Here is a 260,253-nt window from a genome sequence, read left to right on the forward strand (position 1 = left end):
TGCATCTGGACACAAAGGCTTCGAGCATCCTGCCCTCTGCCCTGGATCCCTCACAGAGTTCCGGCTGTCCCTTTGCAGTGTGCTTTATTAAGAAGAAGAAAATAATAATTCGCATTCATCTATTGCTTACAAGTGTCAGATCCTGTGCTAATCACATTCTACACATTCTTTTTTTTTATATAAATTTATTTAATTTTTATTACTTTTTATTTTTTGGCTGCGTTGGGTCTTCGTTGCTGCGTGGGCTTTCTCTAGTTGCGGCGAGCGGGGGCCACTCCTCGTTGCTGTGCGCGCGCCTCTCATTGCGGTGGCTTCTTCCGCTGCAGAGCACGGGCTCTCGGCGCGCGGGCCTCGGTAGTTGTGGCTCGCGGGCTCTAGAGTGCAGGCCCAGTAGTTGTGGCGCACGGGCCTAGTTGCCCCGCGGCATGTTGGATCCTCCCGGACCAGGGCTCGAACCCGCGTCCCCTGCATTGGCAGACGGACTCTCAACCACTGTGCCACCAGGAAGCCCTCTACGCATTCTTGACTGTGATCATTATCTAATTCACTTGATGAAAACTGTGGGTGTGTCAGGTCCTGTTTCACAGATGGGGCACAGAGTGGTTAGGACACTTTCCTGGGGTCACACAGAAATTACTTAGTGGAGCTGGGTTTCATGCCCTTGAATGGTTGCCTGCTCAGTGGCCAGGCCCCTCAGGCTCGGCCCTGCTCCCTCACTGGGGTTGCTCCCTCACCGGGGGTCAGAAGGCTGCAGGGTGGCTTTAACAAAGACCAGTAGGGATGCTTGTCTGGTTCGTGGGGTGGGAGGGGAATTTTAGGCCCTTAGGGTGGGGTGGGGTCTGTCAAGGCCCCCCACTGAACCAGATTCCTGAGGGGGTTGGTAATGTGTGTGGCATTTTTATGGAATTCGCTTCTAAGGAGCTGCAGTGAGTGTGTTGGGAGTGGGGAGGCTGCTCAAGAAACTCACTCAGATCTGTAGTCGCCAGACTTGCTGTGTCTCCCGGCCTAGGCGGACGGATGGTCCCCGCCGGAGACTCAGCCTGCGGCTCAGGAGCCACAGCAGATGTTCAGGCAGTGGGCCATTCCACAGGCCCTTAGGTCTGGGCCCCGGGCGCTTAGACCCCTGATCCCGTGCCACTTACCTTCTAGAAGAGGAGACAGGCAATAAACAAGGGCTCATTGCTTTGCCGAGAATAAAGCAGGCTGGTGTGGGTTTAACTGAGGGTTACTCCAGGGAAGGCCCTTTGAGTGGGGGACTTGTTCCTATCTTTTTCTTTTTCGGCCACACCGCACGGCTTGTGGGGTCTCGGTTCCCCGACCGGGGATTGAACCCAGGCCGTGGCCGTGAAAGCCAGGAATCCTAACCACTAGGCCACCAGGGAACTCCCTGAGTGGGCGACTTGGCTTTTGAGCGAAGATCTAAATGACAAGAAGGGGTGGGCTGGTGACAGGCCGTGGAGAAGGGATTGTGGGCAGAAGCAGGAAGGTGGTTCAGGAACCGACTGCAGGTCTCCAGAGAGATGATGGGGGCTCGGAGAGACGAGATGAATCAGGGTGTTTTTGGAAGTAACGTCGATGGGCTTGTTGATGGATCGGATGAGAGCGTGAAGGAAACAGAGTCGTGAAGGTTTTCGTCTTCAGCATCTGGGTGGTCTCAAGCGTGAGATGGGAAAAAAGGAGGGAGAAGCGAGTTTGGCGGAAAGAAATCCAGAGTTTTGTCTTGGCTGTGTTGGATTGAGAAGAATGCCGGATGCTTGAGTGGAGACATCCGGGGAGCAGCTGGATAAATGAGTGTGGCATTCTAGGGAGAGATGTGGGTTGAAGGTCAGCGATGGACTTTGCACAGGTGCTGTCGAGATGTCTTGGAGGTCATCTCCCGTAAAGAGTCTGAGGTTTGTTCTCACGCTGCTCTTCGGTTTACTAGCTTTCAAATAAAGGCACAGCAGGAAGATGACAAATAGCACTTTTAATTTAAAATAGATCAGTACCTAATTTGTGGGGAGAAGCCAAAGGACCTGCAGAAAGACTGAGGTGCAAAGTGCCCCAGCCTGGGTGCTTTCAGCCCCGGAAGTCTCTCTCTTTCGGGAGGGGGCGGGGTGACCTTCCAAGGTCAGTGCCTGTGGAGGAGCCCATCTGGGCCCAGCACTGAGGAGGTGAGGGCCGCTCTGAGTAAGGAACGTGGGCTCTTCCTGCCCTCAAAGGTCCCAGAGAGATGGTATTGCCATGGAGAGATACCAGGAATCCCAAAAGGAGCCATTAAAACTCATGTTTGGAATATAAAGTGAGGGCTTCCAAAGCATGGTACTGTCACGCTTTCTGCAGCAAATACATGGGTTGTTCTTAAAACTTGAGGGCAGAGCCTCAGAATCGCCCCTTAGTCTGGAGTCTAAAATCTGCCTTGGATTTTGGGTTTCTCTTACCAGGTGAGGGCTTGAGAAGAGAGGGTGGGGGGCCTGCAGGAGGAGGGCAGTCCCTAAGTGGAGGGTCACTGGGGCTTAAGGGAAGCGAGTGTGGCTAACTCTAAAGAGGGAGCTCTTAGCAAAAACGATCAAACGAAGACCTGAATCTGAGGTCCTGGCCAAGGCAGAGCCTGCAGAACAATGGGGGACTGTCTTATGTTAGTTGGGGCAAGAAAGGTGAGTCCTTCAGGGAATTTTCTACTGTGTCAAGAAGGCTTTAGGGGTGGGTGTAGTTGCCCATCCGCAGGGTTCCCTGGCGCACGGCACACTCTTCCCGGTGGGCTTTGAAGGCTCTCTGGCGATGGGCCTCGGTGGGGAAGGTATCGAGATGGGCGCCCACCTGTGGACAGAGGGAGAGCGGGTCAGTGGGCATGAGTGCTCGGGGGCTCGGCCTGGGGGCTCCCCTTCCTTCCCTGGCCCGCCCCCTACTTCCATCTTAGAGTAATAATAAAAATCGCTGTCAGAGGGAAAGAAGTGAAGGGAAAGTTCTGTCCTGGTGCCGCGGGGTAAAGTGAGGGGTGACGTGGGACGGGGGTGCGAGAGCAGGGCTGCCCGGTGCCCTTGTTTTTCCTTTTGTCCAGCTCGTCGCCGGGACGACGTGTACATGATAAATATCACCTGCCGAGGACTGGGGTCACCCGTGCAGTGGGACCTCACAGCCAGCATCATCCTTCACGTGCTGATTCTCCACCATTAAAACCCCAAACAAGCCACCCTCTCCAAGGGGGGCTTCCTGGCACGGTTGGCGCTCCGTCACCGCAGGACCACCTGAGGCCACCCCGCACTCCAGGGGCCAACACTCAGCCGCGCCAGAACCAGAGCCAGATTCAAGGAGTGGGGGGCCTCTGTCGTTAAAATTTTATGCAATCGGTATTTTGGCCTGCCCTTGCCTCTCAAGAAATGGTGGTGAGTGGAAACCTCTCCTGTTTCCTGGGTCTGTTACACCACCTCCAAAATGCCAGAGAATTCCCGTAAAACGGCATTTCTCTTTTAGGATAACTGAGGGAGGCACGGGGTAGAAAGGGTTCAGCCTTGCTTGTTTATTTATGCATCCGTTCATTCATTCATTCACTCACTCGTTCAGGCCACACATATTAACTGAGCACAGCTCTGTGTCAGGCACTGGGGTACCACAATGAATGCGAGGGACTCACTCTTCCCGGGGGAGGGGGAGCAGACGTGGGCGTTGGTTACACAGCTGTTTTATGAGAATCAGTGCAGTGATGGGGGCGTCAGTAGCACATGTAGGTGGGTGCCTACATGGGGCCTGGCATTCAGGAAGTGTTGAAACAAAGTTGGAAGAGTGAACAAATGAGTGAATGAATGAATGAGATAGTGAAGGAAGGAGGAGGGCAGAATTCACCTGGCCTCAGGTGGTCAAGGAAGGCTTCTCAGGCCAGGTCACCTGGGCTCAGGTGGTCAAGGAAGGCTTCTCAGGCCAGGTGGGCCTGGAAGGATTGGGATGAGGGAGGTGGAAGGGAGGTACGGCAGGGGAAATGGTGTCAGCAGAAGGAGAAGAGGGGTCGTGTGTGAATCTGGAGGTGAAAACCGAAGGAGATGCTTAGTTGCTGGGGCTGGTCGACTCTCCTGAGAGCTAACTCAAGCAAGAGCTTACCCCCTGCGCTCATGAGATTGTCCTTTAGAAAGAGAAGGGAAAGGGGCCCTATTCTGTACCCATGAAATCCGCAGAGCCCCAAGCAGAACATGGGAGTCCACGGAGAGGGGCGTTCCAGCTTTCAGAATGCCAAGAAGCAGGCGCCCTTCTGCCACATTTGCTCCGGAGGCTGGTGGCTGGGACCCTCAGGCTGTTACAGTAACAGACCTGCCATTTGTCAGGTGCAGTGCACTTATTTCACACAAGCCACAGAGTATCCAGACGTTGTCTCCATTTTACAGATGGGGAAACAGGGGCCCCAAAAGGTTAAGTCACTTGCCCCAGGTCTCAGAGACCCAGAGCCGTGGGACTCCTGGCCCCAGATCTTTACCGATAATCTCCACTCTCTTAATAAATGCGCAGGAAATGAGGCAAGTGAGAGGCACTGCTGGGAACGGTGTGGCTCCCATCCTGCACGCACACACGCACACATGCACGCACGCTCTCTCCTCCTAAAATAGCGGCTCAGCCAGAGATGAGGGTCCTAATTACAAGTCAGGCCTCAAGCGCTTGTGGTCACGACCCTGTGGACCCCCGGAGTCAAAGGATGAAGAGCTGTGGAGCAAAGAATTCCTTCTGAGATGCTTCTAAATTAAGCCATCTGCAGTCTGTCTCCGCCTGGAGCTAAGAAATTGTAACGGCTTTGGCAGGAGACAGCTCTGCTGAATGGAGCTGAGTCGCTCTTAGGTCAGTGCAGGTAAATAAGAGGTGAGCGCCACTGGCCCACCAGCAGCCCTGGGAGCAGGACGGGCGGGGTGGCGAAGTGCAGACCGGGTGCCCGCACCGCACAGTATACCCTGGGGATACGCTGGTGAATAAGGCAGACCCACATGGGCCCTGCGAGATGGCCTGGGAGGTGGCCGCTGAACACATTAGACGTGTAATTGCTTAACGGCAATTTAAGAGGACTGTGGACTGGGGAATTCTAACTCCATCTGGGGGGCAGGAAGTTCTTTCTAGAGAGGATGGGAGAGCTCTCCAGGGGAAGAGGAAGGCAAAAATGTCCTAGATGGGAGGGAACAGCCCAAACCCTGAGCAAATTTGGGCAAATGGGAGGGAATGAAAGCCAGTCAGTGTGACCGGGGGACAAAGATGAGGAAAGAGAGGAGGTGGGCGACTGGCACATCTTTAAAAAGACTTGCATTCAACACTCGTCCTAGGATCGTAATCCCCTCCCTGGATAACACCCTTTGCCTCTCTGCAACCAGACTGGAATAAAAGAAGATTCCCAGAAACCTGGGGTTGGAAGAGACCTCGGAGATCACTGAATCCAACTCTCCCATGATGCAGATGGAAAACCCAAGACCCAAAGGTGGGAAGCGATTCTCCCAGGGTCTCCGTGGCCCTGGACAGAGCTGACACTAGCATCGCCTTTTCCTGAGGTCCACGCCCTGCCCACTGTGGGCCCCACTCCGCCCCAGGGGATCTAGGTTCCTGGATCCCATTTCCCAATTCATCTGAAAGCATCTGTGCTTTTCTGATCTACTTAAAAGGAGCCAACTTTTCATCTGATTGATGCCCTTAATTGTGCCTTTGACATTTCATTAATTTTGCTCTTGACTTCCTGGTTTCCTTCTTTGAAGTTTCTCTGTTGTTCTTTTTCTAGCATCTAGAGTTGTCTGCTTAGCTATAATTACCTTTTAATCTTTCTTCTTTTTTTCCTAGTATTAACATTTATACAACATAGCATTGGCAACTGTGTTTCCCTCTACATTTTCTTTTATCTCATCTCACAAGTTTTGAGTTACCTTTATTTTTGTTCGGTTCTCTTTTCATCTAATCTCTATCAAATTTCTGTTTGGATTTCTTCTTTGGTCCTGAAGTTATTTATAAATATGGTTTTAAATTTCCAGGCAATTTTGTTAGTTACGTTTGTGACCGATTTCTAATTTAATTTCTTTGGTGCCAAAGTGATCTGCTTGAATCAGACCTTTTGGTATTTGTTGAGATTTTAGGCTTGTTTGAAAAGTCTGATCCACTTTTGACAGAAAATCGCTGCGTGGAATAAACTGCTACCACTATAGAGAAGGTGCCCATGTGATCTGGGTTAGGGGATAAGGTGTGACCCTTGCCCTTTCATCTATGTGCTCATTATTTCACTTATTGAATACTTATTGAGTACCCACTGTGTGCCAGACTCTACACTAGGTACCATGATTCAGGGAGAATTTAGAAAGCCTCTACTGTCATAGAGCCAGGAAACTAGTCATAAAAATATGATCACACAACTAATTATTCGTTTATAGTTGTGCTAACTATTTATTTAATTTTTTGGCGGTGTGGGATCTTAGTTCCCCGACCAGGGATTGAACCCTCACCCCCTGCAGTGGAAGCACTGAGTCTCAACCACTAGACTGCCAGGGAAGTCCAGTTGTGCTAACTATTAAAAGAAGTACCAGATTCTGTAAGAGCTTATAATACAGAGAATTAAAAACTCAGACTTTGGGGCCAGAGGAGACTTCCCGAGGAAATAACATACAAGCAGAGACTTGAAGGATAAGGTGGGGATGAGGTGAGGGTGAAAGTGGTGCTGCAGTCCCATGGCGACAAAAAAAAAAAAACAGGCAGAAGGGATGAACAGGGCAGGTCACGGAGGGGAAATCTGAAGGCCAGCAAACACGGGGAAAGGGGCTCAACCTAAAGTATGTGATCAGGGAACAAAGCAAGAAATACCATTTCTCGCCCGTCAGATTGGTAATAATAGTCCTAAGTCCGACAGTAGAAATGGGAACTTTCATACACTGTTAGTGACGGTGCTTATTGGTACAACCACTTGGAGAGAGATTTGGCTTTAGCTAGAAAGGCTGGAGCCTATGAACCCACGAGTCCATGTTTGGGTACACACCCTGGAGAGACCTTCAAAAAGGTCCACCAAGTGATGTGTACAAGAATCCTCATTAAAGCACGATACAAAATCCTGGAAACAACGGCATGGCCATCAGTGGGGACTGGATATACCGAAGGTGGTGCATCCATGCAGCGGGATATTGGCATCAGTTAAAATGAACGCTCTAGAGAGGGCCTGTCCGACGAAAACGAAGAATTCAGTCGCTCTGTCACGCAAACCGCATTCCAGGGGCTTCATAAGCCCGTGTGCCCACGTGGGCCACTGCACTGAGCAGGGCAGCTGCAGAACACGCCCATCGTCACAGAAAGTTCTGTTGAACAGGGCTGCTCCAGGCCCAGCTGAGCCAAAAACGCAATGTTGCATGGGAAGGTTTCATTTACAGATGGAACGTAAGTATGATGCCATTTACGTGAGAAGCGTAAAACCTACCAAACGATCCCCTGTGTTGTTCGAGCCTGTGCGTGAATCTAGTTGAATGGAAAGAAATGGGAGGAAAGAACGTGCCGGGAAGTCATGCCTGGCATTGCCTCTGGGAGGGAGGGGGTGACAACAGGGAAGCAGAGGGTGCTTCGGTTTTATCTGTAAGGGAGTATTGCCTTTTTGTCTTTTTAAGATGAAAACACAAGAGGTGATTTTCAAACTGCGTTTTGGAGAAGTGACACAGGGCCCGAGGTCTCTCCCCCCACACACCTGCAATTGAGAAACAGTTCCTCTGTTTTACGAGAGCTGTTTGTTGGAGATTTGTGTTTGATTCCATTTGAATCCGGAGTTTTGCTGCCAAAAGGAGTGTCACCACCAGTGGCGTGTGACTTTGGCTGTGCCCCCCAGCGGGAGGAACCCACCCACCAGTCAGGTTCACAAACTGAGCAGCTTTCCCACGATCCTCCTGACACATCCTCCTAAAAGGGGCAGCCGGGCCAGCTGCTGCCCAGACCTCTCTCATGAGCCTCACGGTGGTCCCCCAACTGGACCCCAAGCCCTCCAGTGCCAAGTCTGGGGGCCGAGAAGGCAAAAAGGTAGGATCTGAGGAAAACATAGCCAGATTAAAAAAAAAAAAAAAAGATCTCCCAAAGAGCTAAAAAAAAAAAAAAAAAAAATGACAGCTATAGAGATTTTAGTTTAGTTTTTTTTAAGTGACAACCGCTCAGGTGACTGGGAGAGATTTTGCTTTAAAAGATTGAGGGGCTGTCTCCTCTAATGAGAGGTACTTGAAAATTATGGATCAGTCCCAGGTCAGTAATTTCTGCCAAGCTCGGGCAGCTGGAGGTCAGAGGCCCCGTAGAACACAAATCCATGCAGGATGTCGGCGGGCACGGTGGGTCCTGGGCTCTGATGTAGCAGGTCTGTCGTGTAAGTAATTAACGAGGGTGGCAGTCTCTCCTGAGACATCTGGTCCCCTAAATTGTTATTCCGCTACTGGCTCCAATTTCTCTGTGGTCCAAAAATAGATGCAGCAAGGACACAGGGCCTGACCCGCCCTGCTGACACATGCTGTGTTTTCAAAGAACATCCAAACCCGGGCTTAGAAAAACAAACATCCTGCCTGCCCACAAGGTCTAACGTGGGACCTCGGGGTACCGTGTCAGGTGAAGGGGGGAGAGTGATGGCCCCCAGGTGAGGGCTGGGGGTACCACCCTCACTTGACAAGAGATTCTCAGGATGGTTAAGACACTGGCTCAAGGAGACCCAGCTACCAAGCGGCAAAGCCAGACCTGGGAACCAGGTTTCTGCTCCACTGACTGTGGAGTTCTTGAGGCTTACTGCGGCAGAAGAAAAGAGAGTCATGCATGTCTTTGAACATAAGAATCGTTTTGCTATTTCTAGAAGCCAAACAATATCTCTAGATCATTCCCAAGGATTAGCTAAGGCTAGCCAGCAGCAGTTGAGATCAAAATTGAACAACGAATCTGCTTGCCAGGTGCTGGTAGATAAATGATAGGGTGATACCAAGGCGGGGTGTTTGAATTTTCCAAAAAACTCCAGGTCAGTGCCCACCTCTGCTTCTTCAGTGTGTAAGTTTAATAGGCTGCAGGTAAGCGAGAGTCATCATAGCTCACTGGGGAGGCTGGGGACACACAAGACCCTCCCTCACCATCTGAGGCTATTTCTCGGTGCCCAGTTATCCCCCTGTTCAAGGCTCCAAAGACAGAATCTGGGCGATGAGTACTCGTCTGACTCAGGTGGGCTACTTTTTTTTTCAAGTTTTTTTTTTTTTTAAACAGCTCTGCTGAGATCAAATTTACCCTTTTAAAGTGTATAAATCTTTGCTGTACATCCGAAACTAACAGAACATTGTAAATCAAGTATACTCCAATATAAAATAAAAATTAAGTTAAAATTTAAAAAAAGGAAAAAGAAAAAATTTTTCTTCCAGAAAACGAAGTGCAGAAATCAATGATTTTTGGTATATTCATGGAGTTGTGTAAACACCCGCATAATCTAAGTTTAGAATATTTTCATAATCCCCCAAAGAAACCTTGTACCCTTTGGAATCACTCCCCATTTCCCTCCTCCTGGCCCCCGGCAACAATTATTCTACTTTTTATCTCTATGGGTTTGCCTAATCTGGGCATTTCCTAATGATGAAATCACACAGCGCATGGTCTTTGGTGACTGACTTCTTTCACTCAACACAACACATCCTCAAGGTCCATCCGTGCTGTAGCATGTTTCACTATTTAATTCCTTCTTATTTTAATTCCTTTTTATTGCTGAGTGATATTCTACTGTACCGTCTACTGCATTTTGTTTATCCGTTCATCAGTTGATGGACATTTGGGTTACTTTCCCTTTTTGGCTATTATGAATAACGACGCTAGGGACATTCATGTACAGGTTTTTTGCATGGATGTGTGTTTTCATTTCTCTTGAGTATACACCTAAGAGCAGAATTGCTGGGTCACGTGGAGACTCTGTGTTTAGCCTTTTGGGGAACTGTCACAGTGTTTTCCAAAGTGGCTGCACAATTTTTTAATTCTCACCAGCAATGTATTAGTGTTCTGATTTCTGTGTCCTTGCAAACACTTGTTATTGTCTTTTTTTTTTTTTTATTACAGCCATCCTAGTTCTTGGGTACGAAGCGGTATCTCACCGAGGTTTTGATTTTCATCCCCCTAATGACTGATGACTTTGGGCATCTTCCATGTGTGTATTGATGATTTGTGTATATCTTCTTTGGAGAAATATCTATTCGTGTCCTTTGACCACTTAAAAATGTGGGTTATCTTTTCATTACTGAGTTGTAAGAGTAATATTTATATTCATAGACGCAAGTCCCTTATGGGATATCTGATTTGCAAATATTTTCTCCTCTTCTGGGGGCTGTCTTTTCACTCTCTTGATAGCATCATTTGAAGCACCGAAGGTTTTCATTTTGTTGAAGTCCAATGTATCTATTTTCCTTTGGTGGATTATATTTTATTTCCTTTCATATAAAAATCATCTTGATGTAGCGTAAAAAGGCAAGGACTTTTAGGATCCTTAGCAGTTTATTTAAATGGCCCCTCTAAGGCAGGGATGGCAAGTAGGCTGCCCTTCCCGTGATGGTGGCTGATGCCCATGTTCTGTCATAAAATATTCTCAGGCTGAATCTAGGCTCATGAAAAAGTGTGCGGTGATTGATTAGCAAGGTCTGCCATGGGCGTGGAAGGGAGAGGGTGCCACATATTTGCTCTAAGAGGATCAAAACAGAGTCTCCCACGGTAACAAGGAGGAACAAAGACTCAGAACCCCTGGGAGAAGACATCCATGGGTTCACCTGCCCTTAACTGTCTCTCTCCCTCTTCAGGCAACCTTGGGGCACCCTCACCTGGGAAGACCAGTGGGTAGGTTAGAGTGAGGGGAGAACACAGGGAATGAAAGAGGGGAGTTGGAGCAGCCAGCGTGGACTCCCTGGAGTCTTGTTATTTATAGAGCGGCCCCCATTTGGCGTGGGTGCAGGAGCCGAATAAAGACTAACACACGCTCCCATAGTCATCCCACAGGGGACGATAATACGTGCCACTTAGGAAAAATCGGTTCTGCTTTTTTAAAAACATTAAATCCTCATTTAGGATGCAGAGCAGAGAGAAAAACCTTGCTGGTGATGGCTTTCAATGGGGCCTGTAAGAAAAGAGTGAGTTCCCTGTGATGAGGTCTTGAGTGTAGCCCTAAAACTGTCCTCAGGACCACGTCTACCTCAGCCCATCCTCTTGCCCAGCACGTCCGGCTCTGGCTGGGCTGTCGCCCCCAGGTTCTGGGAGCCCACCAGCCTCGAGGTGCCTCCACCAAAGCTCCATCTGGGAGGCCCCGAAGCCATCGAACCATCCTCCGTCCTCCCTGCTTTGCATCCTACGTTCTCTTTGAAACACCTCAGCCCGAGAAGGATGTCAAGCCAGTAGCTGGTGTGTGGGACCCAAATGCAACTAAGGGAGAGAAAGACCCCTTCCCGTTTCCCCGTCTCCACTTCAGAGCCCCGTCCAACACACACACACACACACACACACACACACACACACACACACACACGCACACGCACCCCAGGATGCAAATGATAACCGCACAGCCATCACTTGTGAAGCTTGACAGAAAATAATGAGAAACACTAAATCTTTTATAAGGTCAACACTCGCCTTAGCCGAGCAGCTGTCAAACAAGAAAAGAATTTAGCGCCGGAGCCACGAAACTTCCATCGGCTCATTAAGCCCAACAGGGCCCGGGCCTGGCGTGGCGGAGGAGACGCGGGGCCTTCCGTTTTGTGTCAGTAATTTGCAGCGGAGAAGGAAGAAGAAACAACCAGCGCCAAAGGGGCCTGGGGGGCGGCTGGGGAATCGTTAGTGCGCCAGGAGCGGCCTCAGCTCCTAATTGGAAGCATTGGGCATTATCAACCGAGGATTTGCCTCAGTTCCCTGACAGCTCGTGGGCCCAAAATGATCGCCCACTTGTCAGTGTAAAAGACCATTAAAAACAAACCATTTTGATTTAATTGGAGGCGGTGCACCATGGGGCCAGGTGAGGATGCTTGGCAGGCCTGCTCACCCAAGCTGCGGCCCCTTCTCCCTCGGTGATGGGCCCGGGGGCTGGGCTGGGGGGAGTGTGTGTTTTTCCAGACTTTTCGGCTTTCAAAAACCGTCTGAGGAAGGAGTGAATGGGAGACAGGAGGAGGCTTCACAGCGAGGCAGCGAGGGCTGTTTTCAATGGGGTTGTCAGCGAAAGCACCGTGACAAGCGGAGCTGCCAGGAAGGGGTGGGGGAAGGTCTCCCCTTTCCTTTTCAGAGCCCAGATGATGGGCACCGGCTGGCATTATTCTTCTGGGAGGTGGCCCAGAGGCTTTCGGCTGGAGGGGCTCAGCCCGCGAGGGGGCAGTGGGCGATGCCAGCAGGATGCTTCACCCGCTCACCCCACTTAGAAATATCAGGACATGGATGGTCACGCTGGACTCTAAGCTTCAATGGACAGCAGGACTTCTTTTACTTTAATGGACTTCTCTTATTTTAAACTCAAGGAAGAGCTAAGGAGGGGGTTAGGGAAGGAGATGTGTTGATGGAGAACCTTTGTGAATGGGGTGGGCCCCAGAGGCTTGGGCGCACACCCCATGGAGGCCGCAGTGATGATGATGTCTGCTTGAGAATTCCTCAGCGTCTCAGAAAGAGGAGGCCACTGGCTGTAAATATTAACCCAAACTCCCGATCCGGGCGGGGGCCTCCGAGCACACGGAGCATCTATCTGCTTGTAGCTTTTGAGTCAGAGGGTAGACTCCCCGACGCCGCGGACTGTATGTTCTCCATGTTGATACGCAGTATCGTGCTAGTTGTGGGTACTTGATAAATATTCATTGGTACCTGCCAGATCTCAGAGAGGGCTGTATATTTGTATATTAATCTCACCCCCGTCCCACAAGCGGCGATCTCATTCGCTGCCTACCGCTTCCCCGTCAAGACAATGCCTGCGGGAGCGCGCACGGTGCTGGAGAGCATCTTCGGCAGAGCGAGGGGGAGACGCACCAGCCGATCTCTTCATAAACTTCTACTGTTCATTGTGATCAAGCTGGGAGGAGACACCAGATCCCTGGCGAGCCTCAAATTCCAGAGTTTCAAATTTTGCTGCTGAATTTAGACAATGGGGATTCCTTAATTACTTTCTCTGGAAAGTTACCTGACAGTGCTTTCCCAGGTAGCACAAGGTGGTTATCCAGGCGCACGGTTCCTCAGCTGACAAGAGTCTTTGATTTTGTGCTTGGCTGCAAATTAAGTCCTTTGCTGAGCCGTCCGTGCAGTGCCCGTCAGTGCCGTATCGTTTATTCATTTTGGCTGTTGAACAACTCCTGTGTTGCTGCCACGGAAGCCGGGGACATACTCGGCTGTGCCATGTCCATGGCCCATTGGGGTGGGGTACACTGTGGTGGGGCTTGGTGTCGTCTTTCCCCTTTTCTCTTATTAGAATAATGAGCAGGAAGAATTTTTTTCCAGTATCCTTTAAGAAGGAGCAGACTCTTTCTGTGGTTGACAAGGCTGACCCTGTCAAGCCACAGATAGGGATATTAGAGTTAGGTGTCCTCAACTAGACAGCAAAGATGCTGATGCCATGTTCCAGACACTGTTCCGGGGAAATGCCAACAGACAGGGCGACTGTTACTCGACTGTTAGGGGCGCCCTGTGGACATTCAACAAATCCTGGGTGGATGGATGGATGGATGGATGGTTTAGGAACCTGGGATAAGGCAACAGAGCCCTTAGAAACGCCTCTGAGATTCAAGCATCCTTAAAGATCCTCTCCATCTCCTTTGCTCAGCTAAATCTCTAAGTATCAATAGAAGAGGGGTTTTATTTTCTGCAATATTTGTACCCACAATTTCGTTCAAAAGTATGTAGAAAGGCAGTTCAAGTTGACAAATCTTCTGTGACTGTGGACAAAGGTAGAGAATGCATACCGGGTGACAGAGGTCACAGCATCTGGGCAATCCACTGTCCCTGCAACACAGGGTCCCACCTATCGACATTCAGAACGCTGCCCCAAGGAACAATCCAGAACCTGGACATTGACGACAAAACAGTGTCTGACCTCAGGTATTTGCAGGGCTGTCGCTTAGAAGGGGAAGCATGTGTTTCCATGGGGCTCCAGAGGGAGAAACACAACCCTGAGGCGGAAGGTTGAAGGAGAGAGAGGAGGCAGACTTGGACTGAACTTGAGAAAGAAGCTGCTGTGGACTGAATCACGTCCCTCTAAAAGGCATATGTGAAGCCCTAACCCCCAGTGTGATGGTATTTGGAGGTGGGGCCTTTGAGAGTAGTTAGGCTTGGATGAGGTCATGAGGGTGGGACCCCCATGATGGGATTAGCGCCGTTTTAGGAAGAGATATCAGAGAGCTTGCTTTCTCTCTCTCTGCCCAGTGAGGTCACAGCGAGAAGGTGGCCATCTGTAAGCCAGGAAGAGAGCCTCATCAGATCCCGACCTGTTCAACAGACGACAGCTTGCCTCCAATAGGACGTTTTTTTCTGAAGCCCCAACCTGCTTTATGGCAAATGTATGAAAGGGCACAGCCTGCCTTGGGGAACGTGTGCTTTAACCGTATCTGTGTAGGAGGAATTGACATTGACCCAGGGAGCTGGGGAGCTGCTTGTTGGAAACGCAGGCTTGGTGGCTACCCCAGACCCACTGGATCGGGGTCCTGGTTGGGGCCCTGGAATCTGCATTTTAAACCTCTCCTCAGAGGACCCCAGGCACAGCCAAGTCTGAGAACCGTTCATCTAGAGGAGCAGATGGCAAAGCCCCGTCCAACCCAGAGGTGTTACTGCTCCGTGACCTTCCCCTGGCCAGGCCGGAGCCAAGTGCTTTGCACGCACAGTTCACTTGATGCCCACTTTACAGATGCAGATGCAGAGGCAGGCCCGAGGCAGGATGGCACCTGGCGCATCTGTGTGGTTTCCGAGCCCACAGGCTAGGCCCTCCTGCTGAGCTCCGTCTCTGCCTCAGGCCTTTTGATACAGCAAGCCTGACCCCCACCCCCCTCCATCAATGGCCTCTTTCCTCTTTAGCCTTGGGGCCAAGCTGCCATTTAAAAGATGCTCTGGGGTTTTGTCAAAGTCTAAAGGCTATCAGGGCAGTGGCAAGTTTCGTTTATTGCGAGGGCTTAAGTCAGCCAGAGCAGGGCTGGCCACGACCCTCTGGACACCTATAAACACCCGAGCTCCTGACCGCCCTTCTCTTTCCTTCCCAGGTCCTGCATTTAGCCCCCACTGGCCCCTGACCTCAGTTGCAGGTCCTTGGTATTTATCGACTCTTCCAGGGCCTGAGGCCTGGAGGCAGCCAGCCAGAGGGCTCAGCCACCACCCGACACTTGTTAACTGTGACCCTTGGGGCACGTGACTTGAAGCCTCCAAGCTTTGGTTTCTGTGAGCATTGACACCAAACAAGACCATCCATCGAGGCACCCAGCCTGGCCTCTAAGAGGCGCTTGGGATGTGTGAGCTGTCGGTGTGGTTTTTGTGCTGTCATCTGGGGGCGCCGTCTTCTTGGACGCCCTCCCCTCTGCACCTCCAGCCAGTAGACTTTGGTCCAACTACCGACATTGTTTGCACTGCTAAGGCATCATTTCCCACGCTGTCTTTGAGGAGAGGAAGGCAAGAAGCCAAGAAAACATCCCCATCATCTTCCTTCCTCTCCGACGTGTTATGTTCTCTGATGCCCATGAACTCTGCATCTCTGAGGGAAACCAGGGAGGCTCTGTGTGTTGCACGCGGCTTGTAGATATGAGGATACCGGCCTCTGGATTCATCTCGCCTGCACTTCTGACAAACCTCAGTTTGAATAAACCTTGACTTTATCCAAGTAGATCATCGAATGTTGTTTATCTGCGGGACCCTCCTGCTGGCCACATGCCAGGCGGCTTGGACCCCATCGCCCCTGCAGCCTCGGTGCCTGGCGACAGAGGCTGACAAGTGGGGACATGTGGAAACGAGGGAGACATGGAGGAAGTCATTCCAGAGGTGGCAGACGTTAACCCGAACTCCTTCTTGAGCCCGGGAGATTCTCTTCAGATCGTGGGGGATTTATTCTCTTGGGGATGAGCTGGGAGAAGCATTTGGGGACCCGGCAAGTCCTATCAACTCCCAAGACTCAACATGAGATTCTAGCTATCTCCAGAGAGTAGAAGTAGATGCCTGATGTCAAAACAAGCCGTCTTAGTCTATTTTCTGGTTGATTTTCAACACGAAATTGGAAATATTTTCACACCCAATGCGGGGTGAAGGGCTTTCTGGATGAAACTGAAAATTCCCAGGGGTGCCCGACAGATTATGGGGACAGCCAGGCTGGGGGTGCCCAGGTTGCAGGGCTGTTTTTTGTTACAAGTGCCAGCTCCCACATCCCACAGGATGCCTGCCACCTCCCTCCATGACCCGGGTTCCCTCGGACTTCAAGATTTCTCCAGCTGCACCAGAAACTTTGCCGCGATCTCCTCTCCCCACCCCACCTCCCTCCCCGGCCCCTTTTCCTCTTGTCCCCACCCCCAGAGCTTCAGCTCACTGGGATTTTGAGCAGCAATGTCACCTCGTGAGCAGGTGTCTAAAAATTCTGTCTCTCCGAGGTGCCGGATTATGTAAAACCAATTAAGCCCCTGCTTTTATTCCTTCCGCAAGTCAGCCCTTCTGCATACTGATCTGATTTATAAGGGGAGGGGGGAATCTGTATTTAGGGAAGAAATGTCAAGAGCATCAGAGCCTCTGAATCATTCTTCCTATTGCCCCGTGTGCTCTCAGTGCCCTACACGGCAGCCTGGGAAGATTCTTATTCTGAGGCAACAGACCGACGGGATTCTTAAAATACATCACCGGTGCAGGGACCTCAGGGAGGGGCAGTCCATCTGGAATCTGCCCTTCCTGGGTCTGGAAGGAGTGACTTTGGGGCTTGAGACACCCGTGCAGAGAACGGTCCATCTTTATTTGAACCGTGCGGGCCCTTTGGAGAGGTGGCGGCAGCAGGGTGGACGGGCTGAGAGCCCGCCCTGGGGCTTTAACAGAGAGCTAACTTTCCAGCCAGCTATGATTTGTAAGAGAGCTTAAAGGTGGGAAAGAAAATCCTTTTCTTAGATTCAGCAGCTTTCACTAATCAGCTGCGTCTCTGGGCGTCACTGCTTGGCTGACTGCTGACGTTTTCTTCCCTACCGTCTCCTGTTCTATTAGTGAGTCAGGGGCCCAGGAGACCCGAGGCAGGGTTAGTCTTCCACAAAGAGAGGAGTCTGATCCCAGCGTTCAGAGCACAAGAGCTTGTAAATCAAACTGTTAGCTTAATAGCTTGGGCCATTATTCTAAAGCAGTGGGGCTGAACCCAAAAGCCAAATGAAAATATAGTCAATTTGTTCATACTTTAGTGACTGAATGACTATGTAATGTCGGTGGGTATCGGGGCTGTAGAGGAAAGATGAGGGCTTGCGGGGAGAGGAGGAGTGTTCGGGTTGAAGTGGAGACCCCGAGATGCTTGGGCAAACCCCCCTCTAAAATGGATCTTGGATCTCCAATTATAACATGGACTTGGCCATAGAGATCCAGACTCCGCGAGTCAGCCGCTTTCACGACTGGGGCTGAGCACCAGCCTCTAACCTTTATGCCTGATGGAAACTGAATAGGAGAAACCAGGCTTGGCCGGCAGCACGGGGAGTGCTCGGTGAGTCGTAGGGAGGAACAGGGCTGAAAAGGGCTTGAGCACAGGGACAGGCACCCTGGGGAAGGATGTAGAGTCCCCATCCTTTAAAAACATTGAAAAAAAGAAAACCTTACTGGTTTTGTAAAAGTTACAGGAACTCATTATAAAAATGGAAACAATGCAGAAAAGAGCATCAGAGAAAGTAAAACAGCCTCCAGCTCACCCCAGGGATCCCAGCTGCCCCTACTCGGGGCCTCTCCTTCCGGACGTCTGTCCTGGAGCACAGACCCCCCCGCGTGGTGTATGGGTGCCTCCATCCAGACGGGGCCACGCAGCACAGGTTCTTTCCCCCAATAATATGTGGGGAAATTATTATTAAAGTGGGTAAAGATGATTAAAGTGTCAATAAGTACAGACTGAAGTCAATATTTTCAGTGGCTGTGTAATATTTCATGATGTCGTATATTATCTCTGCGATATCTGTGTAATAGCTCCCAACACGTACCTAAGCCATTACTTGCCTGCGACGTCCAGCCTTTCACCACTGTCAGTGCTGCTATAAATATTGGGGGGCACCCGCCCCTCTGTCTTTGGGCCGTTATCACTGGCAGTCTTTTTGTAAAGAGGGATAAACCGTCTGTTTTTCTTGATTTCATACCAGGAGACCATAGAATATATGGTTCTGATTGGGTCACTTTTTTTTTTTTTTTTTTTGCGCTACGCGGGCCTCTCACCGCTGTGGCCTCTCCCGCTGCGGAGCACAGGCTCTGGATGCGCAGGCTCAGCGGCCATGGCTCACGGGCCCAGCCGCTCCGCGGCATGTGGGATCTTCCCGGACCGGGGCACGAACCCGTGTCCCCTGCATCGGCAGGCGGACTCTCAGCCACTGCGCCACCAGGAAAGCCCCTGATTGGGTCACTTTTGAGAGCAGAGGGGGCGCTGTTACTTAGTCTGCCTCCCAACCAGACCCAAGGAGGGCTGTCCTGGGTGAGCTGGGATGCACTGTCCCCCCCCCAACGCCACCCGGGGACACAAAAGGCAAAACAGGGTGGACCAACCCGAGTCCGCATGGTGCTGTTGCGGTTCTCGTTGTGGGCGGTCATCCCCACCCCCAAGCTCGGGGCTGCCAGCTCAGGTTGACATCTCCCCAGCATTTCGGGCTGTGAGAACTGGACGCCTAGGGCTGGAGCTTCTCCAGACTCCCCCGTCTAGTGGTCCGCCTGCTCAGTTACCTGTCCGCCCGTCCATCTGTCCACCTCACTTGTTGCCTGTCGCCAGCAGCCCTACAGTAGTATATGGTCAGTGCTGAGAACAGGGTCTGACATAAAGGTGCTCAGAGATAAGATGTGCGAATGAATGAATGAGTGAATGAGTGATCACCAGGACCACCCTCGTGGCACCTGCCATTTATTGGCTTGATAAGGGTCAGGCGCTCTGCTAAACACTTGTACACGTGTTCTCATCAAACAGCCCTGCCAGGGGAGCCTCACTGGTCCACTTGACCGAAGAGGAAACGGGGCCTTGGACAGGTCAAGCCACGTGACAGGTCAGGAATGGCAGGGTCACCACGTGGCCCGGGTCTGGCTGACCCTGGAGTCACGTGCACACAGACATACAGCGCTGCCCCCTCTTCCCTCCCCGCTGGCCCCCAGCACGCCTTGTGGAGGGGGGCGCAGAGAAAGCCCGGCCACCAGGCACAGAGGGTGTGGCCCCAGGCCCAGGGGTCCCCCCACTCAGGAACGAGGCAATGAGTTCACGTCCTGTCCCCAAAATGAGAACCTGTCCCAGTTCACTCTGGGTTCGGTGTCTGCGGCCTCCACGAGACCCCGTGCCTTACGCCACATGGCTCCTTGGTCATGGAAACTTGGGTTGGAAGAGACCCTCAAGAACGAGTGTTCCCCCCTCACTTTCAGGTGGGGAAACTGAGCCCCAGGGAGGTCCAGCTGCTGGCCCAGGCCTGGGGGCTGGCTGGCGGCCTGTTATGAACATCCTGGCAGACAGGCCACTCGCCAGCTGTCGGCTAACCCTCCCTCTAGGCACTGGCCCTCGCGTGGCGACTGCTGGCCGCACAGACTAGGAGATAGCGCTGGACCCCGTGTGGCCGGACAGGGAACCCTACCGAGGGGTGTCTCTGCCCCTTTCCTTGGTCCCTCTGGGCCCAGATCCGGAGGTGCCCCGTGCGGTGCCGGGTGGGATGGATGGAAAGCCAGCTTTGCTGAGCGCTCACCCAGCCCGGGAGCGCCCGCGCCCTGCCTGCTGCTTTTCCGTGTGAAAGGTGTTTAATTATTTCTGACAGAGTTCAGCGTAGACATCTGTTCGCGAGCTGGGAGAGTCCATTTAGGTTATCCATCACCGTGACAGATTCCACTTTTTTGGAAGCGCTTTTTCCTTTCATAATGGGGCCGGGTGGGGAAGGGGGGCCGGGTGGATCGGCACAGACACGAGACACAAAGACCCTCCTGGGGCCTCAACAGCAGTAACCCCCTGCGGGAGGAGCAGCTCTGGCCACGCCCCTTCCGAGTCCGGACCCCGTGGGCTGCTGCAGCTGGTGGGCCCTGGGACCTTTAGGTTGGGAAGGGGGTTTCATCGGGTCTGTGAAAGGCTTTTAAATTCGTCTGTCGTCCTGGGCTGCACTGGTGATTCATTCGTTCATGCACTCCTTCATTCATCCTTCCCACAGACATTTACTGGCCACCTGCTGGGTGCCAGGCCCTGGGCTGGGCTCCGGGGACACGGCGGAGACACGACAGACATGTCCTCGTGGGCTCGCACTTTAGGGGGGAAGATGGGCATTGAACAACGAATGGCCCGGTTAAGTAATGAATTGCAATGTGGCTACGTGCCTCAAAGGCCGGCATTCCCTTCTCACAGGGCAAGTTCCTTCCCCTCTCTGAGTCTCAGTCTCCGAGTCAGTAGAATGAGAGTATTATATCTAGGAGATAATGCATGTCCAGCACTTGGCACACAGTAAGAGCTCAATAAATACTGTTCATGGGTGGTATTTCCCAACGGGGAGGGCACCGAGGGTCGTGGCGGTGGCGGCAACGCCCTGGGGCTCTAAGCGCCTCTGCTGGGCTGTACCGCGTGGCGCCCAGGGACCAGCCCTGCTCTGAGATTCCTGCAGTTGAACTTCCAGAAGCCCGTGAACATCCCCAGGAAAGATGAAAAATCACCCGATAAATCCCGGGGCTTGCATTTTTATTCTGTTTCTCGTTATTTCTATGACACAATGGATAGTGCCTTTGAGCTCGGGCCCTGCAGTCAGAGGAACCTGGGTTCCAGGCTGAGCCACTTGCTGGGCAAGGAAAATGAAACCCATCTCTGCCTGTCCTCAGTACAACTCGGGTGAGGATGCTTGTGTGAAATAATGACAGCACAAACAGAGGGGTAGCGTCACAGGTGGGCCACCGTGTTCCTAACGGTAATTTGTAACAATCTGAAGACTGGAAGAGACCTGGGCTCAGCTGAGTCAAATCCCCTCTTTTAGAAATAGAAACTCATTTATATCTGGATTTCCAACCCTACTCCGGGCCAGGCTGCGGGGCTACCTGCGGGTGAGACAGGGGCTCCTGACACAGCAGAATCCATGTTACCTGGGGTGGGGGTGGTGGAGGCGGGAGGGGGGCCTTTCCTCGCTCCGATGGGCTTGGGGGAGACCACCTGAGCCCTCCTGGGTCCATTGGGTTGGGAGCTAATTGTAGATTCTAAATCGGAGACAAGGGGGCTGAGAGGGGCTGGGGATCAGTGCTGTAGAGCAGACTGCTGGCAGGGCATCTCGTGCCCGGGGAGCCGTGGGTCCCATCCCTTCCTGGGCAGGGTCCCCAGGATGCCTGCATCCCCCATGGACTTCCAACATCAGGAAAATCAGAGAGAAAAGAGGAAAGGCAACAGAAGACGGGCCAGGAAGGAGGCGGTAGGCGAAACTCCCGAGTGTGAGAGGCAGAGAAAGGGGAGGAGGGATGTGGATAAAAAGGCAGGAAATTGGGGGAGGCGGAGGAGCCAAAGGCGAGGGGCGCTGCCCAGGCCGGGGAGGAGGAGTGATAACGGGGCAGCAGCTCAGTGACTCCCCGCTCCTCCCGCTGGGTGCCCAGTCCCGCCCGCATGTGCAGGGACGGCACGGGCTGATGAGCGGTAGGGCGGTTGGCCACTGACACGTGCTGATGGAGGCCACTTGGGCAGGACGTGAGAGCGACATCAGGGGGGCTAGTGGGCTTCTGGCAGCCTGTTCGATTGCATTAGGTTCAGGAAGGCATGGGCCCCTTCACTGCCTAAACTGCGGTTTAACTCTACACAGCGGCCGGGCCTGGGCTGTCTGGGAATGTGGCTTTGAGCGGCTGTCTTCCCGGGACCAGGCGTGGCCCTGGTGGCCCCTAGAAAGGCTTCCTGTGCCCGAGCTGGGCACACACGGCCCCCACCATCCCGTGGCACTGTCCCCAAGTCTCCCGGTTCCCCTCCTCTGACAATGGCCCCGGCGATTCCTCCTTTTTCTTCTGCTAAAAGCTGCTAAAGAAGAAGCCCCGTCACGGTGCGACAGGCCTACGTGGCCGAATGGACACTGGGTCAGTCCTGAGGCCGGAGCATGGTGGGTGCGAGATCATTCTGGGTGCATGACAGCCCACAGGAGACATTTGCTCCATCTCCCCAGGGATGCCCCCCTGCGGGAGGTTTAGCGCTGATGGCATGGGACTGTCTTGCACCCCCAGGTCCCCAGTGTAGGATGGGGTGCAATGACCCCATCAGTAGAGGGGGTTTTGGTCCAGACAGCGTCCGCCCCAGTGGACAGACACCCAGACTCCGAGGTCAGATGGCCCAGCCTCAGCCCAAGGCTGCCCTCACCAGCGTTCTCCACGTTTCCTGTCTGTGAAATGGGGGTGATAGCAGCAGCTCCCCACTTCCACGTGTGGGAAGAGCCAGTGAAGTGGAGCTCAGTTCAGTGCCTGGCACTTAGGAGGGGTTCCAAAATGCTAGTCATTGCTGTTGCTATTATCATTACTGTCGTTGTTGTTGTTATGCCAGTCGATGGGTAGAAGCCCACAGAACTCTACGGTCTAGAGGACAGGTAGAGACCGGTCAAGGTGAGGGGCATCCCCCCCGGGTGCAGGAAGGGGCAGGTGGAGGCGAGACTGACCTTCTGGAAGTGGGGCATGTGCCAGAGGGCGTCCAGCTTCACAGGCGGCTTGTACTTCCTCAGCTGACTGCTCCGGGTCTCATACAGTTTCCCGAGGATCACCTGCAGCCCCGAGAAATGCCAAGGCAAGATGGTTACCGGCTCCCTGGAGAAGCCCGAGCCACGCCGAAGAGTTGGGATTCCTGGTGCTGCAGACCCACGCGTCACTTCCTCCTGGCTCTGGCCCTTCTCCCTGTCTGATTTCAGCGCACCTGCACCCCTGGCCCTGCCTGTGACCACAGTGGACTTGGGCGTGGGACCATGGGACGCTGGGAGCGTGTTATTTTGGTTTTAGGTTCGGGTTCTGACGTGCAGCCACCTTGAGGGCAGGGGTGTGTCCCAGACACCCTTGTAATTTTCTCAGTGGCTGACACAGCCCCGGTGGTTACCACGGACGCCACAGTGTCTGAATGAAGAATGAATGATTCGATGGCTTGTTGCCATTCTGTGGGGCTGGTCCTCAGCATGGTCTGCTCGTGGAAGAGGAAGGAGGACTCCTGTTCGGGGGGAGGGATTTGGGGGCTTGGGTCAGGGCCTCGGAGGTCTCTGGGGGTGGGATTTCAGAGGCACAGAGGCAGTCCTCCTCCTCTTTAGCTGCATGCCCCGTGCCCACAGAGGTCGGCAGGCCCATAATAAGGGTTCTGTAGCTCATGGGGTCTGCTGTGGACTGAATTGCGTTCCCCTCCAAATTCATATGTCGAAGCCCTAACCCCCAGTTGTGACCGTATTTGGAGATGGGCCTTTAAGGAGGTGATTAAGGTTCAGGGAGGTCATCAGGTGGGGCTGTGATCCAGTAGGACAGGTGTCCTTCTAAGAAGAGGCGAGACACCAGGCTTGTCCACACAGGAAAGGCCATGTGAGGACATGGCGAGGAGGCGGCCGTCTTCAGGCCAAGGAGAGAAACCTCCAGAGAAGCCAACTCTGCTGGTCCCTTGATCTTGGACTTCCAGCCTCCAAGATTTCTGTTGTTTAAGCCACCCAGTCCGTTGTATTTTGTTATGGTCACCCCAGCAGACTAACACAGGGGCCCAGGCCTCCAACCTTAGAATCAGAGGGGGAGGGGCCCTGGAGTCTGCATTTTCAATGTGTTCCCCCGGGGGAATTCCATACACAGTCAGGCCTTATTAGCCCACGGCTGTGATCCTTGTCAAAATTCAAACCCCCCTAGGGGAGTTAACTGGTAAACACGGGCCTCTTGTCTATAACTACAGCCTCAGTGTAAAGAGTGGGAACCTCACACCCAGAGCGGATGAGCTGGACGATGCACTGGTGCACAAGTGACCCAGAGAGGATGGGCCACTGCAGAAGGGGGTGTGAGAGAGGACGCAGGCCAGACAGTGCCGCCGACAATAAAAGCTGACCGGAGCCTAACTGAAGATGCCACCACCCCATCGAACCCCTTTGCTTGATTGATTTTGTTGATCAATTATATTAATTTTATTGAATGCATGTGTGGATAACTTACAAGCCCTCCCCCCCACTTTCTAGAACAGCTTTGAAGTTTCATCTTCGAACCAAAGCCAAGAGGCTGCCCGGCCCGGGGTGAAGGAGCTGTTGGCCTTCAGAATTGGAGGAATGAAGGCAAATCTTGTCACCTTTCCAAACCCCAGTTTCCTCTGCAGTAAATGCGGGTACCGCTGCGTAACGAACAGGTGCTTGTAGGATTTGTGGAGTTAGCTTTGAGCAGAGTGTCTGGTCCAAGATGATTACTCACTAAATGGAAGCTGTTTCCAAGAATTTCATTTGGGGTCATCATCTTCCAAATTCCAGGACATCCTGAGATGCTGAAGAGACAGGTTTCTCCTAGGATGGGGGCAGTTTGACCTTGTAAATCAAAGGTCTCATCAACCCTAATAAATTGTCCATCAGGCCCTCAGCCATTGGTGGGTCTGGGTGTTTGCAGCCGTTTGATAGCCACAGAGAATCTTGGGACAGGAAGAGAACTCTGGGGATGGTTTGCACAAGTATTTTCTGAGTGCCCACTATGTGCTGGGCCCAGCTCTGCAGGCCCCCATTTAATCTGACCCCCTTTTTGGCCCAGTGAGGTCACTGAGACCCCAGCAAAGCAGTGACTCACTCAAATTCACACGCCCCCAGGCTGGCACCAGTCCCCAACCAGTGCTTGGGGATGGAGCCGTCCACAGTGGCTGCTTAAGGGGTGCTCTGCTGAAAACTGAGGGGCACTGGCTATGAGATTGTCTCTAGACTCAGAAGACGTGTCTTTGGAGGCCCGGGATTCTGAGGACCTGTGACACTCTGAGCTGTCGTGAAATAGCTGCTAATTAAAAACAGGACTCTGGATTGGAGGTATAAAGCAGCAGCGTGTAACAGCAATGCTCCCTCGGAAACTGGCCGTTACCATAGTGAACTGACTCCTTCTGCAGCCATTAACAAATAAACTAGTCATGGGCTGCTTTAAAGTATTATTACAACGCTCTGCTCTTTAAGGAGTTGTTGTCTCGGACTCCACCCACCGCTGACAACAGCCAGGAGGGGCCTTGTCTCCTGGCTGGGCCTGGGGACCCCTGGTCCCCTCCACCCAGCAGCCTTTCCTGGCTGGTCCCAAGGGTGCCGGGATCCCTGATAAGACTCTTCCACTCCCCAGTTTGTCTCTAGAACATCACAGGCACTGTTGCTGAATCCTAAGCTTTCCCGTAATCAGCAAGAGTGGGACCTCACCATCAGGAAAAGCCTGGACTTTGGGGCGGGACACACCTGGCTTGGCTGGGACCTTTGGCCAGTCACTTAACCTGTCTGAGACTGAGTTCCTCCATCTGAAAATGAAACAAACTGAATGCTCTGATGAGACTCGGACCTCATGGGGGGGCCGGGAGGGCAAAAGGCATGAACACAGGGTGCGTGCTGGATCCAGTTCTCTGCATGGAATCTGGAGGAGGGACGGCGTTGGTGAGATCGTTGCAACAACCAAAGACACTAAAGCTGTGCTTCTAATGAAATCTATACAGTGCTACGTGAGCATAAAGCAATTCTGATTTTACCTCATCGATCCGGATCTACTGGAGAAGAGACCAACCTGAGTGCTGCAAAAGTCCGAACCTCAGACTATTTTATTTTTATTTATTTTTTTTAACTTTTAAAAATAAATTTATTTATTTATTTTTGGCTGCGTTGGGTCTTCACTGTTGTGTGTGGGCTTTCTCTAGTTGCGGTGAGTGGGGGCTACTCTTCGTTGCGGTGCGCGGGCTTCTCATTGCGGTGGCTTCTCTTGTTGCGGAGCACGGGCTCTAGGCGCGCGGGCTTCAGTAGTTGTGGTACGTGGGCTCAGTAGTTGTGGCTCGCGGGCTCTAGAGCGCAGGCTCAGTAGTTGTGGCGCACGGGCTTAGTTGCTCCGCGGCATGTGGGATCTTCCCGGACCAGGGCTTGAACCCGTGTCCTCTGCCTTGGCAGGCGGATTCTTAACCACTGCGCCACTGCGGAAGCCCTCTCAGACTATTTTAAAGGGGGTACCACATTTAGTATCTTCAAATGCAAGTGACAATGCAAATTCACTGCTAAAGATGTTTTTCCAGGTAAAAATCTCACCTAGGTGGACACCATTAACAATTGCGGGTGCTTGGGTGTCATTCTGTCCTCAGCTCAAGTTTCCCAGTGTGGCCACCACCACTCTGGGCCTCGATTTCCATGCCTGGGAACTAGGGTGACACCCAGCTCACAGGCTTGTATCCAGCGCACATCAGATGATGTATGTGATGTACATGGAGCAGTTAGCACGGGGTTTTCTCTTTGGACTTCGCCTTCCTAACCTTTTCTTTATAGATAGACCGGGGCACATTTCCGTCTGGGCCAGGTCAGATTCGTGGACAATCTGGTTTCCAGATGTGTGGGGTCACACGGAGTTTGGTGGCACCGTCCCCAGACGGGAATCGGGAGATGGGATCCCGATCCTGCCCCAGAGGCACACAGGGCCAGTTTACTGGTGATGCCGGCGGGGCTTAAGTCGGGGTTGAACCTGATCATCACCGAGACCCTTTCAGCAAAGCAACAAGCAACTTGATTCCCCAGCCCTGCCCACACCCCAGCAATAGACATGCGCAGGCGTCATCCTTTTGAGCTTTGGCTTTGCCTCCCCCAGCCCCTCCCTTCTCTTCCCTCCCACCCCATCAGTCATCCACTCTGGAGTGAGCACTGCGTTTACCTTATGCTTTTTCTCCAGTTTAATGGCTTTCTGGTTGGCCTTTTGCTCCTGCACCCATAGCTGCTGGTACCGATGCTGCAGCAGATCAAAGAAGGGGGTGGAAGGCCTGTGGGGAAGCAGTCAGATGGGCTTGAGGTCGGGGAAGGCACCCCTCCCCAGAGGCTGCCCACCTGACCACCAGGGCTACAGGGCAAAGTGTTCTCCCAAGGCTGTGAGAGTTTCTCTCTGGCCCTTCTGCAGCCGTGGAAGAAACGGTGCCTCATGTGAGTTGTTCAACAAACACTTACTGTCCACCAACCAAGTGCTGGGCCTGACATGGTGACAGGCTCTCTCCCTGACCAGATTTTAGGCAGGCTTCTCAGAGCCCTCTTTTTGATTAGGCCTCGTTCTTGGACCTATCTTTGGCCGGATGAAGAGTCCGCCTTAGCAAAGAACCCTGCTAGGTCAATCACCCCGCCCTTGATATCTGATCACCTTGGCCTGCCTTTACCAAGAGTCCTATTAAGTCAGTTTAGTAAGAATCTCCCTACCCTTGAAGTCTCCTCGTAGTAATTTTCTGTCCACTCTGCTCCTTGGCTATAAATCCCCACTTGTGTTGTATTCAGAATTGAGCGAGGTCACTTTCCCCTTTGCGATAGTACTGAATGAAATCCGTCTTTACTGCCTTTAGCCTCCGCTCTAGTTCTCTTTGACAAGGGTCTCCGGCCAAGGAGAACTTACCCTGTGTAGAGCATTTTGCATGCTCCACTCCTCACAGCACTGTAAAGTGGGTACTTTTATCACCCCCATCCTAAGGTCCCAGAGCAGTGGGGCAGCCCTGTGTGTGAGACCCTCTCAAGGTAACCTAACAGGTGATGAGGAAAAGTTCTTTAGAGAAGAACCAAAGCTAATAAAATGCAGGAGGGAGGACAGAATTGGGGTAAGAGAATCATTACTTTGCAACGCCTAGTGAAATAATGGATTTAGGTCATAATCAATGATTAGGTGGAAGGCTGATGGGGAACTTTACAATGGATGTGTCAGGCTACAGCAGCTGGACCAAAGGATCAATTTGTTTTTATCGTGGTAAATATGCCTAACATAAAATTTACCCAAGTGATCAATCTTACCATCACTGGAAGTGACAGATGTGGGGCTGGGAGTGATTAATAGGAGGTATGTAGCACCACCCACCAAACACTTTGGGGGAAACAAACCCCAAAGTGAGCCCAAAGGTAATCAGACTTCTAGACCACCACTGTCAAATGGAAGTATTATGTGGGCCGCCACGTAACTAAAATTCTTCTAGTAGCCATGTTAAAAAGAGTAAAAAGAAACAGGTGGAATTAATTTTACTAATGTATTTTAACCCAATATATCCAAAATATTATCATGTCAACATGTAATTAGAGATAGGAATGAGGTGTTTTTTTTTTATTTAAAATTTTTTTTTCTGTACGCGGGCCTCTCACCGTTGTGGCCTCTCCCGTTGCGGAGCACAGGCTCCGGACGCGCAGGCTCAGCGGCCATGGCTCACGGGCCCAGCCGCTCCGCGGCATGTGGGATCTTCCCCGACCGGGGCACAAACCCGTGTCCCCTGCATCGGCAGGCGGACTCTCAACCGCTGCGCCACCAGGGAAGCCCAGGAATGGGGTATTTAAAAGGTTGTTTGAAAATCTGAATTTACGTTAGTTTAAATAAAATGGAAAATTAGTTCCTTAGTGCCGCCAGCCGCACGCCAAGTGCTCAGCAGCCATGAGGGCTAGTGTGCCATTTGGGACACACAGCTCTCAGCCCAACTACCATGACTTACAGGAAATGCAGGAGAAAAAGGAGCACGGTAAACACCACCACGAGGATGCTGTTTGCCACGTCTGGAGTGTGGGACATTCTACAGGACAAGTGACTCAGTCGCTTCAACAAAGGACATTGAAGAAAGGGGAGAATGAGGAAGTGATATCGATCAAACGTGACTTAAGAAATACATTAACCAAAGGCAATATGTGGACCTTGTTCAGATCCTGCTTCAAACAAACCAACAGGGGAAAGGTATTTTTTTTTTTTTTTTTTTTGCGGTACGCGGGCCTCTCACTGCTGTGGCCTCTCCCGTTGCGGAGCACAGGCTCCGACGCGCAGGCCCAGAGGCCATGGCTCACGGGCCCAGCCGCTGCGTGGCATGTGGGATCTTCCCGGACCGGGGCACGAACCGGTGTCCCCTGCATCGGCAGGCGGACTCTCAACCACTGCGCCACCAGGGAAGCCCGGGAAAGGTATTTTTTGAGGGAAAAGCGAACACTAGCTGAGTTCAGAAGCCGTGAGGAAATAGGGCTAATTGTGTGGAGTGCGATAATGATATTGTGGTTGCTTTACGTCTTAATGTTAGAAATACCTACTGAAGGGTTTGGGGGTAAAATCCTGTGTAGTTTAGAATTTGCTTTAAACAAACCTCCGGCAAGGGGCTTCCCTGGTGGCGCAGTGGTTGAGAGTCCGCCTGCCGATGCAGGGGACGCGGGTTCGTGCCCCGGTCCGGGAGGATCCCACATGCCGCGGAGCAGCTGGGCCCGTGAGCCATGGCCGCTGAGCCTGTGCGTCCGGAGCCTGTGCTCTGCAGCGGGAGAGGCCACGACAGTGAGAGGCCCGCGTACCGCAAAAAAACAAACAGACAAACAAAAAACCTCCAGCAAAAAATAAAGCACAGTAAAATAAAATAACAAAGTAAAAAAATGAAACAAGAGTGACAGAATAAATTGAGAGTGGTTGAAGCTGTGTGATGAGGGTTGATCATGGATGTGTATTATCCTATTTGCTACACTTTTGTGCATGTTTGAAATTTTTCGTAATAAGAAGTAAAAAGACAAAGAGGAAAAATCCAGGGAATGAAGCTCATTGTTTTCCCCGCTCACTTCTTTCTCATCTTCCTTGTGATCACAAATGGTCTTTTTTTTTTTTAACATCTTTATTGGAGTATAATTGCTTTACAATGGTGTGTTAGTTTCTGCTTTATAACAAAGTGAATCAGTTATACATATACATATGTTCCCATATCTCTTCCCTCTTGCGTCTCCCTCCCTCCCACCCTCCCTCACAAATGGTCTTTATCACCTCCTCCATCACTCAGCTCAGGTCCAAGCTGACTGCCTCCTCATATTTCTGGACCAGAGGGTCTCACATTTCAATGCATAAAAATCACTGGGGCCCCCTCCCCAGAGGTTCTGATCCAGGAAGCCTGGGGGTGAGGCCCAAGAAAGAACATTTTTAGCAAATATAGGAAGTAGTTCTGATACAGGGTGAGCGGGTTGAATGGTGCCCTCCCAAATGTTTCCATTTTAACTTCTGGAACCTGTGAGTGTGACTTTATTTGGAAAAGCGTCTTTTGCAGATGCAGTCAAGTTAAGGATCTCAAGATGGGATTAACAGTATGCAAATCGCTTTGGGGGGTTGGCCTTCAATCCAATGACAAATGTCCTCATAAAATATACACAGAATCCGAGATACAGGGAAGAGGAGAGGGTGAGGTGAAGACAGAGGCAGAGAAAAGCCAGAGAACGTCTGGGGCCCCCACAAGGTGGAAGAGTCCAGGCAAGACTCTCCACTAGAGCCTCTGGAGAGAGCACCACCCTGCCAACACCTCAGCTGCAAGCTTCTGGTTTCCAGAACGGACAGATGCAAGAAAAATACATTTCTGTTGTTTGAAGCCGCCAGGTCTGTGGTCATTTGTTACGGCGGCCCCAGGAAATAAACACATGGCGGTTCCTCAGCCCACACTTTGGGAAACACCAAGAGAAACTGCGGTGCCGACGCGTGCTGTCCAGAGAAGTTCCCGAAATCAGACATCACTGGGTCTTTTACAGCAGAAGGAGCCTTCCAGCAGCGTTTTGCAGACCATCACGTGAGCGTGGATCATGGGGGTGGGGGGTGGGGTTCTTGTTCGAGGCATGTTCTGGTTCGATGGGTCTGGGGCGTCTGGAGACGCTGTGCCCAGGACCCACCCTTCGGGGCTTAAGGCCTCATCAATCATCCAGGCCTGGGGCTCTTACCCCCCGGAAGTCCCACGGAGTGGCAGACCACCATCTCTGAACAGGAGTGTATAGACACCATGTCTGCGGAGAGGGCCCACAGCTTTCATCACATTTTCAAAGGTGCAAATGCCCCCGGAAAAGTTCAGAGCCTCTGTTCTTCCCCTGTGACCTTATTTCACAGACGAGGGAACGAGGAAATGGAGGGACTGAGCAGTGAGGCTACTCCCAAAGCTCACATACAGTAAGGACCCGAGACTGCAAACCTGGGGCTTCTGGCTTTGTGTTTTATACAGTCTGCACGGTGGTCATTAAAGTCTTTGAAATTGTTGTCAACACTTAAAAACTGGGAAATTTTACATTAAAGGAACCCAGCTTTCCAGATTGTCTTGAAGATGTATACGTTCTGGCCAAGTGGGTCTGCATTCCTACATGGCAACAATTGGCTTGAGCTGAGTATCAAGTGTCATTTAGCCCAAGTCCTCTCCCTTCCCTATTGTCGTCCACTGCCTGCTGGGCCGGTCCAAGTGTTGGATGTTGTGGCTCCAGAACCAGCCACAAAGAGCTGGACTGGACCCTAAACATCCTCTTCCCAGCCCCCTCCCATTCTCCCGCCCTGTGTGTGCGCCCAGGACAGTTCACCTCCCTTCCATGGGGACCTCTTTGGGACTAGACTGACCGGGGACTCCGCTTGAGTGGAGCTTCAGTGGCTTTGAAATGCCACTTGAGCTCAGAGGTCTCTTTACAGGGCAGCCTGCAGTGCATCTACAAACAGTGGCTCTTTGTTTTCCTGTTCCCTTACCCCTGTGGTGACTTTTATTACTTAATTATTACACACCCCATGCTTCTGAGCAGCCTAATTTATAGCCATGCTTTCTAATGACACGAGATGCGTAATCTTGCAAGATCTACCCCAAGAGGCCATTCACAACAGAAAAGCTATTTTCCCAGCAGCCCCCACTACCCACATCGCCGTGAACCCACCCTCGCAGCCCTCCTGCAGCCTCGCTGACCATCTTTGTGTCCTGCTCCAGCCAGCGGTTCTTATTACTGGGAAGAGGTGGGCGGGGTCGGGTGGGTGGTGCTCAGAGCAGAAGAGCTGACAAACCTTGTAAGTTACAACAGCCTAAGCCCTGACTGGCTGACGGAGGTCCAGCGGGTTTTGCCCATTTCTGCTCAGGCTCATTAAATCAGATAAAAAGGTGGAGAGGCTTGTCTGACATGGGGGAAAACCCAGGACGTAAGGTGTATCACATCATCCCTTGCTTAAAATGCCCTTGACAGCCTCCCATTTCTTAGACTCAATCCAGATGCCGAGCTACGGCCGGCAAAGCCCTTCCCTCCCCAAACTCCTCCCTGACACTCAGCATCTCCTTTGCCTTCGGGTCTCAGCTGTTTGGTCACCTCCTCAGAGGGCTTTTCCCTGACCCGTCCATCCTCAGACGGCCCTTGCCAGGTACCGTTTGTCATGGGTTTGTAACTGGTCTTGGTCATTGGATACCAATGCCAGCAGGCATGGTTTCTGTGAGATGTGGACTGACGTGGCGCTGCTCTCAGTAATTATGCTTTGTTGAAATAGAGGGGAAGAGAGGGAGGGAAGGAGCCAGAGAAAGAAAGATTAGGCAAAATTTTAGGAAATATACTTTTCATAATTCAGGGTATGATGAATCAGGCTATATACGAGTTGTAAGAAATTTAAGAGAGTAAATTGATGGAAATTGTAATCCAGTGGAGAGGAAGGATAGCCTTTTCAACAAGTGGTGCTGGAACAATTGGACATCATGGACGAAACCAAAAACAAACAAGAACCTCTTGACCCAAGTCTCGTACTTTATACAAGAATTAACTCAAAATGGAGCATAGATTTAAATGTAAAACTGTGAAACTTTTAGAAGAAAACATAGGAGAAAATCTTTGAGACCTAGGGCTAGGCTAGGTGATGAGCTCCTAGACTTGACACCAAAAGCATGATCCAGGAGAGAAAAAAAAAAAGATAAATTGAACTTCCTCTAAATTAAGGACTCTTGCTCTGTGAAAGAGTCTCTTGAGAAGATGAAAAGATAAACCATGACTAGGAGGAAATATTTGCGAACCATGTATCTGGCAAAGGACTCCTATCTAGACTATGTAAAGAACGCTCAAAGCTCAACAGAAAAAGAAATAAACACAAACAAACGAACAATTGTATTAGGAGGCAAAACATGAAGAGACATTTCATCAAAGAAGGTATATGGATGGCAAATAAGTACATGAAAAAATAGTCAACATCCCTCGCCACTGGAGAAATGAAAATTAAGAGCATACTGTCACGTCACTATACACCTCTTAGCACAGCTAAAATAAGAAATACCTAGTGACAATGCCAGAGCAAGGATACAGAGAAACTAAACCTCTTATACATTGCGGGTGGGAGTGTAAAATGGTGTAGCTGCTCTGGAAAATGGTTTGTCTAGTTTCCTAGAAAACCAAACATACACCTACCACATGGGCCCAGCAATTGAACTCCTGGGCATTTATTCCAGAGACATGGGAACTTACGTCTACACAGACACCTATACACCAATGTTCGTAGCTGGAATATTTGTAATATTTCCAAAGTGGGAACAGCCAAAATGTCTTTCAATGTGTGAGTAGTGAAACTGTGGTCCGTGCATACTATGGAATACTACTCAATGGTAAAAAGGAATGGACGATTGATACAGCAAAGACTTGGATGATGTCAAGGCCATTATGCTGAGTGAAAAAGACCAGTTTCACAAGGTCACATCCTGTATGATTCCATGTATATACCATTCTTGGAATGTTCCAGGGATTAGGGAGAAGGGTCACTATGTGAGTGTATGGGGTGGAGTGGGTGGGGTCTTTGAGGTGATAGAACAGTTCTGTATCATGGTTGTTACACAAATATACACGTGATAAAATGCGTGGACACTAAATACACAAAGGAGTGCATGCAAAACTGGTGAAGTCGGGGGAATTTCCTGGTGGTCTGGTGGTTAGGACTCAGCACTTTCACTGCCCAGGGCACGGGTTCAGTCCCTGGTCGGGGAACTAAGATCCCTCAAGCCGCGTGGTGCTACCAAAAACAAAACAAAACAAAACAAGACAAAAAACAGTGGGTGAAACCTGAATGCAGTCTGTGTATTGTACCAGCATCCATCTTTCAGTTTTGATACTGCACTATAATTGTGTAAGATTTTATCATCGGGGATAACGGGTAAAGAGTCAACAGGATCCCTCTGTCCTATTTTTACAACTTCCTGTGAATCTGTAATAATTTCAAAGTAAAATATTTTTTCAAAATGCAATCAAGCATGCTAGAGGAAAGCCTAAACTGTCTTTCTACTTTATGGAAAAAATATTACAAAATTACTGTCATACAAAGAGGTGATCAAAGAGTATGGAGCCAAAAAATGTAGGGAAAAAATGAATATGGGGTGTGACAGGCAATTAATCCTTTTAAAATGTGTTATTTTTCTGGATTTTGTGGTTTATGATATTTGTCAGCTAATTTAAAATTTTAATTTGTTCTGATTTCTTTTCTCATTCTACTTAAGTATTCCGTTTTATGCCTAAATTTGTATTCATGATTTTGAACTTGTTTTTCTTAAAGGGAACCCCCAAACTTGAATACACTCCTGGTGCCACGGAATGTGGAGCTGCCCTTGAGAGCAGGTAAGATGTTTCTTTGAATCATAAGAGAGTATTAGGTATAACTTTGTGCTAATAATGTGAAAACAAAATGGGTGATTTGTCCAGGAAAATATAAACGATCAAAGTTGACTGAAGTGCTTATAGAAAATGTTAATAGAGCCACGGGTACCAGGCCCGGGTATGTTCACACATGCACCCTCCCAACCTTGCTGAGAACAGTATTCCAGGACTTTCCAGAACTTTTTATAAAAAAGCTTCCCACTTAAAATAGATAACCAACAAGGACCTACTGTATAGCACAGGGAACTCTGCTCAGTATTATGTAACAACCGAAATGAGAAAAGGATTTGAAAAAGAATAGTTACATGTATAACTGAATCACTTTGCTGTACCCCTGAAACTATCACAACATTGTAAATCAACTACCCTCCAATACAAAAATGGGATCTCAGTTGATCCCAAACTGAGACAAGGAGAATGTCTTGGTCAGTCTCACTTAGAAGAGCAAATGAAGGCCTTCCCTGGTGGTGCAGTGGTTAAGAATCTGCCTGCCAATGCAGGAGACATGGGTTCGAGCCCTGGTCTGGGAAGATCCCACATGCCGCTGACCAACTAAGCCCGTGTGCCACAACTACCGAGCCTGCGTGCCACAACTACTGAAGCCCGCACGCCTAGAGCCCGTGCTCTGCAACAAGAGAAGCCACCGCAATGAGAAGCCCGTGCACCACATCAAAGAGTAGCCCCCGCTCGCAGCAACTAGAGAAAGCCTGCGTGCAGCAACAAAGACCCAATGCAGCCAAAAATAAAAATAAATTTATAAAAAAAAAAAAAAGAAGAGCAAATGAAAAAATACTAAGTGAAATATTACCAGATCACATTGGGCAATGTACTAATACCAGAAGGGCCTATCGTAACGCCCTCCACCCACCCTCCAGCCGAGGAGTGTGGGAGCTGAGGGAAGGACCCCAGAGAGCAGCTCACCCCCTGCCCCTTACCACTGAGCTTCCAAAGCAGGAAGGAAAGAAACTGTCCCCCCGGTGAAGTTGGAACTTTTGATGATTACACTAGACTGGACATATTAACTAGTGCACACGGATGGCCTTTTGTAACTGGAAGTGAGCAGGGAAGCCATGGATGCCTGAGACTTCACCCGGGAAAGGGGCTGGGAAAGCAGTCGAGCCTCAGAGCAGGTTTGAACAGGGCAAGGACACTCACGTTCCTGATTCCCCCGCCCCTCCCACTTGCTCCCATTTATCAGGAAATATTATATAGCTACCAGAAAGAATGAAGCGGCCATATGTGTAACAACCCAGAAACATCTTCAAGACGTAGGTCAAGTATGAAAAGAAGAAGGTGGGGAGAAACAGCCACGCCCGTGTAAGGGCATCGACACAGGTGTGAAGGATGGAAAAATGACTGGAAGGAAGCCCTCAGAGGATGGTGCTGGGGGAAGGGGTCAGACGTGGTAGGTGGGGTGAGCGGCCCCTCCCCCTCCAGTCTACTTACTGGTTTTATGTGACTCTTTCGCAGCAAATAGAGTAAAACAAGAAACCTACAACTGAGAGGTGACATGACTCGGCCAGGGCCACAGTCAGCGATGGCGGTGACGGATCTGGGTCTGAATCAGTGTCAGGATGCCAGCCCACTGCCTCCATCCCTGTGCCACCCCACCATGCGCAGCTCTGCCGACCTCACTCCAGAACTGGCCGGGCTCTTTGTTTTTCGTCCTTTTCACCAGAAGCAGCCGAGGGTGGCCAGGCCTTCTGGGTCCCACTCGCCCAAGCCGGGGAACTTCAGCATTTTCCGTATACTCAACCCTTCGGGGGTCCTAAAGACCCTTGCATCTTTAGGAACCATTTTTCTTGTTTTCTTCTGCAACTATTTTTTGCTGCTACCTTAAAACATGTCCAAGGTTTTTTATCGTTTGGGGTTTTTTTTTTTTTCAAGAAAACGTAGTTCTTTATAATAAAAAAAAAAGGTATTTTTTTCCAGCCTAAAATGAATGAGTTTTGCCACAGGACGAAAGCCCCTGCGGTCACAATTACAGCTGTCCGACCTGCAGCTTTCTCTGGAGGAGCTGGAGGGGGTCCACTCAGAAGATCTGAATTATTTATCCTCACTAAATGAGATGGGAAAAGTGGGAGTGGGGAGGCCGAAGCCCAGAGAGGTCAAATGGCTGGCCCAGGGTCACACAGCACACTCAGTAGCCCAGCCTGGACACCCCACCCCCACCCCTCAGGCTACGCTGTCTGCAGCCAAGAGAATGTGAATCCGTTTCCAAAAGGGCTCAAGGGGCTGCCAGCTAACCAACTCAGACAGAGGCCAAACCCGGGGGTCTGGCTACTCTCATGTAGGACCCCAGACCTTCCCAGACACTGTCCTCCCTCACCAGACCCTCCCCTCCACATAGGAACTGAGGCTTTTTCAACGGTGCCAATCCGATGCTGTCTTCCTCAACGCCCACTGGTGGCTTCTCCTTGCCCCTGGGGTGCCAGCACAGTTTTCAAAGGCCCTGGCCTTGGGGTGCCGTCTTTGCACCTGTGTCCTCCCGGGAGCCTCCTCACCTTCCCCGGTCACTCTGTCCCATACTTCGGGTGTTGGCCTAAAGGAGATGCCCCCTCCCCATCCCGTGGTCCTCCCCAGAGACCTCCCTTAGCTCTGTCGACTACGCCTCCCCTGATGCTCTTTACACTTGGGGAGGTATTTTTTAAAAATATTTACAGTGATCAGCTGATTCAGTGTCTGCCTTTCCCATTAGGCTCTGAGCTCCATGGGTCAGGGATTGTGGCTGGACTGTTCACAAAGACAGTCTGCACTTTGTAAAAATGCTGAGTGCCCCGGAAACCTTTAAAGACCCCTTTCCTGAGGAAACTGGCCTCCTCAACCGCAACGCCCAAGAGGGCGTCTTTGGCAGAAACGAGCTTTTCCTTGGGGAGCCCAGTGATGGGACAGGGGTGGCCCTGAGTCCTGCAGAAAGGGTCCAGGCACTGAGGCCAAGCCATGGACCCCTGGATTCCTCTCTCCATCATGGGGGCTCAGTTACTGAAGCAGGTGTGTCAGAGAGGATCCTGGATCCTGAAAGGAGCAACAGTGGCAATTCCTCACCCCCCAGCCCACCCCCACCCCCGGAAACAGAGGGCACAGTCAGGACAGGTGATGCAGGGGCAGTGGCCCCTTCCCAAAGGTGAATTAGGGGAGTTGTGCAGCAGAGAAGAAGGCTAGACAGGAGTTCTTCAATGGATACCCAGGTGTATAAATTTGTCAAGACTCATCAAATTTTACACAGACCGGGACTTCCCTGGTGGCTCAGTGGTTAAGAATCCGCCTGCCAATTCAGGGGACACGGGTTCGAGCCCTGGTGTGGGAACATCCCACATGCCGCGGAGCAACTAAGCCCGTGCGCCACAACTACTGAGCCCACACGCCACAACTACTGAAGCCCACGCGCCTGGAGCCTGTGCTCTGCGATAAGAGAAGCCACCGCAATGAGAAGCCCGCACACCGTAACAAAGAGTAGCCCCCGCTGACCGCAACTAGAGAAAGCCCACGCACAGCAACGAAGACCCAACGCAGCAAAAAATAAATAAATAAAATAAACACATTTATGAAAAAATTTTTTTACATGGACCATTTCATTACCTATAAATTATACCTCAATAAAGTTGTTTTTTAAAAAAAAAAACTAAGGAGACAGATTGAGGTCAAAATAGCCCAGGCAGGAATCATCACAGAGGAAGGTCTTCACAAAGGTACTAGGGAGCCATGGATGGTTTCTGAGCGAGGGAGGAGGGAGGGCGTGATGACAGCCACACTTTGGAACTGTTGCTGCGGGTGGTGGCGTAATTTAGTGGAAAGGAAGGGAACAGGATGTGAGGATACAAGGACACTCCAGAGGGAGAAAAGACACAGCAGATGAGCTACACATCTTGTGAATGGGATCTCAACTCTGTGCTCACTTACTCATCTGTCCGTCCATCTATCTGGCCCACCCAGGAGCAATAACCAGCTCCCCGTGATGGGCCAGGTTTTATGAGGTGAGGGGACATGCTCACGGGGACGTGTTGTCTGCACCCTGGGGTCACAGGGCACGCAGCAGAAACACCGATAATCATCACAGGTCACACTTCTTCCTGCTACCTGTATCCTTAGGACACTAACCTAGAGACAGATACTAATACCCTCTTTTCACAGATGAAAAATCTGAGGCCCAGAAAAGTTCACTGTCTTGCCCAAGACCACACAGCCCGTGGGTGACATATTGCATTTGCCTGGGAAGCCCTTAAGCATATCCATCCTGCAGCCCTGCCCCCCTGCAGAGCAGAGGGCTAATTGTCAGTGTAGACGCGGCCATTGGAACTCAGAGGAGAGAGCCAGTGAATTGAGCAAAGGCGTGGAACAAGCAAAGTCCCCTCTGAGACTCTTGACGGGTCTTTGGGGATGAGCAGAAGGGGACTGAGCTGAGAAATGAAGCAAGGGGAACCCAGACAGAGGGCGCGGCGTGAACAAAGATGGGAATCAGGCCTAGCGGTCACCACGCCTCACAGCCCTAGACCCCGCCTGAGGGCCATCGGAGAATAAGAGCCATTCAAAAATGCCTCCCAATTTTTAAATGAGCACTTACTACACCAAGCCCGCTGGCAGCACTCCAACTGCCGTCTCCCTGATGCTTCCATAACCTTGAAAGTGAGGGTGAACAATTCTGCCTTCAGATGTGGAAACTGACAACGCAGAGCAATGAAGCAACTGGCCCGCGGTTTGCTCACGGATCATGGAGCGGGCCAGGCGACAGAGCCAGGGTCCCCATCCAGCTTCCCCGGCTCTAAAGATGCCAGGTCCCGACAGTTAGGCTGTGCACTCAGTGACCCCCACGGCAGCTCTGAGTGACCTGGGCCGGCGAGGCCACCGCCGAGGGCTTCGACAAATTATCTGCTGATAACCCGGCAGGAACCTGTCGGAAAAGTTCCTCACCGCCCTAATGTTCCCACCGACAACGAAACCGCGTCAGAACTCAGTCTGAGGGCTTCCCTGGTGGCGCAGTGGTTGAGAGTCCGCCTGCCGATGCAGGGGACGCGGGTTCGTGCCCCGGTCCGGGAAGATCCCACGTGCCGCGGAGCTGCTGGGCCCGTGAGCCATGGCCGCTGCGCCTGCGCGTCCGGAGCCTGTGCTCCGCAACGGGAGAGGCCACAACAGTGAGGGGCCCGCGTACCGCAAAAAAAAAAACAACAAAAAACTCAGTCTGATAGAGCAGAAAATGGGGAATAAAATGAAATGCGAACAGCTCCTACTCGGGGTTGGCCTGCAAGAAACTTCAAATTAGTTCCATCCAATCCATCTTCTGCTGCTTCGTGATTGATAACCCCAGACCAGGGGTGGATCTCCCATGAAGGCAGCTGGGGACAAGCAAGGGAAATGGAAATTATCGTTTGCAAACATTAGGCTGACACTTAGCGCGTGCAGGGGGCGGCGAGGGCTGACAGCTCTGATTTGCAGAATCGGTTCCTCTCTGCCAAGGAGGGCTCTGTGGAGTAGAGGGGGCCCCTTTCATGGCAAACCCACCTTCATCTTGGCTGCTCATTAAAACTTTGTGGAGCTGGAGAACTTGGCGGAAGAGAGGAAGCTGGAGGAAGCTTCTGAGGGACATTAGGTACACATTTGTTGAAAGGTGTTTGAGAAGGGAGCCTTGGGTCTGACAAACCGGATTTTAGTGCGGCTCTCCGTTCACAGCGGGCTAAAATAATTGGTCATCAGTGACTACTAATTCGGTTTAGTAGCCAGAGGCAATTTTTTTCTTCCTGGAAAATCAATGACAGCACGGAGGTCTGTTCAACGTGATTCCGCTCAAGACGGGTCCTTACTTGGCGCTTGATGATTCTTCCAGTGGAGACAGCTATTTTGTTAAAATAAAATTAAAATCCATCTCTAACGTGCCAGCGGTCTGCTGCTCCCAGAGGGGTGGAAGAGGCCCTGGTCCCAACGCCGGCACAGCCTCGAGGGCTCAGGAGTGGATGGTGGCCTCCGGGACGGACTGCACGTCCTCGGTTGGGTGTGAAGTTCAGAACACGCCGTAGACCGTTGGGGGGTCTGGTTTTGGAGAAGGGGAGAGGCTGGAGGGCTGGGCTTCTCTGGGCTGCTCTAAATCAGAACCCAACCCACAAGGGCCACCCGACAGTGGCACCATCTAAGGAGACCCAGCTTCTCTCCCATCTGCTGGAGGTGTTTCTCCGAGTCAGACGCCTGCTCGGACGGCACCGAGCAGTGAGCCCCAGGGCTCTAGGAGCCTCCCTTCTCCAGTCCACCTGAGGCTTCCCGAACAGGCCCATCTGTGGGCAGGTGACCTTAGTGACCATGACCGAGCACTTTGCTTGTGCCTAGGGCTTCCCTGGTGGCGCAGTGGTTGAGAGTCCACCTGCCCATGTGGGGGACACGGGTTCGTGCCCCGGTCCGGGAAGATCCCACATGCCGTGGAGCGGCTGGGCCCGTGAGCCATGGCCGCTGAGCCTGCGCGTCCGGAGCCTGTGCTCCGCCACGGGAGAGGCCGCAACAGTGAGAGGCCCGCGTACCGCAAAAAAAAAAAAAAAAACTTTGCTTGTGCCTAAAGTAGCACCACTGTTTCTAGTAATAAGTGATTGTGGCTAACATTGCCCACAGGCTACCAAAGACTGTTTTCCTTCTTTCTTTTTGCAGTTGGAATTTTTATCGAGGTCACTGGAGATTCACATGCAGTTGTAAAGAATAATACGGGGGGGGGGGGGAAAGAAATACAGAGAGATCCCCGTGTACCCTTTACCCCGTTTCCCCCAGTGGTGACATCTGGTAAAACCAAAGAACAAAATCGAAACCTGGATATTGATATTGAATAATCCACCCATTTTTAGATGCCACCAAAGTGACTCATACTCACTGGTGTATTTGCTTTTATGCAATTTCATCCCATGTGTAGGTCTGAAGACTCACCACCACAGTCAAGAGACAAAACAGCTCCGTCACCTCAAGGATGCTTCCTAACCTCACCTCCCTCCCTCCTACTCTGCACCCATGGGCCTGGGATGCTTTGTTTTCATCCTTAAAATAACTCTGCCGGAGAGGAACTATTATTATGTTGTCCCCCATCTTATTGATAAAGAAACTGATTGATAAAGAACGACTGACATTGCTATTGAACTACTGATAAAGAGTTCAATGAGACAAAATAACTTGCTCAGGGTCCATATCTGGCAATACTGCACTAATGGGGTTGCAGATAGAAGACATGCTTAGTTTGGTCTGTAGCATTTAAAAATTCTTGTACACAATATATACATTTTAAAATCAGAAGAACTCACATAAAAATCCCAGTGGCTGGCTTTCCTTAATGAGGCCTTAGATCATCTGGTAACACTAGGCCCACATTCCCAACTGTCAGTAACTGGCTGGAGCTGCCACCCTTCGACCTTCAGTTTGATGCAGTCCCCACTGCTCCCTATTGCCTCACACAGGGCTGGCTTCGCCCTTTGACCTGCCAGGCCTGTGCAGACATGTGATGTTGTAACCCCAGCTCCACAGCACTTAAATAACAAAATGCTTGGTATCTCTCTTCCTTCCCAAGCCTCAAAGAACTCCCTACTGACCATTTTTTTCTGACATAGCAGGAGATTGTATTGGTCCCACTTTCAGATGGAGAAATGGAGGCCCACGGAGACGGTATGTATGAGCTCAAGGTCAACACGGGAGCAGGAGAGCGCTGTGTTGAGTCTGGAGTCTTCAGGCTTCAAGGCCAGGTGTTCGTCTGCTCTCGGCCTTCATCTATGCTCCCCCCAGAAAGGGGGCGTTGGGAGGGGCGGGGAGGGGTGGGAGGAGAGAGGAGACTCCCTTGGAGGAGGGAAGGGGTGATAAGGCCTGAAGGGGAAAACTAGAGCTCACTTGCCCACTGGGCCCAGGAGACTTGGTGCCTGGGCCCCAGGACACTCCTAGGGACCCATGAAAATGCTCTAATTAATTCCTTTTAAAATCAGAAGAAAAAAAAAAGAAAAAATAATCCAGCCTGGATTATATTCATCTTTATACCAGCACAGCCATAAAATATTTTAAATTATTATTATTTTTTTTTATGGAGGAAAGGGCTCATGAAGGAAAGAGTGCCCAGGACCCATGGAAGTCCTGCCCTAGAGCCAGAAGACACAGGCCTCCGCCCAGATCAGAAGTTGCGGTTCATACTGTCTCTCCTCCCCTCATCCTGGTGAGGCCAGAGATTCTCAATCTTGTGGGCGAATAAGAATCACCCAGAAACCTTATTGAAAGTAGAGCTGCCTGGGTCCCACTATCAGACCGTCTGACTCGCCAGGCCTGGGCTGGGTTCCAAGGCATCTGCCCTGTTCTGAGGGTGCATGCCCCGCCCCCTAGGGGATCCTGGCCACGTGGTCCCTGGCCCTCTTTGGGGGTTACAGCTCTGAGCCTCTTCCTTGCCAGAGGCCCCTCCAGCCTGGCGGCCACCAGCACCTCTTTATGGAGTGGGCTGACCATCAGCTCTGGTCCCTAGGGACCCCTGCAGCCCCTTCGTCCTCTCTCACCCTCACCGCCTTTTTCTTAATTGTCCCCCCTTGGCCTGAGAGCTTGTCTTTTCTAACTAGCCTGGAGGAAGGGACGGTAATTGAGGTGCAGCCTCTCTCCCTGGCAGGACTCTTAGAGCTAATTAGAGGAGAGGACCTCTGGGCCGGTGGTTATTTTTTAATTGTTTGTGGATCCAACATAAAAGCTAATGACAGAGGAGGGAGGCTTAGTTAGCAGCACACTGCTGACTTCTAAATTTGTCTAAGAGGTCATTTGCAATTTGTTAACATTTTTCACAAGGGTGAATTCAATTAGCAGTCCCCGCACTGGCGCCCAGCGGAGAGAGACAGGATGGGCAGTGGAGCTGGACGGGCTTTCAGGGAGCTTCTCCCAACCTTGAGTGCCTGAGCCTGAAACCTGGGGGCTCTCCCTGCACCCGCCTGATGCATGCCCCGCTCCCAGCACAGCGGGCTGTGACTTGAGCCCCTCTGGAGAGAAAAGGCTCAACCGAGCTGAATGGATGTGACTCAGGAGGAACTATCCTCCAGGAGGGAAGGGTGTGGGGTTAGGAAGAGGTGAGAAGGGGCTTCAACCTGTGTTTGCTATATTTTATTTCTTTAATAATAATAATAAAAGGGTCAGAAGCAGAAATGGCAGAGTGGCGACATTTGCGAACTTTGAGTGGCGGGTTCGTGGCGGTTAGTTATGTAGCTTCTGAACTTTTCTATTTTTTTTTTTTTTTTTTTTTTTGGCGAGGTTCCTCATAAACACAAAAGAAAGGGTTGGCAGAAACATCTGCTTCTCAGGAAGGCATTTACGCCCATCACATTCTGGCTGATCACAATTCTTGACTGATTACAAAAGCACTTTTATATTTTTCATAGAAACGTAATGTGTAACGAGACTCCAGGGGCAGCCATTATAAATAATAATGCTAAAGGTGGTTTTCTCAAAAGCCAGTATCTAGAATGCAGGACTTTCTGTTAAGATGCTTTGGTGACTGTAGTGGGGTGAGCGGTGGGTGACCCCTCCAAAAGATAGGGCCTGGTTCTAAGCCCCAGAACCCAGGAATGTGAACTTACTTGGAAAAGGAGTCTTTGCAGAGGTCATTAAGTTAAGGACCTTGAGATCAGATCATCCTGCATTCCTTGGGTGAAGCCTAACTTCAATGACAAGTGTCTCTATTTGAGACAAAAGAGAAGAAGACACAGACACACAGAGAAGGAGGCCACATGACCACGAGGCAGAGAATGGTGTGATGTGACCACAAGCCAAGGAACCCCGGGGGCCACCAGAAGCTGGAAGAGGTGAGGAAGGATTCTACTCTAAAGCCGTTGGAGGGGGTATGGCCCTGTGACACCTCGATTTTGGACTTCTGGGCTCCACGTTATAGAGAATAAATTTCTGCTGTTATAAGCCACCAAGTTTGTGGTCATTTGTTACAGAAGCCCGGGAATAACGATAGCTGGAGCTCAGCGCCTGATAATTCTGTGCTCAGGACACTGGTGGTCTTCAGCCTTAGCATACTGGCCGTTCCCAACATCGGGGATGGCTCGCGATCAAGCTGTCTATTCTTTCTTATGCAGTCAGTCAGCAAGCATTTATCGAGCACCTCCTACATTCCAGGTACTGGAGACAGCAGTGAGCAAAACCAGGTGTGACCCACAGTCTCCCCGGGGCCTCTGTCCCACCCTCCTCGCCCACCGGGATAAGACATACACCGACTGTGGTGCTATTTACCCCTTTGTGGCCTGCTTTATTTTGTGTCTTACTTCCTCTCTGTATCCCAAACACCCAGCGTAATGCCCAGCACGGGTGGGCACTAAATGAACGCACAGCATAGGATGGAGGTAACGATGTGGCCTTTGAGCTCAAACCCCAGCATAACCACCTTCTGGCCACGTGATCATGGGCAAGCATGTCTGGGCCTCGGTTTCCCCAGCTGTAAAATGGGGATAAGAGAGTCACTACCTGGGAACTCCCTGGAGGTCCAGTGATTAGGAGACTGGTGCGCTCATCGCCAGGGCCCGGGTTCGATCCCTGGTCGGGGAACTAAGATCCTGCAAGCTGTGCGGCGCGTCCAAGAAAAGAAGAGAGTCGCTACCTAAAGCGTCGCTCCGGGGGTCACGTGAGAGGCTGTGTCTGGGCCCATAGGAGCTGGAGAAACAGACGCTGGTATCACTATTCATCAGAATTAGTGCAGGGTACCGGGGATTTCGGCATAAATAGCTGGCTGATTCCCTGTGGTTTCCAAAGGGGACAGGACCGAGCCAGGCCCTGAACTGGTCCTCAGCACGACGCGCAGGTCCTATGAATTCTTTGGCTTGCGGCTCCTGCAGGGACAGGAATGATGTGCTGGGCTCGAGGCCTGGCTCTTCACGCGGCCCCAGGGGTGCTGCTGGCTCCCCGCAGTGCCAGCTTCTCCATGCCTGTGTCACGGGGACACTGCGTCACGGGGACACCGTGTCACGGGAGGGGCAGACCAGCTGCACCCCAGCAACCCCTCTAACTGTGTCGAGGCTGGAGGCTGCGGAAGTGAGGACAAGGGGCCCTCAGCCGGGCCGGGCACCACGCCCCCTCCCCATGCGTCGCCCACAGACATGAGAGGGTGAGCCCAGCTCTGGAAAAATCAAAGGCGGGAGCCAGAGCCTGTGAGATGCAACCGGGGAGGCCCCGAGGGGGAGTGGCCCGGCCTCGTTAGCGCTGACCCTGGCACTGAGCCGCTCCTGATGGATGGGGTTCGGGCGGGACAGGCCCCGGGGGAGTGGCGGCCCTATCCATTATGGGCCCATCAGCTCCTCTCTGCTCCAAATGCCACGAGCCTCGGGCTGGGAATAAATCTCTGTCTGAGCCGCAGGAGAGCCGAGAAGGAAAAAGGCAAAGCATGAAAAATGCCTCCTTCCGGGCTCTGGCAACAAAGCTATCTTGCAGGATGGAGCTTGAGCAGGAGTTTGGGGAGACGGGAGGGGGTGCAGCAGGCAGTCGGGTAGGGGCCCCAGAGAGGTTGGGCTTCCAGGAAGGTAGGAGGGAGAGGGTAGGGCCCTCAGATCACCACCTTCCTCAGCTACACCTGCCCGCCTGGGGCCCTCTTAACAGAACTCCATCCAGGTCAGGCCCATGGAAGGCTGGCTCTGAGGCGGAGGGACTCCTATCCCCTGTCGGGTCCATTGTGGGGTGTCCCAGGCCCCAGCCAAGCTGTGATGTGCCAGCCAACACCTCCACCTCCTGCAAGAATCTTTTCCTGTCCTGGAGTAAACACGCCTCCACTCACCACCCGCTAAGGGACACGACCTCTCTCTCCATGCCTCAGCTCCTAGTGGCTGAATGGAGGTGCCAGGCTTTGCCGAGGGTTAACTGAGTTATTCTGTGGAAAGCCGGCCCCCAGTGAGTGGCTGCTGTTCACAGATGCCATCCTGCTGTAAGGACTCCCCTCCACTCCAGGCATCCTGCCTCTGCCTCCTGGAAGAGTGCAGGCTATGGATAGGGACACCGGCTCTGGAAGGAAACGTGGCTCAAATCCTGCTGCAGCCACTGACTGGCCGTGTGGTCTTGGACAAGTGAGTCTCTGAGCCTCAGTTTCTCCATCTATAAAACGGGGATAACCATCCCTACTTGGCAAAATCTTGAGGATTTAATGAGATGATGCGTCTAAAGTGCTCAGCATTACATCCAGCGGCCGCTTAGTGAGGGCTCTGCAAACGTTAGCCACTGGGACTGCCCCCTAAACACACATACGCTGGTCCTTGTTTCGTTTTCTGAAGCCTCTGAGAGCAAAGCTCCTCCACTGTCCTCATGGCAGGGCCTCAGAGAGTTGAGGACCATCTGCATGTTCTCTCATCCAGCAGGGAAAACCCATGTCTTGCCACGTTCTTTGTACACAGTGATCTCCCTCCCCTTGTCCCACCCACCAACCTGATGTCTCCCCTCTGGACACTCTCCTGCTTATGGGCCTTCCCCTGAATCTATGATGGCCCACATTTTTAAATGATGCTACAAGTGTGACCTGAGTGGCAGAAGAGAAGAGGTAGGTCACCTCCCGCATCTGGACTTGCTACTACCCTTTATTAATGTGGCCAAGGAACACATTCAGTCTTTGAGGCAGCATCGCTGCAATGCTGATTCATAACATCAATCATAGGGGAGCACAGGAGAGTCTGCTAAACGACACAGGAATCTCTGGCTTTTCCATCTCATCTCTGGGTGTCAAATCAACTTTCTCTTCCCTTTCAATAATGTCTCAAAGCCTTAAAAGGCCCTGGACCACATTTCTCCAACAAATATTTATTGAGTGCCTACTATGTTCCAGGCTCTGATGATACAGCGGTGGACAAAACTGACAGTGTCCGTGCCCTCCAGGACCTGCATACCCGGTGAAGAAGCAGAGAACTGTTTAACTACAGTTGCAGTCGGCGTTGGGGAGCAGATCGGTGGGGCTGGGCGTCTGGCTGCGTGGCAGGATGTACCTTGCAGGCCGGCACGCGGGCTCAGGGGTCTTTGCGAGACCCACATGCTCCCCCTTGTGGGCAGCCCGGTTTCACTCAGCTGAGTTTCAGGCCAGCAATAAACCCGGAACTGGTCTCCCCATTCAGAAACTGTCTTGGATACCTGGGACAGGTGTCTGGGAAGGGGTTTATTGTTCTTTTATAGGAGTTTGGGTGGGTGGCTTGGATTTTGGCCGTCGGCTCCAGGAGGAACGAAATAACCCAGAGTGATTGATGGGCCCTTTGTAAATTTGTAAAATAAATCAGCTTGTCAGAGAGATTCAGAAAGCCTGTCAGGCAGCAAACATTTTTTTAACAGCCTGTAAAATTCCCTCCATCCTTCACATTTGTCAGTGTCAGGCTGATGCATCTGATAGCTGGGCGAGCAGCAGTAGGGAGGGTGGGCTGGCAGCGTTCCCTAGCTTTCTTGTGTTTCTTATTTTCCCGTGGTCAGAACGCTTTCAGTACCAGGATTGGAGGGGGTCTGGACTAGGCTAATTGGTGGATGAGTTAAGTGTTCTACCCGAGTTGCTACTGGCTTCATATCGGACCTCAGCGTGGCCATTTGCTCATGCATTCATGCAGTGGTTAGTTACTGAGGCCTCTTTCAGCAAAGGCACTATGGTCGGCACCAGGGATACTGGGGTTGAGCCGAAGCAGGCCTGGGGCATCCAGTGTAGTGAAAGTTCCGGAAGCCCCGTCAAAGAGCTTGTTTATCGGGAGGTAGGTGAAGGTGAAGGGAAGCGACATATCAAAAGGGAAGTTCAGGGCTTCCCTGGTGGCGCAGTGGTTGAGAGTCCGCCTGCCGATACAGGGGACACGGGTTCGTGCCCCGGTCCGGGAGGATCCCACATGCCACGGAGCGGCTGGGCCCGTGAGCCATGGCTACTGAGCCTGCACGTCGGAGCCTGTGCTCCGCAGGGGAGAGGCCACAACAGTGAGGGGCCCGCGTACCACACACACACAAAAAAGGGAAGTTAATTGGGCTCTTTTGATGCGTTCAGGTTAAGCTTAAAGCTTTAAGAAAAATCCAGACAGGATAGCCTTCACCATATACGTTCTGTCTCAGCCCCCATCTAGTGCAGGAATAATTTGGGTAGCATCTCTACCTGTGTCACCTCCATCCTTGTGTTTGTTAGGAAGGCAGCTCAGTGCCAAGGTCGCCATCACAGGTGGTTGGGCCAGACTAATCCCCATCCCACTATAGAGCAGCCAGGGGCAAATGACTTCCCCTCTCTGACCCTCTGTCTCTTCTTCTGTAAGATGGGGACGTAAGCGTTGTACTCACTGAGCTGTTCAGTTATTTAAGGAGAGGATGCTTCTGAGGTGCTTGGCACAATGTCTGATGACACGTAACAATAACAATAATAATAGTTGCCATTATTAGTTCAAAACGGGGTCTACCCATCTTCCATCTGGCCCATGTCACATACTGACATGCAGGGAGCTGTTTGCTCATTGACTGAATCCCCCTACTATCATCCTTGCCCTGCTTGCGGCCTGATGCTCCCAGGCAGCATGGAGGTAGAGCCTGGGCACCCAGAATCTGCCAGGAGCGCCAGCTACTGCCCAGCTCCCCCGTCCCCCGCCGTCCCTGTCTCATCATCTCCGACGACGTTGGACCGATTAGGAGCGGTAACAAGATGTGCCGAGGGCATGTGAACATTTGCAAACACTTATTTAAATGTATCAGTAATTAAGCCCTCCTTTAATAGTTACATTTCTGGCCCCCAGACATATCTGTTTATGGACCGGGGGTCACAGCACGCTTTGAGATCTGTGTTACGGTCTTACACGTTGGTAATGAGAATTTAAAATTCTTCCCTGACTTGGATTCTGAGATTTGACAGTGAAACGGCAGAGTGAGAATGTACCAGCTCTTTCCGGCTACCTGATCCTAGAGGTTCGGTCTTCAAAGCCGGCCAGCTAGCCAGGATACAAATCCAGGCCCTGCCATTGTGCAGCCTCGGGGAATGCACGCACCCTCCCTCTCCTGGCCTGTGAAGTGAGCAGAATGATACCTGCCTCGTAGGATTCATTAGCAATTGTATGTGCAAATGCCTGCCACGTGTAAGTTCAATTCACAGCAGCTTCTGTTAGTGGTGGGCCCTACCATCATCAGAGGACATAAAAAGAGGCGGCAGGTAGCTGAAGGGTCAGGATGACCAGTCTACACCAGCAGCTGCAAACTCAGTGCCTACTGGGACCGGACAGGTCAAGAAAACGAGAGAAGCCAGGCTGGGTGGAGACTGGGGTAGACAGAAGGGTATGCGTGGAATCTGTCCAAAGTGGACCCTGCTCAGCCCCATCCCCTGGTGCCAGGTAGGAGTGCAGACCTAGGTTGCCAGGCTTCTGACGTTTTAAGAGAAGCAGGAAATCTGGGGTTTTATATGAGATCTCCTGATTTTTTTTTTTTTTAATGTGGCAACTCATTCAAACTTTTGATTTTTTTAATTACTGCCTGGGCCAAACAAACATCTCTGTGGGTTGACTTGGCCTCAGCCCCTACTTGTGATCACATGTCTACACGGGCATCTTTTTCCAGATAATTGCTTAGGTGTCCACTTCCTTTTAGCCAGAGGTTCGTGGATTGCAATGTACCTTTCTGATTTAGTGATAATCTGTAACAAATTGGTGTGGGTTGGAAAGCAAATCAGCTAACTGGAAAGGAAGTAACTGAATAGTCCCAAATTCAGGTTTTGACCCTACCTGGCGTTGAGGGCTCGCGTGCGCAGGCGGATGGATGCGTGCGCTACCCCTCACATCTAGCTATTTTGTCCATCGTAAAATATATAAAGGGCAAGGGGATATGATGGTGGGGGTCCGGGGGAAGAGCTGTAGCCAGAATGTTCTCTCATACAGCAGTTACAGCCCCTCACTCAGCATCTCTAGCTTAGAGTAAGCTTCTTGTGTACTTAGTCTGAAGTGGAACTTTATCTTTTAACATATCTTCTGTAGTTGTGAGTAAATGGTAGTCATTTGTTTCTTGGCTTCTTTAGTTATTGGACCAAATCACCCCCAACAAGTCCTCGGGTAGTCAGGTGTAATCGGGTTTGGTTTTTAACATGCTTTTAAAGTAAGGAAATAAATACAATCGAGGCTTGTAAAAGGTGATCATTAGAGAATGGGCCTTGGTCCCATAACTTTAAAGTAATAGCCCCATTATGGAGAGGGGGGGCGATGATTTTTTAACTGTTCCTTGCATTGATGTTGTAAGGTAGAGGGGCTTTGCGGGCAGGTTGGGCATTTCAGTAAAAGCTTTTCCAGCAGCCATTTAACCTCCATTTATGAAGAAATAAAGCGAAATTGATGCTGATTTGGGCCTGCTTTGGGGGATATTTTTGTTCCATAAAAGCCCTTTTGCTTGCAATTTGCTGAGCTGCCCTGTCACATCAGAAAGGGCTGCTGTTGATAAAGATAAAGCTTTATGGCCACGATATTTGCTGCTAACAGCAACCTAATGCAGCATTTTCATTTTTGTGCAATTAATGTTAACGTCTGCTACGAAAATTGTCATTAAATACCATTTTAAAATCCATTCAATTTGCATATGCAAAGCCCATTTACCATCACAGAAGATATAGCTGGTACTTCATCACGTCCTTTCCCTGAAATTGCAGCCACCCGGTTTTATAGCAATTTAGGATTTTTTTTTTAGAGTTTTTTTTTTTAAACTCCATGATCTGTATATTGACACATGCTCATTCAGACCTCAAGAATTTTATTTTATTTTATTTATTTTATTTTATTTTTTTGCGGTACGCGGGCCTCTCACTGTTGTGGCCTCTCCCGTTGCGGAGCACAGGCTCCGGACGCGCAGGCTCAGCGGCCATGGCTCACGGGCCCAGCCGCTCCGCGGCATGTGGGATCTTCCCGGACCAGGGATCGAACCTGTGTTCCCTGCATTGGCAGGCGGATTCTTAACCACTGCGCCACAAGGGAAGCCCGCAATTTAAGATTTTATATTGAAGGCTAGATGATAATGGATGTCCTTTCTGAGCCCAGCTGACTTAAGCTCTTCCATTGTATGTAGAATAATGCAGCCCCAGGACCAGAAACTCTGGGGGAATCACGCTATACCTCAAGCCCCAAGGAGGCGAGATATGGAAGAAAGAGCACGGGACAGGGAGTCCACCAGCCTAGCTTGAGATCTGGCTTTTGTCTGGTCACAACTTGCTGTGTGACCTTGTAAAAATCTCTTCACCTCTCTGTGCTTCTATTTTCCTGTTTTAAAGAGGGGCTTCAAACCACGTGATTGCTAATGTGCTATGTGTTCTAATATCTCATATTTTTAAATCTAAGTACACTAGGTTAAGAATCCAGGCCAAGCTGTGCTGTGAAAAATTTGTGTGAACTTGTGGAGGTCAATTAATCTCTCCATGACTCAGCTGGATAAGTAACCCTGCCTACTTCCCGCACAGGTGTTTTCTTTTAATTAAAAAAAAATCTTAATTTTTTTTTTTTTTTTTTTTTCCGGTACGTGGGCCTCTCACTGCTGTGGCCTCTCCCATTGTGGAGCACAGGCTCCAGACGCGCAGGCTCAGCGGCCATGGCTCACGGACCCAGCCACTCCGCGGCATGCAGTATCTTCCCGGACCGGGGCACGAACCCGTGTCCCCTGCATCGGCAGGCGGACTCTCAACCTCTGCGCCACCAGGGAAGCCCCTTTTTTAATTTTTTTATTGAAGTATAGTTGATGTACAATGTTGTGTTAGTTTCTGGTTTATGGCAAAGTGATTCAGTTGTACATATATACATATGTATATTCTTTTTCATATTCTTTTCCATTATGGTCTATTACAGGATATTGAATATAGTTCTCCGTATACAGTAGGACCTTGTTTATCTATTTTATATATAGTAGTTTGTATCTGCTAATCCCAAACTCCTAATTTATCCCTCTTCTACCCCCTTTCCCCTTTGGTAACCATAAATTTGTTTTCTATGTCTGTGAGTCTGTTCCTGTCTTGTAAATAAGTTCATTTGTATCCCATTTTAGATTCCACATATAAGCGATGTCATGTGATGTTTGTCGTTCTCTGTCTGACTTGCTTCACTTAGTATGATCATCTCTAGTTTCATGCATGTTGCAGCAAATGGCATTATTTCATTCTTTTTGATGGCTGAGTAGTACCGTATTCCTTTGTATACATATACATCTTTTTACTTTCTGAATTTCTTTTTTGTGAATTTTATTTATTTATACAGCACGTTCTTATTAGTTATCTGTTTTATACATATTAGTGTATATATGTCAATCCCAATCTCCTAATTCATCCCACCCCGCCAAGCACCGCTTTCCCCCCTTGGTGTCCATACGTTTGTTCTCTAAATCTGTGTCTCTATTTCTGCCTTGCAAACCAGTTCGTCTGTACCATTTTTCTAGATTCCACGTATATGCATTAATACATGAGATTTGTTTTTCTCTTTCTGACTCACTTCACTCTGTATGACAGTCTCTAGATCCATCCACAGCTCTACAAATGACCAAATTGCGTTCCTTTTTATGGCTGAGTAGTATTCCATTGTATATATGTACCGCATCTTCTTTATCCATTCGTCTGTCCATGGACAATTAGGTTGATTCCATGTCTTGGCTATTGTAGACAGTGCTGCTATGAACATGGGGCTGCACGGGGTTTTAGTGACAATGAAATGAAATTGACGTAGAGACAGGACATACCCTGAGAATCCCAGAATGCCAGTGACCGCTGTAATATCCTATTTACAGATGAGGAAACAGAAGCCCTGGAGGGAAAGAGAGTTGGGAACAAAGGTGGGACGAAAAGCCCGGGCGACTCCTCCTGGACACCATGCTGTCTTCAAGACACTGGTGACCAGTATGGACCAGTCTAGTGGTCACACAGCTGGGGCTCTGTCCCTCTGCACTCCAGGCAGTCCTGGAGAACCTTGCCTTGCCTTGAGGGATCGACTTGGGCATTATTTCAAAGGTGGGAGAAGGACAGTATACAGATGATTAGTTAATCTGGCCCGGAAGTGACTTTCCCATGTGTCTCTAGTGCCACCTTTCAGGTTTTGAGGGCTGCTGAACAGCAATGAACAAACAGCCTTTCTGCCGAGAGAGATGTGCGTAGAGTTTGAGGCCAGGGAGGTGGGAAAGCTTACCAAAGAGAGGAAGCTGAGCTGAGCTTTGATGAGCAAGTAGATTCTACCAGGTAGGATGCTGAGAAAAGCAGAGGGAAAAGCATACAAAGGTATGGTGGCAAACACTGCAGGAAACACCGTGGCAGTTCCTCAAAGAAATAAACATAGAATTCCCATGCAATCCAGCCATTACCCTTGTGGGTATATACCCAAAAGAATTGAAAGCGGGGACTCAGGCAGATAGCGTACGCCCATGATCATAGCAGCGTTAATCACAATAGCCAAAAAGTGGAAATAATCCAAGTGTGCATCAAGGCATGAGTGGATAAACAAAATGTGATGTATACACACCATGGACTGTTATTCAGCCTTAAAAAGGAAGGGAATTCTGATCCATACTATCAGGACAACATGGATTTATCTTGAGTACATTATGCTAAGTGAAATAAGCCAGATATGAAAGGACAAATACTGTATAATTCCACTTATATGAGGTCCCCGGAGTAGTCGAATTAATACGGGAAGAAAGTAGAGGGTGGTTACCAAGAGCCGAGGGCGTGCGAAATAGAGGGTCACTGTTTAATGGGTACACAGTTTCAGTTTAGGAAGAAGAAAAAGTTCTAGCGATGGATGGTGGTGAAGGTCGTGCAGCAATGTGGATGTACTTAATGCCCTCGAACTGTACACCTAAAAATGGTAAATCTTATGTGCATTTAACCACAGTAAATAACATAAGAAATAAAGGAAGCCTCACCTCCCCCAAAAAAGTTGAGTAGCACAGCCAAAGGAAGGCACCGGTCCCGGAACAGTGGGTTGTGATGGGAAGGGACTGGAGATAGACTGTCAATGGCCTTGCATGTGGGCAGAGCAGGGCAGTGCCACACAGATGGACACCAAGATACAGGCTTAGTCTCAGGTGTCACAGATGGGACTTGGGGCAGCTGGAGGCCCCAGGCCGTTCACTGCTGGTTGAGGGCACTGCTATTTATCTGTACAATGTAACGTACAAATATCAGTGATTTTTGTAATGCTTGTGTTGTGACGTAATATGGGTTGGGAAGCCCTGTTGTACTGGACATTTGCTGTTTTTGCCTGCTATCGTGTTCTGTTCTTCTCCTTCTGGATCAGAAGCTCTATTTCTGCATCTTTTCCACCATCAGCCCCTGTAGATCGTGGGGACTGATTCCAACCACGCCCCCTCCAAGGAAGGGCAAGGGATCGGGCCTGGCCAATCAGAGCACCAGAATCCCCCAGCCTCCGTAATTGGTGCAGAGGCAATAGCGTGACCCGGGCCCGGCCCATCAGTGTCGGTCACAATTTCTACTCACTCCTTTGGTTGGTTCAGGGATAAGCATGCTACCGAAGTTGGACCAAAGAATCTTAACCTCAAGGCTTTTGTAGTTCCTACGCCACTCCCACTGGGGCCGCTCAAAGTGTAGGATGTAAGCATGGAACTGATCCTGGCCATTTTGCCACACGAGGAAGAAGACTGTCGGAGAATAGAGCCAAAACTGGGAAGCACAGCCAAGTCATGGAGAGACACACCCAATGCTGGTGACATTGCCTGATTGCCTAGATCCAGCTATGCCTGAAGCTCTACCTTTTCAATCATGTGAGGCAATAAATTCCCCTTAAAAAAAATCAAAGTCGTTTGAGTTGAGACTTGATTACATGCAACCACATTCTACTTTTATAGAATGTCACGCATTCCAGAGTTGGGACATGGGTCACATGTCTGCCTCTGAACCAATCACTTTGGCCGTGGTTTGTGAGATATGCTGATTGGCCAGGCCTGGATCACTCGCCCCTCCCTGGAGTCCAGAGTCATGCTCCCACATTGTTCCCTAATTCAGTCACCGCTGAGCACCCCCCTCCCTCACCATCACGGGTGCCAGGCGTCCGGCACAGGTGCCAGCCATCTTACCGTGCCCGGATCCCGAACGTCATATTCGGAGGGAGAGAGGGCGGTTCCTTCTTGAGGCGCCGGTCATCCTGGTCACTGATGCGGATGTCATTGAGCTGACGGTAATGGAAATTCTCCCGGGCAGTTACCAGGCCAGCTTTTACTGCCCCACGGTTCATGGCGATATAATCCCGGCTCAGCTCATGGGGGCAGGTAGGCTGCTGTTTAAATACATTCCAGTGTCCAATGGCTGAGGGCAGGGAGAGACAGAGCCATGGCATGGAGATGAGTCTGGGAAGTAAAGCAATCCGTGGCCTCTGATGGAGAAGAAATTGGGGCACGAATACCTTCTCATGAACCTGCAGCCTGTTGGGTGACAGCCCTGCTTGGCCCCCTGAAAGGGTGGGGTCAGGATTCCCAGAGATTCTGGACGATGCCTGAGCATCCTTCATGGACCTGGGTTTGCCTGGCCTTGACCTCGTTTGGGAGATCAGAGGGTTGGTCACGAGCCTGTCTATGCTTGCAGCTGAAAAGGTGCAGAGCACAGGCAGTCTTGCCTGGGGACAAGGTTCCACACTGTCTGGGGCCCTTGCTGTTTCCCTGACACCTTAGACCTGGGCCCTTCGTGGTCCTGTCCTTCTCGGCTAAGCAAACTGTGGTTTCCGCCTGAATAGTGCTGCAGAGCAGGCCCCTTGACTCTTTTCCTGGAGGAAGTAGCCTAGGTAGAGAGTTCAAGTCCCTTTGGGCTCCAGAGGAAGTTTGCTCACCTTCAGGGACCCCTCCATCCTGCCCCCGGATGTAGAGTCCGTAATTAAAATTAATTCCAGGCAGACTGCAGCTTCTTTCCCGGGGCTTCCCAAGTTCAGCCTGTTGGGGGAAGGACAGAGAGCACAGGTGAGCAGTGGGACCTCAGACCAACAGCATTACACTAAATTCAGTGACAGGGAGTCATCGGGTACGGCTTTACCCCAGGCCCTGTGGGCGACCTCGGGGCTACTAGGGTGTGGAACACGAGCCCTCCCTGAGATGAGCGCTGACTGTTGTTGGGCCTTGAGACACACCTTGGGGAAGCCTGCCTGCTGTGCTACTGCTCAGGGGCGGGTGAGGAGAGCAGAGTCAGGAGGACCCTCGTGGCGGGGGGCGGTCGGGACCGAGGCCTTGAGGGAGGACGTGCATTTGTGCAGCAGGAGAGAGGGGCGGCACGGTCCCCGCACTAAGCAGCCGTACTTGGGGTCCAGCCCAGATCTGGCAACCTAGAGCGGGAAATGATGTATCTTGCCGATGGACGGAAAGACCTGGTTCACGGAGACTCACCTGGGGCCACCCTTGAGGGAGGGGGGCATCTTTCCTCCCTAACCCTTCATTCCTACTGGGGATGGCTCAAATCATCGTCACTGGAGCTGCCTCCTTGGACGTCACCCGAGGGTGTGGGGCTACGGTGACAAGGCCCACTGTCACCCTCCTGGCGGCTGGACTGCCATTCTCACTCTTTGGGTCTCTGGTCAACTCCTTAACCCTCCAGAAGGGGTTTGTAGGGATGAAATTGCTCTATTATCAACCACCTCATTTCCCCCATTGTACAGGTGGGGAAGCTGAGACCCAGAATGGCGGGGTCACGATCCATGGCTCCTAAAGGATGGGGCTGGATGTCAAATGCAGTTGTGTTTGGCTTCGGGGTGAAGCTCTTAAGCATGGTGCTGCACTGCCTCTCTTTAGACTAGCAGCTCCCTGAGCTCAGAGGTCCTGTCCTGTACGGTGCTTAGATCGTTGCTCTTCATCAGTCGACACCCGCTGAGGTCTGTGCTCCAGACACAACACTGGGTCTTCATATGCCTCTCCTCCTCAGTCCTCACAGCTGCCCTGTGAGGCAGCCCATCACTGCCCCCATGTCTCAGTTGGGGAAGCTGAGGCACAGAGAGGTCAAGACAGGTTGCACGAGGCCACATGGGACAAGAAGTGGCAGAGCTGAGTTTTGAACCCAGGCTGTGTCTCCAGCCCACATTCAAATCCACCTGCTAAAGAGATACCAGCCAGGTGTGTGACGCTCCCGGTACCATCAGGCCCCTGGGGACCATGGACCTTACTGAGCTGGGTGGGTGCAGCTGCTCTTCCCACCCCCACGGGCCCCAGGCAGTGGGCTCCCAGTTGCAGGGTGTTACATCTCCCAGGACATTCCTGGCTCTGGCCTCACCAAAGCCTGTCCAGAGAGTCTGGTGGCTCCGGGCTCACCCTTTCTCCTTTTCCCATCAATCTCTCTCCCCTTTTCTCTGGCTCCCGGAGACCCGGGCGCATAGAGGTGGATGATGTGGGACCACCTGTAATGGCTCATCATTGTCTTGGAGGAAACCCCTCCCTTGGGCTGGCAGTCTGGGCCCCGCATGCTCCAACCCCATCCACCTCTGTAGCTTTGCCTTCCTGGCTACTCCACGTGGTCCTGAGATTTAGGCAGAATAGACCACTCCCCACCCCTGAAGGGTCTGCCGGAGTCCCGGCCTCTTTTGCTCCTGGCCTGCCCTCCCCTTTTTGGTTCTTTTTTTTTTTTAAGATGCTGGGGGTAGGAGTTAATTAATTAATTAATTAATTAATCTATGGCTGTGTTGGGTCTTCGTTTCTGTGCGAGGGCTTTCTGTAGTTGTGGCAAGCGGGGGCCACTCTTCGTCGCGGAGCGCGGGCCTCTCACTGTCGCGGCCTCTCTTGTTGCGGAGCACAGGCTCCAGACGCGCAGGCTCAGTAGTTGTGGCTCACGGGCCTAGTTGCTCCGCGGCATGTGGGATCTTCCCGGACCAGGGCTTGAACCCGTGTCCCCTGCATCTGCAGGCGGACTCTCAACCATTGCGCCACCAGGGAAGCCCCCCTTTCTGGTTCTTATTCTTCAAGCTCTCTGGACCCCTGGGGCTCACTGTGGCCTCTCCCTCATCTGGGTCTGGTAACACTTACTATCCATTCTATTCATTTGGGGCTTAGAACTGAAATGATCTTCTCAGTTTCCAGGAATGCACATGCCGGGCCAGCCTGCCTGGAATATAATACCCTACACAGCCTTCTAATGGCTTCTATTGACTTCTTTTTCCTGGTGGCACATAACAGGTGTTCTATAAATGCCTGAGATTAAAAACCACTTCCTTTGGGAAGCCCTCCCGGGTTGCCCTCAGTACAGGCAAACTTCCTTGTCTATGGCACCATAGGGCCCTGAGCTCCACCTTTAGGGCACTTTCAAAATTACGCAGTAGAACCTGCTTCAGCATGGACTGGCCGTTACAAAATGGTGCTCAGTGAAGAAGCCAGTCACAAAGGACCACATATTGTATGATTTCACGTACAAGAAATGTCCCAAATAGGCAAATCCATAGAAACAGAAAGTGGATTCGTGGTTGCCCATGGCTGAGATGGAGAGGGGAATGCAATGATTGAGGCGTGATGGTTAAGGGGTATAAGGCTTCTTTGGTGGGTAATGAAAATGGTCTAAAATTGATTGTGGTGCTGGTTGCACAACCCTGTGTGTAAGCTGAAAGCCATTGGATCATATACTTTAAACGGGTGAATTGTATAGTATGTGAATTGTATCTCAGTAAAGCCATTAAAGATTACAAAGTAGTGTAATTAAGTCATTAATTGTGTGATGATCAGTTTCATGTCTGTATCCCTCGGTAGACTGTCTGCTAAGTCTTTCTTTCCTTCTTCCTTCCTTCCATCCTTCCTTCCTTTCTTTCTCCCTTCCTTCCTTCCTTCCTTTACCCCTTCCTTCCCTTTAAGGTTAATTATTTTTAAAATAGACTTTAGGGCTTCCCTGGTGGCGCAGTGGCTGAGAGTCTGCCTGCCGACGCAGGGGACGCGGGTTCGAGCCCTGGTCTGGGAGGATCCCGCATGCCACGGAGCAACTGGGCCCGTGAGCCACAACTACTGAGCCTGCGTGTCTGGAGCCTGTGCTCCGCAACAAGAGAGGCCACGACAGTGAGAGGCCCGCGCACCGCAATGAGGAGTGGCCCCCGCTCTCCGCAACTAGAGAAAGCCCTCGCACAGAAACGAAGACCCAACACAGCCAAAAATATAAATAAATAAAATTTAAAAATAGACTTTATTTTTAGAGCAATGTAAAGTTCACTGCAAAATTGAGCAGAAGGTACAGAGATTCCCCACATGCCACATAGTTTTTATTCTCACCCCTCTTTTTCAAAGTGATCAGCAGAGAACAGATGCTAGTAAAGAGGGGCTGAATGAGTGAATGAATGAATGAACTGCCTCCTTGGAGACTCTGGCAGCTCTTTCCTACACACTGCCTCATCCTTTTTCTCCCTCTTCCTTCTCATCCCAAATCCCAGGCCTTTACCTCCCTCGAGAGCTGAGAGTTCTGAGGTTCAGGTGGGGGCCCTGGCGGGTGGTTTGTTTGCATTTCCTTCCGTGTGATTCACTCTGAGCGGCAGACAAAGCCCTGGCTCCTCATTTGTTTATGAAAATAATCTGGCCTCTCCGGTGAGGTGACGGCAAGGGAAGTTAATTAAAATGTGACTTCTCCGGGAGAGGCCCCGCCTCCCTCTGGCAGGTGCAGGTGGGCAGAAGTCCAGCTCGCAGAGGAACGACAGACTCAGCGGCTGCCACTGGGCGGGGCCTGGAGGTGAAGGAGGCAGGGAAGCAGGCCGGTGCCTCAATCTCCACGCTTTTTAGTGAGGGTTGCCTAGGAAGCAACGACGGCCAGAAATACTGAAGCCTTGGGCTGCAAAGGTCATCCCAATGGGAAAGTCGCTCATTCGTTCGCTGCACAAATATTTATTTTGTATCTCCTCTGCACCAAGCTCTGTGCCAGGAGTTCTAAGGTGACCAAAGCAGACACATACTGCCCCCTGCCCTTATGAAATTCCTTATCTTGCTAAAAGGACAAACTGAACAAGTAATGACAACCAAGGCCACCAGAGGGTTTGATAGGGGAGCACAGACTGCCTCTAGCTCTAAAAATGTGTGAGTCTATAGAATGAGAGAAGGTATTTGCAATACATATATCTGACAAAGGGCTGTTATTCATCATATATAAAGAGCTGCTGCAAATCAATAAGAAAAAGGCAGACGATCCTATAGAAAGACGAGCAAAAGACTTGAATAGGCGCTTTTTTAAGGGGATGTCCAAGTGGCCAGGACCCGTATGTCAAGGTGCTCAACCTCTGAGAAGTACAAAATAAAAAACTCGATGATATTGGTAAAGACGTGAACCGGAACACTCATGCTCTTGGTGGGAATGTAAATTGGTACAACCACTGCAGAAAACTGTTTGGCAGTATCTGTGAAAGCTAAACATACGCTTACTGATAACCCAACAATTCCCTCCTGGACACCCAACAGAAATGAGTGCCCAAGTCCACCCAAAGAGATGTCCGAGAATGCTCGTAGCAGCTCAGTTTGTGATAGCCAAGCACCGGAAACTACCCAAATGGCCATCCCAGGTGGATTTTTTAAAAAAATGGTGACATATTCATTCAATAGAACACTCTATAGCGGTGGTTCTCAACTGGGGGCAATTGTGCCCCACCCCCACCCCCTGAGGACATTTGCCGGTGTCTGGAGACGTTTCTGGTTGTCACAGCTAGGAGGCAGTACTACCCTCCCTCCAGTGGGTGGAGGCCAGGGATGCTGCGAAACATCCCACAATGCAGAAGACAGGCCCCACTGCCAACAACAAAGAGTCATCTGGCCCCAAATGCCAATAGGTTAGGAACTGCTCGATGGCACTGGGAACGAGAGAACAGCTCTACACAACCACCTGGGTGGTCCTCACACAAATGTGGGACAGAAGGAGCTGGACACACAAGGCAGGCGCTGCTCCATGCCAGTGAAGTTCAAACACAGCATGACTAAAGTCTGGTTTCAGAAGTCGGGAGGGTGGGTACCATGGGGGTGGGGACGGTGGCTGCAAGCAGCACAAGGAGTCTTCGGGGGCACTGGTCCTGTTTCCCGACCTGATGTGGGTGCCCCTCACACCCCGCGGTCCTGCCCCCCCCCACCCGCCCTCCTTCAGAGCGCATCCGTCTGCAAGGCGGCCACGTGTCGCAAGAGCGGTGGGGTCCTGACATTACCGTCATGCTTGAAATTCCACCCTTGGCAGTTTGATCCTTTAGGTTCGGGCCATGTGTCTCAGAGTCCCTGCGTTAACATGTGAACGCCCTAGAGGAGCAGTGTATTCACCCATTACCAGCTCAGCTGCCCAACGAGATAGGCCGACTGGCCCCGCCCTGGTGCCACCACCACCGACCACGGCAACACCGTAATCATGGCGACCGTGGGCCAGGCTCCACGGGGGCCCTTCACTGCCCCCCAGGGTACCACTAACGCGTAAAGCAGCCCTGGAAACTACACGGGTTTTCGGGTGGGAAAGGGAGGACCAGACAGCTGTAGCGGCTTGTTTGCCCAAAGCCTCGCAGCTAATGAGTGGCCAAGGGTGGACTTGAACCCTCATCTGACTCCACACAGTTTTCGCCGCCTCTTGGCACTTAGCCGCAACTGCCCGGGACCCTCCATTGTTTTGTCCTGTGCGCGGACTTCAGCTCTGCAGACTGGATTTTGCTCACGCAGAACAGGTGCATCTGACTTGTTCGCACGGTGCCCTCCACACCCACAGAGGACATAAGTAGCCTTCTGCCCGGGAGAGCCCCAGCGACAGGAGGCCGTTTGATGTACAGACTGTGCGTTATGGGAAGAGCTGTCATTTCAGTGACCTGGACACGGGACAGCTGAGTCATGCCTGGGTCAGGGCTGGAAAGGAGAGAAGATGCAGATCTTGGATTGGCATTTTGGGGAGAGAGCCAACCTGAAGAAGATCCCAGTGGGACAGCCAGTGAGAACAGGAGTGCTGAGGGTTCTTCCAGGGGCTCCCTGGAAGCAGCAAAAAGGATCCAGCCAGAGGTGGGAGGGCCCGGCACCAACCCTGGGCTTCCCTCCCCAGCTTGTCCAGAGGGGCTTTCCAGAAGCCTACAGAGAATAGCTGCCTGACAGAGGAAACTACACGTCTCTGGGCAACTCAGGGACCAGCTAAGGACTGATAAACAGGTGCTCAGAGGAGCTTCTGACCCTGAACTTCTAGATGCAGGCAAACTGGCTGTGAAACTGATGAGATGTGACCACAAATCTCAGCTTTGATTGGCCACCCGAGTCCCACAGGTAGCCTGCCCCTCCAGCCCACAATAGGATGAGAGATGGCTCTCAGCTGGAATGTCCAAAGTTCCTGGGGCAGATGGCACAGTTGTGGGGTCACATGAAGGCTGAGAGCACCCAGGGATCCCTGGGAACCACTCCGTTCTCTTTACTACAGAAGTGAAGAAAGAAACGAGGAAGAGAGTGAACATTAATTGGGCACCTCCAACGTGCAAGGCTCACGTTATGCCCCGTGACCTCATTTAGCAAACACTTTTATTGAGCACTTACTATGTCCTGAGAGCTTTTCTTGCTTCACCCCGAACTCTGCCAGCCTCACTGGGAGGTTGTTTTCCCATTTGACGGTTGGGAAAACTGAAACTTAAAGAGGTTCACACTTGCCCAAAGGCACCCAGGTAGTAAATGGAAGAGCTGGCGTTAAACCCAGCCCTCTGACCTCATAGCTCTGTGCTCACCCACAGTGGCCCCTCACAACATCTCTATAACGGAGGCCACGTGGTCACCACGAGACAGAGGGGGAAATTGAGTCTCAGAAAGGGATGGGATGGTGGATCCCTTTCAGCCCCCAAATGCAAGCCCTCCCTGTCTCTTATGGCTGAATTCTAAGACACCTCGTGCACATCCTCAAGGTCTTTTCAGAGGCATACCTGAGCTTTGCACAAAGGGGAATTGTGAGATATTGGAAGCTATTCAAATCTGGCCTACTAGCTGGAATCCCTTGTTGTTGAGGTGTTAGAATCAAGAGGCCAATGCAGGAGAAAAACCCCAGCTCTGAGTCTGGCCACCCCGCCCTTCTCAGCTGCTTTCAGATTGTGCCTTTTTCTGAGTTTCCTCTGTCACAAAGTGGCTTGGCTAGCATACAGCTCTGGGTGACAGCTGTCCCCATCAGCAGACAGCTTCATTAAACCTCATTAAGATGTCATCCCTCGCTGCCTTATTTCCCGTCTCTCAGCTCTAATTAAAACCATCTCGCTCCCTGTCCCAGGGGGTCCTGGGATTCTCTGGGCTCCTTCCGCACGGCAGCTCCCTCCACTACCCAACATCGAGGAACAAGCCTTGGAAACCTGCAGTGGGAACTGGGTCGGGCAGGCAGCCCCTGGCCCGGAAGTCCTCTTGGAGCAGCCCATCACCAGCATCAGGACCGCTGGGGCTTTCCAGAGGCAAGTACCAGTGGCGTTTCCTCCTAAAGTCACCTGAGACCCAGGAAGGAGGACCCCTATCCCCAGAGCCGCGCCAGAGCCCATTTTCCTGGGACAACTTCAGAACAAGTGACCCAACCTTGTAACTCCGATCTAATGATTTCCCACCTCATATACTTTTAAAAAGTCTTAACTTGCCCCCATTTCCCACCAAAGAGGTGAAAATGGGTGAAATTAACTGGCTTGGTTTCTTGGACGGTCCGAACTGGATCTCACTCTGGACAAACGAGCTGGTGGTCATTTCCAAGATGGGTTTTAGACCTGTCTGAGAGCTTGATGCCTGGGCTCTAGACCAATCTTAGGTGTTCATGTATGAAGACTAAGCCCCATAAAGGAAGCACTCCCACCTCCTGGCAGCCACAGAAGAGTGTAGCCCACTTAACCCTCTCGTCCAGAGTCTAAACTAAATGTATGTTTGCTCGACAGTTGAGAAGCCTCCGCTCACTTTCCCACATCCTATTAAAGCGTAGTTCCATGAAATCCCACAGTTATTGCCTGGTGGTTATTAAATAAATATCTGTATACGGCTCTGCCCACGCACGCACGTGCACACATGTCCCATCTCGCTCATGGAGGGGGAGTTCATTATTATAAAACAACTTAAGACCCTCGAATGAAAAGCACAATATAAATGCAAATTGTGATCATGATTAGCATAGAGGATATTTATTTATTTCCATAATGAGAACGTCAGATAAACAATCATGTGAAATAAGGTGCATTATGCATCAAAGGACTCCGGCGTTGTCTCAGAAGCCGGATTCTTTGAACGATGTGCATTGTGTGAGTGGCAGCTGAACATCGCATAATGATACTGAAAAGCCACACACCAGAAGACCACATCCATATATGATCAAAGGCATATAAAATAACGTTAAGTGAAAAAATAATCGGCAGGATTCAAAAATTTACATACACTATTGTTACAACCATGTAGAAAATTCATTGAAAAAATACTGGAAGGAAACATAACAACATAAGTGACTGTGTGAGGATGTGTCCTTAGAGGTGCAGCCTTTGGGCAGGGGCGGGGCGGGGGTGATGGGTACTGAGATTTTACTTTTCTAATTAAAAAAGTCAAAAGGCAGAGTTAAAGCCAAAGTTTCTATTTCCTGTACTCCTGCCAAGGGTCAAAGTTAAGGTTCTTCTTCTATGTCATCAAGTTTATAATGGGGGCTGAGCTGGCTGCCGCTGGGTCAGGGGAGGGAACGGAGGGGAGGGGAGGGAACGGAGGGGAGGGGAGAGCCGCAGGTCCAGCAGGAGGATACGGAAACTAGCCTGTTAATGTCACAGAGCTGAGACCTCGCTCTGCCACTTCCTGTGTGACCTTGGGCAAGTCACTTGAATCGTCTGGTCCCCTTTCCTCACCTGTAAAACCTCCCCAGGCCAAGGATTGGAGCCCAGTATCCAGTGGCCTCTGTTACTGCTGTCATTGTCGGTATTACTAGAGCAGCTCACCAGCTCAGGACAAGGGGAGCCCCAGGCAGTGCAGACACTTCTCCAGGCCCCACTGCGCCTGCTCGGCACACCACTCGGCCGGCCCCTGCCTGGTCCCCACGACCCAGGGCTGCCTGTGTTTTGCCACCTGCTTGGCTTTTCCGTCCTCCCCGGGGCAGCCCTGGCTCCCTCGGTGCTGCCGGAACCGTTACTGCAGCTGATGTATGGCCCTTGCCGCGTGAGGCAGTCGCGGTGACAGGGCCCCAGCGTTCTCTCCCCTCCCCCTCGACAGCCTGAAACCCGCTCCTTCATTTGCATTTACATGATCTCGCTGTGCAGCTTATGAGATCGAGAGATTTATTTGCTACTTAGCTTGATGTTTGATTACACTCCGAGAAGGCAGCGGGCAGCAAAGCGCGGGGATGCCTCGCTCTGAGCCCGCGGCCTCAGGGGGCCAGTAACTCAACCGCAGGTTTAGGTGAATGAGGGGAAACGCATAGCCTTTCGAAAAAGGCAAACATGAGAGGTTGGAAGGAACAAACACCATGATTTGGATTTTTTTTCTTTTAAAAAAGCAATGGGGGCTTCCCTGGTGGCGCAGTGGTTGGGAGTCCGCCTGCTGGTGCAGGGGACGCGGGCTCGTGCCCCGGTCTGGGAAGATTCCACATGCCGCGGAGCGGCTGGGCCCGTGAGCCATGGCCGCTGAGCCTGCGCGTCCGGAGCCTGTGCTCCGCAGCGGGAGAGGCCACAACAGTGAGAGGCCTGCGTACCGGAAAAAAAAAAAAGCAATGAAAAGTGGCTAGGGCTCACCTGATTATGAACAGACCCAAGCCACTCTCAAGAGGTAGCTCACTGTCTTGGGAAAGGAACTCCCAGAAACTTCCTCCTGGGTAACAGCAGAAGCCCCTAAAAGAGACGGTACCTCCACTGTTGGGAGGTGATGAGGATGGACTCCTTACAAGTATGGCTCTCGAATTGGGACGTCAGGATCCACATGGGCTCTGTCAATTACACCTGCGTGATCTTGAAACAGTCACTCAACCTATCTGTGCCCCAAGTTCCCGATCTGTAAAACGGGAGAAACAGCACGCCATCTTAGGTCTGTGGCTGAGATGAGTAAACAAGATGATCTCGGCACCAGAGTGGATGCGGAGAGGATGCCCAGTAAATGGAGCTGTTATGGGCAAGACTGGCCATCTTCTGAACACACAAGGGATAAAGCTAAACGCCCTGATGGAGAGAAATCACCGGGGTAATGCTTTGCTAAGTGTCACTCGCCTGTTTTGTGGGTTATCCACTGCGTGGGGTTTAATCCCAGGCCCCAGCCCCCAGCTCTGGGAACGTACAGCTGGGGCGTGCTTAAAGAAGGTAGACTCAGTTTCCTAACAGTCTAAGCCGGGCATAATTAGCAGCTTTATTGGCTAATTGCAGATTGGCTGCTGCCTGCCTACGGTTCATCCCATTCCAGCTCCAAACAGAAATCATTTGGCAACTTACCGGGACTTTACAGTTTGATGTGTACAAACACAAGTGTGGGGCCAAATGCCCAGGTTGGAATTCTGGCTTCTCAACTCTGTGTGGCCTTGAACAAGTTGCTGAACCTCTGAGCCCCAGTTTCCTCACCTATAAAATAGGTATAATGGGGATACCCAGCTCGGAGCGTTGTTGGAGCATTTCGTGATGCAGGGGGAGTTCTCAGCAGAGGGCCTGGAAAGTTCTCAATGAGAAACAGTCATACTAGCCGGTGGATATCATTAGCCTGTCCACTGGGGGTAACTATCAGCAACTCTGTCTCCATTTGTGTGAACAGAGAACTAGCTATAAAATTGATGGCTCCTCAAAAACTTGAACGTCAAATTACCGTGTGACCCAGAAATTCTGCTCCTAGATATAAACCCAAAGGAACTGAAAACTGGTGTTCAAACTAATATGTGTACATGCATGTTTACAGCAGCATTTTTCACAAGGGCCAAAAGATGGAAACCAGCCAGATGTCCAGCAACTGGTTAATGGAAAAAATGTGGTCTATCCGTATACGGTAGAATATTAGTCAGCCATAAAAAGGAATGAAGTCCTCCCACATGCATGAACCTTGAAAACATATGCTAAGGGAGAGAAGCCAGATGACAGAGGCCACGTAATGTGCGATTCCACTTACATGAAATGTCCAGAATAGGTAAATCCACAGAGACAGAAAGCAGATAGTGATTGCCAAGGAGTGGGGGGAGGGGAGAATGGCAGTGACTGCTCAGTGGCTGCGAGATTTCCTTCTGGGGTGATGAGCATGTCTTGGAATTAAATAGAGAGGGTGAGTGCACAGCATTGTAAAGGTGCTAAATGCCACCGAAACATACATTGAAAAAATGGTTAACAGTTGAGGGCTTCCCTGGTGGCGAAGTGGTTGAGAGTCCGCCCGCCGATGCAGGGTACATGGGTTCGTGTCCCGGTCCGGGAAGATCCCACATGCCGCGGAGCGGCTGGGCCCGTGAGCCATGGCCGCTGAGCCTGCGCGTCCGGATCCCGTGCTCCGCAGCGGGAGAGGCTACAACACTGAGAGGCCCGCGTACCGCCAAAAAAAAAAAAAAAAAAAAAAAAAAAGGTTAATAGTTAATTTTATGTAAATTTTGCCTCAATAAAAAGAAAAATTAATAGGTCCACAGGAGAGGTATGCCATGCCTCCCATCCGGGCAATTTAGGAAACTCCTCTCTCTCTCTTCGGGATGGGAGAGGAAAGAAATGCAAATGAAGTGGCTGCTGTCTCGCTGTGGGACAACGTGGTTGGAAGACGTTGCTCAGCTTCAAGGAGATGAGACCGGGTGGAGGTGGATTGCGGGGCTGCGGGACCATTTCCCGCCCCGATCGTGTTGCTCTGATGGTCCGTACGGCAGAAGCTGGTGCAGGCGTGTCTTTTAGAGGCGTCTTAGAGCTTCACGAATATTTGTTTGAAACCCGAGGACCAGTGAAACCGATGGACTCTGTTTCCCATTCTGCCCCTGCTTTGTGTGGTGTGGCCTCACTTCTGGAAGGCCGCTGTTGGGGGAAGGGGGAGAAGAAGCCCTGGCCTGCGGGTCCAGAGACCTGGATGCTCATGGCCGGTTTCTCCTCTCCTCCCCAGGCCCTGCGTTTCCTGTCCCCGGGACCATGGAGGAGATCAGAGTGGAGCTCAGAGAACCTCAGGTGGATGCAAAGGAGAGCCTCCTGGAACACAAGGCCCGCATCCTGAGTCGGCCAGACAGCCGCTGGGAGACACCCTTTATTTATGGGGGTCTCCGTGTCAGACTTCTTTGGAAGAAAGGGTTCTTCGATTTTGAGAAAACTTAAATCATTCAAGTAGGCCATCTCAGAGGCCCTCTCCGCTTCCACCCAGTGTAGACAGATGGGAACGCGATCCAGGCTCTGATCCTTCCTTACCTCTCTGAGTCTCAGTTCCTCTTCATTCGTGAAATGGGGATAACCAACCCCACCCCAGGGTGTAATGACAAGATTTAGAAGAGATGACCGAGGTGAGGTGCCGGGCACGCAGCAGGTGCCCACCAGCTGGGAAGGGCTCCTCCTTTGCCCTCCTTCTCCCATGTGCCAGTAGTTTAGTAAAGGAAGAAACGCCGTTAAGTCCACTTTGATGTGGCACCAACAAGGGAAAGGGTACGTTTCCAGACCGTGGAGAAGGAACAGAATAAGAGGTCCCCTCTACCGAGGTAGGGCTGATGGCATAAGAAATAAATGGCATATTCATTTGGTCATTTGGTCAGTTCAGCTGCCAAGGCTCAAAGCCAGTGGGCCATAGAGGAATCAGATTTAAGAAAGAGGCTCCCTACCAAAAAGAAAAAAAAAAAAAAAGAAAGAAAGAAAAAGAAAGAGAAAAATCAGAGAATGATCTATGTACATTTCAAAACTTAAAACAGAAATCAAAGGAAAATGGAACTGTTTTAAGTTTTGACAGCTGCAGGGTTCATTCTGTTTGGTTACTCTATTTATGTTTTCATTTTCTTTATAGATTCATTGAAAATCGCATCATGTAATAGGGAAGAAAAATGTTCAGTGTTTTTTCACCCCGATAAACCCTTGTTCCTTCCCGAGAACAGATGAAAACACCAGCTCTAGTGACTTTTGTTTTGATGTATATTTCATAATATCTCATTGATTGTAAGTTTTATTTCCATGTCAATAAAAAACTGGTATTGTAATAAGTGAGAAGGAGTTTAACACAAAGTGGCAGCTGACCTGTTAGCACAGCAGATCGCAGGAGGGGAGGAAGGGGCTCTCAAATGAAGCCGGTTGGTAAGGACGGCTATGGATTCCAGCACAAAGCTGGGCAGCTGCAGAACAGGGTCCTACCTCTCCCCTGTCTCTGCAGCCTCGGGGTTGTCTCCTGGTGGGTTCTGGGTTGCCGTTTTATAGGACAGTGAGGCCGGGCCTTAAGCAATGCTTCTTTTATATGGCAGAGGTGGCGGCAGCCACGTACGGGGCAAAGTACACTGTGCTTGGTACCTTGGAGCTTTCAGAGATGGATGGTAATCTAGCTGCGGAGGGAGGAAAAAGACATGACCGTGGGAGGCATTAACCACGAGCTCTGTTGGTGGCACTTGGACAGGAGTGTAAGAGGGAAGAGGGCTTGTGAGACTGTCCGGGGGCTTATGGGTGAGGGGGCCACCATCCAGAAGGGGAGGAGGGCAGGGGAACTCTGGGGAGAGGGGGACCAGAGAGGGGCTCAGGCACCCAGGTGATGCTGCTCAGAGCAGGCCAGAGAATCTCTGCGTCTGAGATCTCAAAGGTCAGCAGTGGCTTGGGGGGTCTTATGACCACGGGGCTGTATCTTATCAATGCCAGATGCCAGTGTAATATTAAGGGGTATGCAAAATGGGCTGAAAATCTGCTTGTTTGGGCTAAACTCTCTGGGAAGTTGAGCTACGAGGGCAAAAAGTGGAAAAGGCCAGCCTGGTCTGCTCTGAGCCCACAGGAAGGCAGGAGTTTCTGGACTCAGTGGGAGCAGCAGAACTGACAGTTTCCTGCCTTGTGACTATGACAGGTGGGCAGCAACCAGGAGGGTTGGGAGATGGGAGGCTAAAGGGGAGGACCAATCCAGGAGGGCAGCCTGGAGGAGGCTCCCTCTCCTCTTCTCTGGCTTCGGTGTTCCCGTCTGTAAAATGAGGGAGCAGAGCTAGTTGATCTCTGGGCCCCTCTGGCTCTGCCATTCTTTTTCTGGAGCATGTCTGGATCCACGTCAGTTGGATCCATGTCATCAGAGTCTTTGGTTCAAGGACGCAGAGCAGCACAGTGGGAAAGCTTTAGGGTCATGGTCGGCCTGGTCTGGGTGTCAGTGTCAACTCTCCCATTTGTCAGCTCATCTGTCAAACACCACCCAATTCACAGGCCTGGTGAGAGGAGAGACCATTCAGTGTCCCGCGCATAATAGGCCTCATGAAATATCTGTGGTAGGATTGGGTGGCGATTATTATTAGAGAGAGTTGATGCTACCTGTGCCACCTCCATCAGCAGCATCTGAGCCTGGTGACCTGCCCACCTGCACTCAACCAGAATGACCAAAGCAAAGCCAACTGTGCTGCCCTGGGATGGAAGTCCATCCATGGCTTCTCCGGCGCAACCCACCAGCCGCTTTGAGGCCCCTACCCGGGTTTGTAGGAGATCCTCTAGATGCTGAGCTGTACCGTGTACAATGGATGGAAAGGATTTGGAGAATGGGATGATGAAGACCTTGGATCAGCCAAACCAAGCCCCGTCCTCCAAGGCCCTCCTGTACACCCACCTACCCTTGTCTACATACAACTGAAAACGGGAAATCCCAAGGCTCCGTGGTTGGCCGGGGGGAATGAACCATGGGAGAGAACGTCTGAGCTCCCCCAGAGACGTTCGGTGCAAAAGACAGCTGAGCAATATTAACGGCTCAGGACGAGGGGCTGTGCTATGAATGATATCATGGGCGGCTTCTCAGATGGAATAGGGCTGCATAACTCAGGTAAAGATTTTAAATATGTGGCATAATTGCTACATGTGGAGTCTGTTTGCACTTAGCTTTTAGTCTTGGAAATTAACAAGCTCTGTGCTGCTCTTCCAATTAATCATTAAAGAATTAAGAGTGAGAATATCCACTATTGTAAAAGACTCCAGTGATGATGGTCTATTCAACTTATAAAATAGACACATTTGGTGGAACTGAATAATTCTCCTCTTCTCTGCACAAAATCAGGAATACTAGTCACACTCAACGGCTGGAGTGAATGCTTACAAACTGGTACAGACTAGCCCATAATTACCAAAATGGAAAAGAACAGCATTTTGTAATGAATGACAAGCTGCTGACCGGAAATCTAATTTGGTCTAATTAAGCAGCCTTTTGTGAGGATTTGTCTTTAGATGGAAAGAGGGAGCCGAGGAGATCTAAATGCAAATGAACTCCATCACTTTGGTCTTAAAGGGCCCAGCCCTCTTCTTCACTAGATTATTAGCCCTCTCGTTGTCACCTCGACCCCTTGCCAGGCCCCACCTGCCTTGGAGGAGCCTCACATTCCTTGTCCCTTGCCTCTCATATCTTTTCACATAGGACACCTCGCATCGACAGAGCTGTCAGGGAGCTCTTGCTTATTCAGGAGCAAATTTTACTTTGCTCAAAGTAATAAAGGCCAATGGGGTTTTGCTTATTAGAGGAATCCACTGCTGTTCTCTGAGGGTGCACCTTCTGAAGTCTGGAGGGTTGAACACACACCCAATGCCATCGGCACTGACAGAGCAACTGGGGGAAAACTGACCCTGCGTCGCAACCTGTGAGGTAGACCAGATATCCGCCTGAGTTTCCCTGGCTGCTGTCTGTCTGAAGGCTTGAGGCTGGAGTGCCCACCTCTTCAGCTGATCACAGGCTCAATCATCTGACTGGGTGGGTTCTCTTCGGCCCACAGAGGATTGCAACACACATCTTGCCCCCCACACGGAGATGCTGGCACAAGCCCCTCAGTCTCATATAGAGACTTCAGGGATAAGCAGAGGCCAAATGCTTGGGTGGCGTTCATGGGCTCACAAGGTCATCTTCAGGTTCAACAATTCACCAGAAGGACCCACAGAACTCATAAAAGCCACTATACTCATGGCTGTGGTTTATTACAGCAGAAGGATCTAGGCTAAAATCAGTAAAGGGAAGAGGTGCATGAGGCAGGGTCCAGGAGAGACCAGCTGTCCTCTCCCAGTGGAGAGTGTTTACTTCTGATGTCAGTGACGTGTGACAATATGCACAGGATATTGCCAACCTGGGAAACTCACCCGAGCCTGGTGGCCCTGGTTTTACTGGGAGTTGGTCGCATAGATGTGGCTGATCCCTCATGTGGTTGACCTTAGTCTCCAGCCCCTCCAGAGGCTGAGCTGATACTATGTGGCCCAACCCACACCTGCTCCCCCGCATCCCCGCCATCAATCGCATTGTTAGTATGGACCAACTGGCATGGCCTAGACCCCCAGGGAAACTAGACACTCTAATCAGGCAGGACATTCCCAAGGCTTAGAGGTCAGAGGTTTACATCCCAGAGGCCAAGGCCAGTCCTTTCTCAGAATGTGCAGCGTGTGGACAACGCAGACCTGCTGAGTTAACCCTTTACTGTACGTTGGCTGATACCCATTTTCCCAGCTGCCCCAGTGGAAGCAGCAAAGCTGTGAGACTGGTTAGGTTGGGTAGATGAGAAGGGAGAAAACAAATCCCCTTTCCTCACACTAACTCTACAGCCTCCCCCGCTTAGCTCTCTTTGTTTTCAAAGAAATTGCAAATTTGGGGGCTTTTTCGTATTCCCAGTGGGAGTGCGTGAAGGAGCAGGTGGCTGTGGCAGCTCCCCCCACCCCGGCTCAGCCATCACAGCGACCCCTCCTTTACGCCCACTGGCTCTGACCCAGCGTGCCCGCTCCCAGGCTGCCTGTCTGAGTCTGCAGCCTGGTGAGTTCAGCCATCCTCTCCTCACTCCACCCCATGCCTGCCTTGGCCTTCAGAATGCCCAAGAGAGGGAGCCAGGAGGAGGGTCCTGAAATGACTGAGGGGCAGAAGGATGCACAGAGCATCCTGCAGCTAGAAAGAGCAAAGGGAGAGCAGGAACTCCTTCCGGTCCTGGTCCTGAGTATCATTATGGGCTGAATATTTATGTTCTCTCCCACAAATCCGTTAAGTTGAAACTTAATCCCCAGTGTGATGGTGTTAGGAGGTGGGGCCTTTGGAAGGTGATGAGGTCATGAGGGTGGAGCCCTCACGAATGGGATTAGTGCCCTTGTAAGAAGAGGCCAGAGAGTTGGCTGTCTGTAAACCAAGAACCCAACCCTGCAGGGCCCCAGAACTGCAAGAAATAAATGTTGTTTAAGCCTCCCAGTCTGCGACAATTTGTTATAGCAGCCTGAGCTGATAGGACAAGTACAAACAGCTAGTACGTGTTGAGCAATTCCTATGTGCCTGCTGTCTTAGTCAGGGCTCAGTGTTTGACACCCATTGACCCCTTGACTCTTCCTGACCTGACCTTTTATTTAAACTGCACCCAGCCTCTCCTCATCCCCTCGCTTGCTTTGTGCTTCTCCAAAGCACTTATCACCACCTCTGTGTTTTTCTGCTGAATTTTGATCATCATCTTTCTCTCCTCCCTAACATGTGAGCTTCATGGGGCAGGGATCGTTTTTTTGTTATTGTTGTTCACTGCTCTGTCTCCAGTGCCTAGAATAATTCTTGGCACATAGTAGGTATTCAATAAATCTTTGTTGAATGGTGAATGAATGAATGAATTCTCATCGTAACCTATGAAGCAGGGCTCCTCTTATCCCAGTTTTACAGATTAATGCTCAGCAAGGCTACCTGCATGTCCAGGGTCACCCAGCTAATTGCCAGAGGCAGGACTGGGAGACCAGGGGTACCTGACTCTGGGCCCCCCTGGCTGGTGCCTGTATGATCTCCTACAGCCTTTTTACTGTCCTGGAGCACAGAGAAAACCATCAGCTTGATAGGAGGCACTGAGGTAAATGGAAGAGCCTGTTCATGGCTCCAGCTGCCCGAGGCCTGAGGAAGTCAGTGTCACAGCACAGACAGGTCAGGAAGTCCTCTCTCTTGCGCTGAACATCTCCTCTGTATTAGTTTCCTGTGGCTGCCACAACAAACAGCTACAAACTTGGTGACTTAAAAACAGCAAAAGTTTGATTTTGCTCAGTCCTGGAAGCCAGAAGTCCAAAATCAAGATGTCAGCAGGGTTGGTTCCTTCTGGAGGCTCTCAGGGAGGATGTGTTCCATGCCTCTCTCCCAGCTTCAGGGGGTGTTGGCAAGCCTTGCATTCCTTGGCTTGTGGGTGTATCACTCTAATCTCTGCATCCATTTTCAACTGGTCTCTTACCGCTATGTCTGTGTCTCAAATCTCTCTCTTCTTTTTCTTATAAGGACACCAGTTATTGGATTTGGGGTTCACCCTAAATCCACTAGTGTATCATCTTGAGATCCTTAACTTGATTACATGTGCCAGAACCCTATTTCCAAATAAGGTCACATTCACCCGCACCGGGGGTTAGGACTTGGACATATTGTTTGGGGACATATCCTGTTAACGACATGACACAGCAACGCCATCCAGCCATCCACGCTGACTAGCACGGTGGGGACACTATCATTGCCCAGCCTTGAGCAAACTGCATGTCATGGGAATCACCTCGGTGTCAAGATGAGCCAGACCCAATGCAAATCAAAACAATTGACACAAAAAACAAAACAAAACAAAACTATTGATACAATGAGGTACCACCTCATACCGGTCAGAATGGCCATCACTAAAAAGTCTACAAATAACAAATGCTGGAGAGGGTGTGGAGAAAAGGGAACCTTCCTACACTGTTGGTGGGAATGTAAGTTGGTGCAGCCACTATGGAGAATGGTATGGAGGTTCCTCAGAAAACTAAAAATGAAATTACCATATGATCCAGCAATCCCACTCCTGGGCATATATCCAGACAAAACTATAATTTGAAAAGATACATGCACCCCAGTGTTCATAGCAGCACTATTCACAATAGCCAAGACATGGAAACAACCTAAATGTTCATCAACAGATGAATGGATAAAGAAGATGTGGTACGTATATACAATGGAATACTACTCAGCCATAAAAAAGAATGAAATAATGCCATTTGCAGCAACATGAATGGACCTAGAGATTATCATACTAAGTGAAGTAAGTCAGAAAGAGAAAGACAAATGCCATATGACATCAGTTATATGTGGAATCTAAAATATGACACAAATGAACCTATCTACAAAACAGAAACAGACTCACAGACATAGAGAACAGACTTGTGGTTGCCAAGAGAGGGGGTTTGGGGGGGTTTGGGGAGGGATGGAGTGGGAGGTTGGGGTCAGCAGATGTAAGCTTTTTATATATAGAATGGATAAACAACAAGGTCTTACTGTAGAGCACAAGGAACTATATTCAATATCTTATAATAAACCATAATGGAAAAGAATATTTTAAAAAAAAATATATGAATCACTTTGCTGTACAGCAGAAATTAACACAACATTGTAAACCAACTATACTTCAATTAAAAAAATAAAGAAAGATGAGCCAGACCCCATCTCATGGAACTGACCTCATGTATGAGTCCCTGACTACAGCTCATGAGGAGACGGGAGATCAGAGACCAGCGCTTGACCAGACAGATAAGCCAAACTCTGGGGGCCAAGAAGCTGAAAGAAGCTCACCACTCTCTCCCCCAGGGGAGGTCGTTTGGGGAAGATTTCTCAGATCACTTGGTCTGTGACGTAGCAGGTGAGGGGTGAGTTGGATTTTTCTGGCAGTGACACGTGAGTGGCGTTCCCGGCGACCCCTGGAACCAAGCAGAGGAAAAGACACATGCAGAATCCCTGGGCACAGAGGAGATTAGCAGGAGTGTCATAAGGGAAGTACAACAGCCATGGGGATTCCCAGGAGGGAGCAGGCTCCTCTGACGGCCAGGCTCGGGGCAGACCTCTCGGAAAAGGCAGCGCTGGAGAAGGACTTGGAACGTTGGACAGAGAGATACAGGGCAGCTTTTCACAACGTGTGCCAAGATGGCACAAAAGCACGAACAGAAACGAGCACATATAAGCGATATATGATATTTGCCTTTGTCTGACCTACTTCACTCAGTAATCACTTATATGTGGAACCTAAAAAAAAATGGTACAAATGAACTTATTTACAAAACAGAAATAGAGTCACAGATGTAGAAAACAAACATGGTTACCAGGGGGGAAGGGGAGGGGGAGAGATAAATTGGGAGATTGGGATGACATGTACACACTATTATATATAAAATAGATAACTAATAAGGACCTGCTGTGTAGCACAGGGAACTCTACTCAATACTCTGTAATGACCTATACGGGAAAAGAATCTAAAAAAGAGTGGATATATGTATATGTATAACTGATTCACATTGCTGTACACCTGAAACTAACACAACATTGGAAATCAACTATACTCCAATAAAATTTAATTGAAAAAAAAAAAGAAACAAGATCAGCAGAAAATGGTCCAGCCACCCAGGGGAAAGATGAGTATGGGGGCCAGGCTGTCTTCTTTAGGGAGTAATGGATGCTTGTGAGTCAAGGGCGGGTGGGGTGATCAGTACCGCGGTTTAGGAAAGTCCGACAGGTGGTGAGTACAGCAGAGATCGCAAGGGAGGGCAGCTGGTGGGGGTCCCCAGGAGTCTGGCTCTGCACTCTGGGTGGAAGTGACAAGATCTGAACCAACAGGGCAGCTGTCAGGACCCTCCTGACTCAGTGCCAAGGTGAGACGTTTGAGCTCTTCCCTCGCAAGTATCTCCAAAGATGAGTCAATGTAGAGAGAGCTGCCAGCCGAATCTCACATGGCTTCTGTATTTTTCCTGCTCCTAAACTATCCTTTCTCCTTTTGCCCAACTCCCCTGAATTTCCCCCGTGACCGGCCAGTACTGAGGAAGTTCTGAGGATTATCTGCTCAGCCCCAACGTGGGCCTCGTCCACCCCCGCCAGCATCCCCTCAGCAGGGAGACTGAAACCAGCCTGGGGGCCCGTGATGTTCCCACTGTAGACCAACCTTAGAGCAAAAATTAACTGTACCCCCTGGCCTAGAATTTTCTATTCCCCACGACACATGACGGCCAGGCTGGGCTCTCCCAGATACCTGGAGAATCTGACTTTCCTTTTCAGAATATCAGAAAAGTCTGATTTTTTTGTGTGTGTGTGTGGCCATGCCACAAGGCTTTCTAGTCATCTTAGTTCCCTGACCAGGGATTGAACTTGGGGCCCCCGCAGTGCAAGCATGGAGTCCCAGCCACTGGACCACCAGGGAATTCCCAGAAAACTCTGATTTTTAAAGGCCAGGGAACAAACTGCAAAGGAGAATCCCAATATTTTCTCGAAAGCTCAAAATGCAATTCCTTCCCCTGCCGAAGACCTCAAGCTCACTTAATGCGGCCAGCCAGTGGCAAAAGTCTTCTTGTACTGAATCGCCCCCTTTCCAACAATAAAATAGTTAAAAGTTTTTGTCTAAAATGATGTGCTTTCTAAATGTAAAACCATCTCGGAAGGATGAAGCATCTTTACCATTCTACACTCCAGAATTCCCCTTAGAAATCAAATATAATCCCCTTTAAGAAGCTTTAAATAATTTTGAGCTTTCTTATTGACTTATTAAAATGCAGCTTAAAACATGTCTTCAATGCAATCCTTTTACAAGGGTCAGGGATATAAAATTTGAAGAAATATGATTAGCAGATCGGTTGGCAAGGCTTAAGTAGTCAGATGTAATTTTGACTATTTCAGACAAAACTTCCCTGGGCATTTCGAATACCCTTACCAACCTGCCCTGGGATGGGGCTGCATTTTGTCTGCTTCCATCCTTTATCCCTGCACGCCCATGCTTCACTAACCTGGTGATTCCCTACAGGTTCTCTGCACAGAAAGCTGCTGCCACAACCCTACTTGTGTTTCCCCTGATACGCATCCCTGACAGTTTCCTCTGTGGGCTTCCCTCTGGTCCTAATGGCTGAACTTTCTCAGAAACCTCTTTGTTAAGAGCTTCGAAGGGCTTAGAACATTCCAAGGGTGGTCTTTGATCCCTGGCATCCTTGAGTGATAGGAACCAGCAGTGTCCTCATGCACTGTGAACCACCACACTTATCCCATGTCACTGGAGTCATGCTTCATCCTGGGATGAATGGAGTCAGAGTCACAGTTCAGTAATTTTCATGTCTAAGTGAATGGAAGAATGGGTGAATGAATGAATGAATGAATGCACAAGGCCTTCCTAAGTGTCTGACTGTCCAACAGAAAGCCACACAGAACAGGGACCAGGAAAAGCACAGTCGTCCAGGGGAAAGCTTCCACTGGACCACACACACGTACCCACTACTTAAATAAAAGATACCGATCTTAAAATGCACGTTAAACTTTGTTTTGAAGCAAGCAAGATTTTTATAAATGCAGATCCTTACAAGAGACAAATCCCAATTCTATAAGAGTTTTTGACACATGCAGGGCACCCCGGCCATGTCTCCAGAGCAGGAGATAGAGACTAGGGCTCGTCGGAGAAGGAGTGGATGTGATCAATAGGATGTCCAGATCCAGAGATCCGAGAGGGTCAGTGCCAGCTCCCGTCACGACTAGGACCCGTGCACCAGTGCCAGGGAAGGCTCCTGGGACACGTCCATGGATTGTTTGGTTTTCACACATCTAGTTTAGCCTGCAGTAGCCCTCTCTGGATACAGGAAGTTATCCCCGTGGGCGTACAGTTTGGTGGTTCAATGGGCAGGTTTGGGAGCCGTGATTAGCTACCTGGGCTGAAACCCAAGCTCTGTTACTAACGGAACGACCTTGAACAAGTGACTTCACCCCCGTCTGCCTCAGTCTCCCCACGTGTAAAAAGGAGATGCCAAATAGTAACTGCCTCCAAGGATTGTTATGAGAATCAGAGAAGATGATGCCCATCAAGGAAGAACCCCCCAAAATGGCTGGCTTTGTGGGTCCAAACTGGAAGAACACTGGCATTTTGATGTGGTTCCATCCAGTACTTTGCCCAGTGCCTGTGATTCCCAAACACTCAGTAAAAGGGGCCATTTCTGTTACACACCTAACAGGTCTAAGGACGCCCAGGGCTGGTCACTTTGGTACCCACACTGCAGCTTGGTGGTTTCATTCTACAGTAAAGAGTATTGCAAATAACTTTCTAAGTGACTGGTCCATCTCATCACAGGAACCTCCCTGGGTGAGTGTTATCACTCAACATTTATTTGCAGACAGTATGTAGTGCCAGGTGAGTGCCGGGCATATTGCTCACTGCCGGTGATACTAAATAAGACACAAAATTCTTGCCCTCACCCCACCAAAAAGAAAACTTGTAATTTCCTGGGGGACAGAAAGAAGGGAACAGGTGGTCTGGGACAGGTCAGAGGAGCCATGAAAGGGGTCTGCTCAGGTGCTGGGCTCCACTGCCAGATTCAGCAAATAAAAAAACACAGGATACCCAGTTAAATTCAAATTTCAGATAAACAATGAGTAACTTTTTTAGTATACGTATGTCCCAAATATTTCATGGGGCATACTTATTATTGCACAGGGCATTCTTATTATTTGTTGGTTACCTGAAATTCAAACTTAACTGGACATCCTAGATTCTAATCTGGTGGCCCTAGCCAGGTAGGAATTCCAGTTCATCCTCAGAGGAGGGCCAAAGGCTGTTGTCATCCTCATCAGAAATCATTCTGACTTGAGCAATGACCCCCTGGCACATTATCAAGTGACTGGGGTCCACATATGTCATAGTCCGTTTGGGCTGCTATGACAGAATGCCATCGCTTGCGTGGCTTAAACAACAGACATCTATTTCTCACAGTTCTGGAGGCTGGGAAGTCCAAGATCAAGGCACTGGCAGATTCCATGTCTGGTGAGAACACGTTTCTTGTTTCAGAAGGCCAACTTCTTTCTGTGTCCTCATATGACGGAAGGGACGAGGGAGCTCTCTGGGGTCCCTTGTACAAGGGCACTAATCCCACTCGTGAGGGCTCCTCCCTCATGATCTAATCACCTCCCAAAGGCCCCACCTCCTAATACTATCACCTTGGGGATTAGGTTTCAACATATGAGTTGGGGAGGGGGGGAGGGGGGCATAACCATTCAGTCCATTGCAACGTATCTTTCAAGTAAAAATGATACTCCCTTAAAACAGAATGTTCCTGCAAAAAAAAAAAAAAAAAAAAAAAGCCCATTATAGCTGTGTTAGCTCTAATCTGGGGCTGGCTGGGTCACCCATCACCAACCTTCTGATTATGTTTATAGCACAATGTAAAAATATCCCAAAGTGGAAGAAACATGAGACTCCAAGAAGTGACTTTAGAAATCTGTGCAGGCAGGGAGATCAGCTCGGTGCTTTGTGACCACCTAGAGGGGTGGGATAGGGAGGGTGGGAGGGAGACGCAAGAAGAAGGAGATATGGGGATATATGTATATGTATAGCTGATTCACTTTGTTATAAAGCAGAAACTAACACACCATTGTAAAGCAATTATACTCCAATAAAGATGTTAAAAAAAATAAGATATGGTCAAATAATAAAGAGTTAAAAAACAAAGCAAAAAACATAAAAAAGAAGTCTGTGCAGGGCTTGGGAATTCCCTGGGGGTCCAGTGGTTAGGACTCTGTGCTTTCAGTGCCGAGGGCCTGGGTTCAATCCCTGGTTGGGGAACTAAGATCCTGCAAGCTTCGCAGTGCGGCCAAAAACATTAAAAGTCTGTGCAGGACTTGAGGGCGTGGCCGTTGACTTGGGGCCCATAAAATGATAGAAAGAAGAGAGTGGGCCTCACTTCAGGGGGCAGAGAACACTTTGGGCAGGCAGAACACTCCCAATGACCCTGGCGGTTTCTGCTCTGGGGCTCTGTTACCTGCCCCAGAGCTCCAGGGAGCTGGGTTTGTAGCCATACCCTCCAGATTATTTCGTGAGACTTCCCCAACTTCTGCCTGTTGTCCAGCATTATTTCCTGGTGGGTTTTGGGTGACAGTCACCAAGGCCAAATCCTTCAAGGCCCATGACTTTCCTAACCCATGAAGGTGCTGTTAACTGCTTCCTGGAAACTCTGAGTCTTACATGCAGGGCTGAATCATCCATCAGGTCCTGGGGCACAGCGATCAGGGCTCATGGGACTTTGATTTCTTTTCCAAGCAGAAGAAAAAAGTAAACGTACCTATTTGTAAAATATAATTTTTGATTTTTAAAAAGTGGGCTCATGAAGCCAAAAGTGCCCAGAGCCCATGACCATTAGACCACCTACGACCCATGACCATTAGACCACCGACGACCCATGACCATTAGACCACCGACGACCCATGACCATTAGACCACCGACGACCCATGACCATTAGACCACCGACGACCCTGCTTGTATGTCCACGGTCATTCACCAAACACTCAAAGCATTTGAGTTGCTTGGGAAATGGCCCAAATTTCTTTCTTAAGAAGGAATAAGCAGCCAGATGTCAGGGTTTTGCTGTCCGGGAGGCAGCATACATCAAGCAGAGAGAACACGGAGGTGGAAGGAAATGGGCTCCACTCCCTCCCATCACCGTGGCCGCCACCCAGGTGCCAAGGGAGGGTCGGCATTTGGGCTCTGCAATCATTTTGACCTGGGTTCTAATCCCACCTCCACTGCTAACCAGCTTGGGGCCTGGAATAAGGGGCATCCTCACTGAACCTCAGCTCCCTCATCTGTAAAATGGGGATAACAAAAGACCTTACCTCCTAGGGCCGCTGTAATGACTGGGTAAGATACTGACTGCAAAGCCTCAGAATTAGGCTTAGCACTTAGCAAGTGCTCGCCAAAGGATAGCGGTTATCACCGTAATGACTGCACATTGAGCTGTCTTTGAAATTCCCGCTTTTAAAAGAATGATGGCTGGGACTTGGCGGTCCAGTGGTTAAGACTCTGCACTTCCAGTGCTTCCACTGCAGGGGGCACAAGTTCAATCCCTGGTTGGGGAACTAAGATCCCACGTGCTGCACAGCGCGGCCAAAAAAAAAAAAAAAAAGATGGAGCAACTGGTGGAATTTGAATAAGGCCTGTGGATGGAACCAGCGTCAATTTCCCGGTGGTGATATTTCATTAGTTACTTAAGATGTCACCATTGGGGGAAGCTGGGTGAAGGGCACTAGGGACATCTCTGTACTGTTTTTGCAACTTCGTATGAGTCTATAATTATTTCAAAATCAAGAGTTTTAAAAAAAGGATGGAGCCAATGAAATACCCTCGTAAAAGAGAATGTCGACGCCGGCAACGGGTGAACGGACTTTGCAAATAACTCTCATTTTCTGGGAAACACGGATACACCTATATGTCCTTTCACGTCCTCCCCCTGCCCCTGTTCAGCCACCACGGTATTTTCCTTCATTATGCCAGCGCCTCAGAAGTAAACCTCTCTAATTTTCTACACCACAGCTATTTATTTAAATGCTAACTCCCATTATGAAGTGATAATCCACACGCGCAGGAGATAATTTATGAAGCATTTAAATTAAGAAGAGCAGCTAATTGGGAGCATGTGTCTTATAAGCCTTGCTGACACCAGAAAACTACAAATTAGGGGAGAAATGGAAGATATTTTTATCTTGTTTTTGTCTTCTTTGGGGAGGCACTTGGAGGAAAAATGCCTCCGTGATTGCACATGCTGGTCCCCCAGCCCCTCTTGTGGCTGGTGTCCCTGCCCTAGCGCGCGCTCAGGCGGCTTACAGAGACCTCCTTCTACCCAGGCAAGTGGTGGATTTTCCCCACCGCCCTTTTCCTAACAAGGGAGTGGTTTTATTTTCCTTCGAAAGCTTCTCAGCTCCATTACAGAGATGCAAGTGGCACGGACTGGTACTTATGAGGCATTATACCTGATTGGAGAAAGAGAGGAAATTTGGGGAAGGGGAAAATTAAAATAAAATAGGATGCTTTTCATAATTATTTCAGTTCTTCCATTTTGAAAAGGGCTGCCTGGGTTTGTGCACATTGGCTGAGAGTTCAACTGGAACAGAGGGGCACTGTCAGCCAGAGAAAGACAAACACCATATGATGTCACTTACATGGGGAATCTTTAAAATGATACCAATGAACTTATTCACAAAACAGTTATAGTCTCGCAGACATAGAAAACAAACTTATGGTTACCAAAGGGGAAAGCGGTGGGGAGGGATAAATTGGGAATTTGGGCTTAGCAGATACACACTACTATATATAAAATAGATAATCAAGGACCTACGCATAGCACAGGGAACTATATTCAATATCTTATAATAACCTATAATGGAAAAGAATCTGAAAAATAATATGTATATGTATGTATGTATGACTGAATCACTTTGCTGTACACCTGAAACACTGCAAATCAACTATACTTCAATTAAAAAATGCAAACATTTGGGTCCCACCCCTAGATATTCTGCAATCAAGAACGCTTTGTAAACTAAGTTACAACCCCCTTACTTGCGGGTTTTGCAAATTCAAACGGCGTTCACATCAGGTATCCACAGATCGATCCAGATGGGAAGGTTCTTTTTTTTTTTTAACGTAAAAGTCGATTCTACGTTTTTTTAAATTGAAGTCTAGTTGATTTACAATGTTGCGATAATTTCTGCTGTACAGCAAAGTGATTCAGTTATACATATATATATATACATTCTTTTTTATATATATTTTTTTCCATTATGGTTTATCATAGGATATTGAATATAGTTCTCTGCGCTGTACAGTAGGACCTTGTTGTTTATCCATTCTATACATAATAGATAGCTTACATCTGCTGACCCCCACCTCTCACTCCCTCCCTCCCTCAACCCCCTCTCCCTTGGCAACCACCAGTCTGTCCTCTGTGCCCGTGATTCTGTTTCTGTTTCATAGATAGGTTCATTTGTCAGACGGGAATGTTCTGAAGTTTCTGGTGAGGGTTCTTCCTCCTCCCCAGTCCATTTGATGCCTCATTTTGAACCGATGTTTTTTATCTTTTGTTTTGTCGCCTTGTGCCCTCACCCAGTTCACCCTGTTTCTAAAAACTAACAGCTCCCACAAAGCGCCAGGAATAGTGGTGGAGAAGTTGGATGTTCTGCCCTAGGACCCAGGGGCAGGGTTTGACAAAATAGGGGGATTTTTTAGAAAACATTATGGGTAGCCTATAAAGTAATTCTTGCTTGTTCTAGGAATCAAACAACCAGATGTGTATAAAGACAAAGTAAACAATCTCCTTTTTCCTATTCCACCCACTCAAGACTCCAGGGTTAACAGCTGGGTGTGTCCTTCTAAGCCTTTCTCACTTAAACGTACGCACACATATCAACGTTTATACAAATAGAGGGATTTTGCCCTACATCAGTGGGATCCTCTCTCCCTCAAGCACAGTATCTAGCTCTAACCGGTGCTTTTTCATGGCTGTATAATATTTCACACGGTGGCTATGCCATTCCCCCTCACATCACCCCCATGACTAGTCAGGGTGTTTCCGGTTTTGGTTTTTGCTGTTGCAAATAAAGCTGTAGCAAACATCCTTGTACATATATCCATGCCTAATAGATTTCTGTAAAAGAGATTCCCCAAAGTTGGAGAACTAAGCAATTTGATTTTTTTTATACCTTTATTGGAGTATAATTGCTTTACAATGTTGTGTTCATTTCTGTTGTACAACAAAGTGAATCAGCTATAACTATACATATATCCCCATATCTCCTCCCTCCCATCCTCCCTATCCCACCCGTCTAGGCGGTCACAAAGCATGGAGCTGATCTCCCTGTGCTATGCAGCAGCTTCCCACTAGCCAGCCATTTTACGTTTGGTAGTGTACATATGTCCATGACACTCTCTCACTTCGTCCCAGCTTACCCTTAGCAATAAGATATTTAATAGACCCCTTGAGACAACTTTCCACAAAAGCCCAGCTTCCACCCTAAGTCAAGGGAATTATCTGACCAGCATTTTCACATCAGTTAAATAGTCACTATTCTTTCTCTTGAGCTGTGATGTTTACTGCAGCCGCTAGCCCACGTGTGGCCATGAAGCACTTGAAGTGTGGCAGACCCAAACCAAGATGTGCAGTAAGCGTAAAACACAGACTAGATTTCAAAGACGTAGTACCCAAAAAAAGGAATGTAAAATAGCTCAATAATTTTTTTACTGATTACATACTGAAGCGATGCTACTTGGAATATGTTGGGTTAAATTACACAGTACTAAAATTAATTTCTTTTTTTTTTTTTGCGGTACGCGGGCCTCTCACTGATGTGGCCTCTCCCGTTGCGGAGCACAGGCTCCAGACGCGCAGGCTCAGTGGCCATGGCTCATGGGCCCAGCCGCCCTGCGGCATGTGGGATCCTCCCGGATCGGGGCATGAACCCGCGTCCCCTGCAACGGCAGGCGGACTCTCAACCACTGCGCCACCAGGGAAGCCCCCCTAAAATTAATTTCACTTGTTTCTTTTTACTTATTCAATGTAGGTACTAGAACGTTTTCAACAGCATAGGTGGCTCATGTAATTTTTCTATGGGTCAGCGCTGCTCCAGACCCTACGCTCTGCAGCCACATGGCATCCTGAAAATGGTCTTTGTAGACAGCAGCATCTCAGCTGAAACCCCAGCTCTGCCTCTTCCTGTGTACTTAGCCCGTGTAAGCAATTTAACCTTTCCAAGCCTCAGTTTCCTCATCTGTAAAATGGGGGACGTCAAGGGGGCTCATGGGAAAATATCTGCAGAGGCCGAGCCTGGGGTCTGGCCCAGGGCACACATTCAACTAGTGGCAGCCTGATCAATGTGCTATCTGATGACTGGAAAAGTAGCACATTTCCTTTAAACGTGAAATTTTTAAATGTTTGTGAAGGTTTTAGGTACCATTTCCCGACAAACACCTGAAAGTTTTTCTTGTTAGTAAATAAGAAAGTCGTCTTCCACATGGAGACATTCCCTGTAAGCAGGCTGTTATTTGGAATTAGGTCGACCTACATCTTTCCATGATTCCCATCCCACCCCTCTGCCTGCTCCACCCCCCTCCCCGCCCCTCCAAGATTAGGAAGTCCCACCATTAGGGATTCCTAGCTCAGGGCCCCCTTGGAGTAGCATTTACTCATGCCTGTGCAACCAAGGCTGAGTTCATGGCCCTTCGAGGCCAAACCAGGTGAGTTTTCGCCTCTTCCCATTGGCAGCCCCATTGGCAGATGGCAGGGACCCACATCCATCCTCAGGCCTGATTTCAAGGGTCCCTCCAGAGATCACACATTTCCCCCCAGGCCTGTGGGATGAGACTCTTCCGGAAGGCCCGGGTTGGGTGTGCTGAGTAGAAGAAAGCATCACTTCAGTTTGTCTGCCACCAGCTACGGCAACCCCTCCCTCCCTCTCTCCCTCCCTTCCTCTTTCTTCTACTGAGGCGAGGCCCGCTCTCCTCCTGTGAGTAACCTCTGGCGCGTGGCAGGTGCCTGGGAAAGCCCGCCTTCTTTGGGTTATCCAGGTGGGTGGCCCCAGGGGACACTGAGCCTCCAACCTCATCCAGCAACCCATTCCAGCTTCCGGCCATGAAGATGGGCCTTGGGTCTTTGTTGCAGCACCAGAAACAACGCCTGGCACCTAATGGGTGCTCAGAAACTCACAGTGTGTTCCGTACTTTTGAGCACCTGTCCTGTGTCTACGGGTCTGGCAGAGGGCTGGCTAGTAGGTTGAGGGAAGTGTGGTGAGTAGGGAAATACGAAAGAAGCATATAAGGAGCCTATGCACGGAAAAGGCAGCTACATGGGGGAGGGGATGGAAGGTGACGCTCAGATGCTGTGTGTCCAAGTGCAAGTTGGCCAATTCTTGAAAAGGGCAATTTTCAGCACCTGTGACCTTTCTAAATGTGGGTACCCTTTGGTCCAGCAACTGCCCAGCTAAGATTTAACCTACAGAAATACTTGCACATATTTACAAGTATGCTCCTGCGGTGTAACTTTATAGGGTCAAAAACCGCAGTAGGACAGCCGGGGGATCGGGGAGTGGGACCTGCAGATTTCATGGTCCAACCATGTGAAACAGAGCGGGACCCTGTGGTCCTTCCCCCCGCACCACGTCCTCCGCCAGCCTTTTGTCTGTGGAAAAAGTTTAGTCAAAGAATAAGTTTAATCAGAGAAGTGGGAAAATGCAGAAACAAAGAAAAGCAGTCAAACAGGACAAAAAACAATCATAGTTTAGTCATTAAGCAAAGTCAAGGACCTTTAGCTCCTCCTCAGGGGCTACGGATAATATTCTGAGCCACATCCTGTGAGCTGTCTCGTAGATACTGAAAGCCCCCCCAGGTGGAAGAAGTTACCTACATGATGACCAGGCTGTAGCCATGACATAAGCTGCCACAATTCTAAGAACTGGCCTCAAGGAAATGGGAACAAACCGACCCTGGAACTGAAGACTGACTGTACCTAAAGCAGTCAAGATGACGCTGGTCAGAGCATCGCAGGACCAGTTTCAAGGTGAGTGTCAGAGCTGACTGTGCTGTTGCTGCATGTAGCGCCCTCCCTCCGTCTACAAAAGCTCTTGGCCCCTGACTGTCAGTAGCAGGGAGTCAGCCTTTGGACAGGAGTCCCCACTCCCCTCGCCACCCCATTGCCGGCATCCGCAATAACGCATCTTTCCTTTGCACCAACCTCGCCTCTTTACTGCCTTTTGAGCAGCGAACGGCTGGACCCCACTTTCAGTTACACGTGGAATAAGACGCAGCTTTGAAAAAGGAGGAAGTGGTATACCTACTGCTACACAAAGACGTCCCGATCCTGACACGGATGAAAAGAAAAACCCATTTGTGGAAAAACAAAACAAACCAACAGGAAGGAACACTTGCGTGCACTTACATGTTTTCTGGAGTAACTCACAAGGAATACCCCACAGAGTTCATTCCCAGGAAACCAGGTTGGGTTTCTTCTCTCCGTCCCAGGGGAACCCGTTCCCTTCCTGCTGCTGCAAGACTCAGGTTTCTAAACAAGGCCACACACTAAAGCAGTCAGCTCCCTCCAGGAACTGGGAACACTGGCTGTGTGACAGTGACTAATCGCTACCTCTCTGGGCCTCTTTCTTCTCCCCACAAAACGAAGGAGCGGAGACGTTCAATAAATAGATGTCAGGTGCCTCCCGTGGGCCAGGGGCCACAGAGTCCTTTCTGGGTTTCCCTGATTCCTTCTCCTTGACACTTGCAGAGAAAACCGGAAAGGACCCTTGTGGCTTTTAAAAAATGCTTACTGCTTTCTCAAGGACGTTGGCTCTAGAGCAGAGGTGGGCAGAAATCACAGGCGCTCTGTGACTGGGGTGAAGCGATACCACTGGGCCCACGCAGGAAGCCTGCCTCTTTAACAAAGCATTGCCTCCACCACCAGTAATTGCCTTGTTATGGCCACTGGTGTCATCGTTCATCGGCCGGTCCCGGGAAGGGCCCCGGTGAGCAGTTCCACCTTTGCTAAACCAATATCCCCCGCGACAACCCCCTGCAGGTCTTCCCTGTGCTGTCCCGGCAGAATAAATCCTCCGTTGCTCTCTGCTGAATGATCATGAAGACGTGATTAAAGCTCTAGATTTATAGCTTCCTTGGGCTTGAGAAATCAAGCTGCTCCCGCTGCTAGGGCCTGCCCCCTTGGCTGCTGGGGACAGGGGAGCAGGGAAATGGAAGTGGTCCCCGAGCCAGAGGGAAGGCCACCGAGGCAGATGCAATTAACATGTTAGCCAAATGGCGGCGGCCCCACTGGGACAGACGACGTTGAGGAGGGACGCAGGTAAAAGTGCGCCCTGAACCAGGGCACGTCCTGGGCCACACACCTCCCCCGCCGTCTGGGTGTTGTCTGACCCAGAAACAGCTGGCCCTTCACCCATGTCCCTGTTCACACGTGCTATCTGTAAGCATCCTCCTTGCACAGTTACTTTTTAAGCATCAACCGCGTGTGGGTGGCCTGTACATCCTGAAAGAACATGTATGGTCAGAAGTGAAGATTTCTACAGAGATCCAAGTACGTGTGTTGGGTTATCACTGCTACTAAAGACCCAGGCTTCATTCAGCACTTTTATGGGCCAGGCACAGGGCTGAGGGCTTGATGTCAAAGAACTTTCATACTTTTTTTTTTTTAATTTTTATTGGAGTGTAGCTGATTTCCAATGTTGTGTTAGCTTCAGGTGTACAGCAAAGTGACTCAGTTATACATCTACCTATACCCACTCTTCTTTAGATCCTTTTCCCATACAGGCCTTTAGAGAGCACTGAGTAGAGTTCCCTGTGCTATACAGTAGGTCGTTATTAGTCATCTATTTTATATATAGTAGTGTGTATGTGTTCATCTCATACATCTTTTAATTGAATTTTCTTACTGAAAATTACATAATATAAAATTGACCATTTTAAAGTGTACGGTTGGTGGCATTTAGTGCATTCACAGAGGTCTACAACCACTACCTCTGTGGAGTGCCAAACCTTTCTTCATCAGCTCAAAAGAAAAAATTGATACTATTAAGCATTCACTCCCCATTCCCCCATCTTCCCAGCCCCAGGCAGCCACAAATCTACTTTTAGTCTCTACGGATTTACCTATTCTAGAGAGTTCATACAAATGGACTCATACAGTACGTGGCCTTATGTGTCTGGTTTCTCACTTAGCATAACGTTTTCGAGGTTCCTCCACCTCGTGTGTCAGGATTTCATCATTTGTATGTCTGTATAATATTCCATTGTCTGGATAGACTACATTCTGTGTATCCATTCATGCGCCGATGGATGTTTGTATGTTTTTAAAGTGGGCTCTCTTATCATTTCCATTCTACAGAGGAGGAAATGGGGGCTTTGAAAGGTCAAGTCGCTTACCTAGGGTCCCAAAACTCATAAAGTGAAGGAGCCCGGGTGTGACCAGGGAGTCTGACCACTGAGCTGCCCAGGAACTAGGAGAGGAGCTGGGGCAATAGCAATGGCAGGGGGAGCAACGGAGGAAATGGGATGTGGTGACTCTTCTGTAGCAGCATCCTGTCTGGCACATCCAGAAAAGCTCTTCAATTGACTTAAAGGGGTTGGTCAGGAACCCTACGGCTTATGAAGCCCTACAGCGTATGCTGTGCACTGCACTCAATGATATTTTAAGACCTGGATGATCAGGAATAGTTTCTTAATGTCCCCAAAAAGCGCCGCGCGCGCACACACACACACACACACACACACACACCATCCATCCATCCATCCATCCATCCATCCATCCACCCATCCAAGCTGGATTAGATATTAGATGCACGGAGATAAATCAGACGATTCCAGGGTTGTAAATTGAGCTGCTACGCGAGAACACAAGTCACTGTTCATCTGATTTTTTCCTTTTTACCCCCAAGGGAAGTTTTCTTCCACGATCTGGTCTGGTGATCAAATATGTCAGTGTCTTCACCCCTGGTTGTGCTTAGGGGAAAGAGTGTGACTTCAAAAGGGTTCAATCATTCCATGATTGTCCCCCACACTTTTATCTCCTTGTACACACCTCCATTCTTCTTTCGTGCTACCTTACTTGGAAAAGCAGCTGCTAGGTATATCACGAAAGACATAACCCAGAGAAGACTTCCTCTCTGAATTTTCCACAGGGTCTGTCTACATCTGTGCCGCCGAAGACGGCAGCCACTAGCCACAAGTGCTATTTAGACTTTTTAAATAATTGAACATTTAGTCTTCTGCTGCACCAGCCAGCTCTCAAGTGCTCAATGTGTCCCCGTGGCGGTGGTGATGCCCTGGACGGAGCAGAGACAGGCTGCTTCCAGCACCAAAGAAAGTTCTATGGGGCAGCGCCGGCCTACACGGTGCCAAATCACCCGGGAATGGTCTCCATTTCACTCTGACCTGTGTAGACCTGACCTTCGAAGGAAATACACATTTTCTTTAGCTGAGTCAAGATCACTGATACGATAACGCTTTGCCTTCAAAGGTAAGACGAAGTGGATAGATAGCGCAGTGATGGGAAGATTCAACCCAGATGCCTGATATGGAGGAAGGGGGGTGGGTGAGTCAGGATCAGCTGAGCCATCCACGCACCCCACCAGGTAAAAGAAGGTGGAGAAGCCTGTTGATGAGGAAGATATCAGAGTCCCCGAGAATGTGGCTGTAGCTATAAACACGCACTTGGCCTGATGCAGGCCAGCCGAGGGCCCGGCTGGTGCGAACGTGCCTGGCTCCAGCGTGATGGGATCCTTCTTGATGTTCTGATTTAAGGCCTGGCAGGACTTTCATTGCTGCGCCCTGGATCTCACACGCGTAGCAAGGCCCCTCTGAGTCGGAGGGAGACGCACACCTCAAGCCCAGTGCCTCTCCACTGCTCTGAGCTGCAGAGAAAATGGGCCCATAAAACAAGACAAGGGAGGCCCCAGGCCTTGGGAAGGAAGGGATGGGAGCTGTTAGACTTCTAAGTGTGCGGGGGAGGGCTGGGCCCGGCAACCCGGGATGCCAGGTTCATTACCTCGCATGCGAAGACTGCTTTAAGGAAGGGAAGAGAGGGATGCTTTTGGAGGTGGTTTTACCTGAGGTGGATTCCAAAGAAAAACATGCCCCCTTCTTTACGTTCCTCCCCTGTGTTTGCGTTTCCCTTCCCTTCCTCTCTCTGCTTCCCTGGGAGCAAGCAGGAGCAGCTTGTTTTCAACTGCCAGAGGAGGCTTGAAATATTACAAAGGTGGCGTGTGGAACGCTCCCCACGGCCCTGCCCCGATGGCACGCGCACAGACATAAAAAGCAAATACCATCAGTAACCCGTCGCCAGCAACCCAGCAACAAGCCGAGGGTTTTTCTCCCTGCCGGGGCTGTTAGCGGCGATGTATTTCTCCCTGCACTAAGCATCATCTTTCCCAAGGCTGCATTACAATGATTTATAAACCCCATTTCTGGGGAAAACGAATAGATCAAAGCGAGAAGAGAGAAAAGGAGACACGAGCAGCTGGAGGAAGATATTGAAGCATGAAACAAAAACACAAATGAAAAACTAGGCAGTGACACCATTGAGCTATTCCTCGCTGCACTCGTATCAGAGGAAAATAATAGCAAAATCTCGATTTTAATCCTCTTTTTTTTTTTCCTCTATAAGATGTGGCCTCCTGTCAGTTACCGGGGTTCTGAGCTGTCGGGGGGCATGTGTGGGGAACAGGCTGCCCAGGATCACACAGGGCGGACAGCTCTGCCTAGGAGATGCTCAGACCTCAACGGCATCCTCCCCTTCCTCACCTTCAGGGGAGACCCATGCTAGGGGCTCGGCTGGTTCCTGAGTAAATAAGAGGACTGCCCTTCATTACCTCCACAGTGGGGGTGCCCGGGGGTGCGATGTGGTCCAGGCATGACCTTTTTAAAACCTCCAGCTGGATCAGGAGCCTCTTCCCATTGTCTCCCGGTTGGCTGTCACCCAGACTGAACAGTTTCTTTGACCTGCTATTGTCCCATGAAGACCAGAGAGAGTGGAAACAGACCCGAGTCCCCATGTGCCAACAGGGCCACTGTGTTGGATGCCCTTCTGGAAATCTCAGTTAGACTTTGCTCCTGTGCTCCAGGCCATCCATCGACGTGCACACAGAGACGTGGAGCTGGCGGAGGACGGGGCATGGCTGGGAACAGGCACACGTGCTGGGCTGAGGGAAGGAGACATCAGGACAGGGGTGAGGCCAGGCTGCCTGGAGGAGGTGCCCTTTGAAATGGGACTTGAAGGAAGGACAGCAGCTGCTGTAGACGGGTCCCCTCATCAGTCGTCTTCTCAGAGCAGCCTTCCCTGCCCCTGCCCAGCTGTCTCTAACAAGAAACACAGTTTTTTAGTTAGCCTTTTATTGTCTATTTCTCCTCCATTAGAATGTTAGCATGAATGAAGCACCTTGTTCTGTCTCACCCACCATCATCTCCCCAGAGCCTAGGCTGGTTCCTGACACATAGTAGGTGCTTCATAAAAAGGCAGTGAATGGGGAATCCCCTGGTGGTCCAGTGGTTAGGACTCAGAGCTTTCGCTGCCAGGGTCCAGGTTCCATCCCTGGTCGGGGAACTAAGATCCTGCAAGCTTTGTGGTGTGGCCGAAACTAAAAATTAAAAATTTAAAACTTTTAAAAGGCAGTGAGTGAATGAATGTACGACGAATGAGTGAAGGCTAGGCACGGCTCTCACGCTTTCTCATTCAGTCCCCACAGCAAGGCTCCCAGGCATGTGTGATTATCCCCATTTTACAGATGGGAAAACCAAGAGTGGTTATGTAACTTGCTCAAGGTTACACAGCTAAGTAGGCGGCTGAGGCAGGTTCAGAGTTGGGTTCTGTGGACCCAAAGCCCACGTGCTGGCCGCCACATTCTGTGGCCTCCCCAAACCCTCAAGTTAGGACTTAATGCCTTACATTGACAATCTTGTCTTGTTGGGAGCTGAGTGGAAAAAGACCGTGGAGGGTTTGTTCTTGTTTTTAAGGTGAGAACCCCACGCAAAGTACTAACGGGCTCTGCTGCAGTGACATAGGACATTGCGAGGAGCCAGATTCCAACCATCCTTAACGAGGCCTAAGAAAGGACCAGATAAGGTCTGCAAGTGGATTAAGAAGGCCACCCACTCCTGCAGGAGGTGTGGCCAAACTTTGCCCCAGCCTGGAGCTCTTCCTTCAGCCTAAATTATTGACTTCTCTTTTAAAGGCCAACCCAATAAAACCAAATCTATGTGGGGCCGTAACCAGAGGATAATTTGCATGGAGTGTCATGACACTTTGTGTCCTCACTCTGGGTGGCCCTCCCTCGGATGCTCTAAGTGATCCAGCACTTCTAATTTAAGGGGACGTTGAAAGAAGGGCCTTGGTACGTGACTTGGGTGGGGAGAACGGCCTCCAGTCAGGGGTTGATTGAGATCCACAGATTGTCCTTGGTTCCTGGAGTACCTGGCCAGTCTACCTGCAGCCTGGACCTCTTGATGGCTCGCCCGGCCTTGTCTGTGCAATGGCGAGGGTAGCGCTGACCCTGGCTACACCTGTGGGCATGTCCACTTTCTTAAAAGCCAGTGTGCCAGTCACATAATTAAGAATGCTTATTTGCTTTCGAGAAGGACCCTTCACTTCTAGAAAAGGATTCACCACCCCGTTCCTTTCAAAAGGGTATTGTATCACATTATCACCCAATTGGTTAAAAAAAAAAAATGGTGATTTGTGGTCAGCTTCTCCAGAACATACCTGCCAGGAGGGTATGTGGAGCTGCTGATTCTAGCATCTGTTCCCTTCCGCTGCAGGCAGAAAAAAACCCAGTAACATCTGAATACTTCTGATGGAAAAAGAAGCTTAATTCCACTTTATTTGTGCTGGTTAGAAAAACCAAATTTTCACCCTCAAAGTTGAAAGAAAGCAAACCGTCTCACACCAGTTGTTTAATATTTTAGAAAACACTCAGGTTCCTGGGATGACAAGACACTGTGTTTTCTGCCTGATCTGATATTTAAATAGATGAGTTACAAACCTCCTGAAAATTGGAGTTTATGATTGAAATATGGATAAACTCTTCCCCATAAAGAAGCTACTAGACACTGCAGTAATAACTAGGAAATAGGCAAAAAGTAATAAGAACGCTTTTCTCTGCTTAGCCAAGAAATACAGTGGCAGAGTCTACTGCTTACAAAACACAGCTGCCTTTCCTCAAATTGGATAGAAAAATGAACCCTGATAAATTACGATGGCCCTAAATTCCAAAGATTGTACATCAATTATTGGGGGTGCCACCATCATCCTTCTGGGCAGCCTACTTATTAGGACCATAATTTATTATTATTATGCTTTGGTGCAAATACACAGGCTGATAAAATTCACATCTATTAAAACAAACGTCCTCCTTTCTCTGAATCAGTGAGAGACAACATTCCAAAAGGAAGTACTGTAAATTAGAAAAGCAAATGGTTCTTATGTACTTAGAAGTGAGAGACCAAAAGATAATTGAAGGGGGAAACATCCACTGTTATCCAGACTTTCTGGGTCTTAGCCCAGAATTCAGGAATTGTTACCACAATGGGCAACAAGATACAGGATTGGGGACCATTGCCTGGTGCTTCTGGTCCCAACCTCCGGACTGAAGCCCTTTTTATGAAATGTTTCTATGTTGTTTTTTAAAAAAAATGAATCTTTCAGGTTCAATTTTAACCAACATGCGACACATTTCTTTCTTTAAGAGATATGAATTATATCGGCTTTTTTAAAAAGCTGAGAGTTTGACTTGGGAAGGATTTTGGAAATCACTGAGTTACTCCCTTGCTCTTACTGTGGAGCAGCTGAGACTCACCGAGGGCACACAGGAGAGAGTCTAAGCTAAGTGTCACGCCAGGCCCTGGTGCACCCAGCCTCCCCTCCATGACGCTTGGCTTAAGAAAAGCCAAGTAGCTTGTGTCAGCTGAGCACATACTGTGAATCCAACATGGCGCCACTAAGTGCTTTTCGGGCACCGTTTTATCAGAAACAGAACTGCCTCTTGGAGTGAAAGAATTTGAGAGAAAGAGCCACAAGGGCATCTGGTCTACCCTGCCACTCAGGCCCAATAAATATTCCTTGTGAAGTCCATGGCTCTCCAAGCTGGTGTTTAGTTCCCGTGACGGGGCACCCTGGTGCATTAGGCAGCCCATCCCACTGAGTCTTAGTTGCCTGGCCCAGACCTGACACCTGGTGGGGATCCAGTGATGGTGACAGTTAAATAGTTCTTCCCTCTGGAGCAAATCAGAAAAGCTGTCTCCATTTCCATGGAACACTTCTTCAAAGACTTGAAAATCATTATCGAATATAACCTTGGCCCTTTCTTCTCTTTTGACTGGTCCTCTCATGGCTTCTGGATGGCTCACCACCTTCCTCCCTCTTCTTCATGCCCACCATACCCCAGGTGGCCAGAACGGAGCCCAGGCCCTCTCCGCAAGAGAGGTGGGTGCTGAACAGGTATTGCCTATTCACGACATCAGTGTCCAAACCAACACCACTTGGCCGCTCTAGGACTGTTCTGGGGAACAAGCTTGATTTTTCCCTTAGGCTCCCAAAAAAGCAATGTCAAGCTCTCGTCAAGACATGAACTGCAGAAGCACTCTCTCTGCCGTGACCCCTTCCCTGCAAGCTCACACCAACCTGGAGGAGGGGATGCACGCATGGTGACCAGCCCTGCAGATAGCAGGGGGAGCCCTAAGGGGCTTGAAGCAGGGGAGCGATAGGAATTGGTGTATTTTTCAGAAGATCCCCATGACTCCACGTGGGGAACAGGGTGGATGGGGCTAAAGCAGGTAGGGAGAGGCCAGATAGGAGGCAACTGCAAGTAGCCTGAGGAGTAGTCAGTGATGACCCTGAACTTGGGGATAAAGACAGAGGGATAAAGGGTCTTCATGAGTGTCATGCAATGAGGAAGAGAGAACTAGAGAGTGGGGTTGCAGTGTGCATGTTGGGGGGCTGACTAGGCACACTCACTAGTTTAAAATGACTCCTAAACACACACACACACACACACGCACACACACACACACGCATGCACACGTGCACCTCACAGTACAGGGTATACAAATTCATACCTCCAGAAAACTATAAATCACCAAATATCACAGGACGCCTCGCCCCTCATGTAAGCATTAAACCCACCAGCACCAAAAGATCATAGTTTGTAGCAGACCCACGGTCCACATCCACAAGTCCAAACCGAATTCACGATCTTTCTGCAGATCTGCTCCCATTCTGGAATTTTCTATCTTGGTTAGAGCTACCATCGTTGACTTGGGTGTCCAAGCCAAAACAGATACCCGCCCTCAACTTGTTTCCCTTGCCCTGCACCCTCAATCAGGTACCTCCTAAATAACTCTGCAATGCATCCCTTGGTTTCTTCCCCACTGCTGCTGACTTACCTAAGACCCACCTTCACTTCTCACCTGCACAACTGTGGCAGCCTCCCCTGAGTTTCCCTGCCTCCAATCCATTGACATTCTGCAGCCAGGTGACCTTGGAAAAAGTTAGTTCATTTCACTTCTGTATTTAAAACTTTTAAAAGCACCTGTCTGTAGGACCAGAACCAATATCTCCAGGTAGGCAGTGTGGTGTAATCGTTTAGCACAAGACCTGGACAGCCAGAGTTAGCTATGTGGATGCAGGATATTAATGAATCATGCCTCCATTTCCTCATCTGTAAGGGATAATGTGAGGACCTAACTCATAGAAGCTTAGGATTTAACGGGAGTTAGTGTTGCCACTGCTCTTATTATTAACAATCTTGGCCCACGTCCAGCCTATGCCCACCTTTTGAAGTCATCTCCTGCTCTCCTGAATTCCACACCCCCAGGCTCCACCCTTTTTGCCCCAGCAACACTGACCTGTGACAGTTCTCACACATGGCATCTTTCTTGTTTCCCTGCTTCTCCAGGTGCTATTTCCTTTACCTGGAATATCCTCCCCACCTCATTTGCCTACCAAACTCTTCGTCATCCTCCAAAACTCAGGCATCAAAGTTAAAAATATTGACAATAGGGCTTCCCTGGTGGCGCAGTGGTTGAGAGTCCGCCTGCCGATGCAGGGGACATGGGTTCGTGCCCCGGTCCGGGAAGATCCCACATGCCGTGGAGCGGCTGGGCCCGTGAGCCATGGCCGCTGAGCCTGCGCGTCCGGAGCCTGTGCTCCGCAATGGGAGAGGCCACAACAGTGAGAGGCCCGCGTACCGCAAAAAAAAAAAAAAAAAAAAAAAAAAAAAAACTGACAATAGCAAGTGTGAGTGAGAATATGGAGCAACTGGAACTCTCATACACTGCTGGTGAGAATGCAAAATGGTATGGCTACTTTGTGAAACAATATGGTAGACATTTATAAAGGTTGCACTTATTATGTAACCCAGATCCCACTCCTATCTATTTACCCAAGGGAAATAAAAATATACATCTACACAAAAACATGTATGTAGATGTTTATAACAGAATTAATCATAGTAGCCCCAAACTGGCAGCAACACAAATGTACATCAGCTGGTAAAGGGATAAACAAACTGTGGTACATCTATACAATGGAACACCACTCGGCAATAAAAAAAAAGAATGAAGCACAGATGCATGCTACAACTTGGATGAATCACAAATGCATTATGCTAATGAAAGATGTCAACATAAAAGATTATGGGGGACTTCCCTGGCGATCCAGTGGTTAGGACTACACGCTGCCACTGCAGGGGGCGTGGGTTCGATCCCTGGTCGGGGAACTAAGATCCCTCATGCCACGTGGCACAGCCAAAAAAAAAAAAGTCTATGAACTGTATGGTTCCTTTTATACAAGATTTTAGGAAAGACAAAACTGCATTGACAGAAAGCAATCCAAGGTTGCCTGGGGCCAGGAAGAGGAAAGGAGGTGCGGTGTGAAGGGGCGCAAGGGAGTTTTAAGGGTGAGGAAACTATTCTACATCTTGACAGTGACGGAGGTTATGGGATTGTACACAGTTACCAGAATTCACCAAGCTGTATGCTTAAAATGGGTGAATTTTATCGATGAAAATAATATCTTAATACACAATAAAGAGAGAAAAAAATTAAAAGCAAGCTCCAGACTGCCCCCCCCCCCCCATAAAAGCCTTGTCTGATTCCCCTCCTCCACCTGCCCTGTCCTTGTTCACGTCCCGGTTGTTGGACTTTTCCCACGGCCTTGGTGTTATTCAGATGGCTCTACCTCCTGATCAGCCGAGAGCTGGGGCCTGAGGTCCTTCATTCATCTCTGTCCCCCGCTGCGCCTCGTAATCAGGAGACACCATGGTGCTCCAGGAATTCTGCCACTTGCTGCCTGTCTTACACGCCCTCAAGGCAGCCTTACAGCCACCGCAGCTGGTAGGTACTCCTGTCCCAGTTTTACAAAAACATGGAGGCTCGGAGAGGTTGAATAAATACCTGCCTGAAGTCGGGCAGCTAGAAGAGCTGGGGCTGGACTTCAAAACCACTTCTGTCTGTCTGTCTGTCTGAGTCAAGGTTATGCCTTAAACACTACATTATACTGCCCGACGCAGCGCATGTGAGAGAGAAAGCCCTCGGGAATAATGTGGGGTTTTTTGCTTTGTTTTTGTATAATTTTTATTTATTTATTTATTTGGTTGCACTGGCTCCTTAGTTGCGGCACGTGGGCTCTTTAGTTGAGGCACGTGAATTCTTAGTTGCGGCATGCATGTGGGCTCTAGTTCCCTGACTCGGGAGCGAACCTCGGCCCCCTGCATTGGGAGCTCGGAGTCTTACCCACCGTGCCACCAGGGAAGTCCCGGGAATAATACGTTTTATTGAATCTAATTGAATGCGGGGCCCTTCCTTTCTTCTCCTACTCTGTCTTCCCAGGGTCATGCAGACAAAGTTGTGTGATGCACGTATACTGTGTGTGTGTGTTCTTGATTCACTAAAATCTGAGCTTTTTCCTCTTTTCTCATTTCTGAACTAAACAGAAAAACTAAATTAACCCTCCGCCCAGGAGACCAGTACTACCTTGCAAACAGCTAGCACCTCCAAGTTGTCATCTAATTAAGCCACACTCCCAAACAAAGCACATAACAGTGTCACCACATTAACAATGGATACCTCCCCGGGCAGCCCCTCACTGCATAATACAGCTTCCGGCTGTAAAACAAATAACCCCAAGGCCTCGAAAACTGCCCTCTTAAGTAGTTCTTTTCCTTCAGCAGAGATCCTTTGAACGCTGGGCGATTTTATGAAGAAATATTATTCCAGGGCCGGGTACAGAGTGGAAGTAGCAGGTGGATTCATCAGCCCCGTTTTCTGGTGTGTTCTACCTTTTAGCATTCTAGAAATCCGCTCTTTCGACATATACGTCGCACAGGGTGTTTGAAGTCCTCGTGTTCGCTGCTGTCAGCAGCTTAGCGTGCATCTGAGGGGAGTGTGAGTTTGGAACACACAGAGGGAGGGTGCGCTGGGTGCAGCGGGCATGCTGTCCTGAGCAGACCAGAGCCTCATCTGCACCCTGCTTTCTGGGGTGGGCGGGGAGGCAGAGGAGAGGCTGCATGCTCTGGGGAGCAGGAAAGAGGATCCCATCTGTGTGGGGGGGGTGACGGGCAGGGGGGACAAAGTCCTCTGCAGCTTTGCAGGGTGAGCTGCTTTACGCTGCTCTGGGGCCTGCTCTCATTTATTTATTAGGCTTGAAATGAAACTGGAGTGAGAATACTATGGCTTTTTTTTTTCCTTGGGAGGGGTCCCCTGAAATAGAAAAGGATCAACTAATTTGACCTAGCTCACTCTCTGCACGCCCCCAGAGAGGCAGGTGCCACCTCCAGCCGCATTCCGCATCGGGTTTCACTCGTTAGTTGATTTTAAGGGGGAAAAACACAGATTGCAGAATCAGCGGCAGAGTGTGGATTCTGGAGAGTCGGGCTCAGGTTTGAATCCTGGCTCCCCTACTTTGCCGGCTCTGAGACTTTGGGGGCTGGTCATCTACACTGCTCGAGCCTCAGTTTTCTCCTCTGTAAAATGGGAGAGATAATTCCTCTCTCACGAGGCTGCTGGGAGGGTTAGCTTGAATGAGATGATGCCCATACGTCATTCAGCATGCTTTCTGACACAGAGCAGAGCCCTCAGTCAACTGCAGAATAATCTTTATCGTACAATTCCACGTCTAATTGCAAAAGAAATGAGCGAATCAGCTGCTCACGTGGCCACTGCGTAGCATGTAAGGTCAAGTTCACGTGTGCTCACGGTGTCAGGGGACAAACCTAGATCTTGAGGAAAGTCCCCAGTCTGATCATTTATAGGACAGCATAATTGTGTAAGGGCTGTTGACAGTATTTGCCTCTCACTGTAGGCTGTAATCTAGTGGTGGAAAGTGGTACCCAAGACCCCCAGCCCCGTCTAAAGTCCCCCTCCCCAGAAGAGCACTCAGAGAACACAAGGGTGAGATGCTAGGCAAATGCTCTTACCCATTTTGTTGTTTAAAAGTCAATAACTTAGGCACTCTTGTTCTTAGCAGCATTATTCACAAGAGCCAAAAGGTAGAAGCAACCCAGGTGTCCACTGATCAATGAATGGATAAACAAAATGTATCCTATCTATACACTGGAATATTATTCAGCCATAAAAAGGAAGGAATTTCTGACGCCTGCTACAACGTGCGTGAACCTCGAAAACATTATGCTAAGTGAAATAAGCCCGATACAAAGGGACAAATACTGTATGATTCCATTTATATAGAGGCCTAGAGCAATCAAATCCAGAGAGACAGAAAGTAGAATGGTCATTGCCAGAGGCAGGGTGGGAGGGGAGGATGGAGAGTTCTTGTTACTGGGGACAGAGTTTCAGTTTGAGAAGATGAACAAGTTCTGGAAATGGGTGGTGATGGTGACGGCAACGGTTACACGGCAGTGTGAATGTATCTCACATACTTAAAAATGGTTAAGATGGTAAATGTTATGTGCATTTCACCACAATTTTTTAAGGACCAAAAAGGCAATGACTCGCAAAAGTCAGTATTTTACCAGTAGCAACAAATGATTTGCGTCACACCTCCTAGTGGATCCAAACCGCGCAGCTTTTCAGGAGACCACAGGCAGGACAGCCTTCCTGGGGGCAGGGGCGGGGGTGGGGAGGTGGGGGTGAGGGGTCGGGGCAGAGCCCGACCCCAGAGGACAGCAGGACGGGCTGGGGCGTGGATGTGTTGAGTGTGTGCGCTGACGCTTTATTTCTCTCTCGTTCCTCTTTCCTGGCACGTAACCAACCCATAATTAGGAAGATTCTCAAAGGAGAGAGAATACTTCCTGCCCAAATGACAAGCTGTGGATTATGTTGATATCTTTCCAGATGTGGCATTTGTCTCCCTGGCAATGCTGCAGGTGGCTCTACGTTTACAGGGCCGGGAAGCTCCATCTGAGCGCCTTATCCTCACAAATACCTTCTTCCGTTGCTCGTGCTTACACCCAGGGCTTTCATTATCAAGCCGATTTCCCTCAGAGCTGCAAGGCCCCCCTCTGTCGGAAACAGAATGCGGAAGGGGCCAGGGTGTCTCCAGAACCCAGCGAGGGGCCCGGTGGAGCCCTTCACCCAGGTGGCTTCCCAGCTCTCATCACCGGGTTGTCCAAGCATTTTACAGGTAAACCCTGGAGGGCCATTGTCATCTACCCAGGGCCCAGCGCAGAGCTGACACTCCATAAATGCCTGCTGATTCAATGGTTGATTGAATAAAATGGAGAAATGGCCCAGAACTGCCACTGATTTCATGCAGTGTTATGGGTGCAAAATTCATGCTTTGCAGACCTAAATGAGTGATTTTCAAGTGTCAGTATCTACCACTGAACCATGCTGAGCAGCTCCACGCATGTAACCTGCAGTCCTAGTCTCAAGGTAATGAGATAATGCTCTGATTTGAGCCCTACAGACCCATATAAGTGACAACAACTGTCATTTTGATAATATAATAATTCAAAATGAGCATCATTGCCTCATGAAGTTCACCAAGATGGTCTGTTTCACGTAAGATAGACACGGGCCTATTGTAAATAGAAAGATTTCTTTTTAATGAACATGAACGTCCATCAAAAATTCAGCCTTCATTTCAGGCTCCTGTCGATGGGGGGAGTTTCGATTGCTGGCTCAGTGGCTTCCCCCTCTCCCCGCTGTAGGGAAGTCAATGCCCCCATGCTGTCCTTGAGAGTGAGAAGGGCCTCTCTCGGTCACGACCACTCAAAAGCAGGATTCTATCACTCCACAAATATTAGCGCCTACTGTGTGCTAGACACCATTATAGTTGAGGGGATCAAGCAGATGTCGAATCTTTAGACAAAAGCTTTGGAGTGGCTTTGCCATTTACTAGCTGTCAGACTTTGAGCAAATAACCTCCTTTGTTCCATCTTCAAAATGGAGAGAACAAGAGCGTATCGTTGGGACTTCCCTGGTGGCGCTGTGGTTAAGAATCCGCCTGCTGGGCTTTCCTGGTGGCGCAGTGGTTGAGAGTCTGCCTGCTAATGCAGGGGACACAGGTTCGAGCCCTGGTCTGGGAAGATCCCACATGCCACGGAGCAACTAGGCCCGTGAGCCACAGCTACTGAGCCTGTGCGTCTGGAGCCTGTGCTCCACAACAAGAGAGGCCGCGATAGTGAGAGGCCTGCGCACCGCGATGAAGAGTGGCCCCCGCTTGCTACAACTAGAGAAAGCCCTCGCACAAAAACAAAGACCCAACACAGCCCCAAATAAATAAACAAACAAACAAACAAACAAACAAACAAAAGAATCCGCCTGCCAATGCAGGGGACACGGGTTCGATTCCTGGTCCCGAAAGATTCCACATGCCGTGGAGCAGCTAACAAGAGAAGCACCACAACAAGAGAAGCCCCCGCCCACCGCAACTAGAGAGAGCCCGTGCGCAGCAACAAAGACCCAACACAGCCACAAATAAATTAAAAAAAAAAAGTGAATAGGTAAATTGTGGTACATACATACAATGGAATAGTATTCAGCCATAAAAAGAAGCAAAGTACTGATATATGCTATGATGTAAACATGCTAAGCAAAAGAAGCCAGACACAACAGGCCACATATTATATGATTCCTTTTGTATGAAATACTCAGAATAGGCAAATCCATAGAGACAGAAAGCAGATGTGTGGTTACCAGGAGATGGGGGGAGAGGGCAATGGAGAGTGACTACTTAATGGGTACAGGGTGTTCTTCTGGGGCGACGAAGAGTTTTGAAACTAGAGGGAGGTGGTGGTTGAAAAACATGTGAATCGTGTCCTTTAAATCTGCGGTCCCCAACCCTTTTGGCACCAGGGACTGGTTTCGTGGAAGACGGTTTTTCCACGGACTGGAGCGGGGAATGGTTCAGGCAGCACCGCGAGTGATGGGGCGTGGCAGAGGAAGCTTCACTCGCTCGCCGGCCGCTCACCTCCCACTGCGCAGCCCGGTTCCTAACAGGCCTCCGACCGGTACCTGTCCACAGCCTGGGGGTTGGGGACCCCTGTTTAAATGGTTAATTATATGTATGTGGATTTCACGTCAATGAAAAAAATCCAAGTACAAAATAACCGAAGGTAAGGTTTATTATGCAAAATGATGCAACACAAGCTGTAACACAGATTTTTTTTCTCGTTTGGATACATTTTGCCAGTTGCGATCCCAACAAGATGCAAATACCATGCTGTCTGCATGAGGATGGCTTCATGATCCATCCCATTTGTGATTTCTTGCTCCACATCTAGCTTCTTGGCTGGCTTGCAAGCTCCCCAAGAAAAGTCGGGGGCCTTTTCCGTCTTATTCCCTGTATTCCTAGCACCTAAGTTGACTCCTGGCATGTAGTAAATGGCAAATACATGTGTGCTGAACAAGTGAATGACACCAGCAACTGAGCTTCACTTAGCCTGGGTGAAGGGCGGAGGGGCCTCTGGGCCACCTCTTCTCAAGCTGGAATGCCCACGCCCATCATCTGGGACCTTGTTAAAAATGCAGATTCTGATTTACCAGCCTGGGGTGGGAGCTGGGGCTCTGCAATGCCAACAAGTGCGCAGGGATATGGATGCTCTGGTCTTCCAGCCACACGTGGAGGAACAAGAGTCCAGGCAAGCCAGACCCCAAGCCTTGTCACTGAAGAAAAAGTGCAGGTTTCCGTGTCAGATACCCAGGTGGTTTGTCTCCCCAGACCCCACTGCTCACTCGGCCTCCCAGCACAGAGGCACCTGAGCACTTCCTGGTCACCCCTGGGGAGGATGATTAAGGCAATTGGCAACACTTTCCCATGATTCCACGGTAGGTAGGCTGTCATTTCAAGGAAAATACATCCACCTCAATTCGGAACACTCGGTGTTCGATGTCTTCTTATGTGTGGCGGGGGGAGGTGGGAGGAGAGTCTGTGTCCACCGCCCCCCCCCCACTGCCTCCGCAAAGAAACATACTATTCTTCTGCCTTTGTGTTGCTGAGCATGTAAACTCAGTTGGAATCACAGCTAATAAACAGGTCATCTTGTACTTCCAAAATAAAAACATGCCGTATTTCAGTGGAATAGCAACTGTACGTTAAAAAGCTGTCAACTTCACTACAATTTCCCTGAAACTTGCACTGCAGAAAGATACCTTGTCACTCAGAGTTGAGTGCAGTTTTACTGAAATATCTCCTCGTCTGTGTAAATAATGAGTAGAATTGCATGAGAATATCTGGCCCCCAGCCTCCTTTCCCCCTGCTCCCAAAGAAACATGCAAATAGCAGATTTATGGGGTGAGATGGTCAACACTTCACTTTGAAAACAAAGGCAGGTGGTCTCACCAACCCCGGTGCTGTGTATTTAGGATGCAGAGGAGGGAGTGGGGGGTTAAGGGGCAAGGAGAGAAAGGTGATGGTGATGAAAACGGTGGTCTTTGCCAGCTTCCAGTCAAGGAGGCTGGACTGTCACTCAACAGCTATTTTGAGAACACACACAGGTTGCCTCAGAAAGTGCCAGATTTGGGAGATATTTGCTGAAGAAGAATGACCCAGACCCCAGAAAATGGCAGCCCACACAGTCTGCAGGCTTCAAGACCTAGGTTCAAGAACCACTCTACCACCTGCCAATTGTGGGATTTTAAAGTCCCTTCACCTCTCTAAGCCTCAGGTGTCAGACTCTCAAATGACAACAATAATAACGATGGCTCATGGGGTGGAAGCAAATGAGATGATGAATACAAAGGTACTTTAAATCCTCAAGTGCAATCTAGTTGCTAATCATTATTGTCAGTACTTAGTGGATAGAAATCAAGGCATGGGCTTTAGCGTCAGCCCAACTGAGGTTCGAATCTTGGCTCCACCACTCGCCAGCAGTGTGACTTCAGGCAAGTTTCTATACCTCTCTGAGCCTCGGTTTCCTCATCTGTAAAGTGGAGATAACAGTAGTACCTACACTTGTGTGGTTATAGTGAGGATCTGATGCAAGAATGCACATTAAAACTACGACCTGGACCATAGACAGAACCCAGGAAAAATGAGCTGTTATTATTGTTATTGCTGCTGCTGATGTTGGTGATGATGTTGATGATGGTGTTGATGATGGTGTTGATGATGGTGATGATGATGATGATGATGATGATGATGGTGTTGATGATGATGATGGTGTTGATGATGATGGTGTTGATGATGATGATGGTGTTGGTGATGGTGTTGGTGATGATGATGGTGTTGATGATGATGATGATGTTGATGATGGTGATGATGTTGATGATGATGATGATGTTGGTGATGATGATGATGTTGATGATGATGATGGTGTTGATGATGATGGTGTTGATGATGATGATGTTGGTGATGATGATGATGATGATGATGATGTTGATGATGATGATGATGATAGTGATATTCCCCATTCCTCCTGAGTGGTGATCTAGATCACTGCATCATAGGATCAAGGAACAAGAGAGATGCAAGCCCTGGACATGTAGATTAGGGCATATTACCCAGAGTGAGAGTTGGAACTGTACCAAAGCTGATTTACATGAGGATGAATCAGAGAGACTGAATCAAACCACAAAGAGTGGAATCTCTCAGCCCAGAGCTCAGAGGTGGAGGGAGAAAGAAGATGCTTCAGCTGCCTGGGTTGGCTTAATCAGGGGGCTTCCTGGAGGATGGAAGCCAAAGCCAGTGATTTAAGCAGGTGAAGGAACAGGGAACATTGATCCTTTATGCCCCCACCGGAAGTCCCTTAGCATCCTCCTGGTCTTTGGGACCTAGGGCTGGACCCAGTGCAGACTGATCCATCATATTCAGCTTTTTTCCTAAGCCTTTATTTAAGATTATTGACCACATCTCCCCGACCCTGCAAAACAGAGGGGAACTTGGAGATCCTCTTTGCCCTGAGGTTCTACGGTGCAGTGGCAATTACATTCTCCTAAAATAAACACACTTGTATACCGAATGGTGTTCAGAGCCACTTTGCTCCAGCTCACCAGAGCTGACTGTTAAACATTCAGGAATTTTGCAAGCCACTTGTTAAACACAGTCATTAATAAAATTAAAGTATATAGGCTTACAACTAAATAAGGTATATTAAAAACAAAGGCAGTAAATACTTAAAACTCATCACTTCCTAATTATTTTACTACATTTTACTATTACCTATACTCTTGAGATTTATTTACATCTATTACATCTGTATGGTGAAAATACTGTATACTCATTTCTCACTCTCAGGGTGATCTTTCTAAAAGGAAATGTGATCGTATCCCTTTCAATGGCTTCCCCCTGCCCTCAGACAAAATCCAGACTCATACCATGGCGTTCAAGATTCCCCCCTCCAGACCCACCTTTTGCCACGTCCTGCCTTGAATTTCAATCTGCAAATGCTGACTGTCTTTCTGTTCCTGGAATATATCATACCGTCTCTTTGCAAAGAGGTGTGATAAACACAAGAGTAGTACGTAGACAGCTAAGGGAGTGCTCAGAAAGCCGGTCCAACTCCCGGGGAGACGCTGATCAGAGAAGTTTTCATGATAACAGGATTCTTCATCCTTTTTTTAATGTATTGGGTGTTTTAAATAAGTATTACAGGCACATAGCACAAAATTCAGAAGATACAAAGGGTGTAAAATGAAGAGCAAGTCTTCCTCCCATTCCTGTCTCCCAAGAATCTCCCTCTCCCCGCCCGCCCCCCCCAAGAGGCCACCTCTACAGGCAGACCTCATTTTATTGCACTGCACAGATAGTGGGCTTTCTATAAATTGAAGGTTTGTCGCAAACTTGCGTCAAGCAAGTCTATCGGTGCCATTTTTCCAACAGTGTTTGCTTACTTTGTGTCTCTGTGTCATATTTCAGTAATTCCCGCAAATTTTCAAACTTACAGTGATCTGTGATCAGTGATCTTTGATGTTACTACTGCAAAAAGATTATGACCCGCTGAAGGCTCAGATGACGCTTAGCATTTTTTTTTTGCAATAAAGTATTTTTAAATTAAGGTATGTACATTTTTTGCAGCAACATGGATGGACCTAGCGATTACGATACTAATAAAGGAAGCCAGACAGAGAAAGAGACAAATGTCATATGATATCACTTATATGTAGAATCTTAAAAAAAAATACAAGTGAACATATTTACAAAACAGAAATAGACCCACAGACATAGAAAACAAGTTTATGGTTACCAAGGGGGAAAGGAGAGTGGGGAGGGATAAATTAGGAGTTTGGGATTAACATATACACACTACTATATATAAAATAGACAACCAACAAGGTCCTACTAGATAGCACAGAGAACTATACTCAATATTTTGTAATAACCCATAAGGGAAAAGAATCTGAAAAAGGATGTATATACATGTATAACTGAATCACTTTGCTATACACCCTGAAACTAACACACCATTGTTAATCAACTATACTTCAATTAAAAGATATATATAGTAAAAAGAAGGTATGTATATTTTTTAGACATAATACTATTGCACACTTAATAGACTACAATATAGTGTAAACATAACTTTAATATGCACTGGAAAACCAGAAACTTCATGGGACCCCATTTGTTGTGATAGGCCTTTTATTGCCAGAGTTTGGAACCAAACCTGCAATATCTCCAAGGTATGCCTGTAGTATAATTATTGGATTACCCTCATAACATGAATTTTAAAATAGGGGTGGGGGGAACCATCTAGAATATCCATCCCCTACGTATAATTGTTACCACTTTTCATTTTTCAGAGTTCCCTTCCAGGCCCTCTTCACGGACAAGGATAATTTTTGCAAGACTGTAACCAAACCAGAGGTATAATTTTGTGTCCTGCTTCTCCCCCAACTTTTCATTATATCATGAGCATGTTCCCCACTGCTTGACCTCTTCATAATTATCACTTTTACTTGAGATAGCATTAAAGTCTCCAACTTGAAATACAGAATGATGGAAATAAAGAGATGGGGGACCAATATCTTTAAAAATTTGTATTCTTTTCTGAATGTTCTCTCTATAAAAATCACTCTGCATATATCTTCATGCCATGAAAAAAGAAATGGAGGCACAAATGCTTTCTTGCAGCAAGAGTGGGAAAAGCTCGTTTAATTGACTTGGATCAACTGACCAACTCAACTGTATTTGGCCCAACCCTACTATAGTGCATTGAATGGCGGCCCCCCCCCCCACCGAGAAAGATCTGTCCCCAGAACTTGTGACTGTGACCTTATTTGGAAAATGAGTCTTTGCAGATGTAGTTAAATGAAGGCTCTTGAGATGAGATTTAGGACGCAGACCCTAAATCCGATGAAAAGTGTCCTTACAAGAAAGAACAGGAAAAGACAGACACAGAGGAGAAGGTCATGTGACCACAGAGGCAGAGACTGGAGTGACTGGGTCACAAGCCAAGGAACACCTGAGGCACCAGAAGCTGGAAGATTCGAGGAAGGATCCTCAAGGCAACACCGTAATTTCCGACTTCTGGTCTCCAAAACTATGAGAGAATCTATTTCTGTTGTTTAAAGCCATCCAGTGTGCGATATAGCTCGTTATGGCGGCCAGAGGAAATGAACACACCGCCCAAATCCATAACCAGACTGTCCTCTCTTCATTCCCTGGATTCTCTCTGGGAATGACCGTCTGCTGCTGAGGGATGGTGAACCCAACCAAGCCTCACAGTCTGCCTGTTGTGCAAATACCCTCCAGTAACAAAAACCTCAGGTTCCCCAGCATAAAAATCCCACTTGATGGAATCTATATCAAGGTGAACGCTTTCTTCCCTTTTTTTCACTAGTCTAGTGGACAGTGGGTGCTGATGAAGTCATTAGCCGAAATCACCAAGCAAGGGGTTGAAATGAAGGAGGAGGGCCCTGGGGTGCCCTCAAAGTATTGATGGGTCAGGTCATGCTGGGTTCCATTAAATACCGCATTAATTGAATTCCTGCCATCTTGGCGGAACCAAGTGATTGATGGGATCAACGTTAAATCTGTTCCAGCGCAGTGAACTTGTCTCTCTAAACGCCCCTCAGTGTCCCTGGGGCTCCTCTAACTTCACTGGCCACCCACCCCAGGGGGTCGAGGCTTTCATAAGCAAACTGGCCTCTTGGATTTGGGGGGAAATATGCTGAAAAAGGATTCAGATTCCTTTCATTTTTGTTCGGTTCAAAGTGCACACGGGCAAACCCCTCTTCCTAGCATAGTGCCATTTCTTGACAACAGGAGGCAAAATTTCAGACCACTAAGGACGTGCCTGGTGATGTAGCTCACGTTGTGCAGAGCGGCGATGCATCAGAAAGGGTCCTCTAGCGAATAATCTGAAAAATCTCTCTCTCTCAGGACCCCAAAATGGGAGTTATGGCACTAAGTTAATAAATAAAATAAGTGGGCAATCTTGTGGTGACATTTTCATTAGCCCACTCTCTTTCTGTCTCATTAGCCTTCATGGGGAGAGGAAGGATTGTTTTAATTAGCAGGGTTGCGAAGTCTTACTCGGGTTGCCTCCCCTCCTGCTGCCCCCAGGATTACCCTGTCAGCTTATAAATACAATACAAATCATTACAGCCCACAATACCACCTCAGAAGGCGACATAAGAAAGGGGATCCACCCCAGTCCGTGTTAAGTGCCTTGGAACAATGTTCTTTCACTAAAGCATTCAAGTATAATTCAAGCGTAACATTGGGCTTTATCAAACAGCTCAATATCCTCTCACAAAAAAGCTCTTTCTAGTGGGGGACCTGCCATGTGTTCCTCTTTTTCCCTTTTGTGCTCCAGGCTGCCCAGACAGAGGGCACATCTGACACAATGGCCATGCTAGATGGGATCACGGTTCCAAAGTCCCCAACTGGATTTACTTGTTAGATGCGCAAATCAAAAGGCTGACCAGAAACAGCCCCCCAAACCCCCATCAGGCTCATATATGCGTTCCCACTGCTCTTACGCACTTGGGGGCTTGATCACACACATGTTGGTATTAATTGTGCTTCGAGGACACAAAGTGCTACACTATTTTGCTTCTCCTCGAGACCGCAGATTCCTAGCTTTCAGCCACCTGTGCACATAGCTATGTGTCTCTTCGTGGAGAACACTCTGTCTTTAAATCTTAAAATGAAAGTGTCTTAAGATCGAATTGAAAAATAAATCTAGACGCGCATAGAAATGCCAAGGTTACTATTTACTAGGAGACAGTCTCCCAGGTACTCATTCAACTGTTTATTTATTCACTCACACGACAAACATTTATTGAGCACCTACTTTACGCTGAGCACTGCAGGCACTGGGGATAGAAAGATGAATGAGACCTGGTTCCTGCCCGCAAGGAACGAACCCACAAAAACAGACATTTTAAATATATATGCTGGACTTCTCTGGTGGCGCAGTGGTTAAGAATCTGCCTGCCAATGCAGGGGACACGGGTACGATCCCTGGTCTGGGAAGATCCCACATGCTGCGGAGCAACTGAGCCCATGCACCACAACTACTGAAGCCTGCGCGCCTAAAGCCTGTGCTCTGCAACAAGAGAAGCCACTGCAATGAGAAGCCTGTGCACCACAACGAAGAGCAGCCCCCGCTCGCTGCAACTAGAGAAAGCCTGCGTGCAGCAACAGAGGCCCAACGCAGCCAAAAATAAATAAATTTTTAAAAAATTCATACAAAGTAAATAAACAAATAAATAAATATATGCTAAGAGCAAGGACGGAAATACACACAGGATATTACGGAGGCAAGGGCGGGGGAAGCAGACAAAACATCTCGCAATGGGGATAGGGTCACGAAAGGCTTCCAGAGGGAGGGGACTCAGAGCAGAGTGAGGAAGAGCCACGTGAGAACTGGACGCATCTCAGGCAGGGGGAACAGTGTGCCCACAGGCAGGCGACTAGGCACACCAACTAGTTCATGGCATCTCGGGGTGGCCATCCCCATGGAGGTAATAAGGCAAGTCCCATGCATCAAGATGACACCTCACAGAGGGTGATGATTGATGAAGGTCTGTTGAGCACTTGAAGTGTCTGCAAATGGGGGCTGCTGACAGAGAATGATAATAACAACCATAGCACTTGCCATTGACTGGGCCCTCACCATTTACCAAGCTCGACACTTAGCGCTTTATCTATGTTTATCTCATTTAATCTTCGCAACAACCCCGCGAGGCAGGTACAGTGATCACCCCTCTTATACAGACAGGGAACTGAGGATTGAGGAGGTAGAGTGAGGAGCCTGAGTCCAGGCAGAAGGAGGGTGAGGAAGCAGATTCGTTCAAGTCCAAAGCCCATGGCCGGGTCCATGGATAGGACTGGTTCCCAGTAAGATCGTGAAGCTGGTGGTGTTTCTCAAATGTGGGTTCAGAGCCGTTCACCTCTTCACATCTCTCAGGCTCTCTAGTCACCCGTCGCTTAGGGATTCCACTCCACCTTGTCCCTCGAGCCACACTTTTCTTCCTTCCATCACCCTTCCTCCCTCCCACACCCAGATCCAGACTCACTTACATTGTGTCCTGCTTCTTGATGTTCTTTTAAAGAACTGGAAACTCTGATAAATAAATCTGTGCTAAGGCCTCTGTTAGCGGACTCTTCCTTTCTGATAAGGAGTCAGTGACTATTTGAATTGTTATCCTCTTGTATGCAATGTGTTGTTTTTCTCTATCTGATTTCAAGATTTTCTTTTTGGTTCTTAGCAGTTTGACTATGAGGTGCATAGATGTGGTTTTGTTATGATTATTTCCTTAATCTTGCTTGGAGGTCACTGAGCTTATGTAACCTCTATGTCTTTAAGTAAATATGAAGGATTTGGGGGCATTCTTTCTTCAATTTCACATACATTAGACCTTTTGATATTGTCTTGCAGGTCCCTGAGGATCCACCTGCTTTTTTCAATCAGTTTTCTCTGTTCCTCAATTGGATAATTTCTATTGATGTATCTGCAAGTTCACTGGCTCTTCTGCTATCAAGATTCTGGTGTTGAGCCCATTCCGTGAGTTTTTATTTCAGATATTGTATTTTCACTTCTAGAATTTCCATTTGGTTCTTCTTGATTCTTTTTCCTATCTTTACATTCATTAGGAACATATTTTCTTTTATATCTTGAACATAGTTATGATAACCATTTTAAATTTTTGATTGTTAATTCCAAATATGGGCAATCTATGAGGTTTGTCTCAAATGTCTTTTCATTTGACAATGAGTCACATTTTTCTATTTCTTTGTGTGTCAAAAAATTTTGACCTGTATCCCGGACATGGTGACTGATACATTGTGGAGACTCTGGATTCTGTTATAGTCCTCCTAAGCGTTATTTTGTTTTGTTTGCAAGCAGTTTACTTGGTTGAACTCAAAGTTTAAACTGTCTCTTCTGCAACAGGCAGCAGCTCAAATCTAAGTTCACCTATTTTAGCCTTAGTTGGACTTTTTTGAGCCTGCCCCACTTACAAGTGGTTCAGGGGTCATCCTGGGACTTGGGCAGAGTTTATACACTAAATTTGGACTTCTCCTCTCTGGCTCTCTCTTTTCCTGAGTTCTTCCCTAATTTTCCGTTGACTGTCATTTCCTCGAACTCTGTCTTCTGGTTCTTTGGCCACAGGTTGGATAGAACCACAGGTTACTAGCCAAATTCTAAGCACCTCGTGCAGCACTGACTATAACCTGGCATTTGACTGACTCACTTTTCAAATGAGAAAATCATTCTCCGCTCTTCGCTTCTCCATGCATCAACACCCTCATCCGCCTGCTGTATCTGTCTGTGTTCATTCCCTTTCCAGAGCCTTAGGTAGTTTTCTTTTTAAATAATTTTATCCGGAGTTTATAGATGTTACGTCTAGGAGGGTTGGTCTGATAGGAGCTTGCCTGGTCATGACCAGGAGAGGAGCAAGCCTTCTGCTACTAGATTAAAATGACTTAATATGCTGCCCCCTCCTTCTGACACATTCACTGAGATCCCAGATGCCTCAAATGAGAGAAGGGATTCTGCTGAGATTTTCTAGTATCTTGGAAGTCTGGTAGGAAGGATTGGGACAGAAGGGTTTTTCTTCAGGTCACAACAAGGAAGTGGCTTTTAAGTTCGAAGGGTAGATCTGATCATTGATGAAAAATGGAGACATTCTTTGTTGTGTCTGACTTACGGGTAGATGCTAAGGTAGTTTCTAAAGCTCTTTTTTCCAAGATAAACACAACTGTCTTTAGGATATGATTTGGAGTACTCCTTCATAACATATGAGATGTAATGCCTGCAAAATCTTAGGAAGGAGAAGTGAGGACATTGGTCCCAGATGGTGGACTGAGCATATATATCTACCTTCCCACTCTCCCAAAATACCGTGAAAGGAGAAAGAAAGTATTTTTCAAAAGGAAAAATCTAAAATAGTGTAGGGAAACAAGAAAGAACTCTACCAGTGGGCCAGACATTTTGGGAAATTTCCAAATAATCAGAATCAGACAGGATCAGAAATACAGAAAAGCAAAACCAGAGGAAACCATCACCAGAAATACATGTAGGAGATGATTACCATGGAGTCGGGGAGTGTTGAGGAGAAGGCCAAGTCCAGATCAAACATACAGGAAAGGAGTGGCTCTGGAGCAGTAGGGACTATCTGAGGAGCTGTTTTTGGAGCAGTCAGGTTGGCTCAGCCTCTCTCCTTCCAAGGTTTCACTAGGCAGAGAGCAACAGCGGCATTTGCTTCCAGACTAAAGCAGTGAGTATGGGAAGGAGAGAAAAAAAAACACTCGTGTAGCTCGTTCTTCCCCAAAGTATGTTCTCATCCAGAAGGAAATCTGCCAGTTCATCCCACCTCCCAATATATCCCACTCCTCCCCCAGCAATCACTAGAGACAGGCCACCATAAAGAGACAAAACACCCACATACAAGTATTTAGGGAATATGGTGGCAAATATAAATATTCTGCACAACCAAGAGTAGCCAAACATTTGGGAAAAAAATCATTGCCAAGAGTGACAAAGGGAAAAACTCACACCTGAGGAAATAGAGTTAATAAGGCAAATAGAAGAAGGCTTTAAAAAAACTATAATTCATTCCCTAAGAGATATCAGAGGACATCACAACAATTTTTTTCTAAAAAAAAAAACAAAAACAAAAAAACCCACCACTATTATGGCCAAAGAATAAATTTGAAATCTTGGAAATGAGAGGGGAAGAGAAATAATACACACAAGGTCACACAGCTAGTCATTCGTTCATCCCTTCAACTAACAGCCACGTATTGACCACCTATTATATGCCAGGCCCTGTATAAGGTTCTTAGAATAGAAAAGATAAAAAGAAACAACACCCATCCCCAAGGATTTCAATACATAAAGGTGACTGCCACCATGAAATTGTATACAAAGAACACAAAGCAAGTATTCGCATGGTAGAGGGAACTGGGGAAAGTGACACAGAAGAGGTAGTGTTTGGACTGGCACTTTGGGGATGAGACTGCCTTTTTTTCCATGAGAGGATATGGTATAGTCGGGAAACAACATGTAGTTAAGTATTATTGGAGCAGAAAAGTGGAGAATAATTTATGAGTCGGGCAAAGAAAGACCAGACCATGAAAAATTTTGCCACCTGCAGGTGATGGAGGGTCATTACACATATTGGGCTAACGATGCAGCAAAACAAAACAAAACCAAAAACGGGGCCACCGGTTCATGTAACTCTTGTTTACTGCAGTGCCTCCCATAGCCTGTTACCAAAGAAACCTCTAAACCACCAATATATTCATTCATTCATTCTCTCATATATTCACTCATTCATTTATTCAAGAGACATTGTAGTGTGCCCCTGATGTGCCAAATACCGGCTAAGAACTTGAAATAAGGAAATGAAAGACACCGTCCTTGCCCTAGATTCACTCACAAGTCACTGCAGATAGAGAGACATAAAAAGGGACAATTTCAATAAAGTGATAGAGGCACACACAAAGTGCTGGCAGATAAAGAAGCACTTTCCAGGGGAAACTTCTTAAACTAAGTCTTAAAGGATGTGTAGGAACAAGCCAGGTGTACAGTGAACAGGCAGAGCATAGAAGTGTAAGGTGGTATGAGAGAGCATGCAGATGGGGACGTGCGGAGAGCTGTGGATAGGGATAATCAAAGACAAGTCCAGATGGTATGCAGAAACTTACCGAATCATCAGACACTTACCAAAAGACAGACATCTGCCCACAAGAAGCAAACCCATGCCCTTTCCCCCACACTCCTCACACCTCCTTCTCTCTCATCCCCATATACTCATATGTCCCCGCATCACCAAGTCCTGCCAAATCCGCCTCCCAAATTTCCCTCCAATTTGCTCATTTGTCTCCACCTCCTCCATCCTCATTCGAGGGTTTTCCCTCACCTGCATTACTTCACAAGCCCCTTAATGGATCTCCCTGTGGCCATCCTGGTGCTCTGCAATCCACTCTGTAGCCAGAAGGGTCTTTCCAAAGCCAATCTGACATGTCCCTCTACCTCCAGTCCCGATCCCTGCTTCACAGCCTTCACTGGCTCCCCATGACTCGGGCTAAAAGTCAAACTCTTTAACAGGCCTCCAACAAGGCCCTGCATGATCCAGTCTCAGACAGACCCACTTCTTTGCCTCTTACCTTTCTCTCCTATCCCCATGCTCCAGCTGTGCCAGGCTTCTTTCAGTGCCTGAACCCCCTAACTCTCTCCCACCACAGGCTCTTTGCACATGCTCTTCTCAGTGCCTGGAATGCCTTTGTCCTTCCCCTCCATTTCCCCCCACCAGACCACACACACACACACACACACACACACGCACACATGTATTCCTTCCCCGGTTAATTAAAATCACAGCTAAATTTTCACTTCCTCCAAGAACTCTGCCCTGACCCTCTCCAGTCACGTGAAGTTTCCCAGTTAGATGCACCATGACCTTTGTCTTCGTTCTTATCGCAGTTGCAATCTTAACATTTATTTGTGATTCTTGGATTAACGCTCATCTCCCGATTAGACTGTAACATTCCACAAGGGCGATGACCATGCCAAATTTTGCTCATCAATGTCTCTCTAATGTCTAATCCAGTGCCTGGCACATGGAGTGGAAATTCAGTAAAGTGTCTGTTGACTAAAACAATGGAGAGATGGATAGATGGATGGGTGGATGGATGGATGGAAGGATGGATGGAAGGAGGGATGAATATCTCTGCAGAAGATAAAAAGAAGTGTGTTGTAGAGTCTGCCTTGTAAGGAGTTTCTTACAGATGGTCAGTGATCCACATTAGTTGTGCCTAAGGGTTAAATACCAATAACAAGGCAAAAGTGCCATAGATGGCACAAGATTTTATGGGGTTGTCTGTCCTATGAGTGGGCCACACACACCAGAGAGGAGACCACAGAGCTCTAAGTGCTTGCCGTGCCCACCGCCTTCACCAAGATAGCAGCCTCAAGTTCAGCACAAAGGACGCCGCTCTACTCATGGCCTTATTAGCTTTAGCACAGCTGATGGACCAGAGACTAGAACCCAAGCCCAAAGAGGTCACATGTTGAAGTCCTACCCCCAGGACCTCAGAATGTGACCAGATTTGACCACAGGGTCATTGCAAAGGTAATTTGTTAAGATGAGGTCATAATGAACCTACAGTGGGCCCCTAATCCAAAATGACTGATGCCCTTATAAAAAGGGGAAATTTGGGGACTTCCCTGGTGGTCTAGTGGTTCGGACTCGGCACTTTCATTGCCATGGGCCTGGGTTCGATCCCTGGTTGGGGAACTAAGATCCCACAAGCCACGGGGTGTGGCCAAAAAAAAGGGGGTGGGAATTTGGACATAGACACATATCCAGGGAGAATGCCATGTGGACATAGAGATGGCTTCCTTCAAGCCAAAGGGAGAGGCCTGCAACAGGTCCTTCTCTCAGGCCCTCAGAAGGAACCAGCCTTGCCAACACCTTGATTTTGGACTTCCAGCCTCCCAACTGTGAGGCAATAAACTTCTGCTTTTAAGCCACCCAGGTAGCGGTCATTTTTTACCCTATCGGCCATGGCCAAGCAAAGTAGAGGGCAAGATCACTAGACCCAAGAATGACCAGAGAGGGCTTCCCTGGTGGTGCAGTGGTTGAGAGTCCGCCTGCCGATGCAGGGGACACGGGTTCGTGCCCCGGTCCGGGAAGATCCCACATGCCGCGGAGCGGCTGGGCCCGTGAGCCATGGCCGTAGAACCTGCGCGTCCAGAGCCTGTGCTCCGCAACGGGAGAGGCCACAACGGTGAGAGGCCCGCGTATCGCAAAAAAAAAAAAAAAAAGAATGACCAGAGCGGTAGCGATGGGGCAGGTGGAGTTGGGATGGGCACCACAGCAAAGGGCAAAGGGGTCAGAAAAGCAGAGCTTCACTTTGGGACGGAAGCAGTGAATAGGCTGGAAGGGGAATCTCATCTCATCTCAGGAAAGAAAAACGTCTTACACCCACATGGAAGAATCAGGGCTTCTTGTGCTGTGAGGAAGTCAGTCCTGAGTTGCCCAGACCTGGCTGAGGCTGGCCCACGTGTGTCTTAAAACGAACTCTCCCCAGCTTGGCAGTAACTCCACTGCAGGCTTTTTGTATTGATAAATTCATTACATTGCTAGGCAGTGTCTTCCGCATATCTAGCTTAATAACCACGTCATGATCACCTTGGCTGATTTAGATGATGTCATTTTACGAAATTATGGCTTAGATCCATCTTCTCTTTCCCCTTTCCCTCTGCCCTCCCTGAATTATTCCTGAGGAAGAAACCAATTAATAGTAGCTTGACTCCTGTAATGCAGCCTGCTGTACAATACAGCAATGCCTAATGGAGTTTTAATTTCCCCACGGTGAGTCAATATTTGTTTTAAGAAAGAAAAATGTCACCATAAACCACTGTCCCAAATGAATTTGGTAGCACAGAGGGTGAGAGAGACTTCTTCTTTAGGTAAACAGTGAAGGAGACTGGATTTGGGGTTGCAAGGGTCTGTCTTCACAAACAGGGTTGCTTATGGTTTCTGCTTCCTCCTTCAGACAAGGGTGCTTATTAAAGATTTTGCTTTGCAAATGCAGATAACTGTCAGAGGCTCACCCACTGTTTAAAGGGTCTGAAACAAAGTCATTATAATGTAGAAGAGGAACAATTTATTCTGGCCTATTAATAACTTGTGGGGAGCAGGGAGGGAAACATAACACGAGGCATCCCTGTGTGAAGACATCATGGGTGTTCCTTATTTCCCCCAACTAGGGTTGCATGCGGAAACCAGATCCTACTTTTTAAACAACGGATTAGACTCTTCGGGACCGTGCGAGGAAACAGAGCTCTGCAATGCCCTCTCTCATAATAAGTCTGGCCAAAAATGATGTCGCTCATCCTGTTGAAAGATAGTTTCATTTCCTCATCAAAATTGGTATGAAAAATTTGCCTTGCCAAATGAACACTGTATACTGAACTTGTCAAATCCTTTCTCCTGACACAAATAAAAGATAACATTGGGTGGCAGCATGTAAAACAGCTCTGACAAGATAGCAAAGGGAGACAAAGAAATATACATATTTTGATTCTCTCTGTTTTAGAAGCTGGTAGCCGGGGGGAGGCGGCCAGCAGCCCAATGACTGGCCAGCTTTGGATGCTTCAGGTAACAATTGAACAAGTCACTTTCATGTCGATTTTCAATGGTATAATGACCCTGTTTCCAATTAGCCAAAACATGACAAAAACCTCAACTTTTGTAGTGGCACAGACTGCCAGGGAGAAGACGAACTGAGTGACAACGTTCCTCATTCAAAAGTTCACGGGTGAACCTCACGGCTGTAATTACTAGTTCTAACGCAGTGGGATTATTTATTGCTGGTGTGTTTAAAAATAAATAAGGTAAATGATCACCCTTTCATTAGATCTGTACTCATATCATATAAGTGTCTTTTTTTTCCTATTAAAATTGTTGATTGAAGGCCGTTAGCTGTTTATCAGCTCGAAATTACATTTCTGCTCTCTTAGGGGCTGCCGCCATTCAAAATCACAGTCAGCGCCTAGTTAGTAACAAGAAAAGACTCCTAAAACTGCAATTTCAGGGGGAAAAAAAAACACGAGCAAGAAACCCAGATTGCACCTTCATGTCCCCAAAGGCATCACGCTTCTTTGTTCTGCTAAGAAAAATTAACCTCAATCTCAGCTCCGGGTCCCCAGATTGATTATCATAGTCATTTAAATACTGTAATCTCATTTTCAGCATTGGGATAAGGGGAGGGGGTGAAAGAAGCCCTGGGAGGGGGGGAGGGGTGCGAGGCTGGAGAGAGAAAGAGAGCGAGCTGGGGAGGAGAGGGGAAAACAGAATAAATTATCTGACAAAGGGAAGCGGGCCTTTCTGCTCACAGAGTCTGGTTTAGATCCTTCCACTTGATTGGAAAAGTTGATGAAGTTTAAATGAAGCAGAATTAGAACCTCAGGCCACTGAGTATTGACGGGGGGGGGGGGGGGGGACGGGGGAACGTGCAATTCAATAGCCCCGGTTTCAGCAGAAAACAAGGGAAAGGCCTAAATGGCATAATCTTCAATCGAATCTAACATCCACACGGACAAGGCAGGGTAATGAGTTAGGCCAGATCAGGCCCGTTGGTTAAAGAAATTAATCCCTCCTGCCGCCTGCCCAAGCCAGGCTTTGATGCCCATTGTGTGGGCCCCTGTCCCAGTCTATCTAAATGCTAACGAACTGCGGGGGTAAGCAGGACTGTGCTTTTCTTTGCTGGCGCTAATCTGATAACAATTTGCTCTCTCTGATTAGGGGGGCGGGGAGGGGACGGGCGATGGGTGGGAGAGGAGGAGGGGACACCTTCCCTTTGAAAGGGGGAGGCCATTCTGTGGTTTCACCCCTCACCCCCAGCCAGCCAGCCTGGCTCCTGGCCGGCCAGCAGACACACATGTACAGCATAACCTAAACTCCAGGATTCTGTAGGAAGCCAAGTGTCCACGCTCCTTTTCTCTGTATGCCTTGTCTCTTCTTGAGACAGTATGTGGTGACACAAAAGTGCAAGCTTTACCTTAAGCCACCCTGACCCGCTGCCAGCATTCCTCCCTACCACACTTCTTCACCTTCAGCCTTTCCCTCCAAACACACCCAAGTTCTCAGCATCCAGTTTCTCACCTTGTCTGGTCATTTTCTACATCTAAAATGACCTGCTTCCTCCTCTCAGGCCCGCTGAGTCCTGCTTGGTCATCCAGCAACTCCATCAGGCTTTTTTGGACCTCTCCAGGCCACGGACCCTCTTCCTGTTTTGTATGTCTTGTATGTTATAGCCTTAGAGAAACAGCAATGTCTAGGGGTGTGTGTGTGTGTGTGTGTGTGTGTGTGTGTGTGTGTGTGCACATGTGTGTGTGCACTCCTGGTGTGGCATATGTGCCCAACTGTGTAATCTCCTTGAGAACAGAAAGTACACCTCTGGATGAAGTTAACTCTTTAGATAGATGGAGATGGAGATGGACCAGACTCTTCTCTCCCATCAGGACAAAGGAGTCTCTGGGGTGATGGACACTGTGGCATAACGTATAAGGACCATGACAAGCTGTGGACTCATACAAGCCACAGTCCAAGCCCCCACTCTGCTATTTGCCCTCTGTGTGACCTTGGGCATTTTATGAGTCTTTCTGAGCTCCGACCTTGCCTAGTTGAGATCATATATGTAAAAGTCTGGCACATAGCAGGTATTCAACAATGGGTACTGTTGGTGTCACCAAGTTCTTTTGATTCGCACAGTGGTTAGGACCTCAGGCTGCAGAGTCCCAGACCTGGCTTGAAGCCTGGCTCCTCCACACACATGCTGGACGACTGTGGGCAAGTTGTGTAGCTTCTCTAAGCCTCAGTTTCCCCATCTGTAAAATGGGAATGACAGCAATCCTGCCTCTTAGGATTGCGGCAGAGGTTTAAGGGAGGTGATGCCTAAGAAGGGCCAGCACAGTGCCTGGCACATAGTGGGCTCCACGAAGGGCAGCTGCTGTCGGCTGGCACAGAGAGGGTGTCAGCTGGCCAAATGGGTCACCAGCCAGGAGCTTCCTGGAAACCCAGACTCCAGGCCTCAGCCTCCAGGCACCCTCCCACTCTGGGAGAAGTCAGGCCCGCGAGCATCCTGCCAGGAGATCCTGGGAGGATCTGCCGCCAGGAGCACGCGACTGCCTAAGGAAAGATGGGGCTTTCAGAAGCCCCAGGCAGATGCTTTTAGAAGGGAAGTTTCTGAAAGACTTGCGTAAATCTCCGAATTTATGCCCACTGGGTGCCTAGAGAGAGAGCAAAATCTTGAGTGACAATTTATAAAGGTTTTGAAGGCAGACACGAAGCCCGGCACCCGGTCCTAGGGGATCCTTCGGAATCACCTCAGCAGGCTCCCTCAAACGACTTGGGGAAAATTCAGAGCATGACAGACCAGGGGCTTGTTTAACTTGCGGAAAGTAAACAAATCGCAGCCACTAACCCTAAACCATCGCGCTGCTCGTCCCGCCCGTGGTGCTCCAAACATGCAGCCTGGTAGGAGACCAGGATGCAGTGAACGTGTCTGTCCCAGCACGGTAGGGCTCTTGGTGATTCCTTCAGTCAACCCGCAGCATCCTGCAACCAGGAGTGGGTACCTTGGTCCCCATCAACGCTGGGAGGGAGGGGCTGGCACTTAGACCTACTGTTGATTTCTGGACTTCTCTCAGCCCTCTGTTCTCTGTCTTGTTTACCCTACTTGCTCTGGCCCCTGCAGCTCTCAAATCCAACCGGGAGCCCGGCCGGACCTGGCCTCACTCTCTGCCTAGCCTCCTCTCAGCATTTGCCTCCCCTGATGCTTCACTGCATCCTCCTGAATTCCAAGTTCCTCCTTGCCTTGGAGGCACAAAACCTCTTATTTTGCCTAGAACAGTCTCTATCTACTGCCCACCCAAACACAGACACACACACACTCCCACCAGCATGCCATAACTGACCACTCTATTCATCCCAGGAGGTTGGGCTGAGATGTCACATCCTTGGACTTGAACTTGCATAGCCTCCCGGCACCGCAGCCGCCTCCACAGTGCTTAACCCTAGGGAAGAGGTAGTTGCCCTATTGTCTGTCTTCACCAGGGCTTTGAGCTGCCTGCAGGCAGGAACTCAGGCTCTCTTGCCCACAGAGGTCTCCCCAGGCCCAGCACGCTGCCTGGCACCTAATAGCCCCTCGAAAAACATTTTGCAAAGGGTCCAATAAGCAAATGAAGGGGAGGCTCCCAGCAGTTCTCAGGGAGAAAGCCATTCAGATGCGTAGAAATCAAGGCTTTGGGACATTCCAGGGACTCACTCAAGGTTTCAGAGCCAATAAGAGTGTGCAGGAGACTGGGAGCTCATGACTGTGGTCATGGGGCCTGGAGTGTCTGGTCCAGGGGAAGTGTGCAGTGCTGAAAGCATGAATGAATGAATGCATGAATAGATGATGGAAGGATGGATGGATGGACGACACACAGCCTAGAGAGGAACTGAGGCCTCTCAAATCTGGCGATCCAGTGCATTTTCCCCCTCCCACCTCCCCCTGAATATCCTTCTTCCTAGAAAGCTTTTTCTCCCCCCGTCAAAAGTTGATTTACCCTGAAGCTAATGAAGCTTAGGTTTCAGGGCCCCTCTTTGTACCGGGCCCCTTCCAAGGCCTTGGACTTCATTTCCAACGTCATTTTAAATTTTGTACTGTTTCTTTTTTATTTGTTTGTTTGTTTGTTTTTGGCCACACCATGCGGCTTGCAGGATCTTAGTTCCCTGGCCAGAGACTGAACCAGGGCCCCAGCAGTAGAAGTGAGAGCCCTAACCACTGGCCCACCAGGGAATTCCCTGTACTCTGTTTCTTAAAAAGAGATCCCTGAATTGCATGAGCTACAGGCCACACAATACCTGCCTCCACCTCTGCCCCCACCTCACCTGACTCATCTTGGTGTCAAGATTCAGCTCTAGCCATCCAGTCTAGGAGACCTACCCTCGCCTCCCCACATCCAGGCACAGCTGCCGCTCAAGCGCTGAGCACGAATCCCATCCAGACGGCCGTCACCACATCTGTACCACGTTGCTGTTTGTTTCGATGCCTGTTTCTGTCTACGAGATTGTAAGCTCTTTGAGGGCAAAGCCTATACCCAGATTGGTCTACCCCCGTATCCTTGGTGCCAAGCTCTGTGTCTCGTACACAAGCAGTTAATTCTGTTAATTCAAGCAGTGAGTGAATGCGTCTGCCACTGCTTTCCTCAGAGAATCCTAGAGTTGTCTGTTCTTGTCCATTTCAGACCTTTGCTCAGGCCAGCCCCTCCCCTGGAGCTGCTCCTCTCCTTTCCAGCCACTGGAATCCAACCCACCCTGCAGCCCCAGCCCAGGTGCACAAGCTGCCCTGGGTGCTCCAACGCTGCTCCCACCTTCACTCCCAAATATGCCTCTCAGCACCTCTCCCTTCTGCCTTTGATAACTTTTATTAGTGGTTTTAATGTGCAAAGTCTGGTTCTTCCATAAACTCCTTGGAAACAAATTCTTAAACCTCTTGCGTTTCCACCAGCGCCTTATGCATTATAGGTGTGTGATAAATATTTGCTCAATGACTGAGGGGCTCATTAATAGTTTCAGATGCATATCAAACAAGAATTTTAAGTCAGTGTCCCTGTTCTTAAAGATCTCTGGGAGACAGCGGGAAAATGTGAATGGAATTCATAACGGGAGCATTAAAAGGGCATTTTAGTGTGGTAATATGGCCAGACTGACTAGTGTCCAGCAAAATTGCCCCAAAAAGTTGCCAGCAAATTTTCCAGTTCCCTCAACTGCAAAGCTATGGCCATAAGATCGCCTCTCTCCATGTCTTTTGGGGCGCCCCCATCTTTGCAGGAGGCTGCGGCCTCTGAGCTTCGGCTAGCTGGGGCTTTTTCTCTGCTGTGGCGAGGCAGCTTGGATGCTGTGCCATTGGTCCCAAATGGCCAGCCACCTGCCAGTGATGTGGCCTTTCACTAATGTTGTACCTTGAAATCAAAGCGCTTCTGATTCTCCACTTTCATTCCTCTGGACAAAACACAAAAGATTTTGATCCACACAAAGAAATTTATCTTGTTCGCGTCTGTGTTCATTGGTCCCCCCCAATATGTATTGTTTGGTTCATATAAAAGATCAAAAAACCCCTCTTTCTAGCTCATTATGTGTTCTCTACAATGCTCTTGGCGAGCTATTCTCCCCCTGTGTGCCCTTCATGTTGACCTTTCTGCTCATTGACCCACATCAGTCAGTTTCTTGACCGAACCCTGATGTGCCTTTAAATTATTGGGTGGAAAAATACAGCTGTTTTCTTTATAAAGCACATTGACTTGCTTCTCTGAAATGCTGTACTTCATTCCACAACGAGAGTGTAAGGGCTAGGCTGGGACTCTGGTCCACCGTGAGCTTAATTTTTGCTGGACCAAATCAATTCCGTTTTAAATCCTAAATGAGTTCATGCTGAGAAAAACACAACCAAAGCAAGCCCTCGGAAGGTAATGCGCCAGGGAAACAAAGCTTGTTCGGCGGTCAGTGATTACTCAACAAACCAGCCCCTACGCTAATCAGTTTATCTCTTGAATTATAGAGCCTCACTCTGTGGATTGCTAGAAATGCTTTCTATTTTTTTAAACTCCAACGTGGGTGAGGCTGGAGACAGATAAGCCCTGACAGAAACCAGCAAATGTATGGAACCTGGAACTAAGGAAAAGGAAACGGATTCAAGAGGGGGAACTTAAAATGGCCATAAAAGGTCCAGTGGTTAGGACTCCACGCTTCCACTGCAGGGGGCCTGGGCTCAATCCCTGGTCGAAGAACTAAGATCCCGCAAGACGCATGGCACGCCAATAAATAAATAAAATTTTTTTAATTAAAAGAAATAAAATGGCCATAAAACGAATGGAGTCAGGGGATGGAAGCAAACAATGGATAGAGAAGCAATTAAACGAAACCATCTCATTTCTATAATCTTTGTATTACATTCAAGAGACCCTGGACCGTGGATGAACTAACAATGAATTCTCCACATGCTGATGTTTTTCTGGTCCAGCGTTTCTCAGCCTCAGCACTATTGGCATTTGGGGAGATGATTCCCTTTTTGGGGGGGGTGCAGGCATCCTGTGCATTGTTGGACGGCATCCTTGGCTTCTACCCACTAGATGCTGGTAGCAGCCCCCTTCCTGGTTGTGATAACCGAAAGCATCTCCTGACATGGCCAGATGTTCCCTGGGGAGCAAAATTGCCCCCCCGCCCCAGTTGAGGACCACTGGTCTACTTCCAGAATGTCATAATCTCTTCCATAAGACAGTGTCTCGTTTAAATCAGTCTTTATTACATCCTTGAGGAGTAAACAAGGTAGTTATTAGCACCCATACTTCACAAATGAGGAAACAGGCTTGGACATTAAGCCGCTTGGCCAAGAACCCTCAAGAGGGCTAGAAACCGAATTGTTTTCACCCTTAGCCAGGGCGAGCCCACCTGCTTCAGGGCACACAGTCTCAGGAAGCATGAGATGGGGTGGGCAACAGTAATTTTCAACAAGAGCACAAAGTGGAAGAAGATAAGCCCTTGAGTGGATTCGTCTCGTGATACATTTATAAGTTCAGATTTAAGACATTTACCTAAAGTCGATTGAGAGAATAAGGTTGTCTTGAGGAACGGAAATGTTAGAAGCAGGATAATGGAAAAAAACAAAAGTGCCCACGTATTAAGTGCCCTCCTGGGCCTGGCACACCTGTGTCATCTCATGGAACCCTCACAACTCCCCCATGGCTGGTGCCAACTGTAACAGCCCATTTCACAGAGAGGAAACTGAGGCTCAAAGGTAAATAACCTCACGCGTGGCACAGCAAGAAAGCGGCTGAGACAGAACGTGCCCTGGGATCTGCCTGGCTCCATGGCCTGACATCTACACCGCCTTTGTCTCCAGTGTGGTGGCTGCAGTTTTATATCTGCCTGGGCTACCAGCTTATATTTTAAAATTAATTTTTATTGGAGTATAGTTGCTTTACAATGTTGTGTTAGTTTCTACTGTACAGCAAAATAAATCAGCTATACATATACATATATCCCCTCTGTTTTGGATTTCCTTCCCATTTAGGTCACCACAGTGCATTAAGTAGAGTTCCCTGTGCTATCCAACTTATTGCTGTATCTTTTGTGATGGTATGAAAACACCAGCTGCAGCCTGGAATTGTTTTCACAGTCCTCGTTTACACGATTCAGGAGCTTGAAAGGAGAGTCAAGGGGCGATTTCATTTAAAGCTGAATTGTTATCAACAACCAACAAATGCTCACATCCTGTTTTTGCTTTTGTTTTTTCAACAAATACGAAAGTCAGACAAGAAGCACCCGACACTTACATTATATGCTAAAACCAACCAAAATGTAGCACGATTGTGACTGTCTGTGCCTTTGTTTCTTTTTGCCCAGCCAGCCAGAGGGTCCTGGAGCGATGGCCCAGCAGATGTGTCTGGGGTTTAACAGAGCCCGGTTCCCAGGGCCACAGCAATCACTCTGCACACTGGCCTCCAGAAACGGATTTACCCAGCCTAGAAGTCCAGCAAGGTCTGAGCTTGGTTCCAATCCTCCCGGTCTGTGACACATTCACTGCAGGACCAGCACAAACACAGAACCAACGCCCCAAAATGAACCAATTCAAATCATTGCTAACAAGCTGGTGGTCTCCACTGTTAGCATTTCATATAGAATACTTTTAATTGTGTTTCCTTCCCATTATACTTTGTAAACAGTTAAAGATGCATTTTCTTAACAAGCAGTTTGAATCAGACACTTTATGAGGACTCTGATGCTTCTAGAGACAGGTGAATGACTTGAAAATCACTGAAATTAGAAATAGGGGTTTGGGGCTTCCCTGGTGGTGCAGTAGTTAAGAATCCGCCTGCCAACGCAGGGGACACAGATTTGAGCCCTGGTCCGGGAAGATCCCACATGCCTCAAAGCAGCTAAGCCCGTGCACCACAACTACTGAGCCCGCGTGCCACAACTACTGAAGCCCACGCACCTAGAGCCCGTGCTCTGCAACAAGAGAAGCCACCGCAATGAGAAGCCTGCGCACTGCAACGAAGAGTAGCCCCGGCTCGCCGCAACTAGAGAAAGCCCGCGTGCGGCAACAAAGACCCAACGCAGCCAAAAATAAATAAATAAATAAAAGTTTTAAAAAAGAGAGAAAGAAATAGGGGGTTGAAATTCTGTCCGCAGGACCAGTCGTAAATCAAGAAAACTTTCTCTTTCAAATACAGGAAAAGTGGCCTAAATTCTACTATGAGCAGCCCTTGAGCCTGGAAGATTCTGGAAGGTGCTGGAAGCCACTGCTGACTTGTTCATCCAGGACTCAGAATTCTTCCTGGAGGAACGGCCTTCCAGCCACTGACCTGAGAGGAGTGTTCAGAAGGGGGCTGAGCTCCTCCCCCAGGAACCCGCATTCTGAGGTCTTCATTAACGTTTCAAAGCCAAAGCCCCCCTTTTTTAGAGGGACAAAGAGGAACGCGGGCCCCTCCTCCAGCAGATCTGTCCCACACACCCCGGGTGGTGGTAAAAAGCCTGGGCGGGAGCAGGTCTCCTTTCTGAACCGACCACAGGGCTGGGCACTGCTGCAGCCCCTGCTTGCTCGCCCTTGCTTACCGGAGGATGCGCCTGGGTGCCAGGAAGCTGGAAGCTTTGATTTAAAAAGAAGAAAAAAAGGACCGAGAGAGAAAGAGTTGCAGGGATCGACAACCCCGTAGCTTTCCCTAGAAAAACGAAAGCTGCCCACCAGCCTGCCGAGACTGGGTCCTTAAGATGGGCAGCTCAGTTTCAGCCCCCCTTCCTTGTGTTTTACTTTCTCCAGTTACATTGTAAATTGAACGTAAAAGGATCTGAGCAATCAAAGGCATATTCTCTGCAATATGTAGCGGAATATAACATTTTCCCATTTCACTCAAACATGATAAAAATACTGACCTACGCTGGGCTGTTTGCCCGACGGTGTGTTTGTCTGCCCACCTTCTTTGCATTTGTGTCTACCTGCGTGCCGATGTTCACCAGCGTCAATGTTTATTAGAGATGTTAGGCTCTTAGTGTGGCTGAGTGTGGTTGCCTAATTTTGTAGAGCATCCAATTTGGACACACTGGCTCTAAATAAACGCTTCCCTGTGATGACGACGATAAGGATCCCAGCAGCGGCGCTGAGTCTTAGGAGATAGAACTCGGGTTGGGGTGAAAATCTATGAACCCTTAGGATCTAAGGAGGGTCGAGTCATCTAGTACCGGAGGGCTGAGTTTCTCCCAATCTCCCCCCCGATCAGAATCTACCTTTTCACCCTTCAAGGTCCAGTTTCAGGACTGTGCCTTTATAAAGCCTTCTGAGTCGTGCTCAGGGCTTCCTCCCCCCAAATCTGAACCTTTCCGGGTAGTGCAGAAACTTGAAACTTACAGGGGGTGACCCATGACATTGCTTGTCTTATTATCTGTGTGTGTGGGGGGTGTGTGTGTGTGTGTGTGTGTGTGTGTGTGCACGCGCGTGCACAATCGTAAGAGCTAATGCTTCCTGAGAGCTTTCTTGGATGCAGGGGCTATGCTAAGCAATATATATGTCATACGTACGAAATCCACATATATAATGATACATGTAGATATTCTGTCTCCCCAGCTAAATAATTAACGCCTTATGGGCAAGAGCTAAGTTCTGAACTTGTTTCTACGCCCCCAAGAGAGCTTAGGATGGTGAGGAGTACTCAGTAAACATTCAATAAATATTTCTTGGCTGTCAACAAATCCCAAGAAATTAGTAGAGTTCACGCTGGAAGGAATGTTGAGTGAAACAATAATGGAATCGGATTCACCGATGAACATTTTTTTGACTGCCTGATGTACAGGTATAACCAGTCTGGGTTGTCATTCATTAACTAATTGTGTATCGCGGCCAAAGAGCATGGGTCTGGAAGTCAGGTGACATAACTCTCATCCCACTTCTGTGACCAGGTCAGGGTAGTGCCTTGGGCGAGTCTCTTCCCCTCTCTGGGTCTTAATAGCCTCAAAAAAGGAATTGGGCTAGATGGCTGTAAACCTCCTTCCAACCCCAGAATGATGTGATTCTATAGCTCTATCTACAAATGCACACGCTTCTTGTTTGTGACATAAAGCCCCACAGAAAAACAAAGTCGGCGAGAAATTATGAAAAACATCCGGTGCCGTGATCATTTGCACCCTCTAAGGATGCTCAATTCAATAAATTCCACCCCTGTACCTAGCCTGCCTCTCCAGGGCGACAGAAGATTCAAGGCTGTCAGTGGAGCAAACCAAACAGTCTCTCCCCATAATTGTATTGACAGGATATCAGCCGAGTTCCGATGGCAGGAAGGGTGCACCCTGACAGGTTCTGTAAAGGAGCCTTGAAGGCTATTGTAGCAGGATCCTCTGTTGAGTCACAGAGTTCTGGGGAAATGGGAATCAAGCAGGGAGAAGCTTGGCTCTTTCTCTATTTAATTTTATTCTTCCCAGAGAGTCACATTTGAAGGGAAACTGGCTAACCACACGTCACTTTATACAATAGAATAGGTGCCCTTTCTAATGGAAAACATTTACATCTTCTTGTGGCCACATTAAAACATGGAGCTGATTCAATCAGCCCCACTCAATAGCCAGTTGGCTTGGTTTTAAATGAGGCAAAGAGTTGTTGAGCTCTTGCTGATACAATATCTGCTTGGATGTCTGAGGTTTTCACTTTTCACTTGGTTACGGTGGCATCTTGCAGACATGTTCTTGAATAACTGATGCGTGTACGTCCCGGTAAATTCCATGCGTGTGAAACAGCAGTGTTGTGTTTGTTCAGGCAGTGTGTCTGCATTGTAAATGAAAAAAAAAAAAAAAATCCAGATCCTATTCACTGGAGAAAGCAAATCTGAGCAACAGCCCCCCAACATGGGGGAGTAAATGACTCTTTCTAAGGTGCTATGTTCCCCCAATACAGATGCAACCTTCAGCTTCAGACTGAGACAAAACCAAAATAGACTTCAGTCCCAATCATTCTCCTGCAGACACCCCAGGCAGAGGGCACTCCCACCTCTGCTGCGCACAATGAGAACTGGCACAGAAACAAGGGTTTGAAAAGCTGGGATTGTGAAACTGACATGCCACAGTCAAGAAATCCACAAGCCACGCCTCAACAGAAATTTCAGCGACATATTATTTTTAAAAAGATTTTTTAAAAGGCTCTACCATCTTGGATACTTTCAATCTTCTTTTCTTGAGAGCTGAAAACCTCAAAGTTTTTTTCATCATTTAAATTCCCTTTAAAATAGAGGAAGCTTTTTGGAGTGGTAAAAGTAAAGCTGGGCGGGGAGCCAGGGAACGTAGCTTCTACCGCCAGCTCTGCCAGAACCTTGCACAAAGAACCCACCACAGACAGCCTCAGCGTCCCCAGTGTAACGAGGGGTCTGGAGAAGGTAACAATCAAGGTTACTCCTTGCTCTCAATGTTTCTGCAGCTTTTACTTAGGCCAGATTTTAGGAGAAAAATCTGGTAGCGGTGGTCAGTATTGAAATGTGGACATAATCTTAACTGCTACTGAAACTACCTTACGGCCCATCAAGAACTGGAGGGAGAAAAGTAAGAAGGAAAGACCTGCTTTCCTGACAGGAGACAAGCTGGGCACGATCACCAGGGCGCCCCCTGCTGCTTGAGCCGAGTCACCGCCGACGGGGCCGCCCTTCTCTGTGTCTCATGCTCTGAAGATAGAACCCTCGGTGGTGGGTCAGTGTCTCCTGCACATTTTCCAACCCAAAGTTCAAGTTCAGGAATCAGGACTGAATTCATCTGGAAGCTGTTCAGCTAGTGCCATCCGGAGGCCAAATACTGTCCTTCTTGATATGCAGCGCGAGCAAAAGGAAAAAAGGGAGGGGAAATGTTTACTTACAGATGTATGTTATACATGTTAAACACATGTATATTGTACATACACGTGTGTATGTGTGCATACATATATGTAAAGTGTATGTGTATATATCTATGCATATACCTATACGTATGTATGTGTCTCTATGGATATATTATAGCTTGGGGTGGACATCACACTTAATTCACCATGGAGAATAACTCCATTACGCTGTCCATTTTGTATTTAAGTAGGAAGGAGTTGGTCCACCAGTAACTGCTTGAGTAAAAGCAACGATCAGAGGCGAGGAAACTGATTCTCCCCTTGATCCCAGAGTGGTGAACCCCATCTGTCTGTGCCATCTGTCCTCTGAGAGTGGCTCTTCTCACCTAGAAATAAGTGAAGGACTTTGCTCCACTTTGGGAGGCCTAGGAAGGGGAGGTGTTAGATGGAAGGGTGCCTAGTGTGATAAGCCAGCTTCTCCCAGCTGCTGGCCCAGGAAACGGTTTGGGTAGGGCAAGAGGAGAGAATCCGTGTTTTCATAGGAGCCAGTTAACTCAGCTAATTCTACCACGATGTTAAGAAAGCCCAGGTTCCCTGTACGAAACAAACAAACAAAAAACTAACAACAACCAAAACCTCTGGGCTCTAAACAGCTCCTGGCGTTCAGATAAATAATTGTTACTGAATCCACGGTTATCACCTGCGCCTTCCACCCCCGGAATCTGGGGAACTGCGCGCATTTTTAAAGGCACACTGCCCTCCAGTGGCGCAAGGTAAAATTGCTCCATGACCAGCTTCCCAAGCGCCAAACTTCAACTTGACCTATCCTGGGGCCCCGGAAAGGCGCGTTGATGCCACGCCAGCGTTGGGTGATCACCAGTCCCGAAACGTGACTAATGTAAGGGAGCGTGAGATCAAAGAGGAGGCGACCTAGTTGGAAACCGCGGCTCCCTCGCTCGTTTGTGCCTGTGGGACCCCTGGGGCAGAGATTCGCGCTTTTTGTCTCTTACGGTCGTAATTCTGGTTAAGAGTATGATTGGGTGGAAATTAGCGTATGAAGTGATGCTTCCAAGAGACGTACAGAACACTTGCTACATAACACCGATGTAGCAACAGCCCAGGCGTGCAAGGGAATCGAGAGAGGCGGCCTGCACCCTGCGAGGGCTGGCAGGTGGTAAGGACGCAGTCTGGGTGCTGCTACCTGTCTGTCACCCTGTGGGTTCACCCTGCGTGAATACATATGCAAATAGCCGCCAACTCGCAGGGATTACCTTATGCAATCTTCCCAATCACTCCCTTTAATGAGTGCTATTATCATCCCACTTTGAGGATGAGGAAACTGAGGCTCAGCGAGGCGATGAGGCCTGCCCGTGACCGCCCGGGGGTCCAGGTCTGTCTGGACCAGAGCTGGAGCTCCCAGTTGCCAGGCTCGGAGCGGAGCGGTGGGGCCGGGGCAGGACGGGTGGAGACCAGCGGCCGCGTGCGTGCCCAGTGAGGGGACGAGCGCAAGAGGGTGATGGGCGTGGGGACGGCTCACCTTGACGATGAGAGGGTTCTGAAACATGGAATCTCGCACGACCCCCAGCCTCTCGTTCTCCATGCCCGGTTGGATGTCGGCCACGGTCAGGGGCCGCCGCGGGGGCGGGCAGATCTGGCTGACCGTGCGGCGCACCGGCGGCTTCTTCTTCCATCGCGTGAGGTCGTGGCAGGAGGTCTTGGCTTCTGGCATCCTGGGGGTCACGGGGAGTCGGCCAGCCGGCTGGATCCAGCGCGCTTCTCAGGTGGGGGGCCGGTGCGGAACTCGGATGGGCCCTCTGCCAGTCCCGGGACGCACCACCCGGACGCCGGGGTGGACACCGGACGCCGGGCTCCCTCCGGAGCGAGGCGCCCCCACCTCGCGCAGCCCCCTCGTTGCAAGGAGCACTAAGACCTACATAAGCCCCTCTGGTTCCTGAGAGCGTCTTCTGGGCGCCGCGCTGCGGATTCGAAAAGGAGAGAAAATCAAGGCCACCCCTTGAGGAAGAATGGAACCGTCCGTTTCCATGGCGACAGGACGCCAACGGCACTGGAACGGGGCTGGTCGATTTACTTTCAGGAAACTTTTTGGCGGCCACCTAAGTGGACGTGTTTCGAGTTTCCTTAAGTAGACCGGAGAAAAACCCAAGAATCACCACTGGGCTGTGTTAAAAGCGACGGAGTTCTAGAAGGCCATTTACACTTGACTTCCAGGTCAAAGACACACCCCACCCCCCACTCACCACGACCCCTCTCGCCGCCCCTTCCCACTTCTCCCAACGACACACACACACACACACACACACACACACACACACACACAGCCCGGGGCAGAGCGTTATGTGTTTCAGAATGAAATCGAAATCCGCATTCCAAGCCTGATGTTATTGTTAATCCACTGGGTGATCTCAAATTAGTCACCTGTTGGGTCCTCAGTGTTTTCTTCTGTGAAGTGGGTACGGGGGAAAGTCTAGAGTTGAACGAAATCAATGGTACCCAACTTTGTGCAACAGAATAAAGGGAAGTTGAAAAATACAGATTCACTGAATCCGGATATCTGGAAATGGGATCTGAGAATCTGTATTTTAATCCTTCTTCCCCTTTGGATTTTTTTTTTTTAAGTTCAAAGCTACGGAAACTTTGAAAGAAGAGTACAATGAAAACCCCTACAGACTTCACCTAGATTGACTGGCCCTTAGTATTTGCCACGTTCGCTTTCTGTGCGTGTGTGTCTGTGACCATGCACCCACACACATTGCTAAACCATTTTGAAAAGATCTGCAGACAGTATCATATCTGACCCTAAATACATGTATCTGCCAAGAACAAGGACATTCTCATACAGAACCACAATGCTATTATGTCTATGGATTCTAATGTGATACAATAATGGTGCCTGATATGCAGTCTGTAGGCAAAGTTGGAAATCTGCACGTTTGAAGAGCTTCCCGAGTGATTGGTGCAGTGTTTTGGGAACCACTAGCCTGGACGATCCCCAGTCTGCCTTCTAGTCCCAGCCTTTAGTGCGGTCATTATCATCGTCATTAAATGTGCAAATATCCATAAGGCTCTGGGTAAGGGGTTCACCACAGAGAAGGTGCACAGACAACACGCCTGCACTTCAAGGCCTCGCACAGCAACAGTGGACAACACCAGCATTACCTTTCCAGAGCAAATCACACAGACTCCCAACTGCCCATCCAAGGCCTGAAGCGGCCCTTGGGTGGTGACAGGTGTATGACGTACGCTTTATGGTTTCCCTAGTTGGCTTCACTTTCAGACTTTCACATAAACGCGTGCTGTGCACTTTTTAATCAAAGCTGCTTGGCAGCTCACACAGAGGAAGTGAGGTGGTGCAGAAAGGCGCAGGGCACTGGAGTAGTGGAAAGATCACAGGTTTGAATCCTAGCTGGGGCCACGTAAGTTCCCCTGTGACAAGTTACACGAGGCCCTAGTTTTCTCATCCACAGAGTAAGGCTGATATTACCTAAGAAAGATTTCCTACAACATGGGGTTATGACAGGACTCCACGAGAAATCTCTTTGCTGGTGTGATTGCGTTCACTATGCAGTAAGACTAAAAGTTTGAGTGGCATGTACACTGGCCTCGACTTGATGGCCTGCTTAAAGCTTTACTTTTAATCATAAGCTAAGTTTCTTCAGGACTCAGTGGAAACGGGAGAATCGGAATAGACCTTCAAGGCTTCTTCTACCTCTAACCTCCACCTAAGTTCAATGTGCATTAGACTCCACACCACCGAGCCCCTGCCAACCCCTGACTTCACCCCTTACCTCTGTCCCCGTCACTCACGGTGCTCCCGCTACCCTGGCGGGAGTTTCAGTTCCTCCAGCAACCAAGTTCAGGGCTTCTGGATTTGCTCCCAGCCTGGAACACTCTTCCATCGATTTTTGTTCACCCTTTGCATTTAGAACTCAACTGTCACTCGTCAAAGAGCCTTCCTTACTATCTAACCTAGCTCTCAGTGTCCCTAGTCGCTCCCCATCACATTACCCTGATCTATTTTCCTTAAACGATAATCTGAAATTATGTTGGTTGATTAGTTTGTTTTCTGTCTTCCTCAGGTTAGCCCTCAGCATCTTGTTCACTCCTGGACCGCAGACGGACCTCAGGAAAAAAAAACTGTTGAATAAACGGCATGAATGAGCAAGTCGGCGGAAGGGCTCTGTCCCACTTTCTTAGTTTTAGGATCACGCTCTACCCTGTCCCACCCCACTCGCAACAAGCCCGGGAACAAACTGGGCAGAAAACGGCGCGAGTCACAGCCCCACAGCCAGCGAGCGGCTACGGCAGCGCGATGCCGGAGGGGGGTGGGACGGAAGTGACGCAAGCCACTTCCGCTTTCACGACACCAGCACTTCCGGATTGGGAGGCAGGCGGCGACGCGTTCGGAAGGTAGGTGAAAGCGCTTTACAGTTGCTCCGGCTTTTTTTCCCAGTTTGCGTGTCTGAACCGAGCGGTGTGTGGCTGCTGTCTTCACCTCCCCGGAGGCCCGCCTTTGGCCCAGGTCCCCAGGGGTGAGGGTGGCGCCTGTTTTCTCCGCAGCCTCTCCAAGCCCCTCCACTCGGGAACCTCTCGTTCGTTCCTCCCTCTCAGCCCCGGAACGCCCACCCCGGGGCAGAGCAGGGTCTCCAGGGCACCCCAAAGTGGGAGGGGATCGGGACCAGGCTTGGGCACGTCCCTGCACGGCGGGAAGTGGTATGTTCCGAATAAGTGTATATCCATATATATCGAACGCCGGGTAACCATTTGGGAACCAGACGGACGAGGAGATCCCAGCCCTTAGGAGGCCGGTTATGTCCCAACGGAGCGAAGTGCAGTAGGGAAGCAGCTGGACTGTTGAGAAACGTTGTAACGAGAAGGCGGGACCCAGAAGAGAAAGTGAGTTTCAAACTTAGACCAGTTATAGCGCAGAAAGGTAACGGAGGAAAGGCATTCCTGGGAAAATGAGATGCTTTTGTAAAGTTCCTGGTAACGAGAAGGATCATGGTGTATTCTGGGAACGGAAAGAAGACAGGATGTCTGAAACCCAGGGAGAAATGAGAGGTGGAGGGGTAGGCATGGACTAGACTAGATCATGAAGGGCATGGTAGGTCTGTAAGGATTTGGGACTTTATCTTAAGAATAACGGAGGGACTTCCCTGGTGGCGCAGTGGTTAAGAATCCACCTGCCGGCGTAGGGACACGGGTTCGAGCCCTGGCCCAGGAAGATCCCACATGACTCAGAGCAGCTAAGCCTGTGCACCACAACTACTGAAGCCCGCGCACCTAGAGCCCGTGCTCTGCAACAAGAGAAACCACGGCAATGAGAAGCCCGCTCACTGCAACAAAGAGTAGCCCCCGCTCGCGGCAACTAGAGCAAGCCACGCGCAGCAACGAAGACCCAACACAGCCAAAAATAAATAAAATAAAATAAACAAATTTATAAAGAATAATGGAGAAGCCATAAGAAAGTTTTAGTGGGAAGTGACTATATATTTAAAACGTGGTGCTGAGTTCAAGAGACCAGAAGGAGAAGCATACAGGTATTCACAAAAAGAAAGAAAGAAACTAATGGAAGGTAAAAATATTAAAAGGAATTATCTGCTCTGTTCATTGTTATTGAGAGATCCTGAGGGAATTCCCTGGTGGTCCATTGGTTAGGACTCAGTGCTTCCACTGCAGGGGGCATGGGTTCGATCCCTGGTCGGGGAACTAAGATTTCCGCCAAGCCACGCGGTGCAGCCAAGGAGAGAGAGAGAGAGATCCTGAAAGATGGGCCAGGAAAGTATCTCTTGAATTTAGTGGCTCGAAGGTCATAGGCCCTCTAACTGGAGCAGTCTCGGGGGGGGGGTCATGGAGGTGGAAGCTGCAAAGAAGTGGGTTAAGAAGGGGTTTCTGTGCATCTCTGGGTGACACCAGGGAGGAAGGCCTTAACCAAAGCTCTTGGTGCCTCCGTTGGAGGTGAGATCCTGGGGCTGGTAGATCTGGCTTACAGGTATCAGTCCATATGTTTGTTATTCCCCATCCTTCCAGCTAGACAATTCTTATAGCTTCTTGACTACCTAGGAGAAAGTAGGCACCTTCTGTAGAAAATGTGCTTAAGCATTCAGACTTGAAAGACCACTGACGCAGAGAGGTCTCCAGGATCTGTTGTTAAGTGAAAATAGCAAAATGCAGATCAGAATATATAGATGCTACCTTCTCTGTGAGAAAGGAGGGGAAATGAGGACGGATTATTTTGATGTTTGAACCATGTAAACGTATTACCTATAGTATTACTTTTAGTCGCAGAGAAATAAAATCTTAAAAATTGAAACCCAGAAGCAATACAGAGCAAGGAGAGTTGTAAGATGTGTTTGTAAAATTATATTTTTAACCATGTCTTTTGTGAAGTACATTTCCATTCCTGTACTTAAACTCCAGAATGCACGTGCTCTGTATAAGAATTGACATTGGAGCCTTATTAATCTTCATTCCTACTTATTGCAGAACTTGGACTTTTTGTTGGACACTAACAAGGCCCATTCAGCCTCTTTCTCAAAGAGGCGATCTTCTAGTTTGAGGTCAGTGGATACTTGATGTCCCCGCTCTGAACCACAGCTGGGCTAAATGCTACAAAAGAGAAATAGTTTGCTATGAAAGTATATCATTTGGGGAATGGGCCAAGTTCAAGGGGTCAGGAAAGGTTTCTTTCTTTTCTCTCTCTCTCTCTCTTTTTTTTTTTTTTGATAAATACTTAAAACAGTACGTTTACATCCTTCAGTTGCTTGTTTTAACACTTGTGGTTTTTTTTAAATAAATTTATTTATTTATGGCTGTGTTGGGTCTTCATTGCTGCACGCAGGCTTTCTCTAGTTGCAGCGAGTGGGGGTTACTCTTTGTTGCAGAGCAACAGGGCTCTAAAGCAGAGGCTCAGTAGTTGTGGCGCCTGGGCTTAGTTGCTCTGTGGCTTGTGGGATCTTCCTGGACTAGGGCTCAAACCCATGTCCCCTGCACTGGCAGGTGGATTCTTAACCACTGCGCCGCCAGAGAAATCCTTAATGCTTGTTTTTAAGTGAAAGCAGTCTGCATTCTTGTTCTGCCCCTTGCTTTTTAAAAAGTGAACTATTTCAGTTCACTTTAAAAGAGTAGACAAAAATATAACAAATACCCCTGTACTCATTACTCCAGTTAAGAAATAAAAGATTACAGATGTAAGAGAAACTGGCTCTCTACTTGTCCCTAATCCCTGAATTTACCAGTTATAATCCCCATGCTGTATTCATAGTTTTACTACATATGTATCCATTCAGAAGAGATACATGAAACTTTTTTTGTGTTTTAAATGTAATATACATGGCATCATAATGTATATATTCTCTTAACGTAATATACACAGCATCGTAACATTTATATTCTCTTAACGTAGTATGCATGGTATCATAATGTTTATATTCTTTTAAAGCTTTCTGGAAGAAGCAATGTTCAAGCCAAGCTCTGAAGGATGAAAGGCGGCAGGGAGGGGTAGGAGACAGCGGAGAGCAGCCCAGAGAGAGGGAGTCGTGATTTATAAGACCTCAAGCCAGGGAAAGGATTGGAGCATGTTTGGGGAACCAAAAAAAAAAAAAAAAAGCCATGTGTAGCACAGAGTTTGAGAGGAGAGGGAGAAGATGAGGCTGTGGGGGAACAAGGGCCCGATCATAGCCGAGCACTGTTCTCAATTAACTATTTTTTTTTTCATATCATAAAGGCAATGGAACCAGACAGGTGAATTACAGTGAGCTTGCTACGCATTTAGAATAATAGAAAATTTATAATCATGACTCCAGCCTTGTCATTTGTTCTGCGATTTCGTTTTTGTGTGATTTTTTTTTTTTTTTTTCCTCCCGAGGCTAATGTTTAAAATGCTCTGCAAAAATAAACCATGTGGTTCCGTTTCCCTATAGGAGTAAAATGGAAGGCGAATCAAGCAGATTGGAAACCCACACTCCAGTTTTCGTCAAGAAAAAGACTAAGCATTCTGTACATAAGAAGAGACATGGGAGGCATCCCCATGAAAGTTTCAGAGGCTCCTCCCTGTCAAATGAACAGGCTCACATAACTAAGGGTAAAAAAAAGAGAAAGGATGCCCAGCATCTTGTTTCTTCTCCTTTGAAAAAATCAGAAATTTGCGATGAGACTGAAAAGGCCGCTTCTATACCCAAAAAGAGTAAAAAGAGAAGAAAAGGTGCTTTGGGGGTCGATAAGGAAACAGGTGTCGCGTGCGTCCTGGTGAATAAAGAAAACATTGAGAACACACCAAAGAATTTTACAAAGAATGTCGATGTCGTTTACATTGATGTAAGCAAGGAGCGAAAGTCAACAAAAGGGCCTGAAGCAGATGAACCGCATTTAGTTACTAAGTCACATGAACTGCATGATAAAGTTCGGGAGAAAAAGCAGAGAAAACATCGGAGGAAAGTTTCATCCTGTGATGCTGTCCAGGAAAGTCTGGGTGCAAGCATCACCCTGCCCGGATCAGAATCCCAAGAGCAGGAACCCCAGCCTCCCATGGGCCAAGAAGGTGAAATTGCACAACTACCAGTGTCTGCAGATCAAAGCAAGTCTAAGAAAAGAAAGAGGAAGCGTCCAAGTGACCAGGAATTCGAGGCCTTGCCTGCTCCTGAGAGCGCTGAGAACATATACTCAGAGGGATCGCAACTGATTGGTGAGGTCGGGACTGCAGGGGGCAATCAGGAATCCAGTGGCCTCAAGAAAAAGTCTAAGAAAAGGAAGAGAAGATCTTCTGTTGATACTGCCGTGGCACCTGGTGGTGATTTTTCAGTCCTCAGGACGAACTCTGAGGACACACTCTTTGATTCAGTGGAAGGTAATGGTACCTTGATTGAAGAAAGTGTGAAACCCAGGCCACAAGAGGAGAAACCCCAGGCCTGTTCGGAAGAGGTGCAGAGGTAATGTGTGGGTGTTGAGCCTTCCGATGGTGTGTGTCTTGGGTGTGAAGTCTGCCGGTTACCTCTTTGTTCAGCATGGCCATAGTAAGTGGCAGAAATCATAGAGAGATAGACCATCAAATGTATAGGATGTCGTGGACGTTTAACTGAGTAACTTGGCAGGTACCTTCCGTTCTTCAAGTATAAAATAAGGCAGTTAGAGTCTGTTTTCACTAAGAACTATTCCAGCCCTGAAATTCTTTGTTTAAAAGAATTTTAAGACCCCACAATTACCTTGTCTATATGTACAGAGGTAGGAGAAAGGATCAGAGAACTTAGAATGTTACGGAACAGGAAAAAAAGTTGAATTAGGGTTCTCCCTAATAAAAGAAATTGAGATATCATTATTTATATAATTATCATTTAAGTATACTGGCCGTTGAATAGATGCAGGAATTTGTTTTTAAAGCACTTTATTTCAGTTCCTGGGAGTCGGGACAGGTTTTTCCCCATTTCTACGCTGTGACTTTCTTACATTTGCTAGATTGTCCTGGCTTAAAATAGTTTCACATAGAAGTTAAATGGCAGAGGGCCCAACTCACATCAGCCTCTGGGCCTTCTTATTGGGGACATTTTTAGATCACTGATAACGAGGCAGGAATGTTCTCGGCCTGTGGTTCTTAACTTGTTTGGGGCTGTGGACCTGTTGACCCTCCGCTCAGACAAATGCGTACAGTTTTGTTTTTGTTTTGTTTCAGTTTCCTGTCTGGGTGGTTAGCTGATGCAGTTGGCTAAGAGCAGCTTTGGACATCTGGCCGAAAGTTTGTGGGAGTGAATTAGTGATAGATACATAGAAAACTATGTTTTCTTTATACTGCCAAGGGGAAAATACGTGGCCATTGTTAACTGCAATGAAGCAATTGTAACAACGTAAACCCTGAATATTGACTTAACTAATTAGTAACCATTATTATAAAACATAACTCATTGTGGGGGGGAGGTGTCTTGAGTATCCATGGGCCGTAGAAGAGGGCCGAGCTTATTAGGAAGTCACTATCTGAAACAATACACTTGAGAAATCATAACATAAGAAGCAATGCCTGGTGGAAATAGGGCTTAGGGCAACGTGTTTACCTTCCAGGCAGCCTCTGAGGTGTATCCAAGTGAGTAAAGCTACATTAAAGAGTTCAGACATCACAGACTGAATCAACTCCAAGATCCCTTCCAGCTTTAACGCTGTTGTAGTCAAAGGGAGAGTCACTGTAAGAGAAGAGTCGGAAAGCCGCCAGGGCGCGTGACCTGCCAGTGTTAGTCAATCCAGCTTTTCTCCTTAGATTAGAACCTACAAATGAAGAAGAAAGCAATTTGGAGTCGGCTAAAGATCCTGAAACCAAGTATTTATCTGAAGATTCGAGAGATTCAGATAATTCAGACGTGGATTTGGATTCTGCTGTGAGGCAGCTCCAGGAGTTCATCCCTGATATCAAGGAGAGGGCTGCCACTACAATTAAGCGAATGTATCGGGATGACTTGGGACGCTTTAAAGAATTTAAAGCCCAGGGTAAGCTTGTGGAACTTGAATATTTGTTGAACTTTTCTATATGCGTATCTAGCCCTGGCTTTCTTTTGTGAGCGATTCAGATTTATAGATTCACAAAAAGCATCCCTTAGCTACTTTCAGCTTTATCTCCTTCCAGAATCGTTATCTGCAGTGTAAAATTACCAAAATGAAGTGCACTAGTTTTCCTCTTCTTTGCCCAACTTCTGGTAGGGGAGGCTAGGAAAAATGGGGCTAACGGATCCAGGTGATCCACAGACTAGAACATCAAGCCTGGAAGAAGACGGGGAGGAGTTTAAGTGGTTGAGACGCTGCGAGGGGGGCACAAGTGAAATCAAATTAAAACACGCATATCAACATCGTCAGCTTCGATGAGGTGTAATTTCAAGGATATTAATTTGAGGGTGAGCTGGTTGTAGTGGGCATGGCTTCAGGCAACACCCAGCTTGGTCTCCTTCTTGATTTCACTGTGTTACAAGAACCTCCCAGAAAGCTTATTGGGTTTCAGAATGAACTACAAATGTAAGGTTGTGTACTGCAGGTGAGCAGCACTTACTGATGAGTATCTGCTGTGTGAGGCCCAGTGCCACTGGTCATTGAAAAAAGTAAAAGGAGGGGCCTTAGCCTTATGGAATTAATCATGTTGATAAGATTAGTTTTTTAAAAAAATAGACACATTGATCAAGAAAAATACAATTTATAGAGCAATATCTATAGAAGGACCCCGTTTTATTTCTGTATTCTGTGTTGACATTTTTATGAGGATGTGTTTTATAAAAGATTTTTTAAATAAGTCTAAGATTAGGAAAATGTACTGTGTAATGCAGTCAGTAATAATGAGACTTCAGTGCTTTGAGTTATGACGAGGAATAGAACGTAAATTGCAGTGACATTGTCCCCACCTCCCCAGAATATACATACGTAGAGAATATACATGTTCAGGTTTGTGCCAACCAGTTCCCAGCACTGCCTTGGGGGAAGCAGGGGTAGAGGAGAGTGAGGGGGGGCGCTTCTTTTAAACTTTTATTTCAATACTGTTTGAATTTTTAATGAATATCTGTTACTGTTAATTTATTTTTTAAATAATTGTAAAAAGGAACTGATGACACAAGAAAGGTCACGTTGGAGTAGGATGACCAGGGAAGACTTTGGGAGGGCAGTGTGGTTTAGGCCGAACTCTGCAGGAGAGCGAATGTCAAGGGCACAAGCGGGGGCTGCTCCCCGATAGGTAGGGAGGAGCTGACGGGTGCTGTCGTAATTGCTAAAGACCAAGCGGTGGTTCGCTTTCGTTCATCGTTGACAGTTGTGTACCTTTTTCTCCTGCCCCAAATCCTAGGTGTCGCTATTAAATTTGGCAAGTTTTCCGTCAAGGAAAATAAGCAGTTAGAGAAAAACGTGCAAGAATTTCTGTCTCTGACAGGAATCGAGAATGCAGACAAGCTGCTGTACACAGACAGATACCCAGAGGAGAAATCTCTAATCACCGACTTAAAAAGAAAATACTCGTTTAGATTGCACATTGGTAAGTTTAGAACTGTGGCCTCTTTGACCATCCGTAGCCTTCCAGCCTTACGCAGATAACCACGGTGAGTACTGAGCACAGTGCCTGGCCCGTCCAGTACATGCAGCGCATGCTGGCTGCTGCTACGTTAATAGTATTTTTACTGCCGGCCTATACGTTCAGGGATTTGGAATGTGTTCATGTCTCCCAAGAACAGTGCTTTCACAGATTTTCTAACAAATTAGATGATCAGCTTCCAGCTTTCCTACTTGGTAGCAGTTACGGTTTTGGTTTCTCGTCTTGTCCTCTATTGTGTATTTTTTGCACATACTGCACAGAGTACTCTGGTATGCACCAGAGTCTCTGAAGTTTTTTAAGTAGAGCCATATTTGTGCTTTGAGCTGGAACCCTCCTCTTGGAGGTATCCTGGGGAAGTTAGAAGGTCATGAAGCAATGTAGGTTTGGACTGGAAATAAAATCTCTCTTGAATTTAAAGAGGATAATTTCTTAGGTGGAATGCACAAAGGAAAACAGAACAATGAGCCCCTGCTGGGGGATCCTTTCATCTTTAGAGTGGCAAAGCAGGAAAAAGCTTATTCATTTGCAAAGGTTTTTTTGTTTATCTTACGGAGAACTGCTGGAGTGTGTCCTCCACCTCCAGATTATGTTAAAATCCCTTTGCCTAATAAGGGTCTTTTCCATGAATTTAGTAGACCAGAAGCTAGAGCCTCTACATGCTAAGCATCTAGTTTTCAGAGATCGCCAGGGAAACTGGGGATTTTGTATATCTGCTCCCCAAGACGGCTTTCTGCAGGACATAGGAAACTGCAACCTCCACCTGGGGTCTAGGATAGCGCATGTTTTAAAAAGGGGCCATTCTGGGTTTCTTTTATAATCGCGACTGCATTTCATGCCACGTTCTAGTTGTCCCTCTGACCACCTCTCTTCCGACTTTAGGTAAGGGCATTGCCCGGCCCTGGAAACTCGTATACTACCGAGCAAAGAAGATGTTTGATGTCAACAATTACAAAGGCAGGTAAGAAAAAACTTGAGCAGAGCATTTCTCTAGTCTTTGCTGATACTGTAAATCAAAATGTACACAACAAAATCGTGAAGAGTTTCGTGTGTGAAACCAGATGTGTCGTCAGGTGTATGTCTCCAAAGACCCGTTGAGTTTCCACCTCTTGAATAAATCTTCTGTCATCTTCCCATTTCTAAATCCCTGGCTTTTACTTTATGCTTTCATTTTAGCATTCTCCATGCGCTGCCTCTTAGCGTCACCCGTGCAGTTTTCTCAGCAGCCTCCTAAGTTGTCAGCTCCTTGTGAACCCAGACGTTCCTTCTCAGTGTGATGTGTGCCCTCCAGCACTGAGCCCAGTGCTTTGGGTTTTCAGTAAATATTTGAAGGTGGGGGTGAGCACTTGTGTGAGGTTATTTAAGTGTGATTCGGCAGCCTCAATGCAGAGCTTCATGTGGCAGTGGCCATTCTCTCCTCCCTTTTTTCCTAAATAAAATACCCAATTATGGTCTGTTTCCAACATTCCAAATAAAACAAATGTAGACCGAGCGTCAGTGGTGGGTAAGCACTCTGCTTAAGGACAAAGGGTTGAGGGAGAAGGCATCAGCTCCTACCCTTGAGGGCCCAGACAGCCACCTAGGGCTCAACTACTGATCTCACTTCCAGGAGGCAGATGGAGTGAATCTGGCAGGGCCAGTTGGGTCCTACTTAGCGCCGTGATTTTAAATCAGGACATAGGTACTATCAGAACTTAACATTGATATGACCTTGGCTTCTTTTTAAAAATTTTTACCAAAAGAAATAAACCTGAAGTAGAGGAAAGATGCCTCCACACAGACTGAAACCTGCCCTCCCTTTTTCCCAAGCCCCCGCTGTGTACTTTAAGGAAATTCACTAAAGATGACATTTTAAATGGGACCAAAAAGATGCTTTTGGTAAATGAATGAGGTAACATGTTTTTCTACCTGTTACATCACTGTGGGAAATGACATTTTTCAAATAATGAAAGTCTGTCATTTTGATAATAAAGTTCATTCATTGGTACCATATTATTTGTGTTGCGATGACCATTTACCCTTAAAGTATTTTTCCAGCTTAAGGAACTCTTAAGTGAAAAAACCATACAAAGTCAAAAATCAAAGAATTGTAAGGCTCCAAGGGGCCATGGGGGTCAGTGCACCTGTTTCCTCATTTTCGTACACTCTGTTTTTCTCTCATGTCCTCTTTTTTGTTGCTTCAAGGGTACCTTTAAGTCTTGTTTTAAATCTCAGGAAGACCCTGCTTGCCTTATAAAGGAAACTGCTAAAAAGCTTGATTCTTAATGGTGAAGGATTTCGCATCTCTTATTCACCATGCTCTGCATTTTAGATACATTTCTGAGAATGCTAGGATCTTACTGTCCCACGTAGTTGTGGATCACCCTCGTTAGAAATGGTTAGTATTTTACTAGGGCTGCTTTTGTGTTGCATTAGTAATAACATAAACTACCACTTCTGGCCCCTCTTCCTCCCCCCAAAAAGGAATTATAAAATGTCATAAAGATGGCTTTTTCTTCCCTTAAACATTTAAGATGTTTAATCTCAAAATCCACATATAGTGCACTTTAGTTCTTTTCTTTTAATATATTTGCTTTTATGTGGGATTCCTGCATCTTAACTTCCTTAAACTGTGACAGGTTTGTGCTAAGGCATCTGTCACATCTTTTTTTTTTTTTTTAATGACAGCTCTCCTTTTTTTTGGCTGAGTTGGGTCTTTGTTGTTGTGCACGGGCTTTCTCTAGTTGCGGCGAGCAGGGGCTACACTTTGTTGCAGTGTGTGGGCTTGTCATTGCGGTGGCTTCTCGTTGCGGAGCACGGGCTCTAGGCGCACGGGCTTCAGTAGTTGTGGCTCGCAGGCTCAGTAGTTGTGGCGCACAGGCTTAGTTGCTCCGCGGCATGTGGGATTTTCCCAGACCAGGGATCGAACCCGTGTCCCCTGCATTCGCAGGCAGATTCTTAACCACTGCGCCACCAGGGAAGCCCCTGTCACATCTTTATTGAGCATCTGTTGTCTGTCAAGCATCACGGGTACCAAAGTGTAGAGAACTGACAGGGTCCCTGCCCTCCAAGGACTTCCCCTCCAGAGCTGTGCTGTCCATCCATGTGACCACCAGCCTCATGTGGCCATGGAGAACTTGAACTATGGTTAGTCCAAGCTGAGATGCGCTGAAGAGTGAAGTATACAATGGACTTAGAAGGCTTGGTGTGGAGAAGAGAATGTAAAATATCTCATTCATACTTTTAGGTTCTGATTACATCTTGAAATGGCTGCATTTTTAATATATTGAGTTAAATAAAATATGTTATTCATTCATTAAAACTAAATAAAATTAGGGACTTCCTTGGCGGTCTAGTGGTTAAGACTCCGTGCTTCCGCTGCAGGGGGCGTGGGTTCGATCCTTGGTTGGGGAACTAAGATCCCACATGCCGCATGCTGCCGCCAAAAAAAACCCACCAAAAACATGGAAGACAGAGTAGAATGGTGGAAAGTGGTCCTTGGTGATTTGACTGAGCTCCTGGATTAAGCTAACCCTAGGGCCCACCTGTATCTGGACTTTTCAGTTGCTTGAGCCAATAAATTATCTTTAAAAAAACTAAATAAAATTAATTTTCACCTGACCACTAGAAAATTCTAAATGACATCTGTGGCTCATATTTCCATTGGCCAGTGGTGGCCTAGACGAAGAGTCAGATAAACCAGGGAAGCCACGAGTGTACAGTTGCCAGTGGTGACGGGGGCAGTGAGAGAGCAGCAGAGTGTCCTGTGGGAGGGGACAGCAGGACACCTCCAACCCAGGCGGTCAGGGAAGCCCCCTCTGACGATGCACCATTTAAGCTGCTTCTGAAGAGCTTGCAGGAGCTGTCCAGCGGTGGAGGGAGGCCATTCCCACCACAGGTCCAGAGGCTCTGAGGTGAGAAAGGCCGACAGGGCCAATGGGACTGAACTTAGGGAGCGCCGAGCTTTGCAGGCAGTCAGAAGTTTGGGTTTTATTGTGTGAAGCCTCTGTGGGTTTGGCTGGGGAATAACATGATCGGATTACTTGCCCTGGCCTCTGTGTAAGTGAGCCAGGGACTGCGGTGACTGACTTACAGGATGCTCACGGTTGAGATGCCGAGACAGGAAGTATCTGGGCTCAGGTCCTTGGTAGGACTGCGCTGAGCAGGTTTCCTGACAGCCCACCCTATACAGCTTCTCCCAGCGTCGCAGCGGGCTGCAGTGAGAATAGTGGTTTTAAGCTTGTGGTTAATGCTCAGCTGTGATCTGTTTTCCCTTCCTCTTAGGTATAGCAAAGGAGATACCGAGAAGCTAAAGATATACCAGTCCCTCCATGGAAACGACTGGAAAAAGATTGGCGAGATGGTGTCTCGCAGTAGCCTCTCTGTGGCCCTGAAGTTCTCCCAGATCAGCAGTCGTAAGTCGTGGTCTCTAGAGCCCACTTGGGTGAACGAATTAGCCCACAGCAGCCCAGGGCCCAGGCATCACTACAGGCCTGTCTTCTGAGAGAGTCATCACTTTTTCAGCCATTCTCTTACTGATTCATTTATTTCTCCATGCATATTGATGCAACCTTAATTCACCAGACTGATTTCTGCCACACCTTATTTCAGTGGCTTTCAGTGTGACTCCAACTGCCAGGTAAACTGAAACCCACTCAGCCGGTGGGCAGGAGAGCCTGGGCCACCAAGATCCCTTCCCCCAGGTGGCCAGGGAAACCATCAAAGGGAGGGCCTGTTAGTCAGGGACGTTTCCCAAAACCAGTGTCAGTCATCTCTTGTCTCTTCTCCTCTTTCATAAAAAGCTTCCTTGGTTATATCCTTCACCTTAAAAAGTCCCCAGTTGCTTTCAGAAGACAGTCCTAGTGGGTGTTAGCTTCAGCCCAGAGGCTCATGTGCTCCGGCCCTGCAGGCAGAGCCGTGCAGCGGGTCCCAGACAGGCGTCTGCATGTCCGCACGTGGTAAACTCTGAGGTGGTAGAGACCATGCCTTTTTTGCCACCAACTCTGGCCACCGGTGCCGTGTGAAGACTCAGTGCAGCCAATTCTGCCAGTTTCCAAGAAGTAAAACAAACATCTGGATTTGCATGTGTGTGTGAAATCAAGATCATTTTTTCTTGGGACCCTCTTTTTTAAAATAAATTTATTTATTTATTTATGGCTGCGTTGGGTCTTCGTTGCTGCGTGCGGGCTTTCTCTAGTTGCGGTGAGCAGGGGCTACTCTTCATTGCAGTGCACAGGCTTCTCAATGCGGTGGCTTCTCTTGCTGTGGAGCACGGGCTCTAGGTGCGCGGGCTTCGGTAGATGTGGCACACGGGCTCAGTAGTTGTGGCTCGTGGGCTCTACATCGCAGGCTCAGTAGTTGTGGCGCACGGGCTTAGTTGCTCCGTGGCATGTGGGATCTTCCCGGACCAGGGATTGAACCCGTGTCCCCTGCGTTGGCAGGCGGATTCTTAACCACTGCGCCACCAGGGAAACCCCTCTTGGGATTCTCTTGATTTTTAAATGTTCATCCAAATTGTTATTGGGGAAATAGTAACAATAACATTCTGTAGGCCAGATCAAAGATATCTGTAGCCTGCCAGCTTGCGGCCTCTTCCTTAGCATGACTGTGAGCATCTAGACAAGAAGAGGGAATCGTAGAAGCTTTTGATGCCCTGCGCCAAGGACTGGCTTTAGGAATTCACAGGTGCCGGGACTTCTCTGGTGGTTCAGTGGTTAAGAATCCACACTTCCACTTCCGAGGACGCGAGTTCAATTCCTGGTCGGGGAACTAGGATCCCACATGCTGCAGGGCAACTAAGCCCACGCTCCTCAACTAGAGAGAAACCTGCACACCACAACGAAGGTCCTACGTGCTGCAGCTAAGGCCGAACACAGCCAAATAAATTTTTTTAAAATAAAAAATAAAATAGAAAGCTTAATGAGTGCAAAATATTAAAAAAAATAAACAAAACAAAGAAAGGAAAAATAAATTCACAGGTGCCTTCTTCATCAAGTACTGTGGTGGCGTCATTGCGGCTGTTAATTTCACTCTAGAAACTCTTGGGGAGAGTTATGTATATAACATGAAAGTCGTTTGGTTGTTCTCTTTCCACTAAATGTTTGGGAACCTCACAATTTCCTGCAGGAGGTATTACTCTTAGAAACAGGAAGAACAGTTTTTTTCGAAGTTAAAAAAAAGATTGCTTTAAGAAAGGATTTTTTTCTTTGCAGTTGGTTGTGTGTGTGTGTGTGTGTGTGTGTGTGTGTGATTGGTTCTTAAAAAGAATCTATGGCCACTTTCGTAGTTTCATTTTGATTTGCATGTAACTGATAGTTCTTTTTGTTTCGTTTTGTTTCGTTTGGCTGCGTTGGGTCTTCATTTGCTGTGTGCAGGCTTTCTCTAGTTGTGGTGAGCAGGGGCTACTCTTGGTTGCGGTGTATGGGCTTCTCATTGCAGTGGCTTCTCTTGTTGCAGAGCACTGCCTCTAGGTGCGCAGGCTTTAGTAGTTGTGGCGTACGGGCTCAGTAGTTCTGACACACGGACTCTAGAGCACAGGCTTAATAGTTGTGGCTCGTGGGCTTAGTTGCTCCACGGCATGTGGGATCTTCCCAGACCAGGGCACAAACCCGTGTGCCCTGCATCGGCAGGTGGACTCTCAACCACTGCGCCACCAGGGAAGCCCCGGATTCTTAACCACTGCACCACCAGGGAAGTCCATAACCGATAGTTTTATGTTTGTGTAATTGAGATGTTGCCCAGTGTCTTCTGAAAAGTGTCTGATTTATCTTTTTGTTTTTAAAGACTTTATTTTGGGACTTCCCTGGTGGTCCAGTGGTAAAGAATCCTCCTTCAGTTGCAGGGGACGCTGGTCGGGGAACTAAGATCCCACATACCACGGGGCAGCTAAGCCCGCTCTCCACAACTGCTGAGCTCACGCACCCTGTAGCCCGTGTGCTGCAAACTACAGGGGCCATGCACCACAACTAGAGAGAGAAAACTCACATGCCACAACTAGAGAGAAGCCCGTGCACCACAACAAAGAGCCTGCGCTGCAACAAAAGATCCCACATGCCTCAACAAAGATTCCATGTGCCGCAACTAAGACCCAACGCAGCCAAAAAAATAAAGAAAATAAATAAATTAAGAAAAAAAAAAAGACTATTTTTCTAGAGCAGTTTTGGGTTCACAGTTAAAGTGAGAGGAAGGTACAAAGACTTCCTACTTATCTCCTGCCCTATACATACACAGCACACCCCCATTCTCAACACCCCCCAGCAGAGTGGTCCATTTGTTACAATCCATGAAGCTACCTTGACACATCTTAACCCCCCAGAGTCCACAGTCCACATTAGGGTTCACTCTTGGTATTGTACCTTCTGTGGGTTTGGAGAGATGTCAAATGACAGATATCCATCATTATCATTTTGTTGTTAATATTGTGTTTGAAAGCAAATAGATTAGCAACTTCAAGACCATCCTTTTATGTCAACAGAAAGAAATCATGGTGCTTGGAGCAAGACGGAGACCCAGAAACTAATCAAGGCTGTTGAAGAAGTGATTCTAAAGAAAATGTCTCCCCAGGAGCTAAACGAGATGGATTCTAAACTCCAAGAGAATCCTGAAGGCCGCCTGTCAGTTGTTCGGGAAAAACTCTACAAAGGCATATCCTGGGTAGAAGTGGAGGCTAAAGTGGAAACCAGGAATTGGATGCAGTGTAAAAGTAAGTGGTAAGTTTGAGGCTTCTTACATAAACTTCAACAAGATGCATTCCCTGCCCCTCTCTCAGCAACTTCCGGAGAGGGGTGGACTGCTGAGGTTACTAAGAATATCTGTAACTACCACGTGGAAAGCCTTACAGTAGGTCAAGAATGATCCTCTCTAATCCGCTGCTCCAGCCACTTCAATATCAATAGCTGATTTAAGTTGGCATTTAGCCAACCCTGATTCATTGTGTGGCTTCTTCATAAAGAACTTGAACCTTTTATTCTATTTATTTATTTATTTAATTGAAGTATAGTTGATTTACAATGTTGTGTTAGTTTCTGGTGTACTAAGTGATTCAGTTATGCATATATAATATTTTTTTATTCTTTTCCAATATAACTTATTACAAGATATTGAATACAGTTTCCTTGCTGTACAGTAGGACCTTGTTGTTTATCTGTTTTATATATAGTAGTTTGTATCTGCTAATCCGCGATTTCAAATTTATTCCTGCCCCCTTTCCCCTTTGGTAACCATAAGTTTGTTTTCTGTGTCTGTGAGTCTGTTTCTGTTTTGTAAACAGAACTTGAATCTTCTTAATATTGAATATTGACTTCTGGTTTCTTCACTCTGTCCCTTTCTTCATAAAGCCAGGTTGTTACCTATTTATAGCATGAAAAAAAAACCAAAATTAACATCTGAATATTTAGGAGGGAAATCACAAGTGTAGTGATCAGTAATAGCTCCGCCTTTTTACTTTTGCTTTCTAATTCAGCAGTTCCTCTGTCTTCATCCAAAGCAGGGCAGTCATACTCTTCATCCTAGAACATCTTTAGGTACATCCATCACGAAGAAGTAGTTTCAGTCCAGATCTTGCTGCACGTTCTTTGCCCGACGTAGGTTTTCCCAGCCCTGGAGGGTTTCTGAGCTAACTTTCAGCTGCAGCATGACAGCTTGAAGCAGTGCTTCTACAGCCCACGACCCAGGCCTCCTGCATAAAGGCAGCTTCATCATCTTGACCATTAAAGAAGAATGAAATCCAGAGTGGGCGTGTTGTACGTTAAAAGCAAACTCATAGATTATACTGTGTATTGTTTATATACCTTACAGTTCTGCTGTAGAGTATTTATTTTACTAGAAGACTACCCGCAGGAAATAAGCTCCAAAGGGCAGATAATGTTTAGGGGGGGAAGTGTGTAATATGGAGGAACCAGAGCCCTTTCTACCCCTATATCTTAGACTTATAAACAGGAGAGGGGGCTTCCCTGGTGGCGCAGTGGTTAAGAATCCGCCTGCCAATGCAGGGGACACAGGTTCAAAGCCCCGGTCCGGGAAGATCCCACATGCCACGGAGCAACTAAGCCCGTGCGCCACAACTACTGAGCCTGCGCTCTAGAGCCTGCGAGCCACAACTGCTGAGCCTGCGTGCCACAACTACTAAAGCCCACCTGCCTAGAGCCCATGCTCTGCAACAGAGGCCACTGCAATGAGAAGCCCGTGTACCGCAATGAAGAGTAGCCCCCGCTCACCACAACTAAAGAAAGCCCACGTGCAGCAGCGAAGACCCAACACAGCCAAAAATAATTAATTAATTAATTATTTTTTAAAAGGAGTGGGTTATAAAGCCTCAGTTGGAAGATGATATGTCAGTGTCTTAAAAGGGAAATGATGAAGGAGAGCTGTGCTTCAGAATCAGCATAATTAAATAACATGCAAGGGTTCTTCTTTAATTTGAAGAAAAATGTAGGAAACTTGAACGCTGAACATAGATTTACTTCATGAAACATTGAAGTGGCATCAGCGGGTACATTTCAAACCAGTGAACGTGGGTGGCTATTAGTAAAAACAGTGTCAGTTTCTGTGTGTGTGCATCATGTACCTCCCTTCTCAAGAAAGTAAATGTTACAGCTCATGATCTGTCCATCAAATTGTGACAAATTTCACTCTTCAAGAGAAGCACTTTTTAAATATTTTTAATTGAGCTGCTGCTCTCTTTAGGAGCTTCAGGGAACCCTTTCCCTCAGCCATGAACTTTGGGCCTTAGGGGAATCATTGAACCATCGATGACTTTAGTAAATCTGTGTAATTTGGTGTTTCAGCAGCTATAATGGTAATAAGAGCAATGTCTCTCTGTTTTATAAACAAGCAAAAATAAGTTGAGTTTACACAGCGCCCTTTAGCACCTGCAAGCAGGCTTATTCTTTTTTTTCCTCCCCTTTTTTTAACTGTTTATTATGGAAATTGTGTAACACACAGCAACTTAGAACCCCTTGTATCCATCATTCATTTTCAATAACCATCAACTTTCTATCTCTTTATTTACCCTTTCCCACTTTAAAAAAATTAAAAAAGGTATATTCTTCATGGTGGTAAATGTTAGCAGTGATGAGTTGCGAAAGTTATAAAGTGATTCTGAATAAGGACAATTTAAATGAGGAAAACAAAGGACATTTTAATGGAAACTTTACCCCGAAAATAAACTGTTTTTCTTTCTTTCAATGTAGGACGGAAATTCTAACCAAGAGGATGACAAATGGTCGGGACGTGTACCGGGGAGTTAATGCCCTACAGGCCAAGATCAACCTCATTGAAAGGTACAGAAATAGAAAGTGACGACATTTTACGTGTTCTTCTCTCTAGCCAGAGTAGTTGTTCAACAGCAGAATCTGCAGTAAGATCACCACGGTTCATATTCCTCTTCCAGCACTTTCTACATGCATGACCTTGGACGTGTTTCCTACCTTTCTAGGTCTTGGTTTGTTCATCTTAAATGAGGATGATAGTAACAGTACCTGCCTCTTAGAGTTATTGGCAGAAGAAATGAAATAATGCATGTAAAACGTAGCATGCACTCAATAAACATAGCTATTTTAGTCTTTAAGGCTTTCACATAGACATGGCTTACTTCTGTCCATTGGAGAATGGAGCTAAATACTTCAGGCCGAGCCCTACTGCTCTCTAGCATGCGTTAGTTGGTGTCACTGCTGCTTGGTCTTTAGTTTTGTCTTTGAGTTCCTGGTCCGTGCAGAGTCCTCCCTCCCCTGATGGACAGGGAGACATGGACCTGTTTTACAAAGTCAGCGAGTCTAGTGGAGCTGGGCTCGTGTCCAATGAGGAACAGCAAAGAGCAGAAGAAACCTTTGGATTCTGGCCGCCCTGTCCAGCTTCATTATTCTTGCGCTCTGTCAGGAAGCCTGCTTCTCCTTCATTGGTGGGCTTCCTCGTTCTCCACGCTGGCCTGGCTGGGGTTGCCTTCCCCTTTTCTCCTCTACCAGAGAGACAGCAGAGACTAGCAGAGCCAAGGAGGCCATCTCACGTCAGGCAGGCCTGGGTTCCAATGTGGGTACCGCCTATGAGTCATGAAACCTTGAGCCAATGACTCGAGCTCTCAGCCCTGATTCCTGGCCTGTGGAAAGGACATAATCCCCTAGCTTCATCAGGTGGTGTTGAGGGTAAATGGATTAGTGGGTATCAAGGTCTCAACCCAGTGTCTGTCACATAGTAAGTGCTGAGTACACATGTGTACTACTCTTGTGTGTCTACACTGAATGGTGAAGTTGTGTTTTTGTTTGTTTGGTTGGTTTTTAATTATTTATTTATTTATTTGGTTGCATCGTGCCTTAGTTGCAGCAGGCGGGCTCCTTAGTTGTGGCATGCAGACTCTTAGTTGCAGCATACATGTGGGATCTAGTTCCCTGACCAGGGATCGAACCTGGGCGCCCTGCATTGGGAGTGTGGAGTCTTAACCACTGTGCCACCAGGGAAGTCCCTGTGTGTTTTTTTTTTTTTTAATTGAAGTATAGTTGATTTACAATGTTGTGTTTAACCTTTGCTGTACAGCAAACTGACTCAGTTATACATATATGTATTTTTTTCATATTTCATTCTTTTCTATTATGGTTTATCACAGCATACTGAATATAGTTCCTTGTGAAGTTGTGTTTTTTACTAGGCTTGGTGGGAGATGCAAAGGGCTCAGGAGGAGGAAGGGTGATTTTTTTGGTCTGTAGCTCACCCCATGACCTTGGGCTGACCTTGGGTTAGGATGCCAGTGACACTGGGCCTGTGTAACAAGGGAGCTGGAACAGGGGTGAACACGCTGAGGCCTTCCAGCTCTTAATATTCTGTGAGTCCATGAAGATGTCCATCATGTTGATTTTTGGCTTGAAAACTTAATTTTTATTTTTTCTCATAGGTTGTATGAAATAAATGTGGAAGATGTTAATGAAATAGACTGGGAAGATCTTGCTAGCGCCATAGGGTAAGGCCATTTGTTTAATATCAAGCTAATGAAAAAATCAGAGAGGAGTTCTAATAAATGACTGCCTCTCAGATTTGAAGAACAGGACTGAAATTCCTGCTGCTTATGGAGCTCATCTATAAATTGTATTTGTGTATATATGTATTGGGAACGCCCTGTCTAAGTACCGGACCAGGTAAATCAGACCAGCCCTCCCTCCACTCCAGCCACCACCTCTACCCCAAGACACCTGAGGAGAGTGAATGAAATGTGTGCAGGGTCTCTTAAAAGCTTCATGGAGCACACCAGCTATGACTGGGCCAAAGAAGCCATGGTCCCTTTGCCCATAATTAGCCTTCTACCATTTGCCACGTTGACTTTATCATCCCTCCCTCCCTCCCTCTCCCGCTCCCTTCTACAAGGGAATAGAATTCTTTCCCTTAACCGTTTCAGTGTTAATGGTGGACGACATGTCCTCAGCAAGGCTGTTACTCTGTATCAGCACAGTGATCGTACTGAGGGCACCTGACACTGATGCACTACTATTGCCTAAAACACAGTCCCCATGCAGATTTCACCCAGCGTCCCAGTCGTGTCCTTTATAACACTTTCCCCCGATTTAAGATCCAGCCCAGGATCTGTCTCCTTAGTGTCTTCTAATCTGCAGAGTTCTTCTGCCTTTTCTTTTCTTTTTTTTTTTTTTTTAATTATTGGCATATAGTTGATTTACAATGTTTCAGGCGTGCAGCAGAATGATTCCATTGTAGATTCTTTCCTGTTATAGATTTTTTTTAAATTTATTTATTTATTTATTTTTGGCTGCGTTGGGTCTTCATTGCTGTGCATGGGCTTTCTCTGGTTGGGGCGAACGGGGGCTGCTCTTCATTGCGGCACGTGGGCTTTTCATTGAGGTGGCTTCTCTTGTTGCGGAGCATGGGCTCTAGGCGCGTGGCCTCAGCAGTTGTGGCTCACGGGCTCTAGAGCGCAGGCTCAGTAGTTGTGGCGCATGGGCTTAGTTGCTCTGCGACATGTGGGATCTTCCCGGACCAGGGCTTGAACCCATGTCCCCTGCAGTGGCAGGAGGATTCTTAGCCATTGCGCCACCAGGGAAGTCCCTCCGTTATAGGTTATTACACGATACTGAATATAGTCCCTTGTGCTATACACTAGGTCCTTGTTGTTTATCTGTTCTATATACAGTAGTGTGTATCTGTTAATGCTTTTGTCTTCTATGACGTTGAAATTGTGGGGAAAATACAGGCTGGGCGTTCTGGAGAACTTGCCTCAGTTGGGGAGTTTGTCAGACGCTTCCTCACTGTTGGATTCGGGTTTTGTATTTTACGTGGGAATCAGTCACGGGGGAGGCTGTGTTTCTGTCACCAGGTCACATCCCATCAGGAGGCATGTGGTTCTGATTTTGATCCCCTGGCTCTGGTGGCCTCTGCCACACTGCCCCACTGTAGAAAAGGAAGTTTTTCTCTTGGTGAAAAGAAATGGCCACGGGGAGATCTTTTGAGACCACGTCAAGCTGCTGTTCATCTTCGGGTTTCCCTCAGGGGTTTCGGTGTGCTGTTCATTTGCATCTCTCACCCGAGGAGTGAGATGTCCTCAGGTGCCGCTGTCTACCTTCATCGCTGCGGTCCTTGCATTTTCAGTCAGTTCCTGCCGCTGGAGGAGAGGCCACCACTCTGAAGACCTGAATTCACTGCTAGCCAAGCAACCGAGAGCTGGCCGGCAAAGCACAGTCTCTCTAAGCAGCGCACGTTGTTGAGCATCGCGGGGCTCAGGGGTTGGTGGGCTTTGGGAGGTGGGGATGTTGAGGGACTGTCTGGCCTTTAGTTTGGGAAGGGTGCTGAGGGCAACAGGGCTGCCGCAGCCTGGCTGCCTTTCAGAAACGTGGCTGCTGGTGTGAGGTTGTCACTGATCCATTAGGAAGGGTGTAAACTGGTTCTGCTGGTTAGTTATTTACACCTCGGGATTATGGACAAAGAACGATCAATCCTTTTTTTTTTTTTTAACTTGTGAATTGGAATCTTTTCATGGCAGGCCCTGTTGGGAGCCACAGACACATGCCCGTGGTTCCAAACCCTTTCCTCTTCTAGCTCGTCTCAGGAGTGGGGCACCAGCTCTTGGGTTTGTGGGTCCCTGGGAGGGGAGGGTGTTAGGGGCTTTGAAGGAAGGGTGTCCTGCTGTGTACCCCACCAACTCCCATCCTAAGAAGTATTCATGTCGACAGGTCCCTCCCTTTGTAATATCAAACAGCTTTTGAAAAATCTGACTTTTCCAATAAATGTTTGTGTATCTTGTGACATTGCCTCAGATCACATTTCTTAAATTAAAATGGGTTTTTAATGATTTTAAGTAGAATTATATACTTAGATATTGATTGTTCTGGTTAAGGTTTAGAAATCTCAGAGCTGTTAAAACAGATACCATGGCACCCAGTCAAATACCATTGGAAATAGTACATCCTCAAAGCTTTAATAATGAGTTAAAACAGTGAAAATAATTAAATTAAAAGTTCGGTCTCTCAGGTTCTTTAAGCCTCCCTTGTGTATTATTTAGGCAGGATTTTAAAGAAAGCATCTCCACCTAATGAGATGTAACAGCTACTTCGTCTGAAAATGTCCAGATCAGTTATTGTTACTTCTTGAAGCCTGAGCTTTGATCTGCAGAACAACCTGGGCGCAGGGCGCTGTGGGAAGAGGGAAGGCATAGATGCCCTAGAACTTGGGCTTTGCAGTCAGACGGACCGGGCGTCAAGTCCTGGGACTCTGCTCATAATTTAGCCAGCCTTGGGCAGGTCATTCCCTCCGTTGCCTCCGCGTCGCGGTTTCCTCATCTGCTCGGTGGTTTAACAGGACCGTGATGAGGACGACAGCAAGGAGACAGTGCGTGGCACGCACTGCACACGCGGCGGGCAGCTGCTGCCGTGAAGAGGCAGAAGGAGCCCAGCCGTCTTGTACTCCCACATACCTAGCAGATCCAGTTATTCCCACTAATCATATAACAACTAGATTAATTAGTTACTGAAACAAATATGCCACGCTTTTATGGCTTAGGAAGTGAGTGCCCAGGAAGTGAAGTTAGTGACTTTCACTTTAAAAACATATTTAAGATGTGGTTGTTTCTGTCCTACTTATTGTAAATGGAAAATGGATTTGACTCACCAGAATATCGTAAGCATCCACTTTATTTAGCTTTGTAAAGTAAAAAATCCAGACCCCTGCCTTTGCATTGTGACAAATATATAGTTATCCTAAATGTAGTGGTTAAGAGTGTAGGATTTGTGAAGTGTTGCCATTGGCAGCAACATGGATGGGCCTAGAGATGACCATACTAAGTGAAGTAAGCCACACAGAGAAAGACAAATATCGTGTGATATCAATTATATGTGGAATCTAAAAAACTGATAACAAATGAACTTATTTACAAAACACAAATAGACTCACAGACATAGAGAACAGACTTATGGTTACCAAAGGGTTAGCGGGAGGTAGCGGGGTAAATTAGGAGTCTTGGATTAACATATACACACTACTGTATATAAAATACATAAACAATAAGGACCTACTGTATAGCACAGGGAACTATACTCAATATCTTATAATAATCTATAATGGAAAAGAATCTGAAAAAATAATATATATATATGTATAACTGAATCTGCTGTACCCTTGAAACTAACACAATGTTATAAATTAACTATACTTCCATTAAAAAAAAACTGATACCAAAAAAAAAGAAAAAAGTAGAACTTGGAGTGGACCCGATTGAAGTCCCAGCCCTTCCCCCCTTATTCACTGTAAGATCTTGGCCATCTTCTCTCGGTTTCACCATCTCCAAAACGAGGGATAAGCGTAGGAGCCCCCTCGCAGAGTGGTCGTGAGGGTTATTTGTTGCTCTGCGGAGAGCCCTCAGGGTGGGGCTGAAGACAGTGTTAGCATGAGCCCCTGTGAGCTAGTGTTACACCTTGTCTTCCCAACTGGTAGTTTAGATTATTCTAGTTGAGACAGAATCCGTCTTGTTGCACTGCTGTTTTTCTTCCTTTTGTGTGTGTGTGTTTAACCAGATGAACAATAGCTTTTCATATGTGTCTTATTTTTCTCACATGTGTAGACATGAGGATTAAGAAAGCTGCTTAGGTCTGTAGATCACCCCTCAATCAATGCACTTAGTACACAGGACTGAAATGATTAACTTTTAAACTGCCACTAACTTTTTGACACCTTTTCCTTTCTAAAGGGATGTTCCTCCATCTTATGTCCAAACTAAATTTTATAAGCTGAAAGCTACCTGTGTTCCCTTTTGGCAGAAGAAGACTTTTCCAGGTCAGTATTTTCGGTATCTGAATAGTTAAAAGCGCAGCATATTGGGGACACACGCTGGTAGTGTGACCTTGGGTAGTGACTTCTGGGAACCTCAGGTTCTTCAAATGGAAAACGGTGAAAATTGGCAAATTATAACCCCTACCTGAGAGGACTTTCAGAAGTACTAAATGAGATAATGAGCTTGAAAAGTGTGGTCCCCAGGCCGCCGGGCACTTAGCAAGCACTGGGTGAGTGGCTGCGCGTGCTTCTGGGTTGCACAGCACACGTGCTCACGCTCACACCACATGCCTGCACACACACTGATCCACAAAAAACTGGAGATACAGTTTCTTCTCTGCAGCCATTTGTAGGTGGTTTACATATGTAATTCCCAAACCTGGAGTATCAGAGTCAGGTGGGGAACTTGGGAAAAAGGTACATACCTGGATCTCATCCCAGACCCAGTCGATCCTAGTCTCTAGTCTGGGTCCAGAGGCTAGGTTTTTCTCTAACAAGCTCACAGGTGAGTCGCCAGTGGCCTGCCCAGCATCATTGTTTGGGAACCGCTGGTTCGGGTAACACTCCGCCCTGCAGTGTGTGACAAAATGCTCCTTGCGTTCAGCAGACACCACTTCCTGGGTTTGAATCCTGGCTTCGCCCTCCTGACTCTATGACTTCGGATGAGTTTCATAATGTCTTTATGCCTCATTTGAAAAACGGGTGAATAATAGTGCCTACCTCATAGGATTTTTGAGAGGATTGAATGAGTGACTATGAATAAAGCACTTAGAGCCAGGTCTTGTACACAGTAATAATGCCAGTAGCAATGCGTTGTCGTCATCCGCGCCGTCCGTCCTTTGACCGTGGGAAGAGGCTTTGTCAGATCATCTCAAGATGCAATTTCTTTTCTTTAGAGATTATAGACTACCTTTATGAGACTAGTCTACCGTTGCTTAAAGAAAAATTAGAGAAGAAGATGGAGAAAAAAGGGACTGAGATCCAGACCCCGGCAACCCCCAAGCCAGTCTTCCTGTTTCGAGACATCTTTTATTGTGACGATGACAGTGAGGGAGAAGATGGAGATGAAAAATGTTAAGCGGCTGATACTCTCTCTTGTCCATTTTTCTAGGTCTGGTTGTGTTTATATACGTGTCAATAAAGCTATTTTCACTATTGATTTTACTGAAGAAGGTGCAACAGCCAAAGGAAGGGTATGAAAATAATAACGTATTGTGGAGCATTAAAAATTGATTCACATTTCATATTCAAGTTTGTCTGAATGTGAAAAGAAAGGCAAGTGTATGAGTTGATTTAATATTTTCTGTGCTATTATATTAAAAATAATTACAACTAATGGTTTTCATACAACAACAGGATCCCGAGTCCCTCCGATGGCAGCAGAGGGTAGTCATGTCCGACGAATATTTTCTTTTTTTTTTTGGCTGCGCCACATAGCTTATGGGATCTTAGTTCCCCACCAGGGATTGAACCCAGGCCCTCGGCAGTGAAAGCGCAGAGTCCTAACCCCTGGACCGCCAGGGAATTCCCCCAATGAACATTTTCATGATGTGGATTCAACTACACGTGCATTCAGCAAAAAAGAGAATGTTAACAATTTTAATAATGCATGCCATTTTGCTTTCTGTTTTTCAATTGTTTAGATGTACATTTTAGTGTGTGTGTGTATTAGGTAAGTGGTACAGGGAAGTTTGTGTTCCCGCAAACTGGTTTCGGTTCCCATGTGCCTGTCATGGTGTGCGTATCTCATCTTCCTGAGTGTGATTCTAGTGTTTAAAGATAGGTATTTTTCATACAAGATGCCCTCTCAAAGCCTGTCACAGAATTCATCTGGTGTTTAACTGGAAAAAACAAAGAAACCAGCAATCTCTTCCACTGCTTCTGGAAAAACTGCCTCTGTGAGACTTCCCTTGCTGGCAAGGGAAATAAAGTGCCAAGGCTTCTAGCCTCATCTGTACAGGGGAGAACATAGAAAGGAAGGTGTGGGTGAGCAATATCCCATACAGTGAGGCCACCCTCTGGGCCAAGGTGCAGCACCCTTGTCTCCTGAGTGTAGCATCGTGATGTGTGATGTTGGTCAATTCATCCACGAAGCTAGGCATTTTTCCAAGCTTGCCGTCATCAGGGAAGGAAGAATACAGAGAAACAAGTTTAGGAGTCCTCATTCACCAGTATATCCACAGCACCTATCATGGTGTTGTGCAAATAATAGACACTCGATAAATATTCAGGGAACAAATGAGTATTTTCTTTTTAAAAATTAATTTATTTATTTTTGGCCGTGTTGGGTCTTCGTCGCTGCACGCAGGCTTTCTCTAGTTGGTGCGAGCAGGGGCTACTCTTCATTGCAGTGCGCGGGCTTCTCACTCCGGTTGCTTCTCTTGTTGTGGAGCACGGGCTATAGGTATGTGGGCTTCAGTAGTTGTGGCCTGTGGGCTCATTAGTTGTGGTGCACGGGCTTAGTTGCTCCGCAGCATGTGGGATCTTCCTGGACCAGGAGTTGAACCCGTGTCCCCTGCATTGGCAGGCGGATTCTTAACCACTGCGCCACCAGGGAAGTCCCAGGACAAATGAATATTTTCTTTTTAATAAGCATTTTGCCTTTAGTCACCTCCTTCTATCTGTCAAACATACCAATCTCCAGGCTGATGGGAATATAAATTACATGTTCCTTTTGGAGGACAATCCGGTAGAATACATCAAAGCCTTAACAATGTACATATTCTGAGATCCAGCAGTTTCACTTCTAGGACCTAAAGAAATAATAGAACTAGTGTAAAAGAATGGCACATTTATAATATGAAAACTAGAAAAATATAAATGTTCTTTAATAGGAAATTTACTATATATGATGGTGTATTCCTAGAATGGAATATTAGGCAGTAATTAAAAACGATAGTGAGGGACTTCCCGGGTGATGCAGTGGTTAAGAATCCGCCTGCCAGTGCAGGGGACACGAGTTCGATCCCCGGTCTGGGAAGACCCCACATGCCGCAGAGCAACTAAGCCCGTGCACCACAACTACTGAGCCTGCGCTCTAGAGCCCGCAGGCCACAACTACTGAGCCTGTGTGCCACAACTACCGAAGCCCACGCGCCTAGAGCCCGCGCTCCACAACAAGAGAAGCCACTGCAGTGAGAAGCCCGTGTACCACAACGAAGAGTAGCCCCTGCTCGCAGCAACTAGAGAAAGCCCATGCATAGCAACGAAGACCCAACACAGCCATAAATAAATAGATAAATTAAAAACATTTTTTTAATGATAATGATAGATTTGGTTAACATACAAGGTAAACAATATAATCAACTAAAATACATACTGTTTTTCATTCAGAAGTGTACATATTATCTTCTTAATTTTGTAACAGTAAAAAAAAAAAAACATAGGGACTTCCTGGTGGTCCAGTGGTTAAGACTCCTTGCTTCCAATTCAGGGGGCACAGGTTCGATCCCTGTTGGGGGAACTAAGATCCCACATGCTGCGTGGTGTGGCCAAAAAAGAAAAAAAGAATTGTGTAAATAGAGATGCATTACAGTGTAAGGGAGGAATTAAACCCAAAGTGTTGACAGTGGTTCTCTCCGGGGAGTGGGATTGTAAGTTTATAGGTTAGAAGTCTTGACTTGCAAGTGCCAGAAAATCAGACTCAGATAGATCAAAGGTATCTGGGGACTCTCAGACTGAAAATCCAGAGGGAGAGGATGGATCCAGCTACTCAGAGTCCCCAACATGTGTTTTCTTGCTGATTCTCAGCTCTCCCTTCTCCAGAGTCCACTTTATCTTCAATCCACACAAGGGGGCCCCTTGGTCCTGAGGGGTGCCTTCATAGAGCCGCACGTTATAGCATCCTTCTTATTATTACTTAAATAGAGGATGCCATTCAGAGAACAATAGCTCTTGCTTAAGTCCTGGGTTTTGTTTCCAGTGCCCAAATTAGAGCTTGTGCCCAACTCTGAGCCATCACTGTAGTCACAAAAATAGGATGGTCTTCAACCCGTCTGGGCTCATGTCTGGAGCTGGGATTTAGCTCAACCTGCCTTAAATGGCTGAAAGGGTAAATACCCCTGTGGAAAATCATGGTTCCATTAGCAGAAGAGGGGAATGGACCCTGAGGAAGCGACCCCCACATGTGCAGGACTGTGGGTAATTACCTGTGCTGTGAATTTTACCCAATAAACTTGTGTACTTGGTAAAAGTTTAATTTTTAAACTTTTTCTCACCCCTAGCTCCATGCCCTTCCCCCACCCCACCCCCAAAAATCTTACTTTTGCCAGACACCCTTTTGACATATAAGGATCCAGGAATTTGGAAGAAAAAGAAGGGAAGGGTAGACTGTATTTGTCGAATACAGGTCCAAGAGAAGAGAAAAGGGAAAACCATGAGTTTGGTTTGAATGTGTAGACTTTGAAGTATCAACAGGGCCTATTTGAGGAGACCCCAGTCTACTGCATGGAGAGAACAGACAAGAAAAAACCACACTAGAGAGATGGGTTGGTTTGTTAGCTCCCTGAGGGTGAGAGTTGGAGCCATGAAATGGACAACCCCATTTACAGCAAGAAAAAGGCAGAAGAGGAAACGTGTACTTGGCAGGGAGTGGAAGAGGAGTAGACTCAGAAAGTGAACAAAGGTAAAGAGAAGAAGGTGACCCATCTAACAAGAAACAAGACCGAGGAACAAATAAAATTGCTTTTAAACAGTCTTGACTGCATGATGTGAGTCCTTGGCCCAGTCCTTGGCCATTGAGCACTCTTCAGTAAGCATGCCTTTCAGCTGTTCATCTTAATTTGGAGACTTCATTGTCCAACAAAGAGGTCCAGAACTGCAGTGCACAGGAGGTAAAAAATGAGTGTGTAATCAGACCATGGCATCTGTTCTCCTCAGAACACTACTTTTAGTTCAACAAGCATCATTGACCACATGCAGTGAGCCAGGTACTGTTAGGAGCTAAAGATGCAAGAGGGAACAATACAGACTTGGTGCCTGTTTTCTTGGAGGCTACACAATCTAGCACTTTCTGAACACCTTTCCCAGTCCATCTCCTGAAATAGCACGCCATAGTTCTAATTCTTCGACCTCATCAAATAATCCATCGATCCATCAACCCACTCCTAGCCTACCCAAGTGTCCATCCTTACAATCCCTCCCTTCTGAACACCCTCGGCTCTTCATTCTCTCCCCCTGGTACTTCCCTGCTCAAGACCCCAGACCTGGATGAGCCCTTCCATCTGCCTCCTGTCTGCACCTGAAGAGCTGAATATTCCTAGAAGAAAATCACACAGCTGAGCTGGTTTAATGACCGTAAACCTCAAAAAGACAGTGTTGCCAGCAACCCTCTATAAACTTATTTATTTATTGTTGGCTGTGTTGGGTCTTCATTGCTGCACGTGGGCTTTCTCTAGTTGCCGTGAGCGGGCAACTCTTTGATGCGGTGCGCGGGCTTCTCATTGTCGTGGCTTCTCTTGTTGCGGAGCACGGGCTCTAGGTGCACAGGCTTCAGTAGCTGTGGCACGTGGGCTCAGTAGTGCCAGCAACCCTCTAATAGGCTTGCTGTTCTTTTACCCACATCAGCTGTGTCCTACATTCAACCATCCCACACCCCTCTTCTGCCCTTTTCATGATTCACTGAGAAAATTGAAGCCATCCTCCATCAAATCCCTCTTCCCTGCACCAACCAGTCAATCCTACCTCCATCTATATTCATCCATCCTACTACAAGCTGAGTCCCTACACCTGAGCCGTGCAGTCTGTCCCTTCACGTTATCTCAGAGATTTTGGTCCTTTGCTGATCCTTCTAAATTGTCAGTCTCACCTATTCTGCATTGTTATCACCATACAAACAAGCCATGGTATTAGCTATCTTTGATTCTATACATGTAGAATCAATTACCACTTTCTGCTACACTCCCCCCACTGCCCCCAACTTCTAAATGCTCATGTTCCTCGAGACTTTTTGGGCTCCTCACGTTCTCCCGATGCCTCGAAATAACATCTATGTGCTGATGGCTCCCAAATGTGTAGTTATAGGTCAGATTCTCCCCCAAACTCCAGGCTAAAATATTAATCTGCCTACCTGCCATCTCCATTCAGATGTCTGAGCCGTTTGACCATAAGGTTAAAAAGGACTTTAGTTTTTCAGAGTAGTTTTAGGTTCACAGCAAAATTCAGAGGAATGTACAGAGATTTCTGAAATACCCACTGCTTCCCCCCCCCCATATGCATAGCATCCCCCATTATCAACATTCCCTACCAGTGTAGTACATTTGTTACAACTGATGAACCTACGGTGACACGTCATTATCACCCAGAGTCCATAGTTTTCATTAAGGCTCACTCTTTGATATGTACATTCTATGAGTTTGGACAAATGTATAATGACATTTATCAGTCCTTTAATATCAGAGTACTTTCACTGCCCTAAAAATCCTCTGTGCTCTGCCTGAAAGCTCAGTCAGTTCACAAAGAAGATACACTAATTCTCAATCTGCACATGAAAAGATGTTCTACATCATTAGTTATTAGGGAAATACAAATGAGGCACAGTTTTAACCCATTGGGATGACTGAAATTTAAAAGACTTACAATAGGGATAGTATTGACAAGGTTGTGGAACAAATGGAAGTCTTATACTTTTGCTTATGGTAATTTAAGATGGTAGAATCACTTTGGGAAATGGATTGTAAATTCTTGTAATGTTAAAGACACACCTACCCTGTAATCCAGCAATTCCACTCCTGCATATTTGTCCATGTTAACTGAAAACGTATGACCATTAAAAGACTTGTACAATAACGTTCATAGCAGCTTTATCGGGCTTCCCTTGTGGCGCAGTGGTTGAGAGTCCGCCTGCCGATGCAGGGGACGTGGGTTCGTGCCCCGGTCCGGGAAGATCCCACATGCCGTGGAGCAGCTGGGCCCGTGAGCCATGGCTGCTGAGCCTGCACGTCCGGAGCCTGTGCTCCGCAACGGGAGCAGGCCACACAGTGAGAGGCCCGCGTACCACACACACACACACAAAAACATAGCAGCTTTATCTATTAACTGTGGAAAACTTGAAACCACCCAATATTCATCAGTAGATGACTAAAAGAAAAAAACCGAATTGTGGTGTATTCATTGAATGATACCCTTCTCTGCAATAAAAATGAATTGCTGACACAATAACATCTGTGAACCTCATACACTTCATGTTGAACAAAAGCAGATGGTCAAAAGAATACATAGTGTATAATTCCATTGATAGAGTTCTGGAATAGTCTAAATGAATCTATGATGATAGATATGTTGATAGAAGTCAAATCAATGTTTCCATTGGGTGAATGGGGAGAAGATTTTCTGCCAAGTGTCCCAAGGGCACTTTTCTGGCAGGAAGAAAATGTTTTATATCATGATTAGAGATGGTTACATGAAATTACGGAGTTGTTAAAATCCCTCAACTATACACCTAAAATGTGTACTTATTGTGTATATTTGTATATAAATTATATAAAGTTGACAAAATCATGGAATAAGAGGCTACAGTGAAGGTTGATGATGAAATCAATAGAAATTATAATATAACAAATATTTTAGTAATTCATTAAGAACAGATCCATTTCAAATAGAAATAATGTGTAACATGTTCTTGGATTGTTGGTAGTCCAAATAATGATGAGTAATGAGTCAAATGATCAAACTGGAAAAAGTACTGAAATTTTGACATACTGACATCTAAAACTCACAATCTGTATCTAAAAATGAGAAAAATCTATGACAACCTAGTAGTGTGTTATCAATTCCAAGTATTTAGGTTCAGTCATTACACCAGAAACTTTGTGTTCTGAATTCTTACAGCTTATCTGTCAAAAAAGGCTTGATACAAATTTTTTTAAACTTGACAATCCTAAAATTTGCATATTATAAAATGAAATATTAATTTGAAACTTTCATAAACGCAATAAAATTTCATCAATCTTACTAGAAAAAAGACTGAGTTACGTTTGTGTTCCTTGTATAGAAAATGATCTTCAACCTCATTGCTGAGATAAAAGTGTATGAAGCCCAAATATATAACTTTTATAGAGTTGTGTTTGCAGCTTAAATATTTTTTTCTGAATTTTTAATATTTGTGGGGTTTGTCCGTTTTAAAGATGTGTAATTTGTGCTATTCATTTCAAATAAATATTAAAGACATCCCTCAAGTTGTGTAAACTTTGGGCTCTACAACTCCTGAGCATACCTTGGATCAATGAATCTCTGAGTGTAAAAAGCAATTCACGGGAAAACGCATTCAGTCTAATTTGATAAAGTTCAAAAACACACTAAGCTTCATATATTTACAGATTAAAGACAATATTACCATTTGTAATACGTGGTAATATTATAAGGTAATAAACGTGGTAATATTATAAGGAAAGAGCCACAGCGGGCTCAGAAGCAGGATGAAATTATGACTTCAGTGGCCCTAGGCACTTTTTGCCTTCAGGGGCACTTTCCTCCTTAAAAATATCAACGTTTATATTTTATGACTGTATTGGTATGAAGACAAATAAATGGTAAATATTAAAAGATTTTCTTCAACCTAATATTCCACTTGTTTTCTGATTTTATAAGAAGTTAAAACATTTCTGTGTGTCCCTAGCCCCAAGCTACCCTGTAAAATGGAGGAGCCCCTCCGTTTAGGATTCACGGTAATATTCCGTTTCTTACACCGTGGTGAGTACATTAGCGTTTTATAAATATCCTTTCATGGCTACTTTAATAAAAACGTATGTAATACTTTCTTCAAGGGTACACATTAAAATGGTTATCTCAGGAAAACAGAGATTCCAGTGATTTTTTTTTCCATATTCTCTTCAAAAAAAGTTTTTTTTTTTCAAGAGCCAGCCAGATCCCTAGTTTTCAAAAGCATTAATATTATTTTAAAAAGGATACCTACACAGGGCTTCCCTGGTGGTGCAGTGGTTGAGAGTCCACCTGCCGATGCAGGAGACACGGGTTCGTGCCCCGGTCCGGGAAGATCCCACATGCCGTGGAGCGGCTGGGCCTGTGAGCCATGGTCGCTGAGCCTGCGCGTCCGGAGCCTGTGCTCCGCAACGGGAGAGACCACAACAGTGAGAGGTCCGTGTACTGCAAAAAAAAAAAAAAAAAAAAAAAGGATACCTACACAATTTATAGTGCAATATAGTTCCACACAGTTTTGTAACTTTATTTAAACACTGTGTTTGAATTTGGCCAACACAGTCCACCAGGCAGGGAAAAAGCTAGAAACGAGAATAACGGTCTTCGCCTCGCGCTCGGGATTGTGAAATTTCCATAACGGGCATCGGGGCTTTCCGATAAGCCACGCCCCCTTTCTGGAATGTTCTTCACCAGGACCCTGTCCCCTTCTTCCCTGGCTCGCCCCTTCTCTTTCTTCCGTTAGGGTTCTGTTCGGTAAGATCGTTGCTGGCTGACCTGTCTGGATCGGGCCTATCTCAGCCTCTGCTTTCCTTTAGAGCCTTGATCAGAACTAGTAATTATTTCGTTTTTCTGTCTCCTCTATTACAGTATAAGCTAGTGGTGACGCCTCGTCGTCGAAGTCAGTAGTAAGCGTTAAAAAAAAAAAAAAATGGGTAGGCTTCCCAAGGGGGTTTACTGTTATATTCTGTACTGTTTTTTCTTTTTCCAATACTTAATGTATCCCTTTTCTATGATACAAAGTATATATTTCCCCCAAAGTACGTGTTGATTACATATTATATTTTAGGTCTTTAAAGGAAATCTAAAGAGAAAAAAAATTACTTCGCAAGCCGTAACACCCCTGCTGAAACTCCTGAGGCGTCGAAAAGAGAAGAAAAAGGACTGGACGGAAAATACAGCAGGGTAGGCGTCCAGGTCGCCCGGGGTGGGCGCGTCGAGAAGCGGCCACTACCCGGAGAAATCCGGGGCAAGGCCGCGGTGAAACCTCGGCCTCAAGTTTTCCCCACGCACCTCCGCCCCTCACGGACGCTCCTGATTGGCCGGCCCCGGGAGCCCGGAAGTGACGCCACGCCGGGCTTCCTGGCCTCCCGGCGGAGCCCGGGCGTGTCTCTTCCCACGCCCCGCCCCTCGGGGCACCAAAACAAGAAAGCAGCTGCCGGGGCGGGGCCTTCCGACGGCCGACGCCGCGCAGGGGGCGGGGCCTGTGCTCGGGGCTTCCTCGGGTTGGGTGGTCGGTTGAGGACTGAGGCGACGTAGCGCGCGTCCGCACTTCCGTTCTCAGACGACTGTTGAGGCGAGGCATGGAGGCGGAGGGGGCTTAACGGCCGGGAGGAGGCCGAGACGGTTGAGGAGAGCGGCAGACTCGCGGCTGCAGTCCCGGTGAGCGTGGGAGCGCGCGCGGCGTAACCGTCGCAGCGCGTGAGGCCTGGGCGGGTGGGGGAGGGGCGGCGCGAGCGCGGCCGCGTCCTTCAGGAGAGTTGCGGCGCCCGAGGCGGGAGCGTCCCCGCGGCGTCCGGTGGACCGCTCTCTGGTTCTCTCCCTTCGCGTCGTCTGCACTGCCGTCCCGTGTGAGCTCTTCCGAGTCTGGGCGCTGCGTAGTTTCGGTGGGAGTGAGTGGGGTGTCTCGCTACGGAAAGTCTCTGTCCGCTCGGCGCCCCCTGCTTCCTCCTGCTGGGGTTCGTGCCTTTGGAGAGTGTGCCCCTCCCGAGTGGCCACCTGAGCCCTCCCTGCCCCACCTGAAGGCGATGGAGCGCTGACAGCCAGCCAGAGGGGCCTTGGCCGTCCTCCCCACCTTCCAGGAGCGATGATGTGCCTAGACCCGTGTGGCCCAGAAGGAACCGGGCACGAGGCTCGAAGAAGAAGAACCCACGGCTGGTCAGTTAAAGCGGCAGAGATGTTAGCTACTGACGATCCTAGGGCTGAACTCACCTGCTAATTGGGGGACTTTCTGACAAAGTGCCTCGCTGTCCCAGCATGGGGACGAGGTCTCCCGTGGAGCCACTCCCCCTGTGGAGTCAGAATGGCAGTTGCGCTGTTTCTTCGCTCCTTGTAGACCCACAGGCACGTTGTCTCACCTCTGGGAGCTTGAGCTCTGTCATCAAATGGTAATATTTGGTTCTACTTGATAAGGATTGATGTGAAACCCAGGTGAGAGAGCGAGTCTAAAAACCACTTCCTCAGTTTTGTTTTGTTTTCCTTTGCTTTTTCAGAAATGTTCTTTTGGGGGCCAGAGTCTAGGTATATATGAATGCAGATCCTCACCCATTCTCAAATAAACCCAGGAATCTCGACTGAGAGGATCACTTCTCTGTAGACCATTACCCCCAGGTAATTATTTGTTGTTGTTTTTTTAATTTAAAATTTTTAAATATTTTAATTATTTATTTGGTTGCATTGGGTCTTAGTTGCGGCAGGCAGGCTCCTTAGTTGTGGCATGCGAACTCTTAGTTGGGGCATGCATGTGGGATCTAGTTCCCAGACCAGGGATCAAACCCTGGCCGCCTGCATTGGCAGTGTGGAGTCTTAACCAGTGTGCCACCAGGGAAGTGTTGGTAGTTATTTGTTAAATAAACATTTAAGACTTTTTTTTCAGGCACTTAATATGTGCCAAGCACTGAAAAGTAAAAAAAAAAAATACGGAACGGATCCTTGCCTCCTAACAGACTTAGAATTGCTGAGGATGGAGCTTGTAGGTGGGAGACAGATAAGTAAACAGCTCAGCCTAACATGGTAAATGCAGTGATAGAAATCACGTACGGAGTCCTGAGGGGATAGAGAAAAAAGTCATCAGAGACAGACTGGAAGGGAGGGAATGAGTCAGACAAGCCCCCAGGCATGATGATGCTCAGAGGTAGTTCTCAAATCTGGCTCCCCCCACCCCTGCCCCCGAAATATTTACTTATTTATTTATTTTGCCTGTGCTGGGTCTTAGTTGTGGCCTGCGAACTCTCAGCGGCGGCATGCATGTGGGATCTAGTTCCCCGACCAGGGCTCAAGCCCCGGCCCCCTGCATTGGGAGTGCAGAGTCTTACCCCCTGGACCACCAGGGAAGTCCCCCAAATCTGGCTTTTTATCAGCCTTACTGGTGGAGTGTTTTTTAGAACGAATCTGAATTTTATCAGTGGTGTCTCACCATCTGCTTTGCTTTTTTTTTTTTCTCCCAAGTTCCTTTGGTGAGTCTGATGCGCATTCAGGTTTAAGAACCAGGCAAAGGTATGAAGGGTAGGTGTTCAAGGCAGATAGATGGAAGAGCTTCCATAAAGGCAGGTAATGCCAAACACCAGGAAGCATTTTAGGAAGAGCAAGTGAGGGGGGATGGCAAGAGATGATGCTGAAGCCAGGTCATGGAGAGCCTTGTGTGGTGAGGTCAAAAATTTTAATTTTATCGGTCAAAGGTAGAGGAGTCATTTGTGCTTTTAGAGTCTGGTTTTTGCTTTGGCCTTTGGCAGCATTTTGGAGGAAGAATTGATGGTGGATCAAGCAAGAGGCAGATCATTTAGGTTTCTTTTGTGATCCAGACAAATAATGAAAATGTATTGAACTAAGGAAATGGCAGTCTCACTGAGAGTAAAGTACAGATGTAATCAAGGTGGTAGACTCTATAGAACTTGTAGAGATGGGGGCCAAGGGAGGAGAGTATAGGAGAATTCACGGGTTACTGGTTTGAAAAGTGAAGTCATGGTAATACCATGGATATAGAGAATACAGGACAGATAACACATTTACGGAAGGGACTTTGTTCTTCTGTTCTGGTCCTGTTTACTTTGAGGCAACTGTCAAGTGAGTATAGATTCACTATACAGTTGGATATTGAGTACGGTCAGCCTTCCGTATCTTTGGGTTTCCCATCTGTGGATATAGAGGGCCAACTGTGTTCCCTGTACTGCACTATTTTATGGAAGGGACTTGAGCATCTGCAGATTTTGGTATGCGTGGGGGGGACTCCTGGAACCAATCCTCTGCAGATACTGAAGGGCAGCTGTATATCTTTGTGGAATTCTGGGCTAGGCTATCATTTATTGAGTAGCTGAAACACAATTAAACATTGCATTGAGTTTTACCTACATTCTCAGTCTTTGGGAAGCTTCCTTATAAATAATAGTTGAAGAAATAGGTTGAATTGTCACCCACAAAGAGGATATTGAATGAAGGGATAGAGTCCTGAGGACAAACCTTTGGAAATTTTGATATGAAGCAGGGGGAAAAGGAACAGATGATTATGGGGGTTGGGTAGAGGAAGTGAGAGGAGAATGGTGTGTCGTCGTAGCTAAGGAATACGTGGTTAGCAGTTTCATACGCTTTAGAGGAGTCCAGTAAAGAACCTATTGGATTTGGTATTAAAGAGATTATTAGGGACTTTTGTGAAAACATCAGTGAAACATAAGGTAGAAGCCAGAGTGCCAAGGAGCTAAAGAAGTGAATCTAAATTATTTTTTAAGGGGAGTTCCCTGGTGGTCCAGTGGTTAGGACTCGGCGCTTTCACAGCCGTGGCCCGGGTTCAATCCCTCGTCGGGGATCTAAACTAAGATCCCTTGAGCCGCTCAGCGTGGCCAAGGAAAAAAATAAATAAAAGCAATTGCAAAGAAGTTTAAAATAAATAAACTTTCAAAAAGTTTAGCTAGGAAAGGTAGAAGAAAGTGATTGTTATTTGAAGTTTCTGGCCAGCTATTACTGAGAAATGATACCCCCTGGATAAGGCAGTAGAAAGTTACAGTTATACCTCTGGTGAAGCATCCTGTGTTATTGGCAAAAAACGGTCTCTCTGGTGCATGGGAGCCGCTCTTATTTCTGTCGGGCAGCTTGAGGATTCCCTGGACTCCCCCATTTGTGGTTCGGTAATGATTCCAAGCAGTAAAAACACTGATGAAATTAACAAAACTGTCCTCCAGAAGAACTGAATTGTGCAAAAATTTGCAGGATTCATAGTCATCTACCAGTAGTTTTCCCTTAAAAGAAAAATTTCAGTATACCCTGTTCAGATTGTTTTGGGCTTAGCTATCAGGCCAATGATGATTTTAGTTTTAGGAGATAACCACACCCATTTATGGCCTTCTGAGAGGAACTATGGAAACATGTTTCTATTGCTGATGTGCTATAGCACTGTTCTCTCTGTTTTCTAAATTCCATGGCACTTATCTGTTATATGGCAGTAACTCCTATCTACTTTGAGAAAATTTAGTTTTGCTTTCTGGAATGTGGAAGTAGGCTAGCTCTCTGAGTGAGTGAAATAAAGAGCAGACTCCATAATTTTTTTACTAGAAGGTTTATTTTGCTAACTAACTTCTCTGTTAATAATTATTTTAAAGTATACAACATTTTATTTGTACTTCAGTACCTTAATTTTTTCAAAGTTTCAATTGACTGCAGTCTTGTTTCCTGCTCAAGTCAAGCTTGAAACAATTGATGTTTGAGAAATCTCCCATAAATTTCATTTTCTGTTCTTGCATCGTCTAGAAGGGTGAAACTTATTGAATCAGATTACATCACTGGAAAAACACAGCTTCTGCAGACTTTTAACTTCCTGGTATTATATTACTGGTTTTTCAAGTATAAGAAGTTCTTCGAATGAAATTTATATTCTGCAGAAACATAGTGTCCATTCTGTTACTTCGTATTCCCTAGTTTGCAGCACCCTTAAAAAATGTAATTGAATTAGAATTAGTGTTAGGAAAGGGCAGGACTCCAGCTGAACTAGCATATTGCTTTTTTTATTTTTCACACGAGGACTGTGTAACTCATGTTATCTTTCTGCTCTACTTTTCAGGAAGCTCCTAAATTAGGACTTAGTGAAATAAAATTTCTTCTAAATAAGTTTTGATTTCTCTCCCTTTTTAAATTGCCTTCTAAAATGTCTTTTTCTTTATACTTTAATGTTGAAAGCTGCCCTAAATTCTTTTCAGAAGCATGAAGAAAGTATACAGTTAATATTTAATGAATTTAAAAAATCAGTTCACAAGACAAATACATGTTTTTGATTGTACAGAAATTATAAATCCTGTCAAGATGTGATCAGTTTCCCATTAGCAGAGCTTATTATGCACTCTGAATTTTTGGGTGATAATGCATTCAAAAACTTAACATTGTCAAGTTTCCGTACCCAAGTATTCAATGACTTGGGTCATGTTTCTTAACCTTTTATTGTCCCTTCTCCCTCTCTGAAAGGAAACGTTTAAGACATTTTTTTCCTATGAATTTCCCATGAATTTTAATACCACCAATATATTGTATACTTCTTTACGTAATGTACATATACCTGTGCTTTATATGTAAAAAGAGTAGGATGCGTTCCACTAACCGGTTTTCATTTCCTTGAGGATGATGTCACTCCTGATGAGAATGCATGGATTAGGTTCATCCAGTTAGGAAATGAGCTTCATTGGGTTTACAGTTGGGTTTGTAACTTTTTTCCCATTAGGCTGATATACATTCATTAGATAATGAGGGTCAAGTTTTCAAGATCGGTTTTCTTGGGTAATTTCCTGGCCCAATTCCCAATAAAATGTTTCCATATGATAGAACACTTGGTTCGATTTCCCTTGGGTGTGGTTTTCTTCTTTTTTGTCAAAGACTGGCTAATAGCTGTTTGGATAATACCTTGAGTTTGTCTGATGTTTTTCGCATGAATAGACTGGGGTTGTGGGTTTGGGGAAGCATACCGCAGAGTTGAAGTTCCTGTCTCATCACATTTTGTCAGGGGTTACCAACATGACTTAACCACTGGTGATGTTAACATTGATCACTTGGTTTGAGGTTGTGTTTGCCAGGTGTCTCCACCGTAAGTGTGATTTTCACTTTGCATACTTTCTTATTTAGAAGTGTTTCACCAAGTCCAGCCCTCACTCAAGATAGGGTGGGATTAAGCTCCACTTCCTGGAATGGGGAGTATCTGTATATATTATTTGCGATTCTTCTATAAGGAAAGTTTGTTCCTTCCCCCACATCTGTTTATTCATTCATTTGTATCAGTATGGATTCATGTATATTTATACTGTGCGTTATAATCCAATATTACATTATTTTGTTACTCAGATTGTTTCAGCTTTGGCCACTGAGAGCGCTTTCAGGTTGGTGGCTAATATGTCCCTTTGACATGCCCCCATCCTTTTGTATTTTGAGCACTTTGTTTCTGTTCCTGTAAGATGCTCCAGGCTCACCTGTATTTTTCCTGCTCCAGCCTCTTGTTTATTTCATTGCAAAACATTTGCTTTTTGTTTAGCCACAATACACTGCTTACTAACAGTGAACTTTCTATTTGCTTTTATATGCATTTAGTGGCATCTTAGCTTGCTTTTATTACACCTCATTAGAATTGGAGATCTCTTTGGATTTTGGCTTCCACCCTATTTTGCTAATCCTCTGTTTCATGCCATCTGCAGTTCTGATAAACTTGACTCGTGTATTTTCCTTCAAACCTTTGACACATTTGATTCTTGGGATTTCCTCTCGTTTCCTGGTACCAACTTGCTACTTTGCTCTCTTTGAGACTGCTAGGATTAGGGAAATTTATTTTTTTTAAATTTTATTTATTTTTTATACAGCAGGTTATTATTAGTTATCTATTTTATATGTATTAGTGTATATATGTCAATCCCAATCTCCCAATTCATTCTACCACCACCACCACCACCACCACCCCGCCACTTTCCCCCCTTGTTGTCCGTACGTTTGTTCTCTACATCTGTGTCTCTGTCTCTGCCCTGCAAACTGGTCCATGTGTACCATTTTTCTAGGTTCCACATATATGCGTTAATATACGATATTTGTCTTTCTGACTTACTTCACTCTGTATGACAGTCTCTAGATCCATCCACGTTTCTGCAAATGACCCAATTTCGTTCCTCTATATGGCTGAGTAATATTCCATTGTATATATGTACTACATCTTCTTTATCCATTCATCTGTCAATGGGCATTTAGGTTGCTTCCATGACCTGGCTGTTGTAAATAGTGCTGCAGTGAACATTGGGGTGTATGTGTCTTTTTGAATTATGGTTTTCTCTGGGTATATGCCCAGTAGTGGGATTGCTGGGTCATATGGTAATTCTGTTTTTAGTTTTTTAAGGAACCTCTGTACTGTTCTCCATAGTGGCTGTATCAATTTACATTCCCACCAACAGTGCAAGAGGGTTCCCTTTTCTCCACACCCTCTCCAGCATTTGTTGTTTGTAGATTTTCTGTTGATGCCCATTCTGACTGGTGTGAGGTGATACCTCATTGTAGTTTTGATTTGCATTTCTCTAATAATGAATGATGTTGAGCAGCTTTTCATGCGCTTCTTGGCCGGCTGTATGTCTTCTTTGGAGAAATGTCTATTTAGGTCTTCTGCCCATTTTTTGATTGGGTTGTTTGTTTTTTTAATATTGAGCTGCTTGAGCTGTTTATGTATTTTGGAGATAAATCCTTTGTTGATTCGTTTGCAAATATTTTCTCCCATTCTGAGGGTTGTCTTTTCGTCTTGTAGTTTCCTTTGCTTTGCAAAAGCTTTTAATAGGTCTCATTTGTTTGTTTTTATTTCCATTACTGTAGGAGGTGGATCAAAAAAGATCTTGCTGTGATTTATGTCAAAGAGTGTTCTTCTTATGTTTTCCTCTAAGAGTTTTATAGTGTCTGGTCTTACATTTGGATCTCTAATCCATTTTGAGTTTATTTTTGTGTATGGTGTTAGGGAGTATTCTAATTTCATCCTTTTACGTGTAGCTCTCTAGTTTTCCCAGCACCACTTATTGAAGAGACTGTCTTTTCTCCGTTGTGTATGCTTGCCTTCTTTGTCATAGATTAGTTGACCATAGGTGCGTGGGTTTATCTCTGGGCTTTCTATTCTGTTCCATTGATCTGTATTTCTGTTTTTGTGCCAGTACCATATTGTCTTGATTACTGTAGCTTTGTAGTACAGTCTGAAATCAGGGAGTGTGATTCCTCCAGCTCAGTTTTTTTACCTCAAGACTGCTTTGGCTATTCGGGGTCTTTTGTGTCTCCGTACAGATTTTAAGGTTTTTTGTTCTAGTTCTGTAAAAAAAAAATGCCAGTGGTAATTTGATAGGGATTGCATTGAATCTGTAGATTGCTTTGGGTAGTATAGTCATTTTCACAATATTGATTCTTCCAATCCAAGAACATGGTATATCTCTCCATCTGTTTGTGTCATCTTTGATTTCTTTCATCAGTGTCTTACAGATTTCTGAGTACAGGTCTTCTACCTCCTTAGGTAGGTTTATTCCTCGGTATTTTATTCTTTTTGTTTCAGTGGTGAATGGGATTGTTTCCTTAATTTCTCTTTCTGATCTTTTGTTGTTAGTGTATAGGAATGCAAGAGATTTCTGTGCTTTAATTTTGTATCCTGCAGCTTTACCAAATTCATTGATTAGCTCTAGTAGTTTTCTGGTGGCATCTTTAGGATTCTCTATGTATAGTATCATGTCATCTGCAAACAGTGACACTTTTACTTCTTCTTTTCCAATTTGTATTCGTTTTATTTCTTTTTCTTCTCTGATTGCCATGGCTAGGACTTCCAAAACTATGTTGAATAATAGGGTGGTGAGAGTGAACATCCTTGTCTTGTTCCTGATCTTAGAGGAAATGCTTTCAGTTTTTCACCTTTGAGAATGACGTTTGCTGTGGGTTTGGTGTATATGGTTCCTTTGTATGTTATTTGTCCTTTGGTGTATGGAGTTCCTTTGTATGTTATTTGTCGTTTTTCCCTTGTTGTTTTCAGTAATGTTCCTTTGTCTTTAATTTTTGTCAATTTTTTTTTTTTTTTTTTTTTTTTTGTGGTACGCGGGCCTCTCACTGTTGTGGTCTCTCCCACTGTGGAGCACAGGCTCCAGATGTGCAGGCTCAATGGCCATGGTTCATGGGCCCAGCCGCTTCACGGCATGTGAGATCCTCCCAGACCGGGGCACGAACCCGTGTCCCCTGCATCAGCAGGCGCACTCCCAACCACTGCACCACCAGGGAAGCCCTAATTTTTGTCAATTTGATTACTGTGTGTCTTGGCGTGTTCCTCCTTGGGTTTATCCTGCCTGGGACTCTCTGCGCTTCCTGGACTTGGGTGGCTATTTCCTTTCCCATGTTAGGGAAGTTTTTGACTATAATCTCTTCAAATATTTTCTTGGGTCCTTTCTCTCTCTCTTCTCCTTCTGGGACCCCTATAATGCTAATGTTGTTGTGTTTAATGTTGTCCCAGAGGTCTCTTAGGCTGTCGTCATTTCTTTTCATTGTTTTTTCTTTATTCTGTTCCGTGGCAGTGAATTCCACCATTCTGTCTTCCAGATCACTTATCCGTTCTTCTGACTCAGTTACTCTGCTATTGATTCCTTCTAGTGTATTTTTCATTTCAGTTATTGTATTGTTCATCTCTGTTTGTTCTTTAATTCTTCTAGGTGTTTTTTCTTTAATTCTTGTAAGTCTTTGTTAAATATTTCTTGCATCTTCTTGATCTTTGCCTCCATTCTTTTTCCAAGGTCCTGGATCATCTTCACTGTCATTTTTCTGAATTCTTTTTCTGGAAGGTTGCCTATCTCCACTTCATTTAGTTGTTTTTCTGGGGTTTTATTTTGTTCCTTCATCTTGTACATAGTCATCTGCCTTTTCATTTTGTCTGTCTTTCTGTGAATATGGTTTTCCTTCCACAGGGTGCAGAATTGTAGTTCTTCTTGCTTCTGCTGTCTGCCCTCTGGTGGCTGAGGCTATCTAAGAGGCTTGTACAGGCTTCCTGATGGGAGGGACTGGTGGTGGGTAGAGCTGGGTGCTGCTGTGGTGGGCAGAGCTCAGTAAAACTTTAATCTGCTTATCTGCTGATGGGTGGGGCTGGGTTCCCTCCCTGTTGGTTGTTTGGCCTGAGGCAACCCAGCACTGGAGCCTACGTGGCTCTTTGGTGGGGCTAATGGTGGACTCTGGGAGGGCTCCCGCCAAGGAGTACTTTCCAGAACTTCTGCCGCCAGTGTCCTTGTCCCCACAGTGAGCCACAGCCACCCCCCACCTCTGCAGGAGACCCTCCAACACTAGCAGGTAGGTCTGGTTCAGTCTCCTATGGGGTCACTGCACCTTCCCCTGGGTCCCAGTGCGCACACTACTTTGTGTGTGCCCTCCAAGAGTGGAGTCTCTGTTCCCCCCTGTCCTGCCGAAGTCCTGCAATCAAATCCCGCTAGCCTTCAAAGTCTGATTCTTTAGGAATTCTTCCTCCTGTTGCCGGACCCCCAGGTTGGGAAGCCTGACATGGGGCTCAGAACATTCACTCCAGTGGGTGGACTTTGTGGTATAAATCTTCTCCAGTTTGTGAGTCACCCGCCCAGCAGTTATGGGATTTGATTTTGTTGTGATTGCGCCCCTCCTACCATCTCACTGCAGCTTCTCCTTTGTCTTTGGACGTGGGGTATCTTTTTTGGTGAGTTCTTGTGTCTTCCTGTCGATGATTGTTCAGCAGTTAGTTGTGATTCTGGGGCTCTCGCAAGAGGGAGTGAGCGCACGCCCTCTACTCCGCCATCTTGAAACAATCTCTGAAAGTAATTTCATTTAACCCTTTTTACTTGAGTTTGGATGGTGGAGGCTCTGATGGTAGTATAAAACCCCAAATTGGAGACAGTCAAAAACTGTAAGTTTCAAACTTAGTAGTAATAGGTTTGTAGCTATTATATTTGCAACCGTTACAGTTTATACTGCGTTGATGGGCAGTGAGTTATGGGCAGCAGTTCATACACACATGTGCAAATTCATGTGTATATATACTTTCTAACCAAGAGAAAATTCTTCTCTGTATGAGTTTTTGTTATTGGTATGGAGTAATATTTGTGGATTTTTTAGGTTTCCAGGGATTTCTGGAACATGGCCTCAGGGAATGTGAAAGGTTTCCTGAGCTTTTCACTTGACTCCAGTGCATTATTAGAACACTCCAAAATCTGTACTTTGAAAACATTGATAATTCTATGTCTCTGTATATAATTTCCCATCAGTACTGTATAGTTTTGAGCCTTCTTTATAACACAGCTGTATATTGCCTTATGATGTTTGTTACTAACTGCTTCCATTATTTTTCACGTGTCACAGATAGTTTTTACGAGTAGGCTCAGATTGAGTTTAGCCAGTGATTGATAAGCTGGCCAGCAGAATGTTCTGGATGTGGTTGAGGCACATTGTAAGTTGAAGACATGATCGTTAGTAGGAAATGTACCCATTCTCCACCGGAATAGGCCTGAAGTGTTGTGTGGTTTTTTTCTTTAGTCTTTCCATGTCTTCTTTTCTGGATACAGGTACAGAATGAGCACATGTTGTTGGTGTACACCAGGTGGTATTTCCACCATTGACTTCCTGCAACACTATGCATCCGAGACCCACTCCAGTGAATTTCGAACAGCTGATGAAGACCTCTGCTACTGCTTAGAGTGTGTGGCTGAATACCACAAAGCAAGGGATGAATTGCCATTCTTACATAAGGTACTTGACATTAATTGGGCAGTATTTTTCAGAGCTTGATAACTAGGAAGAGAATAAGTTTGAACTCTGTTGGAAGCACTCAGGGAACTGACAATGTGATTTAAACTGTGAATGCTAATATACTTCTAGTATATAACTCATTGCCTGGTAGATAGTAGGTGCTGAGTAAATGCTTATTTTTATTTTTTTTTTCGGTATGTGGGCCTCTCACTGTTGTGGCCTCTCCTGTTGCGGAGCACAGGCTCCGGACGCACAGGCTCAGCGGCCATGGCTCACGGGCCCAGCCGCTCCACGGCATGTGGGATCTTCCCGGACCGGGGCACGATCCCGTGTCCCCTGCATCGGCAGGCGGACTCTCAACCACTGCGCCACCAGGGAAGCCCTAAATGCTTATTGATTGATAGAATTGAATTGAAATCTAATTTTCAGAATTTTATAGCAGAATAGCAGAATTTTATAATCCTCCACTTTTAGTCATTTTGATGTGAAACAGTTTCATGAAATGAAGTGATGTATGGGGTTTTTTTGGGTTCATGTTTTAATGTCATTGTGTTTGACATTGTTAACAGCCAGGTATCTGAATGGCTTGGGTTATTTTTTTATTGGCTAATAGTTCTTTTTTTTTCCCCTCTCTTCATTTTTTAATGGGTAAGTGGTATAAATCAATAAAGACAAGCATTTTTTCATTCACAGTAACCAAAGTGAAACATGTAATTTTAAATATGTGGCTTTGAATATTGGTTTATTATATTTATCTGATGAAAAATGGAATACAGACCATAGAGATATGTATAATAATATAGAAAAGAGGAGGGGGATGATTAGTTATGAACCTTTTGAGGAAAACTTTTACGTTTACAAGGTTTCCTAGCTATGAAGCTAACCAATGTCTTTATGCTAAAGCTGATGTTTCAAGGTAGTTACCTATGGCTGGAACATAGAAGGGAAGTCAGAGAAGGCCCAGCTTGTGCCTTGGTAAAGAAGCTCCAACTTCTCATTTCCTTTTCAACAGAGTGTAGTTGACAGAGCTGTTGATAGCAGAACTCTGCAAGAGCGATGTTTTAAACGTCTCATGCTCTGTGTACTCATGTTCATGTCTCATAAAAGCCACTTCTATGTTTAGTGACTGTTTTCTTTAAATCTAATACATGATGTTTAGTGCTTCTGTAAACTTCTGAATTTCTATACTTAGGAAAAGGCTTTCTAGAAGGATCATCACATCCAGTATATTTTGTTGATAATAAGATATAAAGCACACTGCCCATTTTTCTTTTCCTGTAGGTTTTATGGGAATTAGAAACCTCACGTCTCATAAATCACTTTGAAAAGGCCATGAAGGCAGAAATTGGAGACGATGACGAGTTATATATAGTAGACAACAATGGAGAGGCACAGCCGTTTGACTTTACTGGCCAAGACTTTGAAAATAAGCTTCGAGTTCCTCTTCTTGAAATACTGAAATATCCTTATTTGCTTTTACATGAGCGTGTTAGTGAGTATCTTGGATGTTTCACAGTTGTATCATTTTTTTTTAATTTTAAGAATTGTAAGAAAAAAAAGAATTGTAAGAATTTGGGTTTATATTGAAAATCTGTTTCTTAAACATATAATTAGGATACTTATTATTATTTTTTCCAAACGTTTTATTTTGAGCATTTCCAAACCTAGAAAAGTGAATTACACAGTGAATACCATAAACACACCACATAGATTCTACAGTTGCTAACATCTTGCTGTATTTGCTTTATCACATATATATTCATCTATCCATTCAATTAATTTCCATTCTTGGAATGTGTCTGTAGCAGGGTTTTTCAAACTTGGCACTGTTGACATTTTGGACTGGATAATTCTTGGTGGGTGAGGGACATGCTGTTTATTGTGGGATGTTTAGCAGCATCCCTGGCCTCTCTCCACTAGATGCTGGTAGTGACTTGCTCTCCCCATTACCCTAGTTGTGACAACCAAAAATGTCTCCAGATATTGCCAAATGTCCCTTGGGAGTTGGGGATCAGGGCCAGTGAGGGACAGAATCGCCAGGTTGAGAACCACTGGTCTGTAGTTAATTTTCAGTAATCACTATGGCATAGCATATTACGACTGCCTAGATTTTGGTCATTTATATTTGCATTTCTTAATATGAATCTCTTGAAGACATTTTCCTGATCTATCAAATCTAATGAAATAACCGTACCTTTAAGGTACCCACTACTATATCTAGTCCACATTCAGATTTTCCCAGTAGTTGCAAAATGTGTTTTTTGGACGATTTATTTAAATTAGAGTCCAATCAGGGACTGTGCATTTGGTTCCATATTTCTTACATCTCTTTTAATCCAGAATAGTTTACTCTTATATATGTGTGCACAGGTATAGATGTAGATAGATAGATTTTTTTTTTTCTTTTTTGTCATAACTTTGACTTGCTGCGACCAGATGGTTGCCCTAAAGAATAATGTGCTTCCTGGACTTTTCTGATTTCTTCCTTGTCATGTTATTTGACTTGTTTCTCTATCCTCTGTATTTTCAGTAAATTGAAAAGTATATCTAAAGATTTATTAGATAAATCAGTTCTTTCTAAATAAATTCAAAATAACTAGATTTTTAAATTCTAACAAGTCATTTTTCAAACGTTTATTAAAGAGTACCATATCCAGAAAAGTATATAAGCTTGATTTTTCATAAACTAAACACACTTGTGTAGCTGGCACCCAGGTCAAGAAACAAAACATCATCAACACACCAGGAGCTCTCCTCTTGCTTTTCCAGTCATTGTTCCTCCTTCCCAAAGCTAACCACTGTCACTACAATATTCTTTGAAGCTTGACAAAATAAAGTTGATTCATCTGATGTGGTAAATGTATGAGTCTATTCAGTATACTTCTGAAAGAGTGATGAAGAAATTTCCATAAAGCAACAGGGATCAGGATAGTACTGGTACAGATAGACTAATGGAACAGTGTAGAGAGTCCAGAAGTAAACCAAATATATTTGGGGAATTTACTCTTTGGTGATGATAGCATTTCAAACCAGTGGAGAAAATGGATTACTCAGTAACTGAGAGTAGGACAAAATAGCCATCTGGGGGGCAAAGCTGATTTTATCACTGTGGTACAAGATAAAGTCCTCATGGATCAAAATGTAAAATGCTAATGGAATTGGACCTATAGCCATACTTCTAAGAAGATGCTCTCTGGAGATAATTATGCCCAGTGTGAAAAAAGATGTTTGTACTAGGAAAGTCAGAGCAGTTCATAGGCACACACTATGATCAACCTACCAGTCTTTCAGCAGCTAAATATCATTCCTACATTTACAGCATTTTTATGCCTCAGTTTAAAAAAAAAAAAAGGGAACAACTTTTCATTCACTTACAGAGCAACCAAAGGAGCCAAATTTAGGGAATCTTGATAAGTTGATAAGATTTATGTCTTATGTTTACTGCCTTGTTTTTTCTATTTAGATGAACTATGCGTTGAAGCACTTTGCCGGATGGAACAAGCTAACTGCTCCTTTCAGGTTTTTGACAAACATCCAGGGATCTATTTGTTTTTGGTCCATCCCAATGAAATGGTGAGTGTGAGTGTTAGGCAGTAGAAGAAGGAATATTTTATTTTTGCACCTATAGTATAGATAACTATAATAGAGGTTTTTGGTTGTACTTCGTTTAAAATATTTGCCAAAATTATTCTCTTGTTGTTGTAACATTACTGCAGTTAAGGAGGGGGTGCTGGGGGGGGGCTCAAAGAAGAGAGTTAAGAGAGTAGGGAAACACTTCTGACAGGTGATGCTTCAGTTTAAAAGACAAATGAGGGGATAACCTGAACTTGCAGTGTGTTGACCTGAACTAATGAAGAAGGACTGTTCTCTCTTGCTTTTCTTGCTTGCCTGCCCCGCTCCAAGCACATGGAAATACTAGTTAAAGCACTTGAAATAATTATTTTGCTAATAGATGAGATTTTTAACAGGTGATGGGGTAGAGGGGACGGCAAGGAAATTCAGTTCCTAGGTGCCAGACAGGAAGAGGAACTGAGAATCAGAACAGTAGGTAGACAGAAGCAGAGAGCAACGCCAGAGGCTCGGAACCTGACTTTGAGCTGATTGCTGGAGTTTGAGGACTTCTCATCATGTGGCGAGGCAGCGTGTGCAGTAGGACCTGTGCACGTTGGCCTCTAGAACTGAGTTACAATGTTAAGACAATAGCCATGAAGGGTTGCTCTGCCAATAGAAGGATAGTAAAGAGGCTTTATTTTTAAGTGGCAAAGAAAGAACATGGTAATGGGGTTTCCAGTCAGAATGGTGGTGAATTTCAGTCTCCTCTGTGCCAAACCCAAACAATGATAGAAAAATATTCAAAAGGTGGAATTCTAAAAGGTATAATCACACTTTTCAAAAGGTAAATGTTTCTTTGGACTAGTAATGGAACAGAAATACAAAGTGATAAATGGTGGAAACCTGTATGTAGGCTTGGGTGGCTGTAGGTAGCAGGGGACTGAGTTTGTGCATGATAATAAGAATTACAAATATACTCCAGGCAAGGGTAGAACCAGAGTCAAGGCCTGTGCTTAAAATAAGGGTGGGGCTTTCCTGCCTGTGAAAGGAGATTGACAGAAAGTACAGCCAGCTGCTCTCTGGGACTGGCTTTCTTAAAGCTGCAAACCAGTAGAGGAAGCTGGTCCAGCTGAGCAACCAGGACGTGGGCCAAGCACTTGCAGGCTTGGTGACTGGGTCTGCAGGGCCAGGAATGACTGTATTCTTCATTATATATGTGTTTTTATAGGTGAGGAAACTGAGTCAGGAGACTTAACCACAGTTACACAGGCTAGTATGGTGACTTGGATTTGTATATAGGCAGCCTGACTCCAGAGCCCTAATGCTTTTTTTTTTAAGTTTTTATTTGAAAATACTTTAAAATTTTCAGAAAATTCTCAAAAATAAAAAAAAAGTAGAAAACACCTGTATACTCTTTAGCTGTATTCACCAATTATTAATGTTTCACTCCATTTGTTCTATCATTTGCTTTCAGTTAACTACAAAGCTGTTTGTTTTCTGAACCATTTGAGCGTAGGTTGCATATATCATAGCCTTTTGCCCCTAAATATTTCAGTGTATATTTCCTAAGAATAAGTATATTCTCACAATATTATAAACTTCAGTGAATTTAACATTGATACAGTAAGGTCTGTTTTCCAGTTGTGTCATGTAATCCAGTGTACTTTGTAGCATTTTCCCCCTGTACTTCAGTATCCAGACCAGGATCAGGATTTACATGTAGTTGTGTTACATTAGTCTCCCTTAATCTGTAACATTTCCGCAGCCTTTCTTTGTCTTTTATGACAATTACATTTCTGAAGAATAGTCATTTCTGCCTCCCTCCCATTTACAAAACATAGAATGCTTTTCATTTTGGGTTTGTCTGATGCTTGCGCGTGGTTAGCCTTCGGTTATACGTTCCAGCTGGAGTACTACATAAGTGATGGATGTTATGTCCTTCTCAGGGTGTCAGATATACAGGCATGCCGTATCATTCGGCCTCTCATGGTGATGTTAATTTTGATCATCTAGTTGAGGTGTTGTCCAGTTTCTTCACTGTACAATGTCTATTTCTTAAGTACTCTAAGATCACATAAATACCTTACTCCTCACCAAAATTTTCTCCTAAATTTAGCATTACCTGATGGTTCTTCCCTGAGCCAGTTTTTCTAAGGTTGCAAAATAATTTCAACCCCAGCACTTTACATATTTACCAGTCAGCACTTGACATTGATTGTACTATAATCAAGAGCCATTTTCCCTGCTCTTCATTTATTCATCTGTTTATTATAAGTTATAGACTCATTGATTCCTTTGTATTTTTTTCGATAGCTTAAAATTCATTACTTAATTATGTTGGCATAGAGCCCATTCTTTTGTCCACTAGTTCTATGTTTTGCAAACTTTTCTGCCCATAACCTGTGTAAAAATGTTCTTCATTGAGTTCACACACATATATATACGTATGTGACCTAAACATTTCACAAAACAGTACTTACTGTTACTATGAAGGATGCCCACTGATTTTTTAAAATTTTATTTAGCTTTTAAGGTTGGTTGTGATCACTAAATTCAGTTTGTAGTGCAGAATAAATTTAAGATCACTTCCCTATGCTATATTGCCATGGAGAGGCGACCTTTGATTTCTTTTGAGGTTTCTCTTTTCATCTTTCTTCCCTTTTTTTAACTTTCTATTATGGAACATTACAAACATACAAAAAATAGATTGGTGTAGTGAACCCCCATATATCCATCACTGTGCTTCATCTGTTATCAATATGTGGTCAATATTCTGCTCCTGTTAAGTTACCGCAAATCTTAGACATCAGAGCATTTCATCCATAAAATACTTTAGTACGTGTATCAAAAAGGTAAGTGCTTTTAAAGGAAAACAGTTACATCAACACACTTATAATAATAATAATAAATATCATGTTTCTAGTCAGTGTTTAAGTGAGTGGAAATTATTATCTCACAAATGCTTTATTAGGGTTAGTTCAAATCAGGATCAAGCAAGGTTCACACATCGCATTCCAGTTGACCCTTGAGCAGCATGGGTTTGAACTGCATGGGTCCTCTTATACACAGATTCTTTTTAATAGCATGTAGTATAGTACTACACAGTTTGAGGTTAGTTGAATCCATGATGCAGAACCGGGATATGGAGGGCTGCCAACTATGTTATATTCGAATTATATTAGTGTATTCAACTACCCAGAGGGTAGGTGCCCCTAACCCATGTGTGTTGTTCAAAGGTCAATTGTAATTAGTATCTTCTGTCTTTTTTTTCTTTTTTTCTGTCATCATGGACCTTTTGGTATATTTCCTTTAAATGTCTGAAAATCATATATTTTTCCTAAAGTACTTTATTCTATATGATAGTCTTTTTCTTCCAGTTTTATTGAGGTATAATTGACATACAGCACTGTATAAGTTTAAGATATACAGTGTAATGTTTTTTTTTAAAGTAGAGTTGATGTATCTCGTGTCTTTTATAATCTGTAGAGAATCCTATTTTAACTATATGCTTGCTGTATGTAGACAGTTGTGTGTAAAACGAAGTAATGAATGTGTTATGCTTTTAGGTTCGGCGTTGGGCTATCCTGACCGCAAGAAACTTGGGAAAAGTGGACAGAGATGATTATTATGACTTACAGGAGGTTTTGACTTGCCTTTTTAAAGTCATTGAGTTGGGGCTTTTAGAAAGTCCAGACATTTATACTTCTTCTGTCCTTGAGAAGGGTAAACTGATTCTTCTGCCTTCACACATGTATGATGCTGCCAACTACAAAAACTATTGGTTAGGTGAGTGTTGTCCCTACACAAATATAATTAGTATTTTCCAATATTTCTTATGATTATCCTGCAAGGGAAGGGATCTCTTTTGGTAATCTGATCAAAATTGCTAAATAAAGGATTTCATAGTTCCCAATTCTTGTTCTGTCATTAAATTGACTATTACAACATCTTGCCTTTAAACATTTTTTATCCTAGAAATCATCTGTGTAAGAGGTACATTTTCAAGTATGGCAAATAGATCTTTTATTTAAGGCAGTATTAGATGTTACAGTATTAGCATAGCAGCTGACCTTAATAGGGTTTTGATCTATTGCAACAGAGGTTTAATAGCTCTTTTCCCATCTGTAAAATATTTCCTGGAAGAAAGAGATATTAACTTTGGTTTTCATCAGGTTGTATATTGACTTAAAATATTTCTGTCCTACTTCATTGACTCAGAGTCTTATAGTCATGTGTATATTTGGCAGTGATTAGTACTTGAAATATAGTGATCTTAAAATTTAAGGGGTTTTTGATTTTATGAGATACAAATTGTGTGGTAGTCATTTTGGAAATGGTTTTCTAACCAAGTTCGCGCCATTTTCCCTTTTTATTCAGTCTAAAGTTCTGTTCTTAGGAGGAGTTGTATATGAACGTCTCAGACTTCAGTGTCTGAGGCACTGGATACTGTTTTGTTTCGTCTTAATGCCTTGTTATTCGTTTGCCAACTAAACTGGAGAAGGCATTAGAACAGTTTTATTTAATCAATTCAAGAAAACTATACATGATCTTACAGGTATTTGCATGTTGCTGACCATTCTTGAGGAGCAAGCCATGGATTCACTGTTGTTGGGCTCAAACAAACAGAATGATTTTATGCAATCAATACTTCACACCATGGAGAGGCAATCAGATGGTAATAAACTATTTGCTGAATATTGCAATGATGGTGCACTTTGAAAATACTAGTGTCACTGTAAGAATTTGGGTGTATGATGTGGAGGGAAGAGAGTGAACATTTTATGGTTTTGGTCACAGAGTCAGAATTTTAAATTGGAAAGCACCTTTAGAGTTTAACTCAGCACCTTACTTTCATAAAAGAAGAAACTGAAGCCCAAGGAAGTTAACTTACTTTTTTAAAAATTAATTAATTTTTGGCTGCGTTGGGTCTTTGTTGCCGTGCATGGGCTTTCTCTAGTTGCGGCGAGCGGGGGCTACTCTTCGTTGCAGTGTGCAAGCTTCTCATTGCTGTGGCTTCTCTTGTGGCGGAGCACGGGCTCTAGGCACGCAGGCTTCAGTAGTTGTGGCACACGGGCTCAGTAGTTGTGGTGCACGGGCTTAGTTGCTCCACGGTATGTGGGATCCTCCCGGACCAGGGCTCGAACCCCTGTCCCCTGCATTGGCAGGCGGATTCTTAACCACTGTGCCACCAGGGAAGTCCCTTAACTTACTTTTTCACGTTGAAATACCCAGTTAGTGGTAGAATCAAGACTAGAACCTAAAGGAGGTAAATTTCTAATGACATGATAGTTAAAATTTTGCAGAAAGCTTCCCGTATCCCACTGTCTCCCTTTTGCCTGGTTTTTCATTTCACTTTGGTTCTCTAGGGTTCCACCATCCACGATGGTGGCTGCCTGCCGGCCAAGAGTGGCTCTTTACATTTACATTAATGAAACTTAAATAAAATTAAAAATTCAGTTTTTCAGTCCCACTAGCTATACTTCAAGAGCTGCCTGGTGGCTACGGTATACAACCATTTCCATCATCCCAGAAAGTTCCCTTGGACAGTGCTCCCCTGATAGTCTAGAAAGTAGGGTCTCAAATTTGTCATGTTTGTTATTAGAGCCAGCTTAATTTTGCTCATGGTTTTATTGGGCTGATCAGGGAGAATCTGTACTAGTGTTTCTAATCTTACCTTCTTTATGAAACAATGACTCAATAAAGACCAAGCATGCCAAATTTAATGAAAACATAAATATAACTTTTTACCCACATTCACTTCTCCTTAGGCAACTTCAGCGTGGATATATATTCTTTTGTGGGGGATTCTAAAAGAAATACGTAAACGTTATCTATTTATTTATTTATTTTGTGGTGCGCGGGCATCTCACTGTTGTGGCCTCTCCCGTTGCGGAGCACAGGCTCCGGACGCGCAGGCTCAGTGGCCATGGCTCACGGGCCTAGCCACTCTGCGGCATGTGGGATCTTCCCGGACCGGGGCACGAACCCGTGTCCCCTGCGTCGGCAGGCGGACTCTCAACCACTGCACCATCAGGGAAGCCCGCTAGATGATTTTTGATTAAGGTTATTACTAATTAGGGACTTCCCTGGTGGTGCAGTGGTAAAGAATCTGCCTGCCAATGCAGGGGACACGGGTTTGAGCCCTGGTCCAGGAAGATCCCACATGCCGCAGAGCAGCTAAGCCCGTGCGCCACAACTACTGAGCCTGCAAGCCACAGCTACTGAAGCCCGTGCACCAGAGTCTGTGCTCCGCAACAAAAGAAGCCACCACAATGAGAAGCCTGCACACCACAACAAAGAGTAACCCCTGCTCTCCGCAACTAGAGAAAGCCCGCGCACAATAACAAAGACCCAGCACAGCCCCCCCAAATAAACAAATAAATAAATTTATTGAAAAGGTTATTACTAATTTGCTTACCGGCATTAACTACATAAATTGTTAGTTTTTTTCCCAGTGCTTTGCATATATATTTCTGTCCTCTCCGTTAATCCAGCTCCCCAACACTCCTTCAAAATGAGTCACCTCCTTTTTTTTAAGCACCTTTTTTTTTTTAAGATTGGCATTTTTATTTATTTTATTTATAAGTTCATTTATATATTTTTGGGGCTGTGTTGGGTCTTCATTGCTTCGTGTGGGCTTTCTCTGCTTACAGCAAGTGTGGGGCTACTCTTCGTTGTGGTGCACGGGCTTCTCATTGTGGCGGCTTCTCTTGTTACAGAGCACGGGCTCTAGGCGCGTGGGCTCAGTAGTTGTGGCTCGTGGGCTCTAGACGGCAGGCTCAGTAGTTGTGGCGCATGGGCTTAGTTGCTCCGTGGCATGTGGGATCGTCCTGGACCAGGGCTCAAACCCGTGTCCCCTGCATTGGCAGGCAGATTCTTTCTTTAACATCTTTATTGGAGTATAATTGCTTTACAATGGTGTGTTAGTTTCTGCTGTATAACAAAGTGAATCAGCTATACATATACATATATCCCCATATCCCCTCCCTCTTGCGTCTCCCTCCCACCCTCCCTATCCCACCCATCTAGGTGGTCACAGAGCACCAAGCTAATGTCCCTGTGCTATGTGGCTGCTTCCCATTAGCTATCTGTTTTACATGTGGTAGTGTATGTACGTCCATGCCACTCTCCCACTTCGTCCCAGCTTACCCTTCCCTCTCCCCGTGTCCTCACGTCCATTCTCTACATCTGCGTCTTTATTCCTGTCCTGCCCCTAGGTTCTTCAGAAGCTTTTTTTTTTTTTTTTTTGTAGATTCCATATATAAGTGTTAGCATACAGTATTTGTTTTTCTCTTTCTGACTTACTGCACTCTGTATGACAGACTCTAGGTCCATCCACCTCACTACAAATAACTCGATTTCGTTTCTTTTTATGGCTGAGTAATATTCCACTGTATGTGTATGCCACATCTTTATCTATTCATCTGTCGATGGACACTTAGGTTGCTTCCATGTCCTGGCTATTGTAGATAGAGCTGCAATGAACACGGTGGTACATGTCTCTTTTTGAATTATGGTTTTCTCAGGGTATATGCCCAGTAATGGGATTGCTGAGTCATAATGTTATTTCTATTTTTAATTTTTTAAGGAACCTCCATACTGTTCTCCATAGTGGCTGTATCAATTTACATTCCCACCAACAGTGCAAGAGCGTTCCCTTTTCTCCACACCCTCTCCAGCATTTATTGTTTGTAGATTTTTGATGATAGCCATTCTGACTGGTGTAAGATGATATCTCATTGTAGTTTTGATATGCATTTCTCTAATGATCAGTGATGTTGAGCATCCTTTCATGTGTTTGTTGGCAATCTGTATGTCTTCTTTGGGGAAATGTCTATGTAGGTCTTCTGCCCATTTTTGGATTGGGTTGTTTGTGTTTTTGATATTGAGCTGCTTGTAAATTTTGGAGATTAATCCTTTGTCTGTTGCTTCATTTGCAAATATTTTCTCCCATTCTGAGGGTTGTCTTTTCATCTTGTTTATGTTTTCCTTTGCTGTGCAAAAGCTTTTAAGTTTCATTAGGTCCCATTTGTTTGTTGTTATTTCCATGTCTCTAGGAGGTGGGTCAAAAAGGATCTTTCATGTCATAGAGTGTTCTGCCTGTGTTTTGGCAGGCGGATTCTTTACCACTTCACCACCAGGGAAGTCCCAAGTCACCTCTTTAAGAAACATTCCATAATTGTCTTCACCTAACTGATGACTTTCTTCCTTATTTGAGAGCTTCCTAGACTAAGACGGCTTCAGTAGAGGATAAAAAAGTATATGAGAAGTTCTACTCAAACGACTATGATAAAAAAAAGAATCTAAGAGCCCTGAGGGAAATAAAGCAGTAAGTTCTAGGGTTGTCAGTAATTGGGTGAGTTAGAGCACTTGCCTCCTGAGAATACTGCTGAGGATGATAGGGGGTGCTAATAGTGAAGCCGTTCTGGTTCTTACTTGGAAAAAGCCAGCTATCTGTTTTCTTCTGTAGGTGGTGTATCTTTATGTGAGTGTAAAAAAATAAATCTGGAAAGAAGGAATAGAGTAAGATCTTACAAATGCTTGACTGAGGACTTCTAATTTCCTTAGAAGACATTAAGGAGCAAGTGCAGGTCTTTGAGCAGGGCAGTGTTTCGCCACTGCATGTAGAGAGGAGGGAAAGGACCGGCCATAAGAGTGTGTGAGTAATGGGAATGCCTGCCAGTTGGGTGTAATGGAGATAACAACAAAGCCATGTTGAGCCATGGGTGGATGAAGAGTATGTATCGCTGCTTCTCCAGTGGATGAGGGGTTCAGTCCTTTATACCAGCCAAATGACACCCACAATTCAGGATTTCTTGTATCATGGACTTTGTTTAGATCTGAAAATACCAAGTTTTTCTTTCTCTCCCTTCTTTTTCTACTTTACTTCTGTTATTTATTGAAGGATGGGAGTATAAAGGTCTGGAAGAAGCAGAGGAGGAAAGATTGTTTCAGGTTGGCAAACAGGATGAGAAAGTTGAGTTTATCTAGACTATCTCAGTTTGTTCCACACGAAAAAATTTCTTAACAGAGGTGTATTGCTTTAAAAAAAAAAGCAGACACTATTTAAAAGTTTGCCAGCTTTCTAAAACCTGTAGTTGGCAATGCTTTACTTTAAATTACTTCCTGCTTTGCTTTCAGTTTTGTTGCTACCCAGGTAAAGAATGCTTAATTCTCAATATAGTTTAGTGCCTTTCTCTAATTTGGCAAATTACTCCATTGTATTTCAGATGATAGTGTGGATCCTTTCTGGCCAGCGTTACACTGTTTCATGGTGATTCTGGATCGCCTTGGATCCAAGGTCTGGGGTCAACTTATTGATCCTATTGAGGCATTTCAAACCATTATCAACAATGTGAGCTACAATAAAGAGATTCAGAATATACGGAACAGCTCTATGAGGTTCGTGCAGTTCCTGTGTCAGGATGTCAAACAAGCTGTATGAGGAAGTCTACTATAATTGACTTAACAGTAGGATATTTCTCTTCTTTTTATCCTTCATTTCAGTAATTTCTATTTATTCTTAATATTTAAGGACCAGGTTCGAACCAGAGTCATATTTGGATGATATGGTGACTTGCAGCCAGATTGTATACAATTATAACCCTGAAAAGACCAAAAAGGTATAAAACATTTTGAGAATTCAGATGATATTGTATTGCCTTTATATTGTATAGACAGTGTTTTGTGTGGTTAGTTGCATTGCTGATTTTATATGTAGCTATTCTGAATCAACTGTTGCGTAAAACCTTTCTGATTGAACAGTAGCTCATGAGGAAAAATGGGCTCTAATGAGAGCGTGCACACTTTGAGAGATTAATTTTTCAGTACATTTCGGAAGGGTAGAACATTTATGGCATGAGGGAGATAAATCACATGACTAGAAATCAAAACCAACTGAAGGAAAGAGGTCCAGAGTACATGGAGGTTTTGTAAATTTAACCTTTTCATGAAACCTTAACCTCAAAATTGAACTGTTTTCAATTTCTTGGGGGTCCATATATGTACATCAAAACAGGAAAGTTGAGCAGTGTATTTTCTTGTTTGCAGCTTTTGTGTTAAACCTGTCGTGAATGGTACTTGTTTATCTGAATGTCAGTATCTCTTTCATTTTAGGATTCAGGGTGGAGATCAGCCATTTGCCCAGATTATTGTCCTAACATGTATGAAGAAATGGAAACATTAGCTAATGTGCTTCAGTCAGATATCGGTCAAGACATGCGTGTTCATAACAGCACGTTTCTGTGGTTCATCCCTTTTGTGCAGTCCCTCATGGATCTTAAGGATCTGGGTGTGGCTTATATAGTGGAGGTTATTCATCATCTGCATTCTGAAGTCAAAGACGTCCTCAACCAGACAGACGCCGTGTGTGACACAGTCACTGAGTTTTTCCTTCTGATTTTGGTGTCAGTGATTGAACTGCATAGAAATAAAAAGTGTTTGCATTTGCTGTGGGTTAGTTCCCAGCAGTGGGTGGAAGCCGTCGTAAAATGTGCCAAGCTTCCCACCACCGCGTTTGCACGGAGTTCTGAGAAGTCATCTGGAAACTGCTCCAAAGGCACAATGATATCATCTCTGTCATTGCATTCAGTGCCATCTAACTCTGTACAACTTGCTTGTGTGCAGCTGATCAGAAGTCTCCTTAAAGAAGGCTGTCAGCTTGGGCAGCAGACTCTTTGTAAGCGATTCCGGGATAAGCTCAACTTATTCCTGCGAGGAAATTTATCTTTAGGTTGGCAGTTGACTAGTCAGGAAACCCATGAGTTACAAACTTGTTTAAAGCAAATTATTAGAAACATAAAATTCAAAGTACCTCAATGTAGCACTTCTGTGGATCTGACTTCTCCAGGTAAAATGCCTCCTGCATCATATAATAAAGAAGAAAGTGAACAAACAAGGAAGAAGTCTAAAAAAGACAGGCACTGTCTGGAAAACTCCAGCCCAACATTCTCTAAAGAACCGATGAAAGCTGATGCATGTCAAGTGCAAGAGAGTATTTTCAGCAAAGCAAATAATGCCATAGAAGAGGATAATGAGCAAACTTATATAAAAGATTTGAAACTCAAAGCCCATCTCTCAGCTGAGTTGTGCTTGAAGCCGAGTAGTGAAAGGCTTGTTAATGAAAGAACTCGAGGCCAAGTTAAAATAAGTACAGGGAAGCATAAGTCTGTAAAAGAGAATTCCTCATATACCCCACAGAATTGTACTTCAAGGAATGGTCCAGAAAAGGTATTTGACAGAGGAATAATAACATCAACACGTTTGTTGACTGATTCTAGCAATGAGTCTCTGGAAAAGGTGTCTACATCAAATGAGGATTTCTCTTTAAAGGGTGATGCTCTTGGCAAAACCTCAAAAGCAAAAACTAAGGCACATAAAGATGAAATCTGTGCTAAGTTATCACATGTAATAAAAAAGCAACACAGGAAAAGTATCACTTTAGAGGAAAACCTGACTGTATCTAGCATTGAAAGTTTCTATTCAAAGAAGGATACAGGAGGTCAGAAAGGAGATGGCTTCATGTACAATCTCTCTTTAGGCCCTAATGGTATTCTGGATGATAAAAATGGAGAACAAAAATCTGAAAACAGTTTATTGCTGAAAAAGAAACAAGTACAGGAAGAAGAGTTAGGCATTTTCTCTACCCGTGAACTCAGTTGTCAAATACTAGAATGTCATGTTGGTAATAAAGATTTGGTTTCATTTACAGAAATGACCAATATTTTTGTGGAGAAAACACCTCCCTTTAAAGATCCTGTGACTGGACTTGAATCAAGAGATACGGAAATTATCAAGAGTACTGCTCAGTTTTCTTCTGATTTAAGAGAGCAAGTCCTTAGCATCAGTCCTAAGTCTGACACCTTAACAGATTCTCAGATAGACAGAGACCTCCACAAATTATCTTTAGTAGCTCAAGCCAGTGTTATTAAGTTCCCATCAGATTCAACTCAAAAAAGTTTATCCCAGCTACAAAGAAAAGTTAAAGATGATAGAAGATGTTTCACAGCCAACCAAAATAGTGTTAGGGAAACCTGCTCTGAACAGGTCATTATTATTTCAGATTCTGACGAAGAAGATGATGAGGAAAGAATTGTGGGTTTTAAGAAACACATTACACAGGATAAAACATGCATTGAGAAAGAATGTCCAGAGCAGCACGCTTCAATAGCTAACACAAACGTGGAACAGAAGGTAATAAGGGAAGAAAATGCCGGGTCCCTTTTGCAGTTTGAGGAATCTGATTCTCAGTTTTTTGAGTTTGAAAGTCCATGTGAAGTGTTTTCAGTTTGGCAAGATCGGAAACCAGGCAACAAGAATTCAGTTCAAGAGAATGAAGAAAATTCGTGCTTGACTCATGCAGGTGATACCACAAATGATTGGGGTTATGGTACAGATGATGTACCTGAAGAGGTCATTAAAAAAGCAGCAGAGGGCATTGAGGAACACGCAGAACCACACAGTAGTAGTATTTCTGTTGAGAAGTTTTGTGAGATTGAAGTAAAAAAACCCAAGAGAAGGCGATATCAGAAAGCTGCTATGGCTGAAGATCCTCTAAGGCCTTCATCTCCTGTCAAAAGTGAGGACCAGTCTGATATTCTTAATGAGGGAGATGTGACTGAAAATGATTTTAAAAGTATGGACGTAAGGACTACAACTCCCAGTTCAAGCGTTCAGAGAACCACTACGGTTTCCCTGAAGAGGTCTCCACCAAAGCTTCGCTCTTATTCCAAACGTGTTAGGAGAGTCTCACTTTCTAAAACTCCTAAAAAAACACGTTCGGATACCAAAACAGGGCAGAGTAAAAGTTCAAATTACCTAAGTTGTAGAACAACTCCTGCTATAGTGCCACCAAAGAAATTTCGCCAGTGTCCTGAACCAACTTCAACGGTTGAGAAACTTGGTCTGAAAAAGGCTCCTCGTAGGGCATTTGAGTTGTCCCAGCGATCTTTGGAGTGTTTAGCTCAGTTACGTGACCATGGCAAAACTGTTGGAGCAGTTGATACCCGGAAAAAGACTAAATTAATTTCTCCTCAGACTCTCTCTGTCAGAAATAATAAGAAACTGCTGACAAGTCAAGACCTTCAGCTGCGAAGGCAGCTGAGACCCAAATCACAGCGTAACAGACAAAGATGTTTTGATTATCAGAGTACAGATACAACACGAGCAGGCCCACGTGGAGCACAGAATTCTGACAAATGTGTGCCAGAATCAGATACGTCAGATTATAGCTATAAAGGAGGAGTTGAGGTAACTGCTAAAAGTAAGGAAAAAGAGTTAATAAAATGTGTGTCTTCTGAAACAGAACCCATGAAAGCAAAATACGTTTCTCAGGGAGCTGATGACACTTGTCTTTTGAACCAGTGTACTTCTGTAGTATTAAATGGAGAAATACCAACAAATGAAATAGTTGTTTCTACCTCAGGGGACCCTTTAGGTGGAGGTGACCTAACAGTACATCATTTAGATGTGGCAGCCTTGAGAGAGGGAGATCCTGAATCCAGCAGTGACATAGAGGAAGATAATATATTTTTAACACAACGTGATCCTGAAGATATGGATTTATGTTCACAAATGGAGAAAGAGAATGATAAACTCACTGAAGTAGTTCATGGAAAAGATACAGTCCAGGTAGAAGAAGATTCTGTGAGTCGGCCTCAGTTGGAATCTTTGAGTAGCACAAAATGTAAATACAAAGATTGTGTTGAAACACTGAAAAACCAGGGTGAATACTGTTCAAAACACTCTGAAGCTAAAGCAGCAGATGAAGATATATTTCGTAAACCTGGCTTGCCTCTCTCTGCATCTAAACCTTCGAGACCTCCCACTGCTAAGATTTTTAGCTCCAGTAGTACTTCGCGAATTGCTGGTCTTTCCAAGTCTTTGGAAAATACGGCATCGCTCTTACCAACTCTGAAAAATAAGTCAAGTGGGGTACAGTCTGTTTTGAAAGTACCGCCAGTCTCTCTGGTGTCCAAGAAGCCAGTGGCTGAAGTGAAGGGTTTGTGCAACGTTCTCCATTCTCATACTCCAAATAATTCCAACAGGCAAGGCTACAAAGTTCCATTTTGTGAAAACAGATCTTTTTCGGCTTCCCCTCCAGTAAACGTTCTCTTGTCAGCACAGTCCATCTCTGACACCTTCGTTAAAGAGGTCTTAAAATGGAAATACGAAATGTTTGTGAACTTTGATCAGTGCGGACCCCCGTCAACTCTGTGTCAGTCCATCTCAAGACCTGTGCCTGTGAGATTTCAAGATGGTGGAGATTATTTTAATGTGTTTTTCCCTTTGATGATGCTGAATACTTTTGAAACAGTAAGTATATGTTCTAATCGTATACGTTCAGACTTTGAAATTACCTTTCTTTACCGTGCTGAGTACGGCTAAAATAACTGAGCACATTTTGATTTAGATGTAGCTTGTAGATTTCATGTTGAACGGACATTGCCCGACACTGTTCTAGTTGCTGGTGCTACAGAGGAAACACTTAAACTCTGCCCTTCTGGAGCTTACAGACACAATTCAGAGTGCTAATGTACCAAGTCCAGAGGTGGCACAGGAGGAGGAAATGTTTTTCGGTGTAAAATAAGGGAAGACTTCTCAGAGGACATAGTCTCTCATCTGCGTTTATTTTTTTGAAAAGTAGTGTAAACCTTTACTGAAGTTTTCTTGAGGAGGTAGCAAAGGGCAAGTTACACTGATCAGCACAAAGCAATAAATCCCAAATTTCTCATCTGTCTTCCCAACTTCTTATGCCTCATAGCAGCCTTTAGCTGCCTCCCTACCCCAACACATCCCATTCTGGTTCTTCTCTCTTTCTTACTCCCCTGGGATTGGATTACTGGGATTGCCAAGTAAAATATAGGATCCCCAGTTAAATTTGAACCTCAGAAAAACAGTAATTCTTTAGTGTAGACATCCACTTGCACTTGGAAGGATGTTTTTGGTGTTCTCAAAGCAGGTAGATTTTTACTTTTTTTCAAATTCCTTTAAAAAAAAAACCCAAAACGTGAGCATGCAATGAGACTCTTCAAAACCAAGAACGCTGAGGTAAATAACCACGTATTCAGTCAGGAGATACTTGGGTGCCTGATACTTGCCAAGTACTATCACAGACCTGGGGCGGTAACGTGGTGAACACGACAGGCAAGGCCTCTGCCTTCTGGGAGTGATCATTTCAGATCAGGACCAAAGGCTCTAGAGTGCTCTAGAATGATCTAGAACAAAAGGGAGCAGGCACGGTGAGACAGCCTCTGTGAGCGATGGTATTCACACCGAGACCAGAGTGAGTAGAAGGAGTTGGCCATAGGAAGTATATCCCAGGCAGAGAGACTGCAAAGATCCAGCTTAGAATTGTTAAAGGCAAGGGAGGTATACTGCACAAAGAGGCAAGTTGGTGTCGATGTATGCCCTAAATTTCAGCCATTGTCTTAAGAATTATTTTACTAGTGTTTCAGAAACATTAGAAACAACTAATTGATAAAGGGCCTTCAGTCCGTCTCCTTAACAACAATGTGAAATGGTATTACAAGAATCATCTTCTTACCTTACAAAAGTGTTAGTTCAGTGAACAGTGTATACAGTTAAATAAGCTGGGGAATATACAGAGATTTTCTTCATTTTGAAGCTTATTTTTTTCTTGAACGTTTATCCTTTCCAGAAAACACTAAATCGCTTAGAAGCCATTCATAGCCCTTAAATTTAGGACACATATTTGTGATTTTATTTTTCCCTTAGTTAAGAAGTATTTATATGTTTATCTTTAAGATTTCTTCCTTCAGGACATTTCTGTAGCCAAAACCTTTTCAAAACAGAATGAGCACAAGTTCCGTTGGTATATACACAAAGTTCAAAATAGTCAAATACTTGTGGAAGACCCATTATAAAAAAAAAACAGCAGCCACTCTCACCTCCCCAAGTAATTTTTTTTTTTTTTTTTTTGCGGTACGCGGGCCTCTCACTGTTGTGGCCTCTCCCCTTGCGGAGCACAGGCTCCGGACGCGCAGGCTCAGCGGCCATGGCTCACGGGCCCAGCCGCTCTGCGGCATGCGGGATCCTCCCGGACCGGGGCACGAACCCGCGTCCCCTGCATCGGCAGGCGGACTCTCAACCACTGCGCCACCAGGGAAGCCCCCAAGTAATTATTTTTGATCCTTGATGGATCCTTTTGTTTACTTCCATATTTCTAAATAACATGCCACTATTTTGACTTGTTAATTTTTCAGTTCTAGACATTTTCTGTAGTTACCCACTACAGGAAGTACCCTCTCTTCCCAGCCCTGTGTTCACACACACCTCTCCTGTTTCCCCATCCTCACTATGGAGTAGTCTTGTAATTTTTAGATCAGTGTTTGTTATTATTTTGACGATATAAAAGGTGTCCACGGCTAAGTCATGTGGTAGCTGTAACTACTTTTTGTTTCCGACTCCTTGCTTTCTCTGGATTTATTGTTTACTTAATTTTCTATGAACGTATTACTAAATTAGCTTCAGATTGTCTCTTGGATTTGTAGGTCTCTCAGTATGATCAGGCACATCAGATAGTTGATCAATTTCATCTTCTTGGTTTAGGATGGTTAACCTGAAATGCTCACCATCCTCGTCCTAGGGCTTGCATTTCCTTCTTCCTGTGTTGGATCTCTGTCTCCTGTACCCAGGGTTGTCTGTTTTTGTCACCCCCTCACTTTAGTAAGGCACATCCTTCAAACTTCCTGAGAAAAGAATGTGTAGGAGATAAATTTTGAAACTTTGCATGTCTTAAAATTTCTTTCTATTTTGCCATCTCCGTCTGTTGTCGTCGTCGTTCTACTTCCTTGGAGACTTTCTCAGCGTCCAAGTCTATTGAAAAATTTTTGAGTGTATTTTTAGTTTCACGGAACTCTTGTTCTCTCATTATTCCTTTTTATAGGATTCTGTGCTTTCTTCATGTACACAGTATTTTTTATTACCTAAAGTTAATTAATGATACGTTTAAAGTTAGTTGAAAGTTTTCCTCTCTTTGCATCGTGCCTGTTTTCCCAGTTGCTTTTTTCCTATTCATTTTAGTGTCTACAGAGCTTTCATGTTAACTCCTTTCTTCACGTGTCTAATGATTTTTGGTGGTTTACTCACACTTAAGAACAGGATACTAAAAAGCAGATTGGAGCATTGTTCATAATAGCCAGAAGTTGAAAACAACTGAGATGTCCATCAGGAGATGAATGGATAAGCAAAACATGGTATATGCGTACAGTGGAACATTAGTCTACTATCAAAAGGAGTGACCCGTTATATGCACTTTGACCTGTTCTTTGATGAACCTTGAAAATATTATGCTAAGTGAAAGAAGTCAGGTACAGAAGGCCACATATTGTGTAATTCCATTTATATGAATTTTCCAGAATAGGCAAATCTGTAGAGACAGAAAGTGGATTAGTAGTTGCCAGGGGATGGGTGGGGGGGCGGGAGTTAGGACTGACTGCTAATAGGTATACGGCTTGTTTTGGGATGGTGGGAATGTTCTGGAATTAGATAATGGTGATGGTTGCACAAAATAGTGAATGTACTAAAAACACTGTAGTGTGCACACTTTAAAGTGGTGAATTTTATATTGTGAAATATATCTCAACTTTTTAATGCTATAAGAAAAGAGGATGCATTTAAATAATGACAGGTCAAAAGAGATGCTTAGGAAAAGAGATACTTTTACTAAAATGGTCCTTTATTACTTGCACTGTGGAAGTCAAATGTGATCTGAAGGACACCATCACGTGGTGAAATCCAAATTAGTTTCATTCTTTATATTAAGATTATATGCTTAGGTATAGTTATAATCTATATTTTGTTACACGTAAGATTTTAAAACAGATTAGAAGCTCTGAGTGAAAGGGATAGGCTTGTTGACCATTGGCATTTTATTGGGAAGCCTCATCCCCACCCTCATGTCACTGTTCTTAGTCTTTTTTTTTTTCCCCCTCTTAGTGAGGTCAGATTTCCCCAAGAAGAATCTTCAGATCGATTGCCTGGAAAGCATAGGCCTGATGGGGAGCTGACTGTGGGGTGAGGGTGGGGGCAGAGGGAAGGGTCCAGGCATTCAGTATATAAACATTTGCTTCATTCCTTTTTTTAAAATTGTTTTATTTTATTTTTAAAATTTATTTATTTATTTTTGGCTGCATTGGGTCTTCGTTGCTGCACGCGGGCTTTTCTCTAGTTGTGGCGAGGGCTTCAGTAGTTGTGGCTCGCGGACTCTAGAGCGCCGGCTCAGTAGTTGTGGTGCACGGGCTTAGTTGCTCCGCAGCATGTGGGATATTCCCGGACCAGGGATCGAACCCGTGTCCCCTGCATTGGCAGGCGGATTCCTAACCACGGTGCCACCAGGGACGTCCCCCCCCCCCACCTTTTTTTTTTTTAAGTACCTTATCCCCTCTCTGTCTGCTGCCCCACAGCCAGAGACTGTCACACTTTATAGAGATGAAACCACTATAGCTTTTTGCTAGGAGCAGGGAGGGGCAGTCTCCCTTCAGCCCTCCTCCTTCTAGAGTGTATGTCAGACGCTTCCTGCTTAGGGTTCAGCTTCTTGGACTTGCTGAGTTAGCTAACCATTCATCCATCTGCTTACCAGCTTCCCAGATTTTGATACTTTTGCCTCCTCTTCTGTTCTCTTCATCCTAATGAATTAATCCTGTTGTGAAAAATCCCTTGGGTGTTTTAGTGGGGTTTCAGGGGGAATGAAAGGAAATGCCCGTGTCCAATCTGTCATCTTTACCACGAAGTTTTATCTTGTTCCTTTTTTTTTAACCATGTAGTGAAACAGCATTGTTTTAGCATTTCTAGTTTATATAGGCCCACATTTATTAATGGTATTATTAATATACCTTGATTACTTTTTTTTTTTTTCCCCACTGTAACGTGTGGCTTGTGGGATCTTAGTTCCCTGACCAGGGATTGAACCTGGGCCCTCAGCAGTGAAAGCGCTAACAACTGAACTGCCAGAGAATTCTCAGATACCTTGATTACTTTTAATTTTTTCTTCTTTCTGATAAGCCAGAGACTGTGGCATCAACCACAGTCTTGGGCCAAGGCTTCTTACCCTCATTTGGATGTAATTTGACTTCATAATATTGTTTGTTAATGGAATGCTGAAGTGTGTTTAGAGTCCTTTGACAAAAATGCGGTTGGTATCCTCTTTAGGACATGAAATGCAGTGTTTGGTTATCCAGTTATTATGTCTTATTGTAGGTGGAATGCAATGACATTGCGTAGAATTATCCCTTGCCCCAAAGGGAAACGAACAAATTCAACTTTTAGAAATATGAGTCTCTTGAATTAAAAAAAAAAAAAAAATCCCACAAGGACTCAGAGGCAAAAAGTATACAAATCAATTTTCACAGCAAAGTAAAGGAGCTGTTACAGTGGAGGATTCCTGGACTGAATGTCAATATTACGACATAGTGTGAGTGTGTTTTGTGTTTGGTAATTGCGGTCATTGTTGCTTTTTGTTGTGGTCATCCATTTACAATGCTTGGCGTCAGTTTATTCATCTCTTGTAAAAATAAAATACAGTGTGTGTGGGGAAAAAAAAAGAAATATGAGTCTTTTGTGTACTGATGTGACTGATAGAGGATATATTAGTTTTTAATCCTTACGTTTAACACACAAAAGTATTAGATAAATGTGCACTGTTTTGACAGGGACCAATTTTTTGGTCAGTTTTTGCGAATACTCTTTTTTCTTAAAGTTTCGGTTTGCAGTCCCCTTCTGTTACCTGTGTGTGCATGCATGTATATGCAGAGTGTAATTGGCAGGCGCTTTTTAGGTTGTGTAGACAAGGAGCAGGCAGAAAGGGGGCTCTTCTGGAGTACCAGCTGTGATTCTTAGTGCCCAAACCCCTTATAGGGAGATTGCACCGTTTTTTAGCTAATGTACAGTTATAATTTGTTCTGTGAAGGAAACAAAACAGGTTGATATGATGAGCGACATTGGGAGGCTGCTTTTGAGATCGGGCTGAGAGCCAGGAGAGGAGGGTTTTGTGCAGAGGAGGGGGGAGGGTCAAGACTATAATGCTTTGAAGTAGGCCCAACTGAGCATGTGTGAGCAAAGAGATTAGGCTGATGTGGCTGGAGTAAGGTAACTTAGAGGTAAAGGGAAATGAAGTAAGATTTGAGAAATCAGTCAAGAGCTGGATGGTATACAACCCTGTAAGTGCAGGTTGGGGTTTCATTCTCAGTACAGTGAGAAGATGTTGGAGAATTTTTAGCTGGTTGGTGTTTAGGCCGGGGGAGTAGAAATATGTAGTAGTTTACTTTTTTAAAAAAAAAAGAAACATTCTTAGTTGCTCATTAGAGAGTAACTGTAGAAAGGTAAGCATAGATGCAGTAGACCTGTCGGGGGCTATTACAGTAGCCCAGGAGAAAGATGATGGTAGCTTGATCTAGGTGGCAGCTTTGGAGATAAAGAGAAGTGAATGCATTGGGCACACATTTTGGAGATAGTACTCAGTACCTCTCTTTTTATATATATATAAATTTATGTTATTTATCTTTGGTTGGGTTGGGTCTTGGTTGATGCACACAGGCTTTCTCTAGCTGCAGGGAGCTAGAGAAACTCTGCATAGCATCCCCCATTATCAACATCCCCTACCAGTGTAGTACATTTGTACAACTGATGAACCTACATTGACAAGTCATTACCACCCAGAGTCCATAGTTTTCATTAGGGTTCACTCTTGATTTGTACATTCTAAGGGTTTGGACAAACGTATAATGACATGTATCAGTCCTTTAATATCAGAGTACTTTCACTGCCCTAAAAATCCTCTGTGCGCTGCCTGTTCACCCCTCCCCCATCTCACCCCTAGCAATCACTCATCCTTTTACTGTCTCCATAGTTTGCCTTTTCCAGCATGTCACATAGTTGGAATCACACAGTTTGTGGCCTTTCCAGATTGGCTTCTTTCACTTAGTAAGGTGCATTTTAGGTTCTTCCATGTCTTTTCATGGCTTGATAGCTCATTTCTTTTTAGCACTAAATAATATTCCATTGTCTGGTTGTACCATAGTTTGTTTATCCATTCACCCACTGAAGGGCATCTTGGTTGCTTCCAAGTTTAGGCAGTTATGAATAAAGCTGCTGTAAACATCCACGTGCAGGTTTTTAACGTAAATATAAGTTTTCAGTTCATTTGGATAAATACTGAGGGCACTATTGCTGGATCCTACAGTAAGAATATGTTTAGTTTCATAAGAAACCACTGAACAGTCTTCCAAAGTGGTGCTACCATTTTGGGAATTCTCTGGCGGTCCAGTGGTTAGGACTATGCACTTCCGCTGCAGGGGGCACAGGTTCGATCCCTGGTCAGGGAACTAAGATCCCACAAGCCATGTGGCTCAGCAAAAAAAAAAAAAAAAAAAAAAGTAATGGTGCCATTTTACATTCCCACCAGCAATAAATGAGAGTTCCTACTGCTCCACATCCCCATCAGCATTTGGTGCTGTCAGTGCTCCAGATCTTGGCCATTCTAATAGGTGTGTAATAGTATCTCATTGTTTTAATTTGCATTCCTTTGATGACATAAGATATGGAGCATTTTTTCATATACTAATTTACGGTCTGTATATCTACTTTGGTGAGGTGTCTGTCCAGGCCTTTTGCACATCTTTTTCATCAGGTTGTCTGTTTTCCTACTGTTGAGTTTTTTTTTTTTTAGTAAATTTATTTTATTTATTTTTGGCTGCATTGGGTCTTCATTGCTGTGCGCAGGCTTCCTCTAGGTGCAGCGAGCAGGGGCTACTCTTCATTGCAGTGCGCAGGCTTCTCATTTCGGTGCCTTCTCTTGTTATGGAGCACGGGCTCTAGGCATGCGGCCTTCAGTAGTTGTGGCACGTGGGCTCAGTAGTTGTGGCACACGGGCTCAGTAGTTGTGGCTCACGGGCTTAGTTGCTTCGTGGCATGTGAGATCTTCCTGGACCAGGGATCGAACCTTTGTCCCCTGCGTTGGCAGGCGGATTCTTAACCACTGCACCACTAGGGAAGCCCTTCTCCTTCACTTTTAAAGGATAATTTTGCAGGATTCAGAATTCTGGGTTGGTAGGTTTTATTCTCTCAACAGTCTAAATATTTCACTACTCTCTCCTTGCTTGCATGGTTTCTGAAGAGAAGTTAGATGTAATTCTTATTTTTCCTCCTCTATAGATAAGGTGTTTTTTCCCACAGGCTTCTTTCATGATTTTTTTCTTTATCTTTGATATTTCATATTCCTGAAGTTTGAATATGATATGCCTAGGTGTAGCTTCTGGCATTGATTCTGCTTGGTCTTGGAGTCATTATTGCCTCAAATACTGCTTCTTTTTCTCTCTCTCTTCTTCTCGTATCCCCATTATGTGTATGCTGTATCTTTTGTCATTGTCTCACAGTCTTGGATATTCCGGGGTGTGTGTTTTTCCCCCATTTTTTTTTTCTCCTTGCTTTTTTTTTTTTTCTCTCCTTGCTCTTCAGCTTTGGTAGCTTCTATTGCTATAGCCTCAAGCTCAGAGATTGTTTCCTTAGCAATGTCCAGTGTACTAATGAGCCCATCAGAGGCATCCTTCATTTCTGTTACAGTGTTTTGTTTTGTTGGTTTTTTTCGCGGTACACGGGCCTCCCACTGCTGCGGCCTCTCCCGTTGCGGAGCACAGGCTCCAGATGCGCAGGCCCAGCGGCCATGGCCTATGGGCCCAGCTGCCCCGCGGCATGTGGGATCCTCCCGGACCAGGGCACGAACCCACGTCCCTTGCATCGGCAGGCGGACTCTCAACCACTGCGCCACCAGGGAAGCCCTGTTACAGTGTTTTTGATCTCTAGCATTACCTTTTGATTCTTTCTACTTTACATCTCATTCATTACATTACCCATCTATTATTTCATGGTCTCCTTTTTCCGTTAAACTCTTAGTGTATTAACTATAGTTTAAAAAAAAATAATTCCTGGTCTGATAATTCCAGTATTCCTGCCATATCTGACAGGTTTTAGTGCTTCTTTAGTCTGTTCAAACTGTGTTTTTTGCCTTTGAGTATGCCTTGTAATTTTTTGTTGCAAGGCGGTCATAATCTACTAAATAAAAGGAACAGCGGTAAATAGGCCTTTAGTGATACAGAAATGAGGTATGGGGGAAGGAAGCTCATTCCACAGTCCTGTGATAAGGTGTCACTCTTTCAGTGAGCCTTTGCCTCTGGACTGAGAGCTTTACACCACATGCTTCTTAGTTTCCCCCACCTCCTTGGGTGAGACAGGATGGTTAGAATGGGCTGGAGCTGGTTTTCTTCCCTCAAGTAGGTTAGGCTCTGATAAAACCCCAGCAAGTTTGACTCTGGTAAAATAGCTTCTCATAGATCAGGCCTTGTTAAGAAGGTCAAGAATGCTCTGGTGTATTTCAGAATGTTTCCTTTTCCCCAGTCCCCACCACCCCCCACCCCCGCTGGAAGCACACAGGGAATTTTCTTCAGTGTTCACTGTGAGGGCCTGTTAGAGCTCCTAGAGGTAAAACTCACCAAAGTGTGGGGTCCCTCTTATGACTGGGTCCCCCTATATAAGAGAGTTGTTCATGCCGAGCCTCCAACAGTTTGTCACATCCAGTTCAGGTTTTCCTCCTGGCATGGAGGTTTCTACTTAAGAGTTTTCTGCTCTGGTAAGTTGTGGTTGCATCTACCTTTTTGTCTCTTTTTACTTGTTAGGATGGAGTGGTGACTTCTAAGTTCCTTAAATGCCAAGCTGGAAACCAGAAGTCCCAAATTAACTTTTAATGTTTGTGTCACACAGGAGTTCTAGGTTCTGGATTTTATGGTTGCTTACTTTGGAAATTTTTGCTGTTTAACATTGGCTTTTCAGATGTTTTTGCTTTCTTAATTTGCTTTTTTTGCTTTGCGTAGGTGGCACAGGAATGGATCAGCTCTCCAAACAAAGAGAAATTCCATCAGTTGCATTTACGAAAATTTCCTTCTGAGTATAAAAAACACTGGGAGTTTGTGGGTAAGTTCTTTCTTATGTAACTTGGGCTATATCATATAGTAATTGGTGATTGCTGTTTGAGGGAACATAATAATTGTTTGAATTTTCTGGGATATAGGTTTCCTAAGGTGAATTTGTAACCTCTTACTAAGAATATGTTTAAAGTCTTTAATTAATGAGAATAATTACTGGGACAGTTATAAAATTCGTGGTTTTAACCACTGTGCAATCAAAATACCACAGGCCAAAGTGTCCCTAGATGCTGGGCAAGGGAGAGAGAAGGTGAGTGAGGGAGTTTGACTGGCGGGGGCGGAGGGGGCGTTGACATGATCGTGCGTACAGATTCTGAGTTAATCTCTCTGCCGTCTCTGCTCTCACTTCATGAGTGGTCTGGAGCACGTGTCACGGTTATGTCTTAGTTATAAATAAACCAAGCATTTAGAACCCTTTAAAATAAAACGTATAAATTTTCCGTCTGCCTCCTTCCCCCTTGCAATCCATCCTACTCCATAGATTCACTTAAGGAAAAAAGCATGTACATATATTTGGGGGGAAAGGTATTATATGTTCACTGTAGAATATTCAGATAATATTAGCCAATAGTAAAATAAACATCACTCACAGTTCCCATCATTCAGAGATAATCCTATGAACATAGTAGTGTATATCTTACTGTTAGACTTCCTACTCATCTGAGTGAAGTGGGGGTGGGAGGGGGTGGGGGGGTTGGTAGGGTTATTTTACCTAAGTGACTGTTTTCATGTATTTATTCAGCAAATATTTACTGACTTTATACTACCTGATAGTGTATGATTCTAGATGCTAGGTATGTAGCTGTGATGAAAACATAAAATTCCACCTTCATGAAGCTTACATTTGACTTATTTTCACTTAATCTATTATAAATGTCTTTTTAGAGATAGATAATAATAGCATGTTCAGTGTATGTAGTTATTCCATTGTCAGTATATTCCATAGTTCTATTTAACCAGTAATTTCTAGTTAGACATGTACATTATTTATGGTTTTTTACTGTTACACTGAATAAATCCCTTTGCTAGATCAGTGTGTGCATTTTAAGACTTTTGATTCATATTGCCTCTGTCTACCAAGAAGAATACGATTTTCACTTCTAACATAAGAATGTATCTCTTCTCATTTGCTAGTTTAAACTTTTCCCCCAGTTTTATATGGAAAATGTATCTCATTTGAGGTTGTAGTTTTTGTCCTCAAATCTTTATTGGTCTTTTGTATTCTTTGGGGGGCACGGATAATTGTCTGTTGATGCCTTTTGTCCTTTTTTTTTTTCTGTTAGGGAGGTTGTTTTCTTATTTGTGTGCATTGTTAATTTTTTTTCAATTTCATTATTTGCTGTTCAGCTTCACATGCAGTTTTTGAGGCAGACAGTTTTTATCTTCACATGTTCAAAAATACCGTATTTATTTCTTTACCATTCAGTTGGTTTTAGAAATCAGATAAATGCTTCCATATTTTCTTGTAGTAGTTTTATATTTCTTTTTAATGTTTAAATCACTGATTTATCTGCCGTTTATCTTGGTGGTATGATAGAATCACATAACACTCTTGTGTCTGACTTCTTTCACGTAACATGTCTTCGTAATTCATCAGTTTTGTGTGCATCTTTGGTATTTTTTTTTTCATTGCTGTGGTGGTATTTCAGTGTGTGACTATGTCACAATTTTACCGTTGATGGACATTTTTATTATTATTATTTTGAAGAAGTTTTTTTGGCAGTGCCATGTGGCTTGTGGGATCTTAGTTCCCTGACCAGGGATTGAAGCCGGGCCACAGCAGTGAAAGCGCTGCCTCCTAACCACTGGATCGCCAGGGAACTCCCGTTAATGGACATTTTTTCCAGCAGTTTAGGTGTGTGTGTCAGGGCTCCCCAGGCCCATCCCCACGTTCAGTGATTTGCTAGGAGGACTCACAGGAATTGTATTCATGCTCATGGCTATGACTTACTGTGGCAAAAGGATACAAAGCAAAATTAGCCAAGGGAAAAAGCAAACCAGGAGCAAGTTTCCAAGAGTCCTTTCCCAGCGAAGTCACACAGGACGCACTTAACCTTCCCAGTAGTGAGGTGTGACACATTACCTACCAGGGAAGCTGAGACACTCAGTGCCTAAAACACCCTCTGCCTAGCTCAAATTCATGACTTTTCACAAGTAAAGTGGGTGTTCGACATAAGCTGTAGAGAAAAAATTTGGCAAACAGGTAAGGTACAGTGAGCCATTCTCATCAGCAAATGATGAGAGGTGTCCGGAAATCCAAGTTCCCAGATTCCAAGGGGGACCAACCTTGTAAGCAGGCCTTTCTAATGATAGCAGCCTCAGGCCTGCTTCTACACACAGCATTTTATGAATAATGCTACTATGATCATTCATGTGTCTCTTCATGTTATGCGAGGGCGTTTTTGTGGAGTCTGTCTCCTGAAGTGGGTCTCAGAGTCTCAGGGTATTATGTGTGAGCTTAACAAAAGTAGATAACGCCAAGCCAGTCATGCAAAATGACACGCCCCCACCAGCGTATGGAAGTCACGTTGCTCCATGTCTGTGCCAACACATTTGTGTTGATTGTGCTGTTCATTTTAGCCGTTGCAATGTGTGTGTATTGATGGCCATTTGTGGTTTTATTTTGTACTATCCTGGCTATCAGTGAGATTGAGCACCTTCTCGTATATTTAGTAGATGCTTAAGTAACCTCTTTGGGGAAGCACCTATTAAAGACTCTTGTTCATTTTCTGTTAGTTGTCTTTTTCTTACTGATTTGGTAGCGAGTTCTTTATATAATCTGGATGTAAACCATTCTCTCACTTTGGCTTGCATTATGACTCTCTTAGTGATGTCTTTAAAATTCTTATTTTATTCTTGTTTAGAATTTATTTTTTAACATAACAAACGCATCTATGTATTTTTTACGGTTAATGGTCTGTGCCTCATTTAAGAAGCCTTTCCCTGCTGCAGGTCATAAATGTATTATTTTAACATCTAGAACAGGTGTCAGCAAACCACAGCTTGCAGATCTACCCAGTATCCTGTTTTTATACTGCGGAAGAGTAAGGTTTTTTTTGTTTTGTTTTGTTTTTTTGCGGTACGCGGGCCTCTCACTGTTGTGGCTTCTCCCGTTGCGGAGCACAGGCTCCAGATGTGCAGGCTCAGGGGCCATGGCTCACAGGCCCAGCTGCTCTATGGCATGTGGGATCTTCCCAGACTGGGGCACGAACTCGTGTCCCCTGCATTGGCAGGTGGACTCTCAACCACTGCGCCACCAGGGAAGCCCTCTGAATTTTAACCATTTCCAATTTATCGTGATTTTTTTTTTTCTATTTTTTTGCAGTACGCGAGCCTCTCACTGTTGTGGCCTCTCCCGTTGCGGAGCACAGGCTCCGGACGCACAGGCTCAGTGGCCATGGCTCACGGGCCTAGCCGCTCCGCGGCATGTGGGATCTTCCCGGACCGGGTCACAAACCCATGTCCCCTGCATCGGCAGGCGGACTCTCAACCACTGCGCCACCAGGGAAGCCCTTTTTTAAGGTTTTGAAAAAAAGATTATGATGAATATGCAACAGTCACCATATGTGGCCTGCAAAGAAAAATCTGGCTCTTTACAGAAAGTTTGCCAATCCCTTTTCTAGAGGCTTCACTGTTTTGCCAACCTGGAATGGATTTTGTACACGAGTAAGATATAGGGGCCGTGTTTCATTTTTTTCCCTAATGGAGATGTTATTACCCCAGTAGTGTTTATTGAAAAGATTATCCTTTCTCCATGGTCTGCAGTGCCATATTTTTCATAAATCTAGTGTCCATTTAATGTACTGACCTTTTTCTGGACTCGTTTCTTCTTTATTGGATCATTTGCCTACCTCTCTGCCCATATCACGTTGCTTAATTTTACGTAATTAAGCTTTATTATAAACTTTAATGAGCAAGTCCGCCTACCTTGTTTTGCCTTAAGAGTATGTTGGCTATTCTTGTCCCTTTGCATTTCCATGTAAGTTTTAGAGAAAAAAAAAAAAATGTGGAAATTTGTTAAGAATTGACATCTTTCTAATACTGATTTGAATAAGATACATACATTCAGTTATTTAGGTTTACTTTCAGTAATGTTTTACAGTTTTCTAGGGAGAGGTTTTGCAGATCATCATTGGTTAGATTTTTTTTCTTTTGGTGTCATTTGTAATTATTTAAGTGACTATCTCTAAAAGATATGGACCTAAAAATTCATAGTAAAACATTATTTTGTTGCTAAAGTATTAACCGTGCTTTCTTAATATTAGATAGCTAGACAGTGTTCAAGTTTTCAGTTTCCTCATAAAGAACAATTTATTTCAGCCTGTTTGAATTAAGATCCAAATTAGGTCCACTCATTGACATTGTTTTTTTTTTTTTTTTTTTTTTATAATTTATTTATTTAATTTTGGCTGCATTGGGTCTTCATTGCTGCACGCGAGCTTTCTCTAGTTGCGGCGAGCGGGGGGCTACTCTTTAATGTGGTGTGTGGGCTTCTCATTGCGGTGGCTTCTCTTGTTGCGGAGCACGGGCTCTAAGCATGCAAGCTTCAGTAGTTGTGGCACATGGGCTTAGTTGCTCCACAGCATGTGGGATCTTCCCCCACAAGGGCTCGAACCTGTGTGCCCTGCATTGGCAGGCGGATTCTTAACCACTGCGCCATCAGGGAAGCCCTGACATTGTTAATATGTCTTCTTCAATTATAATTGTCTCCTTCATGGATTTCCCCCCCCTTTGTAATTTATTTGTTGAAGAAATTGTGTTGTTGACCCTGTAGAATTACTGTCTGTGTCTTGCTGATAGCATCCCCCTGGTGGTGTTTAGTATGTTTTTCAGTCCTTTGTATTTCTTGTAAATTGATAGTTGGATCTAGAGGCTTGATCAGATTCATTTGATCTAATATTTTTGGCAAAACTGTTTCATAGCTGGGGTTGGTGTGTTCCTTTATCAGGAGGTGCTTGATCTTTAATTTCTCTTTTTGTAATATCTATAACCGTTGATCCTTAATGCCTAGATTAATTATTTTACTAAAGGATACAAAATGGTGATATTTTTATTTTATCATTTCTTTATTAGCTGTTGTAGTTCTATAAAGAGAAAGTGCTCCATTTTATTTGATTACTCAGTAGTATACTTTATAAAGAAGGGTAGAATAAGTATTGATACTTGACTCCTGACCAGTTTTCAAAATGATGACTTAATTCTCTGCAAGTGCTGGGTTGACCAGTGAACTTTAAAAAAAATTTTTTTCGTTACAAACACATGGACTTAAATACACTTCTGTTTCAAGTCTTTGTAATTGGCTTCTTCAGGTTGGCTCCTGAGCCCTTTAGACAGGACCCTACTAGTCTTTGAGAGCTTTCTTGCTACCTGATATAACCGATACCATCTATATTTTTTATCCTGTATGTGAGCTTGTGATTTTCTAAGTAGCCTTTGTATCTTTGGGTAGAAAAAGTTATTTCAAGATCAGTATTGGCATGTTATATGCTGTTAACAAGTAATACATGTAAACATAAGGATACAGGAAGGTTGGAAGAGAAAGATTGGAGAAAGCTACTCATGCAAACCCAACTAAAAGAAACTTGTTTTGCTCTGTTAATACCAGACTAAATAGACTTTACGGCAGAAAAGCATTATTTGAGATTAAAAGAGTATTTCACAATGATAGCAAGTTCAGTTAACAGAAGATAGGACCATTTTGCATACCTAATACAATATGTAAAGAAAAAACTGGCAGAACTAGAGTATACTCTTTACATATATGTGAGACCTTTGAACCATTCATTTTTTTCTTTTAGTTTGGAAATTATACCTCAATTTTTACCTCTTTTGCCATTTAGTAGTTCAGGTGAAAACTTAACAGCGTGCATAATTCAAAGCTTACAGTTTTAATCGATACTTTAAGTGTCTCCATAGGTAAGGCAAAATCTTAAAAACTTCAACCCTGTTTATCTGTTCCACTGCGTATACTCTTATTGTTGTGTATTTTTTAACTCTGTATTTTAAACTGTGTAAGGCATACAGTTGGTGCTCTGTATTTGCGGGATTTGCATCATCGGATTCAACCGTGGATTGAAAATATTCAGGGAAAAGAATTCAGAAAAACATATTTGCTATGCACCAGCACCTGTTTACATACCACTCACGTTGGATTTACAACTATGTACATAGCGTTTGCATTGTATTAGGTATTATAAGTAATCTAGAGATGATTTAAAGTATACCGGAGGATGTGCGTGGGTTATATGCAAATACTACGCCATTTTACATAAGGGACTTGAGCATCTGAGGATTTTGGTGTCTGCGGGGGTTCTGGAACCAATTCAAGGACTGTACGACTGTACTCTGTGTAGTGCCTTGTGCAGCCCTTTTTTGTTTGTTTGTTTGTTGATACTACTAGTTCATGTATTTCTTCTCTCCTGGTGCTTTGCTTATCTCTAATATGTTGGTCATTGTCTTTGGAAAGTTATTTAAAAAATAATCAGAGGCCTAGGATGATAGGATGTGTTCTTCCAGAGAGGATTTTTCTTTGCTTCTGCCAGGATTCTGGGAGTACTAGCAATGTGGGATCATCTTAATCTGGTTTAAAGAATTGAGCTTTCCTGAAGTACTCGGGTGAATTGAAGCTGCCTTCATTCTTGGGTGTAGTCCTTCATGGTCCCAACCTGAAGCTTGAGGGCTACCAGGATGCCTACTCTATCTGTGCAGGCCCTGGACTCCAGTTTTTATCTCTTTTTTTGTACAAGGCTATCCCAGGTACGGCTCAAATTCCTGGCTTCCACTCCCTGAAGAGTTCAGATGTTTCTAGGGAAAATACTGGGCTGATCCCTATGGATTTCCACATTGTTCTGGATCTCAACAGAGTAATTTTTCATTGTTGTATTTGGTCTCTGTTGCCTTCAAATAGACATTTCTTACATGATGCATTTTTTAAATTCTTTCTTTTTGCGGCACGCAGGCCTCTCACTGCTGTGGCCTCTCCCATTGCGGAGCACAGGCTCCGGATGCGCAGGCTCAGCGGCCATGGATCACGGGCCTAGCTGCTCCATGGTATGTGGGATCCTCCCGGACCAGGGTGCACGAACCCACGTCCCCTGCATCGGCAGGCGGACTCTCAACCACTGCGCCACCAGGGGAGCCCTAAAATTCTTTTTTGACTTAGTAGTTCAGTCTACTTAATCCTAGTACTTCGTGCTTTGGTTCAGTATGTTGTTGCTGGATTTGGCAGTTGGTACTGAACTTTTTAATTTTAGAGCTTGCTCTGTTTTCTCAGCCCCATTTATTTTACTACTGTCCTTTCCCCCTTGTTTGAAATGCCACTAGTAGGCTCAAAATTCGTATGTGTACATGGATCTGTTTCCAGATTTTCTTTTGGGATTTTCAAAGTAGGGCACAAAAGTGAAATTTTCTTGATTAAAAACTAAGATAAACTTCAAGGAAAAGAAATTTATTAGCTGCTTTTTAATATTATGACTTCATCTATTTTGGCTTTGTAGCAGTTTTTAAGAAGACTTTTATAATACTGTGTGATCAATATTTGACAATGCTGACTAGCTTAGACTGTCATTTTGAAGTATGTACAAAGTCCACTAGTGCTGTATACTTGCTTGAACTTAGTAAAAGGGTTTAATATCCTTTAATCTCATGTAAAATAATTCTGTTAGAATAAATGCTGATTTCTTGTTTTATAGTTTATCTTGAGGAATGTGAACTAGCTAAACAGCTTCATCCAAAGGAAAATGATTTGGTGTTTTTGATTCCTGAAAGACTAAATGGAGAGGAGGAGGACATAGAGGGAAATCGCATGCAAGATCCCTATGAATATTATTGTGGTTATGTTCATAAATTCCGCCGCACTTCAGTCAGTAAGTACCTAATGAGACATTGAAGCGAAATCTGTCAGCAGCTCATCTTTTAATTTCCCTCTAAATTAGGCTTTACTAGCCATGTATTTGCTATACATTTACCAGATGTATATTTGCTCGATGTTTACCAGACTGTATTTGCTAGGTTGACAGAGTCCTCTTTTAGTTTTTCTAGACTCAGCTGGAAAAGGCCCAGCATTTATTGCTTTAGACTTAGGATTTAAAACCTTTCTTTTGTAATGTCTTCTCCTTCTAGTAAATTCCTTCGTCTGTCAGTGTGTTTGTTATAAAACAGACAATTTGCAAACCATCTGTTTGTTAAATCACATTCCAGCCTTGGTTTTGTGGCTAATTATTGATGAGCAGACCAAACACATAACTAATTGTAAGGCAACTGGAGGGGTTTACTGTTTCATCACTCCCATCCATCGTGTTGTAGGGACCTCTCTCCCTAAGGTAGCATAACAAAAATAATGTTAGCTTGAATTTAAGGACTACTGACTATGTGCCAGCCAGTGTGCCCTGTCCTTCCTGTGCACATTTATCATCTTTTCCCAGAGCCCTGCAAAGCAGAATGGTTTGTTCCCTGCTCATTGGGAAATCAGAGTTCAGGGATGTTAAGTAACTTATCCAAAGACATCCTTAGTATTAAACGCTAGGTCCAGAATTGAAACCTAATTTTGTTTGACTACGAAGTCCACACGCTTGATATATGCCAAGCTGCCTTTTTGACATTGCTGCTCTCTTAGTCTCTGTTATGTGAAGAGAATATGTGATCATTATTCCTTCACCTTTTTGCATCGTATCTTAAAAATAGCAACAAAGCTGTTAGAGTTTACCATTGTGCCGCATCATAACTGGTGTGCCATGTTTACTGTTGTGTGATCAGAGCTCAGTTCTTTATGCAAGATGAGTTTAGCAACAGGGATATATAGCTTCACCTGTGCTTTCAACTCTTAAAGTGGTTACATTTGCCAAAGTTCTGTTTCTAAGATTTAGAAACGGTTTCTGTCTCCTTCCCTGAACTCCTCATGCATCCAACTATCTGACATCTCCATTTGGAGATTATTAGACATTTCAAACCTACTCCAAAAAGAAACACTTGATTTACTGCCTGACATGTGCTGTTGCTTCGGTTTTTCCCAACTCAGCATGTGGGACCTCCATCCCATTCTTCCAGTTGCTCAGCCCAAAACCTCAGAGTCATCCTTGAGTCTTGCTTTCCCTCACACGCTCCATCTAATGCATCAGGAAATCCTATCGGATCTTCCTTTGCCATATATCCTACATCCAAGCGCCACCTCTCCTGCTACCTCCTGGCCCACACGACCATTCACTTTTACCTAGATTTTAGCCTCTTAAGTTGTCTTTTTGTGCTTTTTCCATTGCAGTTTATTCTTCATTCTCAATAAGCGATTCATGTGTGAGTTAGCGCATGTCACTTTGTTCTGAAAATAATCCAGGCACCTCGCTGCCTCATTGTCTGTGCAGTTGCTGGTTCTCTGCCTGTGACCCACTTCCCCTGGTTACGGGCATGGCTCACTCACATAATGCCATGTCTCTGCTCAAATATCATATCAGGAAGACCTCCCCTGACTCTCCTGTCTACGATAGCACGCCCTCACAACCCTCATCACTTCCTCATCCCCCCTCTCGGCTTTTTCCTAACACTTACCGTCACCTGACATGTTTATTTGCTTATCTGCCCCCTTCTTCTAAAAAATAAGCCTCCAGAAGACAGGAACGTTGCCTGGTTCTTAGGAAGCAGTCAGTAGATACTTGTGAGAAAATTATTTAAATGATGTATAAAAAACATGTTACAGGGCTTCCCTGGTGGCGCAGTGGTTGAGAGTCCGCCTGCCGATGCAGGGGACACGGGTTCATGCCTCGGTCCGTGAAGATCCCACGTGTGCGGAGCGGCTGGGCCCGTGAGCCATGGCCGCTGAGCCTGCACGTCCGGAGCCTGTGCTCCGCAACGGGAGAGGCCACAACAGTGAGAGGCCCACGTACTGCACAAAAAGAAAAAAAAAAAGAAAAAAAAAAGTTACAAAACATGTTGTTCTGAGTAACCTTTTTAACTGGACACTGTTATTCACTGGTAACTGAAATTGCCTTTTCTCCTTCTTGATAATAGTGCATAATGGGAAATCTGAGTGTTCCGTTTCCATCCAGACTCAACATAATTTACCAGTCAATTTAAATGAATTCGTGAAATGTCTTGTAATCAGCTCTCTGGTGACTACACAAAGGAAGTTGAAAGCCATGTCTTTGCTGAGTGGTCGGAACCAACTGGCCAGAGCCGTTCTGAATCCAAACCCCATGGACTTCTGTACAAAAGATTTACTAACTACAGCATCTGAGAAAATTGTGAGTGATAGTCATTTGATAACAGGGAAAGTCAGAACATTTCATGTCAGGATGTTAAAGCATCATGTTATTTTTATCTGTCACACATTCCCTTTTGTCTACAACAAAGACATAGTCACCATGTGTGCCCAGTGATATATTTAATATTACAAAGTAGTTCTTTGTGTTAGGTTAGTCAGCTTACCTCAGGAAAAAAGGTAGAGTGCAAAAAGGAATTGAAAATATGCTTGAAGAGCAACATTAAAATGTGAGGTGAACATCCTACTTAACTGTTTGTTAGGTGATTAAATGCAGGAGTAAGAGTAGGTTTAATGGAATGAATTTTGCATTTGAATGATCAGTGGAGCATTGACTGGTATTGTTGCCAGTGTGACAACGAAGTTGTGATTTTGTGTGAACACATATTTCTCACTGTTGTAAGAGTTGTGTGTAAGTTCCAGGAAATTAACACAGAGACAGGCGGAAGGAAAGGAATGTTATTTGAACCCCTGTCTTGTGTTAGGGCTTTCATATGCATTTTCTCAGTCAGTTCTTGTTGTAGTTTATCTTATGACAGGGCCGAAAGTCAGCTCATCACACGAGATGAACTGTGCCGAAGCACAGCAGTAGAGGGCTGCCGCTGGCTCGGGCAGAACAGCGCCGTCTGTCCTGCTGTGGTAGCTTTTATTAAAGCATTATCTAGGTTTACATTTTAAGACTTGTTTTCTTAACGTTTCAGAAATGTCAAAGCAGCAGCCTATGTTTTTATTAATTATAGAAGCAATAACTGGCTTCCGTGAGCACCTGCCGTGCTTCGTCCTTGAGCGCAAAAGCAGCACAGGGTTCCCACCATTATTCTGATTATACTGACGCAGCACAAGGACATCTCCTCGCGTTCCCACCACTCTGATTATACTGAGGACATCTCATGGATCAGTGTCCAAAGCATTCAGTGCTTCTTCGCAGGCCCCCGGTTTGCCGGGGTGGGGGGGTGCTCAAAGCAATCAGGACTGTTTGCAGTTCTGGCTTATTCGCCAGCCCCCAGTTTGCTGGGGCGGGGGGGGCTCATGGGTCACGTCTGCTTTCCATCCTCAGTTATTCCACTACAGTTCTCACCCTCTAAGGAATCCCGGATTTAATGATCGACAAAGGCTGAAGCCCAGAGAGGTTAGGAGTTTAGAGACCTAGCTTTTGAGTGAAACTGAGGTGTAGACTCAAATCTGACCCAAAATCCATGCTTTTTCGACTGTATGACTTGTGTTAGGAAAGGAAATCTTGGAATGTTTTTACTGTCTAAAGAGAGAATTGACTAAAATGGGAAGAACCACAGAATAAAAAGAAAAAAAGTGCAAAACAATTTATTGTGATCAGCTTTATAAGAATCACAAATAAAAATATAGTTGTTGTAGTTGTAGGTGGACTGAGGCCTGTAGACACTCATCAGTAGCTCTTTCCAGTAGTGAAAGTGGTTCTTAGATTAAGGGTCATTTTGGGGTCTTGCCTGATCATCACCAAAGCTTCTGTCTGACAAAGGTCAGCAGATTCAAACAGATGCCTTCCACTCTCTTGCTCTCCTGTGCCTTCACAGGAAGAACCACTCGTTCTCACTAATGTCTTTTGTATAGATTGCCCACCTAAGAGATTTCAATGAAGACCAAAAGAAAGCAATAGAAACTGCATATGCCATGGTGAAACACTCCCCAGCAGTTGCCAAGATCTGTCTGATTCATGGACCACCCGGGACAGGAAAATCAAAAACCATTGTGGGCCTCCTGTACCGCCTACTGACAGAGGTAGAGTGTGCGCGAGGGCATCTGTGCCCTTAATTGAGTATGTTGTTTTACTTTAACTAACGTGTAAATAAGTACTAAAGTGCGTTTTTTCCCTTCACTTTTGTGTATCTTTTTGATACTGTGTGGAACTATATCAGATAAAGCGGTAGCAGAGGTAGAGAAGATTATAAGAAATAAAAGGAACAGAAAATGTTATCTTGTGTGAAACTAATGCTAAGGGCTAGAATGGTGGTCTTCGGGCTTTATTATAGGTCACAGCTAATCCCAGGAGACCATCTTGAATGTATTTCTGGGCTACATTTTGAACATTGAATAAAATAAGTGGATAGTAAGGTAAGGCTCAGAGAAGTTACGATAAAATTTTATGCCAGAGTAGTTTTTTGGGGGGGGGGGGGTGGTGGCGGGCACGCCATGTGGGATCTTAGTTCCCCGACCAGGGATCGAACCTGGGCCCTTGGCAGTAAGAGCACCGCATCCTAACCACTCGTTTGCCAGGGAATTCCCTGCCAGAGTAATTTTTTAACATCAATGTAAGATGTAGGTGCTTTTATTTACTTTTAACTATTTATTAGGGGAACTTTCAAATATATGTGGCAGTAGAGAAGAACTATAACGCTGCATAATAGAGCTCATCAGTATTTTTTGTTTGTTTGTTTGGTGCAAATTGTCGAACCAGAGGAGGGGACATTCAGATGAGAACTCCAATGCCAAAATCAAACAAAACCGTGTCCTTGTGTGTGCGCCTTCCAATGCAGCTGTTGATGAACTTATGAAAAAAATTATCCTTCAATTCAAAGAGAAGTGTAAAGACAAGAAGAATCCTTTGGGTATGATACTTATGTGGGCTTTTAATTTGTTTTTGTTTTCAATGTTTAGTGTGGGTAACCTTGGATGACAAAGAGCAAGCCAGTTCTGGTAATTTTTTCTACTTGAGGCTGTGGCCTATGTGTACTTACTGGTTTGTTTAATGAATATTTTGGAGCATTTATTCTGTGCCAGGCCCTGTGCTATGTACTGAGGTTTCAACAGTGAAACCCTCAAAGAGACAGGAAGTGGATGGATCAGTGGGCAATCATACTGTAAAGGTAGAAGCTCTATAATAGGAGTAAAATGTGGGTAGTTTGAAACACCTTAGAGCAGCCCTTGATTCAGTTGTGTAAGGGTTCGGGAAGACTTTTAGAGGAAATGATATCTAAGATGAAACTTGGAAGAGCAATGAGGCCGTGAAGTGGGGAGAGGACTCTCATGGAACTTACTGTAAATAAAAAGGACCAGAAGCCAGAGAACCATGGATGGTTCAGTATAGCTAGAATATAATGAGCTCCACCAAGGCAAGGGCTTTTAAAAATGTGTTCACTGTAGTAACCCCAGTGCCTGGAACAGTGCCTGGCACTCAGTTGGGACTTAGTAGATGTTTAGTGACGCAAAAGCTAGAGCAGTCATCACTTATGGTTACCGAGTGCTCAGTACGTGTCAGTACTCTCAGAGTAATCCTCTGAGCCACGCAATAAATAACCTATCTACATTTTATAGGTGGAGAAGCTGAAGAGTTGAGATGTAAAGTATACCACAGAGATAAGTCTTTTCAGTACAGTTGACAGATTGAAGAGCATTGCCACTGAGGATTCGGGATGCTTGAGTGAATGTGTAAAGTCATTTCTGTGCACTTAACCTTAACACCTGCTCTCACACCAGCCATCCTGAGTGGCGTGGTTGTGGCTCTGGGTCGGGCTGCTCTTCTAAGCACATGTATCTTGTCTTCCCTAACCAAATTTTATTTTCCTTGAGGTTACCTGGCAGTGACCTAAATCAGTTATGATTCAGTTGGGCTGCAAATAATAGACACTCCAAGTACAGTGGCTTAACTATGATAGAAGTTTATTTCCTTCTTACTCAGAAGCCCAGAGATGGACAGTTGAGGGATGATACTGGCCTGATGACTCTGCTTCCGAGTCTTCAGAGACCTAGGGTCTTTCTACCTTGTTGCTCTACTACGTGTGACCCCCCCACTCCTTAGTTCACCTCATGGTCAGAAATGGCTGCTCCAGCACCAGTAGTCACATCTAGCAAGTGCAAGGAAAAGGGGACAGATATACTAGCCGTGCTTTAAGAAAAGTTCTGAGACGCTGCCAGTAGCACCTCTGCTTATTTCCTTTTGGCCAGAACTTAGTCCCATGGCCACACCAGCTGCAAGAGCAGGTGGGATGTGTCGTCTTTATTCGGAGGGATCACACACGTGTTTCCTTTATTGCATATGTATTAGCTACATGTAGAATTCATTTGCTTTTAAAACTTAAAATGCATTGTCAACTGCAGCTTTTCTACTCACCATTATGTTTGTGGGAACTGTGGCCTTATGTCTCGCTGTATATGGATGCGGTCATTCATGTCAGCCGCTATAGGGCATTTCATCATATGAGTGCACGGTTTATTCGTTATCCATTGATAGCAGTGTAAGTTCTTTTCCATTTTTTTTTTTTTGTTGTTGTTATTTCAAACTTTATTCCTGTACTTGTGCCTGTTTCTCCAGTGCAGGATGAAAACGTTTACTGCAGTGACTGAGTTGTATTGTGTTGTACTATACAGCAGCTGAAGGGAGCACACTGGAATACTGTGTCCTTACTCACGTCTCCTGAGTATTCATACAGGCTGCTAGGGCAGTGCTTTCACACTGTGGCTTGTGACTAGGTTAGTGGATTGTGAAATCAGTTTAGGGAGATCAGAACCAGCATACTTAAACAAGATAAGATAGAATAGAAGAGAACAGAAAAGATTAGAGTGTAGGTAGTGAGGGGTAAGTATTGTTTTGTGAAACCTGTTTTATTGGTGAGGTATGAGTGTACTGGCTTTCAATGTGAAGTGTACCTCATACTATAGATCACGGTCAAAAGAGTTTATAAAAACACTGGTCTAGTGTATATATACCTAGAAATGAAAATGCTGGGTTGAAGGATTTGTGCAGCCTCTAGATAGGGCCCGGTTCTGCTCCAAAGTGGTTGTATCAAATTATACAACCGAGAACAGTTCCCACGCGGTTTTCACTTTCCTTTCCCTGAGGGAGGGTTAATAAGCACTTTTTCAGGTGTGGGTTGACAACACAAGAAGGCTGGGACGAAGGTGGCACAAGTGTCGTGTCTAGGTTGGATTTTTAAATTTTTTTGTTAGAGAGGAAATGAAGTCTCTTGTCAGTAAAGACAGCTTTTTTCTTCTTTTTCAGTACTTTCATTTTTGCTTCTTTTCACTATGTCCAGTGGTCCTGGGTGTCCTTTAAGGAAATACCTTGGACATCTCACCATTAAGTGTGATGTTTGTTTCTGGGGTTTGGTATATACCCTTTTATCAGGTTAAAAAAGTCCCCGTCTAATTAGAGGTTTTTTTAATGACTGGGTGTTGAATTTTATTGCATGCAGTTTTTTTTTCCATTCATATCCCCCCTCCCCCCAACCGCGCAGCAATGGAAGCACAGAGTCCTAACCAGGGAATTCTGCTTTTCTTTCCTTCCTTCCTTCCTTCCTTCCTTCCTTCCTCCCTTCCTTCCTTCCTCCCTCCCTCCCTCCCTCCCTCCCTCCCTTCCCCCCTTCCCTCCCTCCCCCGAGGCTTAAGGGATCTTAGTTCCCCGACCAGGGTTTGAACCCAGGCCCACGGCAGTGAAAGTGCCGAGTCCCAACCACTGGACTGCCAGGGGATTCCCTACAATGCTTTTCTAATGTGAAAATATCTTTGATTCCTAGAATAAGGTCAACTTGGTTGTGTACTATTATTTTTTAACACATTGCTGGATTGCTATTGATTTTTTTTTTTTTTTTGCGGTACACGGGCCTCTCACTGTTGTGGCCTCTCCCGTTGCAGAGCACAGGCTCCGGACGCGCAGGCTCAGCGGCCATGGCTCACGGGCCCAGCCGCTCCGCGGCATGTGGGATCTTCCCGGACCGGGGCACGAACCCGTGTCCCCCGCATCGGCAGGTGGACTCTCAACCACTGCGCCACTGGGGAAACCCTGCTATTGATTTTTTTAAATGAGGCCAGCCTGTAATTTTTCTTTGTCATATCTTTGGTTTTAGTATTGAAGTTATACAGACTTTAAAAATGAAGTTATACAGACATTTATTTGGAATGTTTCATATAAGACAGAGAATACCTGTTACTTGAAGGTTAATTTGTTTTTAGTGTTGTTTTTTGGGGGGACTTCTTGTTTGTTTGTTTTTTGTCTATTTTTTGACAGATGGATAAGTTTCTGTCTGCTGAATGTCTTTAATTTGTTGGTTTATTCAAGTTTTCTACATTTGAGTGAGTTTTGCTAATTCATATTATTCAAGAAAAATCTCCACTTCACCTTAGGTTTTCAAATATATTGGTATAACATTGTTCACTGTATTCTCATTTTAAAAATCTCACCTGTATTTTGGTTGGGTCACCTTTGTGATTCTCTGTATTATGTATTTAGACTCTTAAGTCCACATGTGGCATGGGCCTATAGTTGGAAAGTCCTCGAAGAGAGTTTATTTTTTTCCCAGCTAAGCCCAGGCCAAGATAGATTCATGTCTTTTTCATCCCTCCACCTCTTCCATGCCCTCTTGCTTTCTAGTGGGCTTTAAAATCCAAGCCCCCATTATAAAATTTCTATATGTTGATTGGAATGGTAGTTTTGCTGTTGTAGATATTTGTCAAACTCCGTAGAACTAAGGATTTTTAAATCTTTGCATTTTATTGTATGTAAATTAAAAAACAAACACCTAAGCACCTAGAGAGTGACCAGCCCTCACCCTGTTCCCTCCAGGGAAGCCACAGCAGCTCAGGGGCTTTCACCTCTGGTTTTCACCTTTCTCTTTGTTTTTGGCCCCTAGGAATTTCTCTTACATCCTTCTGAGCTCACCCTGCATTTTAAAGGATGTCTGTTTTAATTTCTGGAGCATTTTTAGGTGCTTATAGTGGGTATAAATCTCATCCACCTTTCTGGTAGAAACACAGGTTAGCAATTTTGAAACCTTCAAGTAAATGTTGGTCAGAGAAGATGGCTTCAAATTTTAGAAGAATGAGCTGAACTAGGAACAAAAATATGTGTAGACAGCTGTATAATGAGCTCATTTATTCATTGAACATACGTTTATTGTACTTACGTGCCAGCTGCTGTTCTAGGCAGTGACCAAAACAAAACCTGGTTCTTATAGGACTTGGATTCAGTGGAGGGAGTTAGCAAACAAGTATGTGATGTGTCAGATTGGGATAAGAGCTAATAAACGCTGCATGATTGCTATAGTTTAGTTCAGTGAAGCAGTGGGAGATTGTTAGATTAAATAATACCTGAAATGTGCTAACCTAAAATTAAAATGTGGTTAATAAACCAGTTAAATGATGCTGACAGTTTTTGGAATTACCGTATTCCAGAATTTCCAGCTTCTTGTGTCCCTTAGATCCTGGAGTGGCATTGTGATGTGGAGCAGTTTCAAAACCTTGGTTCTCAGTATCCTGCAGAAAGCATATGATGGTCGCGTAAGATTCTGTTTGGGGAATTCAGACATGTATTAATAGATAAAAGTCTTCATCTTCGAAATATCCTATGGTCAAGAAATTTGTTTTATTTTCACTCGCCATTTCCCAAATACATTTTACCATGGAGTGATGTATAGAACATAGTTTGAGAAGCGTTAGTGTAATAGAATCTCAGCTCTGCAGTGTACTGTTTATGCAACCTCAGTAGCTTTTATTAGGTGGAAATAGGTCCTTGCCTTATAGGATTCTTATGAAGCAAATCTAAAAGAATGTGTGTGGGACCTCTAGTGCAGTTCCAGGTATTTGGTTGATTAATAGTTCATGTTAGCTCCTTTCTCTGACTGTTAATATATTTGCTTAGAAATAGTTATTATGTACAGAAACTGACAGTGTTCTTATTAATCTCTAAGTGTGACTTTTATCAACAGGAAACTGTGGAGATATAAATTTACTACGTCTAGGTCCAGAAAAGTCTATTAATGCTGAGGTCCTAAAATTCAGTTTGGACAGCCAAGTTAACCACAGAATGAGTAAGTACTGAATAAAGGTATATATTAATTGATTTCTGTTTCTTTTTGTATGGTAGAAAATGGCGTGGGCATTAGAGGTAATTTGGAGACCCTAGAAGTAGTCTAGTTTTGGAAGCTAGTTTTTCTTCTCATTGTGTATGCATATGTATATATTCGTTAGAATGAGCAGTTGTTTATCTTTTATTTTATTTATTTTTTTTTAAAGAAAAAGAATTACCTTCTCATATTCAGGAGATGCATAGAAGAAAGGAATTTCTAGATCATCAACTAGATGAACTTTCCCGCCAGCGTGCTTTATGCCGAGGTGGAAGGGAGCTACAGGTATCTAAACATTTCTTGATCAGTGTTTTTTAATAGCTCGTAGATAAACTAGTTGGTGAGTATTTGATGCAATTCTTTCATTGTGGAATAGCATAATTTGTGTATAAAAATGTACACAGGGCTTCCCTGGTGGCGCAGTGGTTGAGAGTCCACCTGCCGATGCAGGGGACACGGGTTCGTGCCCCGGTCCGGGAAGATCCCACATGCCGCGGAGCGGCTGGGCCCGTGAGCCATGGCCGCTGAGCCTGCGCGTCCGGAGCCTGTGCTCCGCAGCGGGAGAGGCCACAACAGTGAGAGGCCCGCGTACTGCACACACACACACACAAAAATGTACACAGAAATGGTATGCCTTACATTAGGGGTTAAACTTTTCTTAAAAGAACAAGATAGTAAATATTTTAGACTTTGCAGGCCATGTGGAGTCTGTTTTAGCCACTGAACGCCACTGTTAATGGCATGAAGGCAGAGTAGGTAACACATAAGTGATGCCCCAAGGGTTGGCCTGCTTAAGCAGAAAGAGCATACCTGCAGTACCCTGAACAGAACTGAATCATACACAGTATTAAGGATTTATTGGACTTCCCTGGTGGTCCAGTGGTTAAGAATCTGCACTTAACACTGAAGGGAGCTCAGGTTCGATCCCTGCTCAGGGAACTAGGGATCCCTCATGCCGCACAGTGTGGCAAAAAAAAAAAAAAAAAAAAAAAAAAAGAATTTATCAAATTAACACCTACGAATTGAAACATGGGGTGCTGGTTGTTGGGTTGCTTTATAATGAGCTGATGTTTAAAAACAGACCACAAGAGAAAATCGAAATCGAAATAGAGAAGTTTATTTTCACAGGTCTTGAAGAAGGTATAAGGCATGCCTTGTGGGGCGTGACAGGCAGGTCAAGGGAGAGTGCAGAGAGAGAGGCAGGCCCTGGCGCACATGTCATTATCAGAGTCCATGGGTGGAGTACTTTGGGGTTCCCAGGCTAGGGCTGGATTGGCCAATTTTAACCAAAAGAGCAGGGTTTTGGTAAGTTGCTTGGAGGGTCTTATCTAAAGGGCATATAAGGGGAAGGCACTGGATGGCAGGGGAGACTGTTGATCACAAGAGCTTATGTTGGCTGGTGGGCTGGTGACTCCACAGGCTGCCGTCTAGGGCGTGCGTGTGTGTGAAGGGGCCTAGAGTTAGTTTGGGGTCTCTGCAGGCTGCTTGGCCAAACAAAAATGGATGCCAGGGCAGCAGTACCATGGAGTAGCTTAGCTAAACTCTGACACACAGCAATACAGGAAGACTCGTATAGAGAAAACACACTGGGTGAATCAGTTTTTCATTAGTAAAGTACTGGCTCACCCTTTTGAAATGTGAGGTAGTCCACTGGAAAGCATTTTAAAACGCTTAATTTAATTTTAATGATGGCATTCTGATTTTTTTCCAGAGGCAAGAATTAGATGAAAAAATTGTCAAAGTTTCAAAAGAAAGGCAGGAGCTTGCTTCTAAAGTTAAAGAGGTAAGTAGTTCACCTGTAGCATTTTCCTGGTATTACTTTTTCTTTTTTTTAACTTACGAAATAGTTCAGACAACCTATGGTCTTTTCTCAATTACATTTAAAAATTTGGGGGAATTCCCTGGCCGTCCAGTGGTTAGGACTCTGTGCTTCCATTGCAGGGGGTGTGGGTGTGATCCCTGGTCAGGGAACTAGATCCCGTGTGCTGCAACTAAGAGCCCGCATGCCACAACTAAAAGATCCCTCATGCCGCAACTAAAGATCCCACACGCTGCAGGGAAGATCCCACATGCCACAACTAAGACCCAGCGTAGCCAAATAAATAAATAAATATTTGAAAATACAGGAAAAAAATTACATGTCTGAATTCAGGTAGAGTGACAGTGGCTGGGATGTGGCCCAAGAAATACAAGCACCTTTTTTCTCAGTTTTTGGCTGAAAGCACATACTCTTTTTACTTGTTTTTGATGACAAAAATCCTTCTATAATATGTATAACTTTTCCCAGTATTCTTTGGATATAAAAGTATCAACTAACATTTAGATTGGTCAAAGCTAGGATGAGCCAGGTGTGTACCCCGTCACCAGAGTGCAGCCCTTAATGAAATGAATTGGGGGTCAGGGAAAGAGAGGGTAATACTCAACCGGTAATGGTATTTGTATTTTTGAGCTGAGGTTTTTCTCTTGAATGTATTATTGACCTTCTCTGTGTGGCTAAATAAGTATAATTGAACTTAATGCATATTTCCACTAGCAGTTTGTTTATTAAAAATTATGTGGAAAGCTTTTTATTATAACTTTAAGCTGAGCCCAAAATTAATCTTCCCATGTTGAAGGATGAATTCCAGGTTTACCAGTATTATGGTTTTTGCCACTGATCACGTTGTTCTTTGGGCCATTAAATTAATTGTACTTGGCAGTTTTACTCATTAGATGGCTGAGAGGAGAGGTATGTGACAGTTAACATGTGAGCACCAGAAGGCCACAGTCACCACCCTCTTCTCACAACACACGCCGTGGCATCCATGGTTGAATCTATCATATGTTCAGGGATGATTCACGACAGCTTTTTCAGGAGGGGAAATAGGCTAACTGAATCTCTGATGACAGTACTAGTTTATTAATTTGAACACTGAATGATATGCATTGTGAGGTGTCATTCATACTGTCAGTCTCCATCACAGTTTATTCCATTATAGTCTGGACCAAGGTTGTAGGATTCTACTGTGGAAGTAGAATGCTTGTCAGTTTCACAGGCGTTTTTGTTGGTACTAGCCCTTATAAAAGAGAGAACAATATTACGTACTTAAAAACTAACAGAAAAGGGTATGTTCAGGCTTAGTTCTGATCCTGGTTTTACTCAGATAATTGCTTCACAATCCTGGTTTTACTCAGATAATTGCTTCACAGCTCAGTAGAATTACTTAATCTTTGCTTATTCTGATACCTCCCCTCATACATCAGGCTGTAAGAATTGTAATCCACTTCGTCCAAATTAAACCCTGAATAAATTTTTCTTAATGTGCTTATTAACTCATGTTCTGAGATTAGACTCCACTGCAAAGTGTTCTTTCTGGTGGCTTCTGATTATCTTGAATGTTTCTGCTGTTTTCTAGGTTTGAGGTTCCTACCTTTTACTAGACATTATCCTGCCACATAATGAGTGTAGTTAGGAATTTATATACAACTGAATGTTGATTAACTTTTATTCTCTTAGGTTCAAGGACGCCCACAAAAGACACAGAACACCATCATCTTAGAGTCCCACATCATCTGCTGCACACTGAGCACGAGTGGTGGTTTGCTGCTCGAGGCTGCTTTCCGTGGGCAAGGGGGTGTCCCCTTTAGTTGCGTCATTGTTGATGAGGTCAGTAAGCAGTCGGCCATGCAGCTTTGCCTAGGAGTAAGTCTTAGATGAAGAGTGGCTGCCGAGATGTTGACAAAGTGGTCTTTGCATCTGATTTTGACCTGCCATTACATGTGTATTCCCTTACGTTGAAATGTGCTGCTAGTGACCCACCACGATGAAAATTACTTTTTCAGTATTGGGACTGTAGTCTTAGGGATTCCTGATTGTTCTTCATAAAAATCCCTCCCAAGGATTATTGTAGCTCTTGCTTGGGATATCTCTGGTTACCTTTTGAAGCATTTTTAATATAACTCTGGACAGCTCTGAGCCACCATATTTTCAGCTGATATCTTTATTCCTACTTCATTCATTGAGCAAACATTTATTGGGTACCTACTATTTGCCAGGATGTAGAGCTAGAAGACAAAAGAGATGGAAAATGAGGTACAGAGAACCCATCCAGGAGATCCAAGATCCAGTATTCACCAAAACGAAGGAATAGAAAAGATGGAAGTGATGAAATAATTGAAGGAAATGCCATTGAATTGAAAAGAAGCTTGAGTCTTGCAACTGAAGCGGCCTACTGAGGAAGAAGGAAGAGAGTGGGATGGGGGTGGGACACACAGACACGCAATCCCCTGAGGCACGTGCCCAGCGGGGACAAAGAAAACAAACTGGGGATGTGACATGGCCCTTCTAGCTTATGGCTGCTTCCCAAGTGGTAGTGGCACCTGAGTGGTGGCTGACTTCAAAACGTGTGTGGGGTTTTTTTCCCCCGCTTGGCGTTTAGAATGTTTTTGTTGTTTTGTTTTCTAACCAAAGAAAGCTCTTATTTTTGATCTTTGGTGCAGAAGGAGAAAGTGTATGTTTCTGAATGGTTAGGACTCTTATGAATTGGATAGACTGTGTATGGATAAATAAATAATAGAGATAATTCTGATTATGTCTCCATTCTGTACTCTCTTACCAAGGCCGGACAGTCTTGTGAAGTTGAAACTCTTACTCCGCTCATCCATCGTTGCAACAAGCTCATCCTCGTAGGAGATCCTAAGCAGCTCCCTCCCACAGTCATTTCTGTGGTACGTTTTTTCACATTCGTGTTGCTTTAAAGTGGAAGGGGCTTGTTTGGGTTTTTTTTGTTTTGGGCGGTGGGGCAGTCTTTCTTGGATCATCTCTTATTTGCAGGGAAGAACAGGGAATGGCTGAGAAAAGAGAACCACTGTTGAGAGCCTTCATAGTAAAGGTCTCCGGAGATGTTCCTCTGTTCATAATGTGCTTATGCGTGTGTGACAGGAGCCGTGTGAGTGTCACAGGCCAGAAGTTTAGGAGGAGGACGTCCCATGTGCAGTGAGCTGTTCCTTTGGGAAAGGCAGTGTGCAGCTGTTCTAAGGGCTGTATCTGATTTATTTTAGTAACATAAACACCAAAACAATAATAAAAGAAAAACTTTAAAAGCAAGGAAAAGAATCCAACCTCCTGATGTATATTTAAATATGTGCAAATTTGAGGAAAACAGTATAAAGAGAAATTATTCTTACAGTAACGTTTTCAATTTTAGGATTCTGTATCCTATAGCGCGGGAGAATGCCAGCGTCCCTCACATCCTCTGAAAGGGAAGGTGGTGAAAGGAAGGAGGTTGTGGGCTGTGCTTGTGGGAAGATGAGCACCAAAGTTGTGGTCCCCTTCACTTTGCTTCTTAAATCTCACTAAAGATGGGTCCTAGAAATGCACAGCAGAGTCAGGATTCAGATGTTTTGGGTAATCTTCATAGGTCTAGATGATGGTTTTGAAATTTAATGAAATTTGAGCATTTTACTGATACATAATTTGTACAAATAGAGAGTAGTGGCTGCATAAACAGTCCCAGAGAACAGACCATTTTCACAGCATTTCTGTTACGTTATGGAAAGAAAGCAAGTTGTTTTTGTTACTACTGTTCTTTGACTTTGGAATCATCAAAATGATAGTGCAGTTCTTTGACATCTGAACACGCGTGCATGACTGTTCAAGGGAGTAGCCTAGGAGTGCCCGCATCCCTGAGTGAAAACCTTGTCCATAGGGCAGAGCTGCTGCAGGGGGCTCTGCTTGTGGACAACTAGGAGGAGCCAGCTCTGCCCTGCATTCTTTGAATAATGCGGTATTTCAGAAACCTACTCATCTAACTTCCTGAAGGGCCTTAGCCTGTGGTTAGTGAAAAAGGTTGTCAATAGGCCTCAACATTACTGTCTACTTTGGTGATTGATTAAAAACAGCAGAAGTGAGAAAAATCCATTTGGACTTTTCTTATTGTCGCAAAAATAAATAGAGGCTTATTGAGAAAATTTCAGAAAATAATTACAAAGTTAATTTTCTCAACATGCCTTTCTAACCCTAGGGATAATTACTATGAACAGTTTAGTGAGTATTTGAACTGTTTGTGGGCATGTGCGTGTTGACTTTTTTTTCAGTCTGTGTTCATTGAGTGCCAGGCTAATTCAGGCACTGTTTTTAAGTTCTGGTGTCATGACAGTGATGAAAACACAAAAATCCCTGCCCTCATGAAGCTGACATTCTAGAGGGTAACAGACAGTAAATAAGTTACTAAATTCAGAATGTCAGATGGTTATAGGGAATGTATAAATTTGTGTATATGTATGTAGGTTTTGACCTTGTTTAAAGGTGGCAGAATCAGTCTGTACCAAATTACCTTTTTTCCAGTCAGTAAATAGATCAGGAATATATGTTCATGTCAAAACATAAAAATCTCCATCATTTTGTAGGATGGACTAGTTTTTTTTCTGGAAGTAGTTGTGTTACCTCATATAAAACATTTTCTTTTTCCCCAGAGTGAAGTAAATGGGGTTTTTTTAGCTAACTTGAATAGATAAACTTTGGGGGGGGTATAGATGAAATTGCCAAATGTCTACTAAAAATATTCTCTTTAATTATACAAACCTATTTAATATCACATATGTAAATCATCACACATAAATAATACTAATAAGAAGTAATGCCTGTTTTCTCCACTCTGATAGTTTGTGAAACAGGTTTATTAAAACTTTGCACATACATCTTCAATGCTCATATTGTCAACATCACTTATAAAGATTGCATCATCTTAGTGGGTTTTCCAGAGCACATTTTCTGCTTCTAGATTATTTAAGATATAATACTTTTTGAATCTTGATATGATGCTACCATTGAAAAGTATATCCCAAGGCACGACCGTGATAACATTAAGACAGTTTTCTTCGTTTGTCAATTAAGTCACTGTATTTCAGATCACAGGTTTGTAACCCTTTCTTGGATTTATGAAATCAACTTAGTTGCCTATCTCCTCCACTAGAATGTAAGTTCTGTGACACTTGATCTTATTCACTGTAGACTCTCAGCACCCCAAGTTTTAGCTGCTCAGTATATGATGGATGGATGAAGAAATTGGTCTTTCAGAGGCTTATTTACAATGACATTCATTATTTCTAGTTGTGAGAGCATAGCCCAGAAATAATTGTTAAAATCTGTGTTACAGTTCTTTGCTGCTTTTATCATCGATTCTTTCAGGTGACCCCTGTTAGCACCAAAATAGCGACAGTTGTGGTCATTCACAAGATCACATCTCGTTCATAAGCAGTATGTGGGTTTTCTAAATAAGGAGAAAATACCTTAACTTTTGTAGTCAAGCTACATGGCTTTTCTAGGGCTAGAGTCGGAAACATCTTCTTTCTCTGAATCTTTGGTTGTTGGCAATACCTCTAATACATTTTAGAGCTCAGCAATTTTTTTTTAATAGTGGGAAAAGTACAAATGAATTCTTGGAGATTATTGCTTTGTTTTCCTCCTTTCAGAAGGCCCAGGAGTATGGCTACGACCAGTCGATGATGGCCCGCTTCTACAAACTTCTGGAAGAGAACGTGGAGCACAACGTGATTGGCAGGCTGCCTGTCTTACAGCTCACCGTTCAGTACAGGATGCACCCAGACATATGTCTCTTCCCTTCTAATTACGTTTATAACAGGAACTTGAAAACAAATAGGTGAGTTCTGTTCATTGCATGTTCACCTGTTTTATTTGTAGGTTTGGCTGCTCAGGAAGAATAGCTCTTTTGTTGTGCTTTTTTTAGGTCTTGTTATTAAAAACATAAACGTTTAATAATTTTAATTATAAAAGTCCTATTGATTGTAGCAAATGCAGATAAACGAAAAGAAAGGGAAAAACCCAACCCCTATTTATGCTACCCAGAAGTAATCACTGGTAACATTTTGTTATATCTACTTCCAGTCCTTGTACTATGCACATCTTTTTTTACTTTTTCTCTTTTGGGGGGGGGGAAAAAAGCGCACCATGCTCTACATAGTATTCTGTAGCTTGCTTTTTTCACTTACTGTATTATGAGTAACTTTCCAAGCATGATTGTTATATTTTAATTACATGGGTTATTCTCCCTAGTACTAGAATAGAAATGAAATTCACTTGCTTGCTACCTTTCACTAAAATGTGTTATTTAAAAGTATTTAATTTTATTTAAAAAGAAGGTCCTTCTTGTCCTCTTACTTTCCCTTGCTCTCTTCCCCAGAAAGAACAAATGGTAATAATAATTCTAAAACGTTTTCTCTTATAATTTGACTTGCATTCTAAATGGTGGCTGCTCTTTTGTAGAATGACAGAGGCCATTCGGTGTTCATCTGACTGGCCATTTCAACCCTACCTCGTGTTTGATGTTGGAGATGGTTCAGAAAAGCGGGATAATGAGTACGTCCTCCTTTTTCTTCAGTCCCCACTGATGGTCCCAGAATTTTTATATTGTTTTTGTTTATATTTAAATTCAAAATATTTTCCATATAAATATCTCTGCCTAGTGCCAGTGCACAATCATTTTCTTTTAGCTGGGTTGATAACTTCACCTTTTCAATCATAAATTACTGATGTATTTATATATTTCAGTCTTGATTTTTTTTTTTCTTAACTGGGTAATGGGGGTTATGTTACCTAAAATGCGGTCAGCACTTCAGTAGATCCATGCTGAGATCACAGCTGTGAGTAAAACAGACGTGGCCCCAGTGCAAGGCTGCTGTGGTCTAACAGGGGAAACAGACGTTAACCAGGCCATCACCGTGGTGATTACTGATCCCGGTTGGGTTAAGTGTTATGACGGGTAAGTACAGATACAGTTGGATCAAGGTGTGAGGCAGAGGGTGGACAATACTTTCAGCGTGTTGGATTGTGAATCAGGTGGTTTGTGAATGACAGCGAAAAGGAGCAGTGGTTGCTAATTAGGGAGCACCTCAGAGGAGCCAGGGCTTCTTGTGAGAGAATAAAGGAGAAGGAGCCCGGAGGCTGCATTTGTTAGCACAGATAGAAACGCCACCCCTGTATCATGACGTATGAAGAAATAGAAGTTCCACCTCGGCGTCAGGAGAGAGCTGCAGAGCAAGTGGTGTCCTCCGTGAGAATAAGATATTAGTTAATAGTGGTGGAGGGAGGAGCCACTCAGTGAAGAAGTTAGAAATACGGAGCAGTTGGCTGGGGGCTTGCTATTCCAGAGGGATTGTGGAGGTTGTTGTGGGGTCTGTTGGAATGGAGCAGAGGATTGAGAGTTTACCACGTAAGTATTACGGGGATGGATGGTCATGAGAAGAGTGTTGGCCTGAGAGGTGACCAAATAAAGATTGCAGGTAGGGAAAAGAAAGCTAGCTGACTGCGTTGTCTGTATAGGACGTCTTGAAATTAGAATAGTGAGTATTTAAGGCTTTAAAGTGAGACAGATAAGGTAGCCTCAGGAATAAAGGTGCGAGTGCAGGGCATCCTCCAGTGTGCACACGTGTTGCATTTGGTATGGTGATGAGGGAACGCATTGTAGTTCGGGAGATGAGTTGGGAGTGCAGGATGAAGCCAGCAAGGACAGAGGGACGAGATCCTGCTGTAGGGCCCCGTGTTTGTTCATCTCCGGGAGCTGGGTCACGTTTAGTCTGTGTGGCTGCCGTCCTCTCGGTCACGTGGTGCATGATCCGCACGGCCTGTGGCGGGGAATGCAGGAAGGGAGTACGTCGGAAGCACTTTTCTCAGTGTCGGGGGGATAGTAAATCCTTGGGGTTAGCTACTCGTTAGTCATGCCTTCATTATTATCATGAATACTTTTCGTTCTCACTGTGGCTATCCCTGTTTTAATAAGTGAAGAAGCTGGTGCCTTAACATCACTTAACCCCGACCTCTTTTCTCTCATACAACTTCGTGTTCCACTGGGCAGTTATTTCTATATTTGTTCATATGTACAATATTAATGGTCATTATAACAGCCTCCTTGAATCCCTGCCGACTGAATAAGGATGAAACCTACGTGCGTGCCCTTTCCTGTAGTGGAGAACAGTGGGACTGAGCTTAGTGATTGGACTGCTCTTAGTTTTGATGTGTTGTATTTTTTGTTTTTGTCTTATTTAGCTCATACGTAAATGTTCAAGAAATAAAACTGGTAATGGAACTAGTTAAACTTATGAAAGACAAAAAAAGGGATTTTTCTTACCGAAACGTTGGGATAATAACCCATTACAAGGCCCAGAAGATGATGATTCAGAAGGATTTGGACAAAGAGTTTGATAGAAAAGGGTGAGGCGTCTCTATTTTTACAGATATTTCCAGTTTTTCTGTTGAATTAAAAAGAAGAAAGAGGGGATAGAAGGAAAGAAGAAAAGGAAACTTAACTCTAGGGAGTGGTCTTAGACCCTGGTAGTATATAGAACAAGGAGACTAGGACCCTGGCTCCATAGACTTGTGCTGGGAGGGAGTGTGGTTACACTTGTAGCCCCTGCAGATGGAGTGCCTCCTGCCAGTTCAAATGTCATCACCGTTACACTTGACAATGGAAGTGACTGAGAAATTCTTCAGGCCTTTCCCTTTACTTGGGTGACTTGTTATCTGAATTCTAACTCTACTGAGAATCATGTATTCACATTTTCACTTAGAATAAATTATTTAACCCTTTTAGTGCCTTCATGTATAGGGTGAAGATCTTGTTTTTGTCTCCTTTATACCTCAACAGTAAAATTAAAAATTAAATATTGGAAATGCATTAACTCAAAAGTTTCTGCACCTAGAAACACACAAAGTACCAAAATTGACTCTAGAAAAAAAACAAACTTTGGATAGACCTATTAAATGTAAAGAGATTGAGTTAGTAATCACTTTCCAACAGAGAAAAACACAGGACCAGACTTCACTGGTGAATTCTGTCAAACGCTAAGAATTAACACCAGTCCTTTGCAAATGCTTCCAAAAAATAGAAGGGAAGACTTTATAACTCATTTTATGGGGCCAATATTACCCTGATACCAAACCCATGGAGACATCACCAGAAAAGAAAACTATGGACCAATATCCTTTATGAATATGGATGCAGAAATTCTCAACAAAATAATGGCAACTGAACTCAACAGCATATTAAAAGGATTGTTTACCACAGTCAAGTGGAATTTATCTCAGGAATGCAAGGTTGGTTCAACATATGAAAGTCAGTCAGTGTGATATATACCATATTAAAGGGGGAAACCCCACACGACGATCATCCGAATAAATGTGGAAAAGACATTGGACTGAATGCAGCAACTTTTCATGATAAAGATACTCAACAAACTAGGAATAGAAGGGAACTCCCTCAACCTAATAAAGAAAAACCCACAGCTAAAACATCATACTTGATGCTAAGATTGAAAGCTTTCCCCCTGTGATCAGGAAGGATGCCTACTCTCACTCCTTCTGTGCAGAGCAATTAAGCAAGAAAAGGAGATAAATGGCATCCATAATGGAAAAGAAGTAAAAGTGTCTCTTCACAAATGGCATAATCTGGGACTTGCCTGGTGGTCCAGTGGTTAAGACGCCATGCTTCCACCGCAGGGGGCGCGGGTTGGATCCCTGGTCAGGGAACTAAGATCCTGCATGCCACGTGGCCAAAAAAAAATCCAAAAACCAAAAAAACAAAACCAACAACAAAAAACAAATGGCATACTCTACATATAGAAAACCCTAAAAAAATCTGTGCAAACTACTGGTCCTTATAAACAAGTTCAGCAGAGTTGTAGGGTACAAGATCAGTATACAAAAATCAGTTGTATTTCTGTACACTATAGAGAAATCTGAAAAGGAAAAGTTTTTAAATTCCATTTACAATAGCATCATGAAGAACAAAATACTTAGGAGTAAATGTTACCAAAGAAGTGTGAGCTCATACACAGAAGGACAAAACGTTGCTGAAAGAATTTAAAGAACTAGGTAAATGTAAAGACATTTCATGTTCATGGATCGGAAGACTTAATATTGTTAAGATGGCACCATTCCCCAGGTTGAGCTACAGATTCATTGTTACCTCTGTCAAAATTCCAACTACCTTTTTTTAAAGAAATGGACAAGCTTATTCTAAAATTCACATGGAAGTGCAAGAGACCCTAAATAGCTTGACAGAGAACAATGTTGGAGAGCTCACACTTCCCTCTTTCAAAATTTACTACAAAGCTATCAACACTGGTACTGTCATAAGGGTAGACATATAGACCAATACAATAGAAGTGAGATTCCAGAAATAAATCCATACATTTATGGCCAGTTGATTTTCAAGAAGGGTGCCAAGCCTATTCATTGGGGAAAGAATAGTTTTTCAACAAATGGTGCTGGAATAACTGGATATCCACATGCAAAAGAATGAATTTAGACCCCTGTCTCACACTGTATACAATAATTAACTCAAAATGAATTAGAGCCCCGAGTCTAAGAGACAAAATTATAGAACTTACAAGGAAACAAAGGTAAATTTATATGACCTCAGATTAGGCAACAGATTCTTAGATATGATACCCAAGCACAAGTAACCAAAGGAGAAGTAAATCGGCCTTCGTAAAAATTAAAAACTTACGTGTTTCAAAGGACACACTATCAAAAGAGTGAAAAGACAACACACACAGTGGGAGAAAATACTTGAAAAATATTTATCTGACAAGTCATATCCAGAATATATAAAGAACTCATACAACTTAATAAAATGATAGTCTAACTTTTTAAGTGGGCAAAGGATGTGAATAGCATTTCTCAAAAGAAGATAAACAAAAATCCAACAGGCACATGAAAAGCTGTTCCACATCATTTGTCATTAGGGAAATGCAAATCAAAACCACAATGAGGAGATATTTTGCACCCACCAAGATGACTGTCATTACAAAAAAAAGAAAACAAGTTTTGGCAAGGATGTGGAGAAATTGGATTACTTATACATTGCTGGTGAGAAACTGTAGAAAACAGTTTGGCATTTCCTCCTAAAGTTGAACATAGAATTACCACGTGACCCAGCAATTCCACTCCTAGGTCCATACCTGAAAGAATTGAGAAAGGGTTCACACAAAAGCTTGTACATGAATGTTCGTAGCAACATTATTCATGATAGTCAAAAAGTGGAAACAACCCAAATGTCCAAAAATGGTACATAGGTAGAAAATAAATAGTGTATCTGTACAAGCGAATAGTCAGTCGTGGAAGGAATGAAGTACAGTTAACAGTCTACGACACGGATGAACCTTGAAAACATTATGCTAGGTGAAGGAAGCCCAACACAAAAGGTCCCATATTTTATGATTCCATTTATATGAAATTTCCCATATAGAAAAGTCCATAGAGACAGACAGTAGATTAGCGGTTACCCGGGCCTGGGGAGGGGGAGATAGAGACTGATGGCTGATAGGCACAGGGCTTCTCTCCTGGGTGATGGACATGCTATGAAATTAGATAGCGGTGATGGCTGCACACCGTAGTGAATGGACTCAACACCACCAAATGGTGTACTTTAAAATGGTGAATTTTGTGTTATGTGAATTCTATTCCAGTTTAAAAAGATAGCATTAAAAAAGTAAGAAATACTACTGTATAAATATGTATACTTAATAATTATCTTTTTTCAGTAAATATGTTTCTCTCTTCGTAAATAGGCCAGCAGAAGTAGATACCGTGGATGCCTTCCAGGGTCGTCAGAAAGATTGTGTTATTGTTACATGTGTCAGAGCAAATGCCATGCAAGGTTCAATTGGGTGGGTAACTGTCATTATTGATTCTTTGCTTGTTTATGATCCAGAGTTAGATCTTTTTAATCACTGTTAGAGAATACCATCATTTGCTCTATTTTCTTATATAAAAAATTGAGTAATATCGTGAAGGTTTCTTTTTTAAGTTGTGAAGTTGATCCACTGTTAGGTCTGCTTCTCTTGGTACCTTGTGTATTAACCCATGTCACAGTGTGAATCTGTTTTTTCACTTGATAAGAGTGAAACAGATTATTGAATCCAGTATATTTTGCAGGGGCATGTTCTTCTCCATGGTATGTGTCATAATTGATCTACTATCATATTTTTAGGATCTTTTAAGGCTTAAAAATCATACCATTAAAATTTCCAATATCTCATCCAAGTCAAAATAGGAAATCAACAGACAGATGCATCACTTTGAAGGAAAGCACTGGGCATCTTGTTTGTTTGCTGTCCTTAATGGGAATTGCTTCTGTGCCAGTTCCTGCACCATGACCTTAAAGCAGGAGCCCAAGAAAAGCTGTCTGAAACGCCTGTGTCTCACCTACACTGACATGCCGAGTCATTCTGAAGAAAGAAGTAACTTTTTTTATTCCTTCTATTGCTTAGGTTTCTGGCAAGTTTGCAGAGATTGAATGTCACCATCACACGAGCCAAGTACAGCCTCTTCATCCTGGGACATTTGAGGACCCTGATGGTAGGTACATTCTGAAGGACCAGAGAACTCCAGAGTTTGCTCATCATGACTGATTCCCGGGTTGAGGTTTTGTTTTTATTTTTCCATCAAAGTGGAAATGATTTCGAGGCTACAAACAATAATGAGCCTCTTCCCCCTGGTTGTTATGTCCTCCAGCTGCTTCTTCCTGGGAGCTTTTATAATGCCTAAACCGCTCACCCTTTCTTAGCCCAAGACCCAGGTAGGTGTCCATAGTGTACTCTCAAGATGACCTTAAAAAAAAAAAAAAAAAAAATTGTATCTACATCGTAGAATTGTTAAGAAGACTGTGTAAACCCATATATGTAAAGTGCTAGAAGATTGGTTAGCACTTAGTAAACACTCAGTAAATGTGGCTCTTAGCCTAGCAAGCCAGAGAGAGGGGGAATTTGCAGGAAAGTGCTTGGATCTTCATTTCTGTCTTGGCACTTAGAGCAGCACTGCTTGCTGTTTCCCTTGAGGGGTGAGTGGCATCAAAGCTTGTCCATCCGTACAGATACTCCTCTAGGAGGAGGGACAAGTTTACATCTGTAGTCGACAAATAGTACAGCTTAATTTGGTGAATCACAGCTAGATAAAGCATATGTTTGCTGCCTGTCTCATTAGGTGTAATAACTCAGTTTCCCTAATTTCTGTATTTAACAGAGTCATTGTTTTATCTCAGGAGAGGTGCCAACTCAGTAGGTTTTTCCCCTGTTTTGGTTAGTTCCACCAGAGGGCGCTCAAATACAGTCTTTCTCATTCAGCTTTTACCTAGATCTGTGGTCTTCAACCTTCGTTGTTTATGTACCCCCTTGAAAGAATGTTTGAAAGCTGTGTATCCTCCGTTTTTAAGTTTATATTGAAAATTTTTCATCGTTAAGTGTTGATAAAGATTTTGTTTCTAATGTATTGTAAATATTTGACATTTTAAAATAAAGCTATTAAAAATAAATCCATTATGCCACTCTTAAGTATATCCAGTGGAATAGAGAGCAGTGTTATTCTTTCTGCTCTTTAAAATTGAATTGCCATTTATACTGTTGAGGATAAAATTCAGTGGGGGTAGTTTATATATTTTCATAATTAAAAGCCTTTCTGTTAATATGACTATTAGGCTTTTCTGCCACAAAAAATTTACATGTAAATTTGAAAGTTTAAAGAATTGGTTTTCATAACTCTTTGGGGAAACTGTGTGAAGGGTGCGTGGAACCTCTGCTGTTTTGGTAACTTCCTGTGAATCTATAGTTACCTCAAAGAGTTCTTTAAAAAATTATTTTTCCTGTGACCGTAAGGATCTGAGTATTAACGAACAATATCTTGTCAGTTGAGTAATGTATTAACAATTATTATTTTCACACAGTTGAATTTTGATAATATTCAAACCAGAAGAGTAAAATGTTTATAGAGCTGTGTCTCTTAGATGCCCTGATTGCAGGAGCCTTCATGGGCACCCCTCTGTTTACCACCCCCTCTGTTTGACACCCAGGCATGTTTACCTCCCCTAGCCGTGTGCCCTGTGGTCAGATTTGGGACAGGTGAGAGTTGTGGTGGTTGTGAAGGACGGAGTGGAAGGGCAGAAAAGCCCCAGGAGGACGTAGGGGACTGGGGTTTGGAAGCTGAGGTTTGGAAATTGATTCCCAGAAAACGTGCTCACATCCCCCCCGAGGAAGTCTCTGTGAGCCCCAGAGTCACCGTCACGCAGATTTGAAGACCACTGACGTCTAGCTTGCGGTATAGACATTATTATCGTCACTCTGGGAAGCCAGTGTGACAAAAAGAGACCAGCAGAACAGAATAGAAAAACTTCCAGTTGATCATTTGGACTTTGCAATCCAACTTAACGTATTTGTCCTTGGGCTTCCCCCCGCCCCAGCCTCTTTCTTTTTGGTTCTTCAGCCCAGTTTCCCTTATGGAGATGGAATCAGTGATTAAGGCGCTTGGTTTCCTCTGAGAAATCAAGACTAATAGCCCCTTCTCAGAACTGTTTTTGTGATCTAGGGATTGGATTAAACAGCAAGTTCAGGTGCAGTAGAATTGGCAGAAATAGCAGCAAGGCCATCTGCTTTACATCTGCGTTCCAGCCACAGGGTAGGACTCTCGAGCTCTCCTGAGTCGGAGATCTGAGCCTGGTACTGCTTACATGCACCTTCCTGGTGCATGCGGTCACCATTCCGTGCACTTGATTTACACGACTTACTTTAAAAGACCCTGTGAGGTCTGCATGGCCACCATAGTTTAACAAATCCAAGAAGCCATTAGTTATATAACGTGCATCATTATTTTATGTTCCGCTATTGAACCGTGACGCTCTATTTTCACTTAGAATTTTTGTTTTATAGTTACTGAAAGAACTCTTTTAGACTTTAGACAGATTTTTATTGGGTTGGCCAGAAGGTTCATTTGGGTTTTTCTGTAACATCTAAATGAACTTTTGGGCCAACCCAGTGTCATACCACTCTTGTTTATACATAGGAAATACAGCAAAATAGGTAGACTAAGACACCCCTGAAAGCATCTCACTTTCAGACTAACACTCTGGTTGTCCCCATTCACCATCCCATGTACCCTTGCTCACGCTCGAACCGTTCCCTGTGCGAGGGCCCCACTGTGGTCCCGGGGTTTTTTCCAACTTCTCATCTCCATTCTCCAAGTTGTAGTGCTGGTACTTTCTTGTCTTATCAGAAGATGTCTGTGGAAAGATTTTTCAGGCAAGAGCCAGGACTCATTCTTTTTAAAAGTGGTTTGTTGACTAAAAGTCAAGAGGTTGTAGCCGCCCAGCCATGAATTCCTCCAGGATTACATACATGGAAACTGCTGCCTGGCCAAGAGGCACCCCAAAGTCAGAAATGGTAAAATGTGAAAATAAAGTGCATTTTATTTTATTTCAAAGCACATTTTAGAGTCGTTTAAATAAAATACTATTGATACTTTACAGTAAGGAAACAGGCTCAGAGAGGTCAAGTGACTTGACCAAGGTCACACAGCAGGTCAGTACTACGTATGCAGCTTCACTGCTATACCCTTACCCACCTTCATGAATAGTGCAGGAGCCCCCATGAGGGGAGCTATCCTTTTCTTCTCTTTCCTTCAGTCTCCGTCTTTTTTCCTCCCTCATACTCTCTCTTTCTTCTTTCTAAAGAGGCCCAAGTTCTGATGGTTGTAAAGAAGCAATTTATTGCTGAGGAAACTCTAAAAGGAAGAGAGGAGAGATGCGGGAGTTGGGTTTTTGTTTTGTTTTGTTTTTTGTTTTTCCCTTTAGCTGTGCTTTTCATAACTTAAGCCCTTCTAGAAAAGAGACAAAAGTGCGACAATATCTTTGGAATAGTTATCTCAGCGGATTAAGATGGTTTAGCCCTTTGGAGTTTGGGAAGCCTTTGGGAATTTGATGAAAGCTGTGGACTTCTTTCTAGAACAGTCAGCGTGCACTCAAAAGTTAGAGCTTTCTGAAACCAAGCCTTCCTCTTCCAGACTGTTAGCCTTGGCCGGAGGCAGGCAAGACTCTAGGATCAGCAGTGTCACAGGGAGCTTGGTGGGCTGACGGAGCCCTTCTGTGTCCGTGTTGTCCCGGATGCTGACCCTAGTCACATGTGGCTGCTGAGCACTTGAAATCTGGCTGGTGCAGCTGAGGAAATGAATTTTTAATTTTATTTTATTGAAGATTAAATAGCTACATGAGGCTACCGGCAGTTGGTACAGATGTGCGTGACAGCTAATTCACCACGTGGCCTGAGTAACAGTGGTAAAATGGTGGGCGTTCTTTCTTAGAGGTGGTGCCCAGTGTTCTTTTCTAGCAGCGTGGCTTTATAGTTCTGAATTCCACCTTATTTTTCCTTTCAGCCTTGTCTAACAAGTAATGGATTCTTGAGAATCTGTTCACGAAGGTATACTTACTAGTTGTTCAGAAGTGAAAGCTGGAACCTCTGCTTCCCAAGCATACGAGTGTTTCTTTGCGATGTAATTTTCTTCCTTCTCTTTGTTTCAAGGAAAACTATCATTGGAATCAGCTGATTCAGGATGCGCAGAAGCGTGGTGCCATTGTTAAGACTTGGGACAAAAACTATAGACAAGATGCAGTGAAGATTCTGAAACTCAAGCCCGTACTGCAGAGAAGTCTGACTCACCCTCCTGCTATCGCCCCAGAGGTGTCCAGACCCCAGGGCGGAGTGCCCAGCAACAAGCTAGACAGTGAATTTGCCCAGATGTCTGTTGCTTCTTCCCTGTACCCCTCACCCTCTGACTCCAAAGAAGGCACTGTCACTGTTACTGCAAATGACCCTGAAAGGCCACCCATTCAGGACTGGCTTCGGGACCCACGACTACTTAGGAGGATGGGCTTGGGCTGTGAAGCCAAAGGGAAATGCCTCAGTGAGCTGCAGCCCTCGAGCCCCCAGTATCCCGGAGCAACGCCTCCCTCTGGAGAGCCAGGCTCCCCCGGAAGGCACCAGGATCCGACCAGTATCGGGCAGCAGCCCCCCGCCAAGGGAGCTGCTGTGAACAACCACAGACCTCACGCGCAGCGCGACCCTCCAGCTGCTAGTACCGATGCTTGCACGAGTAAGAGAAAATGTGCCCAGGAAGGGGAGGCAGTCAGCCACAGGAGGGAGACCAGGGCCTTCCCTGAGGGGGATCAGGAGACGTGTGGCTCTCTGAGCCACCACACAAAGAGGAACTCAGGCTGGGACGAGAGGGGGCTGGAGGAGGAGGACAGTAGCTTGAAGAAGAGGAAGCTTTTATAGTGGGGCCAAGTGAGACTGTCAGCCACAAGCATTACTGCAAACTTCAGGTGACCAGCTAGTAGGACTGTCCAGATAAGTTTACTTTTTTCCTTAAAGGAGTTTGTGTGCTGTTAGAAAACAGAAAATGTATCCTGACACATGGGCCTCTTGGTCATCTTCAGTACTTTTTGTCAGTTGCAGAAGCTTTCAGAAGGCATTTGTGTATCAGTAATAATGTCCTGGAAGTCGAAGACTTAAAATGTTGATTTCTTGTTCTTCTGTAGAAAAGGTCAGACTGGAGAGGATGCTGTAAAAGTTGGAATGTATATTTGTATAGCAAATAACAGAATCCTTTTAAAATTTGACCTGGTAGACAGCTTTTCTTTCCCCTGTTTAAAGTGTTAATCATTTTCAACGGAACAAACCTTATATTGAAAAAAAAAAAAAAAAAAAAAGATGGGAGGAGGGCAAGTCCTTTCAAAGATTGTTGTAGCAAACAGACATCTTTAACAGCCCAGGCGGCCTGAGAGAAGCGAGTCAGTGCATTGGGTCAGATGCCTCTAGTCCTGTTAAACCAACTGGAGTGTCCTGGGCAAGACCCTGGGAAGCAGAGCTCCGTTAGGTGAGTTCCACTCATGAACCTTTTTAGACAAGGCGCCTTGGCACGGGATATTACATTTCTGTGACGAGTTCGTCTGCCTGTTGTAGTGAGCACATAGTTCTCCAGCTAAAATTCTCATTCTGCGTGAGATAGAAGAATGTGAAATGAAAGAATAATTCTTGAAATGTCATTCAGATGCCCCCAGCATATTGTGAATTTCCTGCAACTGGTAGGTTACAAATCCAGTGGTTGCCAAGTATTAGACCAGTGCTGGGGTGGCTTCTGGAAGCCTGTAGATCAGCAAGAGAATCCAGCTCATGAAAAGCTGGATGTTTAGCATCTTCCCAGGGATTCTGGTCACCAGGCAGGGCAGACCAGATACAGTATTTTAGGCAGGAGAGAAACATCCTCTAAAAAGAGAAGGATGGGGGCTTCCCTGGTGGCGCAGTGGTTGAGAGTCCACCTGCCAGCACAGGGGGCACGGGTTCGTGCCCCGGTCCGGGAAGATCCCACAAGCCGTGGAGCGGCTGGGCCCGTGAGCCATGGCCGCTGAGCCTGCACATCCGGAGCCTGTGCTCCGCAACGGGAGAGGCCACAGCAGTGAGAGGTCCGCGTACCGCAAAAAAAAAAAATAATAATAAATAAATAAATAAAAAGAGAAGGATGGGAGAGGAGTGCAAACACTTGGAGTTGAGAACAGGAAGAGAGTTGACAGATTGCGTCTGATCTTTGGAAACCATCGTAAGTGACGCAAATACACCGCTGTGGGGGAAGATCTGGTTAGAGGGGTTGTGCTTCTGTGAAAGGAAGTGGCCACGGTGGGTGGAGATTTGAGAGACTTGGATGAGGGCAGGGCTGCCTAATTTCAAAGTCCAGTTTTCCACGCGCGCACACACTGATGTTGAGGTATCCCAGACTGAGAATCTGTGTTAGTGACAGTTGACCATTGTTTGAACTAGCGGTTTGTAGTGAATGCTGTGCAGCCCTAGCTGATTTGGGGGAGAAATCACACATTCCTGAAGATGAATGTGCACCCTTTGAAACTTTTTTGGTCACCTGCGCATTTTTTTTTTTTTTTTCCCTCGGTACGCGGGCCTCTCGCTGTTGTGGCCTCTCCCGTTGTGGAGCAACAGGCTCCGGACGCACAGGCTCAGCGGCCATGGTTCACGGGCCCAGCCGCTCCGCGGCATGTGGGATCTTCCCGGACCGGGGCACGAACCCGTGTCCCCTCCATCGGCAGGCGGACTCTCAACCACCGCGCCACCAGGGAAGCCCGGTCATCTGCTTTTTAAGCAAAAAGGGCTTTGTGTTCATCAGGAATTCTACTGAAGCAGGTTATTAAGAGCTTTAAAAAAATGTTTGGTTGCCAAAGGTTTAAACATGCTACTTCTTTGTTACCCTTGTCCCTCCGTCTGGTGTCCAGACCTCTGCTGATGGGATTGAACACTCCTGTCACTCGGGGAGTACGTGCTCTGTCCCCACAGTCAACCCCTGCTCCCCGTTCACGGAGGCGGGCTGAGCCCCACTCTGGGTCAGGGGCTTCGTAAGCTTCCTGCCTGGCCTTTGGCAAGACAGCTCATTGTTTAAGTTTACTTTCCTACTATCTTGGTAAAATGCTTCATTTAGCAGACACTTGTAGTGACAGTTTAGAGAATCTAAAACCTGTAAGCTTATAGAAGAGAAATGCTGGAAAGAGCTGGGGTCCGGAACTTCTCCCACTCTGCTCACACAACACGTGAAGTAAGCGCTCCCCACCGTACGTACTTTGCTGCCCCACCCAAACGATGTTATTTCCAGTTAAGTTTGGTGCCTGTTCTCAAACGTTGTGTTCACTTTTGGTTCACATTCCACCTAGTCTGGTAACGCGAGAATTAGTGCATCATCCCTTGTAATGAGCAAGCCTGTGTCCTGACAGCCTCTCCTAGCGGGAAACAGTCATACCTGACATTGCATTGGAATCGATTTGTGGTTCCAGTTGGTGTATGTATTTGCATTAAGCATTTCATATGTACAGTGTGGCCTTTCTTGATGTGGCTGTCATAGCAGTGTTGTTGATTGGTGGTTAACCTTATTGCAGGTGAAAAATACGGCTGTTACTTTTGTCCTTGCCATGGAGTTATAAGAAAGTGGCCTTGTCGTCTTTCAATCTTAGTTCTTTCAACATGAATATATTCTACTTAAAAATTTGTTTTGCTTCTTTGTATATGATCTGCCTTGGATATACTGTGCACAGTTTATTTCTGTGTTTTCATGTATTATCAGGAGCAAATTTGATAAGTACATGTGAATACCTCCTGTAAATGAGTTTTATAACAAAACTGTACTAAACTATTTTCTAAAGTTAGTTGTGCAGATTGATAATTTTTTTGCTGTAGTTTTGATTCTTTCTATGCTCTGAATTCCTAGCTGGGATTTGGCAAGCAGTAGCCCTGTTGTCTTTGTTAAAACCTGAATATTAAGAGAAAATGGCAGAATTAAAAGTGGAAACAAGAAAACTGACGTGGGTTAGGAGTTATGTGTTTTTGAATGAAGGTTCAAGGTACCTCCCAGGTACTCCATTTAGTCTGCCATTAGATTTATTTTATGCCGAACTTATCTGGTGACGATTTGTTTTATTCAGGTTTCTCATCCAGTCCGCACCCCCAGCTCTCCTTGCTTCTCAGCTCTTCTTGGAATCTTACCCATAAGGTTGCAGGGTGCACTGTGGCTAGTTGTGGTGTCAGTTACACGTTGACATTTGGTCCAGAAACGCATGCTTACCTCCAGGCTAAGATTGGGGAGCGGGTGAGAGAGGAGGGACAGATGAACGGTGACCCACGAAAGGAGCTCCCGGGGCACCGATGGGGGCGCAGGGAATAGATGGCCAAGTTGGGGGTCACCACTGATGGTTACAAAAGTATAAGTCGTTTTATAAAAGCAGTGGCTTCAGGGGGCGGTCAGATGTGCTGTGCTCCGCCAGGACGTGGGCAGCGCCAGCTTCGCTGGGCCTCACGCTTATTCCGGATGGAGGCACCAACCACCCACGAGGGTAAAGTGACGTACGTGTTCTGGGGCGAGATGAACTTGCCAAGTGACCTGATGAGAGGTGAGCGCTCTGCGATGGCCATTTTATTTATGGAATTCGTTACTGCAGCAGCTGTAGCAGTGATTTTTAAAGTCCCTCCTGACCAGCACACGCGCTGTCACCACCATCTCCTGGGTTTCGCCATTTATTGTTTGAGGAATAAATAATTCGGGGAGGAAACTGAAATTTACCTTGAGCTTAAATAGAATTTCCAGTGTTTTGCAGCACCGTGAAGGCGGGTTCTGTACACAGGGGATCCCTCCATAACTCTTAAAGGACCTGAGTTATCGTCACCCCGTCCTGCTGTACGGAAGGCATTTGCCAAGTCAAATGGCGTAAATGGTGTCTGCAGTTGGATGGTGCTCGGAACCACGGGCAGCCTCTGTGCTCTCTGCGTTAGCACTTGGGCCCAGCCATGCTGGTGGACGCTGTTGCCTTTGGTCTAAGCAGCATTGCTGCAAGTCGACTTGTTAGTGGTTTTCAGCCTGGGAGGTGCACTTTGGAGTCACTCCCGGGCCCTACTCTAGAATTCCTGATTTCATGGGTCTAGGGGCAAGTACTTATCGCCTTTTTCTTTTTTAAACGTAAGCTTAAACTCACTCTCAGGTGTTTCCGTCGAGTGGCCAGCCTTGCGGCCTGGCTCCTAAGGGTTCAGGAGGAAAGGGGAGCAGCCTTGGGGCCCATCGGGGTCACGTCTGCCTTCCTCAGTAATGGTCCCCCCACAGGGGCCTTGAGCGGGGCGAGGCCCACCACCAAAAGCCATGTGGCCATCTCTGCTTTTGTTCAGAAGGAGATTCCCAACGGCTGCACAGTGGGGCTGGGGAAGGAGGTCTGGAAATATATCCAGAGAAAACCATAATTCGAAAATACACGTGCACCCTGATGTTCATTGCCGCGCTATTTACGATAGCCAGGACATGGAAGCAACCTAAATGTCCATCCCCAGAGGAATGGATAAAGAAGATGGCGAAAAAAAAAAAAAAAAAAAAAAAAAAAAGAAGATGTCGTACATATATACAATGGAATATTACTCGGCCATAAAAAAAAGAATGAAATAATGCCATTTGCAGCAACATGCATGGACTTAGAGATGGTCATACTGAGTGAAGTAAGTCAGAGACAAATATATGATGTCACTTATATGTGGAATCTAAAAAAATGGTACAAATGAACCTATTTACAGAACAGAAATAGAGTCGTAGATGTAGAAAACACACTTATGGTTGGTTACCAACGGGAAGGGGAGGGGGAGGGATACATTGGGAGATTAAGATTGACATGTACACACTATTATGTATAAAATAGGTAACTAATAAGGACCTGCTATATAACACAGGGAACTCTTCTCATTAGTCTGTAACGGCCTATATGGGAAAAGAATCAAAAAGAATGGATATATGTGTATGTATAACTGATTTGTTTTGCTGTACAGCAGAAACTAACATTTAAAATCAACTATACTCCCATAAAAATTAAAAAAAACAAAACAAAAACCACACTGCCACCATTCAGGTCACAGGGACATCTTATCTTGGTTCCTCTGGTCAGAGGGATGGGTTTTCTATGAGGATTTTCCCACAGTCCCCACTCACAGGGGCCTCTTTTCCTGGTCCTCCAGAAAACTACAAAACACTGCTGCTGCTTCCTTTACCGAATACCCCCCTGGTCATTGTAAGTATCTGAAATAGTTAATTCTGATCTTTTTTTATAGTCTACTGCCATAAAAAGGAGGGCATAAGGGCATCACTCTTCTTTTTAAAGTGCATCTATAAATTAAATCTTTTTATTTTTTTAATTAAACTTTTTTAAAGAAAAAATTGGAAAATTTTATTTGGGCCAAATTTGAGGATTATAACCCAGGAAGAGCATCTCAGAAAGCTCTGAGAACTGTTTCCTAATTTTCTTTTTAAGCCCTTTAATTGCCACCTCTTCTAGTATTTAAACTGATCTAGTGAATCTAATAAACTCATAAACACGGTGAATCTCCAGTTCTTTTAAAAAATACCATTTACATACATACACTAGTATGTATAAAATGGATAACTAATAAGAACCTGCTGTATAAAAAAATAAAATTCAAAATATAAAAAAAAAAAGAAACCAGAAAACCTGAGGTTTCTTTTCCTCATATCAAAAAATAATAATAGGGCTTCCCTGGTGGCGCAGTGGTTGAGAGTCCGCCTGCCGATGCAGGGGACACGGGTTCGTGCCCCGGTCCGGGAAGATCCCACATGCCGCGGAGCGGCTGAGCCCGTGAGCCATGGCCGCTGAGCCTGCGCGTCCGGAGCCTGTGCTCCGCAGCGGGAGAGGCTACAGCAGTGAGAGGCCCACGTACCAAAAACAAAAATAATAATAATAAAACAAAATAAATACCATTTAGTACAGTGTTCTTAAACTTTTCCATTTAATCCTAAACTGAGTTATTTAGTAGGTTTCTAATTGAAATAACAAAACTAATCTGACATGAATATGCCAAATTCTCTTAAATGTTAAAAACACGAGCCATCAAATACGCTTTAAGTAACAAATAGAATTTGATATAAAAACATCACTATCTTTTTAATTCACTACATCATCTCAGGTTTAATTTTTAGTCTTCACAAAGTTAGAAAGCAGCCACTAAGGGAAGTTTTTATCTTCCTGCGTGAATTAAGGTTGGCATCCCAAAGCAAGTTAGAAAACAGATATGGGACCTGGGGACGGTGAATGTCCACAGTGACTCTCGGACCACTGATCGGCACACTGGGGACGGTGTATGTCCACAGTGACTCACTCTCAGACCACTGATCGGCACAGACCCGGCTCTTAAAACTTCTGTGAAACAAATCATACACATCAGAGTGTATGTAAGACAGACATAAAAGGAAAGACATAATATAATAGACACCCGTGTACCCCCCAACCCCATCATAAGAAACGGCACTGCTGACGCCTGGAAAGGTCACTCTCCATGTTTCTTCCAGACACTCCTCCCTACCACCCCCTTCCACTTAGTTGTAACCCGAATTCTGAATTCTGTAGTTTGACAAAGTTTCACTGCACACCCCCAAATTATATTTACTTAATTTTGAAGTTTGTTATATATGATGTGTATTCTGGGGCTGACTTTTCTCCCCCTCATCTTTACATTTCTGAGATGACTAGCCGTTATCCACTCTTTTTGGGTGGAGGGTAGTATTCCATTTTAGGAACACGCTCCAGTCTGCCCGTTCTACTCTGATGGACTTTGGGGTTGTTACTGCTTTTCCTGTCGCATTCCTCTGGTACCCACATAGAAGACTTTTCCCAGGCAGTGCTCAGACGTTTGTCACGTAGGGACACAGGACAGGAAGGGACTCCAGAGCACCTGGACGTGGATGCTTCTGGGCTTGAGGCTGTGACTTCAGAGCTCCCGACGACAACACGGTCAGGTGCTCCCTTCCCCAGGAAGCAAGCCATGAGGACAGCATGCCAGGTGGGGCCTGATTGGAGCCCTGCCCTTTGCATCATAATCCCCTTATCCCACCAGTAACCCCCTTGATCACAGGAGCCAGACTTTGTGGGTTTCCATTCTTTGCAACATAAATGCCTTGATTTGGAATACCCCTTACCTAGCAATCTACTCTCAGGCAGTTATGGGATCTAGAGACACATCCTGTGGTACTAACAATGTTGGACTTACATCCACCTCTCTGGGGCAGAGTGACAGCGCCAGATGTAAATAGATCCCGGTAGCTGGAAGATGTCCACAATGTTATGGTTAGGTGGGGGTTATAGTTTTGTTCTATATACGTGTATGTGTGTGTGTGTGTGTGTGTGTGTGTGTGTGTGTGTGTGTGTGTGTGTGTGTGTTTGTATATGTGTCTGTATATAGACAGGCAAACACAAAACGTTTCTATAGAAAAAAGGACATTCACCAAAATGCTGATAGAGGTTAGGTAGTTTGTTTTTTTTTAGTAGACTATTCTTTTAGAGCAGTTTTAGGTTTGTAGCAATATTGAGCAGAAGGTACAGAAATTTCCCATACACCCCCTGTCCCCACCAGCAACATCCCCACCAGATGGTACATTTGTTACAATCGATGAAGCTACACCAACATGTCATGATCACCCAGAGCCCACAGCTTACATTAGGGGCTCACTCTTGGGGCTGTACAGTCCATGGCTTTTGACAAACGTGTAATGACTTGTACCCACCATCAGAGTATCATACAGAGTATTTTCAGTGCCCTGAAAATCCTCTGTGTTCCACCTATTCTAAGGGGTAAATGTGTTATATTCTGCATACATTTTTTCATTTTTCCATTTGTTGTACAGTGTGCATGAGTTACTTTTACAATAACTTTATTTTAAAGAAGACACACCAGTTCTTCAGTCATTTTCTCTCTCTTTTTGTTCTTTTTTTTTTTTTTTTTTTTTTTTTGGTTTTCTGGCCACCACGCAACTTGTAGGATCTTAGTTCCCGGACCAGAGATTGAACCCCGGCCCCCAGCAGTGGAGGCACGGAATCCTAACCACTAGACCGCCAGGGAACTCCCATCACTTTCTCTTTTTTAAAAGGTGTTGCCCCAGAGTCTGTGGAAAAAGCCGTGTTAACAAACCTTCATCATGTCCTGTGATGCTCCGGTTTCCGAGGTGGGCCGTGGGATGTCAGCAGTGTGGTACCGCCACGAGCCTTCCACAGGTGCTCACCATCTCTGGGGCTCAGTGTAACCTCCTCTTCCTCATGGAGGGCCCCCTGCCCTCACACGGCCTCCTGGCCTTCCCATCCTGTACCCCCAGAGCCAGGGGACACAGTGGGGGCTTAGGAAAGGGGTTATTGAATGAATGGCTAGAGGGACAGCTGCTCTGGGAGGAGACCTCCAGCCACCTTCCCTATCAAGGGAAGGACGCTGTGCCCAGGACACCCACCTGGGCCCTCCGGTCCTGGCCCTGCGGACCCGAGGTCCCCACAGTGCCAGGTGCGTCTGCAGCTGGGGTGTGATTGAACTCACCAGCTGGGCACCTCCTGACCTTGTGATACGAGGTGTCCCGGGCTCACGCAGACTGTCTCTGTCCAGCCGTGGAATCGGACTTCACTCCGAGGAGCCCTGGTTCCTCTTAGGGGAGGAGCATGTTTAGAAACCAAGATCTGGGCTCCAGCTTTCCACCCTTCACAGACCACCAGTATTGGCTCCTCTGCTGGAAGCTCTTTCCAGAACTGAAGTCCCAGGAGGAGCAGGGTTGCCACTGGCCCAGCAGATCAGGGCCTCCCCAAGGTCTGCCTCCTATGTCTCGGTGAGCGTGATGGGAGTGAAGGTGCCCTGAATGTGATCCCCTCCATCATCTCTTCCTCCTGGTGGAGGATGAAGAGGGGCTGTGATGCCTATAGGGAAGGGAGGGTGCTCACTGTGCCCGGGCTGGTGTTGGGCATCAGGGGAGGCAAGCAGTGTCTGCCTGGTTCCTTGTGCCCTGGGACCCGGCACGTGGAGGTCTAGGGTATGTGCTGGGTGAGGCAGGGAAGGAAGGAAGGAAGGAGAGACCGAGTGATGCGGCCCCCCCTTGGCAGGCTTTGGTGGGGGAAGGAAATGGATAACAACAGCTGACACCGGTCACTTACTTTGGGGCAGCACTGCATGTATTAACTTCTTTAATCCTCACCATAGCCCCATGATGTAGGTGCTGTTTTTCACAACCCCATTTCACAGATAAGGAGACTGAGGCACAGAGAGATGGAGTGACTTGCCCAAGGTCATCCAGGTGGTGGAGAACAGCTTCGAACCCAGGTGGTGGGATTGAGAGCCCCTCAATGCCATCCCTTCTGCCTTTAGAAACTCGCTATCCCCGCCCCCCTTCCCCACACGCCCATGCTGCTCGAGGGGAGAAATGTGGGCACTGGGTCAGCTGTGAGATGTACAGCGCAGGACAGGCCCCAGTGCCTTTAGTGTCAGCTGCAGGGCACAGCTCTGGGAGCTCCCGGGACTCTGGGACCCATTCCAGCTGCTCCACTTGCTCGGTCAGTAAAGTAGGCGTCCTCTGGCCGGAAGCCATCTGTAACACGGCTGCCGCAGGTTCACCCACCTGGCCTCCGGCCTCATGCCCCCCCTTGCTGGACTGAAAGGTCTTCTGTGCCTCTGGGAGCCCAGCCACAGGGGTTCGGGGGGCCTGGCCAGACCCTGTCACGTGGGAGAGGTGCATGGGTGGGGCAGGGGGCGGGGAAGAGGGCCACTGGTGGGGGCAAAAAGGAAAAGGGTGAAGTTTTTCATGTCCTTTTAAAATTAAAAGATCTCCTTTGATAGGATGTATTGCTAAATTTTGTAAAGCAGGCTAAAGAAGGGTGTGTATAAGACGAGGCTATCATTGCTAAAATAAATAAAGTAGAAGGAAAAAGTGGCAGCTTTGCGGCTCAGTGTTACAAGCTTGGGCTTCTGCACCAGGGAGACTGCGCTTGCAACCTGGACTCAGCCTCTTCCTGGCTGTGTGACCCTGGGCAACTTGCCCACCCTCTCTGTGCTGGATAGTCATTGTTTCTTTGTGCCCCTCCTCTGGATGGAGAAAGACAGCCCACCTCCCTTGAGGGAGTGGGAAAAGCTGGACAGAAGGGTGTGGGCACACTGTGTGTGGCCTGCCGGGGACGCCAGCAGGAGGCAGGCCTGGGCCAGGGTGGTGCCCATGGCAGCATCAGGGCCTCACAGGGACAGCAGCGATGGCTCTCTGGCCAGGATACTGGGTGGCGCTCCTGGCTTCACGGCACCACCCCGCCTCACCCCGTGCATCTGGCGTGTGTCTATGGGTCCTATGATCTTTCAACTACTCTTTTCTGCTTAAATCACCCAGAGTTGTCTTTTGGCGCTGTGCCCAAGATCTCCGACCGCGACACTTTTAGAGCCTCAGTGTTCTCAGCTGTAAAATGGTTCTATTACCAGAGCTCACTTCTCAGCTTCACCTCGGGGATCCTTGAAAGAAGATGTATTCAACCTCAGCACAACGCTTGGCACGGTTTTAACAAATGCTGGGCAAACTCTCTGTATATAGGTTTGTTTTATGGGAAAGCACTGGAAATGTACTTCAGAAAATATTAACAGTTATTAGCTTTGGACGGAGGATTGTGGGTGATCTTAAGTTAAAAATTATTATTATTTTGCATTTCTGTTTTTTTCTAACTCCCCTGCACTCATGATTTGTGTTTTATAAAGGGGAAAATAAAAACGAGTAAATAAAGCTTTTCTTCCCTGGGCTTTTACCCTTAACCTCAGGCTTTTACCCTGGCCTGAGATATGCAGGGATCTCTCGGGGACTGGGGGAGACTGACCCAGCTGGAGGTGCAGGGCCAGGCCAGGGGTGCGGGCATGGGGGAGCCCCCTGCCCAGGCCTGTGGGGAGATGCCGACAGCTGCTCCCCAGGTGCCCATAAATTCCTCATAACTGTAAAAACGCCGACGCAGCAGGCCTGCTCATTTAGAGGGGGCAGGTGAGGGCAGGGGGCGAGGCATCTCCCCTGACAGCAAAGCCATTTGGATGACGCCCGGCTCCCCAGGGCCCCTCGCTCTGCCCTGGAGCCGCTGCAGGGGCGGAGGAGGGGTGTGGGCAGGAGCTGCAGGCCCCACCGGGTGGACAGCCTTTTGCCTGGGCTGCCGAGGCTGCAAGGCCTGGGTTCACACTCACATTGTCCTGAGTCACCTCCTGTCCCTGCTTCTTAGCAAGCGTGGCTTCAGGCAAGTTACCTCCCATCTCTGAGCCTCGACTTCCCTCTCTGTTAACTGGGTAGACAATCCCTTCCGCTGAGAGCATTCTCAGCGTGGGGTAGTTTTGCCCCCACTTTGCAGTGCCCGGAGGGAGGGCTACCGGCACCTAGAGGCTCGAGGCCGGGGATGCAGCTAAACAACCTACCACACATAGGACAGCCACTCCCCACCCCACCCCGAAAGAATTATCCAGCCCCAAATGTCAGTGGCACTGAGGGTGAGAAACCTGTCCTAGGGTGAAGGTGAAGGTTACACGTAATCATGCACGCACCGTGCCTGCGACGGTGGCTGTTACCGTTCATGCTGTGAAAGGGGAGCTTTCTCCTCTTTACCTCTCAGAACCAGATGTCAAAACATGAGGTCTGGGACCAGGGCGCACCATTGAAAAGAGGCCGGGCTGTGACTTTGGGCTCTGCTAACCTTGTTTTCTCCTTTTCCCCACTGCCTGAAAGATGTCAGAGTTTTCCAAATGGGCACTGGCAGCTTTCCCTCCCTCCTCCGGCTGAGGTCAGGGCCTGAGCCGAGTCCTCAGGGACCTGGGCTGCCACTCTGATTTACAATGCGCTCCACCTCCCCGGCCCTTGCTTACACAGAGACTAGTCACAGGGAAGCTGACATAGCGCTGCTGGTCTGGCAAGAGAGGTCAGGGCGGACAGAGTGCTGCCCACTGAGGACCCCTCTTCCCAGACCCCTCAGGGCCTTCCAGGGACACACCCAGGGTGACACCAAGGGGTATGTGTGTGTGTATGTTCAGTGGAAGCTGCTGGTGCCCGACCCAGAGCCCGTCTATGGTCCACTGCTGTGATGCCTGTTACAGCCGCCCATCTTCTGTACTGGGGGGCCCCCAAATCCAGCCTGAAGCCAACGGCATGAGACTGCCCCCTTGCCTCAAGACGTGATTTATGCTCAGAGCCCCAGTGGGTGGACCAGGCTGAAGCTGGGCATCCTCACTGGGCTTCCCCGCCCCATCCTAATTCTCTCACTCCCTTTCACATGTATCCTGACAGCACACCCTCCGCAAATCCACGCACTGAACCCCTGTCTCAAGCTCTGCTAATAAGGGACCCAGACCTAGGACTGTGTGTGTGTGTGTGTGTGTGTGTGTGTGTGTGTGTGTGTGTGTATTTGGGGGTGAATGATCATGGTTCCTTTATATGTTAATATCATGATGATTAGGAGGAAGGCGACCACGCTTACAAATTGCACCCTGCAGTTGGTGTTTTATCTAGAGGTGGATTTTGGTCAGCCTGCCCTGTGTTCCTTTGAAGGCGGAGGCAGGTCCTGTTCTGGAAGGAGGCGGCTTGACAGGCCCTGAACTCCTGGGCCTAAAGCCACTGCCATCTGTTGTCTTCGCTGTGGGCAGTGTTATGACACAGGGGCTGTGGCTAAGCGGGGGTAACGTTTTAGTGTCTCTGCATCCGTGGACTCAGAGACCAAGATGCTGGGTGGGGAGGGCCAATAACTTAGGAATTGGTAAGTCTGCGTGTAACAGAAAACCCAAACACCAGTGTTTTAATCACATCAAGGTTTATTTTTTCTCACACATTAAGAAGTGTGGAGGTCAGCAACTGGGGCTGGCGTCCCCTGCCCTGCTAGGTCCTCAGAAAACCAACTTCCACCCTCTCGGCTCCACCATCCTGAGGGAGTGGCTCTCCCACCCCATGCCACCAGAGCATGAAGAGAGGGGGGAAGAGAAACGCCGGGGCCCCAAACTTGGCCAGCTGAGGCTGGGTGGGGAGTGAGGGGAGGAGAGGCTTCTACGGAGCTTTCTGGTGACCCCGCCCATCACTCCTGCTTATAGCCCATTGGCCAGAGCTGTCACATGGCCCCTCCCATCCACGAGGACCCCAGGGATGTTTTCTTTTAGCCACTTGGGCCACGGGGCAGGGGCAGGGGCGGAGCTGAAAGAAGGCACTTTCTTGGGGTTAGGAGCAGAGGGAGATCTGGAGGCCAGGAGAGGGTCAGTGTTTGACCCCGAGAGGCTCTAAGCATATTTTATATCCACCTGTAGCCATGTTGTAATCTCTTGTCATCCTCAACTTTTGTTAAACTCCGTCTGAGCCTTGCTTTGGGGACTTGCAGGAGGAACGCAGTTTTAAACTTCCCAGCCTGGAAAGAGCAGCTGCAGCCAGAGGGTAACTTCAGGGGGTGGGGAGCGGGGGGGAGGGGGGAGCGGGGGAGGGGTCGGCTGTAGGAGCAACAAGGGACCAGAACCTGATCCGTGGGCCGGGAATCTTCCAGGGCTGCTGGGAAGTAAGCAGGTGGGCAGGGAAATCGATCTTCTTGAGAGACAGCAGGGAAATCCAACTCCCAAGGGCCAGAGAGACCCACGGGCACCCCAGAAGCACAGGGCTAAGCTGATGCACCCTTTCTTTGGAGCTCCCTTTCACAATTCCCACACTGCCCCTGGTCCCCTCGGCCATCACCTTCCTGATGCTCTGGAGGGAAAGAGGAAGGAGAGAGGAGAGGGGGGGTCGGCTGTGGGTCTTTGCATTGCCGCCTCCACCAGCCTGTGCCCACCCTGGCATGTGACCATCAGGGGGCTCTGGAAAGTGGTGGCA

At 46.1% G+C, this 260,253-nt stretch overlaps 3 protein-coding genes across 11 annotated transcripts; 2 read left to right on the plus strand and 1 right to left on the minus strand.

Moving 5' to 3' along the window:
• Positions 1 to 2,661: 2,661 nt before the first annotated feature.
• Positions 2,662 to 136,180, minus strand: CFAP77 (cilia and flagella associated protein 77). The gene is made up of 7 exons (XM_032635101.1): positions 135,803 to 136,180; positions 133,534 to 133,972; positions 56,333 to 56,432; positions 55,587 to 55,815; positions 26,902 to 27,007; positions 22,707 to 22,808; positions 2,662 to 2,799 (listed from the first exon to the last, which is right to left on the minus strand). The coding sequence occupies exons 2-7, from the start codon at positions 133,723 to 133,725 to the stop codon at positions 2,677 to 2,679; spliced, it is 852 nt and encodes a 283-aa protein (XP_032490992.1). The 5' UTR covers positions 133,726 to 133,972; positions 135,803 to 136,180; the 3' UTR covers positions 2,662 to 2,676.
• Positions 136,181 to 136,388: 208 nt separating this feature from the next.
• Positions 136,389 to 161,531, plus strand: TTF1 (transcription termination factor 1). Of its 6 annotated transcripts, none has more exons than XM_032635906.1 (11): positions 136,389 to 136,424; positions 139,937 to 140,941; positions 142,255 to 142,481; positions 143,815 to 144,000; positions 144,937 to 145,015; positions 148,318 to 148,448; positions 151,508 to 151,742; positions 154,224 to 154,313; positions 155,915 to 155,980; positions 160,205 to 160,290; positions 161,184 to 161,531. In XM_032635906.1, exons 2-11 carry the CDS (start codon positions 139,944 to 139,946, stop codon positions 161,363 to 161,365), a joined length of 2,280 nt encoding a protein of 759 aa, XP_032491797.1. In that variant the 5' UTR covers positions 136,389 to 136,424; positions 139,937 to 139,943; the 3' UTR covers positions 161,366 to 161,531. The 6 variants fall into 6 exon arrangements, 5 of the variants coding, with proteins under 5 accessions (XP_032491797.1, XP_032491799.1, XP_032491800.1 ...); XM_032635908.1 differs by having other exon boundaries at positions 161,399 to 161,531; XM_032635907.1 differs by lacking the exon at positions 136,389 to 136,424 and adding an exon at positions 137,472 to 137,589.
• An 8,896-nt stretch (positions 161,532 to 170,427) lies between these two features.
• On the plus strand, positions 170,428 to 246,823 carry SETX (senataxin). Of its 4 annotated transcripts, none has more exons than XM_032633940.1 (26): positions 170,428 to 170,601; positions 171,432 to 171,549; positions 181,467 to 181,650; positions 182,932 to 183,142; positions 185,114 to 185,223; positions 188,769 to 188,988; positions 189,758 to 189,877; positions 194,433 to 194,604; positions 194,738 to 194,825; positions 195,319 to 199,515; positions 209,085 to 209,184; positions 216,887 to 217,060; positions 219,195 to 219,427; positions 221,032 to 221,199; positions 221,876 to 222,026; positions 227,118 to 227,219; positions 227,425 to 227,540; positions 228,967 to 229,038; positions 230,752 to 230,901; positions 231,855 to 231,962; positions 234,708 to 234,895; positions 235,519 to 235,611; positions 237,298 to 237,462; positions 240,822 to 240,920; positions 241,524 to 241,611; positions 245,595 to 246,823. In XM_032633940.1, exons 3-26 carry the CDS (start codon positions 181,474 to 181,476, stop codon positions 246,345 to 246,347), a joined length of 8,055 nt encoding a protein of 2,684 aa, XP_032489831.1. In that variant the 5' UTR covers positions 170,428 to 170,601; positions 171,432 to 171,549; positions 181,467 to 181,473; the 3' UTR covers positions 246,348 to 246,823. The 4 variants fall into 4 exon arrangements, with proteins under 4 accessions (XP_032489831.1, XP_032489833.1, XP_032489834.1 ...); XM_032633942.1 differs by having other exon boundaries at positions 234,711 to 234,895; positions 245,595 to 246,691; XM_032633943.1 differs by lacking the exon at positions 237,298 to 237,462.
• Positions 246,824 to 260,253: the final 13,430 nt, after the last annotated feature.

This window comes from Phocoena sinus, chromosome 6, assembly GCF_008692025.1.
Source record: "Phocoena sinus isolate mPhoSin1 chromosome 6, mPhoSin1.pri, whole genome shotgun sequence".
NCBI lineage: Eukaryota > Metazoa > Chordata > Mammalia > Artiodactyla > Phocoenidae > Phocoena > Phocoena sinus.

What these genes read in the sequence shown, in the direction of transcription:
- CFAP77 (XM_032635101.1), bottom strand. Translation starts at nt 133,725, where the DNA reads ATGCCAGAAGCCAAGACCTCCTGCCACGACCTCACGCGATGGAAGAAG. An exon ending in ACGTTCGGGATCCGGGCACG is followed by an intron (nt 27,008 to 55,586) that starts GTAAGATGGCTG and finishes GCTTCCCCACAG; the next exon opens with GCCTTCCACCCCCTTCTTTG. An exon ending in ACATGCCCCACTTCCAGAAG is followed by an intron (nt 2,800 to 22,706) that starts GTCAGTCTCGCC and finishes CTCTGTCCACAG; the next exon opens with GTGGGCGCCCATCTCGATAC.
- TTF1 (XM_032635906.1), top strand. Translation starts at nt 139,944, where the DNA reads ATGGAAGGCGAATCAAGCAGATTGGAAACCCACACTCCAGTTTTCGTC. An exon ending in TGTTCGGAAGAGGTGCAGAG is followed by an intron (nt 140,942 to 142,254) that starts GTAATGTGTGGG and finishes TTTTCTCCTTAG; the next exon opens with ATTAGAACCTACAAATGAAG. An exon ending in AAGATCAACCTCATTGAAAG is followed by an intron (nt 154,314 to 155,914) that starts GTACAGAAATAG and finishes TTTTTCTCATAG; the next exon opens with GTTGTATGAAATAAATGTGG.
- SETX (XM_032633940.1), top strand. Translation starts at nt 181,474, where the DNA reads ATGAGCACATGTTGTTGGTGTACACCAGGTGGTATTTCCACCATTGAC. An exon ending in ACCCTGAAAAGACCAAAAAG is followed by an intron (nt 194,826 to 195,318) that starts GTATAAAACATT and finishes CTTTCATTTTAG; the next exon opens with GATTCAGGGTGGAGATCAGC. An exon ending in TGTACCGCCTACTGACAGAG is followed by an intron (nt 221,200 to 221,875) that starts GTAGAGTGTGCG and finishes TTGTCGAACCAG; the next exon opens with AGGAGGGGACATTCAGATGA.